The sequence below is a fragment of the Dermochelys coriacea genome, chromosome 9 (assembly GCF_009764565.3).
Source record: "Dermochelys coriacea isolate rDerCor1 chromosome 9, rDerCor1.pri.v4, whole genome shotgun sequence".
NCBI classification, from domain to species: Eukaryota; Metazoa; Chordata; order Testudines; family Dermochelyidae; genus Dermochelys; species Dermochelys coriacea.
In genome coordinates, this window is record NC_050076.1 from 104,297,296 (window position 1) to 104,555,138 (window position 257,843).

General features: G+C 51.6%; 6 protein-coding genes and 1 long non-coding RNA gene across 20 annotated transcripts; 4 read left to right on the plus strand and 3 right to left on the minus strand.

Annotated features, from left to right (window-relative positions):
* The first annotated feature begins 15,572 nt into the window (after positions 1 to 15,572).
* FOXO4 (forkhead box O4) lies at positions 15,573 to 50,570 on the plus strand. Its single transcript, XM_038415749.2, has 3 exons — positions 15,573 to 16,077; positions 33,556 to 34,797; positions 44,306 to 50,570. The coding sequence occupies exons 1-2, from the start codon at positions 15,646 to 15,648 to the stop codon at positions 34,777 to 34,779; spliced, it is 1,656 nt and encodes a 551-aa protein (XP_038271677.1). The 5' UTR covers positions 15,573 to 15,645; the 3' UTR covers positions 34,780 to 34,797; positions 44,306 to 50,570.
* A 7,681-nt stretch (positions 50,571 to 58,251) lies between these two features.
* Positions 58,252 to 74,136, minus strand: LOC119861297 (sestrin-3-like). 5 transcript variants are annotated; one of them, XM_043492959.1, is made up of 11 exons: positions 73,960 to 74,059; positions 68,845 to 68,976; positions 66,600 to 66,699; positions 64,627 to 64,830; positions 63,941 to 64,123; positions 63,444 to 63,677; positions 63,236 to 63,347; positions 62,412 to 62,530; positions 61,626 to 61,816; positions 60,776 to 60,920; positions 58,252 to 59,853 (listed from the first exon to the last, which is right to left on the minus strand). In XM_043492959.1, exons 4-11 carry the CDS (start codon positions 64,819 to 64,821, stop codon positions 59,764 to 59,766), a joined length of 1,269 nt encoding a protein of 422 aa, XP_043348894.1. In that variant the 5' UTR covers positions 64,822 to 64,830; positions 66,600 to 66,699; positions 68,845 to 68,976; positions 73,960 to 74,059; the 3' UTR covers positions 58,252 to 59,763. The 5 variants fall into 5 exon arrangements, with proteins under 5 accessions (XP_043348894.1, XP_043348895.1, XP_038272215.1 ...); XM_043492960.1 differs by having other exon boundaries at positions 67,514 to 68,976; XM_038416287.2 differs by lacking the exon at positions 68,845 to 68,976 and having other exon boundaries at positions 73,960 to 74,088.
* Positions 74,137 to 78,673: 4,537 nt separating this feature from the next.
* LOC122455937 lies at positions 78,674 to 84,845 on the plus strand. Its single transcript, XR_006274474.1, has 3 exons — positions 78,674 to 80,682; positions 81,759 to 81,875; positions 84,795 to 84,845. It is a non-coding gene; the product is annotated as an uncharacterized LOC122455937 (long non-coding RNA).
* A 1,610-nt stretch (positions 84,846 to 86,455) lies between these two features.
* On the minus strand, positions 86,456 to 91,511 carry C9HXorf65 (chromosome 9 CXorf65 homolog). Its single transcript, XM_043491551.1, has 6 exons — positions 91,487 to 91,511; positions 90,865 to 91,011; positions 89,603 to 89,737; positions 89,145 to 89,213; positions 87,193 to 87,314; positions 86,456 to 86,601 (listed from the first exon to the last, which is right to left on the minus strand). The coding sequence occupies exons 1-6, from the start codon at positions 91,509 to 91,511 to the stop codon at positions 86,473 to 86,475; spliced, it is 627 nt and encodes a 208-aa protein (XP_043347486.1). The 3' UTR covers positions 86,456 to 86,472.
* A 950-nt stretch (positions 91,512 to 92,461) lies between these two features.
* Positions 92,462 to 119,875, minus strand: IL2RG (interleukin 2 receptor subunit gamma). Of its 2 annotated transcripts, none has more exons than XM_038415821.1 (8): positions 119,001 to 119,875; positions 101,875 to 101,980; positions 100,680 to 100,864; positions 98,165 to 98,307; positions 97,267 to 97,429; positions 94,528 to 94,633; positions 94,120 to 94,204; positions 92,462 to 93,146 (listed from the first exon to the last, which is right to left on the minus strand). In XM_038415821.1, the coding sequence occupies exons 1-8, from the start codon at positions 119,068 to 119,070 to the stop codon at positions 92,931 to 92,933; spliced, it is 1,074 nt and encodes a 357-aa protein (XP_038271749.1). In that variant the 5' UTR covers positions 119,071 to 119,875; the 3' UTR covers positions 92,462 to 92,930. The 2 variants fall into 2 exon arrangements, with proteins under 2 accessions (XP_038271749.1, XP_043348896.1); XM_043492961.1 differs by having other exon boundaries at positions 92,987 to 93,146; positions 94,528 to 94,751; positions 119,001 to 119,485.
* On the plus strand, positions 119,364 to 121,373 carry LOC119860930 (spidroin-2-like). The gene is made up of 3 exons (XM_038415130.1): positions 119,364 to 119,376; positions 119,701 to 120,729; positions 120,853 to 121,373. Exons 1-3 carry the CDS (start codon positions 119,364 to 119,366, stop codon positions 121,371 to 121,373), a joined length of 1,563 nt encoding a protein of 520 aa, XP_038271058.1.
* MED12 (mediator complex subunit 12) lies at positions 121,270 to 211,699 on the plus strand. 9 transcript variants are annotated; one of them, XM_038415598.2, is made up of 44 exons: positions 121,309 to 121,499; positions 122,377 to 122,481; positions 123,458 to 123,649; positions 124,956 to 125,115; positions 126,684 to 126,859; positions 127,044 to 127,154; positions 127,704 to 127,958; positions 129,160 to 129,306; positions 129,698 to 129,797; positions 130,150 to 130,286; positions 131,362 to 131,493; positions 131,990 to 132,116; positions 132,531 to 132,760; positions 133,202 to 133,282; positions 134,284 to 134,457; positions 134,793 to 134,937; positions 135,878 to 135,996; positions 136,167 to 136,310; positions 137,147 to 137,310; positions 137,589 to 137,720; positions 138,271 to 138,498; positions 144,033 to 144,177; positions 144,478 to 144,598; positions 152,391 to 152,492; positions 154,481 to 154,594; positions 156,197 to 156,360; positions 175,338 to 175,517; positions 175,751 to 175,822; positions 176,150 to 176,313; positions 176,422 to 176,583; positions 176,671 to 176,782; positions 177,006 to 177,095; positions 177,535 to 177,644; positions 178,391 to 178,526; positions 178,766 to 178,927; positions 179,533 to 179,910; positions 180,276 to 180,426; positions 180,676 to 180,881; positions 194,858 to 194,938; positions 195,230 to 195,447; positions 196,313 to 196,466; positions 205,418 to 205,597; positions 205,800 to 205,881; positions 211,274 to 211,699. In XM_038415598.2, exons 1-44 carry the CDS (start codon positions 121,401 to 121,403, stop codon positions 211,315 to 211,317), a joined length of 6,486 nt encoding a protein of 2,161 aa, XP_038271526.1. In that variant the 5' UTR covers positions 121,309 to 121,400; the 3' UTR covers positions 211,318 to 211,699. The 9 variants fall into 9 exon arrangements, with proteins under 9 accessions (XP_043347808.1, XP_038271526.1, XP_043347804.1 ...); XM_043491869.1 differs by having other exon boundaries at positions 205,430 to 205,597; XM_043491870.1 differs by having other exon boundaries at positions 205,433 to 205,597.
* The last annotated feature ends 46,144 nt before the right edge of the window (positions 211,700 to 257,843 follow it).

The window sequence follows — 257,843 nt, forward strand, 5'->3', positions numbered from 1 at the left end:
CCCCCGCAGACCCCTCGCCCTCCGCCTGGGCCCGGACCCCCCCGCAGACCCCTCGCCCCCCGCCAGGGCCTGGACCCCCCCGCCGACGCCTCGCCCCCCACCAGGGCCTGCACCCCCCCGCCGACGCCTCGCCCCCCGCCAGGGCCTGGACCCCCCCGCCGACGCCTCGCCCCCCGCCGGGGCCTGGACCCCCCCGCAGATCCGTCGCACCCCGCCGGGGCCCGGACCCCCCCCGCAGACCCGTCGCCCCCCGCCTGGGTCCGGACCCCCCCGCAGACCCCTCGCCCCCCGCCAGGGCCCGGACCCCCCCGCAGACCCCTCGCCCCCCGCCTTGCCTGACCCCCCCGCAGACCCTTCGCCCCCCGCCAGTGGCACCTTAGAGATTAACAAATTTATTTGCGTATAAGCTTTCGTGAGCTACAGCTCACTTCATCGGATGCGTTCAGTGGGAAATACAGTGGGGAGATTTATATACACGGAGAACATGAAACAATGGGTGTTACATACACACTGTAAGGAGAGTGATCCTTTCTTAAGATGAGCTATTACCAGCAGGAGAAGGGGGGGGAGAAGAAAACCTTTGGTAGTGATAATCAAGGTGACAGGTTTCAGACTAGCAAAGGTGGGCCATTTGCAGCAGTTGACAAGAACTTGTGAGGAACAGTGGGGGGCGGGGAAATAAATATGGGGAAATAGTTTTACTTTGTGTAATGACCCATCCACTCCCAGTCTCTATTCAAGCCTAAGTTAATTGTATCCAGTTTGCAAATTAATTCCAATTCAGCAGTCTCTCGTTGGAGTCTGTTTTTGAAGCTTTTTTGTTGAAGGATAACCACTCTTAGGTCTGTGATCGAGTGACCAGAGAGATTGAAGTGTTCTCCAACTGGTTTTTGAATGTTATAATTCTTGACGTCTGATTTGTGTCCATTCATTCTTTTACGTAGAGACTGTCCAGTTTGGCCAATGTACATGGCAGAGGGGCATTGCTGGCACATGATGGCATATATCACATTGGTAGATAGGACTGAGACTTCCATGCAGATCCCTCCTACACTCAGGGCCGGATTAACTCTCCTGTGGGCCTGGGGCTATTAGATTTTTTGGGGCCCCTGTATACAAACCTTTTTCCTAATTTTAAACAAAATTATCACAATTATGGCATTGAGGCTATTAACGCAATACTTGCCTCTTAATTAACATAAAGCCATTCTGTGGTTACATTTCAGTCTTAAAACATGTAGAATGTAGTTAATTCAAAATAGCCTACTTCTTACCTTAGAACAGCTCACAAAAGCTTATGCTCAAATAAATTTGTTAGTCTCTAAGGTGCCACCAGTACTCCTTTTCTTTTTGCAAATACAGACTAACATGTCTGCTACTCTGAAACCTTAAAACAGCTGTTATATTAGTTTATTTCTGGAAGGGAGTTTGGGTGCAGGAGGGGAATTCTGACCTGGGGCAGGGGGTTGTGGTGCAGTAGGGGTGCAAGGTGCAGGAGGGTGTGGAAGGTGCAGGTTCCAGCTGGGAGGCTCTCACCATAGACAGTGCACGAAGGTTCAGGCATGCTGCCTGCCATAGCCTCACGCTGTCCCTGGAAGCGGCTGGCTGCTGGCACGTCTCTGCACACCCCTGGAGAGAGGGGGACAGCGTGTCTCCGTGTGCTGCCCGTGCCCACAAGCACCACCCCCACAGCTGGGGGCACAGAGACATGACAGCAGCCACTTCCGGGAGCGACATGGGGCCATGGCATGCAGGCAGCCTGCCTGAGCCCTGCTGCGCCGGGGCCCCCCTTAGCCTGGCACTTTGGGCTGCAGCCCCTAAAGTCCCTGCATTAATCTGGCCCTGCATACACCCCATATGGTCCCAAGACCCCCACATAAGGATGCATGGGACTGACAACCCCATAATAACCCCACATACACCATATATGGGATCAAGCCCACCTTCTCCCCTTATGAGACTAGAGACCCCGCATACACATAGAGGTGCTGGGACAATTTGTACAGTGCGCGTGCTTAGAGTCATTGAACCAAACTGTAAACCCTGTATATGATGGTAACCACTTCAAGCCAGGCTATGCAGCAGCACCCCTACACTCCTAATTCCAGCAATGATGCGTACAACCCAATGGGACCAAGATCCCCACCTACTATGACTTATATAGGACTGAGACACCCCATAGAGACTGCCACATTTGTTACATATGGAAATGATAAGGCCAAAAGAACCCCACCAGTATTATTATTATTGCTTTATCTTATTTTATTTATTTAGACAGCTCTGGAACTATACATGGCATTTTACAAATATTAAAACACCCACACCCTGCCCCAAATAACTAGCAGTCCCCATCAGACAAGCAGAGAACACAAAACAATATGTATTAGTTTAGTGATTGTAATGACTTATTGCAGTTGTGATGGATGTGGAGCTGCTCTGTAATACCTGATGAATACCATATGGGACCTGGGTATTGGGATGTTTTTGTATGACTATACTGAGCTAGTTTAATAGTGGTCTCCAAGGAAAACAAGCAGGAAGAAAGAATAGCTCAAGATACACTCAGCAAACTCTCAAGGATTGTTATTGGACAATGATAGAGCCATTGGCTCTAGGAATCTGGCTCAACCTCCAGCATAGGTTACCAGACTGGTTGGGACAAACATCACCAAAGCCCGGAATTGACATGAACAAAGGGACTCTGCCTGGATAATAAGAGCTGCTTTTCCTAGACATTGGGGATCTGATTAGGGAAACCAGACTGACACAGACAATGGCAGCAGTGACTGAAGAATCATAGAATCATAGAATCACAGAATATCAGGGTTGGAAGGGACCCCAGAAGGTCATCTAGTCCAACCCCCTGCTCAAAGCAGGACCAAGTCCCAGTTAAATCATCCTAGCCAGGGCTTTGTCAAGCCTGACCTTAAAAACCTCTAAGGAAGGAGATTCTACCACCTCCCTAGGTAACGCATTCCAGTGTTTCACCACCCTCTTATTGAAAAAGTTTTTCCTAATATCCAATCTAAACCTCCCCCATTGCAACTTGAGACCATTACTCCTCGTTCTGTCATCTGCTACCATTGAGAACAGTCTAGAGCCATCCTCTTTGAAACCCCCTTTCAGGTAGTTGAAAGCAGCTATCAAATCCCCCCTCATTCTTCTCTTCTGCAGACTAAACAATCCCAGCTCCCTCAGCCTCTCCTCATAAGTCATGTGCTCTAGACCCCTAATCATTTTTGTTGCCCTTCGCTGTACTCTTTCCAATTTATCCACATCCTTCTTGTAGTGTGGGGCCCAAAACTGGACACAGTACTCCAGATGAGGCCTCACCAGTGTCGAATAGAGGGGAACGATCACGTCCCTCGATCTGCTCGCTATGCCCCTACTTATACATCCCAAAATGCCATTGGCCTTCTTGGCAACAAGGGCACACTGCTGACTCATATCCAGCTTCTCGTCCACTGTCACCCCTAGGTCCTTTTCCGCAGAACTGCTGCCGAGCCATTCGGTCCCTAGTCTGTAGCGGTGCATTGGATTCTTCCATCCTAAGTGCAGGACCCTGCACTTATCCTTATTGAACCTCATTAGATTTCTTTTGGCCCAATCTTCCAATTTGTCTAGGTCCTTCTGTATCCTATCCCTGCCCTCCAGCGTATCTACCACTCCTCCCAGTTTAGTATCATCCGCAAATTTGCTGAGAGTGCAATCCACACCATCCTCCAGATCATTTATGAAGATATTGAACAAAACGGGCCCCAGGACCGACCCCTGGGGCACTCCACTTGACACCGGCTGCCAACTAGACATGGAGCCATTGATCACTACCCGTTGAGCCCGACAATCTAGCCAGCTTTCTACCCACCTTATAGTGCATTCATCCAGCCCATACTTCCTTAACTTGCTGACAAGAATGCTGTGGGAGACCGTGTCAAAAGCTTTGCTAAAGTCAAGAAACAATACATCCACTGCTTTCCCTTCATCCACAGAACCAGTAATCTCATCATAAAAGGCGATTAGATTAGTCAGGCATGACCTTCCCTTGGTGAATCCATGCTGACTGTTCCTGATCACTTTCCTCTCCTCTAAGTGCTTCAGGATTGATTCTTTGAGGACCTGCTCCATGATTTTTCCAGGGACTGAGGTGAGGCTGACCGGCCTGTAGTTCCCAGGATCCTCCTTCTTCCGTTTTTTAAAGATGGGCACTACATTAGCCTTTTTCCAGTCATCCGGGACTTCCCCCGTTCGCCACGAGTTTTCAAAGATAATGGCCAAGGGCTCTGCAATCACAGCCGCCAATTCCCTCAGCACTCTCGGATGCAATTCGTCTGGCCCCATGGACTTGTGCACGTCCAGCTTTTCTAAATAGTCCCTAACCACCTCTATCTCTACAGAGGGCTGGCCATCTCTTCCCCATTTTGTGATGCCCAGCACAGCAGTCTGGGAGCTGACCTTGTTAGTGAAAACAGAGGCAAAAAAAGCATTGAGTACATTAGCTTTTTCCACATCCTCTGTCACTAGCTTGCCTCCCTCATTCAGTAAGGGGCCCACACTTTCCTTGGCTTTCTTCTTGTTGCCAACATACCTGAAGAAACCCTTCTTGTTACTCTTGACATCTCTTGCTAGCTGCAGCTCCAGGTGCGATTTGGCCCTCCTGATATCTTTCCTACATGCCCGAGCAATATTTTTATACTCTTCCCTGGTCATATGTCCAACCTTCCACTTCTTGTAAGCTTCTTTTTTATGTTTAAGATCCGCTAGGATTTCACCATTAAGCCAAGCTGGTCGCCTGCCATATTTACTATTCTTTCGACTCATCGGGATGGTTTGTCCCTGTAACCTCAACAGGGATTCCTTGAAATACAGCCAGCTCTCCTGGACTCCCTTCCCTTTCATGTTAGTCCCCCAGGGGATCCTGGCCATCTGTTCCCTGAGGGAGTCAAAGTCTGCTTTCCTGAAGTCCAGGGTCCGTATCCTGCTGCTTACCTTTCTTCCCTGCGTCAGGATCCTGAACTCAACCAACTCATGGTCACTGCCTCCCAGATTCCCATCCACTTTTGCTTCCCCCACTAATTCTACCCGGTTTGTGAGCAGCAGGTCAAGAAAAGCGCTCCCCCTAGTTGGCTCCCCTAGCACTTGCACCAGGAAATTGTCCCCTACGCTTTCCAAAAACTTCCTGGATTGTCTATGCACCGCTGTATTGCTCTCCCAGCAGATATCAGGAAAATTAAAGTCACCCATGAGAATCAGGGCATGCGATCTAGTAGCTTCCATGAGTTGCCGGAAGAAAGCCTCATCCACCTCATCCCCCTGGTCCGGTGGTCTATAGCAGACTCCCACCATGACATCACTCTTGTTGCACACACTTCTAAACTTAATCCAGAGACACTCAGGTTTTTCCACAGTTTCGTACCGGAGCTCTGAGCAGTCATACTGCTCCCTTACATACAGTGCTACTCCCCCACCTTTTCTGCCCTGCCTGTCCTTCCTGAACAGTTTATAACCATCCATGACTGTACTCCAGTCATGTGAGTTATCCCACCAAGTCTCTGTTATTCCAAGAAGCTGATATCCAGGCTATCATCAGGGGATGGCAATAGTTTAGGTAAGATAGACATGTGTGGACCACATTATTTTAAATTCCTTTCCTCTAATTACTTTGTTCCTTCTGTTAAGATAAGTAATATTCTACTTTAAGATAGCTGTCTGGTCACAGACTCCTGAGAGAGGGAGGAATTGCGGGTACCAAACCCAGTTGGATAGGCTGGGTAAGTGTAGTAACATGGTGCCAAGGCGACACATGAGGGGGGGAAGAAGGGCCAAATGCCCTTTCCCAGATGCCTGGGGGACGGGGGGGCACATTCAACAGGGAACCACAGTGGCGAAAGGAGCAGAATGTGTGGCTGCCAGGCAGGCCCACGCCGGCAGCACCTCCAGCGCAGCTGTATCTCCTGGGGTCTGTGCAGCCCCACCGGAGGACAGGTTACACAACTGCGCCAGAGGAGCTGCCAATGTGGGGCCGCCCGAAGGCCCCATGTTCTGCTCCTCTCGCCGCTGCAGTTCCGTAGAGCCCTGCGGCTCAGAAATTGGTATCCAGCGCAGACAGAACCCCTCCCCCAGGTAACGTGGGACAGGGAGGGAATGGGGAGAGCGCGGGGTACTGGGCTGGGGGCAGGGAGGAGTCACGTGCCCCCCTTTAGCTGATGCCCCCTTTTGTGTCCCTCCCATGAGTCACTATGTAGTTGAATGAAGCAGCCCATTCCCAGACTGCAGTATTGTAGGTAAAGTGGGTTTCTTGTGCCCTGAGTGGTCCCTTTAAAAAAGGAAGCACGGTGGATACATGAGGTCTATAGCCTGCTGACCAGTCTGGAGTGGGAGAATTACATGAATCCCATTCCAGGCAAGAAGGAAGACCAGGGGGGGCGGGGGGCTGAAATGCAGCTAGCCCTGTAACTCTGACAGTTACGATGTGCTCAACAAAGAATAGAACATACAATTGAAGGCCCCAATCCTGCAGGTGACTTCACCAGGGCTCTGAGCAGGCTCAGTGCTCCATCCATGTAGAGTCAGCTGCAGGGTGGGTGTGACGTTATGAGTGTAACATAATATCTTATTGAAAGGTGACGCAGGGCCAGAAAGAGTTAATTAACTCACAGACTGATATGACCCATGGCCGAACTTTAAAGATTTGTTGGGAAGAGATGTAAATAAATAGAGCTTTGAAATGCAAGCCTGCATTGTTAGAGATAGAAGGGTAGCTGTTTGCTCAGGTCTTGTGATATAAGCAAACAAGTCTTGTCTATTACTATGGCTTTGATTCAAAGATCAAAAAGGGAGTATTACTGTTTAGGAAAAGCAGCAAAGAGTCCTGTGACACCTTGTAGACTAATAGACTATAAGGTGCCACAGGACTCTTTGCCACTTTTACAGATCCAGACTAACACGGCTACCCCTCTAATGTTTAGGAAGACACTTGAGTGAAATAGTATTATTGTCTATATGTCTCTTTGAAGGTTGTAGTAACCTGTATCTGAACTGTTTAATGTATAAATTACCCTGTGCTAATTGCCATGATGTTTGGGAGAAGGAAAGTTAAGCCTATCGTTTTCTCAGGCCAAAAGGCTGCTGGAAATGTATAAAAACCCTAGGACACGATCCTTCTTCATCTCAGATCTGCTTTGGGTTTCAAGAAGGGGAAACCCTAAGCCATAAGAATTGAGATCATCAGTCACTGACTGGAGTCACCCTGAAGATGGAAATTGGACTATAACCTATGGACTATTTCTAAAAGAACTTTTGGCAACTACAAACTCATCTCTGCTATGTATCTGAACCTCAAGAATTGTATTCAAGTCTCTCCTTATATTAATCTTTCAACCAACTCTCTCTCTCATTTCTTTTTTAATAAATGTTAGTTTAGTTAATAAGAATTGGCGCTAAGCATGTATTTTGAGTAAGATCTAAGTTATCATTTGATCGGGGTTTTGGCCTTGGTTCTTTGGGGTCAGGAGAACCTTTTCTTTTATATGATGAAATAAGATTTTCAAAAAAGAAAAGGGGTACTTGTGGCACCTTAGAGACTAACAAATTTATTTGAGCATAAGCTTTCATGAGCTACAGCTCACTTCATCGGATGCATTCGGTGGAAAATACAGTGGGGAGATTTATATACACACACAGAGAACATGAAACAATGGGTTTATCATACACACTGTAAGGAGAGTGATCACTTAAGATGAGCTATTACCAGCAGGAAGGAGGGGGGGAAGGAGGAAAACTTTTTTGTGGTGATAATCAAGGTGGGCCATTTCCAGCAGTTAACAAGAATGTCTGAGGAACAGTGGGGGATGGGGTGGGGGGGAGAAATAACATGGGGAAATAGAAAAGCAGTACTTGTGGCACCTTAGAGACTAACAAATTTATTTGAGCATAAGCTTTCATGAGCTACAGCCGAAATGCATTCGATGAAGTGAGCTGTAGCTCACGAAAGCTTATGCTCAAATAAATTTGTTAGTCTCTAAGGTGCCACAAGTACTCCTTTTCTTTTTGCAAATACAGACTAACACGGCTCCTACTCTGAAACATGGGGAAATAGTTTTACTTTGTGTAATGACCCATCCACTCCCAGTCTCTATTCAAGCCTAAGTTAATTGTATCCAGTTTGCAAATTAATTCCAATTCAGCAGTCTCTCGTTGGAGTCTGTTTTTGAAGCTTTTTTGTTGAAGGATAACCACTCTTAGGTCTGTGATCGAGTGACCAGAGAGATTGAAGTGTTCTCCAACTGGTTTTTGAATGTTATAATTCTTGATGTCTGATTTGTGTCCATTTATTCTTTTACGTAGAGACTGTCCAGTTTGGCCAATGTACATGGCAAAGGGGCATTGCTGGCACATGATGGCATATATCACATTGGTAGATGCGCAGGTGAACGAGGCTCTGATAGTGTGGCTGATGTGATTAGGCCCTATGATGGTGTCCTCTGAATAGATATGTGGACAGAGTTGGCAACGGGCTTTGTTGCAAGGACAGGTTCCTAGGTTAGTGGTTCTGTTGTGTGATTGCGGGTGAGTATTTGCTTCAGTTTTGGGGGGCTGTCTGTAAGATTTTCAGACTCTATCATCATATGTTTGACATGTGTCTGGCTGGAGGCCTGAGGCTGGGTACTTTAAGGGAACTGTGTTGTTTCTATGTCTGAGTAACCAGTGAGGTACTACAAAAGCTGTTTTGTGCTGGCTGGGTAAATCTAAGTATTGGAATATCCACCAGCTTTTGCAGTTTGTCTGCCCTGTTCTGTCTGCAGTTCACCCTAATTGAGTGACCCCAGCTGGCTCCCACAGGCACCATCGTCACAGTGGGTCCTAAAGGTACAAGGAGTACTGTGCAGGACAATGCGGTCTACAACACATACAGACTGGTCAGTCTGGGGTCTGTGCTACCCAATTCCTTTTCTAATATTCTACCAAATCCCCAGGGAGGTCTCTGCTGTGCTGGGGAGCTGGAGTTTTCAGATCTCCTTAAGTAGTTTTTCGAATGTCTACTGCTGCTGATGCTGTTATTATTATTCATTGTTTCCATAGTGACGTGTACATAAGGGTAAAAGGCTTTTTCATAAGGTGATCTATGCCATACAAATAAATGTCCTCCTAAGTAGCTTTTAATCTAAAAGCAGAAAGCAGGTCAATATAGAACAGACAGATTGAAGCAATGGTTATGACAGCCAGAATGCTTCCCAGAATAGGTGGGTTTCAGCAGTTTTTGAAGAAGAATTAGGAGCATGGCATATAGGAAATGAAAGCTTGTTCTAGTTACTTTTGTGATAATTGAGCTGGCAAATTTTTTTCTAATTGTAAGCTCAATTGTAAAAAGTATGTAAGAGTTCATGTTATTGTAACCTGTAATAACAATTGTTGATGGAAAGTAGGTCATGGCATTTTCAAGTAATGAATGTTATAAACAGGTGCAAGAAACCAGACAGAGAGACTAAATTAGTCCAAATGAAAAAGGCCACATTGATATAACTAAAGGACTATGTTGAAATCATGCTTTGTAAAAAGAGATGTGAACCAGAAATTAATTAGAATTGGTGTGGCAGATATTAGGCCTAATTGTTGGACAAAATAATGAAGGCGTGGGCTATTCCATCCCAGTCCCTTTGTGGGTCCTTAAAGCAAGAGACTTTGGGGGGAGAATATGGAAGGACAAAGGGAGGCTACTAGAGTGAGATTCACCATCATAGCTGCTACTCCCACTGTTTCCTGGGACAGTGATCCTGAGAGACATCCTAACCAGACCAAGCTAAAGAGAGAGGGACCAGATAATGTTACCTCCACTACCAGTTTCAGCTGAATTCCAATACCACTGGGGATGAAATGGGATCAGACTTTAATAACAGCAGCAACAACAGCATCAGCCCATCTCAACTAACTTCTTCTCCTTTTCCACAAAGGACAGCTATCACGATCTTTGGTGCCATCTACAAGAGTGCCAGAGACTTCTAAAAAGTCTCTCCAACTGAAGGGAAAGGGAACAAGATGCAGGGATGCTGGAACAAATTGTACAGTGGGGGTGCTGAGAGCCATTGAACCAAGTTATAAACCCTGTAGATAATGGAATCCACTTCAAGCCAGGGGGTGCAGCAGCACCCCCAGCACCCCTAGTTCCAGCACTATGAAGAGATGTTAAAATTAAAGCCTTATTTAAAGCCTTATTTAATACTTTACATTTCAAACTCTTTATTGCTTTTCCTTGTCTGTATCTTTAATAGGTTAAAAGGATTTGTAATGATGTGTTGCCATGGTACTAAGCAGGCTGAGATCTCTGTTTACTACACCAAAAAGAAAAGGAGGACTTGTGACACCTTAGAGACTAACAAATTTATTTGAGCATAAGCTTTCATGAGCTACAGCTCACTTCATCGGATGCATCTGAAAGCTTATGCTCAAATAAATTTGTTAGTCTCTAAGGTGCCACAAGTACCCCTTTTCTTTTTGCGAATACAGACTAACACGGCTGCTACTCTGAAACCTGAAACTACACCCTGACCCTTGTTTAGCACCACTTAAAGTTGGGCAGTGATTGGGTTACGTTAACACTTTGGCCCCTTTATTCCAACTCAATGAATACAACAGCATGTGTAAAAAGAAAAGGAGTACTTGTGGCACCTTAGAGACTAACAAATTTATTAGAGCATAAGCTTTCGTGAGCTACAGCTCACTTCATCGGATGCAACAAGTGGGCTGTAGCTCACGAAAGCTTATGCTCTAATAAATTTGTTAGTCTCTAAGGTGCCACAAGTACTCCTTTTCTTTTTGCGAATACAGACTAACACGGCTGCTACTCTGAAACAGCATGTGTCAGAGTGCCATAGAAATGAGACTGAAGTGCTTGTGGTAATGGTGCTATTCAAAGTCTTTCACCAATGCAAGAACTCGTGTCATTGGTTCAGATCTGGCCAGCTTGCTAATTACTACCTGATGGGTGTTTCAACAGCTATGCACTTCACTGGTCCCTTCAGTCCTGCATCCCTTCAGTTTGGTGTCCCAGTTTGGTGTCCTGGGTTCACCTAACTGGAACATGTCACCCAGAAACGAGATGTAGGGGAATTTAGGAAGTGCAGGAGCCCTACATCTACCCTTTGGCACAACTTAAAAAGAAAAACTAGAACCAGTGAAATGTTGGAGGCTTTTTAGGTCCCAGTGATATCTAAGTGGCAAAGCTCTGGCAGAGAATTATGTAAAATGTTAAGATGAACAGTATTAGACCTGATTTGGAATGAAATGGTACAGGGAAAGAGAGGCATGTGTGTTTATGCTCACTTGCATAAACATGTGTGTGTGTGTAAGATGGAACAACTGTGTGTATATATTGGAACAACATGGGATAATCTGTGGAACAGTTTTGAAAAGCTGAGACAATTAGTAGAGATTTTAGCCCATGTCAGGTCCTGGTGATTGAATCACAAAGTGTGTAGAGGGGGTGGGGTAGAGAGGGCTATTGGCACATAGAGGTAACCCATCTGCTCCTAGCAATATTATTTAGTGGGTTAGAAGTTGTCCAGGATGAAGCATTGGATTGCTGATTTTTTGGGACAGTATATTAGATGGTCTTGTCTGGATGTTCTTTCCCATGTCAGTTTTAGGTTTATAGCTCTCCTTGCACCTTTCTGTCATGAGTGGCCCTGCTTCTTGCACACACACTTTTCATGGACCAAGACAGAAGTTATAAACCTAGTTCAGGGGATAGCCAAGGGACTGCAATGCTAGATGCTGTGCAGCAGAGGGCAACATATGTGAAAATACTAAATAGTATGGCTCCTTTTTGACCTGAGCCACTACTCACATTTCTGGGCCTTGGCAATGTTTCAGTTGGAAGCAGAAATTGAAGGAATTTGATATTTTCTTTGACGCAAGCTTGTTTACTTACAAGAAATGCACAGAGTCCTGCTTCTCCAAATGCAAAAGGAACAGTTTCTTAGCTTACAACTCCAGGCCTTTTTGCCAGTAGTTCCAAAAGCTCTCTAGCGTCTCCCTCAGTCACGCTGGGCTGACACACTTCTGCTTGGCTTTCTTGTTTTTTGCCTCTGCTTCTCTTTCTGTTCTGTGTGTTCTCACTTTCTGTGTGCTTTGTCTCTCCCCCACTCAAATCAGCAAAACCCCTGAGCCCACTCACTTCGAACTCTGCAGTGTGTTCACAACCCCCTTTATCCTAAGTGCAGGGGCTTTGGATGAACTCATCCTGATAGTTATGTCACTTGAAGAGTGCATTTACACCCAATATCAGAGAGGGTTTGTGACCCATGCCATCATTAGTATCTCTCAGCATAACCATAGCATATGTGTGGCCAGTGTCCAACCGCTGGATACCAGTGACATACATTACCGTACAGCATGAGTGATGTTCGCAGAGAAGGGGCAGGGAGATGGTGGGTTGGAGGATGGGAGCAGCCTAGGCCCGGCACCAGAGCGAAGAGATGGTGAAAAGCAAAGTTTGCAGAAGCCCAGGCCCTGCAGGGTGGCACTGGCAGAAGCAGAGGGGGTGAAACAACCCAAGACCCTGGGGGGAAATACAACCGGAGGCGGCTGGAGCACTCCAGACCCAAGTGAGACTTGGGTTGACCCCTGCATGTTGGCTGGCATAGCTGGGCAAAGGGGATGCTGCTAAGATTGTCTGGCACAGTCAGGTGGGGCACACCCAAGATGGCGATGTGGGGGAGCAGTGGGGTAGGGGTCATTGGGCATGGCATGGTGGGTGGGGTTGCTGGCTGGTATGGCAGGCAGGGGAGGGACCATGAGAGTGTGGCACAGCTCGTGGGGGAGGGAGCACATAGGCCTGGCCTGGTGGGGGTAAAACAGGGGTCGCTGGCCGGCATGGTGGGAAGGGGAAGGGAGGGGGCACAGCGGGGGGGTCGCTAGCACGGGGGCGGGGTGGGTCACAGTGAGGGGTGTCGCTGGCACGGAGGGCGGAGCGGGGAGGGTCACAGCGGGGGGGGTTCGCTGGCACAGAGGACGGGGAGGGAAGGGGGCACAGCGGGGGTTCGCTGGCACAGAGGGTGGGGCGGGGAGGTGGCATAGCGGGGGGGTCGCTGGCAGGGAGGGCGGGGCGGGGAGGGGGCGCAGTGGGGGGGCGCTGGCACAGAGGGCGGGGCGGGGGCACAGCAGGGGGGTCACTGGCACAGAGGGCGGGGCGGGGAGGGGGCAGAGCAGGGGGGTCACTGGCACGGAGGGCAGGGTGGGGTCACAACAGGGGGTTGCTGGCATGGGGGGGTGGGGCGGGGAGGGTCACAGCGGGGGGGTCGCTGGCACAGAGGGTGGGGAGGGGGCACAGCAGGGGGGTTTGCTGTCACGGAGGGCGGGGCAGGGAGGGGGCACAGCGGGGGGGTCACTGGCACGGAGGGCGGGGAGGGGTCACGGGGGGGGTTGCTGGCATGGGGGGGTGGGGTGGGGCGGGGCGGGGAGGGTCACAGCGGGGGGGTCGCTGGCACAGAGGGCGGGGAGGGGTCACAGCGGGGGGGTTGTTGGCACGGGGGGCGGGGCGGGTCACAGCGGGGGGTCACTGGCAAGGAGGGCAGGGCAGGGAGGGTCACGGTGGGGGGGTCGCTGGCACGGAGGGCGGAGTGGGGATGGTCACAGTGGGGGGTTCGCTGGCACGGAGGGCGGGGCAGGGAGGGGGCACAGCGGTGGGGGTTGCTGGCTGGCGGGGGGGAAGGGGCACAGCGGGGGGGGTTGCTGGCACGGAGGGCGGGGAGGGGGCACAGCGGGGGGGGTCGCTGGCACGGAGGGCGGGGCGGGGTGGGGTCACAGCGGGGGGGTTGCTGGCGGGGAGGGAGGGATGGGGACAAAGCGGGGGGGTCGCTGGCGGGTAGGGACACGGCGGGGGGGGACACGGCGGGGGGGGTTGCTGGCCGGCGGGGGGGAAGGGGCACAGCGGGGGGGGTCGCTGGCGGGGCGGGGAGGGGACACAGCAGGGGGAGTCGCTGGTGGGGAGGGAGGGGCGGGGCGGGGACACGGGGGGGGGTCGCTGGCATGGGGGGGTGGGGTGGGGCGGGGCGGGGAGGGTCACAGCGGGGGGGTTGCTGACACGGAGGGCGGGGAGGGGTCACAGCGGGGGGGTTCGAGCGAGCAGATCGAGGGACGTGATCGTTCCCCTCTATTCGACACTGGTGAGGCCTCATCTGGAGTACTGTGTCCAGTTTTGGGCCCCACACTACAGGAAGGATGTGGATAAATTGGAAAGAGTACAACGAAGGGCAACAAAAATGATTAGGGGTCTAGAGCACATGACTTATGAGGAGAGGCTGAGGGAGCTGGGATTGTTTAGTCTGCAGAAGAGAAGAACGAGGGGGGATTTGATAGCTGCTTTCAACTACCTGAAAGGGGGTTTCAGAGAGGATGGCTCTAGACTGTTCTCAATGGTAGCAGATGACAGAACGAGGAGTAATGGTCTCAAGTTGCAATGGGGGAGGTTTAGATTGGATATTAGGAAAAACTTTTTCACTAAGAGGGTGGTGAAACACTGGAATGCGTTACCTAGGGAGGTGGTAGAATCTCCTTCCTTAGAGGTTTTTAAGGTCAGGCTTGACAAAGCCCTGGCTAGGATGATTTAACTGGGACTTGGTCCTGCTTTGAGCAGGGGGTTGGACTAGATGACCTTCTGGGGTCCCTTCCAACCCTGATATTCTATGATTCTATGATTCTATGAAAGAAAAGGAGTACTTGTGGCACCTTAGAGACTAACAAATTTATTAGAGCATAAGCTTTCGTGAGCTACAGCTCACTTCATCGGGTAGCTCACGAAAGCTTATGCTCTAATAAATTTGTTAGTCTCTAAGGTGCCACAAGTACTCCTTTTCTTTTTGAGAATACAGACTAACACGGCTGCTACTCTGAAACCTATGATTCTATGGTTGCTGGCATGGGGGGTGGGGCGGGGAGGGTCACAGCGGGGGGGTCGCTGGCACGGAGGGCGGGGCGGGGCCACAGCGGGGGGGAGTCGCTGGCGGGGAGGGAGGGGCGGGGACACGGGGGGGGGTCGCTGGCGGGGAGGGGAGGGGACACAGCGGGGGGGAGTCGCTGGCGGGGAGGGAGGGGCGGGGACACAGCGGGGGGGGTTGCTGGCCGGCGGGGGGGGGAAGGGGCACGGCGGGGGGTCGCTGGCCCTGGGGGGGAGGAGCGCGGGTTCGCTCGGGCAGGCTCGGTTTGCTCTGTCAGGCGAGCCCATCCGGAGGCTGTCGCGGGGCATTTCGGGAGTTGTAGTTCCCCAAGCGTCCTGTCTGCCACGCCGCCGTTCTGGCCCCTGCCACGCCTCGGCGCATGCGGGAGGGGTCGGGAAACGGAGTCCCTGGGCCGGCCTCGCCCGGCGCGCGCTCCGTTCCTAGTAGGCTGCGGGACTGCAGCTTCCGGCATGCTTCGCGCGCGCAGGCGCAGCTCCCTCCCCAGGCTGTGGTAAACAGAGCCGTGAGGCCGCGGCGGCGGCGGCTCGGGCTCGCGACAAAGGGCCGAGGCGCGGGAGTGCGGGCGCCAGCAGCGCGCGGGCGGGGAATGGCGGAGGCCGCCGGCCTTCGCGGGGCGCGCGGCGGCTGCCGCCGCTGAGGCGCGGGCGAGCCGCCCGGCATGCGGGCCCCGGCGCGGCGCTGAGCCAGCGGGCCCATGGCGGCCTCTGAGCCGGGCCCCGAGGCGGGCGGCGGCCCGGGGGGCAGCGTGGAGATCGACCCGGACTTCGCGCCGCAGAGCCGGCCCCGCTCGTGTACCTGGCCCCTGCCCAGGCCCGAGCTCTCGGCGGCGCAGCAGCAGGAGGCGGCGGGCGGCCCGGCGGAGGAGGAGGGGGCCGGCGGGGCGGCGGCGGCGGCGGCGGCGGGGCCCGGGCGGGCCGAGGGGGCGCGGGGGCCCGGCGCGGCGGCGCGCAAGGGCGGCTCCCGGCGGAACGCCTGGGGGAACCAGTCCTACGCCGAGCTGATCAGCCAGGCCATCGAGAGCGCCCCGGAGAAGCGGCTGACGCTGGCGCAGATCTACGAGTGGATGGTTCGCTTCGTGCCCTACTTCAAGGACAAGGGCGACAGCAACAGCTCGGCCGGCTGGAAGGTAGCGGGGCAGCCCGGGCCGGGGGCGTGCGGGGCCTCGCTGCGCGGCTGCTCCCTGCCGGCTGGGCCGGCGCAGCCCCGGCTGCGTGTCGGGGCAGCGCCGGCTCGGGCCCAGGGCGGCGGTGCTGGGGACACGCCTCCGTCAGCGGGGCGAGCGCCTCGGTCGGCAGCTGCTGAGGCAGTGGCCGAAAGGGGGAACCCAGCGGATCCCACTGACCCAGCGACTGGCTGGGGGGCGATGGGCGCTCCTGTCTCTCGCTGCCCCAGCCGGTGGCCCCTTAGAGACTAACACATTTATTTGAGCATAAGCTTTCGTGAGCTACAGCTCACTTCATCGGATGCATTTGGTGGAAAAAACAGAGGGGAGATTGATATACACACACACACACACAGAGAACATGAAACAATGGGTTTATCATACACGCTGTAAGGAGAGTGATCACTTAGGATGAGCCATCACCAGCAGCAGGGTGGGGGAGAGGGAGGAAAACCTTTCATGGTGACAAGCAAGGTAGGCTATTTCCAGCAGTTAACAAGAACATCTGAGGAACGGGGGGGGGGGGGGGGAGAAATAACATGGGGAAATAGTGTAAAGTTCATCTCTTAAGGAGCACGTCCCAGCCTGTGCAATGAACTCCCCCAGAAGAGAACTCCCCCCTCACAACCCCCACATCTTCCGCTTTGCAATTGCGTTCTCCGACATAAACATGTCGTTCTGCATACGTGTGTGTATATATACAAACACTGAAAAAAATCTGAAAAAGTGCATGCACTTCTCCCTCTGCAGAGAGGATGAGAGAGCAAACATGTTGCAGATTTAGTTGCTTATTGAACTGCTGGAAAGTGCTTGGATACTATGGGGAGAGCCTCTACAGAATGGAATATCTATTTCATTCTTTCAGTTCACCTATATTAAAAAAAATCCCCCAGACTTGAGGTAGTAAACCTACTGGATGGAGCACGGGACTGGGACTCAGGAGACTTGGGTTCTATTCCTGGCTTAGCCACTCCTCTGTGGAGCCCTGAGTGGATACCAAATTTATATCTGTGTATGGGATATCAGCGGATATCCAAGGAGCTGCACGGCTGTATCTGGAATGACAGCGGCAAAAGCAGCCGCATGTCCGGCCGGCACTCGCAGAAGCCAGTGCCCTGGGTGGGCAGCTCCTTTGGCGTGGCTGTACTGCCCTTAGTCAGGGAGGCTGCTTTTGCCACTGCTGTTCCTGGTAGGGCCCTGCAGCTCCTCGGATACCCACTTTATATCCGCAGATATAAATTTGGTATCCATGCACGGCTTTACTAGTCTGCTGGGTGACCTTGGATAAGTCACTTACCTCCCTATGTCTCAGTTTCCCCATCTGTAAAATCGGAATAGTGATACTAACCTTTATAAAGTACCTTGCTCTGCAAACAACGTGCTATATAAGAGCTTGGTATTATTCTTATTTTTTATTATAAGTGTGCAAATCAGGCACCTAGCTGTGGCTCCTTGTGTTCCTTTTACCATCAACCTTGTCATCCTCCTCTTTGTTTTATATCGACCTGTAGCTTCTTGTCAGTATTTAGATTGTAAACTCTTTAAGGGAGGGATTGTCTAATGTTTATATAGAGCTTAGCGTAATGGACCCCCCATTCTGATAAGGGCCACTGTGTTGCTGTAATACAAATAATCGAGGGGATGGAGGGGGTTGTGATGGGCTTTGTGGAGATGGAGCAGTTCATATGCGTCTCCACTGAGCAGATGAGGATTGACCTTTGTGCCAGTCTCTGGTCCAGCTGGTTTCTGCATTTCCAGGAAAGGCTGCTCCTTGCTCTCTTTGTGTTCTGAAAAGTTTTCCAGGAAAGGAGCTGGCCTGATAAGCGACTCTTGTGCTAAGCTACTGTATTAGATGAAGCATCATTTGAACTGTTTTTAAATACAAGGCTACAGTTCTTTGTGTCTCTGCTTCTCTGAAACTCAGTATAAATAACTCCTTCATAACTCGGATTCCTGGCTTTCACGACTCTCCCTTTAGAAAGGGTGCTCTGTCCCATGGGCGGAGGGGGTGGGTATGTCTGCCCTACAGCAACTGAGTGAGCTCTGTGAGCTAGTGAAAAGTAAAAATAGACTGTGGAATACATTGTTTAAAAATACTAAACTATGTTTATTTGGAAATAGAAAATGTGATTCTAAAGTAACATGACAGGTTTCAGAGTAGCAGCCGTGTTAGTCTGTATTCGCAAAAAGAAAAGGACTTGTGGCACCTTAGAGAATAACACATTTATTTTGAGCATAAGCTTTCGTGACCTACAGCTCACTTCATTGGATGCCACAAGTACTCCTTTTTTTAAACGTAACATGAAGAGCATTGACCTTAGTTTCCATCCTCTGCTGTTATCAGCCTGGTCTTCCGTGCTAGTGTGTTTAGACTAATGAATTGAATGAGGAACTGACATCTGAGGGATGCTCTTGGCAAGCTACCTCAACACGCTTGCAAGTTCTGGTGCTGGGGCCTCCAACTGCACTGGGGTGTGAACTTGCTGCATGTGTCACCTAGTCCATGACAACTAACTTTAAAATGGGGTATCTTTTTGCTTGTATTGTGTTTATGGTTTCTTTGAAATTGGCATTATTTGTAGTTGTATTTATTATTTTAATTGTATTGCTTTAGCATCCAGAGGCCTAGTTAGGATTAGGGCCCTCTTATGCCAGGTGCTGTACAAACATATAGTGACTGTCCATTGCCAAAAAACCTTATGATTTGAAGACAAAACATAGACCTACAGAGGAGAATGAGATATAACATGCAAGCAAAGTGAATGTGGGGGTGCTGATCTTGTTTCTGCCCTAGGACAGCTGACATAGAGGGTGTTTGCAATATTTCTACATTACTATTCAGGTCAAACAAAACTTGCCATGATATACACACCAGGAATAAGGGGAGCGGTGAGAATTTTGCCATCACACGAGCTAGTCAGTGCTGTCCTTAATAACTGTTCATACGTACAAAGGGAATAGGCGTCTTAGAAATACTGAGAGAGAAAAAAATAGGGGTCTTATTGTTGCGGAAGAGAAGTCAGTTCCCTACTCCCTGCTCTTTCCAGAGTGTACAGTGGATTTAAACTCTTACAGATGTCTTTAGGAGCCTAAACATGCCACTACTCAGCACATAAAAAGAAAAGGAGTACTTGTGGCACCTTGGAGACTAGCAAATTTATTTGAGCGTAAGCTTTTGTGAGCTACAGCTCACTTCATCGGATGCCTTCACTGAATGCATCCGATGAAGTAAGTGAGCTGTAGCTCACGAAAGCTTATGCTCAAATAAATTTGCTAGTCTCCAAGGTGCCACAAGTACTCCTTTTCTTTTTGCGAATACGGACTAACACGGCTGCTACTCTGAAACCTGTCAGCACATAAAGAGTTTGTCACTTTTCCAACTGCATGGTGGCTGGCTGAGGATCTCTGGAGAGGGCAAGTAATCTGACTAAATTTCAGCTACTCTTAGTTTTTTTTCAATACTAGCTGAATCCGGTTAGTCAACAGTTGTCACGGGACAGTTTGCTAGGATGTGTTGCTTTGCAACAGTTGTAAATACCAATTTTCCAGCAGGTCTGGTTGTCTCACCTGAAGGGAATTCTTCCAGGCCCCATGTTAGAGGTGGGCTGTCCTCTGTGCTACCATGATTCATGTGCAATTATTTTGGCAAAAAGTTGGTGAGACTGATGTTGGTTGGATCAGTGTTCTCTGTGCTATCCACTGGGGAATGTCTGTATCTAATCTCTAGGCCAGTGGTTCTCAACCGGCAGCCCAATTAGCACACAGCTGTGGGTGTGCCCAGAGTCCCAGCTGCCCGGGGGTCAGGCTCTTGGCCGGCCCTGCAGACTTGGGGGTTTGGGAGTCCAGGGCTCCCTGCCAGCCCTAGGGCCCCATTAGCTTTGGGGTCCGGGGAAGCTGCCCGGCCGCACAAGCTTTGGGATCTGTGGCAGCTGCGCGGCAGGGCCTGGGGTGAGCCAAGGGTCAGGGTCCAGGGTAGCTGCCCATTCCTGCAGACTCCGAGATCCAGGGTGCTACACGGAGGGGGACCAGGGTGGGCAGTTGGCTTGCCCCGCGTGGCAGGGGTCCTAGGATCTAGGGCAGCTGGCCAGCCCTGCAAGGTTCAGAGGCCTGGGCAGTTGTGCGGTGAAGGTCCAGGGTCAGGGTCTGGGCTGCTGCTGCCTTGCCAACTGGCCCCTGTGGCCCAGGTTACACATTGTGGGCCGCATATGCGACCCACAATGTGTAATATGTTGAGAACCACTGCTCTAGGCCATGACAAGCAAGATTTCAGAAGGAACAGAGTCCCCCTTGAGTTCTCCACAAGTCAATTGTGAAGTTCTTTTCTTGACCTTTGACTAACTGCAAAAGAGACATGACTATGTTGTGAAGTCTTTGGCTCACTGCATCCAAATCTCAATGTCAAATAGGCAAAGCTGGTTGACTGAATTAAACAGGATGAGAGGCGTTTTAGGACACAACTTAATTTGTTCTATGTTTGTACAACGCCTAGCATAATGGGGTCCTGGTTGGTAATTTATATTATAATTAATAGTAATAGAAGTCCTGTGTGAGGAATGTGCTGCATCAGGATACAGATCCCAGAGCATTTATAGCTACTCTAAAGCTGTATTTAGAGTGGGTTCTAAAAATGTTTCCACTTCAAATAAAAGGTACTGGGGAGGTTGGAGGGTCTAGTATGAAATAGCAAAAAAAGAAAAGGAGTACTTGTGGAACCTTAGAGACTAACAAATTTATTTGCGCATAAGCTTTCGTGAGCAACAGCTCACTGAGCTGTAGTTCACGAAAGCTTATGCTCAAATAAATTTGTTAGTCTCTAAGGTGCCACAAGTACTCCTTTTCTTTTTGCGAATACAGACTAACACGGCTGCTACTCTGAAACACAGATCCTTGTGTGATAAGTGAAGGGAATGGATTGTTCTGATGTGGGAATATGCGAAGTCTTCCTGCTGCTCTGGAGTTGCTACTGTTCTCTAATGCAGACTTTTAGGTAGTGCTACTCAGTTTGCAGCACTGCAGTCTGTGAATCAGTTTATTCAGGATGGCTTTGTTTTATGACCTTCAGCAGGGGCAGAAAAGGAATTTCCATGGGGGAGACTGTGCTTAATCATGATGAAACTTTATAATCTCTCCTTGTTACTTCATAATCCCTTCATAGCTGTTCCACTCCAATGTACAATTGAGTGAAATTATAAGTCTTGCAGACTGAGTATAACTAGTGTGAATTTCAATGAATTTGAGACTTTTGTGGGAGGAGGCAGTGTTCACTACACTTTAAAAGGAGAAAATTAATTTGCTGGCTGTGCAGTTTCCTTTTTCTCTGCAATCATCCACTTTTGAAGTTAAGAAATAACTGGGATTAAAAAAGTGGAAATATTCCAGCAGGGTTTCTCTCTCCCTGGACTTCTTTATAATCCCCTCCTTTGCACTTTGTAAGCTGCTCTCTGGATCAGGGGATAAATCTTTCCTGCTTTCAGACGGCTTCTTGGGGTTAATGCAGTTGGGTAAAGCTATGCTTTGTTCGATAGAAAAGGATAAGCAAACACCCTTAAGGGAATCCATGCCATGCGTCTGAAACTGCTGTAGGGCTGTTTCATTCCCATGTGTGTGGGACCAATCAGGAAGGTGCTGGGACAAGCAAAGTGCTAATTCTGAGTGAAGACACTTAGTTTTTTCCCTCTAAAATTATTTTTTAAATGCCTCTTGGTTGGGAGAGAGTGCATTCTGAAAATATGTTCCTTCCTCACCAGAGGCAATTTTCCCCATCACAGAAATCAAGCCTATCCCTTTTATATGGCACATATGGAGTCTCTTTATCATCTTTCCTGATAGTATATAATCCTCTCCCCACACACACACAAAAAAGTCAAATGACTCTTGAGTATCGCAGTTGTTATAGGATGGTTGAATTCAAATGGTAGCTACTTTCAGCATTTCTTTAACACTCTCGTCCCAAATAGCCTTTGACTCCCAAACCCCCAACTCCTTAGTGTATCTTGGTTCTGCTGTTTGTGAATAATTTGGACATATCTCACTGTAAAATGTGTATTCAATACACCTCACAAGTGCATATTGTGTGAGTACCACCTGGGTTAGAAATCACTGATTATTGGGCCAACTAGGTGACCAAGGATGAAGACTTGCTGGTAATCCTGCATGCAGCACCAGTGACCCTGTTCATGCCTGTCTAGATTTTAATATTGGTACCCATCTTGTAGTATCTGATCATCTGTGAAGGTTGGAGGACAAATTCAGAATAAAGAATGTCTAATATAAAGGAAGTCCTGTGTACGTACTGCCTTGTGCCAGTAGGGCAGGGTGGCTTGTGTCCCTGTGGCTATCTGAATTTCCATATGAATTTGCAAAAGAAAGAAACAAGCTTGTTTCATACTCTAGAGCAGTGTTTCTCAACCTTTTGGATACCAGGGACTGGATTGCTGCCTTCCTAAACTGCATCAGGGAGGTCTCTGGAACTGGCGCCAGTCCGCAGACCAGTCATAGAGGAAACCATGCTCTAGAGCACTCCTGGTGGGGTGGGGGTAGTCAATAAATTTAGGACATCCTTATGCCTAACAGGTGGCTTCTTGTTCAGCAAACGTAATGTAAGTTTAAAGTGAAGCTTTGCTTTAGTAGAGCAGGTAATCTTCTCCTTCTTTTGCCTGCTGAGGTTTATCTAGTTTTATCTACTCACTTGCATAATGACAGGTTTCAGAGTAGCAGCCGTGTTAGTCTGTATTCGCAAAAAGAAAAGGAGTACTTGTGGCACCTCTCTAAGGTGCCACAAGTACTCCTTTTCTATCTACTCACTGTATGTCCCAGGTCAGCATCACTTGTTCTACAGACCAGATGTTTTTGTAAATACACCTCTACCCCGATATAACGTGGTCCTCAGGAACCAAAAAATCTTACCGTCTTATAGGTGAGATCGCGTTGTATCGGGGTAGGGAGAGGAACCGCTCCCCACCCCAGCTCATCTCTGCTCTGCCTCCGCCTCCACCCCTGAGCGCGTTGCTGCTGCTCCGCTTCTCCCTCCCTCCCTTCCAGACTTACTGCGCCAATCAGCTGTTTGGTGTGGGAAGCCTGGAAGGAAAGAGTGTGTGTGGGGGGGGAAGCAGAGAGGCGGTGGTATGCTCAGGGGAGGAGGCGGAGCGGAAGTGAGCTGGGGCAGGGAGCGGTTCCTCTGTGCACCCCCCTCCGTTACTTGTTGCGGCCCTCCCCATGTCCCCCTGCCCCAGCTCACCTCCGCTTCCTCCCCTGAGTGTGCTGCTGCTGCTCTGCTTCTCCCCCCTCCCTCTCTCCCTCCCAGGCTTGCCATGCCAAACAGCTGATTCGTGGCAAACCTGGGAGGGAGAGAGGGAGAAGCAAAGCGGGGGTGCACGCTCATGGAAGGGGGTGGAGGTGAGCTGGGGTGGGGGGGCCGCAGCAAGTAAGGGGTGGGGGGTGCAGAGGAACCGCTTGCGGTAACACAAATTCGGATATAACGCGGTAAAACAGCCCCGCTCCCCGGAGCGTTGCTTTACCGTGTTATATCCGAATTCACATTATATCGGACGCATTATATTGGGGTAGAGGTGTATGTGGAGTTATGCAAATGAATTGACTGGTGCTTGGATAGTTGTTCTGTCTTGAAAGATTACAGCCCTTTGCCTGCTCTGATCAGTTTCAATGCTCCTGTTTTCCTCTCCTGTTGGCATGAGGACGTATGCTGAAGGGTTCCAGTAAAGGCTCCTAGGAAAGGATGCTTTTAGTGAGTTACGTGTACAGAACTAGTTATAGGTTCTCTTGCACTGCTGACATGGTGAAGTTGAGCTCCAGCTGTCTAAAATTGTGGCTTTTTCCATTAGTAAGATCCTGGACTGTCAGGAAGAGCAGTAAAGGGCTTGGATTGGGGGAAGATGCAAAGAAACCAAACCTTAGTTTACAGTGCAGTAGCACTGAACAATCTCCAAATCCAGGCATGTCAGGGTTGTGGCATTGCACTTGGCTGGTGTCTCAAAGGCTTGTTAAAATGGTGGTATGAACTTGTCTAGCTTTAAACCAATCTAAATCCTAGTGCTCAGAGGTGAGCGTCTTCAGATGGAAGTATTGAGAATGCTGCAGACTTTTCCATATGTTCTCTCATACTGTAAAAGAAATGATTTGATAGAGCCTTATTCATCAGCTTCCAGAAGAGCTCCGTCATCCCCTCATCTTTTTTTCTTTTTAGAATCAGACCTTGGAGTAGCTGAGTTAACTAGTGCCCCCTTCTGGAGATGCACAATTTATGCCAAGGGCTAGTAACAGCCCAAGTTAATAGGGGATGTTCTGGTTCATGCCACTTAGAGAAGAGTAGTTTTTCCCTTTCCAGGGGCATCTGTTGGTGACTGGGGTGGGGTGGGGGGGCAGGGCATGTATTTTGAGTTCTGATCTTTGGTAATTGATAGTTTCATGGCCCCACTGGGGGAAAAAAATAGGGAAATTCTCCAGCCTCCACCCACTGAAGCATAGCTGACATTAAACCTAGATGTCATCAAGCAAAAGGAAATGGAAAACTTAAATTCTATATCTTAGTGCTGAGCAAAGCCTTAATACTGTCTGTCTTGTAGTGTGTGTGTGTTTCAGGGTGGTTCAGACCAGTGTATAATTTTATCCTGGGGTCAGGGAATCACTGACTCTGGAAAAGGGAAAAAATGCTACTTACTATTGTCTTGGGTATACTGCAAAAGTGAGATTACTAGAAAGTTGACTTGCCCACCAGCAAGCAGTGGGGTGTGGTGTGCAGCTACCCAAATACTGTCCCCGTTAAACTTTGCTGCTATAAGTGGAGTATTGCATGTTCTAAGTGAAGGGTTTGAAACTTGATGTCATATTTTCCTTTATTCACTGGAAGTGTAGTTTAAGAGTCATAGAGATGCTTGCTGGTGGTGGGAACTGGCACACATCCTCTTTCTCTGCCACTCAACTGACTTTGAAGCCCATTAGTCTTTAGCAGGTTAAAGAACATAAGAATGGCTGTATTGAGTCAGACCAGTGGCCCATCTACTCTAGTATCCTCTTTTCTGATAGGTTTCAGAGTAGCAGCCGTGTTAGTCTGTATTCGCAAAAAGAAAAGGAGTACTTGTGGCACCTTAGAGACTAACAAATTTATTAGAGCATAAGCTTTCGTGAGCTACAGCTCACTTCATCGGATGCATCCGATGAAGTGAGCTGTAGCTCACGAAAGCTTATGCTCAAATAAATTTGTTAGTCTCTAAGGTGCCACAAGTACTCCTTTTCTTTTCTGATAGTGGCTGGTGTCATATGCTTCAGAGGGAATGAACAGAACAGGGCAATTTATTGAGTGATCCATCCCCTGTCATCCAATCCCTGCTTTTGGCACTCAGAGGTTTTGGGGCACTCAGAGCATGGGGTTGTGTTCCTAATGATGGAGACTAAGTTTTTGGGTGACTGCAGGTGAACAATGCTTTGAGTGTCACTTCCTTTGAAACATGGGTATTTAAAAGGTTCTAGAAGGAAGTTAGCCATGGTTGAAGCTCGCTCTAGTTTAAGAATGAGCTTGGCGAATTGATTTTTGACATGTATCCTGAACTAAGCCACTGGAATCTTGCTCCTGTTTTTTTGTTTCCAAATGCATTCTTGTAGTGCAGTGTGCTAGGTGCTATAAAAAGATTGGGCTCTTTGTTCCAGCAAGCTTAAAACCAGATGAGCAACTCGAAGATAGGATTGGAGATAGGAACCAACAAAAGCCAAGTGACATACTCTGGCATCCCAGAGACAGTAAAAATCCTAGAGAGTGGAAACACTTTGGGCAAAACTTGTCACACCTCGGCACTTTTTAGGAGAGCGAATTAAGATTACTAGACCTTTTGGAAGATGTGACTTGGAGGAGAGGGTGAAAGCCAGGGCGAGGGAGGGTTTGAGGGAGCCATGTAGTGAGCTGTGTAGCTCACGAAAGATTATGCTCAAATAAATTTTAGTCTCTAAGGTGCCACAAGTCCTCCTTTTCTTTTTGCGACACGGCTGCTACTCTGAAACACGTAGAATAAGGTGCAGAGATGAATGGGAGAACAATATAGAATGGGTGGTTGGTGGTGGTAGTGTGTGTGCCCGTGACGGGGAAATGGAACTAGATGAGAACAGAAAGGTTGGGATGAGGGGTGCCAGGTTGTGTTGGGTCTCATTGCTCAAGCATGATCTTATTAATACTTGTTAATAGCCTTACTAATGGTCCTGTATAGAGAGAACCTTCTTAACGCAGCTAGGTATTCAACTCTGCGTCTTGCTGATCACAGTGAACTCTACAGGAAAAACAATGTGTGCTTAACTGAACACACAGGCCCCACCCCAGATCCTCTAAGGGCTTGTCTACACTGGCAATTTACAGCACTGCAACTTTCTTGCTCAGGGGTGTGAAAAAACACCCCCCATGAGTGCAGCAAGTTTCAGCACTGTAAAAAGCACCAGTGCAGACTGTGCACCAGTGCTGGGAGCTACGCCCCTTGCGAAGGTGGGTTTTTTTTAGAGCACTGGGAGAGCTCTTTTCCCAGCGCTCTGCACACAAGCCATGTTAAAGCGCTGCCAGTGTAGACTAGCCCTAAGAGTCTTAGTCCTAGAAGGCACTGTACTTTTTTCAGGGGTGGTTGCTCTTCCAGACAGAACATTGCCTGCTGTATGCATCACCAGTCTAATTGTCTTGGAAGATTTTGTGTCACTTTTCTGTCCCCAGGTGCTTTGCTTTTTGAAAGAAATTTGTTTCTCTGGAAGAATGCTGCAGAGACACTGCTACATAGCTGAGGGAGCTCCCCAAGAAGGCTGTTGCTGGGAAGTTGGTGCTGATTATAACAGCTGTTCCCTCCTATCCCATCCAACCCCAAATGACTTTGGAGTTATCCATATAAATAGCCACATGGCTTGGCCTAAATCAGTTTGCCTTCCAGATCCTTTTTCTGCGGAAAAGGACCTAGGGGTGACAGTGGACGAGAAGCTGGATATGAGTCAGCAGTGTGCCCTTGTTGCCAAGAAGGCCAATGGCATTTTGGGATGTATAAGTAGGGGCATAGCGAGCAGATCGAGGGACGTGATCGTTCCCCTCTATTCGACACTGGTGAGGCCTCATCTGGAGTACTGTGTCCAGTTTTGGGCCCCACACTACAAGAAGGATGTGGATAAATTGGAAAGAGTACAGCGAAGGGCAACAAAAATGATTAGGGGTCTAGAGCACATGACTTATGAGGAGAGGCTGAGGGAGCTGGGATTGTTTAGTCTGCAGAAGAGAAGAATGAGGGGGGATTTGATAGCTGCTTTCAACTACCTGAAAGGGGGTTTCAAAGAGGATGGCTCTAGACTGTTCTCAATGGTAGCAGATGACAGAACGAGGAGTAATGGTCTCAAGTTGCAATGGGGGAGGTTTAGATTGGATATTAGGAAAAACTTTTTCACTAAGAGGGTGGTGAAACACTGGAATGCGTTACCTAGGGAGGTGGTAGAATCTCCTTCCTTAGAGGTTTTTAAGGTCAGGCTTGACAAAGCCCTGGCTAGGATGATTTAACTGGGACTTGGTCCTGCTTTGAGCAGGGGGTTGGACTAGATGACCTTCTAGGGTCCCTTCCAACCCTGATATTCTATGATTCTATGATCCTTCATTCCGTAGCGCATTTTAAGATCCTCATCTCCCAATCCCACATTCTGTAGACGAACAGAAAAGACATGGGACCCACTGCATGCATTTAATGGAGTATCATTAATAGATGACTGCAGCCTTCGCAAAAAGAAAAGGAGTACTTGTGGCACCTTAGAGACTAACAAATGTATTTGAGCATAAGCTTTGCATCCGATGAAGTGAGCTGTAGCTCACGAAAGCTTATGCTCAAATACGTTTATTAGTCTCTAAGGTGCCACAAGTACTCGTTTTCTTGTTGTGAATACAGACTAACACGGCTGCTACTCTGAAAGACTGCAGCCTTGTGGCTCAACCTGTTGTGTTCATTCTGGGGGGAGAGGGCATGGAAGGGACCCTGAGGCCATGTATGGGAAATGCTGTTAGATAACTGAAAACCCCCTGCAGCAGAAGCAGCTGCTCAACAAGTCCAGTGCAGCTTTGCTTTGCAGACCCTCTTCAATGCTAACTTTGCATCCTTAAATCCTTTGACATTAAATTGCTAAACACATGTCTGAGAGATGGATGCTGACAGAGATGTATAGGGTTTGGGTTTTTTGTATACATCCGCATTTAGATGTGGGAGTGCCTATAACATGCTAGGCTTTTTCCAGGCATAGAGATAGGTACAATTCCTGTCTTGGAGAGAGTATGGTCTAAGATTTCTAGCAGTAGTCTTGACAGTGGACACTAAAGCCTTGTCTGCACTATGATTTCCATACTGTTTGCCTGTGGTACTAGTGCTGGTGGTAACACTAGAATGGACACAAGTATTTTTTTGCTATCTTGTAGCCTGACAGTGGTAAACGTGTGCGTTTCTGGTCTACTCTGTTATTTCCATAGGTGATGCAACCAACCAGCTGTATCAACGTAAGACAAATGGTGAAAAAAGGTCTAGTGTAGATGCACCCTCAAGGTGGTATTAGTGTTGGGAGTGTAATGCTGGCAGTGGTAACAAGTGCTTTCAGAGTAGTAAGGCAGTTGGGAAGGAAGAAAGAGAGCCCAGATAATTAGGGAAGGAGAGAGTAAATCTAGCTAATACCAGTCAGCTTTTGTCATTTGGACACAAACTGTTGCCTCCAATAAAAGTCAGGCCAAGGACCACTGGCAGGAACAATTGCTGGGTGTGGCCACCTTGCTTGACCCAGTATGATAAACCTATTGGGAAATGCCCCCTTAATTTTACAGCTTGTTCCTTACTCTTCACGTTTAGTCACAAGTGGGATAATATCCTGCTGATGACAAAAATGGGGGCCACCTTCTTGAAACAAAATCTCCCCTTCACTTTCAGAATCCTGTAAGTGTCACCTAACGTTTGCACTTCTGAACTTGCTCCAGTTCATCTTTTGGGTAGGTGACCTCCCTGCTTTCATAAGGTCATTAACTACAGAGCCCCTTGCATTGTCTGTAAAATCAGCAGGGTTGGAGGAAGTTAGCTCTTTAATTCTGCTTTAGAAGATCTGGACACTCAAGTTCATTTTCAGTATTGGCCTAGCCCTTCTGCTAGGGTTACTGTACCCAGAATCACAATATGTATGGCTTTATCGTAGCCTCCTGATGTGCATGAAGAGTGCTTGAAGTCTGAGGTATACACATGGCAAAACTGTTTATGGGCTGCTGACAACTGTGTTGACATGAGTATTGGCTTTGTTTCAGGGTGTCTTGTTTGTAACCTCCATGCCGCCAGAGAGCTGGAAAACTGTAAACTAAAGTTTCCACTTAAGCCAAAAATGGTGGCCTCTTCCTGTAGGTTTCAGTGTAACTGAAGGGTTTGCAGCCATGCAGAGGATTTTTGTTGATGTAGCAATTAGCTGATTGTGTTCCGTCTCACAGCTCATCTGGCCTATTACCCAGAGACACAATCTTCCTTCTTTTTCTGTACATGTTGTTCTAGGCCATGTGGTTTAAAGTCCCACAGAAATACACTGAGCCAAAACCCTTCTGTTTATGCAATAGCAGTCATTCCTTCCATGGTGGGCTGTATATACTAGCTGCTGACTAGTTCCTAATGAGACTGGGGTAATGCAGGAGTTCACAGCTTAACTGTTGAAAGGGAAGATGAGGCTCTTGTCCTTGCTGGTGGTGGCTGCAGAAAATCCTATTTTAAATCAATAATGTTAATGTGTAGTCTTTTTTTGGAAGAACAAAGTTGTCAGCCTCTGCAGGAGACAGGATACCATGCTGAATTGGCTGTGTGGGATTTGGGGATCACTGATCAGTTTATTTAAAACAAAACTTCAGACTAGGGAGCCATTAAGTTGTGCATGTTGCTGAACCTATGTCACCACATGAGCGATGATGAAACATTATTTACTGGTACAGGTAGTCTCTGAGGATCACAACTCCATGGTAACCTAGCATGCTGACTAGTTGTGAGGAATTTGTATGCCTTCAGGACTGACTAGTTCAGGGTTCAGGGAGGTGGTTTTGGCTAGGGGAATGTCTAAGATGGGACTCGGGGCAGATCCAGTCCTGCAGCTTCTTCCCACTGCAGGAGTAGTTTCCACTGCCTCTGTGTTGCTAGTCCCACTCCTGCGTCATTTCGGGGAGGTGGGCAAGAGATCTGATGAGCAAGGCAAAACTGACACGGTGCTGATGAGGCCATGATGGGGTTATTGGAACTCTGCCTGCTCTGAGGGATTCTGCTTTGTCAGCAGTGGATAGGGGTTGGGGGAGAGGCTGATAAGCAGTTGGGAGAAAGAAAAGGAGCTGTGGCTTGGCTGGGGTGGGAGAGGATGTAAGGGGGGCAACAGGAGCGCCCAGTTAACTCCGTTCAGACTGTCTTGGCTATATGGGTTAAAGCTGAGGGCTGCTGCAATCTGCTCCATCTTATACTGGGTTAGGGGCAGCCCGGGGATCTCTGTCATGGAAGCAATGCAGCCTCTTACAGCAGGAAAAATTTGGCTTCCTTAACTAGTTCAAAGTAAACATTAAACAAATCTATCACTGCGAAACTTGGAGAAGAAAAGTTTGTGTTTATGTAGGACCCATTCAAACAATGGGAACTTCTTCTGTTGGGTCTGAAGTGTCAGTCGTTAGACACTCTTGGCCTGCAGCTATTGAGACCTAAGATGATGGCTGACAGAAATGTGTGTTTCGGTTTGTCATTTTCAGAAGTACTAGGAAGGCAGTGGAAAAGTATTCTCTTGCTAGATGGAAAGATCAAATTAGGCCTGGGTAGGGGTATACAGAATGAGGTGCAAATGCTGTGTTTCTGGTTGGGTATTATCATTGATCTCTCTCTCCCCCCCCCCCCCCGCCCATAGTGATCACACAGATTGCTGAAAAGTGGTTTCCTCTTTGTGGGGTGGGATGGGGAACCTCCAGAACCATGGCTGTGACTCATGTCCCTCACTAGATGAATGCATCAAAATAAGGTTTACTTCCTATTACCCTGTTCGTGTTCTCTCTAAGTATTTGAGTATGGTAGTGGTCTTACTGAGTTCAGGGTCTTTCTCCCTCACTGCTGTGCCAAGGTTTTCACATATGATGTGCTCCCATTGTAAGAAGCCACTCCCCACCCATCATTCCTCTTTCTTAGGACCACACTTAAGTTTGTTTTGACCCATCATATATACATGCCATGGCTGTATCTGCAAGGGACGTGCTAAGTTTTGCAGGATGCTGAGAGTAAATTTGCAGCTGTGCTATGGAAGCTGCCTAGCCTGTGCTCATTGCATTCAGCTGTTCCATTGTTACAATTGTTAAAATCTTTAATACTCAATAAACATTCTTCAGTGTTGGTTGCTTTTTTCAGGAAGATGCTGTCTACTAAATCCTCATGCTGGCCTCATGCTCTCTAGCACAGCTAAGGGTGCTCCATCCTTTGAGTTTGGTATTGGTTCCCTCTGAAGAAACTCCTAACACTCAAGATTCCTTTAGAAACTCAGGTCTCTCTACAAAGTGGAATCTAGCAGGAATATATATGCCACACATGCCAAGCTTCCTATGAGGAATCATATCTGTTTATGACAGGTTTCAGAGTAGCAGCCGTGTTAGTCTGTATTCGCAAAAAGAAAAGGAGTACTTGTGGCACCTTAGAGATTAACAAATTTATTAGAGCATAAGCTTTCGTGAGCTACAGCTCACTTCATCAGATGCATTTGGTGGAAAAAACAGAGGAGAGATTTATATACACACACAGAGAACCTGAAACAATGGGTTTATCATACACACTGTAAGGAGAGTGATCACTTAAGATAAGCCATCACCAGCAGCAGAGGGGGGGAAAGGAGGAAAACCTTTCATGGTGACAAGCAAGGTAGGCTAATTCCAGCAGTTAACAAGAATATCAGAGGAACAGTGGGGGGTGGGGTGGGGGGGAGAAGTACCATGGGGAAATAGTTTTACTTTGTGTAATGACTCATCCATTCCCAGTCTCTATTCAAGCCTAAGTTAATTGTATCCAGTCTGCAAATTAATTCCAATTCAGCAGTCTCTCGTTGGAGTCTGTTTTTGAAGCTTTTTTGTTGAAGGATAGCCACGCTTAGGTCTGTAATCGAGTGACCAGAGAGATTGAAGTGTTCTCCGACTGGTTTTTGAATGTTATAATTCTTGACGTCTGATTTGTGTCCATTCATTCTTTTACGTAGAGACTGTCCAGTTTGGCCAATGTACATGGCAGAGGGGCATTGCTGGCACATGATGGCATATATCACATTGGTAGATGTGCAGGTGAACGAGCCTCTGATAGTGTGGCTGATGGGATTAGGCCCTATGATGGTATCCCCTGAAAAGATATGTGGACAGAGTTGGCAACGGGCTTTGTTGCAAGGATAGGTTCCTGGGTTAGTGGTTCTGTTGTGTGGTGTGTGGTTGCTGGTGAGTATTTGCTTCAGATTGGGGGGCTGTCTGTAAGCAAGGACTGGTCTGTCTCCCAAGATCTGTGAGAGTGATGGGTCGTCCTTCAGGATAGGTTGTAGATCCTTGATGATGCGTTGGAGAGGTTTTAGTTGGGGACTGAAGGGGATGGCTAGTGGCGTTCTGTTATTTTCTTTGTTGGGCCTGTCCTGTAGTAGGTGACTTCTGGGTACTCTTCTGGCTCTGTCAATCTGTTTCTTCACTTCAGCAGGTGGGTATTGTAGTTGTAGGAATGCATGATAGAGATCTTGTAGGTGTTTGTCTCTGTCTGAGGGGTTGGAGCAAATGCGGTTATATCGTAGAGCTTGGCTATAGACAATGGATTGAGTGGTATGATCTGGATGAAAGCTAGAGGCATGTAGGTAGGAATAGTGGTCAGTAGGTTTCCGATATAGGGTGGTGTTTATGTGACCATCGCTTATTAGCACCGTAGTGTCCAGGAAGTGGATCTCTTGTGTGGACTGGTCCAGGCTGAGGTTGATGGTGGGATGGAAATTGTTGAAAACATGGTGGAATTCCTCAAGGGCTTCTTTTCCATGGGTCCAGATGATGAAGATGTCGTCAATGTAACGCAAGTAGAGCAGGGGCATTAGGGGACGAGAGCTGAGGAAGCGCTGTTCTAAGTCAGCCATAAAAATGTTGGCATACTGTGGGGCCATGCGGGTACCCATCGCAGTGCTGCTGATTTGAAGGTATACATTGTCCCCAAATGTGAAATAGTTATGGGTGAGGACAAAGTCACAAAGTTCAGCCACCAGGTTAGCCGTGACAGTATCGGGGATACTGTTCCTGACGGCTTGTAGTCCATCTTTGTGTGGAATGTTGGTGTAGAGGGCTTCTACATCCATAGTGGCTAGGATGGCTCCAACCCCTCAGACAGAGACAAACACCTACAAGATCTCTATCATGCATTCCTACATGCTAACATGCTGTCTTCTCTGTTTTTTCAGAACTCTATTAGGCACAACTTATCCCTGCACAGCAAGTTCATTAAAGTGCATAATGAAGCTACAGGGAAGAGTTCTTGGTGGATGCTCAATCCTGAAGGTGGTAAAAGTGGGAAAGCACCAAGGAGGAGAGCTGCCTCAATGGATAACAGCAGCAAACTGGCAAAAGTCAGAGGTAAAGCATCCAAAAAGAAGGCCTCGCTCCAAGCAGCTCCGGAAGCTACTGCCGACAGCCCTGGCTCCCAGTTCCCCAAATGGCCTGGGAGCCCATCATCAAGGAATAATGAGGACTCCGATGTGTGGACCAGTTTCCGGCCTCGAACCAGTTCCAATGCGAGTACCACTAGTGCCAGGCTGTCTCCTATCATGCCTGAGCAGGACGACCTCCCAGATGAAAAGCTTCTCCCTTCTCTAGTGTACTCCAGTGCATCCAGCAACGTCCCACCGACCGTGACTGAGGAGCTTGAACTCATTGATGGGTTAAACCTGATGTCACCCAGTTCATCTATGCTGCCCACCCAGCAGTCTGCCTCAGGTGGCTCAGTCCAGAGAGATTCCAGCTTCTCCTTGAGGACCCAGAATTCAGCTGGTCAGACCTCTACTTTTGGCACCTCTCTGTTTAACCCTGTTGATATCTCGCTGCAGAGTTCTGTTAACCGTTTCTCTGGCCCTCAGACCCTTGAAGCTCTCCTGACATCAAGCTCTCCACCTCCCAGTGATGTGATGATGACTCAGGTGGATCCGATACTCCCTCAAACTGGAAGCAGGCTAAACAGCCAGACTTTTCTGCTTCTAGGTGGACAAGTCACCCAGAATAAAACAAGCCCAGTCAACCCACGAGAAAAGCCTTTGGAGCAGCAGTCAGAGTCAGTAAGTGTCAGTGCTTTGCCATCTATGCTTTCTGCAGTGGCATCTCCTCAAAACACAGCCAGCATGCCCACTCTGAAGGCCCCAGTCCCAGCACCAACGGCCCAAGCAGTCCATCTGGGCACCCAGCCACTTCTCTCTTCTGTTAGCTCTGCCCCCTTTGGAGTGAACCAGGACAGACTGCCCACTGACCTGGACGTTGACATGTACATGGAGAACCTTGAATGTGATGTGGATTACATAATCAACAGTGACCTCATGGATGGAGAAGGACTGGATTTCAACTTTGAACCCATTCTGTCTACTCCCAGCTACCCCAACACCTCCCAGGCCTCCAACCATACTTGGGTACCAAGTTAACTTCAGGAATACAAAAAGGTAGGTGAGTTTGTCAAATACTCTGTAGCTCTCTAACAGACGCTGCCAGCTTGAGCTGGGATGCTTCCCTTGCAGTCCTCAAATGTCCAGTTCTGTACTGGTGAGGTATATCTGTTTAAAAAGTGGCAGTATCTTGATTGCTGAAAGCTACCATGGCTGCCCTGCCTAGAGGAGAAATGAGCTTCAGAGGTAGATGGTATTGAAGCTACTTGTACTTTTCAAGTCCTTTTGCTTTCTTGTCTCTTGAGCTGCTTGCTCTGTGTGCTCTTCACAGTGAGTGCTGGAAGATGCTCTCTGGCATTTCTGTGCAGGTTTAATTAAACTTTTGGACTGGGAAAATGCTGTCTATAGAGTAGATCTGTGAGACCACTCTAGTGTCAGAACTTCTTGGAAACAGAATATGGCATTGCACATTTACTATCTCCTTATAGCTTTTAAAAAGAAACAGTAATGCTTCCCTATGCCATTCGGTGACCGTGTACCTTCATGCAGCTCCTGAGCCCTTGCAATTCCTATATTGTTCCAGCTATTCTGGAGATGATACTATTTATAATTCTTGCAGCTTAGACTTCCCTGCATAAGCTTTCCTGCATTTACAGTTTTCTTTTGGAAACATGGCTCCTCTATACCTTATAAGAGATGTGAGGTTGCACAAATCTGGTGTAATTACTGACTTGCTTTAGCTATGGAAGCTGCTGCCAACACTGATGGAGTTAGCAGAGGCTTTTCTCACTCATGCAGTGCGCACCTATGATTGAAAAGCAGGTCCTTCTAAGGAGCAGGATGGGCTTCCCTTCAATCTCAGAAATGAGTTAGGAAGCTTTTTTTGGCATCTGGCCTCTGAGCACACATCCTTCTTTCCTAACCTGCCAGTCTCTCAACTTGCTCCTTGAATAGCTTTGATGTTGTGAGGAACTGATTCAAAATTGCTCTTCGATCACATGCAGCAGTCCTGAGTTGGTTTTGGGAGCCAAGTGTATTGTGGCTGAGTTCCAGTAAGGGGGTCTATTCACAGGAAGGAGTCGCGAGTAAGGTAAATGTCTAAATAAATGCTGGGAACTGAGCTGTCTGTGACTGAGACCCACTCAGATTTTCCCTCTGCTTAGAATGCACCTCCCCAGACCCAGCTTGCCTGGCCATTGGATTTCCTTCTGGTATTGTCACTGGGCAGCACTGCACAACTGCTGGTTGTTTTCTGGGATCTGTAAGTGATATTCAATGTTTAGTAGAAGGCGACAAATACATTAGAAAGTAAAATAAACTCTTCCTACTGGAGAGCTGTGGGGAATGGAGTTTGGTTAAATTGCTAGCTTCAGAGGGCATTAGAATGTGGTGTTAGAATCCCATTTGTGAGAGGACTTGTTTGTGGGTGGGAATAAAAGTCTAGAAACATTTTTGTCTTGGTTTCAGGGAAGGAGAGGAGGGGGCTTTCTTTTCACAAATCTTTTCTAAATCACATGCCTCTAAAAAGGCTCCTTCAAATCATCTTCTCCGGAAAACTCTGCTAAGGCCTCCTGGTTTTTGTGGGGAAGACACCCACCTTCAGGCCAACTGTGGGTGGTATCAATCTGTCATTTGAGAGACTAGCACATTTATTTGAACATAAGCTTTCGTGAGCTACAGCTCACTTCATCGGATGAAGGTACTCCTTTTCTTTTTGCGAATACAGACTAACACGGCTGCTACTCTGAAATCTGTCATTTGTTTGCATATGGCTTTTCACTTTTTGAAACATTTCTCATTATCTTCCAACATGCTATTGGAGGGAGATAATTAAAAGCAGGAGTTTAATGGGACTCTCAAATGTCAGTTACCCAATGTTAAGCCAAAATTGCTGAGTAGCTTCATTTTAGTTCCTTTAATTTGTTCTCTGATCCATTTGGAGAGAACTGCTTCCCACACCACTAATGAAGTGGCAGTTCAGAAAACTGGTGCCCAGGTTTCCAGTGAGACTGACAATTGCTTGTTCTGTGAAAGATGCCGCAGTCTAAGTGAGTTTGTGTCCCTGTATAGTGTGCTTCAAAAACACTAGTTTCAGGAATGAATTGTCTGGGGCTTTGTCTGGCTAGAAACCTGCAGATGAATGTATCAACCTTTCCTGAAGGATTAGTTCAAACTAAAACCTGCCGTCTTCATGCTTCAGAAGGGAAGCTAAGCAGCACAAACAAATACATTTATAAAACAAGTTCTTCTAATGCAACATTTTAAGGCAGAAGTATTTCTAACTAGAAATTGTTTCTAATTTGCCATGTGGTGAACTACATTAGTGTTAAAAGAAAAGGAGGACTTGTGGCACCTTAGAGACTAACACATTTATTTGTGCATAAGCTTTCGTGAGCTACAGCTCACTTCATTGGGGGATGCAACGTTAGTGTTGGCATTGGTTAACAGCTTGATTCTGGTGAGCTCCTCGATACTGAAGATGACTGCACTACAGATAAGAGCCTCTCCTCCATGCAGTAGCCATAATGCTGTGCTTGTGATGTCAGAGCATATTCTTCCGATCTCATAGGTAAAGTGCTACTTTGTATATGTAGAACAGTGGTGTCAATCTCAGCCCATCTGATCTGTTCGTATTCAGATTCTGTAGAATGTTTGCTTTAATTTTACAAAGTTCCTAGCAAACATGGTTGTGAAACAACCATTCCAAATGTGGCCTGAATGTAACCAGTGCAACACTGTCTGCCTGAGTCTCCAGACAGCATGGCACAGTGGCTCCCTGCCCCTCCCTTAATCCCATTGACATATCAACATAAAGTCTTAAGACTAAGTGTCAATATTTACAGGTTTCAGAGTAGCAGCCGTGTTAGTCTGTATTCGCAAAAAGAAAAGGAGTACTTGTGGCACCTTAGAGACTAACAAATTTATTAGAGCATAAGCTTTCGTGAGCTACAGCTCACTTCATCGGATGCATGCGATGCTTATGCTCTAATAAATTTGTTAGTCTCTAAGGTTCCACAAGTACTCCTTTTCTTTTTGTCAATATTTAGTATTTCATTACTAACACCTTCAGCAAGTGGAATGGAATGTGGGGGCAGAGAATTGGTAATTGCTGCAGGGAAGGGAAGGCAATGCAATGCAAAGGAAAGAACAGTAGACACAAGGGTAAAGGGAGAAAACTTGCAGGTGGGGTGGGTTGGGGCAGGAATAGTGACTCTCCTTAGTGGGAGCACATCTTCCTACTGAGTTTCTACCCTGATATTTGTGCAGAACTTCCACTGACATCAGTTTGGTTGAGGATTGAAGAGAGAATATTGTCATAACTGCATGCAAGGGCCAAAGATAAAAATGGCATTCTTCTCTTGCCAAGGAATTACAGGCTGATCTAGCGGGATGGAATAAACCTTAGTTTATAGCATTTTGATTTACTGCCTTGGCAGTTAAATCATGGGATTGCTATGCATATTGTAGACTTGGATTTCAGCGAGACATAATTGCACAAGAAATAGAAAAATCTCAATTAAATAAAAAATACCTGAGCGTGGATTGGATATTGTCTGGCAAACAGTAGTGTTACCAAGTGGGAAACCTCTGAGGTCAGTGTTAGGATCATATGAGCTTCCTGAAGGGTCAAGAGTAAGTTGTACATTCAACAATAATAAAGTCTGAGAAACGATTGGGCAGCAAACCATGCCAAACTGAACAGTGATCTGGAGAGACTTGGATAGTTGTCGTCTGGGCCTGTGACACGTAGACCCATGAATGCACTGATGTAATGCTAGCTGCAGATACTTCAATAGAATTAACTCCCTCTCCTGAGGAATATGGTCGGGGTTGTGTGGCCCATCTGTGAACCCTGCATACTGTCTGCATTGAAAAAATAAGGAGCATTCCGTTTGACAGCAATATTACATTTCTTGTACTGAGAAAAGATGCCTTTCCTAGTGGAGTTAAACAGCAAAACCTCCTCCCCTCTCCTAGGAATTAATCACTGGACCTAGTTCAAACATTGTGTTTGTGACTGTGCTTTTGTTCATTTGAGTCTCACAGAAATTAAATGAAATGTAAGTTGTGGGCTGGGAGGACAACCTCATTAAGTGGTGGTAGAAACATCCAGATTTAGTACAGTGTAGTTTCTGAGACGTTGCTTCTGTGTACTTCCCAAGTGCAAAGACTGAGAGGTAGTGATTCTTTTCTGTGGCAGTTGCTCTGATATAGTGCATGACAATATCCATAGCAAAGCTTTGTTGTGACCATTGTGTGCATCACCAGCCCTGGTTCATTCTGACATGGGAATATTTCCACTCTGTGAGAAATCGTAAATCCTATAATTGTGACTTGGATTTCCAAAGCTCATGGTTGCTTTATGAGGGGGCTGAACATTGGGATGCATAAACTAGTGCTAAAAGAAAAGGAGTACTTGTGGCACCTTAGAGACTAACAAATTTATTAGAGCATAAGCTTTCGTGAGCTACAGCTGTAAGTATGAAAGCTTATGCTCTAATAAATTTGTTAGTCTCTAAGGTGCCACAAGTACTCCTTTTCTTTTTGCGAATACAGACTAACACGGCTGCTACTCTGAAACCTATAAACTAGTGCTGCAGTCTTGACTTTTTCCCTCCTGGGACCTCTCTTGTTTGGCAATGCATGACCCATGATCTAGTGCAGTAGGCGGGCCGTAGGCCAAATCCAGACTGCCAGACGCTTTTGAACGGACCCTGAAATCTTTTTATTTACTTATCATTTTTTAAATTATTTTCTCTGGAGGCTGGATCTTGACTGTACCTTGTGCAAGAAATTTGGACTTTTGACTAAAAATAATTGACTATCCCTGATCTAGTATATGTACTGTGCCCAATGCAGAGTCTTGTAGGGGCTAAACCAGATGAGCTGTCTTCTGATTAGATGCCATGTCTTTTTGAAAGCAGCTGTGTATTATTACTAAGGAATGTTTATCAGAGGGTAGAATCTAGCTAAGGATTTGTGGCCAACAGCTGGCCATACCTTGGACGCATGCGGCGGGGAACTGATGTGTCTCCAGAGAATTGCTGCTTAGCTTTCCCATCTGGACCATGGAACAAGAGATGCAGGATAATTTTGGATGAATTGAAACAAATCTGGTAAGTGCTAGGCATAGGGATTTGGGAGACATTCTATGGGAAATGTGTGCCAGAGACACCACAGTTGATGTCCCCAGCAATAAAGAAGTAGAAATCTGTAATGGGTTCTGAAGTTTGCTATCATACATCAGCAGGAAGCTTCTCATCCCCACATTGTTCTCAGTGAATTGTATTAAACAGTAGTCCTGGGGGAATTCTGCACCATTGGATGTGTGTAGAATTCATGTCTGGCACAGAATTTTTTTTTTTTTTTTTTTTGAGCAGAAAATACATTCTGCTTTCTAAGTGCTGCTGTTCCACCTTTAGCCCAGCAGAGGCTGCTGTGGCACCAGAACAGACTGCAGTGGCTGACTGGCAGTAACAGTCAGCAGCTGGCTGCATTCATCACAGTGCCCATGGAGACAGATTAGGAGGCATGGGATATGGTGGGTGGGGGCAGAGTGGGGCACACGAGGCTGTTGGGGGGGGGTCACAAACTGGGGTGCAGAAGGGCTAATGGGAGGGACAGACTGGGGCAGGGGCTCAGGAGCTAATGGGGAGACAGCATTTAGCCAGGGGCTGAATGGGTTGGGGGGGTAGGGGGCTGCAGGGATACATGGGGATGGGGGCAGATTTGCCAGACTGAATGGGAGAGGCTAGTAGTCAGTCAGGGTCTGCATGGGGGAGGCTCCCCAACTCCCTAACAATCCCCCCTCCCAAAAAACACCTGTTCCATACTTCTCCCACCCAATAACCCTCCAGGCTCACTCCCAGACTCCTTCAGCTCCTCCGACCTCTGTTACCCCTGACTCCCCCAAGCCTTTGCACTGCTTCTGAGGGCTGCGGGAAATACATTTTTGTATTGTATTTTAAATGAATTACTCAGAGTTGTATATTCATTTGTCTAGTAAGGAATCTATTTGTCAAAAAGCAGTTCCTAATTTTTTTTTCTGTATTATTACAGGCCTACTTGCTGACAGGTATTTTGAAATAAATTTCCAAAATAATTGAAATTGACATGATTATATTGTGTTGTTTTGACAAAATATGCAGAATTTTGAAATATTGTTCGCAGAATTCCCCCAGGAATAAAACAGCAATTTCACATTCAGGTATAAGAGGAGGGAAGCAAAGGGCATGTGTACTGCCCCCTCCCCGTGTCTCTTGATTATTTGCATTCAATCCTTAGAAACTATTATTGCCTAATGGCCAACCAAGAATGGGGTCCTAATGTGTTGAGCAATGTACAAAAAGGAGCAGACAATCCCTGCCCTGAAGCTCGCAGTCTAAATAGACCGGACACCCACAGGGTGGGAGCTGGGGTAGAACCCACAAGCAGAATGACCAATGTGATGGAAACAAATGACATGCTAGCTCCACAGGTTTTTGGGGGTGGTTTTACTCAAGAGGTGGAGCAACTAAATGGAAATAAAAGGGAAGTGAAGGTTTGTGCTGAGGATGGGGCAAGTGAGAAGAAGGTGAGAGGGGCAGGTTTGGAGGATATTGGAGCAAAAGCCAACCAGCACAGGGCAGAGAGAGAGTCCAGTCAAGAACTGTAGAAGATTCTCCAAATGTCCAGCAATCCAGAGGTATTTGCTTTTTATCTTCTGCGCCTTGTAAAACTTTCCAATCTCAGCCATAGCCTGAGGCTAGTGATCAGCACAGGAGGGTGGAGGGGGAGAGCTCCCAAGAAGGGAGCAGCAGTGCAGTTGGGATAATGGACCATGAGAAGTATGGCTGAAGGGAGTGGAATGGGAGCAGGGAGGATGGGCAAGAAATAGCAGAAGGCTTTCTAGAAAAGCGCATGGAGAACACTAGTAAAGGTCAGAAAAATACCGTGTATTTCTCTGTATTTAGATATGAAGGTGAAAACACCGAAATCTATAACTCAGTGTATCAGTGAGAAGGCTGAAGATCTTAGTCTTAAAAACACAACTTCCGTTTTATTCATTGAAGCCATTTATGGGCCCTTACCTGTAGTTTGAGTCAGTGGAAGCAGGTTAGGACCCTGAATTTGTAGCCTCCCTTCCCTGGCACAAGTTATGAATCCTTTAGGCTGGAAATGCCATGGTTCCCTGGCTTGCATTCAGCTATGATGTGGTCTTGGTTCAATGTCCATCGCCCACAGGTTTGTAGGGACAGTGTCTCTTTGGAAATGCCTGGCTACCAAATAACTCTTGCTCTAGCATGCTAGGTGTTGACTGTCTGTGTTCAGATCCCTCCTGCAAATACGTTCCTTCCTAGAAGCCCATGAAGATCAACCTCTATCACTGAAATGTGCCTGCACCACTAATGTGAATAACTACTCTTAGCTGGCACCATCTTGCCAGTGGACTTCTGGGGGCTCTGTCTGATTGGACTGTAAGTGTCTCAGTCTAGGGACCCAGCTTGTGAAGCACTGAGTATACTGGCGCTCAGCAAATACCACTTTCGTTAGGCTGTGTGGTTTGTACAGAGCCTAGATGAATCTGGACGTTGGGAAGCGTTTCCCTTCAGGAGGTAAAGGGAGTCAAATAGCAGCTTAACTTACTGCTTCCTAATAGTGCCCAAAAATAAAACACAAGCTCTCAAGGGGCAGCAAGGCCCCATCTCCAAAGAGAGGCTCCCAAACTGACACAGGCACTTCACAGTGCTTAGCAAACCCTCCTATGAGCCCTAGGAGGTAGGTCAGGATTATCAGCCCAGCTTTACAAATGGGGAAATCTGAACAGAGGTTAAGTGATGTGCCCAAAGACTCATAGGGAGTTAATTTGAAGCCAGCAGTTTTCTCCATTCTGAGCTCAGAAAACACTGCCTTCTCTGCATCCAAGCTGAATCACGGCCTGACAACAAAAATAATTTCCACCCCCCTTCAGCTCCCTTTGGCACATGTGGTGGGAATACTTGTCCTTCCCTGAGAATGTGAACCCTGTCCCTCTGGCTTGTCGTCAGCTCCTTGGAGCAAGAGCCTATTCTGTTCGTTAAAGCACTGGGTGCATACCAGATGTTATACAAAGTGACTTATGAGAGTCCTTCACCATAGATTTAATAGGGTAATGCAAAAAGACTATTGAGCCACAGTGTGGACTTTTATACATGGCCACTTGTATGCATGGTGCCTACAGACATGGAAGATCGATCATCCTCTCTCAGTGCTTAGTCTAAGCATTTTAGAGGACCTATGATCCTGAGCTGGACACGTGGTGCTGGCACTTGCTCCCATTTGAACAGCCCAAAGTTGTCCTGTTTGGCTCCTTGTTTCCAGATTTCCGATTACTTTTTCTCAGTGTATACTTGATTTCTGGTGATTTAGTTATGAGCCATTCATGGGAAAGGAGCTGCCTATTTTTCGTACATTTACTTTCTGTCCCTAGGCAAATGGGAAATCCAAAACCTTCTCCATCAATTCCTGGTGGAGTTTTTCATGCAAGTTGAATGATTCAAAATGGTGAAGTAAGACTGTCTGTCTGTACAGATTACTCACTGCCCACAGAACCTCCTATGTCCCTTGACCACAGCCCACTCTTGGTTCTGTCTTGCTCTCTCTTCCTCGCCAGGCTGGGTTTTGACGCATACTCCCCCCCACCCCCAAGTATTTCAAAGAAGAGCCTGCTCAATTGCTTTTGTGCTTTTCCCAGGGCTGCTCACTCTTGTAGGTTTGTTCCCTGTACAGAAATGAGTAACATCCTGCCCCCCACAATTGTCTCCACAGTGCTGTTGCTAGATCCTGCAACGCTGGTATAGCTTGGATGGCTTTACAAGTATGTCCTCCATGTGCAGGTCACAAGCTCACAAGTGGAGGTTCCCATCCTAATCTTTCTCTCTTAGCTGTTGGTTAACTATTCCAAAGGGTTATTGGAAGGAGCTGTTCTTCCTCTTTTGGCTGCTTGTAGGCTGATGCTGTGGCTATGGTGAGGGACTGAGCCTGGGAAGGTTTTCCTGTAAGACTGGTCTCGACTGTGATCCAAAATGCACATTTGTAGTTTTTGATGTGTTCAAACAGAGCTGCTTAAAGTGGCTTTGCAGGGGAAAGGCTCTTCCTGGTGTGCAGGGCCCAGGAGACCCATGCTGAGCCCCAGTCTGTTTCTCTTGCAGTTAACTCTGGTGGCTGCCCAAAAGGGAAGAGTACCTTTCCCTTCTTGCTGCTTCTCCTCCTAGTTCTAGTGTTATCTGGACCCTTCCTTAAGCAAAGCTCTTCAGGCTAAGCAGTCTTGCTTTAGCTCCTCTGCGGAGCATTCACTCTTGAGACCCTGTGTGTTCCCTTTGCTCTCTCCTCCTCTCAGTCCAGCTCTGAGTGTGGTCAGGGTCTTGCTGTATACTCCACCCTGCATTGGTGTGAAATCTCTTCCCCTACAGAGGTTTTTCAGTGTGTGCATCCCCAATTGGAATAGGATGCTTCTGCTTAATGATAATTACCCCCAAATCGTTTCTGTCCACGGCTCCCTTTGAGGCTGAGATCTAACCACCTGCTTTGTTTTTCTTCTTCCTAGTGTCCTTCAGGTTTCTGAATGTTGGGTCCTGACTTCGCTTCCCACCCCTGGCAGAGTCTGAAAAAACAGAGCGCACTGGACACAGCTTCTCTGCACACCATGCCTGGGGCAGACAGAACTGCCCACCTGGGAGCAAGGGGGCAAATCTGCGCCTGGTTGCAATAGGAAGAGTTTTGAAAAAAATCCTGTTGTGTGCTGCGTCTCTTCCTAAAAATCCTGACCTGACATGGATCTTCTGCAGAAGCCCCAGGGCAGTGCACATTCGAAGAGGAGCTCTGGTGAAAATCCCCAAGCTTGGCCAAAGGCTGCTGTGCCAGACAACAGCATTATCCCACGCAAAGGGTGGGTGTGTTGGAGGCTGCCTTATCTCTGCCATAGCAGCAGTTCACCCAATGCCTCGGGCTGTTAGAAGGGGCCTATTCTGTCCCCACCTTGCCCTCTGGGATGGAGTAGCTGGGCCTCTTCCGTCAGCCACCAGCCTTGTGCTTGTACTCCACAGACTTTTAGAAGAATTGGAAGGAGCCTCTTGGCAGAAGCCTGGTAGGAATAGGGTGTCAGATGGATTGGTTTCAAAGTACCCCACCATTCTGCACCCATCTGAAGGGTTGGGCGGGTGGCAGCCAGGGAGGCTTCCCTTTGCTCATCTAGGCAGAAGAGGAGGACATACAGTTTAATTTCACTGTGCCAACTGGGCCCGTTGAATGAGTAGCATGTCTAGAGAAGTCCTGTGCTGTTCTAAGCACTTTCCTGATACAGCAGGCTGCTGGAAAGTAGACAGGTGCTGATTGCTGGGACTCCAAAACATCTTTGGGAGTTTGTTTCTGGGCTGCCTTGATACAGCAGAGAAAGGGGAAGCCTGGGTGTGGCCTTAACAGAGCCCTGGTTGCTTTTCAGAAGGGCATTTTCTATAGATGAAATATTTTTTTACTAATCTAAGGGCTTTCTATATTGAAAGCCAATGTAACCACATGTCTCCTTTGGCATACTGGGTATCTCTCCCTTTAAGAAGGTGGTACCAATGGCAGATCTGCCTTTCAAAGCTGTGCTGAGAATAAATACACTTGACATTCAATTATGTGTCTGATTGGGGGAAGAACTGGCAGGCCCCCACAGTTTGGAACCATGTGAGGAAGGGGTTGTATATTTCTTGTAATCTATATGTAAAACTAGCTGCAAATTAATTAGAAGCTTTTTCTAAACCTTTTAAAATATATATATTTTATATATATATTTAAATTGAGAAACAAGATTATTCACTTTTTTTTTCTGCAGCTTTATCCTGTTGATACCACATGAACACTACAGTGAGGCTGGGAACAAGCCTGGGGTTATGGAGTGTGAATACAGTTGGGAAGGGGTGGGGGAGACACTTCAGAGAGTTTGGGGAATAGCCACACTCTTCAAATCAAATGGGAGAGGTGTTTACAGAAATCAGACTGCCGCAGATCAGTCTCTGGCCATGTGATTGAACACTCCCACTAAGTATCAGCTAACCTTGTGCTCTTGGCTAATCATTAACAGGGGATAAGCTGGGTATGTTAAGCCCTAGAGTAGCTGGGCTGCGGCTGATGCTTCAGAGGCTTAGGTTCCCTAACCTCTTACTTAATGAGGGAGGCTGATTTGAGCCAGGCCTGCTGACATTCTGTGCAGCCTTCGTCCCCCACTATTTTGAGGCCAGGAGTTCAGTTCGCTTTAGTAGCCGACAACCTGGTTGTCCTGGTTTCTATAGCTTTTCCTTTTTGTTACTGAAGTTTTTCTGCTACTACTTGCTAATTCGAGTCCTGTAGGCAATGCTGGAGGAGTCTGATTGGGGTTCTGTCCTGTGGACAGTTTTTGTCTCTGGCCAGGACCTGAAGGGGCTATGAGGGTCAGCTGGCAGTTTTCTTTCAGCCTTTGGGTGTTTGCGGTGGTAGGGTTTGGGGGAGGGGATGATTCTTTGCAGTGTTCTATCTGATTTGTTAATGCAGAAAGTCTCTAGCATTCTTTCTGCAGATGGTAGATAAGACTTCTTGTGGAAGGTTTACGTGGTGAGGTGCTGGAAGTTTGCATTGCTTTGCTGTCTTCTCTGCATGTTGTTTCAGGGTTTCACTAGAACTACTGGAGACCTGAACAAGAATGGTATGTCTGGCCACCCAAAATGAGGCCTCTGGAGCAGTCTTGCCTCGACCCTCATCTGTCACTAGATCCTTTTGGGGAACACTCATTGGAAACTACTTTAAGTCTTTCTCTTTTATTGAAGACTTGAGTTCAGCTGTGTGTGTTCACAGTAACATGCCCTTCACACACCCATATACGTCTTGCTGTACTGCCTGGTAAGGCAACCATCACACCCTGAACAATAGGCAGACCTGGAGTTAGCTTATCCCTGCATTGCTAAACTGGGGTAATGGCAGTGAAAACATTTAGCCATGGTCAATCCAGCACAACTGATAGATGATAGTCCTCCAATCCCTTCCCACAAGCCCCGGGCATCCTGTCCTGTGCACTAATTGTGCACATTACCTTCATAAAGAACAGTGGCTGATGGTCTGATTATTAGGGCAAGCTGGATCCTTTCCTTTGGCACCTGACCCACCACACCAGCATGGTTAATGCCACAAGTGAATTTCCTGGGCCTAGACCACTTACTCCTACAATCGCCAGCATGGGTATAGAATGTGAGAATAGAACAGTGCAGTGAGTTGTGGCACTATGAATCTCAGGATAGTGCCCACGTTAGCTGTATTGCTTCTCACATCCATATAGAGCGCCAGTGGGGGTGTGACACAGCGTGCTGACATTGACAATGTGTTTATGCTTTAGTTGGTTAGGCTAGCATGTGTTGACTGACCCATGATGGCTTACGCTGTGGTTAGTCAGCAGCGAAGACAAAGCCTAAAGGCACAGGACTGTACTGTTAGTGACCAGTACCTCAGACCTACAAACCCAGTGTAAGCCAGAACCATTAGTGAGCATATCTGTGCGTTGTAAGCAGTCTGCTTTAGAGCTTCCTTTCAGTTTGTCCAGTTCAAACAGCAGCATGTTAGTGCACTAACCTACTTGGGTGCCTGTTACAGCCTGTGGGCAATGGGGTCTGTGCATTGATATTGCACTCCTGGGAGCTAGGCAATTAGGTGGCTTTTCTCACAAATGTGTCTTGCCGTGACCCATTGTAGCTCTAGGAGCGAGCTGCAGTCAGGCCTAGTGAGAGTCACTGGAATTGCTGCCTCACTGGCTTTAAGAGATGGAGTTTGTTGTAGCTGCTACCTCTCCCTGCTGGACCCTTGCTGCACCATCTCTCACTGGGATACTCTCACAGAGCACTTATTGCACTTAGGCTGGACTGAGACCTTTTCCTTAGGGAGTTAAATGCCAACTGAGAAGCAGACTCTAGGACTCGCTGCTGCTGCCACCTCTTCCTGGTGTCTGGAAACCTAACTTCAGCCAGACTTTCCATTGCTCCACCCAGGAGACGGCCACAGCAGGAAGTGAACAGTAATGCTACAGCACATCCCAGTACAGTTGCATCAGGCATAGGCACAAATGGTTTATCTCTTGGTATCTTCCCTGGTAGCTAAGCATTTTGGCAGCCTTATCTGCAGGGGACAGAACAGGTGGTGGTGCTTGTCCTGCTGCTGTCCTCTGGCCTGTTCAGGATTTGCTTTCCATCTCCTCACTGAAGCAGGAAACTATGGTGTTTGAGGTTCACACTCAGTTGCTCATAGGTGTTAAGAAAGCCAGTATGGGAGACTTCCAGTGGAGCCAAAAGCAGCAGGGCTCAGCCTACTGTAAAGGTGGCACTCCATTTAAAGGCAAATCAGCCCTTCTCCTGTACAAGGGCAGAGTGGTGAATCTAGTGAATGGGAATGGATGAGGGCAAGGGGAGGAAGAATCTGGCAGTTGAGCCTTTTATGCCCCTTTCCAAACTTCTGACTAGCTCTGTCCATAAATATTGTACTCCTGTAGCCTTGAGTGTTTCCCCAAGTGCTAGTGGGTAACCTGTAGTGAAGCGTCCAGCCCTCATTCTGATGTAGGGCCTGGTGGAGAATTCCACGTATAGAATCACTTTACATAATGTGGGTGGGGGACAGCTGTGTTCTGAGGTGGCCCTGTCCTTCTGGGTGCATGCCTGAGAGAGTTAGCAGGTAGGGGATGCAGGGCTGTAAGCACAAGGCCTGATGCAGTACGGTGCTGTGTGGTGTCTCCTCATCCTTATAGGCTAGTTCAGCTCAGGCCACACTTAGTTATTCCATTCCTGGATTCAACCACAGTTGTTCATAGTGTTGAGCTGCCCAGTGCCACGAAGGACTCTGTGCACTATCGGCCTGTGAAGGCAGCATGAGGCAAACCCATTGACTTTGTGTACACCTGCGTTCAGCAGCCTCCTTGAGGCACTCTGTGGATCTGTGATACCTTCAAGTGGCCCTAGTCTTACTGTCATTAACAACTCTGAATAGCCAAAGCTTATTGGAACCCTTCACTCTCCCCTTTGTCAGGTTGTCACTTCATGCTACACTGTCTTTAAATTAGCAAACAAACCATCCTGACGAGAAACTAAAATAGAGGGAGGGTTCTGGAGACCGTGTATCTTATAAATGATGTGCATACTAGAAGCACACAGCACTAATCAGCTTTTCCAAAGGAAATGCCTAGAAAGATTTTATTTAGGCCATGAATTCTTATGTTTAAATTTAGTTGCTTATTTATTGTCCTGCTCCAGGTGGTATTGCCCTCAGAAGTCCCTGTGCATTGCAGTGTGGACCTGGGGGTGGGGGCTTCAAAAGGCAGAGGCACTCATACCAGTGTGATGCAGTAGCTCTGAATGGATTGTCTTGAGCCTTATTGGTTTATTTCTGATCAAAATAAAGTGAGAGTTTGGATCCATCATTTAAAGTTGTGGGACATGAGCATGAGGGAATAGTTTAGGGTTCAGGTCTCTTCCCCCTACCCAAACTCCATCTGAGGTAGGAAAATGGATTGGTGTTGTGACTACATTAAAAAGCTTGATAATGATAAATTAAATCCTTGATCCACTGTGTAAGGCTATGTCTATGGATGGTAGCATGTTGAGTACAGACACTGCGCACCCCGCTGGCATGGGTCTAAATAGCAGTGTGAATGGTGAGAGCGCGTTTAGGTGACTAGAGTACCCTGAACGCCCAGAGTGTATACCCTATACGTTTCTACACACCGAAGCAGTGCCTCCCATGTCTACATTGCCGATTTTAGCAGTGTAGTGTCCTGCTGCCTCCCCACTGCAGGGAAAGGTTCTTGCAGGGAAAGGCTCTGGGAGCTCCCTATTGCCAAAGCCTTTCGTGTGCCATGTAGCTACATGGGTAATGCCTATACTCTGCATGCTGCTGTAATCGTAGACATAGCCAAAAAGATGGATTTCGTGGAGCGGTCTGTCCTTGTGATGATCCATCAGTGCATGGAACCCACTGCCACCCATGCTCTCCACCTGCAGTAACACGTTTAGTGGGAAAAGGGATCCCTCTCAAAGCACCAAGCTACTTCATTCCCTGTGCCAGGGTACATCCTAAGGAAAGAGGCTCTGCATGGGACAGTATGATTTAGTCATTGTGCTGACAGAAATGGGTGGTGTCAGTGACTGACTGATACACACCTTGGTGCTGAGGTGAAAGGAGGGAGCCCAGGTGTATAAAAGGCCAAGAGGGTGAAGCAGCTCTTTGCATAGCTATGTTCATGGTGGTCTTGCAAAGGCTGTTGACAGCATGTTTCATGGCGTGTAGCTTGAGGGGGATGTTTGCAATCGGCTGAATGCTGTATGGTGAAGCACCAGCAGTGCCTAGAGGGGGATTTAGATGCTTGGAGGATGCATCACTTTGGAAGGAGGCTTTTTCATTAGGCTGCAGAGATAGGAAATGGTCCCATGATCTTCTCTTTCCAGGAAAGTATTGTAGTCATTCTCTACTCCCTCTGGACGATGGCCCCAGCCTCTTGCTCTCATGGTGGGATGCCTGCACGAACATGCTAAGAGTGTCAGCCTGTTGCTCACAAGCAGGATTTCTCTGTTGCTGGCACAGGCCCTCCGTTCCCACAGCATAGGCAGCACCGGCTGGCATAGGTTCCCACACCTGCCCCAGCTGCACTCTTGTTCACTCATTTCTCATGAAGTTTTTTACTTCTTAAATTTCTGCTTTTTGTTTGCTCTCCTGGTGATTTCCAAACTATTACAGGCTCTGTTTCCATCTGTGCTAGTGAGACTGTGTAGAATGTGCTAGACTAGGGGGAAAGTTTGACAAATAAAGATCTGTAATCCTTTGCTCTGTGTCTCGTGCAGTTTCTGGTGTCTGTTTTGCTGGTGAGACCCAGCACGTGTTCTTATTTCAGCTGGCTGCTGGGGCTGTGCACTCTGATCTGAATGTCCCTGCACCAGCCTGAGGTGGAAGAGGCAGTGCATGGACACTGCCCTGAGACTCCCAGGATGCTGTGTGAGGAGCTCCCCCGCACTGCTCCTACAGGCTGGGTGTAAGGACAAATGGTGCTGCTGGCTCCTAGACAGTCTTGAAGGGATGCAATAATTGAAGGGCTCATCTAGTATAGAAACCATCCCAAAGGTAGGAGCCACTCACCACCAGTCCCTTCCTAATCAGAGTACAGGAAATAACCCACCTTATTCTTGCTTCCCACACTACCTGTATTCAGGATTCTGATCAGGCAACTTCCACCAGTGTCAGCAATTCTTGGAGATTCTAACTCTAAGTGTACAAACTAAAGGGTTCCTAGTCTCTCTGCCTTCTAGTCACCCATTCCCGCAGCAGCTGCTGAGGCTTGCTTAGGGTAGCCAAGCACTTCAGGAGCAAGCTTATCTCTGCAGCATGTGCCCCCAGCACTGTCATCAAAAAGAGGATTGCTATTCCATTGTTTGGGCTCCAGTCAGGGAGCACCTGCTGATGTCAGTTCCTGTGGGCTTGGAGCTATCCCACGACCATACCTATGACACACAGCCATGTGCAAGATCTTACGTCTAGGAACAAAGAACGTAGGCCACACAGCATAGGAATTGCATCCTGGATAGCAGTGACTCAAAGGGATTTACAGGTCATGGTGGAAACCAAGGGACTACGAGCTCCCAGCACCATGCAAGTTTGCTCTTAGCCGCTGATGTTAAGATGTATATGCAGGTCAATAAAGAGTTAGGAGTGATGAGATGTTACTACTTCTGTATACAGCACAACTGAGGCTTTTACTGGGATATTGTATCAAGTTATGGTGTCACAACTTAAAAATATTGACAAATTGGAAGGTCAGGAAAGAGCAGTAAGAATCAAAGTCTGGAAAACCTGTCTGACAGTGAGACTAAAGATGCTCAATAGATTGAGCTTCATCAGATGGAAGTTTAAGCAGTAAGTTGATTGGTCCAGAAGTACCTATGTAGGGAGAAGATTTCTCATTTCAGAGGGTTCTTTAATCTAGCAGACAAAGGCAGAACAAGCTCTAGTGGAAACCTGATCAGTTCATACTAGGAACAAGGTGCAATTTAGGTGTTGGAAATTATCTATTGGAGCAATGTGCTGATGTACATGGTGGCTTCTCCATTGCTTGAAGTCTTCACGTGAAGATTTAGAAAGACAAAGATCTGCTCCAGCTCAGTGAGAAGTTCTGGGCTTGCTGAAGGAAGTGCTGGTGGAAATTTTCTAACCTGAGTTATGCAGGAAGTTGGTCTGGATGGTCCCTTCTGGCCTTAAAATAGCATGCCCTCAGCTGGTACTGTGCATGCTACTAGCCACCCTATTGTGAAAAGGTTATTGCAGAATTAAGGGGTGTGGGGGAGGTCAGAGGAAAACTTAAATCCAAAAAGACTGGAAACACTGGTACCTTAGAAAGGAGAGGGTAAAAAGATGATAAAAGTATATGAAATAATAAATCTTTAAGAGAAGGTGGATGGACTTCTTCTCTGTCTGTCATGATACAGGAGGCAAGAGACATTAAATTAAATGGTGGAAAATTCAAAACCAATAAATGGAAATACTTTTTCCATGTACCAATTAGTTGAACTTACTGCTACAGAATGTCACTGGACCAAATAATTTAGACTGAGTATGACTGGACATTTATATGGATAACAAGAATACCAAGAGTTACAATAATTAATGCAAACAGAATTCTGAAAGGGGGCCTTCTCTGTCCTGCAGCTACTCACTGGTGGCAGGGGCTGGTTGCTCCATTCCAGCCAATGAGCATCATAGGGGTGCGTTTCTCCTATAATTTTGGCTCATACTCAAGGATAACAGTGTCACTGACATTAATAGGGGTGGGTGTCTCACAATTGCAGCACACAGGCTGCTGAGTGGCTTTTAAATGAGCTTTAGCTATTTCTGCTCTGAGGGGGGCATTCCCCCTACATGACCAAACCCTTGCAGCATCAGATGTGCTGTGCTAAAGGAAAAGCTCCATTTAAGACTTTAATTGGGAAGGCTAATCTACTGCCAGGTGGCTACATTAAACTGGGACAGAACACAGCAGGGCACATAGAGGGAATACAAAGCAGCTGGTTGAAATGAGAATGGGTATTTTAGATGCTTTGTCACCCTAGCTTGCCCTTGCTTTATACCTCTGAGCTAGAGTCTTGTCTGTTTATAACAACACTCAGACTGACATTGTTCATGAGGCTCCCACCCTCCAGTCCAGAGCTGAGCAGCTCAGTGGTGGGAGGCAGCTCTCACCTGGGCCTAGTCTTATTTTAGGCACATGTGTACTGCCAGACTAGATCAAAGCCAAGGTCCATCTAGCCCAGTGACCCCTCTGTGAGCCGCACCAGATGCTTCAGAGTAAAGTGTAAGAACCCCACTTAGCAGATGTGGGATAACACCCACCCTCAAGGGCTCATCCTAATCCCTAATTAGAGATTGTTTTAAATACTGCAGCATGAGGTTGAACAAATGTCCTGCCCTCCCCAGAGGTGAAAGTAAGCCGGTATGGCGTAATGGTAAGAAAGCTGGTACACAGCCAACTGTGTGGGTAAGGCTACTGATGGGGGGGCACAAAAGGGGCAGCTGCCCCCCAGTCTGACAATTTAAAAGGGCCCAGGGCTCCCAGCAGTGGCTGGAGCCCCATGCCACCGGAGCCCCAGGCAGCACTGAAGGGCTGGCTAGGGGAGTCTGGCCCGAGCCCTGCCCCTTCTAGGGGCCCAGAGTGGCCCCCCTCACCCCAGCCACCCTGCCTACCGATAAGTCCGTTAAGTTACTTTCACCCCTGGCCCTCCCTTGCTGCCTCCAGAGGAAAGTGGGGCTAGAAATTGTTGGGGTAGAGAGCATGCAACCTGTGAGAAGTGCCAGGAGGGGGCACTCCACCTGCCCTATTCTGCTTCCTGGCCCCAGCAACTGGTAAGAGGCTAAGTGCAGGTCAGTGTAAATGGAGAAGGGGAGGAAATTTGACCTAGAGCAGGGTACTGCTTGAAGGGTGTCCCCATTTCCATTACATCTTTACTACTCCTGCTATTGCAAGAGCTGTACCCAAACCTGTCCTGTAATGGGGCTATGGACTAGCTGTGGACACTAACTATTCCAATACTGTTTGTTGCTCTCCATGGACTAGTGCATACCATTCCTCCCACCAGAAACTTGGGAACGCTCCACTGTTACAAAACAGTCTCACCTGCCTCTGCCAACACAGCTGTGTGCGCAAGGCAGTGAGAAGGAATCATGCTAGGCTGGCAGCTGCTCTGTGCATTGCCCCCCATGGCTCATGGGCCCTGATGGCCTGAATCCCAAAGGGGGGAGTGATGGTGCTTTATGCTTTAGAAGAGACAGTGAGTGGCAGCTGAGCTCACAGCTGGGGGCCATGTGATCTGCTGTCTCACTTTTGGCAGCAAAAATAGTACTAGAGCAATAATCCCCAGCATAGATCTGCTTACTTATGGAATTTAGGCATGGGGGTGCAAAATGAGACTTTCACCATACCATTATCAATCAATTGGGGTATAAATATTGTACTTACGTGTCAGTGTATAGCACAGAGCTGTATAAACAAGTCATTGACTCTGAAATCTTAGCTTGTACTGACTTCCCTAGTGCTTTTATGTAGCCTGTTGTAAAACTAGGCAAATAGCTAGCTGAGTTGATGTCCCCCCCCCGCAGACCTGTGTGTATCCCTAGGGATACATGTACCGCAGGTTGAGAACACTGCTCTGGAGTGCCGCCCTGCAGCAGAACTGGAGGCGTTTCTGAAAACAGACCCTGGGGAGAACATTCCTCTGCTACAGCTCAACGGTTGAGGGGAGGAGTGTCTGGTTTAATCAGCCAGGGGCCGAGCTCTCGGTCTCCCTCCCTGCCAGGGGCCCTGGGGGGAACCAGCCAAGGGGCACATGTCACAGCTGCACAACCTAAGAGGACAGTTGTGGGGCTAGGCTGCCCCCTGCTGGGGAATGGGCAGCCGCACTCAAGCAGCTTTCTGATAACTTCAAATCACTAAGGGGTCATCAGCTCCTTAGTGATTCCAAAAGTTCCCTGACTGCCTTTTCATGAATGCCTCCCGCCCTGGGCAAGTGCTTACACATGCAAAAAACACTAGCTGCTGAACAGGGATTAACAGACTAAAAGTCTACAGCTCCCAGCTGTGTAAGAGGGGATGCCCATACTTGGGAAAGGTTAAGGCTAGCAGAGCTGTGAATGCCACGGCCAGGTCTTGGGGTCTGGTTCTGTGGTGCCTGACATGAGTGCAAAGCAAGCAGGAACTTGGCCCCACTAGAAGGGGAGAGTTCATTACCTACTTTGCAATGAGGTTAGTGACTACACAAAGCAGCAGGAGCCAGGAATTTGAAGCGACTATTTTAACTGCCACTGTCCTTTTAGTTAAGAGGAGCTACTGTTCTTCACTCCTGCTAGAGGAGGAGACAGAAGTGGGACTCACATGCTTGCTGTTTAATCAGTGGTCAGCATGTAGCCTAGAAAGCTTCCTGGTGCAGCTCAGATTAAATCCACAGTTGCTGGTTCAAGGAAAGTACAAGCCCATTACCTTAAACTTTTCCCCCTTCAGATGAGAGAACCTGAATATAATGTTAGAGAGGTTGAGTCAGGTCCTTGGAAGTAGGGAAGGTTGGCCCAGCCTTTTGTAATGCTGTAGGGCAATAGAAACATGGTGGAACCTTGCCTTCCCTCTGACTAACTGGAGGGCCACTGTTAATGGGGCATAAGTAGAGACATTGCTCATCTCTTGCTGTGATGGTAATGAGTGACTATGCTAATATCTTCAAGCCTCTGAGCATCTCATGGTGAAAGAAAAAGCAGGCTAAGCTGAGTGGTTGGGCATTTAAAATACTGCCAGAGCCACTTAGGGTATGTCTACGCTGGCCACGTTACAATGCTGCTGCGGCCGTGCTAGGACATGGTCAGTGTAGACATGCTTTATCACTGGGGGAGAGCTCTCCCAGCGATTTAAAAAAAACCCACCCTGCACAAGCTGTGGTAGCTTTATCGCCAGGAACGCGGCTCCCGGCAATAAAGCATGGTCTATACTGGTGCTTTTCAGCGCTAAAACTTGTGTCACTCAGAGGGGTGTTTTTTCACACCCCTGAATGACTAAAATTTTAGTGCTGAAAGTGGCAGTGTGGACACAGCTTTAGTAACCAATTGAGTCCCACAGAAGTTTGGTTTGTTAATTGTAGCCTCAGAGCTAGAAGTAGAGCTGTTTATTTTTCCCCCTCCACTAATAATGAGAAAAAAAGTGTCAAACTAAAATGGCAATTTTTCAGAAGTTTACAGCAACTAAATGTCAATATTTAGAGGTGGGTCAACATGAAACATTTTGTTTCATCCTGAAACTTTTCATGTTGATTTTATGTATTATCAGCAAAGGACTAGATTCACAAAACCATGATGTGGGGAGGAGAAGAGGACCTCTCTTCGAACCATGATTTTTTTTTTTTATGTTCCTAGGCTACAGAAGACCCAGGTTCAATTTTACCTTCTGGCTGATGTACACAAGGCATTTGAACCTGGGGCTCCTGCATTGTGGGAGTGCCTTAGTGCCCCTGGGGTATTTCTCAGTCTAGCCTGATGAAAGTTTAATGCTACTGTGAGCTTGAGTCTCCCAGATCCTAAGCAAGTCTATCCTCCAGGCTACATCACTCACTCCTCTGGCCTAATGACTGTTACAAATTGCCTGCATGGACCCCCACCTCAGCGTTAAAAGTGATGAGAGCTCCAGCATTGTTTTTCTGAAAAATGCCTGCATTGAAAAGTTTCAGGCAAATTAAAAAGTTGACATTACTGAAACAACAACATGAGAATGGCCATGCTGGGTTAGACCAACGGTCCATGTAGGATTCTGTCTGACAGGAGCCAGTACCAGGCCTTCATGGGGAAGCACACAGACGAGGGCAATAGGAATGAGCCACCTGTCTTCTCCTCCCAGCTACCGGCAGTCAGAGGTTTAGGGTCACATCTCTGACTGTATTAGTCAATAGCCATTGCTGGATTTATCTTTTTTTTTTTAAGCCCAGTTAATACTTTTGGCCATCACAACATCCCCTGGCAATGGGTTCCACAGGTTAAGTGTGTGTGGTGTCTAAATGTACTGCCTCATGTTTGCATTAAGGCTGCTGCCTATTAAATTGGGTGACCCCTGGTTTTTGTATTGTGGGAGATGGTATATAAAACTTTTCTATTCATTTTTCAGACATCTGTATTATATACCCCTTAATCTCTTTTCTAAACTGAACTGACCTAATCATTTTAGTCTCTCCTCACATGGAAGCCTTTCCATACCCTTGATCATCTTTGTTGCCCTTCTCTGTACCTGTTCAGAGATGGGGCAACCAGAACTGGACAGAGTATTCAAGGTGTGGGCACATCATGGATTTCTATCCCTTTGCTAATAGGCCCTAACACTGTTAGTCTTTTGGGCTGGGCTGCTACTGTGCAGAGAGCTGAAGTTTCCAGAAACATTAAACTGTTTGGCAAATTAGACATATTTGCAAATAGTTTAAGGTTGCCCTTTTTCAGCACCTACACTGCCAAAAAAACCAAAACCCCTCTCCCCCGCCCCTTCTCCCAGTTCTGTTCAGAAGTGATAGAATCCAGTGGGATCTGCTTGGTTTACATCTTACAGCTTGTCTGGCCCAAAGTGTAGATAATCAGCATAGGAAAGGAGCAGCTGCTTCCACATTGTCATCAGTCCCTGCACAGCTTTGGCCCTGCTTTTCAAGAGAGTTATTTAGCTGAAGGCCAGAAAGCCTCCTGCTGAAATGTTTGCCTGGCTTGTGCTGTTCCAGGGATCCAGAACAACTCACTTGCCCACCCACCTTCTTTGAAGGCAGGCTGCCCTGGCAGGAATGAAGCTTTAAACTCACTCCTGTCCTATAACCTAGGTGGTGGAAGGTGAGGTTAAGGTTACCCAGCACCCCCATACATACATACACACACACACACACACACACACACACACACACACTCACCCCCCGTGGCAGTATTGCTCCTTTCTTGCAGTGAAGTCCCGTAGGTTCAGTTAACCCTTTTCACGTCCAAGTCAAACTCCCTGGGCACTGTTTAGCAGAGCACTGCAAGATGCCAGAGCTGTTTTGGACAGCAAGGGAAGAAGTGCTGCTGTAGGAAGAGAGGTGATGGCCAGAGCAGCAGGGCTAGAAGTCTCATTTACGAGGAGGGACAGTTCATCAGCTCCTATTGCCATGAAACTAGAGGACACCAGAGGGGAGAGAGGAGTATCCTCTGTCCTGACTAGCCATGGAGCCCATATAGCACTGCTGCATCTCCAGGGGCTCAGGCAAAGCTAGGAGACTTCAGGAATGCAGGTACTGCAGCACACAGATGATCAGACCTACTGTAGAAAGCCACTTCCCAAGCTTCTCCCCAGCTATGCCAGTGCAGCTCGGCCCTGCCTGCCACCAGAGCAGATGGACCACAGCACACTTGTACAAGGGTTAGCTCTCCAGCCAGGGCAAGTGAAGCTCCCCTTCCCCTGAAGAGAGATAAGCCAGGTGCAGATTGTGTCAAACATAATTATATTTATAGCAAAAATAGGCTTTTTCTGTAGCTTCCACACAACGTTCTCTCCAAACAAGTAACCAGGTTGACCTCACACTGGCCTCCCAGTCCCTGCCCCTCCAGACCCCAGTTACTAGGAAGGTCCCAGCTGTGTCCTCATGCCCCAAAAAAGCTCTTTGGAGAAGGGGCCTCTGTACACAGCCCTTACCTGAATCTCCCTCTGAAGCTGGGCCAGCCATTGAGCCAAGGCTGGGGGCCCAGCACAGCATGTTCTCCTCCAGCCAGAGCGGTAACAGGTAGGGCAGGTTGTTACTCCTCAATCCCTCCCGGGTCATGAAGAGTGCTGCAGCATATGGCAAAGAGAATGAGGTGCAGGCCTGCATTTGCATCATAACTGGTGGGTGGAGGCTGGTCAGTCTGGAGCTGCTGCAGTCCTAGGGCTGCCATCCCCATAACAGCAGGTGATTGAGGCAGTTCCAGTTGACCTGGCCTGTCAAAAGCAAACAGGCCCATGGCCCACATGGCAATACTGAGCAGCAAGTGACCCGTCCCAAGGCTAGTGCAGCATTGGCTAGGAGCCAGCTCATGTTTGGATACAATAACCCCCTTGGGCTTTCTGTAGAAAGGGGGGCTCAATAGGAGACCCAGGGGGTGGGATGCAGGTCCAACAGCCCAGCTCTACAGAAGTGAAACATTCCAAGCAGCCACCTCCAGGAGCTGGGGCAAGAGCCTGTCCCTGGGAGAATACAGCACGTTGATCACTGTACGTCCTCAGGAGTGCCATAGCTTGACCTGTACTCAGCATGGTGCTGTCGGGAGATTGGCAGCATGGCCAGGAGCATATGCAGGAGGCTGGTTTCCCTCCAGTACTGTGCTGGGGAGCGGGAGGATCTGCTCATCTGAGAACCTGGGTCATAACCAGTGCTCCTCCCTTCTGCTCCTGTGACTAAAGGACTTTCAGAACACACCCACAAGCCACCCTACTGATTGTGATACTCCACAGTAAGCTTCATCACCCCACAGCCGCTGCTTCTGACCAGCCAGCCATGCCCAGTGTGATGCTGCTGCAGTGCTGGAAAGGAAGCAAGCTTGCTGCTCTGCCCCAGGGCTGGAACATACACAGGATCCTGCACTGGGCTGCCCCCATGAACAGGCTCCCTGTGCTGCTTGTGTGAAGGGGCTTCCACGGTGGATGGTTAGAGCCCATCTCTTTAAAGAGAGACATGCCCTCAACCTGCCCATCCTTCCCTCCCTGCCCCAAGTCTTTGGGCATCTGCCATGGACACATTCGCATCTCCAGCTTCACATCGAGATCACAGCAACACGGAGTTGCCTTACAGCTTGGTAATTGCACATAACAAGGTCACTCATCGTGCCCCATAGAAACAGAATAGTCAAGTACGTTAGAGAAACCCATCGCAGTCAGTTCCAGCCCGATGGTTCAAGTATGGAGTCCATGGAGAGGTAGGGATGCGTGCGCCGTCCCTGCCATAATCCAGCCATCCCTGCTCTCTAGGAGATCATATACTGGGTAATTGCTTGCAGTGCATACAGGAGCTCAGCTTGCATTCTGGCTTCCAGGATGAGAAGGTTCACATGGACCTGAGGGAGCAAAAGACAGGCTTAGGCTTGGTGCAGTTTGCTCAGCGCACTGATCTGTGAGCAGGACTGTCGGGGCAGGTCTAGAGGGGGCAGCCCCAGGGCATTGAGCCCTTCATGCCTAGTGTTTAAATGCTAATGGAGTCCTTCTGGCCTGGGCAGGGAATCAGTCAGCCTGTGTGGAGAGGATGGATTTGCAATGCTAGAGATCTGCTAATGCTACAGGGCTATGAGCTGCCTGCACTGGAGAAGCAGTGAGAGGGAGGGATGTTCAAGTAGATCCAGACCAAACCCTGTATGGACTTCAGGAACAGTTGAATCCACAGGGCCATGGAGGTTTTATTAGACCACAAGTTCCCTCCCACCCACAGCCTGCTGTCATCTCTGCAGGAGCAACTACAGAGGATGTGGTAGTCAGGGGGCCCTGTCTGCCAGAGCCTCCCACAGAGGCTCACTCCAGTAGGAGAGCAGCTACTCCTCACATGCGCCTTGCAAGCAAGACTGGTGCCGAGAACAGTTCTGCCCTTTAGGGTAGACATAGACCATATGCAGAGGCTTTGCTTCTCCTGGTGACTCCAACTGTTCAACATTGCACAGCTCAGCACAGGTCACAGTACAGCAGAGCACAACTAGTACCCCAAGATTGCTTGCAGCTCCATCAGTGATGAGGCCTCCAAGAGTCTCACTCCCTGATGCCTAGTTCCAGTCCCACAGGAGCACCCAAGTCTTGTGTTCCCTGGTTCCTCCCCGACACCTCTTTGGTTTGAAGGAAGGACCTTGTGCGCCAGCTCTGATCCCTTCCCGCCATTGGGCTCAACCCAACAGCTGCACAAGCTTCCCTTGAAGCGCTGCTCGCTCTAAAAACTTGCCAAATAGACTACATGGAGCTATTCGATGTGCCATGCTCTCCTCTGATCCCCTGTACCTTTTCACTGTGCTTGAACTGCTTCCAGAACCGGCTGAACATTTCTGGGTTAGTCTTCTCTGGGTAACAAGTCACAGTTTTAATGTAAACTTTGAGCATCCGCTCCAGAAAGTGATTCACTTCTGCGTAATCATAGTCATCGTACCTGTGGGAAGAGTTCCAGTGAGAACCAGCTTCCATGTGCCCACCTGCCACAACCTTCTCTGGGATCAGGATAGCAGCCAGAGGAGCTGGAGTGACCGCTTGTATCAGACCCCTGCTGCTCTCACTGATCTGGAGGCACTAGGCTTACATACAGGAGCGGCAGTAGCTGACAGCTGGGGATGCAACACAACACCTTGGTTCAGGGGCAATGGAGGCTCCCTAAGGGAGGGAAGGGGGAGGGAAGGGCGCACCACTGGTACCAAAAACATGGCCCTGCCCCCATGTCACCCCTGCTCCCCACTTGCTCCTCTCCACACCCCGCTCATTCTTATGGCTGGTAAAAAGCAAGGGTATAGCAAAATAATTCTGCTGCTACCTAGCAAACCATACCTGAGCCACTCCAACACAAAATCCTGAGAAGGGGTTGGGGGAGCACCATGGGCAACCTTGTCATCCCAAAGCTCAGCCAGGTGTGAAGGCTCATGTCAACCTATCCTTGTTTAATTCCTCACTGACTCTCTTAACCAGCCTGGAAGATGTCCCACAAGGTTGGGGCACAGAGATAGCTGTAATGTCCCCATTTCTCAGGCCCAGCTGCTCTCCCAGATGGATCACACATATGCTAGGAGTTAGATTTTCTCCAGTGACAACCCCGTGTTGGCCTTGCACTGAGACCCTTCCCCCTGGCCCTGTAGGGCTGGGATACCTGATTCCAAACATGCAGTGAATATAGTTCCAGATGCCCCGTTTGAAGACGGAAGATTCACAGCCTTGTCGCTTGGCCATGGCATTGCTCTGGAGACCGTCAACTGTATGGAACTTTTCATCCAGGAGGTGGCCAACGTCAGAGTAGAGTCTGTTTACCAGCGAGAATCCATGGTCTTCCCAGGAGTAATCCTGGGAAACAGAGCAAGATGCCTTCAGTGCCAGAGAGGGAAACTCAGTGCAGGTGCCCCATGAAATGAGCCAGTGGAAAAGCCACTGAGGCTGAAAGCGGTGTTGTGTCAGTGTGTCTTATGTCTCAGACAGGGCAAGCTCTTGCTGGAATCAGAACAGCAAGAGGTTTTCCTGCTTTGCCAGCAGCCTCTAGTGGGGTTGTCCAGGTGCAAGAGGACATCCGATCCCGCAATTGGAACTTTGGTGACAATGCTGTTACTGAACAGAATCTGGCTTCTCCCCCAGAGCTGTGCTAGATCTGCAACAGCAAAATACTCATCTGTCCCCAAGGTCAGTAGTTCTGACTCATCTCCCTCCTCAACCTGCTTCTTGTAAGATGGGGCATGCACCAGGACAGTGGCTGGTATAGCCCTCTCTCACTCCGATTTACACGGCCCCCTGTGGATGCTGCTGTTTTAGTCTAAGGCATGTGAGCCTAGCGCAGCCACATGGCATGCTCTCGCCCTACTGTTGACATGGACAGAGATCCTGGGCCCAGACTGTGCTCCTGCCTTCCAGGGTTACCCCATAAAAAGAGAGAGAACAAAACACTCACCTGGACTCTAAATATCTGGGTCTGATCTTCATCTCGCCTGGCAAAGTCCTGGTATCCAAAATCAGGGTCCTGCACATAGCAGGAGAGATCTGTGGCTCTGATGATTTCCCCATCAAAATCTGAGGGAAAAAGAACCCATCGCCACCCACAGGGGAGATTACAACAGATCTGCCACAAGTTTATGCTGCTTCTCTGCAGCATTCGGCAGCAAGGTGCATGGTCTCCCTCCAGAGAGATCTCCTGGGGCATGGAATCCCAACTCCCCACAGCATTACTGCCCCTCTGAGCTTGCAGAGCCAGCTAAGAATCAATCCCAGCCAAGCGCTCTGGTACATGTTTCATGAGTGTTACATCCCATCTAAACCATTCTCCCAGGGCAAAACTGATTCTTACAACGTTCCCTGGGGCTTTCTTCACTTTTGAAATAGACAAATCAATGGCACTTTCTTTCCCTCCCTTGGGGAAAGAGGTATCTTCAGCTTAATTACTTTGCAGGTTCCCTACAGGCACATTTGTGATTTCCTCTGCTATTCCTACTCTCTATGGTCCTGGAAGTCCTCTCCAATGATCTGGAAGGCTGTGAATTAACCAGTGTTAAAGACACAAACCCACAATTCCACACTCCTGCAGCCCCCACCAGATACTCTGCATTGCAAGGAGCTTGGAGGTAATTCTTTGTAGTACATCCTTCTAGTCCTCCAAAGAGAGGAGAGTCCTGGGTGGCACCTGCAGCCTCTACAGGGACAGGCCTAAATTGGGGGCTTGCCCTTCTCCTGGAAGAGACCTCTGGGGTGCCAGATCTTCAGCCTGCCCCTTTGGATTACCTTCCTCTCTGTCTTGTTGCAGTGGCCTCATTTCCTCTCGGCCCTCACTCTCCAGGTGGATCCTCTGGATACGTTCCCGGAGCGATTCCAGCTCCACACAGGAATCCAGAGACTGTGTGGGAAGACATTACACAACTCTTAATCAGCCAGCAGTCCTCTTTCCGCTGGCCTCCTGGCCGCTGGGAGAGTTAAATCCTTGGTGGCTCACCCGTTTGCGGTTGATGCGCAGCAACTCCAGATTACAGCTGTTCCCACTGGCGGACTCACAGAAACACTGGTTCCCTGGCAACGTTGAATTCAGTATGCTCCTGCCATCCAGCCACTCCTGCTCACAGCCACAACCAAAGACAAAGCTGGCGAGAGCATGGTAATGCGCCACGAGGACAACAGCGTGGACCAGCTCTGCCAGAGACCAGCTCTGCTCACTGATCTTCAGCAGCTTCTGTGGGGTAGGTCAGACAGAGACTGATAGCACAGCAAGAAAAGAGACTGGGTTACTGGCTGCCCCGTCCATCAAGTGACTCACCCAAGGTCTCCTCCCTCTTCATGCAAGGCCTCCTCTTGAAGGAATCTGCCAAGAGGGCCATGCATGATGGGAGGAGTGGGCAGCTCTCAGCCGTATGTTCCCTCCTCATTCTGGTCTCTGTAATCCCACCCATCAGACCACACCCAGACTCTTCACATCCATGTCCCACGTGCAGTTACCTCGATGTGTTCCTTGCTGATGAGCCAAGGCCGATGAGCCAGGATCTTGTTGATCTCATTAAGATTGCGGAGTTTGGGAGGGATGAAGTCCAGGCCCCGTAGCCACTGGGGATCTCCCCCCACTCGCAGGAACTGCAGCATGTGCAGATTCACTAGATACCAGCACTGGTGCCGAGCAGCTGCCTGCAAGAGCAACTCAGACCCTTAGTGCATGAAGCACAGCCCTAGTAGCTTCTCCAGAGGACAGTGCAGTATCCACAGGGCCAGGGGCACCAACCAGATAACCAGCACGAGCAACTTTCTGAAGAATCCAGCTGAGCATGAAGTCCAAGGCCACCCACCCAACGAGACGCTTCGGAGCCTGGCTAGGGCCAAGCCACAAAGGATATTCCAAACTCCTGCAGAGGGATGCAGACACAGAACCTAACTGAGGCCTTCTGCAGGGAGAGGTGACCCCAGACTCTGGCAGCACAGAATAATGGCGACCGAGGGCAGAGCTCACCCTTGCCTCTCCCATCACTGAGCTTCCTATGGAGACGTGGGAGGTACTAGACACTGGGCATCAGCCAAGCTAAGGACTGAGGGCTCCACAGGCTATCGTTATGCCCTGGCAGGCTGTTGCCATAGGGCCAGGAAGGAGGCCTTTACTTCAGCTGCTTTCCAAGAAGTAAGGGTTTGGCACTTACCATGATGGCGATGTAGTGTCTGCAGGCAAACGGCAGTGGGCCATCCATGTGAAGGAGGTAGTGCTGCATCTTGAGGAAGCTGTCCAGGTACTGCGGGTGGTAGCCCATCTGTTGTGTCACTGCCTCCAGGCGCCCCCGGCTGGCCAGCGCTTTCACAAACAGGAACTGTGGACGCTCTTGGTCGCTACTGGTCATCTTCACTACCTGAGGGAGACAGAGGACCAGTATTAGAGTGGGCCACTCCAGCAGGAGCCAGCTTTCACTTGGGAGCTTGGAGTCTGCTGGAGAGCTGAGAGAGGCTGAAATAGTACTAGTCCCAGCAGCTCAGCAGTTGGCCCTCATAAGCAAGCCCATGGCTAAGAGAGCTAAGCAGTAAATGTCAAAGGGGAAGCTGAGGTTCCTTTGTTTCGGGGCAGATTCTTCCTATATGATCCTTGACCCAAGCCCGCTAAAGGGAAGGCCAGGGGTTTGGACAACAGTCATTTCTCTGGTCAGAGACTGCCATGCTGGGTTTGGGGTTCCAAGCAAGGCTGAAACAGAAGGCCAATACTGGCTACAAAGGGGGGAGTTCATTTGTTACAGGCATGACTTTACCCTCTTGTTAAACTGGAAGCTGCCTGAGTCGTGTCCAGTTAGTGTGTGGAGCAGTCCCCCCACGGAAAGGGCTGGAAGCATCACCACTTGGGGCTCAAATAGTGGATGAAGCTCTGGAGAATAGGAGTAATCTTGCTTCTGCCCCATGGGGCTGGAACAAGAGGGATTCAATAGGGCTTTTCCATTTCAGTGCACAAGGCCTTTATCCCTACTCAGAAAGCACTCTCAGAATCTTGGAAGCAGCGCTCCAGGCCGGTCTGGCTTTCTAGGGATGGCTAGTGCCTCTGGGCCTCCAGCCTGTGTCAGGAGAACGGGAGCACCTGTGGGGCCAACAGTCCCATTCAAGAGTAGTGACTCAGCTCCTTTTGCATCCTTTTGAGAAGAATGCTGGAGGCAGGGAATATCCAGCTCGCCCAATACTGGCAGGAGGGCCCACACCACCTCAGAGCAGCAAGTTGAAAGTACAAACAGTGGTGTCCTAGGATTTCCCCTCTCTGCAGGGGAACGTGGCCACAGGCAGTTTGCAGAGGAGCCAGTGCCCAGCTGTGTCATTCCAGTGATGAGTCCAATTGTATGGGAGAAGTTCAGGGACTACAGGGCAATGCACATGAACCCCATTATCCTCTTACAGCAAGTGCTTCTGGCCAAGGGTTTCTTTCTTATGTTACTTGTTACCATGGCATCTGGTCACCATGGTCACTCATCCCAATAAGCGAGAGGCACACCTACTTTTACTGTGGGAGTCTGAAGACAGACAACCTCTCACCTTATTTGGTTAGCAATTAAGCACTCCTTCCCCAGTCACCCCCTTCTGCAAGCCCCCTTGGCTACATGCAGCAACAGGACCGATTAGGGAGTTTAAAGAGAAAGCCACTCCTCAACCAGAACCTGCCAGAGAGCTGGCTCTTTTAGCAAGACCGACATGCACAGTTAATGCAGTGAAGAGGTCAACACAGATATTCTCTCCCCAGCCCTCTCCTGCAAAACTGTGAGTTTACACTCACTCAGCCCATAGTGCTCGTCAGCTCCAGACAGCCTCTGCCCCACCAAGGCCGCTGCAGGCCTTGGAGTTATTCTCTCTGGCCAGGAGATGAAGCCTCAGGAAGGCCAACACACACTCCTGGTCCTTACAAGGATGATGTGTGATCAGAACAGCAGAAAGCAACAGAGGACATACATGCTAGATAAAGAAAGCAGGCACTTGCCCCGTGTCCCCTCCCCCACTTCCAACCCCCAGCTCCCTCTGGTCTTCTCAGATAGTTTGGCATGAAGACCACCTGACTACTGGTTTATTCCCTTCTGCTTACAGAGCCAGTCCCAGGCCAGCCAAGAGAGGGGAGGAGGAGCAATGCAGAGGGGCCCAAGCAGTGCAGTCTAACCTGTTGGTCAGAGTCATGTTTCCAGCTTGTGCTGAGCGTCAGGGCTCCTGTAGGTGGGAAGATTGGGTCCTATACAGGAATCCAGGCAGCACGCTCTCAGCTGCAGCAAATCAAGAGTACAAGCTTGTTACCTATCCTAGGTAGATACTAGCCTGGAGAAGACAGGCCTATCTGTGCAGTGTAGTACAGGGGTACTGCAGAAAAGTTAGTTCTCTCCCCATCCTGGTGCTAGATTAGCATCTCCCCTAAGCAGTTTATTCTACTCTCTTGCTGCCCCCACCATGCCAGCTAGAACCTCATAGGACAGCAGCTGCTCTTCAATCGCAAACTGGCACTGCCGGGAAGGAACAGACAGCAAGCATTTTTCTCCCCACAGTCAGTGGTATTCTCAGCTGTAGGCCCCATGGAAAGGGGATCAATAAGTCAGCCCCGTTTGCGGTGAGTAGGCCAGAGCTCTTAGAGTGATATTGCAGGGAGTGCCTGAAGTTAGCCAAGGGACCACTGAGCTAGAAGTGAACCCACCATGCCATTGAATACTGACGTTTTCTAGCTAGCCTGTGTGTTTTTAGCTTTAGGGCTAATGAGATTAAAGACCTTAAAAATTCCGTCATTCCAGCTTCCACCTTGCTTTCCCTTCCCGCCCTTAACTCCCACCCAGTTTTAGCAGCCACTGTCTCAGCCACCGGTGGGTCTATAAACCTATGCTTGTCCAAAAGCTTGGAATGTAGCTTCTAAGTGATCTAGAAGGTTATTCTTTAACTGTTAGAGTGACAGCAATATTGAGGGATGGAAAAGCCAGACTGCATCAGCAACCAGTCACCCAATTGAACGGTCTATCCATTAGCTCATTTTCCTGTACGTTAATATTGCAAGACTCAGTAATGACAAAAGCTTAAGTGAAAATTCATTTGCACCTCTGCTGTAGCTCCTTCTCCCAGTGAAGTCCATGATCCTGCCACAGAACTGCCCTTTGGGGAGACAAGACAAGCTCAATCTCTTTGAGGGCAGGGGGAGCGCTACCCACTTACGAATACTTTTGGAACAACATCTGAGCCCAGTTTTGCTCCCTTGCCTGCAAGCAGGGTTGTGGGGGGACAAAACCCCAATGGATATAAATGAAAGATGCTTGGCTCATCTTGTCAGCGTGTAGCAGGGGAGAACAAGAAGCCAGAAATCTGTGCTGAGTCTTCTGGGCACAGGCACTCCCCAGACAAGGGGAATTCTGCCTCCTTAGGTGAGGAAGGCCAGCTTTGCCAGGCAGTTATGGGATCAAATAATGTATGTTGACTCTTTCAGAGTCCTGTGAAACTCTTCAGCTACCTGAGACAAGCTATGACTGTATCCCTCTGGGAAGATATCCAAATAGGGGACCAGGAATTTTCTGTCACAGACAAAGGCCTGGGAAAGTATTGGGCTGTTGCCACAGCTATCACTGCGAGTTGCCACATCCTATTGTTCCAGCTGTACTGGCCACTACCTCACCAGCTCCCCAGAGCAGCTGTTGAAGGAGGGGGATGGGGCACATCAGCCTAGATATGGAAGAATAAGCAAGCAGTAAGGTGGCTCTTTACCCACCATTTACTTCTTTCTAGCCACTGGGGAACTATCCACAATGACTCCCAAGAGCTCTTTGAGTGGCCCTCTCCTGCTCTGTAACCCTGCCTCAGTGAGTTTGGGATCCCCTGTAGCAGGGATTCCCACAAGCCACTGCAGTGATGGCCAGGCTTGGGACAGAGGAAAGAGGTGCATCAAATTTTAATCATTGCTCTTGTAAAAATCCACAGTGCCCCTTCAGGGGTGCTGGAACAATTCGTACAGTGGGGGTGGTGAGAGCCATTGATCCAAACTGTAAACCCTGTACATGACAGAAACCACTTCACACCAGGGGGTGCGGCAGCCCCCTCCCCCCAGAATACCTGTGCCCCTTAGATCTGGCCTCAGCTGGGGAACAATGGCAACAAGACAGATCCAACAAATTATTTCACTCTTGGAGACAGTGCAGTGCATGTGCAGCTTTGGAGCCTGCTCTTGCCTGTGCATTGGAAGAAATCTAGTCACTGCTGGAGCTTCAATTCAGTTTGCCCTAGAGCCATAGAACAGGCTTTGCTTTGAACAGTGGGACTTTTGAGAGGCTATTTGAAGACAGTGATGATCAGGAAAGTGAGTAAGCAGAAATGCCCCCATCTTGCTCAACATGCCTTCTCCCAGCATATCTCCAGGTCCTCCCCCACTCAAAAAAACCAACCTGTCAGCAAACATGTTTTTGCTCCTGTTAGAAATGCAGAAGTCAGTGGGGCCGCAGGAGGGCAAGCCAGATTCTATTTTGCGTTACCCATCAGTGCCCTTGGCTCAGTTCCAATACTGGTTAGCTGTGATCCTGCAAGAGGCAGGAGAAGCTGGCTGGTTTGTCCGTGAAGCTGGCCTAGGTGGTGTTTTAGGAAGTAGTCCTGGGGCTTGTAAATAAAGCCAGTCTGACACAGTCAGAAAGTGGTTGCCATTAAAGTCTACTACTATTCTGCCTTTGCATTCCCTCCCTTTCTGGGCAAAGGATTTTGCAGCATACAATGGCAACCCCTCTAAGTACAAACGCAGCCCCAACCACAGGATGCAGCAGTCTCTCTCATTGGGTCATTTTGAGGCTTTGCAGATTGAAACACTCCCAAGCTGGGTCCAGCTGTCATACACGTGGGTAATTACTGCACACGGACCGATGTGACGGAGGGGCACTTATCCCTCCTCTACTCCCTCCGCTTCTACTGGGTGCGGAAGGAAATTGCTTCCAACCTGGGATCCTAATACCATACCAGCACACAGAGGGAAGTCAGATGCCTTGCTGTGCATCCTTCCCAGGGTACTCCAGTGACCCAATGCCCCTCTCCAATGGGGCCTTCCTCATCCCCTCTTTCTCCAGCTTCAGTTACACTCTAATCCGGCCCGGCCCCTCTACGCAGGTCTGTACTTGAAATGGTCTCTGTGAATGGCCTTCTCCCAGCACCAGCTCATACTCAGCATAGAAACAAGAGTTCCCCCCCCCCCCCGCCCACAACAGCATTGTCAGCATGTCCCAGACTCTCACCCATGCTTTTAGTTGATTCTCTCCATCAGCTCCAAAATCCATCTCTTTTCTCTCTACCCGTGCTCCCAAATCCTGTCCCATCCAGCTACTGCAGCTTTCCCCGAGTTTCACACCGGCACTCCAGCTGGAGTTGTGAATCCAAGAATCCAGCTTGGATTCTTTTCACCATCTGTGTCACATTTCAACTCTGCACTCCCATCTTCAGAGACCTACACAACTCCACCCCACCTTCATCTTTGCCCTTGCTCCCATCTTCCCAATTCAGGCACTAAGGTCAAACTCTGCCTTTTCTCATGCTGCACCCTACATGGGAAACATCCTCCCAATCCCATGACCACCCTCCTCAGAGCTCATTTTTTAGCCAGCCTTACCCATTACATTCTTGTAAAAAGCAAAATCCAAGGTGGAGCCACCAAGATGCACACATAATGGTGGCTGTGTGAACTCTCTGGGTTGGTTACCGCCAGCTGCGCTCTGGAGAAATTTAATGTTAGCTCCTCAGGCTAAGTTGCATGCAAGCACACCTGGGACACAGGATAAATAAAATATAGGAACCCTGCAACCCTGCCCAAGGGCACCTGCCCTGACATTCCCAGAAGAAATCTTTTGCCAAAGCCAGAACAAAGGACATTCCAAAATTGTACTCCCCTTTGATAGGCTGACAAGTGCCTGATCCAAGAGCCTGGGGTTCTCACTGAGTTATTCACATCAGTTCAGAGGCTGAATGTTAATTAACATTTTCTTCCCTGCTAGAGCACATAGCTCGGAATGTCAGCCGGTTTCCAGTTCTGTAGACTGTAAGCTCCCCAGAACAGGGGCTGAGTTTTGTCCAGTTCCCAGATGCCACTTCATTTGAGTTCACCACATCTCTGCCCTCTGTTCCAAATGTTTTAAATTTCCTTGGGCCAGAGTCCTTGCCAAGGCAGGTGCTGTCCAACATGGAAATGCACAAAGCAGCCAAGCTTTTCTGTTCCACACTAGGGGAGGTTGGCCAATCAACAGCTGAGCCAAGCAGCACTGACCAATCCTCTGTGAACAGGATGCATGCAAGGAAGAGTCAAGCCAGCAGCCTTCCCAGCTCACAGCTCCAAAAACGAAAGGGAGAAAAAAGACTTTTCAGAGCATCTATCACCCGGACTAGAAGAGGGGCTGATGAGCCATATGATTCCCATAGGATGGCAACAATGCCCAGTGCACTCAGCCTTGAATTCCTGAATCATCAATACAGGGGAGCATTAACATTAGATACATTTAAACAGTGACCTAGAAGCTCTTCAATCTTCCAGGAGTCAGTTTTCCTTGGCAGTGCTGGTGCCACCCCGATGGTGCTGGGAGGATGGCAGTTCGGGGATGCAACAGGGTTTGATGACAGCAGCAGCAGTTTGAAGCGTCTCCCCGGGCCATGGGGAGGATGGCAGTGTTCTGGTGTAAGGCATACATTTCAAGGCTCTCCTGATTCAGTTCACTATTTAAAATCTTAAACAGCTTTTCCTTCAGTTCTTTGAGAAACTCCTGTTCCCCTTTACTGCCCAGCAGCTCTCTGTACCAGACAGTGGGGAGCAACAGTGCAAAATTACCCAGCTCCACACCGCTAGGTTGGCCTTTCCCTCTCCTCCTCACAACTTCCCCTTCTTAAGATCAAAAGAAAAGGAATACTTATGGCACCTTAGAGACTAACATGCTAAATGTTCTTAAGAGCATTTATTAGCTCTGACACAAAAGAGTCGGCTTTGGTGCATTTTTGAGCTGGGTGACAATGCTATGGCCCCACTTCCCAGGCTCAGAGGCCATAATCCCCAAGGACTACACTTGCAGCTTGGCCTCTGTATTGCTGCCTTTAGTCCCTTCCCACTAGCTCCATGGCTGAGCTCCCAAAAACAGATCCGAGTTCTGGCTCAGCCTAAAGCCAAGTGATGTCATTCTGTCAGCAGGAGAAGCAGCATGCAGAGCAGCACATGCTGCAGCAAACAGCTCTTGCTCTCTTTCTATGGTCTTTGCTTTCTGCTCCTCTGGGCTCCGTTCCTCACCCCCACTGGACTCAGAAATGCCCAGCCTGCCTTGGAGGTTTGGAAGTCACCAGAGCTATTCAGACACTCCCCACAAGTTCCCATTTGAAGAAGCCTGTGGAGCCTGGTTACTGTACATTATGAAACCTAAATCACTCATGTCCATCTTCCCAGGGCGTCATTTCCAAGAGCAGGCATAGGAAGCAAGGGCAGAAGGGATTTGTTCTCCTCTCCCCACGTCAGGTACACGGCTGGGAGTGCGGAGCCCCCGGCTGCTGAAAAGCCTGTAAGCTCTGTTCAGGTACTTTGGGCCTCTTGGGAGTGCACAACACTTCACAGCCCACTTCAGCATGGGACCCAGCACAGGGAGAAGGGTGTGATGAGGGTAAATAACTGTTTGCAGAGAGCATTCCTGAGGAGACACCGAACCGCCCAACAATGCATGTTGGGGCAGAGCGTGTTCTGTGCCTGTCCTGTTGGTACTACGGTGAGGTCCTCTTCCCCCCAAACCCCCACTCCCCTTGGCTCCAGTGCGAGAGAATTCCCCTGCCCAGGACTCCAGAAACCCCACGCCATACAGGTGGCTCTGGAGACGCTTTCTTCTCCCTCTTCTCTCCCTGGCTATTGGTATCCCAAATTCTAGAGCCATTAACCATGCGTAACAATTCAGTCTACCAGGAGTGGCTGCAGGCTCTCTGGTAGAGCCTTTGCAGTGTCAGAGAGGAACTCTAGAAGAGACCCCACCAGATGCCCAAGGTTCTGGGGAGAAAGGCCGATTGACAAGTAAGCAGGCTGGCGGAGACACAGGGACTGAGACTCACTGTTCCTGAAGCAGCAGAGTCAGGCTCTAGACTATTGCATTGCTGGGTGGCAGCGCCCACTCGGTACCAATACAAACATTCAGCCGAGCACAGCCCCCAGGACACAGAGCACCCGTGGGCTGCTGTCAGGACTAGGAACAGGGCAGTCTCGGTGAATAATGGCCAAGTCCGGCATGAGGCAGTGGAGGTTGAGAGGGGGACGGGGCGCACTTTACTCTGAAGGCTGGACGGGACTCCACGGAGCCAGGCCCTGGGAGAGCTCCCGCACGGCGGCACTGCGTTCGGGCCAGTCCCCGGGACTCCCTGGAGCAGCGGAGGGAAGCGAGCGCGTCCCGGGGCCTCTGCCCCTGCAAGAGCTCCCGGCCGGGGCCCGGCCTGCTCCATTGTCTCTCTCCAGCCGCGGCGCAGGCGGAGCGCCCCCGGCGGGCAGCAGGCGAAGTGCGGGAGGAAAGGAGAAAAACAACTTTGATTGGCAGTGATGAGAGGACGAAGCATCCAGCATCTCAGGACAAAGAGCCTGCTCGGGATGCTGCGGGCTCCGGCCCCGGCACCTGCCGGCCGGCCGCAGTGAAGCCGTCCAGGCTGCGGGCCAGGAGAGGACACGGTTCCCTCCGGCGGCCAGCGCTCCCCGGGGCTAGGAAAGGTGCCTTGGGAGGAGCGGGGCCAGAAGCCGGGCAGCGAGGCAAAGTGCCCGCGGCAGCTTCCAGGCTCCGTCCCCAACTTTCCCAGGGGCCTGTGGCTGGGCGCAGACTCCCCCACCTCCGGGACAGGGGCTGATGAGCCCGGGAGAAGGGGGCGGGGGCCACCGGAGGCCGCGAAAGTCCACACAGCTCTGACTGCAGCGGGTGGGAGGACCCCGAACTGGGACGGAAGGTGACCCGCGTCCTCACCGGGCCCGGCAGCCGCTGGCACCGGTTTCCGCGGGGGGGATACTGGGGGCACTGGAGCTCACCTGGCCCTGCAGCCGCTGGCACTGGTTTCCGCGGGGGGGGATACTGGGGGCACTGGAGCTCACCTGGCCCTGCAGCCGCTGGCACTGGTTTCCGCGGGGGGGGATACTGGGGGCACTGGAGCTCACCTGGCCCTGCAGCCGCTGGCACCGGTTTCCGCGGGGGGATACTGGGGGCACTGGAGCTCACCTGGCCCTGCAGCCGCTGGCACTGGTTTCCGCGGGGGGGGATACTGGGGGCACTGGAGCTCACCTGGCCCTGCAGCCGCTGGCACTGGTTTCCGCGGGGGGGGGATACTGGGGGCACTGGAGCTCACCTGGCCCTGCAGCCGCTGGCACTGGTTTCCGCGGGGGGGGGATACTGGGGCACTGGAGCTCACCTGGCCCTGCAGCCGCTGGCACTGGTTTCCGCTGTGGGGGGGATACTGGGGGCACTGGAGCTCACCTGGCCCTGCAGCCGCTGGCACTGGTTTCCGCGGGGGGGGATACTGGGGGCACTGGAGCTCACCTGGCCCTGCAGCCGCTGGCACTGGGTTCCGCGGGGGTGCTCCGTGCTCGGGGGACACAGAATCATGGTTAGCAGCCTGACGGTACCAGCCTGCTCCAGTCGCCTGCCCAGGGAAACTGCAAGCCCAGGCAGAGCAAGGGGCAGAAGCTTGAAGGGGGCGTGCCGGGCTTACAACAGCGACCAATCGCTGTACAGATGGGCGAGGACTCTGTAAATCTTCAGCCAATCCGAGCCAAGGAGCTGGTGCCGGCTGGAGAGGGCGGTGGCTTGCCGGACCACGTGGACGACGGTGGAAAGTTACCTGCCTGTCAAAGGATGTAGTCCCGCCCACTCCCCGGGAAAGGGGCGTGGCTTTTCACGTCGGTAGGCTGCGGAGCCTCGTCTCCTGGTCCCGCCCCGGCAGGGAAGCGGCGGCCTGAGCCCGCGGGCAGGCTGTGCTCTGGTGGCTGCTGTGCGCTGCCGGGGCCGGGTCTCCTGCCGGGAGCCAGCCCGCACTTTGCAGAGGAAGGCGGGCCCTGGAACTGGGCGGGTGGAGAAGATGGAGCAGCCCTGAGCCTCCTGCTCCCACTCTCTCCAGCAGCCTTGGGGCTCCGAGGGAGATGAGCAGGGGTGGGGGCTGCAGCCTGGTGCCCCCAGGGTGGACAGAAAGAAAGCCAGCTCTTGTTCCCCTAAGACAGCCACATGGGGCGGGAGCTGTGCCTTGACAGGCCACTTGCCAGCCCAGCAACTTCCAGACTGGTTTTGGTGGTGCCCCTGGGAAGGGCTGGGTGTTGCTCCCAGCTCCTGGTGCCATGCAAGGAACAGCTGACATGGGCTCTGCTGATTTGGCTCCTTCCTCCCTTTTCACTCTGGTTTCTCTCCCTTCAGGCAGTCAGTTTTATTCTCCTTGTTTTGTCTTTCTTTCAGACTCTGCTCACCCCCATCTTGACCCTTCTGTTGAGCATTTCATTTCTCATTCCCTCCCCCTGCTCCCACCCCACGAAGGCTGAGCTGAGAGCTGCGAGAGGCAAAGGAGAGAAGCTCGGGCTGGCAGGCTGCTGGCTGGGCTGGCAGCCTGTCAATGTGGGCTGTGGTTACAGCCCGCTGCATTAGTGGCCATACTCAGGGGAAGGTGAGTGGCTTCCCTGGAGTTACTTGCAGATGTGGCAGCAGGTTTGCAATGTAGGAGGGAGGGTGTAGCTGGATTTGTATAGCTGTCCAACCAGTATGGATCTTCTCTGCTCTTGCCCCCATGAACTGTGGGCCCAGCCCCCACAATGAGAAACACTGTACTAGCAGAGGCTGATCTAAAAGATGGTGCCTCCAAGCACTCAGGTAGAAATAAGAGTAGCTTCTGCCCTTCCTACAGCAGCTGGTGGCAAGGAGCTAGGCTTCTCGGCTAGACCTTGCCCTATCCCTCCCCAGTGGAGATCCTAGCCTCCACTTTCCGTTTCTGCCTCTGGTTGGTAGGTTCATTCCTTCATATGGCGGGTGTCTTCTAAGTCCTTACACTAGTCAATAGTAATAAGATGTATTACTAAGCATACCTTGTCTGTGGCATCTAAGAAAAAACAACTAAGAAAAAATGGCCTTGATTTGAGCTTGGACCCGATGGGGTTGTGTGTGTGTGTGAACGTGTGTGGTCTGGCGAGTTCAGAATGTACACTCCTGGTATCAGGCATGAGGTGTTCCTCTAGGTCTAGGACCTGTCAGAGGACTTTGGAGGGCATCAGTAAATAGACAAACCGTGTTTCTCCTCTATAAATTGGTGACAATAGTATTTCCTTCCCTCCCTTCCACAACAGACTGAGGATTCATTAGTTAATGTCATCAAGGATTCTGAAAATTTAAGCCCTATACAGAAGAGATATTTATTATTGATTTTTTTTATATCCAGAGATCTTCCCCAAGCACTGAAATGCAGTTAGCTGCGTGGTGGAAGGAGACAGCTGGTAGCAAATCACAGCAATACCTCTCAACTTGCCAAGGCCCAAATGCAGGACACAATGTGTGAGGAAGGCCCAAATGAAGGGACACAACATGGTCTCTGGGAAAGCTTCAAGGGGAATAACTTGGCTGTAGACAATGGTTTGTGTGTGGTGATCTGGGTGAAAGCTGAGGCATGTAGTAGGAATAGCGGTCAGTAGGTTTCCGGGTATAGGGTGGTGTTTATGTGACCATCACTTATCAGCACCGTAGTGTCCAGGAAGTGGATCTCTTGTGTGGACTGGTCCCTGCTGAGGTGATGGTGGGATGGAAATTGTTGAAATTATGGTGGAATTCCTCAAGGGCTTCTTTTCCATGGGTCCAGATGATGAAGATGTCATCAATGTAGCGCAAGTAGAGTAGGGGCATTAGGGGACGAGAGCTGAGGAAGCGTTGTTCTAAGTCAGCCATAAAAAATGTTGGCATACTGTGGGGCCATGAGGGTACCCATCGCAGTGCCGCTGATTTGAAGGTATACATTGTCCCCAAATGTGAAATAGGCTTGAATAGAGACTGGGAGTGGATGGGTCATTACACAAAGTAAAACTATTTCCCCATGTTTATTTCCCCCCTCCCTCCCCTCACTGTTCCTCAGACGTTCTTGTCAACTGCTGGAAATGGCTCACCTTGATTATCACCACAAAAGGTTTTCGCCTCCCCCTCCCCTGGTAATAGTTCATCTTAAGTGATCACTCTCCTTACAGTTTTCAGAGTAGCAGCTATGTTAGTCTGTATTCGCAAAAAGAAAAGGAGTACTTGTGGCACCTTAGAGACTAACAAATTTATTAGAGCCTAAGCTTTCGTGAGCTACAGCTCACTTAGCTTAGGCTCTAATAAATTTGTTAGTCTCTAAGGTGCCACAAGTACTCCTTTCTTTCTCCTTACAGTGTGTATGGTAACACCCATTGTTTCATGTTCTCCGTGTATATAAATCTCCCCACTGTATTTCCCACTGAACGCATCCAATGAAGTGAGCTGTAGCTCACGAAAGCTTATGCTCAAATAAATTTGTTAGTCTCTAAGGTGCCACAAGTACTCCTTTTCTTTTTAGGAAATTTACTGTGGAACAGCCTTGTTTAAACATTATTCATAGTATTCAAACACTATGTACATTATTTTATACTAGTTGCCATGTGCTGGTGTGCATTAAGTAAGTATTTGTTTTACTCAGCAAGCCTATGGTGCACTCTCTTTGAAATGTATCAGAGGAGTAGCCGTGTTAGTCTAGATCTGTAAAAGTGGCAAAAGAGTCATGTGGCACCTTATAGGCTAACGGACTTATTTGAACATAAGTTTTTGTGGGTGAATACATCTGACGAAGTGGGTATTCACCCACGAAAGCTTATGCTGCAATATGTCTGTTAGTCTATAAGGTGCCACAGGACTCTTTGTCTCTTTGAAATATTTCAGGGTAGCCATGTTAGTCTGTATCAGCAAAAAAAAAAAAAAAAAAAAAAAAGGCAAGGAGTTCTTGTGGCACCTTGGGGACTAACAATTATTTGGGCATAATCTTTCATGGGCTAGAACCCACTTCATCAGGTATATGAAGTAAAAGATACAGGAGCAGGTATGAATACATGAAAGGATGTGGGTTGCTTTACCAAGAGTTAGGTCAGTCTACCGAGATACATCAATTGACAGAACAAGGAGTAATGCTCTCAAGCTGCAGTGGGGGAGGTTTAGGTTGGATGTTAGGAAAAATTTTCACACTAGGAGGGTGGTGAAGCACTGGAATGTGTTACCTAGGGAGGTGGTGGAATCTCCTTCCTTAGAGGTTTTTAAGGTCAGGCTTGACAAAGCCCTGGCTGGGATGATTTAGTTGGGGATTGGTCCTGCTTTGAGCAGGGGGTTGGACTCAATGACCTCCTGAGGTTCCTTCCAACCCTGATATTCTACGAATTCAAGTGTTTATACCTGCTCCTGTATCTTTTACTTCATACACCTGATGAAGTGGGTTCTAGCCCATGAAAGCTTATGACCGAATAATTTGTTAGTTGCTAAGGTGCCATAAGAACTCCTCGCTTCTCTTTGAAATGAACACAGGATTATTACCATCAATGTCTGTGTTTTGCCACCTGCCCCCTGTGCTGGAATCTGTCCCCTCACAGCAGCAGGACTCATTCCCAGGCAGCTGGTGTCCCTCACAGGGCACATGGATCCCTGTGCAGGCGGAGAGCAGGATGGGGACTCTGGCCGGAGGCTGTAGTTGCTTTTGGGCGGACGGCTCTGTCCGTGACATGCGGTGCAGGTGTGTTGCGCTCAGTGCCATGCCATCCAAGCTGGCCTGAATATCCCGGGAGTGTGACAGGGACAGACACACGTGAATCCTTCCCAGGCCAGGTTTGAGAGCAGCCACTCTCAGGGCAAGACCGTCTATCAGTACAGCTCCCTTTGTGCTTGTAGTGCGACTGGATCATTTAGCCCTGTTTCCTCACATAGTCATTTTAGGACCAGGGCTATCTCCAGCCGCTCATAGCAGTGGCCAGTGCTGTGCTGCCTGGCAGTGCTATCAGGACCAGATCTGGGCATAGCATGGTGGGGCCAAGGCAGTCCCAGCGTCATTGGGTTATGCTAGGAGTTGCTCCTGGACCCTCATTCTGTGAGTGCAGCGTGACATTCCTGGACAGCTGTTGTGCTTCTGCCCTCGGGGCCCTTTGCTACCAGCAGGCTAGCAGGCTGGGTGGCCGTCAGCCTGCAGCCACAGCCCAAGTGCTTCCCGCTCGCTCTCCTCCCGCTGGCTGAGAGCTGGGGGTGAACTAGACCACCTGAGCCGCATCTTGGCTACTGGGCAGCTGGTTTTTGTCCAGTTAATAACAGCCGATCCTTTTCCTCCTCCCAGCCTATTAGAAGAAGAGGCTGCGATCTCTGTTGACTGGAGCAGCTGGGAGCTCACCAATGGCCAGGAGCTACTATTCCCGTGCAGCGGGCCTGATTCTCCACAGTACGTCCCCTTGCTGGGCCAACGTACCTGAGTGCAAAGCGCGCGTGGAACGCTCTTGGGTTCGATGCCAGCCTTACAGCCCCAGGTCCAGGTCTGGACTAGCTGTGCTCTCCTGCTCCCTGTGCTCCTGGAGGTTCATTCCTTACCTTGTCTCCTGGGAGATGAGGCTGCTCTAAGGCATCCATGAGCCTCCTCTGTACTCCTGCTCCATTCCCTACGGGCTGTCACTGAGACGTGTCATTGTCACCATTACGGAGTGCCAGGGAGCCTCCAGTCCTGAGACTCCACTGCAGCTCCTCCACGGCCAGTCAATCTGAAGCCCGGGATAACACTGAAAGGTGCAGCACTGCTGCTAGTGGTTTTGCAGAGATGGCTCCTGCCTGGGTGAGGAACAGCTGACTTCCTCCTGTCTCTAGTTGGCTCCCGGCAACTGTTGGGGCTGACAACAGGAAGCTGAGTCAGCAGATCAGCTGCAATTGGTGCTTGGTTTTTATTTTATTCTCCCAGCAGCCAAAAGAAGCTGTGGTTTTCTTGACACTTTGTTCTGGGGGTGCAGTGGTGTCTATGGTGAAGGCCTGATGGGGACAGGAGGAGAAGCGAATACTTTAAATCAGAGATGTCCATCGGTGCTTTCCCTTGTTCCACACTCGTGCGAAAAGGTGAGATTGTGCTGAGGGAGTGGCACCTTCGGGGACTAGCTCCCCTCACTGGCTAGGCCCCAGTTCCCTCGCACGGTATCTGGAGGAGTTGGGCTAGGACATGGCACCTACAGTGACTGAAGGAGCATCTTTAGACTCAGACTGTAAGGTCAGAAGGGACCATTGTGATCATCTAGTCCAGTGGCTCTCAACCTTCCCAGGCTGTTGTGCCCCCTTCAGGAGTCAGATCTATCTTGCGTACCCCCAAGTTGCACCTCACTCAAAAACTACCTGCGTACAAAATCAGACCTAAAAATACAAAGGTGTCACAGCACACTATTACTGAAAGATTGCTGCTTTCTCGCTTTTACCTTATAATTATAGAATACATCAGTTGGGATATAAATCTTGTGCTTACATTCAGTGTGTAGCATAGAGAAGTACACAAGAGGTAATTGTCTGTATGAAATGTTAGTTTGTATGACTTCCCTAGTGCTTTTGTGTCACCTGTTGTACAAGTAGGCAAATAGCTAGGTGAGCTGATGTCCCCCTGGCAGAGCTCTGCATACCCCCAGGGGTACATGTGCCCCTCATTGAGAACCACTGCCTGAGTCTGACCTCCTGCATGTTCACGCACTTACCTAAAGGAGCCACTAAGGCTAACACCGACAGACAGCACCTCTCTTGTCTCCTGGTGTTGAGCTGCCTCAGAGGGAGCCGAGACCTTGCCAGACTTGGCTGCTGTACTAGACTCCCTCTCTGTGCTCTCCTGGACACCTTGGGTATGTCTACAAGCAATGCCTGGAAGGGGTTGATGTAGGTTCAGAAGGGGGCCAATTAACCAAACAGGCCGACTGTGAGGCAGGTGAGTGAACACTCCCCGTCTGAGGGAGGGAGCCTGGCTGGTTTAGGAACAGCTGGGCTGGATTTATAAAGACGGGAAGCTGCTAGCAGAAGGGGCTGCTGGGAAAGTCTGCAGTCACTTCCAGGGAAGTGTATCTAGGCTGGCAAATCAAGAGCAGGGGGGAAGGTAGGGAAGGGCTTAGGGAAAGACAGTGAGGTGTGGAAGGGAACAGACCTTGGATGCTGGCCAGAGGGTCCCTGAGCAGAACCTGGAGTAGAGGGGGACCTGGGCTCCCCTGCCAGCCACTGAGGAGTAGCACCACGAAGCACTGACTGGTAAGGCTGCCTAGGACTGCTTTTGAGGGAAGACTTTGATACCCAGAAGGGGAAATGCATAGAGTGACCCAGCTGGAGGGTCAGGTCACAAAGAAGCAGCAGAGCAGCTTTGAATAAGAAAGGGCTGCAGCCCCAGAGAGAGGGCAGAAGACGGCTTGCAACTGTGGGAAGGGGTGTTGCCCCCACAAACTATTGCCTAGAGTGACCAGGAGGAGGCGCTATTCTGGTGGTGGGTGGACCACCCTGTCATGTTGCATAGCATAGAAACTCTCCAGCAGTTGCTTGAATTGGGCTTGGCCTGCAGGGAGGGCTGGCTTCATTGCTGTGTAGACTTCTCTGGGCTTGGGCTGGAACCTGAGGTCTGGGACCCTCCCACCTTCCAGGATCCTAGAGCCAGGCTCCAGCCCAAGCCCATATGTCTACACAGCAATGAACCAGCCCTGCAGGTTGAGCTAGCTGGCATGGGCCAGTTACAGGGTGTCTAGCTGCAGTGCAGACATACCCCGTGTGCAGTGGTATAGTCCGGGATGCTGTACCAGTAGGATATTTATAGCTGGGCAGTGTTTAGGCCATATGGGGTGGGTGGGGGTGTTCAGGCTGTATGGGGTGGGGTGGGCGGGGTGTTCAGGCGCAATGACACAGTGCCTCTTGCTGGTCTTGGCTTCTGTGTCTCTGATGTTCACAGCATGAGTAGATTCCCCATTAACTTTGCCAGGCCTTTGGAAGGTTATTCTCCATCCTGGCCCTGCTTCTGCCCAAGGGCTGGGGGTGGGGGCAGTACCTCAGGGGGCAGAGTAAGCCATCTTCCTAGAACATGAGCAGTGGGGGGCTTGCCTGGTTCTTGGAACAAGGGAAGACGTTCAGATGGCTGGTTGGTTGGGAAAGAGGCTTGCCTGGTTGGGGTTTTATGGGACTGGAACCGAGCAAGCTGGCTCTTGAGCCATCTTTGGGGAGAAGCAGTGGGTCATCTGGAGCTGACTTTGAGGCAGGGTGACTTAGAGCACAAGTGCTGAAAGGCCTGTTGCCCAGCAGCTGTGCCGGCTGCCGACACATGACTCTGGTTCCCATCCTTGTAGGTCCTTGCTACGCAGGCTGTGGAGCAGCACATAATGGCTCTGAGCTTGGGTGTCAGGAAGGAATTGCACTAGTGGAAACAGTGCTTTCAGAGAGACTGAAGGTGTCTCATAGGAGTGGTGAGTGAGTGTGCTCCAAGTGAGAACTGGATCCCAGCCCGGAAGGTCTTTGCTGGCTTGGGTTGATGTAACCAGGTTACCTGCCTACCTTGCTGCTAGGCTCCCTTGTTCTGCAGCAGGAAGGAGCTCCCGGGTATGGAATAATGGTAATGTTCAGACTGGAGAGGGGTAATGAGGGTGTCCCCAAGGGTCGGTCCTAGGACCAGTCCTATTCCAACCTATTCATGAATGATCTGGGAAGAAGGGGTAACAGCGAGGTGGCAAAGTTTGCAGGATGAATGCTAAGCTGCTCAAGATAGTCAGACCAAAGCAGACTGTGAAAAAACCTTCAAAAAGATCTCACAAAAACTAAGTTGCTTGGAGCAACAAAATGGTAATGAAATTTCATTTGGATAAATATAAAGTGATGCACATTGGAAAAATACTCCAATTTACTACAATGATGGGGGGCTAATTTAGCTACAACTAATCAGGAGAAAGATCTTGGAGTCATCGGGATAGTTCTCTGAGACATCCACGCAGTGTGCAGCAGCAGTCCAAAAAAGCAAACGGGAGTTGGAATCATTAAAAAAGGATAAGAATAAGACTGAGAATATCTTAATGCCTTATATAAATCCATGGTATAGCCCACAATCTTGAATACTGCGTACAGATATATGGCTCCCTCAGCTCAAAAAAGATATGCTGGCATTAGAAAAGGTTCAGAAAAGGGCAACTAAAATGATTAGGGGTTGAAAGGGTCCCTATATGAGGAGAGATTAAAGGAGGCTAGGACTTTTCAGCTTGGAAAAGAGGAGACTAAGGGGGGATCTGATAGAGGTCTATCAATCCATGAGTGGTTGTGGAGAAAGTGACTAACGAAAAGTTATTTACATGTTCCCATAATATAAGAACTCGGGCCACCAAATGAACATTAATGGACAGCAGGTTTAAAAACAAATAAAAGGAAGTTCTTCTTCACGCAGTGCACAGTCACCTGTGGAACTCCTTGCCTGAAGAGGTTGTGAAGGCTAAGACTATAACAGGGTTTAAAGAGAACTGGATAAATTCATGGAGGTTAAGTCCATTAAGGCTATTAGCCAGGATGGGTAAGGAATGGCGTCCCTAGCCTCTGTTGTCGGAGAGTGGAGATGGATGGGCAGGAAAGAGATCACTTGATCGTTATCTGTTAGGTTCACTCCCTCTGGGCACCTAGCATTGGCCATTGTCAATAGACAAGATACTGGGTGGATGGTCCTTTTGTCTGACCCAGTATGGCCGTTCTTATGAAACACCTGACTTGTCTCAGATAAATGCACCTTATGACCATTGAATAGCAACAGCTAATCAAAGCCCTACATGGACATACTCCCCCTCCCTTCAGCCAACCCCACTGGCCCTTCTCAGGCCAGCCCCTCTTCTAAAGTCTGGTCCATGGGGAAGCTGCCCTAGCTTCCTGAGGGCCCATCGTGGTGGGAGTAGCGCTCTTGCACCCCCAGCCCATCATGGTGGGAGTAGCGCTCTGACCCCCCGGCCTGTCATCCCGCGGCCCGTCGTGGTGGGAGTATCGCTCTGATCCCCAGGCCCATCGTGGTGGGAGTATCGCTCTGACCCCCAGGCCTGTCATGGTGGGTGTAGTGCTCTGACCCCCAGGCCTGTCGCAGTGGGAGTAGCGCTCTAACCCTCCACCTGTCATGGTGGGAGTAGTACTCTAACCCTGTCTGATACCGGACAAAACCATGTTCGGTTTTTCCCAGTACTAGACGGGGGACAAAACTCTCAGAGGACAGTTCAGTTTAATGCTGGATGAGTGACCTGCCTAGCCAATAGCATCCTGGGGGCTGTTCTCAGAGACAAGCAGTGTCGTGCTTGGTGCCTGGTGGGTTCCAGTAACCCTCAGACATGTGAAAACCTCTCCCTTAGCGACTAGGGCTGGCGAGGAAAGGGGAAAGGGCTGCAGATCCCGTAGGCATAGGGCTTAGTGAGGGGCCCTGTGGCAGTCCCGTGCTCTTCAGGCTAGTGCCTGGGGTGCCCTCCCCAGTTCCAGCCTCTATTCAAGCAATTTGTATTTGTCAGCTCCCAAGCCAGGCTCCATTAGTATCTCATTGGGGCCCCTCTGCACTGGCTCCCTGCTCCCCCCATGAGTCCCACACAAACCTGCTCCTGGAAATCTCAGCCTGTTTGACTTGCAGCTTCTCTCCAGCTCCCTGCTGCCAGCAGTTCCACTCCCAACAGCCTGGCAGCTCCTGAGTAAGGCCTTCCCCTTGCCGGCAGTGGGGATGGGGCGGATGGGAGTTGTGGGCCCCCTGCTTGGCAGATCATTGCACCCATGTGGTTGCACCAGCTGCCTAGAGCACTGCCCCCTCCCTGTGTGATGGAGGAGGGTGTGGTGGACCTTTTTTGCAGCAGTATCCCATGGCAGGCTCATGTTTAACTGCTGATCCCCTAGTGCCCCCTGGCTCTTGCCTGCTCCTGGTTCCTCCCTCCTGGGGCAGTGGCCACTGCTAATCTATCAGTGCCCCCTTCTTGTATTCTCCATGGCCATTGAGGATGCTCATCCATCTGTGCTGCCTGGGCCAGGTACTCCAGCCTGGGGTGGGAGGTGGGGCCCCGGGGGATTGTGAGGAAGCCACAGGGTAGGAATGGGGGAAGGCAGGAGCAGAGAGACAGTGACATTTACAAGTAGGGTTCTGGTGGCCCTGGGCTCTGGTTCTGTCTCTGGGAAGTGGGAGCAGAACTTTGCATGCCAGACCCCTCCATGCACTTACCTGCCTTTCTTTGTTCATGTTTCCTGGTTGGGGGACCTGAAGGCTTTTTTGGGGGGAAGAGAAGAGGGGTAGGGACACCCTCTGGGCTATGGCAGGTCTTGGGGGGAATCCCACTGCCTGATGCACTTCTGGCACTGATTCTGCCTCGTCTTTGCATCTTCCCTTTTCTCAGCGCCGCCTGATTGATACAGGCCCTGCGGCTCTGTCAATGATGAGGATTCCCTGCAGTAAACTGAGAGGTGGTGCCTTCAGCAGATGTGCCTGCCTGTTGGGCGATGGGCAACACCAGGCTTGCCTTCCAGCAGCCTGGGTGTGAGAGGGCCTGGCAATTCGGCGCTGGACAGAAAGGCAATGATTGGGGGCTGGAACCTCCTGCTGGGGAGCAATTTGGCTGCCTGCCTGCCTAGTTTCGTGATGGGAGAAGGGAGGGGAGCTCATCCAAGATTCCTGTTTCCTGCCCTGCATGTCCCAGCTTCCCCATTTTAGCCATCTCAGGGAAACCCTGCAGAGGTATGCTAGAAACCCCTGGAGCGCCTGGGTCCAGGGCAGGCTCCTGGCAGAAGGGTAGGAGTCCCCAGCTAGTCGAGCCACTAGCGTCAGGCACTCCATCTGTGTACTGGCTGCTCCTGGCTGACAAGGAACCAGCCCCTCTCAATGCTTCATCAGGCAGACACGGTGCCAGACCATCAGCCCCTCGTATGCAAAGATTTAATGTGATGACTGGAGACAGTCCCTGCATTTTCAGCTGGCTGTGGGGTGATGTCGCTGTAACCCTGCTATGCGACTGTTCCCTTCTGCCCCAGAGGTGGCTGTCCGTCAGTGAAGGTGAGGAAGCCCCTTTGCATAGCTCTGGGGGTCCTGTGTGCAGAAGGCACTAGAGCAGTGAAGGAGATGCACAGGGCCAGCTGTGACTACTATCAAGTATTTCTAATGGCCAGAGGACACTAGATGGGGAGGGCTCTGAGTTACGACAGAGAATTCGTTCCCAGGTGTCTGGCTGCTGGGTCTCACCCATGTGCCCAGGGTCTAACTGATCACCATTTCCCCCCAGAGACTTGGGGTGGGGGGGCCCACGGGAGGGTGGTGTTGCACTTTCCACTCGCGTGTGGGCACGGGCCACATGCTGGTTGAACTAGTGTAAGTGGTGGAGTCTCTGTAACTTGTTAAACAAGATCTGAAGACGTCAGTAACTCAGGCAGAGGTTAGGGGTCGATTACATGAGTGGGTGGGGGGGGGGTCTGTGGCCTGCAATGTGCCGGAGGTCAGACTAAATGATCACGCTGGTCCCTTCTGGCCTGAAAGTCTGAGAGATGATATGGACCGGGCCTTCCGGCCCAGTGACTCCCTCCCCAGGCTGCGCTGCTTCTGGGCTTCCTTTGGAGGTTCTGAGCCACTGCCTGGTGGCCCCTCTGGCCTATGCAATGGCATAAGAACCACCAATCAGGAGGCTCCCTGGTGACATCAGCCTTAAAAATAAGGGATTGTCTCAAACTGTGAAATGGGCCAGACAGAAAATAGTGGCAAAATACTGCTCCCTCTCCCTTCGGCCATGGGTGCACAGCCGGCGGCTCTCCTTGGACCCAGAGCACAGCGTGGAGCTGCCTTGGAGGGTGCAGCTTGGAGGGTGCAGCTTTTTGCAAGTGACTAGCTCGGCCTCTGCTCAGGGATGCAGTCAGCCGAGCCAGATGGGCTGGGCTGGATTCCCCAGGCAGGACCATGCCAGGCCGGATTCCCAGGGCCTGGGGCAGGTCAGCTGGGCAGGACTGAGCAGGATTTCCCAGGCCTCTCTGAATCTCAATGAAACCCAGAGCCTCTGCAAGGAAAGTGCCACCAACGCTTTTATTTCAGCTTCAGCGATGTTTCTCCTTCTTGCTGGCCTCTGATTTGATTTTGGGGGATGGTCCTGCTTTTCTCTCCTGCTTTTGCTCGTCGTCGGCAGCTCCAGCTGCCCCTGGACCAGGCCTCCCCATGAGCTTTCCCTGGACAGAGAAGGCAGATGGGGTTATGGGGAGGGAATGTGGAAGCAGTGTTATCTGCAATGCTGGGGCTGCCGCTAGCTCTCTGATTCCCCCTCCCATTCCCTCCGGGCTGCAGGCCCTGGCTGCTGTGCAAGATGCAGGACATTGTGCAGCCTGGAGAATGGGAGGGATGCTAGATGGGAGCTGAACCGCTCCAGGAGCACATGGGTGGGGGGGTCTGCAGCAGAAGAGGACACTGGTCCAACCTCCGTGTGACTGACCTCTCCAGAGCAGCTTGCAGGGTTTATGGGGTGATTGAACTGCCCCTGACTGAGCTGTGGACCCCCTGGGCAGGCTTGAGGTGCTGCTATTGGGTTAGGAGCCTGGGATGGGAGAAGGGAACCTAGTGTCCCTGGCTTTCATTCCCCACCCTGACTCTGGGAGTCTCTGAGCTTCTGGACACTCCCTCCTTTCTGGAGCTCCCTGAGCCACCTCACCCCGCTCCCCCTTGAACTTCCCCAGAGACAGGAGCAGAGACGGCTGAGTCCTCTCTGCCGGAACCAGGCTGTGGACAGCCAGCAGAGCAGAGGAGGCTGGGGACATGGCGCTCACTGCGATCTGGGAGGGCACAACGGAAATCAGCGACTCCATGGTCTGGATCTTCTTCCCATCCTGGGCCTTCAGCAGCTTGAGGCGGCTCTTTTCCAGAAACTCGCACTGAGTGTGCAAGGCATCTGTGGAGAGGGGATGGGCAGGGCTCAAAGGAAGGGCATCTGCCTGGCTGCAGGGCAACCTAGCCTCTCTGACCAGGTTTGCTCCATGCCATCTCCAAGCTGAGCCCCCTTCCTCCCTGGGTCCCTGCAGTGCTGGCACTGGCTAGCGGGACTGTGGCTAGGGCAGGTTGCCCAGGTGAGGTGGAGACAGATTCTCAAATGCAGCCTATAGATCGGCGGCAGGTCCCAAACCGCAGGTGTTTGGAGTGGGCAGTTCTGGGAGCTCACGTTCTTGTACCCCAAAACCTTTGCTTGGTGCATGCAGATGGAGGCCAGGACCCTGCTTGGGCATGTGTGCAGATCCCAGTGTTTGGGTGAATGAAGGGGGTGAAGCCATGTGCAGCCCAGAAGGTGCTTTAGCTTCATGGGGGGAGAAGGGGCAGGCCCAGTCTGCAGGCCTACAAAAATCCATGGGCTAAGAATGCTGGTTCCTCTGCTGCAGGGCCTGGTGCTGCCTTCGGGCACAGCAACACTGGCTACTCTGGCCTTGACGACATGCGGCTTGTGCCAGGGCAGCTCCGCCACCGGCCCCCTTGCTAGGGCATTTGAGGAGCAAAGGGACTGTAGCTCAGCCTGTAGGAGGCTGGAGCTGATTGCTGTGGGCTGGCAATCCCCTGATGTGCCTGTGGGAGGTGGATGCACAGGTGCGTTCCTTGAGCCCGCACTGTTGCTCGTTGCAGTCCCCCCGAGTTTAGTTCAGATCCTAGCACCCTCTAGTGGGGTGCAGTGGGCAAACAGGAACGAGGGCAAGGCCCCCTCAGCAGGTGCTGCAGAGCCAGGGGTCGAGCCGTGCTCCCTGCCCACCAGTGCCCTATGAGCCTCCCCACGTCCCTCTAGCGTAGCTCTGTGTGTGGGCTCTGGAAATGTTCCCACCTCCCAGGCAGGCAGCCCTGGGAGAGGGGCTGTGAGCCTTGGGCACGTGGCAGGGAGGAAGTAGGCCTGCTGGTGCTGGGTTTCCTTGATGACTCTTTTTACCTTGGCAGCGAATCCAGCTGGCTCGGACCCCCTGGCCGTGGGCTCAACTAATGCAGCTTGTGGGACAAGTCTGCCAGAACCAGCCCACGGAGCCTGCGCCAGGGACTTGGTGTAGAGCCAAGGGCCTGCCCCCTGGAGCTGGAGCAGGGCCTGGGCCAGGCCCAGGTCAGCTGCGCCCTGTGTTGCTTGTTCCTTGTTGGGGGAACATTAATGAACCTTCCCCATCTGAGCTGGTCTATGGTGGGGAGCATGGCTGGGGCAGCTCGGCTGGGGCAGCTCGGCCCAGCTGCGTTACCCAGCCCCCGGGAGTTACAGCCCATGATGGCATTAGTTCTTGGCAGACCCGGCCAGGAGCTGACTTAGCAATGCCAGCGGGACCCAGCATGGCTCAGGGGAGCCCCAGCCAGGGGCCATTTATACCGGGACTGGACAAAGCCCTGAATGGGCACCAGGGGCCAGGCACAGGGCCCCATCACTGTGACATCTGTAACTTACCTCGGTAGCTGCCTGCTGTGGGGAGCCCTGCACACTGCCCAGACCCTCTAGCGACTGCAGCTCCTTCCCTGAGACCTGGGCTTTGATAACCCTGTTCCAGCAGCGGCCACCATGTGAGCGCATCTGAGGAAGAGGCACCATCCCCACCAATAATGCCCCAGTGCTGCATCTCCCTGTGTCCCTGCTCTGCACCTGCCAGGCTGTGTCCTGCCATGCCCCACAACTGCTGGGGTGGGGTGCAGCCAAGCCCTCCCTGCTTCTCCCTCGCCTTGGCCTCTTTGTGCCACCCTGAGCACGGGGCGGGGCGCAGGGGGCACCTACCCAGAAGCTCCGGCTCGGGGTCCTTGAGGATGGGGGTGAAGGCGCGATAAGCGTTTCCCTGTTTGGTCCCTGCAAGAAGGAACCCGCAGCATGACATCGTGGGTGGAGAAAGCGCCATGGGGCTGGTGCTGCCTGCTCCCCTCACCCCTCAGGGCAGCACCAGAGGCAGGCGCTGGGCTGGGCTGCAGGGCAGGGAGTCCTGGGCCATTGGGGGTGGGGTGAGATCTGCTCAGTGCTAGTACCTCTGGCCATGGGCATTGGATTCCTGCTCTGGGCCATGGGGGGGGGGGGCAGATGGCACAAGGAGCCCCCGCAACAGAGACTGGGCCTCGCTTTGCACAGAGATGCTTTTAAAGAGATAATTGTCTCCCTCCGCTGTCCTGGCCAGCTGTGGGGCTAGGGCTTCAATGGGGAAGGGCTGTGCTGCTGGGGGCTGCAGGGCGCCCCCGGGAAGGCACCTGGGGCTCCACGCTCCACCCGGCACACGAAATATGTTCCTCGGGGCGAGAGGAACTTGCTGGCGCTGTCGCTGGGAAGCTTGACCAGGAAGAGTAGCTTGAGGGCGCCCAGTTCATCACACAGGTCAATGGCTTCTGGAAGACACCGCAAGCCCTGGGAATGAATTGCGCCCCCCACTGTGCTCCCCCCATCCTGCTCCATGGCACAGCCCACGACGCTGACACCGGGACCTACCTGCTGCCGAGCTTGCTGGAGCATTCGCCTTCAAACACAGTCCTGTGAGGCTGGGCAGGGCCAAGCCCTCTGCCAAGCCTGCTCCCCTGCCCACCATGCTGCGGAGATGGGTTACTGGGCTGGAAATCCCGGCTGCCCTGCAGCCCCCGGGGGCACTTCACCCGCCGGACTCCCCCTCCGCTGCATGCTGCAGAATGGTCCGCTGCAGCCCACTCCCAGCTGTTGTCTGGCCATGCAGCTGTCCCCCTCGCCACCACCCTGCCTGCCTCAGCTGCAGCCCTGGCCTCGCTTCTCTGCTGCTCTTGCTCACCCCCTGCAGTCAGACCTGTCTCCTTTGCCCCGCCAGGCCTGCCCCCACTGAGCAAGCCTCCGCACATTGCCCATGGCACCTGTAAGCCCCGCATCAGAACCGCCTCTTCAGTGGCTTTGTGCCTCATGCCCCTGGCTATAGCTCTGTGCCACCCAGGCTTGGAACGCAGCCCCCTCCTGCTTGGCCAGTCAGATGTGTGGATGGTGTCACCTTGGGAGGGCATCGTGTGGGCTGCTGGCTGACCCCCTCCCCACCCATAGCCCTCTGGATCCATTAGGCTCTCCTGTTGTCGACAGGGTATTACCTTTCCTCTTCCCCAGAGTGTCTTGAGTGCCTCTGCTACATGGCTTCCCCATGCTCCACTGCATGTGTCCTGCCCAGCATAGCGCCCACCCCTTGGCATCTGACATGACCATGTTCACCATCACACATGTGGGCAACCCCCAGCCTCCTGGGTCTTGCACAGAGCTCTCCCCTGGCAGCTCCTGTGGGGCTCCCTCCTGGGCCACTTACTGCAGGTGGATGCTGCTCCTATGCGCTGCCAATACCCAGCGCCAGTTCATGCCCTCTTGTCCTGTCCTCCCCAGTGTGTGCCATGGGCCCAGAGCCATGTGCTCTGGCTCGCTAGATTGGGTCTGTGGATCTGTACTTGCTGCCAGCCCGCTCTCAGTTTCTGGTGAGATCCCAGCGCAAGCCTGGCAGGTCAGGGGTGCTCACCTGTTCTCTGGAGCCCCACCTTACTCCTCAGGTAGTGCAGCAGCAGGAGGACAGAGCAGCAGGTATTAGCCAGAAACTGCTGGTTATCTGGAAGGGACAAGGCAGTGTCTGACCCAGGGCTGGGCACACAGCCGGGCCTGGGGGGGCCTCAGGGCTATGCGCTGGGGGAAACGATGCAGGTGGGAGCTATCTGCCTCCGCCTCGCTAGGCCTATCCACGTGCTGGGGCGAGAGGATGACTCCCAGTGCCCAACAGTGCAGGGCTCACCAGCCAAACCCTCCGTGGCCTCAGACTGAGCATGGGGCATGCCCTAGTGCCCATGGGGTGCCCACGCCAGCCCACCCAGCAGCTCTGTATCTGCCCTCTTGGTGAGCTGGCACCTGGGAGCTGTCCCACAGTGCCCTGCTGTGCCCCTGCAGACCAGGCTTGCAAGGCTGGGGTGGATGCTTAGGGGCTATGGAAACTCAAGAGAGAACCCCAGGGGAGAACTCGGGCCCACCCCCCTGCAGAGCTAACTGGAGTCCTGCCCCCTCACCTTACTTCGCCCCCAACCCACCCTTCCAGTGAAGGCTGCAGCACATCCAGTACCTTCTCCCAGCCAGCGCCAAGCGCGGGGCCTCACCTGCGTGTTTGACATAGATGAACATCGCAGTGCCTAGGCCAAGCTGCATGAGGCCCGAGGGGCAGCAGGGCTATTGTGAAGCATGGGCTATTGTGAAGTCAGACACAGAGAGAAAGGCCTGGCTGTCCTGGTCAGGGGGGGAGGCAGCTTGATGGCCTGGGCTGGGGATGCTGGCAGATGGGCCTCTGGCAAGAGGAGACGAGGGCTTTGAGCACAGCCGTGGGCCATCACCTTGGCAGTGTGGTGTATTGAGGACGGGGTTAGAATCGCAAGCTAGCGCTCTGAGAGCATGTGTAGGGTGTTCCTGGGCCTGTTGGCAGCCTGGGGCTCTGCAGGGAAGCCCACACCCTATGTGTCAGTTTGCAGCGAGCCAGCCTAGAACCGGGTGGATGGAGTTGTGCTCTGCCTACGGAGCAGCCTGCTTTGTCTCTCTCTCTTTTCAGGAGCTGCTGTGGGAGCGTTCTGCACGCTGCACTGTAAAGTCAGGTGTCATTGCACGCTTCCAAGAAGAGTGTGTGCATGGTTTTAGCTCACTTGGCTGTGTGGGCTGTCACCAGAACAGGAAGCTCTTTGGTTCCTGGCAGCCCAGGGTAGGCAGTGGTGTGGTTGGGCCTTGGCCGCTCACCATGGCGAACATGATTGGGTGATGCTCCCAATGGGCCACTGGAAAAGCAGTGAGCAGAGGAGCCAGGCTCTGTGTGCAGCCCAGGAGGAGAGAGAGCCACAGGTCAGATGCAGGGGAACAGGCCCAGCCAGAGGGGTGCACAATGGATTCCAGCAGGCAAGGGAATGAGTGCAGAGCCCCCGCTCAGGGCAAGTGACTCCTGGGACTCCCGTGTCCCAGCTCCCCAAGGAGCCTCACTGGGAGTGAGGGGCACTGAGTCAGAGCCAGGGGGCATGGGAGAGGCTGCGGAGTGGCTGGGTCAGGACAGGGAGGGGTGTGCAGGCACAGAATGCCCAGAGGAACAAACACTCTTGGGTGAGACTGTTTTTATTTATCTGTAAATCTGCTGCACAATCACCAGCCAGAGAGCTCCTCCGCCAGGGCCCTGATCAGTCCAGGCAGAATGTGGGGAGCAGTAGGGGCAGCAAGGCCCAGCAGGGCAAATGTTCAGGGCACAGCCTCCACACGGCCAGGAGCCTTACGCTGGTGAGCCGCGTGGCGGCTGGCAGGGATGCAAAGTGCATGTGTGGGGGCACTGAAAGAATGATGAGGGGCGAGTCATGTATGTGGAAAGAGGTGTATGCTTGCAGATGGGGGCTGGGGGAAGTGCTTGAGGCACTGGGCAAGGGGTGCTGGGGTGGATGGGGAGGGGTAGATGTCTGAGGATGAGGGAGGGGTGCTGGGGTGGATGGGGAAGGCGTTGGGGTGGGGCAAGGAGGGTGCGGGTGCAGCGTGAGGAGAGAAGCTAGAAGCAGACAATCCCGACTCCTGCTAGTAATGTCACACTCCCATGTAGCTGTTCTTGGAGAGGCTCAGCCCAGGGCTGCTGCTGGAGGCTGGGGCTGAGGAGCGCCCTGGGGGAGCCCTCAGCTTGTCACGGCCCTCCCAGAGGGGCGTGCTGCTCTCCTTGGGGGGCAGCTCGCTGATGTAGCAGAAGCTCTCACTGTAGTTAGGTTTAAAGCTCTCCATGATGTCCTTGGAGACTCCGGCCCATTCCTCCAAGAGAGCCAAATGCAGGTTAAAAGAGGCCCCCTGTAGCAGTCACTCCCCTGCCGCCCACACCTGGGCTTCCCCATGGCCCAGCCGAGGGGCCCCTCTCCCCTGGCTAGGGCACAGCCAGCGGCTGCTGGCGCTGAGGGTCACACTGTGCCTGTCCAGCAGGAGCGAGGCAGCACCTAACGTGCTCCTGGAGGCACCTGCAGGGAGCCAGGACGAGGTTGGCGGGCTGATGGGTGCAGCACCTTAGCGCTCGCCTAGACTGCAAAAAACCCTCCAACGGTGAGTCTGAGGCCAGGTCGACTGGCCTGGGCACGTGGGGCTCCAACTAGGGGGCTAAGCCCAGCAGTATCCGTTCTTGCTCGCCTGGAACCCGGGCTTCAAGCCTCCACTCACTGGGTTACGGAGCCTGAGCAGGAGCCCATAGCAGGAGCCCTGTGAGCTGTCAGGTGACCTGGCCTCTTGAGACTTGCAGTTGTGGTTCTTCCTCTGCAGTGTAGATGTACCCTGAGTCTCTGGGCCAAATTCGAGCCTGAGGTTGGGGCAGCCCTGGCTGCGCATGTGCCCAGGCTGACTCCCCTGGGCCAGCTGGATGGCCAGGACCCGGGCACAGGGACTGTCAGTGTGTCACGTTCTTATACGTGCTCTAGGTTAGCACTGCAGGCAGCAGCGCGGGGCAGACACAGGTGCGCTCCCCCGGGGGAGCTGAACCATCGCTAGAGGGAAACAGCCAGTCTGTCTGTGTCTGTCCCAGCTCGCCAGGGAGCAGGTGCCCCTATCTGTCTGTCCATCCCAAGGAGCAGGTCCCCGGCCCAGCTCAGCATATCAGCCCCTCCTGGCCCAGCCCAGCCCGTCGGCCCCTCCATGCCCAGCCCAGCCTGGCCCGTCCAGCCCCAGCCCAGCCCGGCAGCCCCTCTGTCCCCAGCCCAGCCCAGCCCGTCGGCCCCTCCGTCCCCCAGCTGAGCACTCTTACCGGGAAGTTCCCCTGGTGGGTGTTGAAGAGCTCTTCAAAGTTCTTGCTGGGGTTGGGGATTCTGGGCATGAGAATGACCCAGACTCTGCAGGATGGGAAAGGACTTGTTTAGTGAGGAAGGGCAGCCCCCGGAGCCTGGCTGTAGACACATGGGCTGGTTGGTGTCCTCTGACTCAGCCCTCCTGTCCTGTTCCCCGGGTGGGTCCTCCTGGCCCAACCCTGCTCCCACCCTCTCTCCCACCCACAGAGCTGACCCGGCGCTGGGGCTCACCCAGGTCTGGGTCACCGCTCTGCTCTGAGCCCCAGCAGCCTGCACCATGTGCTAGCAGCAGGCTTGGCTTCTCTGCCTTACAGGGCCATGCCTGTGCCCAGGGGCTGGGGGCTATTGGGGAGCAGCGGAACACTCACCTTTCCATTCGAATCAGCAGAATGAGAAGGACTAGGAAGAGCATCGAAGAGGCAGTGGGGAGAACCACGTGAATCCAGAACCATGGTGCCTGCTCCTCGGCCGCACCTGCAGGGCAGATGCACAGTGGGTGATGCCGACACACCACCAGTGTGGTCTGACTGTAGGGGGGACCGAGAGGCCATGGGGCTGTTCCTGGCTGGGAGCAGGCAGGAACCCCACACAGCTGGGAATGTGGGCAGAAATGAGCACTTGTCTAAACGTCAGGCTATGTCTGAATCTTACTGATTCTTTTTGTGTAACTTCTCTGGGAGACAGCCGTCCTATCCACCCCCGCCACACCCTCCCAGCCAGTCCCCCATGGCCTCAGGCCCTGATCACTGCAACTTCCCTCCCTCTGGCTTCAACAAACACAGTCCTGCCTCGCTCAGGTCCATTCAGAATGCAGCTGCAGAGCATTTTCCTACCGTGTTGCTTTGGCCACGTCACCCCTTTCTCTACATCTCACCTCGGGCTCCCCCTTCTCTAGCGCGGCAAATCACTGCCTGTCTCCTTTCAAGCCTTTGCAGAGTCTCTCTCTGCCTGCCTGTCATCTAGGGTTGCCAGGTGTCTAGTTTTCAACTGGAACACCTGGTCAAAAAGGGATCCTGGTGGCTCCGCTCGGCACTGCCGACTGTGCCATTAAAAGCCCAGTTGGTGGCACAGCAGTGGCCCAGGGCTAAGGGAGGCTTCCTACCTGCCCTGGCTCAATGTGGCTCCCGGAGGCTCCCCACACTGCCCCTCCCCCAAGTGGCTGCTCCGCAGCTCCCAATGGCTGGGAGCCGCAATCAGTGGGAGCTGCGGGGACGGCACCTGTGGGTGTGAGGACAGGGCGCGGAGCCTCCCTGGCCTTCCGTGTACTTAGGGGCCGCAGGGACCTGGCAGCCGCTTCCTGGGAGCCACGGTAAGTCTCACCAGGACCCCGAACCCTCTCCTGCACCCCGTAACACCCCAACTCCCTGCCCCAGCCCCCTTCACCCCAACCCTCTCATCCCTGGCCTCACCCCAGAGCCCGCATACCCAGCTGGAGCATACCCCGCCCCCAGCAGGGGCGGCAGGTTTGTATAATTTTTGGTGGTGCCCAAATGGCTCCAAGTCCCACCCCCCCCACAACACACCTGCTAAGGCTCTGGGAGGGAGTTTGGATGTGGGTGGGGCGCAGACTCCAGGAGGGAGTTTGGGTGCAGGGGGCAGGCTCTGGGCTGGGGCAGAGGGTTGGGGTGCAGGAGGGGACACGGGGCAGGCTCTGGAAGGGAGTTTGGGTGCTGGGTGCAGGCTCTGGGCTGGGGCAGGGGGTTGGGGTGCAGGAGGGGGTGTGGGGGGCAGGCTCTGGGAGGGAGTTTAGGTACGGGAGGGGGCTCTGGGCTGGCAGGGGGTTGGGGTGCAGGAGGGGTTGAGGGGGCGGCACTTACCTTGGGTGGCTCCTGAGAGCAACCTGCACATCCCTCTGGCAGCGTCTTGTAGCCTGAGAGGCTGAGGGTGGGGGGGCTCTCCGCACACCGCTGCTCACAGGCACCGCCCCTGCAGCTCCCATTGGCTGCAGTTCCTGGCCAATGGGAGCTGTGGAGTTGGCGCTCAGGGCAGGAGCAGTTCATGGAGACACCCCCCACCCCGGGGCCCCAGGGACATGCCGGCTGCTTCCGGGAGCAGTGCGGAGCGAGGGCGGGCAGGAAGCCGCCTTAGCCCCACTGCACTACCAGTGGTGATGGCGGCCGGGGACCCCTGGGCCCTTGTCAATCTCCCGGGGGTGGCTGGCAGGGACGGGACAGAGGTGGGGCCTGGGGGAGGGAAGGGGCGGGGCCATGGGGAAGGGATGTTAGGTTTTTTGGGTGATTAGAAAGTTGGCAACTCTACTCTCATCTCATTTGCTATCAAGCCGCCGATGCTGGCGCCACCAACCTGTGAGGCCAGCCTTCATTGTCCACTTGTCACATTTACAACCAAGCCCTTTGGCGCTTCCCCCCGGTGGCCCCTCTTGCTAGCAGGGCCTCCCCAAAAACAGCTGCAAAGCTCCAGCCTTATCCCCTTACAGATTCCTTTCCAGGGATGCCTACAGACTCCTCGGCAAGGCTGGCTGGTGGCCTGACATGCTGCCCAAGGCTGTCTTGGCGCTTGGCTCTGCTTGAAATGCTGCCGCTGCCCCACTGCCTACGCGGGTTCTCCTGTCGGCACTAGCAGGGCTGTCCCTAGGGGGGTGCGGGCCCGGGACAAATCAGCCTCCCACTCTCCTCCCCACTAGTCTCCTTGCCATCTGCCCGGTGTGCATCCCGCCCCCGTCTGCCCGCCTCCTCACCCCCTGCCTCCGCCCTCGCTTCCTGCCTGTCTGCCTGCCGCTCACCTCCCCGTTCGCCTCTTCACCCCGCTCGCCCTCCTGCCTCACCTCCCCACCTGAATATTGGAACAAATGGCGTTCTGATTGTACATCAGTCGGGACATGGGACAAAGGGCTAAATATTGGGACAGTCCTGATTTTATTGAAGCACGGGGCCCCCCAAAGCGTGGGGCCCAGGGCTGTTGACCCAATTCACCCTACCCAAGGGACAACTGTGGGCCCATGGAGTCGATGCTTATACACTATGCAACTACAAATAATAATAATAATAATAATTAACATCTCTCTTGTTGGGCCAAGGATGCCCCTTAGCAACAACCCAGGGCGGGGGACCAGCTGGGAAACCCTGGCCGCGAGAGGTGTCACCTACCCTGGTCTGTTACATTGTTGCCCCAGAACACTGGGACACTCCACTCGCTCCAGAGCTGGGTGGTGCCGCAGTACTGATTGATCTTGCTTTTCACGTAGAAGGTGTAATACTTCTCGTAGTCCACGCTAGGGAAGGAGAAGATCTTGCCACTGACCAAGTGCTCCTGGGGCAGAGACAGAAGGTCCCGTGCACGTGAGACAGGGTGGGCGGCTCGGCGCACAAGGAGATGCTCTGAGTGCCTGCTGTGAAATGTGGCCTGGCTTCCTCAAGGCTGGGCTCGCCACACGTGAGTGGAGAATGGAGCTCAGCCCTGCTACAGTCTCCCTCCCCTTTCCATGTCCACAAACTACAGGCTCAGCCCCTGTCCCCTGCTTGGCGTGGGCTCATGCCCATTCCCCGGTGCACCTGGCTTCAGCCAGCCATAGGCACAGCAAGGGCACAAGGAACCTCGTTCTGCCTATAAGTCCCAGCACCCGGAGCCTTGCAGGGACTGCGCTGCTCCCCAGGTCATGTGTGGCGTAGGGGGCTCTCAGCTGGCCCTCGGGCAGTGCTGTGCTTCCAGGTGGCTGAGGGGCTCCCAGAGAGAACGTGTTAGTGGTGGGTAGGAGGAGAATGGGCTGGGGCCTGCAGCCTGAGATGGAGCATTTGGGTCACGTGTAGGGTGCTTTAAAGCCAGAAGAATCCTGAGGTGCAGTGAAGCAGCAGCATTAACTTAGCCCCAGGCTGGCATGGCCCTTAGTCCCTTAGCCCATGGGGGATTGGGAAGGGCAGGGGACCAGTGAATGTGAGCCCTGGGGTAAAGGTGTCAGCGGATGACAGGCTGTGGCCCTTGGGGCCCCCCTCTGAGCTGTCCTGCCTTGGGTGGCCACAGGAGGGCCAGGCTGCTGGTTGCCATTACCGTCCAGCTGGTGTCCTGGTTGCTTTTGTATTTGACAGCATATTCCAAGCAGCGGGGCTTGAGGTACATGGAGTCCCAGGTCAGCTGCAGCTGGTTATTGCTTATGTTCTGGATGGTCAGGTTCACTGGTGGAGCGGGTTTCACTGCAACAGACAGACAGTACTCTGGCTTGGGGGGCGTCCCAGCACGCTGGATGTGGAGCAGGGCTAAGTGCTGCTGCAGTGCTGGCCAGTCCCGCTCCATTCCTGCTGCCTCAGCCCCATAGTCCCAGATCCCGTGAAGGGGCTGGGGGGGCAGCTGGGATGCCCCATGCCATGGACAGGGAGCCACTTCACTTGCATGGTTGTAGTCAACAGGTGCTCTTCACCCCCGCCAGGGCGCATGAGGCCTTGGCGCACTGAGGTGAATTTCTCTCAAGGTGGGACCTGCGCAGGGAGACACCGGCCCGGCTTTGCTGTTTGATGACTCTGTTTGCCAGCGCTCTGGGCTGGTCGGCACCCAGGAGTAGCACGCTGCAGGAGTAGCATGGCCAGCCCAGGCAGCTGGCCTGTGTGACGGAGAACAGAGAGGTGGCTGGCTCTTGTGTGGTGGGTGGGGCTGCCCTCAGGACCCCAGCAGACCCTTCCACGTGGGGCAGCAGAAAGGCCCTATGGTGGGGTATTCACCCCAGTGGTGCTGGAACTGGGGGGGCCAGGGCCCTCCCACTTTTTGAAAGTGGGGGGGGGTCTGGTCCATCCACTTTTCACCAGGGTGGACCCCACCCCCTGCCCCTCCTCTTTCCCCCAAGGCCACACCCCCTGGCCAGGCCAGCGTGGAACCCAGCCAGGGAGCCTGGGCAGCTGTGGAGAGCCACGGTGGACCCTCTACCTGCCCAGGGAGCGAGGAGGCTGAGAGCTGCCCCTGGCCCATGTCCCTGCCCCCCGGTTCCCCCACCCAGAGCAGGTTGAGGGCCTCACAACTGACCGCACAGCTTTTACCATGGCCAGGCTGCGTCCGCCAGAGCCAGGTCGGGGAGAGCCATGTGGGCAGCTGTGGGGAGCCTGGGTCGCTCCATCTGCACTCTGTGGGGGGCATAGGGGGCGGACAGGGGCTGCTCTTGGCCCACCCCAGGGGTGGGGCCTCAGGGGGAGGGGCTGGGGGCCCCTCTTTTGGGAGAGCTCCGGTGCCCTTGGTTCACCCCACACCAGCCCCGCAGGGCTAAACTAGCTCAGAAGGAGCTAATTAACTTGGGAGGCTGCACCCTGGGGGAGGGAGACTGAGGCTTGGCTGCCGAGTACTGATTGATGGTGGATCCCATCTGGCAGAGTGTGGGGGGCTGGTATAAAGCTCGGACGTGAGAGCCAAAGGGGCTGTAGCCACTCTCTAGGCCTCCTCTGAGGAGAGGAGGAAACCCAATGTGGGGAGCAGAAGCCTGGGAACCTGACCCTGAGGGACAGGGTTACCCCGAGGGCTGGTGAAGGAAGCCTGAGGAGGTCAGAGTGGGACGAGGCCCAGGGATATGGCAGCACAGGGAGAGATGATGCAGACCGTGGCTACTGGTTGTAAGGTCCCTACTAACTACTGGGAAGTGGCACAATCTTGAACTGGGAAGACTGCCTGGAATGGCACCCAGACACTGGCCCAGTGCGCCTTCGTTACCCTGAAGGGCAAACTGTAGTGACTTGGCTGGAGGGCCAAGCCACAAAGAGGAAGCACTACGACTTCAGAGAGCAAGAGGGGCTGTAGTGTGAGTGACCACAGGAAGGGGGCATCAGATGGGGCAGAGCTAATCTCTGGGTGCAGCCACAAGGGGGTGCCCCAGCAGAGAGTAGAAGACCCATTACAGGCCCTTACTGGTTCTTTTCCAGGGAACATTTAGAAGTGCCAGGTGATGGGATTCAGAGGGGCTCGATCGGAAAACCGCTGTCTCTAACTAGTCGATTTCCCAAATTCCAGCTGATGCTAGCCCTTTCAGGGCACCAGGACATTTCAGTGAGCGATGCTGACACTCATCAGCAACAGCCTACTTTCCGTACCCTAATTCAATATCTTTGTAAAGTCCTCAGGCATCAGAACGGGGAGGGGGCTGGCCAGTTCCTGTGTCTCTCACCCCACCTGGGTCCCTGGCGCCCTGTGAAACCTCAGGGCGTTGGCATCTTTGTGGGGAAGTTGGGCAAGGGAGTGGTACCCGAGTTCATAATGTGAACCCTTCTCCTTTGCTGAGAAACAGCTGCTGCTCCGTAATCATCAAACATGACTTGACCCAGGAGATGCCATTGGGACTGAGGGACAACAGTGCCTCCTAATGAAGCAAGACTTTTTGGAATAACGCAAACCTGTTATTTCTCTCCTCCCTGTCATCCCACTGGCCCCCAAGAAGTGTGTGGCCGATAGTGACAGCCTCCCTTCACCTCTTCTGCGGCCGTTGGACTGGGACCATAAAGCGGGGGAGGGAGCGTCCTGTATGGAGCTTCTGCACCAGCATGAACCATGGGTGTCAGCTCACTGGTGCAGCTGGAGCTGTGCTCTTCCATACCTAGGTCCTGCAGCTTCATGCCTTTGGTGGGGATGATGAGGCTCCTGCCCCCATGGCTGGCGTTGACGTGGATGTAGAAGGGGCGGAACTGGATGATCTCACTGTGGTTGAACCAGCAGCCTGTGTTGATGCCCTCCTCCTGGAGGTAGTGCTTGCATTCCTCAACTGGCATGTGGTTTTCACTCCTAATGCACAGAGCGGGTTACGGGTAGAGCTCAGAAATCAAGGACAGCAGAAAACTGCAAAGCTGGGGTCCTTGGTCCTTATAGATGCTGCCCTCAGCTCTGCTTTTTGAATGATCTCTGCTGTGCACCCCAGCCCTTGTGCTGGGTGCAGTGCACCTCTTCTCTCAGGACTTCCCCATGCTTGGGGAGGGCTCTGAATGCACCTTCTGCTCTGGGCTTGGTTCTGAGGCTGAGGAGCAGGTTTGGCACTGTTTGACAAGCGCTGGTGCGATTCTGAATCACCCAATGGGGAATTCACTGGCTCTATTTAGACTGGAGGCTGGGCTGAGGTGCAGACCCCAGCCTTTCCAGGTATTTGGGGCTCCAAGGGTGGTGTCACAGAAGACATAAAGTGCCCATGAGAGAAGCCTGTTCCCCATTGGGTGCCACTAGCAGCATGGCCCCGCGTGTCAGGCAGGGAGGGCTCAGTCCTGGGATGGCATGAAACAAGCACTCTCCAGGTTTCCCGAAGCTGCCAGGCTGGCCTCTTAGGGGTTCTGCTGTGGCAGTGCCCTAGCTCCCTGAGCCTCAGAATCTGGCTCTTAGGGACCCTCCCTGGTGGGATCAGGGACTCTGTGAGAAGTGCCAAGAGCAGGAGAGCTCTGCTCTTCACTCCCCATAGCCCGCGGGCACCACCCGCAGCGTGCCCTCTTGCCTACAGGCCCCATCTCAGCCACTCCCTCTTGCGTTCTAGCGCCACAGGACTGCCAGGCAGAGCCATTCCCCCCACCTCCAGCCTCACTGGTGGCAGGAGTGGGAAACTTTCCCACTGCTTCCAGGTCTGCATTAAGCCTGGGCACAAAGACTGCCCCATAAAGCATAACAAGGTACTTGAGCACCGCCAGGGAACCCATCACACTTCCTGGAGGATGGCTACTGGCCTTGCACTTGTCTGCTTGGGTCATGCTAACATGGAACACAACCCGCAGGATGAGGTAAGAGTAGCCCAGCCCCAAAGAAGAGTCACCTACCTTGGGGGAATGTACCAGTAATAGAGTGAGTAATTGGCTGTCAGTGTTGCTTTGCTGCCCCACATACAGGTCAGGTACTGATCGTTGAAGACTATGCACTCCACGCCTACAAGGGGAAGCACATTTTGTGATTGAGTGCCCTGCTCAATTCAGCTGCAGAATCAGGACTAACCCCAGGAGCCCTGACTTCCAATCCCTGCTCTGCCCACTAGCCCACACTTTAAAGGAAGTGTACCGCAAAGCCAGCACTGTGTGAGAGGAGCACACGAATGGCTGACCCACCAGGGAGGAGGATTCTTGAGGCGGGGTGGGGGTTTCAGACTGCAGCATGTACATACATTCTGTGGTCGAGGCACGTGGGGAGCATGTGCTACAGAGGAGGCTCAAGTTCCTGCCTTTCTAACCCACAGAAGAGGATTTATGTTAATTTTTCAGATAAATTGGCTCACGGCTTTGGGGTTATGTGTGCATCCAGAATGCCCTTCTCCCATACGTTGTGCTTGGATAATGACTGAAGACAGAAATGCCAAACTTGTCTGGGTTTGTAGGTGTTGGTGCATTTGTAGGAATAAGTTAAATTGGAAGAACATTGTGTAAAGAGTTTTTAAATGATGAGCAGTTATCGTGAGCCAGTTCACACCTGCACTTAGCATTTTGCTATCTGGGATCAGTCTAAGATGCTGGAACGGTGCAGAAGATTGGGGACCCCTGCTCAGTTTGGGCTTTCTTGATTTCCCATCTGAGGCCCCCATATCAGAGCTGTAAAGCTTTCCGTTCTGTTCAGGTTCTTATCCTGCCCTCCTCCTCTGCCTTCCGGTGCATTAAGTCATTCAACTGACATCTGCTGCATGCGGCATGTTCTTTCTCCCTTTCACTCTTAGCAGGAAATCGCATAGGGATTTGGAGAAAAAAAAAATAAAAGCATTAGTTGACACATACATGGTGTTCTGGGTCTGTACTAACAAAGGCAGGCTAGAGAAATGTGCCAGGCACTCGGAACAGAATGTGGTGAGGTCAGTGCTAGTTTTTAGTTCCTGGGGGAGTTCATGCCACAGACAGGGACTTTATTCTGGTGGTGAACAGTTTTCCTGCATCAGAAGAGCAGAGCTGCCAACGAGTCCATGGCCCAGAACTTTTTGCTCCTGGAACTTTAGATATCCTGCATCCAGGGCCTTGAGCGCAGTGAAGATCTGGTCCAAGATCTTGAACTCAACTCTATGTTCTATAGGAAGCCAACACAGGGAGAGGAGGACAGGTGTGACATGCTCCTGATAGCCTGTGTTGCTGAGACGCACTGCAGCATTTGGCACTGATTGGAGTTTTCTGGGGGCTGAGAACTTTGTGCCCAAGTGTCTGAGTGATGGGGGAGTTTGAGATGATCTGGTGTTTGAGAGATGGAGATGGCAGAGGCATGTACTGTCACTGCTGGATTTGAGATGACCAGAGTTGGGTTCTGCTTTCAGACAATTGGACAGATTACAAAAACAGGTCAATAGCACTGAGATCCCCCAACTTCACCTACCTTGGGAAACTCTTGGGGCAAGTTCGAGCCAAAGCTCTACAACACATTTTGAGTTTAGAGAGAAAAGGAAATGAAAAATGTTTCGGTTGCAAAAAAGAGATTCTCAGAAATGGCTTCTCTTGTGAATGGGGCACTGGCTGCGGGCCACGTCAGTGCACAGCCAGGTCTGAACTAGTTCCAACCTCCCCAGACCAGGAGAACAATGGTTTTACAAGAAGAAATAACCCACCACACACAGTCTCTGGTGGGAAGGGCAAGCAGGTCTGAGACATCTAAAAACAGGACACGGCACAGCAGATTGTAAGCAGCAACCTCCCCTCTGCCTGCACTGCGCATGGCTCATTCGCTTTGGAATGAAAGCCCTTGCCCACTGGCCGCTCTCCTTCTTGGCATCCTGTCCTGGCCCTGTGGTCAGGTCCTGTGGCCTGGTCCTGCCTCTGCCTGCCCTCAGTAAGGCGGGGTTAGCCTGCTTCTCTGGGGAGTCACTGGCCCAGGGCACACGTATGTGGAAGGGCCTGCTGCTTCTCTTGCTCTCCCAGAGCCCTTTATGCACAAGTTGGTGGGCTGTGTACTGGCTGCCAGCAGTCGTGCAGCAACTCCCCAGCCAAGGATGGAGAAGGGTGGCTCCGAATCGTGGCGCAATGGGCCAGGTGTTACTGTGCTCGCTGCAAGACACCAAGGGCAGAGGAAAGGAGTCTCCTCAGCCCAGCAGCCTGGCTTGCCGCAGGCAGGGCCTGACTAAGGCAGAGGCACTAAAAGCCCAAGTCATGGGCCCAGCTCCTGGTGTCATTTGACAAGACCAGAATCTCAGCTTTCATTTAAAAAATAAACTTTGCAAGCTCCCCTGGATGTAAAGAAAAGCTTGAACATGTAACCGGAGTGTAACTGACTCGTGCCTGAGTCTGCAAAGAGTCTGCACCAACAGCCCCAAGGGGGGTGAATTCCAAAACCTGCTGCCACTCCAAGGCTTGGGGTGGGGCTATTGGGCTCCTTGTGGCATGTGCCTAAGGCTCTACCTTGCCTGCCATGGCTCCTGGGCCCATGAGGAGGTGGTATGGCTGGGCAGGGATCTGGGAAAGAGGCTGTGCTGGAGAATCCCCAGGGCATTATGCTGTTTCACTGTGACCTGGCCTTTAGCTGCTGCCGGTTAGTACCTGTGCAGTGAGAGCTTGTTACTCGATGGAATTGTCTGTGGGGTGAGTAACACCCCCCCAGGAACCTGCTGCTCAGCCCTGCACAGCACACACCCCTGTGGCTTCCATCCATGTGACCAAGGCTCAGAATGTTGCTGTTTACTAGTGTCTTGCGGCCTGAAAGCCCCATGCTATCCCCCTCCCCGCTGCTATGGGGCCACATGGATGCTGGGTCTCCTCAGCAGAGGGTGCTGTGCCCAGCGTGGGAAGAGCCAGTTCTCCAGTGACAGGTAAATACAGCTGTTAAATCCCTCACCCTGCTGCTTCTTCCCCTTCCTGCTTTGCCCCCTGCTACCATCTGCTGAAACTTTCCACTGGTTCCTCCTCCTTTGCAAACCCAATGGCAGAGGCAGTGCCACCCCCTCCCCCAGGCCAAGCGCCCAGCCGCCTGAATGGCCCTTTCCTGCCAGGCTCTGGCTGAACCCTGGGTCTGTGGATGACACTCGGCAGTAGGGGAGCTGGGGCCTGGAAAGTCCCTGCTGAGCCTGCAGGCAGGGCTGTGGTGAGCATCACTTTGTAAACAGCCACAGGACGGAGGCTGGCCAGCTCTGGGTGGCTGTGGTCAGTCAGCAAAGAGGAAGCAGGGCAGCAAAGTAGGCCATGCCCCTGAGCTGGGGCTTCTGAGCCTAACCTTGTCAGAGCTACCCAGCCACCCAGGGCAGGGCCTACAGGGAGTGCGACAGCTGCATTTCAGCCTCTGCGGACAGACTCCTGGGTGTGCCTCAGGGCTGGGCTCTGTGGGGCTACTGGTCAATGCTTCGGAGGCTCTTCCTGGGGTACAGGACACAGCACATCCCTTACAGCAGGGGGTCTCAACCACGGTACACAGAGCTCTGCCGGGGGTACATCAATTCAGCTACATCATTACCTAGTTTTACCACAGACTACATAGAAAGCACTAGTGAAGTCAGTACAAATTAACATTTCACACAATGACCTGTTTGTACTGCTCTATGCTACACACTGAAATGTAAGTACAAGTTTTATATCCCAATTGATGTATTCTATAATTATAGGGTAAAAGCGAGAAAGTAGCAATCTTTCAGTAATACTGTGGTGTGACACTTGGTAATTTATGTCTGATTTTATAAGCAGGTAGTTTTTAAGTGAGGTGAAACTTGGGGTACACAAGACAGATCCGACTCCTGAAAGGGGCACAGCAGCCTGGGAAGGTTGAGAGCCACTGCCTTAAGAGCAGGAGGGGTAGCTGTCCTGCATGCCATGTCCCCTTAGGTCAGGCCCATAGCTGGGAGAGAGAGCCATGCCCTATATGGGTGAAGCAGGGGGCTATGTGTAGCCATTCTTCCATTATTTTACACACCATTAGCTGCTAAGGGATGAGAGGAGCCATACAACTGATGCAGCACACTGCTCACTACAAGTAGCTGCTCTGGAGTATCCCTGGTTAAAAGGGCTGTGCTAATTAGTGGATTGGGATGGGCTGAGGAGAGCCCCCCAGGCTAATTAGCCCATTAACCAAGCGGTAGAAAAGGCACAGGAAGACGTGCACAGGGGGACAGAGAGAAGCAGGCTTTTCAGAGTCAGACTCAGGTGCAATCTTCCCCCAGGGAAAATACCATCCCCCATCCTTGGCTGAAAGAATTAACGATTGTATGATATTGTATGATATTGTACATACAGAGCAGCATGACTTTGTGCAGGTGGGAAGGAGAACATGGTGAAATAAACCATGAGGTGCTTGGCTAGAAGAAGGTCTCTGAGCAGTGACAAGAGATGGGAGTGGGACACTCCCACCCCCCTCCCACTTGGAGGTTTGGCTGGGATCTGTATCCAGTGGGGGAGTTTGGCAGCCTGGACCATGGAGGGGACCCTGCAGTGGCTGGTGAAACAGCAAGGGGAGCTGTAGAAGGCTCTGCCAAGTCTCCAGCAATCCCATCCTCTGGACTGGCAGCCCTTGCCTGGCTGGATGAGCAGCAAAAGAGCCTGCAGGACTTACTGAGAGACCCAGCCAAGGCACAGCATCTGCTTCCACAGCCGCTGGTGAGTCCTGCGGTGGGAGATGGCCACCAGACATACAGCCTAGGACTGTGTAGGATGGACCAATGAATTACTGGGCAACTTAGAGAGGGCAGCTATGGGTGCCGGTTGGGATGGGGACCTGGGCCCGAAGGCTGACCCCTCTCTGTGCAGGAAAGCCCCCGTGGCCTGTATGGCTCTGAGGAGCAGGCCAGGAATTATGAGGCGGTTCAGGCCACCATCTTGGATCAGGTGGATCTGTCCACTGAACAGTACCACCAAAGGTTCTGATCCACAAGGTGGGTGGGGGTTTGCGGCCCCAGTCCTTGGTCCAAAGGTTTATGGACTGGGCCACCTGCTTGTTGAACCCAAGACACCCAAACAGTGAGGAAGATAATGGACACACTGAACAATTCCTCTATGGCCTCCCCAAGAAAATACAGGTGTGGGTCAGCTGGCATCAACCAGCTTCTGTGGCTCCAGACATGAAACTGTGGAGGAATTTGCAAAGGCAGATCTCCCCAGGAGAGGACCGACCTGATGGGATGGGTGTTTGGGAGGAAGACCAGATCATCTCCAGCTGGAAAGGAGATAGAAAGGAAGAATCCAGAGGAGCTCTAGCTGGGGCGTGTCCATTTCATGTTACCAGTGCGGGTGACTGGGACTCATAAAAAAAGATTGCCAGTACGTGGAATGCTGTTTTCCCAAGTCTCATGTCTGGGCCAGGACTGGAGGGAAGGAAAAGGGAAAGAAACTGTCCTCCATTTCAGTAATGTAGATGCAGCCTCAGCTTGCGTTCTGGTCTGGTGGGAGCTGCTGAAACCCGACTGGATAAGTATAAACCTAGCATGTGCTGATGGAGGTGAGAAATGTTGTTCTCTAGGAGTGGTGCCTCTGAAGGTCTGGGGGAGGTTATATTGGAAACAGGTGGGGTAATGGAAGGGCTGCCCTGCCGTGTTGGGTACCGACTGGAGCCCCTTCTCCATCGGAAAACACGCGGGTGTCGGGGTCCCCAGACTGGGGAAGAGGAATCCCAAGGAGGGAAAAATTAAACCTGAAGGGGGAAAAAAAGAATAAACCAGAGGAGGAAGGAGAGGAACCCATTAGGCAACAGAGCCTAACTCACAATGAAAGAGAAGAAAGCCCTTAACAGAGGCCAAGGGACCTATGGGGCCCCCACAACAGAGCCAGAGGGATGCAGACCAGGGATGAGTTGGAGGTTAGGGGGGGCCAGAGAGCCTGAACAAACAGAGGGATGGGGGAATGACCCTCGATCAACCAGCAGACCCAAAGGTGGAGAAAGAGAGAGCAGACCCCCAGGATGCCCATGGTGCAAAGACTTGTGGGCTGAAACTGAGCTGGGGTATGAGTGAGCCTCCCAAGGGGGCCCTAGATGATTACCCAGGGACAGAGGGAAACCTCTGAGGTTAGTTTTGTGGAGCGAAAACTAAAATCGCTCTAGCAGTGGGGGTGCAGGCAGTGGCTCAGGCCAGCTAGCCGAGTCCAAGGCTGCCCGACTCCAGGTCCCAGACCATGCTGCCATGTGCACGCTGCTATTTTTCACATGCTAGCTCAAGCAGAGCTAGTGTGCGTCCGGCTGCTTGGGCTGGGGCTCGCTCCCAGCTGCAGGGCGGACACACCCTTAGGAACCAGCCCAAGAAGAGCAGAGCTGCTGAATGGATCGATGGGCCCAGACTTTGCTCACTGGCCCAAGGCAGCAGCATGGCTTGGGCCTCTCCCAATCTGCATCTGTCCCTGTTGCCTAGCCCCACCAGGGGCACTGCATGCTGGGACTGGTCATCTCTCTGGGCTTGGTCTGTAGTAAAAGTGGAAATGGTTGCAATGATCGTATAAATGTGGTGTGGCTTTCAACTCTCGACTAAGCGCCAGCTGCTGCCTCTGGCACAGCTGGGCAAAGTCGAGTGCCCACCACGTAGGCAGGAACTGCAGTCCCAGGGTGGGGAGAGACAAGCAGCTCTCTCGGGGGACCCCCCCAAAATGCCAAGGATGGCTCAGGGACAGAACCCAGCTTCTTGCCTCCACTGTCAGCACAAGACAAATGCAGGCTGCTGCTGGTGGTACTGATGTTAGAATAGCAGCTGGCTGATCAGGATGGCTGTACAGCTAGTGTCGGATCTGCCCCTGCCCCCCTCAGGCTGACCCGCTGTCCTGGGCGCTGTACAAACACTGCTAGCTACGGTGCCTGCCCCGAAGGCCTTACAGCGTAACAGGCTGTGAGAGGGGAATGTCCCTCTCAATGGGGGGGGGGGGCGAGGGTGACCAGCCCAGACCATGTGCTCACATGTTAAGTGCTACTGGCCCTGAGCTAAGAGGGCAGCCAGGGTAACTGAATTTAGCTGACAGTTTCCCACTTCAGGCACTGCCAGCTGGAAAGGGGGCAGGGGAAATGGTTTCTATTACAATGGGACAGATTTATCTGCACGGGAAACAAACCCCCAATTCTGCAGAGCTCTCCAAACCGCCCTTCAGTAGCCCATGCCAGCCCTGCCTGCCTTAGAGACTGTTAGCTATTTCTGAGCCTCAGATATGGGGTAGATGCCGCCTTCACACTCCAAGGCATGGTCCCTGCCAGGGAGAGGCTGCACTCTAGCATGAGCCTGAAGGACGAGGGGGAGATGACAGGCCACCAGGAAGGCAGTAAAGTGGGGCACTGGGCACCAGAGATGATGTTGGTTGGATGGGGAGGGAGATGAGGTCCATGTCAGAGACCCCAGGAGGTGATAGGAGGTGCTCAGGGCATGGCTGAGTGATGGGTCCGGCTCCGAGAAGAGTGCTGGCAGCAAGATGTGGTTGGCCTCCATGCTCTGTTGTGCTCAGCAGCAAGAGGACTTGGGGAGGGAAGATGAGCTTGTGTTTGGTCATGCTGTCCCTGAGCTGACAGCAAATCCTCCAGGATGAGGCACAATCAAGAAAGGCGCAGAATCCACTGGAGCTGCTGGGCTCACTCAAGGAGTTCCAGGGTCTCCAGCAGAGAGGAGAGCTGGGACCTGTTTTGCATTGCTCTGGGAAGTGCAGAGCTCACTTAGGCACTACATGAATAATTACGCCAAACCTAAGGGAACAGAACATTCGGGGGAAGTGCTCAGATGTCAAGAATGTCAGAATGAAGGTTCTCAGTGCACCTGAGTGGCTCCAAGAGTGAAGCATAGCGCAGGAGATGGGCCTCCCAAAACGTACGCAGGTGGTGGCCTGCTTAAAGGACAGCCAGCACAGAGCCTGCTGCAAGAGGGGCTGTTCTGCCCAAGCCTGAGGCTTCCCTAAGGGAAGGAAGAGTGGGTAGCTGAAGAAAACAGAAGCAACGGAGCACATTACTGACTCCGGGTGGGGTCTGTCCATGTCTGTGCAGCAATAAAGAGGCTCCTGGAAGCAGCAGGAACAGAGACTCCCACTGACTTGACAGGGCTTTGGATTGGGCCCTCTGCAGCCAGTGGATTCTGGTTGTTTCCACTCCACCCAGAGATAGATACACAAAGGGTTAACAAGTTGCTGGGGCTCAGGCAGCCCTGCTCCAACTGGAAGGGGTCGTGCTTGGAGAGAAAGCTCAGCAGCTTGAGCTTTGTGAGACTCCTGCCTGCCAGAGCCTCCCTGAGGGAACATAGCCTGCTGGTTGATTTGTCTCAAATGCCTTTGCAGACTGGACCCTCACCAGCAGCTGCAGGTGGTGCCCTGCCTGAAGGGGCAGCAGCTAAATTACAACCTGTTATTTCCTTAAGCCTGATGGGGACCCAGTGTGGCTTGTCCCGAGCCCAGGCGTGAGCCAGCCACACTCCATTGGGCTAAGCTGACAGCAGCTGTATGATAGGCCTGAAAGCATTGCTTCTGCTGTTGCCTGATCAGCATCACAACTGCGCCAGAAATCAGTGCAAGGGAAAGGAGTCAGGCCTGGCGGGAACAGACATTCACATAGATGACAGGCTAGGCTAGGGGACGTTGGAAAGAATGGAAAGGCAGGTAAAATTTTGAAGGCAACTGAGGCTGCAGGAGTAAAATTAAATAGAGAAAAGTGCCGACAACCCCAGCTACCGTTGTCAGGTCTCTTTTTTACCCCCCCCCTTCCCTTCCAGGTGCTCTACAAGGAAGAGCCCACAATGGGAGGCAAACGGCGCATCGCCATCACCACTGCTAGATCTTCCTCTGCCTGCACCAGGCGGGCCCTGCATGTCCTTGCCTTGCATGTCCTTGCCGAGGAAAGCCAGTCTGGGGGAATCGCTCAGTGTAAGGGGTGTCTGCTGGGGGAGTCCCTCGGGAAGTAGGTCAGAGTGCTGCAGGAGGAGGTGGCTTGTCGGTGAGCATTGGGGAGCAGGAGGACTTAACTGACAGGATGTGCATGGATACATCTGGGTGGAGGATTCTGGCTGACTGCAGACCAAGAACCAGCTGCTCTACGAGGAGGAGACTGACTGCTGGTCACCTTGGGCAGTAGCTTGTGCTCTCCCCCATCCCACTCCACCCCACCCCAAGTCCTGTCCATCGAGGTGAAAAACCTGGTAGCAGGAGGTGAGGGGCAGTCCCCAGTGGCTGAGGAGGAGCCAGCTGCCCTCAAAGCTGGGAGGATCACGGCCACAGCACCTGAGAGGAGGATGCACAGAGTGCTAGAGGTCAGGGTCTCCCTTCTGATGGGGATGGAGGCATCCATCAGCCGCCCCGTGAGGTCCTGGGAGGTGCAGGCGCTGCCTGGAGCCTGCATCCAAGATGTTACAGAAAGGCTGAAGAGGCTCATCCATCCCTCTGACCACCACCCCGTGCTGCTCATCCACATGGGCACTAATGACACTGCTGGATCTCACCCTGAGCAGCTCAGCAGGGACTACAGGGCTCCGGGTGTGAGGGTGAAGGAGTCAGGGGCACAATCTGGGTACATCCTTCCAGTAGAGGGGAAGGGCCCAGGCCAGGACATGCATCCTGGAGATGAATGAGGGCAGTGCAGACTGTGTTGAAGGAAGAGCTTCAGTTTCTTCCACCAGAGTTGGAGTGTGGGGTGTGGGAGAGGGTGTGGTATGCAGGAACGGGCTCAGATAGAACGGGCTCAGAGCAAGGGATTGGGGCAGATGAGGGTGCAGGGTGTATTAGGGGGCTCAGGGAAGGGGATTGGGGTGCAGGAGGGGTGTGGAGTGCAGGAGAGGGCTCAGGGCAGGGGTCCAGGAGGGGTGCGACCTGCGGGAGAGAGCTCAGGATGGGGATTGGGGTGTGACAGGGGGCTTAGGTCAGGGAGTTGGGGTGCAGGGTGCGATGGGGCTCAGGGCAGGGAGTTGGGGTACAGAAGGGGTGTGGGGTGCAGCAGGGGCTCAGGGCATGGGGGTTGGGGTGCAGGAGGAGTGTGGGGTGTGATAGGGGGCTCAGGGCAGGGAGTTGGGGTGCAGGAGGGTTGCGGGGTGCACAAGGGGGCTCAGGGCAGGAGGTTGGGGTGCAGGAGGGGTGCGAGGTGCAGGCAGGGGGCTTAGGGCAGGGAGTTGGAGGGTGGGGTGCAGGAGGGGTTCAGGCGTGGCAGCGGCGTGCACCGGGGCCAGGGCAGGCTCCCTGCCTGCCTGTCTGCTCCGGCCCCACGCTGCGCCGCTCCAGGAAGCGGCCAGAACCATGTCCCTGCGTGGCCCCGGGGGAGGGGGGTCCAGGGCTCAGCATACTACCTCCCCGTTCCTGGCCAATGGGAGCTGCGGGGGTGGTGCCAGGAGGCAACGGGAATGCAAGGAGCCCTCTGCTCCCCCCACCCAGGGCCCCAGAGACTTGGTGCCGGCCACTTCGGAGAGCAGCGCGGGGCCTGTGACACCATGGGGGGCAATCCCGCGAGCTGGATCCAAAGCCCTGAGGGGCCGGATCTGGCCCCTGGGCCATAGTTTGCCCACCCCTGCGCTAGGTGTTAGTACTGGTGAAAAGATGGATGTGGGGGGTTATAGTGGCTCACAAACTGCATAAGAGCCAACAATTTGCTGCAGTTGCAAAAAAGGCAGATATCGCTCTGGGGTGTATTAACAGGAGTGTTGTATGGAAGACAGAGGAGATAACTGTCCCGCTCTGCTCAGCACTGGTGCGGCATCGGTTGGAGTACTGTGCCCAAAACAGGGGAGAGAGTACAGAGGAGAGTAACAAAAATGATGATAAAAGGTTTAGCCCTCGTCTACATCTACTTTGATGTAACTTGTATTGCTCAGAGGTGTGAATAATCCACACTCCTGAGCGACGTAAATTACAGCGAGCAAAGTGTCGGCGTAGAGAGCGCTGTTTCGGAGGGAGAGCTTCCCTGCTGACACCACTACTGTTTCTCGTGGAGGCAGGAGTTAAGCCCACAAGAGAGCTCTCTCACGTCAGCGTAGAGCATCTCCACCACAAGCCCTACAGCAGCACTGGTGCCGGCGGTAAGTGCCGTAGTGTAGATGTAGCCTTAGAAAACCTGACTGTGAGGAAATGTTAAAACCGTGCATGTTTAGTCTTGGAAAAAAGGCAGCTGAGGAGGGACTGATCAGTCTTCAACTACGATAAGAGGCTGTTTAAAAGAGGACTGTGATTAACTGTCCTGCCTCCAGTGGACATGGAGAACAAGAAGTAATGGACTTACTCTGCAGCAAGGCAGATCTAGGTTAGATATTGGGGAAAATCTTTCTACCTACAAGGGTAGTTAAGCTCTGAAATAGACTTCCAAGGTCTCCTGTAGAATCCCCATCTGTGGAGATTTTTAAGAACCGGTTGGACAAAGACCTGCCAGGGATGGTCTAGAATCATAGACTATCAGGGTTGGAAGGCACCGCAGGAGGTCATCTAGTCCAACCCCCTGCTCAAAGCAGGACCATCCCCAACTAAATCATCCCAGCCAGGGCTTTGTCAAGCCTGAACTTAAAAACCTCAAAGGAGGGAGAGTCCACCACCTCCCTAGGTAACGCATTCCAGTGCTTCACCACCCTCCTAGTGAAAAAGTTTTTCCTAACATCCAACCTAAACCTCCCCCACGGCAACTTGAGACCATTACTCCTCGTTCTGTCATCTGCTACCACTGAGAACAGTCTAGATCCATCCTCTTCAGGTAGTTGAAAGCAGCTATCAAATCCCCCCTCATTCTTCTCTTCCACAGACTAAACAATCCCAGTTCCCTCAGCCTCTCCTCATAAGTCATGTGTTCCAGTCCCCTAATCATTTTTGTGCCCTCCGCTGGATGTTTTCCAATTTTTCCACATCCTTCTTGTAGTGTGGGGCCCAAAACTGGACACAGTACTCCAGATGAGGCCTCACCAATGTCGAATAGAGGGGAACGATCACGTTCCTCGATCTGCTGGCAATGCCCCTACTTAGACATCCCAAAATACCATTGGCCTTCTTGGCAACAGCGGCACACTGTTGACTCATATCCAGCTTCTCGTCCACTGTAACCCCTAGGTCCTTTTCTGCAGAACTGATGCCGAGCCATTCGGTCCCTAGTCTGTAGCGGTGCATGGGATTCTTCCTTCCTAGGTGCAGGACTCTGCACTTGTCCTTGTTGAACCTCATCAGATTTCTTTTGGCCCAATCCTCTAATTTGTCTAGGGCCCTCTGTATCCTAGATACACTACCCTCCAGTGTATCTACCTCTCCTCCCAGTTTAGTGTCATCTGCAAACTTGCTGAGGGTGCAATCCACGCCATCTTCCAGATCATTAATGAAGATATTGAACAAAACTGGCCCGAAGACCGACCCTTGGGGCACTCCACTTGATACCGGCTGCCAACTAGACATGGAGCCATTGATCACTACGCGTTGAGTCCGACAATCTAGCCAGCTTTCTATCCACCTTATGGTCCATTCATCCAGCCCATACTTCTTTAACTTACTGGCAAGAATACTGTGGGAGACCGTGTCAAAAGCTTTGCTAAAGTCAAGGAATAACACGTTCACTGCTTTCCCCTCATCCACAGAGCCAGTTATCTCGTCATAGAAGGCAATTAGATTAGTCAGGCATGACTTGCCCGTGGTGAATCCATGCTGACTGTTCCTGATCACTTTCCTCTCCTCTAAGTGCTTCAGAATTGATTCCTTGAGGACGTGCTCCAAGATTTTTCTAGGGACTGAGGTGAGGCTGACTGGCCTGTAGTTCCCAGGATCCTCCTCCTCCCCTTTTTTAAAGATGGGCACTACATTAGCCTTTTTCCAGTCGTCCGGGACCTCCCCCGATTGCCATGCGTTTTCAAAGATAATGGCCAATGGCTCTGCAATCACATCCGCCAACTCCTGTAGCACTCTCGGATGCAGCGCGTCCAGCCCCATGGACTTGTGCTCGTCCAGCTTTTCTACATAGTTCCGAACTACTTCTTTCTCCACAGAGGGCTGGTCACCTCCTCCCCATGCTGTGCTGCCCAGTGCAGCTGTCTGGGAGCTGACCTTGTTCATGAAGACAGAGGCAAAAAAAGCATCGAGTACATTAGCTTTTTCCACATCCTCGGTCACTAGGTTGCCTCCCTCATTCAGTAAGGGGCCCACACTTTCCTTGACTTTCTTCTTGTTGCTAACGTACCTGAAGAAACCCTTCTGGTTACTCTTAACATCTCTTGCTAGCTGCACCTCCAGGTGTGATTTGGCCTTCCTGATTTTACTCCTGCATGCCCGAGCAATATTTTTATACTCTTCCCTGGTCATTTGTCCAATCTTCCACTTCTTGTAAGCTTCTATTTGTGTTTAAGATCAGCAAGGATTTCACTGTGAAGCCAAGCTGGTCGCCTGCCATATTTACTATTCTTTCTACACATCGGGATGGTTTGTCCCTGTAACCTCAATAAGGATTCTTTAAAATACAGCCAGCTCTCCTGGACTCCTTTCCCCCTCATGTTGTTCTCCCAGGGGACCCTGCCCATCAGTTCCCTGAGGTTATCAAAGTCTGCTTTTCTGAAGTCCAGTGTCCTCATTCTGCTGCTCTCCTTTCTTCCCTGTGTCAGGATCCCGAACTCGATCATCTCATGGTCACTGCCTCCCAGGTGCCCATCCACTTTTGCTTCCCCTATAATTCTTCACGGTTTGTGAGCAGCAGGTCAAGAGGAGCTCTGCCCCTAGTTGGTTCCTCCAGCACTTGCACCAGGAAATTGTCCCCTACACTTTCCAAAAACTTCCTGGATTGTCTGTGCACCGCTGTATTGCTCTCCCAGCAGATATCAGGGTGATTGAAGTCTCCCATAAGAACCAGGGCCTGCGATCTAGTAACTTCCGCTGGTTGCCGGAAGAAAGCCTCGTCCACCTTATCCCCCTGCTCCGGTGGCCTACAGCAGACTCGCACCACGACATCACCCTTGTTGCTGACACTTCTAAACTTAATCCAGAGACACTCAGGTTTTTCTGCAGTTTCATACCGGAGCTCTGAGCAGTCATACTGCTCCCTTACATACAATGCAACTCCCCCACCTTTTCTGCTCTGTCTGTCCTTCCTGAACAGTTTATATCCATCCATGACAGTACTCCAGTCATGTGAGTTATCCCATCAAGTCTCTGTTATTCCAGTCATATCATAATTCCTTGACTGTGCCAGGACTTCCAGTTCTCCCTACTTGTTTCCCAGGCTTCTTGCATTTGTGTATAGGCACTTGAGATAACTTGCTGTTTGTCCTGCTTTCTTAGTATGAGGCAGGAGCCCTCCCCTTTCGTGTTCTCCTGCTTGTGTTTCCTCCCGGTATCTCATGTCCCCACTTACCTCAGGGCTTTGGTCTCCTTCCCTTGGTTAACCTAGTTTAAAGCGCTCCTCACTAGGTTAGCCAGCCTGCTTGCGAAGATGCTCTTCCCTCTCTTCGTTAGGTGGAGACCGTCTCTGCCTAGCACTCCTCCTTCTTGGAACACCATCCCTTGGTCAAAGAATCCAAAGCCTCCGTCTAGGTTTACTTGGTCCTGTCCCAGCATTGGGGGTTGGACTAGATGACCACTCAAAGTCCCTTCCAGCCCAATATTTCTATGATTAAGAGAAGGGATGAAGACAGAGCCAGAAGTCAAAGTGCCTAAAATGCCACCACCTAAAAATGTATTGGAGCCGCTGCAGTTCCACAGGTCAGGTAATGGCTTGGAGCTCATTTCTACAGCGCGTGCACTCAAAGGTCTCATTTCGTCACAAACCGTCTAACACGGTTAATGTCTGAGGGGGTCGAGGAGAGCCTCTGAGCCTCAAGGGACAGGATCTGAGCCCATGTCGTGGGGGTGGAGGGGCTTCAGGGTGATCTCCCACCTTCATGCAGCCAGTGGCCTGTGCTCCCACTGCCATGCTGAAGCCTCTGCATTCATTTACTGATATTTAAATTCGCAAGTTTTGTTTTTTTGGCCCAGAATGCCCTCAGGAGTAACAGATGCTGGCGGCTATGGTTTTGCTGGGGTGCGCCTCTTGTGCCGAGATGATGGGAAGCTTGCAGCGGGTTTTCCAGACACCGAGGGCAGGTGCACCCACATAGAGAGAGAATGTTTGAACAACAGGGAGCTTGAGAGATTAGTGCTATCTGCAGGGACTCTATCACTCCAAGATGTTCCTGAACAGCAACGCTGGTCGAGATAGCTCTTGTATGTGGGAGGCAAGCCCGGAGCACTGGCTGCCCATTCAGCGAGGATCCCAGTTTATTCCTGAGGTTCTTGGAATGAGAGTAATACACAAGGGCCTACCAGCCTCCCCACTGACATCAGAACAGACTAAAATAGAGACTAGAGCAGATACACATCTGAAAACTATACCCACAGTGCAGATACTTATCAGGGCCTCACATCCTGCTGCTAAACTCCATGCAGTGAGAGAGGGACTCTCCATGGCTGAGAGTTTGAGCAGCTCTGGTAATTGCATTGAAGGCCCATGGACCTGGCAGGACTTATGGTGAAAATGCTGTGCTCTTTATTCTAATACAGCTTCTTACTCAGCATTACAAGAAACTGATTCATTCTCTGAATCTTTGCCTGTGGTCTACAGCTGACCCTTCCACTTCCTTCTCAAGAGAGAATGGATTTGAGCAGCACCCGCCTCCTGCCCCACTCCTGGAACCTGAGGCCTGTACTCTGAGGGTTCAAGCTGAAGGCTGATGAGATTAGAGCCTCTTTCCCCACAGAGATGAGGGCAGGAGCTTGGCAGCTTTGCAACGTAGTACTTCCAGTGCAGGATCTGGCCTTGAGTCTCCCCATGGCCTCTTGCTTGCTGCCTCAGTGGGGGAAGCAGAGAGCTCAGGAGCTCCTCCTGGACTTCCCCAATTCCTGCAGTCATGCAGGAGTGGTGCTGATAGGCTGGGGATGCCACGTACTGCCCTGCGGCCAGCCATCACCCCTCTGAGCCGTGACCCTGACGGACGCCACGTACTGCCCTGCGGCCAGCCATCACCTCCCTGAGTCATCACCCTGACAGGTGCCACATACTGCCCTGCAGCCAGCCATCACCCCTCTGAGCTGTGACCCTGACGGACGCCACATACTGCTCTGCAGCCAGCCATCACCCCCCTGAGCTGTGACCCTGACGGACGCCGTGTACTGCCCTACAGCCAGCCATCATCCCCGAGCTGTGACCCTGATGGATGCCACGTACTGCCCTGCAGCCAGCCATCACCTCCCTGAGTCATCACCTTGACAGGTGCCACATACTGCCCTGCAGCCAGCCATCACCCCCCTGAGCTGTGACCCTGATGGATGCCATGTACTGCCCTGCAGCCAGCCATCACCCCCCCGAGCTGTGACCCTGACAGATGGCACGTACTGCCCTGAGGCCTGATGTCCTCCCCCAGCCGTCACCATGTACTGCCCTGTGGCTCGACATCGCCCCCCCAGCCATCACCCTGATGGACACCAGACATCACCCTGACGGATGCCATGTACTGCCCCTGCAGCCAGACATCACTCCCACAGAGCCATCCCCTGATGGACACCCTGATGGACGCCATGTACTGCCATGTGGACAGATGTCATCCCTTGAGCAATGTCTTCACTTGTGCCAATATATTTTTGAGAACATGTAGCACAACGAGGTGCCCAAGTGATGGCCTCTAGCCACAGAGGATGCAGCAATGCAAGCCTCTTCCCCCCACCCCTGGATCTAAGGGGGAGAAGTGAATTCAGCCTCCATGGACCCTTCAGGTAGAGCAAAGGGGCCAGTTTGTGGTGGTGACTTGTGATGCAGACAAGGCACCATGAGTAAGTGACCTGAGTTTTACCAAATGCTTCACAAAGGCCCCCAAACGGCCATCGGGTGGAGATGAGTTTACGGCTGCCGAAGCTGGGACGGCTCTGAAGCCACAGACAGCGCACAATCTCCAGAGCCAGCATGGCCTCCCCCTTGCTAGATATTCACGTCGCCCCCCGGTAAGCCTCATGCCGCTGCCCTCCTGCCTTGCCCGGGGTGGCCTGTCAGCGAGGCACGTTCCTCGAGCTCCAAACGTGGCCTGTAGAACAAGGGCCGGGAGCGGATCCCGGAGCGTGCGGGCAGCTGGGCCCCAGCGAAGGCTGAGCGGGAGCGTTACCTTGCGGGCTCTGGGCGGCCATGGCTCGCTGGCTGCGGCCAGAGAGCAGGAGGATCAGAGTCAGGAACATCCCAGCTTCCTTCCTGGCAGAGGAGGGAGAGGGAATCCGCGGCCCGGCGGCAGAGCCGGCTGTGCCACTGCTCCGCACGGGCTGAGCGCTCGCTGCTGAGGCACCCCGCAGCCGATTCTCAGCTTCCGCGCTTTGCTACTTCCCGTCCCAGGCCGCGTCCCCGCCTGCTAGGGCTCGGCGGCCCTCGGAGCTAGGCACAGTGCGTGCTTCGCTCCGCAGCCCAGGGGAACTCCCTGCGAGCGGCTGCCCAGCCTGGGCAGAGCTTGTCAGGCCCCACCACGGCCGGGGAGTTCATGTCGGGGCAGCGTAGGCCGCCAGGCACGGCCTGACCTGGCAGCTGCACTGGCAAGGCCCCAGCTGCAGCGTGGCCTCACGGCTCTGGGCTGGTGATGGGGGGGCTCGGGTGCAGGAGGGGCTCTGGGCTGGGCAGGGGGTTGGGGTGTGGGGTGGGGGATGGGGGCTCGGGTGCAGGAGGGGCGCTGGGCTGGGCAGGGGGTTGGGGTGTGGGGTGGGGGATGGGGGCTCGGGGTGCAGGAGGGGCGCTGGGCTGGGGGGGAGGGGCTCGGGTGCAGCAGACGGTCCCGACCGGCGCCCCCCGGCACTGGGATGGGGGCGCTGCTCGAGTCGCAGCGGGGCGGCCCGGAGGGGGAAGGCGGCTCCACGGCACCCCAGTGAAAACGGAAACACGCTGCCGGCCGTCGGAGTCGATTTCACTCCTGCTTCAGAGCCGCCTTCCCCGCGCCCCAGCCCGCGGCCCCCGGGGCTGCCGCCGAAGCTCCGACCCCGCTCGGCAGGTGCCGGGGCCGGCTCGGGAGGCTCCGACTCCGCTCGGCAGTTTCCGGGGCCGGCTCGGGAAGTTCCGACCCCGCTCGGCAGTTTCCGGGGGCACCGGGGCCGGCTCGGGAGGCTCCGACTCCGCTCGGCAGTTTCCGGGGCCGGCTCGGGAAGTTCCGACCCCACTCGGCAGTTTCCGGGGCCGGCTCGGGAAGTTCCGACCCCGCTCGGCAGTTTCCGGGGGCACCGGGGCCGGCTCGGGAGGCTCCGACCCCGCTCGGCAGTTTCCGGGGCCGGCTCGGGAGGCTCCGACTCCGCTCGGCAGGTTCCGGGGCCGGCTCGGGAAGTTCCGACCCCACTCGGCAGTTTCCGGGGCCGGCTCGGGAGGCTCCGACTCCGCTCGGCAGGTTCCGGGGCCGGCTCGGGAGGCTCCGACTCCGCTCGGCAGGTTCCGGGGCCGGCTCGGGAAGTTCCGACTCCGCTCGGCAGGTTCCGGGGCCGGCTCGGGAAGTTCTGACCTCGCTCGGCAGTTTCCGGGGCCGGCTCGGGAGGCTCCGACTCCGCTCGGCAGGTTCCGGGGGCACCGGGGCCGGCTCGGGAGGCTCCGACTCCGCTCGGCAGGTTCCGGGGGCACCGGGGCCGGCTCGGGAGGCTCCGACTCCGCTCGGCGGTTTCCGGGGCCGGCTCGGGAAGTTCCGACTCCGCTCGGCAGTTTCCGGGGCCGGCTCGGGAAGTTCCGACCCCGCTCGGCAGTTTCCGGGGGCACCGGGGCCGGCTCGGGAGGCTCCGACTCCGCTCGGCGGTTTCCGGGGCCGGCTCGGGAAGTTCCGACTCCACTCGGCAGTTTCCGGGGCCGGCTCGGGAAGTTCCGACTCCGCTCGGCAGGTTCCGGGGCCGGCTCGGGAAGTTCCGACCCCGCTCGGCAGTTTCCGGGGCCGGCTCGGGAAGTTCCGACCCCACTCGGCAGGTTCCGGGGCCGGCTCGGGAAGTTCTGACCTCGCTCGGCAGTTTCCGGGGCCGGCTCGGGAGGCTCCGACTCCGCTCGGCAGGTTCCGGGGGCACCGGGGCCGGCTCGGGAGGCTCCGACTCCGCTCGGCAGGTTCCGGGGGCACCGGGGCCGGCTCGGGAGGCTCCGACTCCGCTCGGCGGTTTCCGGGGCCGGCTCGGGAAGTTCCGACCCCGCTCGGCAGTTTCCGGAGGCACCGGGGCCGGCTCAGGAGGCTCCGACTCCGCTCGGCAGTTTCCGGGGCCGGCTCGGGAAGTTCCGACTCCGCTCGGCAGGTTCCGGGGCCGGCTCGGGAAGTTCCGACCCCACTCGGCAGTTTCCGGGGCCGGCTCGGGAAGTTCCGACTCCGCTCGGCAGGTTCCGGGGCCGGCTCGGGAAGTTCCGACTCCGCTCGGCAGGTTCCGGGGCCGGCTCGGGAAGTTCCGACCCCGCTCGGCAGTTTCCGGGGGCACCGGGGCCGGCTCGGGCCCGCTCGGCTGCTTCCGCCGTTCCTTGTTGTGGCCCGGCCGCGTCTCTCCGCTAGGCTCGCCGGCCCCGCCACCCCCCGGCGATGGCGGCCTTCGGGATCCTGAGCTACGAGCACCGGCCGCTGAAGCGGCCGCGCCTGGGGCCGCCCGACGTCTACCCGCAGGACCCCAAGCAGAAGGAGGTGCGAGCCGGGGCGTGACCGGGCCTGAGGGACCCGGGGGTGTCGGGGGACGAGCCCCCCGTCGCCGAGGGGTCCTTTGCGGGGGGGGGCGCAGGACGAGCCCCCCCGTTGCTGGGGTCCTGTGCTCGGGGTAGGGGATGTTGGGGGAGGAGTCCTGTTGTTGAGGGGTCCTGTCTCCGGGGGGGGTGATGAGCCCCGTCGCCGAGGGGTCCTGTCCGCGGGGGGGTGCAGGACGAGCCCCCCCCCCGTTGCTGGGGTCCTATGCTCGGGGTAGGGGATGAGTCCTGTTGTTGAGGGGTCCTGTCTCCGGGGGGGCGCGGGGGACGAGCTCCCCCGTCGCCGAGGGGTCCTGTCCGCGGGGGGGGGGTGATGAGCCCCGTCGCCGAGGGGTCCTGTCCGCGGGGGGGTGCAGGACGAGCCCCCCCCCGTTGCTGGGGTCCTATGCTCGGGGTAGGGGATGAGTCCTGTTGTTGAGGGGTCCTGTCTCCGGGGGGGCGCGGGGGACGAGCTCCCCCGTCGCCGAGGGGTCCTGTCCGCGGGGGGGGTGATGAGCCCCGTCGCCGAGGGGTCCTGTCCCCAGGGGTGGCGCAGCGGACGAGCCCCCCTGTTGCCGAGGGGTCCTGTGCCCGGGGTTGGGGGCGTTGGGGGATGAGCCCCCGTCGCTGAGGGGTCCTGTCGCTGTGGAGATCGGTGGATGGGGCTGGGAAGCTGCCCTCTCTCAGTAAGGGCTGTGGCAGGGTCCCGCGGGGGGGGGAGGATAACCTGCTTTCTTTCACTGTCTGGTCCCTTGCCCCCAGGCTGGGTTTCCAGGGGAGCTGCATGGCTTGTGTAGAGCTGCACTGCCATGCTGCGTTCCCTTACTCCTTTTCTTGCACAGGATGAGCTCACCGCTTTAAATGTGAAGCAGGGCTTCAATAATCAGCCGGCAGTCTCTGGAGATGAACATGGCACTGCCAAAAATGTCAACTTTAATCCAGCTAAGGTAAGATCCCTGCAGGGCTTTGGATGCTAAGCTCCACTGCATTGAGTCCCTCTTACTACGGTTCCTAGGGGTAGGCCTTGCTCTTAATGATTTCTGCCCCCAGACTGGTGATGATTAGTGTGGTGGTTCTAGATCTTGGTCTTTTTACAATGCACAGCCAGGGTCTTTGAGATAGGAGTTCTAGGGTGGTCAGGTTTACACTCTTGTGATGATCTGGCCTATCACCTTCCCAAGGCTAAGCTCTAGGAGTGTCAATCCTTCTATGTTCCCAACCTTGGTGGGAGAGTAGTCTGCTCAGCTCCTGACCTACAGTGTCAGTGACGAGGTGTCCTGTGGTCACAGATCTTTATCCATCGCTGTTGATAACTAGTACCTAGATGCCCCATCCTCACAGATCACTGGCTCACACATGAGCTGCAAATTAAGTAGGAGGTTAGAACATCAGTATTGGCTTGATGTAGTGCCATTGCTGTGGTGGATAAGAAGGTGTATGTTTGGAAGACAGACTTCTTTGTTGGTGCAAACACAAAGCTGGGAGTCATGAGCTAGCTTGTGCGTCAGTTTGGCCTCCTATACAATGCGGGAGTGCTCACCAGGTGCCCCTTCCATTGATATCCTTAGATGGAAGGCCGTCAGTAAGTGCCAGGTGTTGGGTTCTTCTGCCAAAGAATTAGAGACGTTCATTCCAGCAGTGCTAAAGCCAGGCTATTTGAGTGCTGCAATTCAGGAGTTCCCTTATTGAGGTATTCTCAGTCCTGCTGCAGATGGTCTTCTTGTTGATTGAAGCAAAGGGAGCCATTGGCTGTTTTTGGTGATTGGGTTTTGGAAGTTCGTGCTAATGGGACTTTGGGGATAATAGCAAATGTATGTAACTAATTAATAAAGCCAAGCCTCTCCCAGAGACTGACAAGGGGTTATTGTGTAGCTCACTGGACCCAGTTCTGTGAGAGGCTTCTTACCCTCATCTCTTTTTCAGATCAGTTCAAATTTTAGCAGCATTATTGCAGAGAAGCTGCGCTGCAACACGCTGCCTGACACGGGAAGACGGAAACCTCAGGTGAACCAGAAGGATAATTTCTGGCTGGTGACGGCACGCTCTCAGAGTGCCATAAACAACTGGTTCACAGATCTGTCTGGGACTAAGCCCCTCACTCACCTGGCTAAAAAGGTATGTTGCAGGTGAGGCTGCCAAAAAAGGTAGAACATGTCCTGTCTGAGCTCTTCTCTCACCTGGTTGTGTGGGTATTGTCTATTTTTGAAGATTGCAGTAGAGATTTTGCGGTTTGAAGAGATTTGTTCTCTCTCCACATCAGATTGGTTATAGTTCTCAGTGTGTGTGTCCAGGACTCATCTTGGGCTCCCTGTGTCCTCCCTAGCTATAGAGCTAAGGTTCCCAGTTATTCAGAGACAAGGCTAAACTTGTCTCATGGCATGTAGAGCTTGAATGTTTCGTTTGAATTTTGATTGCTTTTAAGGGAACTGCTGCTGCCTGCCTTTATTGGCCTCATACTTAGATGAGGATAGTTCATGCTGCTATGGTGTTTTCAAGTTCTCAAAAATTGTAGTGAGATTGTCTAGTGATAACTAGCTGAATGACTTCCCGCACTCCTGTGTCTGTGGCAGCCTTTTTACAGAGAAGGGCTCTGTGTATTGAGAGCTGGTTAAGAAGAGCATTTACATTTCTGTGCTTCAGGAGCTAGGCCTTTATGCTACCATAGGGGAGCTGGAATTATGAATTCTCCCAGGACTGGATGAGGAAAGAAAGCTCTGTCTTCTGTAGAGGAGGGACTATAAATAGGGGGCTTGTGAGCCTGGCAGTGGTGGTGGGGAAGTTTAGTCCCTATTGTTGTACCAGCAGAGTGTATAATGTCGAGGCTAGAGCAGAGGTAGTCAATTATGTTTTGTCAAGGTCCAAATTTCTTAGTCCAGGTATAATCAAGGTCCAGACTCCAGAGAAAATAATAAAAATAACAACAGCAATGATAATAATAAGTAAATAAAAAGATTTTGGGGTCCATTCAAAAGCATCTGGTGGTCTGGATTTGGTCTGTGTATTGACGACCACTGGGCTAGAGTTTGCCAGGTCGTGGAGTTCAGGGCTCCTGCTGGTAAAATTCAGTTTTCACAGGCTGTTAGTATGTCTTTTGTAACTTTGGCACTTACACGCTTCTTGGCTCATTATCCACCCTTCCCTTAAGAACTATATTTATGACATATATTGTTGCCTCTCTGCAGTGCCTTTGCCCGATGTCCTGCTTCATTTCTCATGTGTTGCACTGAGCTCTGGTACAGTTGCCTGCTGACCCAGGAAAACGTTCCTTATGTTGTAACTGTCCTGATGGAATGGTGCAAGCTGTGTGATACTTAGTTCGTGCATGGTTGTCCAGGCACGAGGGTGGCAGAGGATGTTATTGTGGGGTGATTCCTTTCTGGGCCCTCGGAAGCTAGCTTTCCCCTTTTCTGTTCGGTTCTAGGTACCCATCTTTAGTAAGAAGGAGGAGGTCTTTGGTTACTTGGCAAAACACACTGTTCCAGTCATGAGAGCAGCCTGGCTGATCAAAATGACCTGCGCTTACTATGCTGCCATAACAGAAACTAAGGTGAAAAAACGGCACGTCATTGATCCCTTCATTGGTAAGTGCCCTGAGTGCGGCCCTGGCCTTTCCCAGACCAGGTTTTCTCTTCCTTGCCTGGTTTCGTGTCTGCACCTCCTCGATAGAATAGTGGTAGTTAAGGATGAAAAAGATCTGTTTGGCCACATTTGCCCTAGTCAGCAGGGTATATGCAGTGTGGTTGTAGCCGGGTGGGACCCAGGGTGTTAGAGAGACAAGGTGGGTGAGGTGGCCTGAAGACGAGCTCTCAGCTTGTCTCACCAACAAAAGTTGGCTCAGTAAAAGATTTTACCTCACCCACCTTGTCTTTCCAGCCAGGAGGGGGCAGCACAGGCTTCCTTCTACTGGATCATGACTGCTCTTTTCATCCTTCTAGTTACATCCCAGGCAATGGGGCTTCAGCCTGTTCCCTTGGACAACAAACAAATACATCTTACTGTGAACAAATATTTTGTGATAGCCTTTCACGGTTCACTCTCATGACTCCTCCTTACACCCGGTGTGTTCCTCCCCTGAAGAACCCCATTCCCTCCTTGGTGTTTACACCTTTAACATATTTGTGGACTCTTATGTCTGCCCTTAGGTGTGTCTTAGCCAAGCTAGACAGATTGGTTTAAGGTTATTTCTCCCAAAATGTATTATTTCCCACAGCAGAATCCCATTCTGTTATTTCCTGCATGTTTCCAGCCTCGCTGGGTCTCTTTGGATCATGGCTCTGGCCTCTGTGGAGTTCCAGGATCCTTCCAATTAGCAGCATATGGTAAAGCCTGTCTGTTATGGTTTATACTGCTGTCCATCACAATAGTATCTGAGCACTTTCACGTAAAAGAACTAGCAAGAGGGACTTCATGAAGTCTCTGCTCCTCTCTCTTTCTGGGACAAAGACAACACTCTAGCTTTTTTATTTTATTGGGTTGATTGATTAATATGTTTGTTTACAGAATATTGTTTTTTTTTAATCTCCTGATCTCTTCTGGAAGCTTTTTCCACAGCTCAACCTCTTCAAGTATGCTTTATTCCCTGCTCTCACATGTCTTGTCCTGGGCTTTGTGATCTGAATCATCCCAGGGGAGCCAAAATATCTTGACAGTTCATAGAATGAAATTTGGGCTTTAATGTAACTGGGACATACTTTATTAATTGCTTTGAAGATTAAGACCAAGGCCTTGAACAGGCATCTGAAATGGTTGGGAGCCAGTTGAGAGACTTGAGAAATGTCACTCTCATGTTGCTGACCCCATCTCTCAGATCACTAATGGGGATGCTACATCAGGCTGTCCTGACCCTGTCCCCTTCTGTTTCCCTCCATTTGTTTGCTCTTGCCAGATCTTCAACAAAGGCATTTAAGGAATCTTCCTTCCTGGCAAACTGCCTTCCTGTATTTTGTGTGTTAAAGACCTGCTTTAAAATGCAGTTCAGAATTTGTCCCTTGCTCTCCACCTTCCCCTGGAACCCACAGGCCTATCTCTTTCTTTGTGGTTTTCCTTCCATCACAGGAACTCTTTGGCTCCCACTCCCTCTGCCTAGATCAGCCCTCTCCCATGCCTCTTCCTGCTTACCTACTCACGGATGACTCTCTCTTCCTTCCAGAGTGGACACAGATCATCACCAAGTACCTGTCAGAGCAGCTGCAGAAGATTTCTGAGTTCTATAGGCAGCTCTCTGGGCAGGGTTGTGGTTCACCATCTGGGCCCATGCCGCAGGAGGTGGAGCACGCTTTGAAACAATGGGACTACAATGAGAAACTGGCTATGTTCATGTTCCAGGTGAGGTGTTGAGGGGAGCTGCTGGGATGGGGTTTGCAAGGGATACTCAAGGCTCAGAAGTAATTTGTTTTTGCAGAATGTATTCCACCCCTGAGTCCCTGGGTGGCTCAGCAGGAGGAATAGGGGTAGAATAACTCCAGGATGCTCTTCCTTTGGTCCTCTCACTCTGTCTGTCTGTCTCCAGGATGGGATGCTGGACAGACATGAATTCCTTACCTGGGTGCTTGAATGCTTTGAGAAGATACGGCCAGGAGAAGATGAATTGTTGAAACTGCTCTTACCTCTGCTGCTGCGGGTGAGCTTCTGGAGAGAACTACCTCCTCCAACATGGCTCTGGGGAACGCAAGCCACCTTTCACTGGCCTGGGGTGTTCTCCCAGCTGAGTGCCATCCCCCCACATTAGCCACCAGCTACCAGAAGGGAATGCTGCTTATCCCATTACTTCCTGCTACTGCAAGGGGTTTTGTTCCAGCTCCTTGTCCCTGCCTTACCTGTAACAGTTGGACTCTTGATGGTAGTAGTGTGTTCATTGGATGGAACTGGATAGAAGTGGCTTTTCTCTTCTGCTCCCATGGCTGGTTCCAGCTAGACCCCCAAGGTCCTGAGAAGGCTGGGTCTGGGTACATTGAGATCAATGGAAATGTTGTCCGTGGTGCTCTGTGAATCTCACTGGTGCTTAAATGGCTTTGCAATGACACTTTTCTCAAGGGTTCCCCGGCAGTTTAGGCCTTTGATCTGGGTGAGGCTGTGGCCCTATCCATGAGGCACCACTGCACAGCACTGGGCTCTGGGGACTTCTCTAGTGTTGCTTGGAACTGGGATGGTTTTTCCTTCTTCCCCACAGTACTCTGGAGAGTTCGTGCAGTCTGCATACCTGTCCAGGCGTTTGGCCTACTTCTGTACCCGCAGGCTTGCCATGCAGCTGGACGGCACAGGTGGGCACCTGCCCCACATCCTATCCGCACAAACAGGAGCTGCTCTCCCTTCAACGCCTGCCCCTCAACCAGCTGCAGGAAATCCTCCCCCCAGTCCCTTCAGTGACTTGCTGCTTTGTCCCCAACACCGCCCGGTGGTATTTGGGCTCAGCTGCATTCTACAGGTAGGGTTTTGCTGGGTTAATATCAATGGTGAAGGAGGCTGGAGCTCTGATGGGTCAACAGAAGACATTCTGGTTAAAATATTAGTATGATGCAGAATCAGCACAGTACATACTAGAAACTGGCTGGCTGATAGAACGGGGAATCATCACTAAAAGAGAGTGTTTCTGGTTGGATCCCACAGGCATCCGTTGTTGGCCCAACACTATCTAATATTTTTATCAGTGATCATTCCTGGTACAGTTTGCAGATGACACAGACTAGTTGAGATAGTAAATAATGATGATGGGTGGGTCCCTGGGCACAATATGCAGTTTAATATGGCAAAATACAGAGTCTGGGAATGAAGAATGTAGGTCACAGTTGAAGGATGAGGGACTTTATTCTGGAAAGCAGGACTTGGAAAAGGACTTAAAGGTAGGACTTAATATAGGCCTAGGGAGATGGTGTTACCTTGCTATATAGCAGTGGTGAGTGCATTACTGGGATGGCGTGTCCTGTTCTGGTGCCCACACTTTAAAAAGGTTGTTTAAAAACTGGAAGCAGTTCAGAGACAAGCCATAGTGATTAGAAGAGTGGAAAGCCTGCCTTGCAGTGAGTGACTGAAGGAGGTCAGACTTTCTAGCCTACTAAAAACCTCCTGAATCAGAAGTCCTGGGCTTGGTGCGGGAATCCCTTGGTGAAATGCTCTGTCTTGTATTATGCGGGGTGTCTGACTATGGAATCTGTAGCAACGAATAACAAACGCTGGGGCTCCTGGATTTGGCCTACATATATTCCCCCATCACACTTCTGATTTATTTGCTAGTGAGTCCTCTCTGTGTCATTAATGTAACTGCCATGGCAGGACCAGCAGGGAAAATTCATGTGGTGTTATTGTGGGTCTTTATGAGTTGCATGCACCAGCTTCTCACTGGCCTAAGGCAACTTGGAGTTTTGCCCTTGGTTACTTAAATGTGTCTAGTCTAAGTAAGCTAATGCAGCAAATGCTGGGTAGCTTCCTGCAGGGGGAGAGGGCACCTCTGTACCCCAGCACACTCTCCTTCTTCAAAGCTCTTTCAGGTGGGAGCCTATTCATAGGGTGTGGTGAGGCTGAGGCTGGGGAGTATCTGTACAATCTCGGAATAGCCCTGCAGGGTGCTCTCGGACCCAGGAGTCAGGCTTGGATATGCTTAGTGCTTCTTCTTTGGCTGTCGTCTGCAGAGTATCATCCTGTGCTGCCCAAGTGCTCTGGTCTGGCATTACTCCCTGACTGACAGCAGAATAAAGACTGGCTCTCCACTGGACCATCTGCCTATTGCCCCCTCCAACCTGCCCATGCCCGGGGGGAACTCAGCCTTCACCCAGCAGGTGAGCAGCTTTCAAAGGAGGGAGTGTTGGGGGTCCAGGACGTTAACCCTACCCCAGTCCATTCAGGCTTATCTCTCCATATTAAGCAACAGTACCTCTGGCTGTGTTCCTGCCACTTCTGAGCCTGAGCAGCTGAGGCACTAAGAGATGCAGGAGGCCTCTCCTCCCTTTGTGCTGCAAGCAGGGCACCCATGGACCTGGGGGGTGGGCAGAATCTCTTCCCCCTTGTGCCTGAGGCAGCCAGCGCCCCACTTGGGGATGGGCGGCATCTCTCTTGCCCTGTGCCTCAGGCAGGGCAGTTGACATTCCCTGGGTTCTGCTGGCAGCTCTCTGTGCTGCAAGTTTTTTCTGGCCACCCTCGCATGTGTTTATGGAATTCCTTTGCCTTTAGGTTCGGGCAAAGCTCCGGGAGATTGAGCAGCAGATAAAGGAGCGTGGCCAGGCTGTTGAGGTCCGCTGGTCATTTGACAAGTGCCAGGAAACCACTGCAGGTAATTTACTGCAGGATCTGCAATCTCTTCTCCCTAGCATTAGACGTGTTACTCTGAGCCAGTGCCCTAAGGAGCTCCGTGTCCAGTCATCCTCTCTTTGGCTTGTCTCTTGGCCACATTTCTGCTCGTTTGACCACAGTGAGGAGAACGCAGATGGATCTCACTCTTTCCCAGGCTCGGAGCCCTGTGGGGATCAGCTCCCCCCTGCCAACCACAGGATTTGTCTCCTGTTTCCCAAGCTCTGAGCTCGCAGGGATTTGGGGCTTTGCTTCCTGTGCTCCGAGGTCTGTGATACCAGTTGCCCAAATGCTTGCTCATGCACACTCCCCTTTCCTTCCCTGTCCTGCTCCAGGATTCACTATTGGCCGGGTTCTGCACACTCTGGAAGTTCTGGACAGTCACAGCTTTGAGAGATCTGACTTCAGCAACTCTTTGGATTCCCTGTACAACAGGATATTTGGGCTGGGACCAAGCAAAGACAGTCATGAGGTGGGTAATGGGCCACACTGGTGATGCCCTGTGGTGGTGGATGCAGGCTGGTCTAGGGGGTTGTTCTCTTTCAGATTTATGTCTAGCTGGCACCATGAGGGAACTAGCTACTTGGGTGCCTCAGGAAAAGTGGCCCATTGCAGACAAGACATTGGAACTCCATTGGAGGGGGTGCCTACGCAGCCCTGGGTTAGGGAGAGAGCCCATGTAGAGAGAGTGAGGTGTGCATTGTGAGAGCCTAGGGTAAGGACTACCTGTATTTCTTGGGGAGGGGAGCCTGTGCAGACATGGGGGAGGTGGTGTCTGGTGCTGCAGAGTAGCTTTCCGTACAGCCAACAATGACTGTCCTGAGCAGAGGCCCAGCCCCAGCCCCCTGTGAAATGGGAATTACCGTTGATGGGGGGTGGTTTCTTTGATCTATAAAAACATGCTGTATAAATACACGAAAACCAAATGTTAAACAACCCATCCAGGAAATGACAACCCATGCTAATACCAGGTGGGAGGCTGTGCAGGGAGCTTCCAAAGGCAGTTGACTTTGGTCCTGCTGGATTCAGGGCCACAGGCTGCTCTTTGGAATTCAGGAGCTGCTAGGTCATGCTCTTTCACCACAGCTGAGCATGGAAAGTAGCATGTCTTGGATAGCTGGGATCCAAATGACTAGAGATTTGGAGGTCAGTCAGTATCAGCGCCCACAAGCAAACTGGGAGCCAGGGCAGTCTCTGACGGGCTAGGGTAATGTGCTTGATGAGCTTGGCCCCAACCTGACCCCAAAAAGGAGGAATTCTGTGAAGAAAGCCCTGCTTTGGGATTTCCCAGGGGTGTGTGATGGAGACAAGCAGCTGCTGCTGGAGTTCCCCCACTGTGTGGTCTGCATGGAACGTGGAATCCCTGCTTCAGGCTCTGGCTTGGTGTGTGTTCTGTGTGTACTGGGAAGAGAGGAGTAGAGCAGATTTCAGGCTGGTTGTCTTTCTGCTGATCACCTTCCTTGGTGTCTTGACTGCCTGTGCCTACAGGAGCGATTGAACTCTTACCTGTTGTTCAGTGTTTTACCATCATGTCTGTGTCCCGACAGATCTCTCCAGATGATGACGCAGTGGTGGCCTTGCTGTGTGAATGGGCTGTGAGCTGTAAGCGCTCTGGACGTCACAGGGCTATGGTTGTGGCTAAACTGCTGGAAAAGCGGCAAGCGGAGATAGAGGCCGAGGTGAGTCCTTGCCCCTGCTGGACCCTAGGAAGTCTTTGAACAGCAGCTAATAGTTGGAAAGAGAGCAGTAGTTACTGGGTTGGTCGCTGGGGTTAAAGCAAGGGCGATCTTCTCCAAAGGAGAGCTCCCCAAAACTGTGTAGTGAGGTTGTGTCTCCAGAATTGATAGGCAGAAGCCTGCTAGCTGAGTACTGGAGGCCAAAGACCCCTTGGTGCTAGTGCCTTTAGCATGAGCATTTACTTTGACCCATAGTAGGCCAGAGACCACCCCACTGCATGGAACTGCTCTGTGTGTGTCTCGGGTTCTCTGTGGCACAGATACAGAAGCACTAGGTCTCCTTAGAGGCTGTGCATAGTGGGTTATGAGACGGTTCCCTAGGAGTGGCTTTCTCCTATGGTGGGAGATTATCTCTAAAAAGACAAGGTCTGTCTTCGGGAGTGGGGGACACTGAATTTCTCCTCCTGGCAGCAGCCTGGACTCATGTCTCTCTCTGCAGAGATGTGGGGATTCTGAAGTTGTGGATGAGAAAGGCTCCATCTCCTCAGGTTCCCTCTCAGCAGCCAGCACGCCTGTCTTCCAGGACGTCCTCATGCAGTTCCTCGACACTCAGGCTCCTGTGCTAAGTACGTAATGAGAACTCGCTAATGTCCAGCCTTCCCTCTCCCTTGAGCCCTGGACACACAGAAGAGTCCCACTTGGACTCTGGAGAGGAGGGGATGCAGCCCAGACGGCAAGACATTGGGAAGGGATGAGGAAATGTGACTGCTGCTGAGACTAACTGGAGAGGAGCCCAGCCATTTAGCTGTTGCCTCTGCCAGCTGTGTACTCTGACCTTGATTCCCACTGTGGTTTCCTTGTCCTGCCTTGAATCCTGCAGGGTGATTGAGGGCCCTCTAGAAAGCTCTTCCTTTAGCCCTGCAAAAGAACATCCCTGGGTTGGATATCGGGCTGGGTGGCCTGTTTTGCTCAGAGCAGTGCTGGAGGGAGGACTCTGCTAGGGCTACCTGCTCCTACATGTGCTGTTGCTTTGCCTCCAGCTGATCCAGGGAATGGAAGCGAGAGGGTGGAGTTCTTCAACCTGGTGCTGCTGTTCTGTGAGCTGATCCGACACGATGTCTTCTCTCACAACATCTACATGTGCACGCTCATCTCTCGGGGTGACTTGGCCATGGACTCACATGGGCCCCGCCCTCCTTCACCCTTTGATGACCCCGCCGAGGAGCATGACAGAAAGGAGGGGATGGGCAACAGTGGCATCAAGCTGGAGGTGAGGAGCACCGGCTCTCTTGGCCCCTTCCCAAGTCCTCCTTCCTGAGTGTCTTGACATCCTGGACTCTTCCCCTGCAAAGTACCTGCAGTGGCTACCTGCCGCCTCCCTCCCACAAGGCTAATCCTATAAAACTTCAACCCAAAGGTGAAGGATTAAATTCTAAGCAGCTGAAAAGGGCCAGTGGCATGGAAAAGGCCCTGGAGCCATGATTCTATTGCTCATGCTGTGCAGCCCGGCTCTAATATGGTAGCATGGAATAAGCTACTCAGGATTTGAAAACAAAGGGGTATTAACAGTGTGGCTGATACAAGCATTGCTGCGGGGGGGCTCGTTCTGCCTGGGGATGTAGGCTGGACAATGCTGTGGGGAAACTCTGAGGTGTACACGTTTCCTAGCGCAGCACTGAGAATTAATGGCTGCCCTTGTTTATGGCCCCAGGACACAGGCCTCTCGGAGTCCATGGATATTGATCATAGCTCCAGTGTGCTCTTTGATGACATGGAGAAGACTGATTTCTCGGTACGTTCCTGTTTGCCTCTCCTACCTGATGTTCGGTGAGTAGCTCAGGTATGCTTTGTTGGGCACCTTGCCAATGTGGAGGTGCATCAACTTGCTGCTGGGTGCACTCTGTCCTCTGTGGAATTGAAGGGCCTCGCCAAAAGGGCTTGTGTGTCGTGGCCGATTGGGTCTGTGTGGTAGACACAACTTGCCTGTGAATGCTCTTGAGTAGAGTGGTAGAGAGCATGTAGGCAGGCTAGGATCCAGCTGTGTAACCGGGTGTGCCATTCCCTGAATTTCCTCTTTCACAGGGTTGACACCACCCCAGGATCTAGAGGGTGTGGCCAGTTGCTTGTCACTTGGAATGGTGAGGGAGCAGGAGGTGAGAGTGATGTTGCTGAGAGGCAGTGCAGGGTATCAAGGGTGAAAGTGGCGAAAGGATGGTGACATTGAGACTCTTTCTTACCTGGGGGAAGAGATGTCATCCAATGGCTCTGCAGCCTTGGGCAAGTCACTTGACCTTTCTGCCTTAGTTTGTGTGTTTCTTAGCTTGTTGTGGGGAGTCATTCTTTCATGTTTGGAGAGCACTTTGAGTGAAGATGCACAATAAGTGCTAAGAACGATTGCTGTTGAAACCTCTGGGAAATTTCTTTTTTCAGCCATTTCTATCTTTCAGGGTGTGTGTTGGATAACTGTGGTGTCTGGGGCTGAATTGTCCCCCAGGGGGCCTTTTGCCTTAATCTTGGCTCTTGTGGAGTGTTGTCATCAGAATCATAGCCTGGAATTCCTAATTTTCTGTTGCTTGTTCTCAGTACGAAGTGTACTAGGAAGCTGTACTCATGTGCAGATTGGGGAGGAGGATCTGTTACCTGGGCTGGGAGCAGTGTCCTGGGGGGTGGGGGGGATGCTGTCCCCATGCTTTGCCCTCCTCATCAGCTGTGGGCTGGAATAGCCTTTTGGGCTGCTTTCAGTACCATTGATGTGTGGCCACGGACCACAGCAATCTTGTCTTCTCTCCATAGATGTTCTCTCCTCCAATGCACTGTGAGTCTAAGGCCAGCCCTTCCCCTGAAAAACCAGACCCTGAGAAGGAAGCAAAGCCTCTGCTAAAGGAAAAGACTGCAGAAGGAACACTAGCATCTCTATACGACCAGCCCCGGCACATCCAGTATGCCACGCACTTTCCTATCCCTCAGGTATGAGAACTGTGCATACCTCCCCCCGACCCTCTCACCCAGGTATCGGACCTGGGCTCATGCCACCTTCCCATCATGAGACCTGCACATTTCCTTGCTGCAGCTCCACCCAAACATGGGACGCCTGATGCCTTGCAGCTTGAGCACTGAAAGGGAAAGGAGCACGACCGTGCATGCCTTGAATGAGTGGGCGCCTGGGTGGTTCTTTGCTTCCCCATTCCCCAGGGTCATCTCCCAGCAACACCTTCCCTCTCCTCTTAGAGACCCATGTGTGACGAGACGATTGGCATCTTGCCTGAAAGCAGCTAATGCTGTTGTCTCCCTTTGGTTCCCAGGAGGAGTCATGCAGTCACGAATGTAACCAGCGGCTGGTGGTTCTGTTTGGGGTTGGGAAACAGCGAGATGATGCCCGACATGCCATCAAGAAGATAACCAAAGACATTCTGAAGGTGTTAAACAGGAAGAGCACAGCGGAGACAGGTTAGTGCAGCCTGGGTCTCCCCTGCCCTGCCCTGCCCCAGGAAGGTGTTCCTTTCCAGCTGGTTGGGTCCCTTGGGAGACCTGTACACAGGGGAGACTGAGTGTGCAAGGGAAGCAGTGACACTGACTAGACACAATGTGCTGTAACACAAGAAACCCGCTGAAAAATGTTAACTAACACAACTGCACTGAAGTCAATGGAACTACATTGATTTACACCAGGTGGGGATTTAGTCCATTCTACTTTTCTATAATTTCTGTCAGTCCAGGGCAACAGACACCAATGTTTTTTAAGTTGAGGATGCTCCTTTAAAGGAGAGATGAGATGCTCTTGAATCTGAGCCGAGGGATTCTGAGGCTGAGTCCCAGTGAGAGTGGCTAGTCTCCCAAGGGAAGCACTTACATTGGGGCAGTTAAACTGTGACTGGTCAGAGCCCCTGAGAGAATAGCTAACTCATTTGGGATGGATTAGATGCTTCACCATCCCTGACCATCATTCTGAACTAGGGATTCCCATCTCTGGGAGTTGAATTTGCTGCCTTCTAGCCGGGCCTGACCGCTTATGAGTTGGCCCAAGCCCTTTGTCCTAATGGGGGGAATGTGAGGCTCCCTGGTTCATAGTCACAGATTCCAAGGGCATAATGAACCACTGTGATCATGTAGTCTGACCTCCTGTGTAGCACAGGCCACGGAACTGCCCCAAAAGAATTCCTAGAGCAGAGCTTTTAGAAAAAAGTCCAATTTTGATTTAAAAATGACCAGTGATGGAGAATCCACGTGACTCTTGGTAAATTGTTCCAGTGGTTACTTTGCCTGCAGTTGGGTGGACCTGTGCTCCCTGCTGAGGAATTGGAAGATGCATGTGGCTGTCTGTAGGGTGGCTCTGTGTCCTAAAGAAGGTAGTCTGATAATGGCTCCCTGTATTTCTTGCCTTTGGCAGGTGGAGAGGAAGGCCAGAAGAGGAAGAGGAGCAAGCCAGAGGCATTCCCAACAGCTGAGGATATCTTTGCTAAATTCCAACACCTTTCTCACTTTGATCAGCACCAGGTCACCTCTCAGGTATGGGGTTCTGGAGAGAGTTGTCTCCAACCTAGGCCCTGGCTGTATCTGTCCCACTGCAGCATGGAAAGCAGCCTCCAAAGAAGACAGTGGGAGAGTAATTTGGATCTGACAAATGGAGCTTTGCAAGGGGCTGATACTCCCTTGTGCCTCTCTCTTTCTGCCTGCAGGTATCTCGCAATGTTTTGGAACAGATCACCAGCTTTGCCTTAGGGATGTCATACCATCTGCCTCTGGTGCAGCATGTGCAGTTCATCTTTGACCTGATGGAGTATTCACTCAACATCAGTGGTCTCATTGACTTTGCCATCCAGGTGAGCCCTGGGGTCTGAGGTGCTTCCCCAGAGTGCGGTTCATCTATGTTAAATCTAGACTGAGTGTGTTTCTGAAGGATCTGCTCTTGCTCAATGACAGGTTATTGGGTTGGATGTAGGAATCTCTGAGTGAGGGTCTCTAGCCTGTGTCTTGCCAGATGATCATAATGGTGCTTCTGGCCTTAGACTCTCTGGTGTTCAGTTGGGGAGTGGGCATGAGGTATGCTTGTGTGTGGCACAAAGCTGTAGTCCTCCTTTGGGGCTCTGGTTTTGAGGATCATTTTTCCAAAGGTTTCAGGATTGTTTGGAATGAACCTTGCTACTGTTCTTGTCCCTGAGCTGCAGTGATGCCTTTCTTGAGCAAGAGGGTTTCTTTTCTGTTCATGGCAGCCCTTCCAACAACAAGGGTGGTTTCCTCCTTCAGAAGGCCCTGCCACTCTGCAGGGCAAACTGTGTTACTGGCTGTGGCCGACTAGGCCAGATGATATTTCAGGAAATTTGCTACAGTTGGAGGTGTAACTGAGACTTTTACACTCTAGTTAGTGGATGAGCTAAGTGGGATTTTGAGCAGGTCCTGGTAGCGAAAGGTCAGAGCCATATCTAGGAAGTCAGTCTGCCCACCCTTGTGTCCAACTGGCAACCTTCTTCTGGTTGGCGCCCCAATGCTGGCGGACCCCTGAACTGACTGGGGCCTGGATGTCAGGCTTCGCCCAGCTTTCAGGCTCCTGAATGCATTGGTGCCTAGCCAACAGGCTCCCTTTGACTGGTACCCCAACGACAGGGTTTGTAGTGGTGGAGCTGTCTGGATGCTGAAGGGTTTATGTTGTTGGGTGCAGTTGCTGAACGAGCTGAGCGTGGTGGAGGCAGAGCTGCTGCTGAAATCTTCCGACCTAGTTGGCAGCTACACCACCAGCCTGTGCCTAGGCATCGTGGCTGTGCTGCGGCACTACCACTCCTGCCTTATCCTGAACCAGGACCAGATGGCCCAGGTCTTCGAAGGGTAAGGGAGTCCTGCACCCCTCTTGGGCAGGGGAAGCCTCCTCTCTGGTCTTTGTCCTACGCGGGCTGTGGGGTCTGGGGCCTGTCTTCCTTGGAGATGCTATCTCTGTGCCTGGAGCTTTGTCCCATGCAGGGGGGTGGGGAGGGATTTCTTCTCCGAGGGCACTGTCTCCATGCCTAGGGCTCTACCCTCAAGTGGGTGGGTGCTGCCTCTGTCTGATGCCATGCTCCTTCAGGCTTTCCCTTCATGCTGCTGCAGCATTTCTTGTCTCTTTACAGTCTGTGTGGGGTGGTGAAACATGGCATGAACCGCTCCGATGGCTCCTCAGCAGAGCGCTGTATCCTGGCCTACCTCTATGACCTATACACCTCCTGCAGTCACCTCAAGAGTAAATTTGGGGAGCTCTTTAGGTGAGTTTGAGGCAGGTTGGATGCAATGGCACTGCCCTCAGAAACACCATGGCCTCAGCTTTGCTTGTGATCTTGCACACACTGTTCCTCACCAGCTACTGTTCTTTCCTCATTGATATACAGTGGGGGATCCCTGCCTCAGGTCTAGCTGGGCATGCAGGGATAATGGTAGTTGCCTGGGCCCATCTCTATTACAGCGGTGCCTGAAGGCTAAGCTGCTGGCTGATGAGCACTGTTGACTTCCATCTTCCAGGAGTTGCACTGAGAGCAAGAGGAAGTGGCAGCCCCAGGCTAGGTCACTGAACCCCCTCTGGTATTTTCCAGGGGCTTCCCCAACAAGGAACAGGCATGGCTCTTCACGGAGGAACTTGTTTGAATGAGCCCTTTAAGCCTTCATGTAAAAGCTGGAGCCCTCTGCACTGCAGAGGCTGCAGGGGAGGTCTGGGGGAGGGAGCAGAAGGATCTCATCCAGGGTCTCAGCATTGCTTGTGAAAGGCAGTGGGAAGCATGTTTGCAGAAGTGCCTAACCTCCCCTTCCTGCCCCTGCCAGTGACTTCTGCTCCAAGGTGAAGAACACAATCTACTGCAATGTGGAGCCGTCTGACTCTAACATGCTGTGGGAGCCCGAGTTCATGATCGACACCATTGAGAATCCATCCGCACACAACTTCACCTACACCAACTTGGGCAAGAGCCTCAACGACAACCCGGCCAACCGCTACAGCTTTGTGTGCAATGCACTCATGCACGTGTGTGTGGGACACCATGACCCAGACCGGTGAGGCGCAGGGCTGGGGCTATTGAGACCCCTTTCAGGTGGCTCCACTTGTGTAGGGAGAAGGAGAGTCTGTGCTCCTTGAGGGGGCAGCAAGATACATCTGAGGACAAGGGAACCAGTAGCCACTTGTCACATGTCCACAGGGCATACTATAACCCTGACATTCATACAGTCTCTTTGGGAGGTTACCCCTTTAGTCCTAGGCCTCCAGTTTTTACAAGGGTGAGCCCTGTTACCCTGAGGCTGGGTTACTGGCTTCAGCACACATTTCTCGTCAGGGCTCCTCCATTGGGTCCAAATTAGTTTAGACCCCTTTTGGAGATATGCCGCTCTCAGGAGCCACACAACCAGCATATGTTTTGAGGAGACACAGAACAAGCCAGCACGTATAGTCAGCTGGAATATGGTATTTAGGATCCTTTGGTTAAAGTGGAAAAGCCAACTTATATGCCTGTCCATGCTGGCAGCATTACCTGCCTCTCTGGCCTGGAAGTGTCTAGGATTCCAGTCTCTCCCTCTGCACTGCGCAGCAGAGGTCTTATCGCTGTATGCTGATACTTCCATTCTTTGTTTCAAGTTGCTGTTATGCATGTTCCATACGATCTGCTCCCTTGGCTGCTAGTTCTTAAAAGTTAATATCCAGTTGTTTGTCTTCCATTGTGCCTGTCTGATGCAACTCCATTTGTATGTTAATGGTCCTTCAGCGTTCATTCAGACTGTCGCAACAGTTCTGGAATTAACTGCACCTCTGACTCTTGGAGGCACCCCCAGTTAGGTCTTGGGCCTCTAGCCATCACCTTCTTGGACAGGAACCTGCGATCCACTTCTTCCAGACTGTGCACTTAGGCTGCAAACTCCTGCAATTCACTGTGATTATCTCAGCAGATCTGACTTTAGTTCAGCACCTGCAGCCCTGTTCTCTCAGGGGCAGTGACAGGGTTAACCAGTAACTAGGCAGCTTACATAAAGCAAAGTACTATTTGCCTTTAAAAACAACAAACAGCCTATATACACATCTGGCTCACCAACTGTCACCCATTTGCCACCTGCAGACCCTGATAGGTTTAAAGTACTTCAGGCCCTCTGCAGGGCCTATCTCTCTTGGTCACAGTTTTCTGTCAGTTCGTGAATCAAGTGCAAGTGATCTCTCTCTCTCTAGGTCATGACAGTCACTTTATACAGACAATTTCTTTGTCTGCTAGGCCTCTTGAATCAGGTCAGACCAGTCTGTGTTGTTTCCCAGGGGTGAAACTTACATAAACTTGTTACCTGCAGTAGGGATTTGGGTTAACAACTGTCCTCTTCCCCTAAGTGACTTAAGTTAATGCAGGAAACCCTTTAGCCTCCATATTGACTTCAGTGAGGCTTTTGATACTGTCTCACATCATCTTTTCACAAACGAACTAGGGAAATATAGTCTAGATGAACCTAAAGTTGGGTGCACAACTGGTTGGAAAACTGTTCCCAGAGATGTATCAGAGGGGTAGCCTTGTTAGTCTGGATCTGTAAAAGAGGCAAAGTGTCCTTTGGCACCTTATAGACTAACAGACATATTGAAGCATAAGCTTTTGTGGGTGAATACCCACTTTGTCAGATGCATGTAGTGGAAATTTCCAGAGGCAGGTATAAATATGCAAGCAAGAATCAGCCTAGGGATAACGAGGTTAGTTCAATCAGGGAGGATGAGGCCCTCTTCTAGCAGTTGAGGTGTGAACACCAAGGGAGGAGAAACTGCTTTTGTAGTTGGCTAGCCATTCACAGTCTTTGTTTAATCCTGAGGTGATGGTGTCAAATTTGCAAATGAACTGAAGCTCAGCAGTTTCTCTTTGAAGTCTGGTCCTGAAGGTTTTTTGCTGCAGGATGGCTACCTTTACATCTGCTATTGTGTGTCCAGGGAGGATGAAGTGTTCTCCTACAGGTTTTTGTATATTGCCATTCCTAATATCTGATTTGTGTCCATTTATCCTTTTACGTAAGGACTGTCCAGTTTGGCCGATGTACATAGCAGAGGGTCATTGCTGGCATATGATGATTGCGTATATTACATTGGTGGACGTGCAGGTGAATGAACCGGTGATGGTGTGGCTGATCTGGTTAGGGCCTGTGATGGTGTCACTGGTGTAGATATATGAGCAGAGTTGGCATCGAGGTTTGTTGCATGCATTGGTTCCTTAGTTAGAGTTACTATGGTGTGGTGTGTAGTAGCTGGTGAGAATATACTTCAGGTTGGTGGGTTGTCTGTGGGTGAGGACCAGCCTGCCTCCCGAGGACTGTGAAAGTGAGGAATTGTTGTCCAGGATGGGTTGTAGATCACTAATGATGCATTGGAGAGGTTTTAGCTGAGGACTGTATGTGATGGCCAGTGGAGTTCTGTTGGTTTCTTTCTGGGCTTGTCTCACAGCAGGAGGCTTCTGGGTACATGTCTGGCTCTGTTGATCTGTTTCCTTATTTCCTTGTGCTGGTATTGTAGTTTTGAGAATGCTTGGTAAAGATCTTATAGGTGTTGGTCTCTGCCTGAGGGTTTGGAGCAAATGCGGTTGTATCTCAGCACTTGGCTGTAGACAATGGATCGTGTGGTATGTCTGGGATGGAAGCTGGAGGCATGAAGATAGGCATAGTTGTCGGTGGGTTTTCGGTATAGGATGGTGTTAACGTGACCGTCACTTATTTGCACTGTGGTGTCTAGGCAATGGACCTCCCGTTTAGATTGGTCCAGGCTGAAGTCGATGGTGGGGTGGAAGCTGTTGAAATCGTGGTGGAATTCTTCCAGGGTTTCCTTCCCATGGGTCCAGGTGATGAAGATGTTGTCAATTTAGCGTAGGTAGAGAAGGGGCATGAGTGGACGAGAGCTGAGGAAGGGTTCTTCCAGGTCAGCCATAAAAATGTTGGCATATTGTGGGGCCATGCAGGTGCCCATAGCAGTGCCACTGACCATCGCATCATCAGTGATCTACAACCTATCCTGGACAACGATCCCTCACTTTCACTGTCCTCGGGAGGCAGGCCAGTCCTCGACCACAGACAACCCGCCAACCTGAAGCATATTCTCACCAGCAACTACACACCACACCATAGTAACTCTAACTCAGGAACCAATCCATGCAACAAACCTCGATGCCAACTCTGCTCACATATCTACACCAGTGACGTCATCTCAGGACCTAACCAGATCAGCCACTCCCTCACTGGTTCATTCACCTGTACGTCCACCAATGTAATATACGCCACCATGTGCCAGCAATGACCCTCTACTATGTACATCGGCCAAACTGGACAGTCCTTACGTAAAAGGATAAATGGACACAAATCAGATATTAGGAATGGCAATATACAAAAGCCTGTAGGAGAACACTTCATCCTCCCTGGACACACAATAGCAGATGTAAAGGTAGCCATCCTGCAGCAAAAAACCTTCAGGACCAGACTTCAGAGAGAAACTGCTGAGCTTCAGTTCATTTGCAAATTTGACACCATCACCTCAGGATTAAACAGACTATGACTGGCTAGCCAACTACAAAAGCAGTTTCTCCTCCCTTGGTGTTCACACCTCAACTGCTAGAAGAGGGCCTCATCCTCCCTGATTGAACTAACCTCGTTATCCCTAGGCTGATTCTTGCTTGCATTTTTATACCTGCCTCTGGAAATTTCCACTACATGCATCTGACAAAGTGGGTATTCACCCACGAAAGCTTATGCTCCAATATGTCTGTTAGTCTATAAGGTGCCACAGGACGCTTTGCTGCTATTCCCAGAGAGTAGTTATCAGTGGTTCACAGTCAAACTGGAAGGGCGTATCGAGTGAGGCCCCACAAGGATCTGTCATGGTTCTGGCTCTGTTCAATATCTTCATAAATACTCTGGATAATAGTGTAGAGAGCACACTTATAAGGTTTGTGGATGATACCAAGCTGAGAGGTGGGGATGGGTTCCAAATGCTTTAAAGGACAGGATTAGAATTCAAAATGAGCTTGACAAACTGGAGAAATGGTCTGAAATAGATAGGATGAAATTCAGTAAGGACAAATGCAAAGTACTGCACTTGTAGATCTCAAACTAAATGAGTCAACAGTGTAATACTGTTACAACAAAACCAAACATCATTCTGGGATGTATTAGCAGGCATGTTGTAAGACAGACACGAGAAGTAATTCTGCCAGTCTACTCAGTACTGATAAGGCCTACGCTGGAGTGTTGTGTCCAGTTCTGGGCACTACACTTGGGGAATGATGTGGACAAATTGGAGAAAGTCCAGAGGAGAGCAACCAACATGATTAAAAGTCTGGAAAACGGCCTATGAGAAAAGATGAAGACAATTGAATTTGTTTAGTTTAGAGAGGAGAAGACTGAGAAGGGGGGACATAAGTCTTCAAGTATGTAAAAGGTGATTATAAAGAGGAGTGTGGTAAATTGTTCTCAACCACTGAGGACAGGGCAAGATATAATGGGCTTAAATTGAGGCAAGGGAGATTTAGGTTAGTCCATTAGGAAAAACTTTCCTAACTGTAAAGGTGGTTAAGCCCTGGAACAAGTTACCTTGGGGGGTTGTGGAATCTCCATTAATAGAGGTTTTTAAGAGCAGGTTAGACAAACACCAGCCAGGAATGGTTTAAATAATACTCTATCCTGCCTTAGTGCTGGGGCTGGACTAAATGACCTGTTCTAGAAATGTAGGACTGGAAGGGAACTTGACAGGTCATCTAGTCCAGTCCCACATTTCTATGATTCTGTGACCGAGTCAGGAATTCGAGAACTAGCCAGCCCATAAAGATATATACAACATTAATAAAGTTGATACAATAGTGGTTGACTATTCTAGGTGTCCGTAGAATCTTCCACATCTCAGTAGAATAGTCTGAATATTCCATGTTTCCAAACCATCATATCTGTCATACATACCAGCCCAGTCTTATCTGCATGACCAGCACTTATCTCTTATTCCCGTGTCCCAGAGGAGAAATTAACTCCTTCTGCCCTAGTAGGTCACAATACAAAGTGAGTGCCTAAACTGAGTCACACATTTTTCATAATAATACAAAAATAAAATGCTAACTTTTAAGAGTTCCCCTGACCTGCTTGTTTAATGATCCAGCAAAGGATCTGCATTTTAAATAAACCAACAAATAAAGTTTTTTCATTGTCAGCAGCTAGACTTTGTATTGCACATTACTTGAGAAATGTGACCCCCCCCGCCCCATGGAGTAATGGAATAGTAAAACACAGACTTTTTTTTACCACATATGTACACAAGGGAAGCACCAAAAAGATGATGGGTATTTTGAAATGTGATCACCCTTTGTAGCGTACTCAGAGGAGGAGGTTTCCTCAGACATCAAGCCAGGCTCTATAGCCAGAATAAGTAATGTACAATGTAGTATGTTAATGTTTTATTGTAATTTTGCCTTAATAAAAAGTTTAAAAAGAAAATCGTGATACAGCAATTCCCCACATTCTCCAAAGCCCAGCTCTGCTTTAGGAATGAAGGGAAGAGCTAGGCTGTTGAGTGCTGTTTGTGACCACATGACTCCTCTCTACAGAGTCAATGACATAGCTATCCTATGTGCTGAGCTGACTGGTTACTGCAAGTCCCTGAGTGCCGAGTGGCTGGGCGTGCTCAAGGCTTTGTGCTGCTCCTCCAACAATGGGACTTGTGGCTTCAATGACCTCCTCTGCAATGTTGATGTAAGTGGCAAAGCTTAAATAACAGGGCTGAGGAAAGAGGGGTACTGTGGGGGGAGATGGATGGGACATGAGAGAGTGTCCCTGAGAGGATGGAGATGGGAATGGGAGAGGGATGTCATGGGCAGGAGATGGGGAACTGCCTTTTGGTGTTGGAACTGCCTTAATGGACAGTTTTGCTGTGTTGGTCATGGGGTTGCTGGGCTTGCCCTTCCCCCTGCTCCCAGTCAGGCCCATATGGTGCTAACTGGAGGGGGTGAAACAGAAACTGACATGGTCACTGGCTGCTCTTCTGTCTCCCAGGTGAGTGACTTATCCTTCCATGATTCCTTGGCCACCTTTGTTGCCATTCTCATCGCCCGTCAGTGCTTGCTGTTGGAGGACCTGATTCGCTGTGCAGCCATCCCCTCACTCCTTAATGCTGGTGAGTCCCTTCCAGAGACACTCTGCTGCTCAGGATGCCCTCCAGGGGGCTCCCTGCAATGCAGTGCCTGGCTCAAAGGGCCTGGTACCCAGCAGTGGGACTCTGAAGCCCCTGCGCACAGTAATGTTGAACGTAATCCCCAGCCATGGAATATGCTCAGAATCCACCTTTTAAGAATTGGAGCTTTGATTTAAAGAAAATAACTGGCTCTTCTGTTTGTGAAAGAAACCCTGAACAGGTGATCTGAGTGTAACCCTCCTTCCAGATGATGTCATGGTAGCCTCCTGCACTGAGGATACCTCTCTCAGGGAAGGAACCCCAGGTATTAGGAAGAGGCAGGTAATAGTAATGGGGGATTCAATCATTAGAAATATAGACAATTGGTACTCCTGGGGGAATTCTGTGCCAAAAAATTAAAACTTCTGCACGCAATATTAAAATTCTGCAAAATGTTACATGTTTTATTTGTCAAAAGAAAAGAGTATAATCATGCCAGTTTCAATTATTTTGCAAAAAGAAAAGGAGTACTTGTGGCACCTTAGAGACTAACAAATTTATTAGAGCATAAGCTTTCGTGAGCTATAGCTCACTTCATCGGATGCATCGAATGAAGTAAGCTGTAGCTCACGAAAGCTTATGCTCTAATAAATTTGTTAGTCTCTAAGGTGCCACAAGTACTCCTTTTCTTTTTGCGAATACAGACTAACACGGCTGCTACTCTGAAACCTCAATTATTTTGGTAATTTATATCAAAATACCTATCAGCAAATATGTCTGTAATAATACAGACCAAAAAAAAAGGCTCAGGAAATGTTGGTTGTTTGTTTTTTATTTTCTTTGTTTTTTTGACAGATTCCTTATGAGGCATATTAATACAGAACTTTGAGTAATACATTTAAATATACAATACAGAAACATTTCCCGGACCCCTCAGAAGCTGTGCAAAGGCTTGGGGGAGTAAAGGATAATGGAGGAGCTGAGAGAGAGGGAAGAAGCCTGGGAGTGAATGTGGAAGATTGTTGGGTGTGGGTGGGAGAATTAGGGAACAGGGTTTGGGTTTTTTTTGGGGGGGGGATAGTTATGGAGTTGGGGAGCCTCTGCCATGCAGACAGTTTGACCCCTAGCCTCGTGCATTCAGTCAAGCACATCAGCCCCCTTCGCCCCGTCCCCATGTTGTCATGTCACTAGCTCTTGAGCCTGCACCCCAATCTGCCCCCCCACTAGCCCTTCTGACCCCCAGTCTGTGACCCCCCAGCAGCCGCATGTGCCCCACTCTGTCTGCCCCCCCCCCCATATCCTGTGCCTCCTAACCTGGCACTGTGGGAGGGAAGAGGGGCTGCAGGGCCACATGGGGAGACGGAGGGGGGCCTGCACTGGACATGAATTCTGCACATGCACAGTGGTGCAGAATTCCCCCAGGAGTAAATTGGGTTTGTGAATACCGGGAGAACAGCATGCCTACTGGATGTGAAGGTTGCAGATCTCTTGAGACTAATGTGTGATGCTGGGGAGGAGCTGGTGGTTGTAGTACATATAGGTGTCGGTGATATAGGTGTCGGTGATATAGAGAAAGGTAGGAGAGAGGTCCTAGAGGCCAATTTAGGCTGCTAGGTAAGAGATTAAAGTCCAGGACCTCTATAGTAGCATTCTCTGAAATGCTTCCAGGTCCATATGCAGGGCCAGTTAGGCAGAACTGCAGGGTCTCAATACGTGGATGAGATGATCATGTACGGAGGATGGTTTTAGATTTATTAAATCTGACTGGGGAACCTTTTGGGAAAGGGGGATTGGCTCCACCTAAATCAAAACAGAACCAGACTGCTAGCATGTAAAATTCAAAAGGTCTTAGAGGAGTTTTTAAACTAAGGGCTGAGGGAAAGCTGTCAGGTGTGGAGAAGCACACAGGACAGAAACAGCCTTTAGGGGAGGATCTGTTAACAGGGATTCTCTATATCGGGGTGGCCAACCTGAGCCTGAGAAGGAGCCAGAGTTTACCAATGTGCATTGCCAAAGAGCCACAGTAACACAGCAGCAGCCCCTCGTCAGCTTCCCCCCTAAACCCCAGTATCTCTCACCTGCCAGCAGCACTGCCGATCAGCACCTAACCCTCCATCCCTGTGCCTTCCGCCCACCATGATCAGCTGTTTTGCGGTGTGCAGGAGGCTTGGGGAGGAGAGGAGGAGCAAGGGCACAGCAGACTCGGGAAGGGGTGGGGGCCTTGGGGGAAGGAGTGGACTGGGGTGGGTCAGGGCTGGGGCAGAGCCAGGGATTGAGCAGTGAGCACCCCTTTGGCACATTGGAAAGTTGGCGCCAGTAGCTCCAGCCCTGGAGTTGACACCTATTCAAGGAGCCTCATATTAACCTCTGAAGAGCTACATATGGCTCCGGAGCCACAGGTTGGCCACTCCTGCTCTATATCCTAGTAAAGAGCAGAGGATAGAAGTTGATAAAGTACAAGTAGGAACTGAAGAGAAACAGTCAAATGAAAGAGAGTTCCATTCATTTACATTACGTGAAGGCAGACAACTATATATTGCTGGAGTCTAAATAAGATGGGTGAATTTGTGTGCCTGGTGTTAGATGAAAATATTAAAATAAGCATCACAGAAACTTGTTGGAAGGACAACAATAATTAATAGGACACGGCAATACAAGGGTTCAAAATATGTAGGAATGACAGAATTGGTCATGCTGGTCGGGGAGTGGCACTACCTGTGAAAGAAAGCACAGAGACAGGTATAGTAAAAATCTTAAATGAAACAAACTGTACCATAGAATCTGTATGGATAGAAATTCCCTGCTTGAATAATATGATTATAATAGTAGGAATACATTATGTATCACCTGACTAGGATGGTGATGGTGATCGTGAAATGCTCAGGGAAATTAGTGAGGCAATTAAAAATAGAGAACTCGCTAATAATGGGGATTTCAACTATTCCCATATTGACTGGGTACATGTCACCTCAGGATGGGATGCAGAGATAAAATGTCTAGACGCTGTGAATGACTGCTTCTTGGAGCAGTCAGTTCTGGAACCTGCAAGGGGAAAGGCACTTTTCAATGTGAGTGAAGCACAGGATCTGGTCCAATAGGTAGCTGAATTGTTCCGTAATAGCGATCATAATGTAATTAAATTTAACATCCTTGGGAGGGGAAAATGCCAAAGAAGCCCACCATAGTGGCATTTAACTTAAAAAAGGGGAACTACTAAAAAATGAGGAAGCAAGTTATGTGGAAATTGAAAAGAACAGTCACTAGAAAGAAGTGCCTGCAAGCTGCATGGAAGCTATTTAAAACCATCCTAACAGAGGCTCACATTAAATGTATAGGCCAAATTAAAAAAAATAGTAAGAGGACCAAAAAAAAGCCACCCTGGCCAAACAAGAGAGTAAAAGAGGGGGTCAGAGGCAAAAAGGCGTCCTTTACAAATTGGAAGTCAAATTCTACTGAGGGAAATGGGAAAGAGCATAAACTTTAGCAAGTCAAATGTAGAAGTATAATTAGGCAGGCCAAAAAAGAATTTGAAAAGCAACTAGTACAAGACACATTAACAGCAAAAAATTAAAAAAAATATTTGAGAAGCAGGAAGCCTGCCAAACAATCAGTGGGGCCATTGGATGATGGAAGCGCTAAAGAAGCACTCAAGGACAATAAGGCCATTGTGGAGAAGCTAAATGAATTCTTGACATTGGTCTTCACTGCAGAGGATATGAGGGAGATCCCCACACTTGAGCTATCCTTTTTAGGTGACAGGTCTGAGGAACTGTCCCAGATTCAGGTGACAATAGAGGAGGTTTTGGAACAAATTAATAAATTAAACAGTGATAAGTCACCAGGACCAGATGGTATCACCCAAGAGTTCTGAAGAAACTCAAATATGAAATTGCAGAACTACTAACTGTGGTACATAACTGAGTGCTTAAATCAGCTTCTGTACCAGATGACTGAAAGAGGATAGCTAATGTGACACCAATTTTTAAAAAATGAGCCAGAAGCGATCCTGGCAATTACAGGCTGGTAAGCCTAACTTCAGTCCCAAGCAAATTGGTTGAAACTATACTGAAGAAGAGAATTATCAGACACACAGATTAACTCAATTTCTTGGGGACAAGTCAACATGGCTTTTGTGAAGGGAAATTATGCCTCACCAGCCTATTAGAATTCTTCGAGGGAGTCAGCATACATGTGGACAAAGCTGATGCAGTGCACAGTGTACTTTAGATTTTCAGAAAGACTTTGACAAGGGCCCTCACAAAAGGCTCTGAAGCAAAGTAAGCAGTCATGGGATAAGAGGGAAAGTCCTCTCGTGTAATTGGTTAAAAGACCAGAATTGAAGGGTAAGAATAAATGGTCAGTTTCAGAATGGAGAGAGGTAAATAATGGTGCCTGCAGGGGTCTGTACTGGGACCAGTGCTGTTCAACATATTCCTAAATGATCTGATGAAACAATGAAGTGGCAAAGTTTGCAGATGATATAAAATTACTCAAGATAGTTAAGTCCAATGCAGATTGTGAAGAGTTACAAAGATGATTTCCCAGAATGGGATGTCTGGGCAAGAAAATGGCAGATGAAATTCATTGCTGATTAATGCAAAGTAATGCACATAGGAAAACATAATTCCAACAATACGTACAAAATGATGGGATATAAATTATCTGTTGCCACTCAAGAAAGAGATCTTGGAGTCAATTTGGTTAGTTCTTTGAAAATATCCACTCAATGTGCAGTGGTGGTCAAAAATGCTAACAAAATGTGAGGAACCATTAGGAAAGGGATAGCTAATAAGACAGTAAATATCATCATGTCACTATATAGATCTGTGGTATGGCCACACCTTGAACACTGCATGCAGTTTTGGTCACCCCATCTTAAAAAAAGAAATGGGGAAGATGCAGAGAAGGGCAACAAACATGATGAGGGGTGTGGAACAGCTTCTGCATGAGGAGAAATTAAAAAGATGGAGACTATTCAGCATGGCAAAGAGACAAAGGGGGAAGAGGATGGAGGTCTATACAATCATGCCTGGTGGGGGAGAAAGTGACCAGGGACGTGTTACTTACCCCTTCGCATAACCCAAGAACTAGGGGTCACCCAATAAAATTAATAGACAGGAAGTTTAAAGCAAACACAAGGAATTTCTTTACACCACACACAATCAACTTGTGTAACTCATTGCTAGGGGATGCTGTGAAGCCTAGAAGTAAAACTGGGTTCACAAAAGAATTAGAGGACAGGTCCATCAATGGCTATTAGTGAAGATGGTCAGAGACACAACCACATGGTCTGGGTGTCCCTAGCCTCTGACTGCCAGAAGCTGGAATTGGATGATAGGGCATGGATCATGCAATAACTGCCCTCTTCTGTTCCATTCTGTCTGAAGCATCTGGCATTGGTGTGACAGGATCCCTGGAGTACAATCTGGAACTGGGGTACTGGTCTGCCCCCTTAACTCTCCAGCCTGGACTGTCTCTCACAATGCTTTGTTAGTGACAAGCAGCAAACCCCTCCAGGCGCTGTTATCACTTACCCCACGCTCGGCTAGATTGCGTGAAAGCTCCCTGAGCCACTCACGAATCACACAGAGAAAGGCACCAGCCGATCTCCCAAGCCCCTGGCCTTGCACTCCGGATATACTGTCATCCCTGGTCAGAAGCCTGGGTAAGTTCATTACCCAGTCTGCTCTTCCCTTGATGTGGAGAGGGCACACACTAGCCTGTGTAAACTGAGCTGAGATTTCCCCAAGCACTTCAAGCAAACCCCACTGTTTTAGTTAAAATATAAAACAGATTTATTAACTACAGAAGGATTTTAAGTGATTATGATTGGTAGGCACAAAAGGTCAGAGATAGTTACCAAAGAAAATAAAAGGTAAGTGCAGAGTCTAAATCTTAAACTTTATTACACTAGTTAGTATTTCGATCAAGCAGTTTTCTCACCCCACTAGATGTTACAGTTCTTAATACATAGGCTTCCTCTTTAAGCCTGGGATCAGTCTCCTCAGTTCAAGTCTTTGTCTTCTCAGCATTCTCTTGTTGATTTCATCATAGGTGGGGGAAGAGAAAGGCAAAAGCATGATGATACTGTCCCCTCTTTTATATCCTCAGTCCATGTGCCTGGAAAACACTAGCCCAGACGTGTCCTGGTGGGCTTTGCTGAGTCAGAGTTGAGCAATCCCCCATTGTGTGATGCTTGTGCAGCCCTTTTACCGTATTGTAAATACCTTGTTTACAACTCCCCTGTTGAGTAATTGGCGTTGATCCGCACCCAGGAAGGTGTTAACCTCCTTTGTTGTAACTAGCAAACTTACAACATATTTCAGTAACAATCTTATAGCGAAATCTCATAACTTCATACACACTAACTATATACATATTTGGACAGAACAATGGGGTTCAGCAGCAACATGACTTTTCATACGATATCTTATATGGCGCGTTTTGTATGAAATATATCATAGTTATATGACACAGGTGAATATGGGGGTTCCAGGGTTCTGCTTTGAAGTACAGAGTGCCACAATTGGCCATTGTCAGATGACTAGATACTGGCTAGAAAGATGGATCTTTGATTTGACCCACTGTGGCCATTCTTATGTTGTTACCTAATGCCTAGAGCCCTGCAAATCTGCTGATACCCACTGACCCTTTTTGCGGATCATGGCTCGGATGTGGATACAAATTTTGTATCTGCACAGGGCTCTGCAGCACATACTCACCTGAACAGAGCAGCTGTCACCCAGCCTTGAGGCTCTAGCTTGGCTCTCTGGAATCACGCAACAGGCAATAGCCTGCTGGGCATTCTGGGAGTTACAGTCCACAGCTTGTTCAAACAGAGGAGGTAAACTACAACACTCAGAAGGGAGTGTGACCATGAGCTCCTGCACAGTGAGCTAAGTAGTCATCACTGCCAGTCCCGGCTGGCATTAGTCGCTCCAGTTGTGTAGGGGTGTCTGAGTCCCCCACTGGGGGGGAGTGAAGGGGGCAGCGCTGCGCAGCACACAAGCGCCCAGGATTATAGCCTACCTGCCTAGAGTAGGGCAGGAGGTACGTGGGGGCGGAGCGGGTAGTGAGGCAGGAGGTCTTTTGTGGAGAAGTGAGAGGGCGGTTGGGGCTTGGCACAGCCTTGTGTCACTGGTGCATGGTGACCTGTGGAGCTGTTAGTAGAGCCCTGCAAATCCACGGATATCCACTTTATATCCCTGGATGATAATTGCGGATCACGGATTGGATGTGGATACAAATTTTGTATCCACGCAGGGCTCTACCAATGCCATGCTGTGTGCTTGAGTCTGCAGACAGTCCCAAATAACAGCTCAGAGAGGTATGAACTACCCCATATAACTCTCTCTGGGTGTTTAATTCTGAAACCTAATAATGTACTTTTCATTCTTGACATAGTTCACTCTGATTGCTGATTATTTCACAGGAATATCCACTAATATGCTCATCCCCTCCCTCCTCCTGGGGCTCCCTAGCTCCAAAACCTCCTGCCCTTGCCCCAGTTGTCTGACCCTCCAGCTTTGCCCTGATGATTTCAGCCCCCCGGCTGCAGCCCGGTGAAGCTGAGTAGGTAGGAGAAGCTTAGAATACATTGAATGTCATGTAGCGATTGAGGCCTGGGGAACCTGTACTGATTGGATTGCTCATTTGCATATTAATTGCAATACGTCCTCCTCCCTCCTTCAGGCAGAGTGCAGGCCACTCTAGAACAGAAGTTAGGGCCAGCGGCTGGACTGTAGAGGTGAGTCTGCTCCTGTGAAATCTCCATTGATTCCTTTGCTTTCTGTAGCTTGCAGCGAACAGGACTCTGAACCGGGGGCCCGTCTGACCTGTCGGATTTTGCTACACCTGTTTAAGACCCCACAGCTGAACCCGTGCCAGCAGGATGGCAGTAAGTGAGCTGGGTACAAGAGCCTTCCCCCAGAGAAAACACAGTGAGCCTATGGGCTGCCTGTGCTCACTGGATCTAAAAGGAGGAGCTTCTGGTGCTGTCCTAGAAAGACTTGTCTCACTCTGGGCAAGGCAAGACTAGCCTTCTGCTGGGTAGTCCCATGCCCTGGAAAAGGGGGTGAATGGGGAATGCATTTGTACAGCTTCTCCCTGTGTGTCACTGTGTGATTAGCCAAGCATGTGCAGAAGGGGTCTCCTCCCTCTGGACCATCAGCCACTGGGCCCCACTGTAGACAGGACACCAACCTTGGTGTGCTCTGGGTTGATGTGGCCCTTGCTTTGTCCCGGACATTACGGTAAATGCTGAAGAGTTTGTCAGCCAGGGTCTCATGCAGCCTGACATCAGTGCCAGAGTCTATTCCGTCCTCATCTACATATGTCACTCCCTACTTCTAGCACCAAATTCTTCAGCCTACCCAGCCCCTTTGTTGCTCTCTGCAGTTCTTCTCATGTCCTGTGCCTGCACTCAACTGGCTCCATTGGAACCTGCCGTTTCCTTCTTTCCAAGGGACTCAGATTAGAGAGGCTCTATAACCTCTGTATTTGGCACTGGGGCAACAGCTGCTGGAATCCTGTGTCCAGTTCTGGTGTCCTTGATTGAAGAAAGGTGTTGGAAATTGCAGAGGGTTCAGAGAAGAGCCATGAGAATAATTGAAGGATTGAAAAACATGCCAGATAGTAATATATTCAAGGAGCTCAGTTTTAGATGATCAAAGAGAAGGTGAGGGGTGACTTGCTGACAGTCTGTAAGGACCTACATGGGGAAGAGAAATTTTATAATAAAGATACTCTTCGATGTACCAGACAAAAGTATAACATGATCCAATGGCTGGAAGTTGAAGTTAGACTTTAATTCAGACTGGAAATAAGGTGTACATTTTAACAGTGTGGGTAATTAACCATTGGAACAATGTACCAAGAGTTGTCGTGGATTCTCCACTAGACATTTTAAATCAAGATTGGATGTTTTTCTAAAAGACCTCTAGTTCAAATAGAAATTAATTCAGGGCAGGTCTCTGGCCTGTGTTATACAGGCAGTCAGACTAGATGATCACAGTGGTCCCTTCTGGCCTTATAATTTATGAATCTTCCATGCCATAACTGGCAGCAACCCCAACTCCTCCTTCCTGACACCCTGCAGTGCCTGCAGAGAGCAGCTTCTTCCCCCTCGACTCCCATCTCTGCCCTGCCCTCTGTATTATCTCATTGACAAACCCCTCTCCTCTGCTTCCCCAACTCTGCAATCTGCCTGTCCTCCCCCTTTAAACACCCCTGCGTGGCCCAGGCATGCTAACCCTCCAACTCTGAGTCTGAGCAGAGGGGCTGGGAGCTGTCCTCACGGCAGCAGCCTCATCTGGGTTTCATTCTGGCCTCAGCATATGAACCTCTTTTCATTGACCTGTTGCTGGCTCCTCTCCTGTCCTAGGGCTGCCATGCACGCCTCTGTAATGTCTCAGACTTGCCTGGTTTGACATCCCTTTCTGTTTGGGGCAGAACTAGTCCTGCAGGTCTCCATCCATGGCTCATCATCTGTACATTGTCCCCCACTCCTCCAAATGTGGCTGATGCCCAGGTTAGAGTTTTGCTGAAGTCTGGACTTTGTTGCACAGACATTGCTTCCTGGTCATTCCTATGAATTTTATGGCTGTGTTACACTGGGGTGGTCCAATTCTGCATAACACTTTGCCTTTGAGTAGTCTGTCAGCCAAGGAGTTCAGAGACATCCCCACTCTTGGGCGTAGACAAATGTAATTGGCTCCATGTTACAGATGGGGAAATGAATAGTGCCAAACTGGCCCAGTGAGCTAGTAGAGCCAGAACTGCTGGCCCTCAGTCTGCTGCACTGGATAGTGTGTGATTTGGGTGGCTCTGGAGCCTGGGTCTTTCTCGCATGCTGGGATTTACCCTTTTTCTTTGGCCTCTCTGCAGATAAGCCCACGGTGGGAATTCGTTCCTCCTGTGACCGCCACTTGCTGGCTGCTTCCCAGAACCGAATTGTGGATGGAGCAGTCTTTGCAGTACTGAAGGCTGTCTTTGTGCTGGGTACGTACCTTATCCTAGACTGGACCTGTGAGAAGGAAACAGAGTGTTGTGGGAGCAGGTGGAGTGCAGGAAATGTGTGTGTGCTACAGAGTATTGGACTGCGAAAGATATATGATGACTAAATAGGAGTAGTCCTGGGGGGGGATTCTGTGCCAAGAAATTCAAAATTCTGTGCCAAAAAATTAAAAATTCTGCATATTTTATTTGTCAAAATAATGCAATATAATCACAGCAGTTTCAATTGTTCTGATGATTTATTTAAACTACAATACAGGAAAAAGTCACAATAACTATTCAGATTTTCTTAAACGCATGAAAGTTAAGTTACAAACAGTTGGTAACTAACTCTCTGCATTTCAGTTATAATCCTGGATTTTCATTTAAATTTCATTACAGAACAAACAGCGTGCCAAAAAAAAAAAAAAAGTAGAATGTCATTTTAAATTGCTCAGACTTTCACACATGAAAGTCATTGCTAATCATTGTCCTGGACCTGGCTGGGTACTTTGGGAAGTGCTTGATTCTGGTTGTCCTGACATTTTATTGACTGCTTGATAAATGTTTTATTTGCCCTCAGTCTTTTTTTTTTTCTTTTTTTTTAAATGGGTAAGTAAAATAAATTCTGAGCTGTAATCTAATCCCATTGTGCCACTTTGGCACAGGAAAAAAGTGAGAGAGCACTAGATCTTCCTAGCTGATTCCCTTACTGTCATTTATAAGGCTTTACATCACTCTGGCAACTTAGGGGCCTTAAAACTTTCCTAGGTTTTATGCTCCTGGAGGAATTGACTGAGAATGGGAACAGTTAACTAACAAGGAACATTGACAATGTTACTATGTAGGCAGGCTGCTACATTTCTGCCTCCTGCATAATAAAAAGCCCTACCCTTCCACACCAGCGAGCTGCAGTAGCAAGCGAGAGGGACAGAGTGTCTCGCTGAGACACTCGTGCAGAGTTGGCACGCATGCCCAGCCACCACCCCCACCCTCCCCCAGGTGATCAACTACACAGGCATGCACGCCCAACTCCCCTTCCCTATCTCTGAGGCTGCTCCAGGCACGCTGGAACAGATGCGCTACTGGGGAAGAGGTGCATGTCCCCCAGCAAAATTTTTTTTGCATTTTTCTGCACGGGGGGCACAGAAAAATGCAGGCCATATGAATTCTTTGCCTCTGCAGGGGCGCAGAATTCTGTCAGGAGTAATAGGAGGGGTAGATGAGATCTGTGTGATGAAGAAATGTCTGGCTTGCGCTAAGCTCTCTCCCTGGGGCGTTTGTGGGCTGCATGGGTCTCCCTGCCAAAGAGTTGGTAGCTGGCAGGGATGAGGCTGACCTGCGCTGAGCTCTCTGGCCGAGGGGTGTTGGTTGGGGATGGGGACAGGGTGCCCTGTGCTGAGCTCTGGGGCCATGGGACAGTAGCTGGGACATGGGGACGGCCTGCGCTGAGCTCTGGGGCTGTGGAGCAGTAGCGGGGACATGGGGACGGCCTGTGCTGAGCTCTGGGGCCAGGAGTAAATCTTATTCAAGTTCAGTATCCATTGTGTGGATGGCTCTGGTTTTTGTTACTGTTGCATTAGGTGACCCTTTGCCTCTTGGTTACAGGGGATGCAGAGTTGAAAGGCTCTGGCTTTTCCCACCCTGGAGGGATGGATGACCTTATGGAAGATGAGCTGGGTGCCAAGAAGTCTGCTGGCCGGACAGTGTCCATAGAGACGGCCAGCCTGGATATTTATGCCAAGTATGTCTTGAGGAGTATTTGTCAGCAGGTAAATCTGGCTCTCGCACCCCACCCTGTCCCTGGTCCCGGCTGCTGACAGGGCTCTCCTTCTGCCTATTCAGGTTTGGTGGCTGTTCTGTTCTGCTCTTTCAAAAAAGCTGGGCACAGGTTTGCCCCGTATTGGTGCTAAGAATTAGAAGTTGCTGAACAGAGCTGACTGGTACTCTGGTTTCGGAGAGCGCAGATGCTGGGTATTCTGTAGGGCGCTGGTGCCACCACAGTGCCCCTCCCCCAGGGTGAGATGGAGTCAATAGTACCCTACGTGTTTGCTGGGGGCAGAGAGGAGGGAGCCTGTGAAGGAGGGTTACTTGAAGTGATATAAGGTGTGTCTTGCACATCAGGTTGGGGCATTCCTGGAAGCTCGGCAAGTTCTACAACTGGGCTTGCTCATCTGCATCCTGTGTTTTTGTTGAGTTTCAGGGAGAGCCGCTCACTTTTTACGTGCCCTATGCAGGGTTGTCCTGGCTCTCAAGTCTAATAGGGTCCTGGGCATCATCCAGGCAGTGCCCAAGTCCTGTGTTGCCCTTCTTTCCCCTGTCCTCCTGACAGCCTCCTGAACCCTTCCCTTCTCCACTGCTCTCACCACTTTCTAAGATCCACAAGAAGTGAGTATGTTAGGAGATACTCTGGCTAGCAGGGGCCTTGATAGGTGGGTTTAGCAGGGGAGGCTCAGCCCAAGTCAAGTAGATGAGCAACACATTTTAAATGTGCATGAATTTAGAAACTACTTGACTGATTTCATTATTGGTGGGAAATTCTGCTTTCTTCTTCAAGTGCTTGCTCATGTCGGTTCCATATAGGTAGGTGTGTGTGTGTGTGTGTGTGTGTGTGTGTGTGTGCCCACGCGCACAGCTGTCGGAGATTTTTGTCTTAGCGGTATCTGTAGGGCAGGCTGTGGCGCCCTCTGGAGTGCCACACTCATGCCGCGATATATCAGGTGTCGCTGACCCTGTGCCCCCTCAGTTCCTTCTTACTGCCCAAGACGTTTGGTTGGAGCACCTGGTCTTGCTTAGCAAGGGCATTAGCCGTTCTTCGCTGTTTAGGTGTACTCCTTTATTATTTAATCAGTGATTAGTTAGCTGTTAGGTGTTTTAGTAGTAGTTTAGTAGTTAGAATCCCTGCTGGGACTTTGTCCTGGAGGGGGGGCATGCCCCGCTTCCCAGGCTTCCAGCCATGTTCTGTGTGCAGCCGGCCGATGCCCATCAGTGACATCCTGAGAGTCGTATGAAGTGCCTGGGGGAGTCCCATCAAGAAGACAAGTGCCGGATCTGCAAAAACTTTCATCTCCAACTCAGGAAGAGCGGGATGTTCGATTGAGGGCCCTCCTCATGGAGGCTGCTCTGCGCCTGGCATCGGAGCCCTCACACTCGGATTCCACACCTGGTACTTCGGCGTCGGCACACAGTGTAGCGCCAGCACTGGGATTGGCACCATTCCCCCTCGCCAGTACCGAAGAAGCAGTCTAAGTCGACTGGTCCGCAAGCACCGCGCAAAGGAACTTTGGGCAAAGGACCTGAGTTAGGCCTTGTGCGCGCAACAGAGGCTCTATGGGGTATCGCTGTGGACCCGCCTCTGACTCCAGGGAGCAGTAAGAGATCCCAGCCCATCGCAGGGCCATCTGCATCCCAGGCGGCCGAAGAACAGTTAGGCCAACCGGCACCACAGACGCCTGGCCACGTGGTGGATCCCGCCAAGACACTGGCTTAGACGCATTGCCCAGGTCGCATTGCCCGTTCACCCTGGAGTCCTAAAGGTCGACAAGTCAGTGTGGCAGACCGCATCTTCCATTCCGCCCACATCCAAGAAGGCGGAGTACTATGTCCCCACAAAGGGGTTTGAATATCTATACACGCACCCTCCTGCAGCGTCCCTGGTTGTGTCCTCTGTCAATGAAAGGGCCTGGCAGGGCCAGGCGAGTGGCACTCCCAAAATAAGGATGCTAAGAGGCTGGACTTATTTGTCAGAAAGATTTATTCAGCAGCAAGCCTCCAATTCAGGGTCTCTAACCATTAGGCCCTACTTGGCAGATACAGTTTCAACCTGTGGGACTCCACTGGCAAGTTCAAAGAGAGCCTCCCACAGGATCAGGCACAGGAGTTCTCCACTCTGGTGGAAGCGGGCAAGGTGGTAGACAGAGGTGTCCTCCAGATGGCCTGGATGCCATGGACTCAGTGTCACCTCTGCAATAGCCATGAGGTGTAGCTGGTTACAGGTCTCCAGGCTGTCCCAGGAAATGCAATCCATCCTCCAGAACCTCCCTTTCGAGGGAACAGGGCTATTCTCGGAGCTAACTTCCTCAACAACTCTCTCAAAAAGTTAAAGTTTCATATGGTCTCCCTGGCCTCTATCATCCCCTCCCTGGATCTGGGAGACTGGTACTCTGCCCTTGATTTAAAGGACATGTACTTCCATATTTCCATGTTCCTGGGGCACCGGCGTTTCCTCCGTTTCACGTTGGGCCATTACCATTTCCAGTTCACAGTGATGCCCTTTAGTCTCTCGTTGGCTCAGAGAGTGTTCACCAAGTGTATAGTGCCAGTGGCCGCTTACCTGCAACGTCAGTGGGTCCAAATCTACCCGTACTTGTACGACTGATTGATAAAGGGCCAGTCCCTGGATCAGGTGTGGAGGCATCTCGACCTTGTCTGTTCCACCTGCCACGATCTGGGCCTATTAATAAATGACAAAAAGTCAACCCTCACCCCAGTGCAAGGTATAGAATTCATTGGGGTGATACTCAGCTCCACTCGAGCCAGAGCCTTCCTCCCCAAAACTTGGTTCCAAGCCATGATGCACCTCATCTCGTCTCTGTGTGCCCAATCACTCACCACTGCCCCTACATGCCTGAGATTGTTGCGTCACATGGCAGCATGCACTTACGTGGTTTGGCACGTGCGACTCCACCTCGGGCCCCCTACAGGCATGGCTGGCGTCGGTCTATGTCCCCAACCAGTGCAGTATGGACTGGGTGATCAGGATTCTGGGCAGCATACTGTTGCCACTTATCTGGTGGTAAGATCCCGCGTTGGTGCTGGCGGGAGTTCCCTTCGTGGCCCCAGTCTCATTGGTGACTCTTGTCTCCAATGCTTCGGACCTGGGTTGGGAGCTGACCTGGGCGGTCTCAGTACTCAAGGCTGTTGGTCCACTCACGATTGGTCTCTGCACATCAGTGTCAGGGAACTCAGGGCGGTTCGTCTAGCCTGCCAAGCCTTTCTGCCTCACATACAAGGCAGGATGGTTCAGGTCCTAATGGGCAACACGGTCTTCTATATTAACAAGCAGGGGGGCGACAGATCGTCTGCCTTCTGTCAGGAAGCACTCCAGCTCTGTAGCACGACATCCATCTCGTGGCCGCTCATCGCCCAGGGGCCAGGAATGCTTGGGCAGCTCTCCTCAACAGGACATTCTCATCTTGCCACGAATGGTCCCTTCACCCGGAGGTGGTCAGTTCTATCCTAGGGACATGGTGGAATCTTCCTTCCTTGGAAGTTTTTAAGGTCAGGCTTGACAAAGCCATGGCTGGGATGATTTAATTGGGGATTAGTCTTGCTTTGAGCAGGGGGTTGGACTAGATGACCTCCTGAGGTCCCTTCCAACCCTGATATTCTGTGATCTTCCACAGGAGGGGAACTCCCCAGGTGGACCTATTCACATCCAGGCAGAACAGAAAATGATACGTCTTCTGCTCGTTCCAGGGCAGGGACATAGGATCTCTGTTGGATGTCTTCCTGCTCTCGTGGTCGGGGGCTCTGATGTACGCCTTCCCTCCAGTGCCGTTGCTGCCCAGGGTTCTCATGAAGATCAAGCAGGACAGGGCAAAGAGCATCCTCATAGAGTCGGCATGGCTGCACCAAGTTCAGCACTCTGCTGGACCTCTCAGTTGCGACCCCGTTTCGGATGCTGCTCAGGGTGGACCTGTTGCCCCAGAACCATGGCACTCTCCTGCACCCGAACCTGGTAGCACTACCTCTGACGGCTTGGCAGCTGTGTGCCTGAATGCTCAAGAGCGGCAGTGCTCATCTGAGGTCCAGCGAGTCCTGTTGGGCAGTAGAAAGCCCTCCACCAGGGCGAGCTACCTGTCCAAATGGAAGCTATTCACCTGCTGGATGGTGGATAAGGGGGTCTTTCCCAAGTGAGCCCCATTGCAGCTCATACTAGACTACCTCTTGCATCTCAAGCTCCAGAGCTTGGTCCTCTCATCAGTCAAAGTCCATCGAGCAGCCATCTTGGCCTTCCACCCACCGCTCGAAGGCAGGTCGGTTTTCTCTCAGGATATCAAGGCCAGATTCCTTAAGGGCCTGGAGTGCCTCTACTCGCACATTAGGGATCCTGTTCTCTAACCTTTGGGACTTAAATCTGCTGCTGTCGCAGCTCACGGGTCACCCCTTCGAGCCTCTGGCTTCCTGCTGTCTCCTTCTCCTCTCCTGGAAGGTTGTGTTCCTGGTCATGGTGACGTTGGCCTGCCAGGTATATGAGATTTGGGCGCTTTCCTCAGAACTGCCTTACACAGTCTCCTACAAGGACAAAGTCCAGGCTTTCCTTCCCAAGATGGTCTTCCAGTTTCATTCAAGCCCAAATATTTACTTACCCGTCTTCTTTCCGAAGCTGCATAAGTCAGAGGAGGAGGGAGGGCTGCATGCCTTGGACATCAGACGAGTTCTGGCTTTCTATATTGACAGGACAAAACTGTTCTGTAAGTCAACACAATTATTCATTGCCGTGGCCAACATAGTGAAAGTTCATCCTGTTTCCGTTCAAAGAATTTCTTCCGGGATCGCTGCCTGCATTTGCTTTTGCCATGATCAAGTGAAGGTGCTGCCCCTGGTGATCATCACCGCCCACTCGACCAGCGCGCAGGCCTCTTTGGCAGCCTTTTTGGCCAAAGTGCCTATTCAGGACATCTGTGGGCTAGCCACCTGGTCGTCGTTCCATACCTTCATGTCCCACTATGCGCTTACCCAGCAGGCCTGGGATGATGTTGGCTTTGGTAGAGTAGTACTGGAAGCCGCAAAGCGGTGAACTCTGAGCTCATATCCATAGATACTGCTTGTGAGCCACCTAGAATGGAATCAACATGAGCAAGCACCTGAAGAAGAAAAAACGGTTACCTACCTTTTCGTGACTGTTGTTCTTTGAGATGTGTTGCTCATGTCCATTCCATTACCCGCCCTCCTGCCCCTCTGTCGGAGTTGCTGGCAAGAAGAAACCGAGAGGGCGTAGGGCAGGCGGCGCCTGATTTACTGCACCAGAGAGTGCCACAGCTGGCCCTATGGCAAAAATCTCCAAAAACTGTGCACGTGGGCGTGCACACACCTAGAATGAAATGGACATGAGCAACACATCTCAAAGAACAACAGTTACAAAAAGTAGGTAACTGTTTTTTTTCTCTGGATCATGTACATCACGAAGGGCTGTACAAGGAAAAGGACTAGAGTTACCATTGCGTTACATGGAATCTTAGATCTGCAGCAGCCATATCTTGGCCTGGTCTAAGTTTCACAGAGCTCACATGCCATAATGATACCAGTGAGGCAACTCCATGTGAATAACTTCTGAAATTTGACTTTAAGCAATTGGATTTCAATCCTGAGTACATGCTGTCAGCTGAGGGAGTCCTTGAAACTAGTTTTGATCACTTTCCCTTCCATTGTTTTGCTTTGCCATGGCAGACTCTCTAACTTGTGAACCCCTCTGCTGTATGGGTGTCATAAATCAGCAATTCCTTATCTAGTTACTTCCAGTCTGGTAGAAAACTTCTTACCTGCGCCCAAAGTGAACTTGCTCATTTTGAGGCCGGTGCTCTTTTGTATTAGATGGCGGGACTGGCATCTGACTTGTAGGAGAAACTCAGCTGCAATCTTGAGTGGCTGTTGGATTTCCCAAAAACTAGAGAGAGACTGAGTAGTGGTGTCACTGGGAACAGATGTAAATCACTTCTCTGAACAGGGAAGAAAAAATGTCTCCGTTTGAACCTGCTTTCTGTTCAGTTTGTATTGTGCCAGCTCCATGCCTTGCAATGCTGTCGTGTTAATTGGCTGTATGTACACGAGTGCTAGGAGCCTGAGTAATAAACAAGAAGAGTTGCAATTGCTTATTTAGGAGCATAAATTCAACCTGGTAGGTATTACTGAAACCTGGTGGGATGGCTTGCATGATGGAATGGTAAAACCAATGATTATAATCTATTTAGGATCGAGTGGACAGAAGGGGAGGGAGAGTGGCACTCTGTCAAAAATGGCATTATCTGTTTCCAAGTCGCTGACAACTTGAAATGATCCTGAATGTTTCTGGATCAATGTCCAAACAGATACAGCACAAGATGGGGTACTAGTCTGTCTGCTACAGACCGTCCTTCTTCCGGGGGAGAGAATGGGATGACCAGCTTCTTAAGCCCCTGTCTATAATACAAAGGAGGAAAAAACTGCATGGCCATGGGGGACTAGAGTGTGAGTGGCACAAACTGGATGTCTCATGCTGACAGTACTAAAACGTCCTTGGAATTTCTAAAATTTATAGATGACCATTTCCTAACTCAAGAAGTGTTGCAATCAGCACAAGGGAATTCTATATTAGACCTCGTCTTGACAGGTAAAGAGGAACTGATTGTAAAACTAAAAGTTAGCGGTTGCTTTGGTACAAGTGATCATAACTTGATTACATTTGTTATAAGCAAACAGAATAAAGTCCAAATCAGTAACGTATATACTTTGTACCTTAAAAGGACCAATTCCACAAAGCTGAGAACAATTGTGAGTCAAATCAGTTGAGAGAAGAGATTTAAACAGAAGAATGTGCATGAGAATTGAAAACTGATTAAGAAAAGCCACAGTCGAGAAAGAAGGCCTCACTGGTTAAAAAATAACATGGCCTACAGGGGAAGTGAAAGCAGCTCTCTCTCTCTCTCTCTCTAGATAAAGGCAGCAAAGAGTCCTGTGGCAACATATAGACTAGCAGTTGTATTGGAGCATAAGCTTTCATGAGTGAATACCCACTTCGTCGAATGCATATAGCGGAAATTTCCATGCATCCAACAAAGTGGGTATTTACCCACGAAAGCTTATGCTCCAATACCTCTGTTAGTCTATAAGGTGCCACAGGACTCTTAGTCTGGATCCGTAAAAGCGGCAAACATGGCTACCACTCTGATATCTCGATAGATAGATAGATGTATAAAAGGGCACAATTAGAAATCCTATGGCCAGCAATGTTAAAGATAATAAGGAGTTATTTGAGTGATTGTTCACACAGATTCCACTTTTGGTGTCCATGTGCCCCAGGCATGTGAGGTTGGACTCTTTATGAATAGCTGCATCGATTGTGGCCATGTCCATGCTCTGTATACCCTTGTGACCACTATAGTTAAGCATATAGGAGGTAGGATGGTCTCAGCTGCTCCTTAGTTCCTTATTTCTGCCCATGACTGCAAGATGGAAGACCTGCAGTGTTTGCATCCCTCGAGTGACATAGCTTTCATTTAATTTTCCTGTTGTAATGTTAGATCTAGTTAGTCTTTAGGTTAAATTGCCCATTGGCTTAAAAAAAGAAAAGAAAAGAAAAATCATAATTTTTAAGGGGAAACTTGTGACTAGTGTGGCTTCACCCCTCCTTGTCCCTCCCCCCCATGCACAGGAGGGGTGTGCCTCCATCATGGCAGACCCAAGTCATCAGGCTTCAAGAAGTGCCCATTGTGTGACTCTGCCATACCCATAAATGATGGGCATTCCTGATGTCTTGTTTGCCCAGGAGGGACACGTAACACAGCACTGCTCCTTATGGTGCTTGTTCTCCAAGAGATTGTCAAGAACAGAGAGGTGAGGCTAAATTTGTTTCCACTGGTGATTTCAAGCAGCCTGAGACTTATTTCTGCTTTGGAGAAGTCCAGAACAGGTCAGTCTCATCCTGCCTTGACACTGGCCAGCTGTGGCGCCACTTCCAGCTCTCTCACTGCTTCCTGCCATAGACCGCACTTCTCTCTAGCTCTGCTCCCTCAGAGAGAGGGAGCAAGGAGCATTGTTCCAGTAGAGAAGTCATGCACAGATTGCCCTCACCAACCCCAAGCAAGAGACTTCTCCTCAGATGTCATCTGTTAAGATCCACAACTCACTGTGCCTCCCAATGCCCTGGCACTGAAGAGCAAATCTGCACTGATGACTCCTTTAACCCACACAGACTGTGTTTCCCCTGGTATCATGCTGACACTATGTGCTCCGGCACCATCCTCAGCGCCAAAATCCTCCATGCCTGCTTTGGCCTTCTTGGCACAGGCGAGCATCCTGACACAGAAGCCTTGCATCATACCGGCCAACCTATCCATAGGTCCAGTACCGGAGTCTCCCCTACTGCAGTGCTTAAGAGATGTCATCTCCAAGCAGTCAGTCCCTATGCCTCTATCTGATCTGACACCACGCAGACCTGGCATCCTGAACACGTCTGCCACTTCTCTTTAAGTAGTCTACATCTCATCGTCTTCTCCAGAGCACAGCAAAAGCTCCTCTTCATCCTATTCTCACTCTCCACTGTGGGTGGCTCAATAGGAGTCCAGCGAAAAATCCAGAGAGGATTTCACTAGAGTACTGACAAAGAGAGCAGGGTTTCTCAAGGAACCTCCATCTTGATATTCACCCATGTACACTCTACCCCAGTATGCCTACCAGCCCTAGACATACTGGTCTTCTTGGGGCATGACCCCTTATTCCAGGAAGCTTTCCTCTACCATGACTCCACCAAGATCTCCCTCACTGAATAGACAAATTCAGCTCTCTCCAGCCCCACAACTTTCTTATCCTTAGTTGCTAGAAGATGAAGAATAGAATACTGGGGATGACCAGAGCATCTCAGATCTAGAGCTCCCTGATCCTCAAGGAATTTCCTCCTGTTCTTCTGAATGAGAAGGTCAATCATCTCATTCAGCGTGTCAGGATGAATTCAAAGTATTCCAGGATATCTTTAATAGGATCACGAGACTCTTGATATATCACCAGAAAACACCCAGGAAAAGCAGCACAAATGACTGGTTTATACTTTGCATGGCGACACCAGACAGAATTGTGATGTGGATTAATGAACATCCAAAGATTTTTCTCAGCACCTGACCCCAGATTTCTTACTGGTACAGACAGCTCAGGAAAGGCCCAAAAAGTAGGGAGCCCCTAGAAAACACCATTCTGGGCCAGGATCCCAAAAACCTAGATCTATTTGACTATAAGGTCTACTCTTCCACAAGCCTCCAAATGAGGGTGCCCAACTATCAAGCTTTGCCATCAGTGTGATTTTTCTCCTCTGGGATAGACTCTCTAGCCTACTTAATAAACTATCAAGGGAGCATCAGGGTGAGTTAAAGGTGAACTGACAGCGAGAACCTTGTTACAAGTTCCTCGTTATGCCACTGATATGTCAGTGAGGACTATTGCATTTGCCATGATGCATTCTTCCTGTCTTCAGGCATCTGGGATCATAGAATGTAATCATAGAATATCAGGGTTGGAAGGGACTTCAGGAAGTCATCTAGTCCAACCCCCTGCTCAAAGCAGGGCCAATCCCCACTAAATCATCCCAGCCAGGGCTTTGTCAAGCCTGACCTTAAAAACCTCAAAGGAAGGAGATTCCACCACCTCCCTAGGTAACGCATTCCAGTGCTTCACCACCCTCCTACTAAAAAAGTTTTTCCTAATATCCAACCTAACCTCCCGCACTGCAATTTGAGACCATTACTCCTTGTTCTGTCATCTGCTACCACTGAGAACAGTCTAGATCCATCCTCTTTGGAACCCCCTTTCGGTAGTTGAAAGCAGCTATCAAATCCCCCCTCATTCTTCTCTTCTGCACACCAAACAAGCCCAGTTCCCTCAGCCTCTCCTCATAAGTCATTTGTTCCAGTCCCCCAATCATTTTTGTTGCCCGCTTCTGGATGCTTTCCAGTTTTTCCACATCCTTCTTGTAGTGTGGGGCCCAAAACTAGACACAGTACTCCAGATGAGGCCTCACCAATGTCCAATAGAGGGCTGTGAGAATATGAACGATCACGTCCCTCAGTCTGCTGGCAATGCCCCTACTTATACAGCCTAAAATGCCATTGGCCTTCTTGGCAACAAGGGCACACTGTTGACACATATCCAGCTTCTTGTCCACTGTAACCCCTGGATCCTTTTCTGCAGAACTGCTGCCTAGCCATTCAGACCCTAGTCTGTAGCGGTGCATGAGATTCTTCCATCCTAAGTGCAGGAATCTGCACTTGTCCTTGTTGAACCTCATCAGATTTCTTTTGGCCCAATCCTCTAATTTGTCTAGGGCCCTCTGTATCCTATCCCTACCCTCCAGCGTATCTACCATTCCTCTCAGTTTAGTGTCATCTACAAACTTGCTGAGGGTGCAATCCACGCCATCTTCCAGATCATTAATGAAGATATTGAACAAAACCGGCCCGAGGACCGACCCTTGGGGCACTCCGCTTGATACCGGCTGCCAACTAGACATGGAGCCATTGATCACTATGCATTGAGCCCGACAATCTAGCCAGCTTTCTATCCACCTTATAGTCCATTTATCCAGCCCATACTTCTTTAACTTGCTGGCAAGAATACTGTGGAGACCATATCAAAAGCTTTGCTAAAGTCAAGGAATAACACGTTCACTGCTTTCCCCTCATCCACAGAGCCAGTTATCTCGTCATAGAAGGCAATTAGATTAGTCAGGCATGACTTGCCCTTGGTGAATCCATGCTGACCATTCCTGATTACTTTCCCCTAAGTGCTTCAGAATTGATTCCTTGAGGACGTGCTCCATGATTTTTCCAGGGACTGAGGTGAGGCTGACTGTCCTGTAGTTCCCAGGATCCTCCTCCTTCCCTTTTTTAAAGATGGGCACTACATTAGCCTTTTTCCAGTTGTCCTGAACCTCCCCTGATCACCATGAGTTTTCAAAGATAATGGCCAATGGCTCTGCAATCACATCCACCAACTCCTTTAGCACTCTCGCATGCAGCACATCCGGCCCCATGGACTTGTGCTCGTCCATAGTGCTTTCTACATAGTCCCAAACCACTTCTTTCTCCACCAAGGGCTGGTCGCCACCTCTTCTCCATGCTGTGCTGCCCAGTGCAATAGTCTGGGAGCTGACCTTATTCGTGAAGACCTCCTGTGGAAGGTCCGGAAAGCTAGAGAGGACCTCCCCTTTGAAGGGACCAGTTTTATTTAGCAGGAGCACAAATGAGGTTCTCCACAGCATCAGAGACAGGAGAGTGAGTCTTTGATCCCTGAGACTCTACGTTCCTATTGCAGAGGAAACTGCAACGGAAGCAGGAACCTAACTACAAGCGCAAACGTCAGCCCCAATGCTAATTGCAACAATCTCCTTCTGAGCCTCTGAGGAAGAGGTAGAAGTTCTGCACGGTTCAACCTTCCTTCTCCTCCTCATCTGCTCTGCAACCTGGACCTTCTACTAAGATGTAGTTTTGATGTAAGTGTTGAGAGCCTGGTTGGACCACCTTTGGAACATTTTTCTTTTGCCCTCTGTTAGAAACTTGCCTTTTCTCGAGAAGTTTGGATGAAGATAACCTTGGATTGGTGGGTCCTCAAGAGAATAGCTAACGGGTATTCCATCCAGTTTTAGAGTGTTCCAACTCCTTCCTCCTGGCCTTTCCGGGGACCCATCTCACAAAACTGTTGAAACAGAAAGTGGACTCCAATGCAGCTCGGAGCAGTGGAAGAGGTACTTCATGTGAAGGGACTTGTATTCCCATATATTACTCAGTTCCATATCAAAGAGGCTGGAGACCTATCCTAAACCTTTGACCTTTCAGTGTGTTTGTGTCATTTCAAATTCCATATGGTCACCCTAGTTTCCATAGTATGTTCCCCTGGATCACGTGGACTGGTTCAGGATGCATACTTGAACATTTTCATCCACACAACTCCCAGAAAGTATCTAAGATTCTTGGTAGGAACATTCCTCTGCCAAGACAGAGTCCTGTCAGTTGGTCTTTGAGTGGCCCCATGGGTCTTTGCCAAAGTCCTGGCTTTAGTGGCTGCATACTCTTGCAGACTGGGACTACAAGTTTATCTCAATCTGGATGACTCACTGATTCGGGGAAGATTCCCACAGCAAGTTACTGACCCAATTAATACAATCCATCTCTTTGCCTCCGTGGACCTCAAGGTCAACAAGGACAAGTCCACTCTGACATAGGCAAAAGAGTTCATCGTAGTGTTAGATTCCAGACTGGCAAGAGCATACTTACCGCAGTGATTTCAAATGACGGTAGATCTCTTCAGTCAGCTTTGCACTCCAGAAGATCAGTGAGGTGTATGGGGCACATGCCTATGGCAGTGTGCACCTGTGTCAAGCAGCATGCCTGACTGGACTTCACCTTTGGCCACTACAAGGCTGGTTGAGATCAATCTATCTGAGTAACAGACACAGCATGGACCAGCTGGTCATGGTCATGTCAGAAGTCCTATCCTCGGTAAGCTGGCAGACAGATCTGCTTCAAATCTACAGTGGAGTTCCATTCTCTGTGCCTCTCCCTTCTAAGACCCTGGTAATGGACTCCTACCCTCTTGGTTGGGGAGCTTATCTTGATCATCTCAAGATACAGAGGCTGTGGCTCCCTCTGGAGGGCTTATTGCACACATATCTTGTAAGTTAGAGCCATACCATTAGCATGCCAGGCCTTCCTACCTCTCCTTTGGTACCTCACTGATCAAATTCTCACAGCCAGCACCACTGGAGTGTACTTTATCAACAGACGGGGGAAGCAAGATCCTCTCCACTCTGTAAAGACACAGCATACCTTTGGGAATGGTGCATACCTCACTGCATTGTGGCAGTAGCTCCACACCTGCCTGGTATCCAGAACACCCCGACAGACCATTTCAGCAGCCACTTTTCAGAGAACTACAAATAGTACCTCAGCAGTTTCATCCTCCATGACATCTTTGTCAGATGGGGGTTCCTAATGTGTTCACAACATGCCAGAAAAGCAAGCAGGAAGTATTTTACTCCAGAATGAGCATGAGCCCAGGCTTGCTGACAGACACCTTTCTTCTCCCATGGATGCCAGGTAGGTCTGTTTGTTTTTCCACCAATTCCCTGATTTCTGAGAAAACTGAAACAGGACTCAGGTCACAATAGCCTGATAGTTCCAGCATGACCTAGACAGTTTCAGTTCTCTGAATTGATGAATATTTTGGACAGCCCACCAGCTTCCTTACCACTTCTTTCCAATGTAATGTCTCAGAACCACAGCCTCATATTGCACCAGCCTGGCTTCACCTGCCTGCTTGAATGCTGGCTGGATGACTCCCTTGGACAGGGACTGCTCATCTGGAGTACAGAACATTTTGTTACAAAGCAGAAAGCCTTCTCTCAGGCTAACATACAGAGCTATATGGAGAAGGTTTTCTGTCTGGGCAACCCAGCAGCAGCTTTCACCATTAAATACTTCAATTTGACCCATCCTGGGCTAGCTATCTTCCCTGAAGCAATCTGGGTTTTTTGTTTGTTCCATTAGAGTGCACAGACAGCGATTTCTGCAAACCTCCTGCCAGTCCAGAGTTACGGCGTGTTTGCTCTCCCCACAGTATTGAAATTTCTCATGTTCCTCCCACCTCCCACCCCAAGTTAAGGAACCTCAGTTTGGTTCTAACTGTCTTAATGGGACCCCCTTTAGATCCCAGGGCAACTCGCTCCCTCTATTACTTGTAGACAAAGATGGCCTTTTTGGTGTCCGTTAGCTCAGCCAGATGAGTCAATGAAATATCGGCCTTCATGGTGGGTCCTCTATGTATCTTAAGGACAGTGTCATCCTTAGGCTTCTCCCAAGTTTCAGACTTTCACTTCAACTAGTCAGGTCATCTCTTGTTTTCTTCCCAAAACTTACTCCAGCTCAGAAAAAATAAAGGTGTACACCTTATATGTGGCGAGAGCCTTATCCTTCTATTGAGTTAGGGCAAAGCATTCACAGCCTCCCCCAGTCTGTTTGTGGCTTTCCCAAAAAGGATTTCCATTCAGATTATCCAGCTGGGTTTTGGACTGTGTTAAGGCTTTGGTATCAGATAGCTGACAAGATCCTCAGGGTCATGTTAGAACCTATTCCACGAGGGCTGACACTGCCTCCACAGTGTCTCTAGGTAACATCTCATTATTTGAAATAGTTAGAGCAGCTTCCTGGAGCTTCGTTCACACTTTCACCTTCCATTTTGTCGTGGTTCAGGCTTCCAGATGAGATGCCAGCTTTGTTAGGGCTGGCTTTCCATACCTTTTAAGTAGGACTCCTCTTCAAAACTTCAGGTTAAAGATCACTGCTTCTTAATCACCAAGAGTGGAATCTGTGTGTACAGTCACTCAAAGAACAGTTACTTATCCTACAGTAAGGGTGGTTCTTTGAGATCTGTTGGCCACACAGGCTCCATGATCTGGTCTCCACTAATGGGAGACCTGTTCTCTTGGAATTCTTATTGGCGAAGGAATGGGGTGGCAGTTGAGGCCGCCCCATCCTTTAAGACCCCAATGTCTGTGGTTTCAAGGATACACAAAGCAGGGATGCTGCTATAGTGGATGCTATCAGGAACTCAGCTGCCTCAGGCTTGGTTGCCTAGCAACCCCATAAGCTTGGCTTAGCCTAATAAACCCACACTAAGTGAATGTGCTCCCAGATTGGTCAGAAGAGTCAACAGATCACCATGTAGCAACAGGAGCTCAGTGGCCACTCAATGCATTCCATGCCCACAGCTGCGCCAGACCTACTTCCTGACCAGCCCTTACCTGCTCCACTCCAGCCCTAGTCCCTGTCTACCTCTGAACTCCTGATTCCTATCTCCTGGCTCTGACCACTGGCTTGTCTCCTGACCATGACTCTAGCTCTGCCCTTTGGTCCTGTTCTGGCTTCTGGCTCAGTCTGTTGGCTAGCCTCCTGATTCTGCTCCGACCACTAGTTATCACCACCTACACTTCGGAGTGTGACAGACATTGCTGTTCAAAAAGAATCGGATCTTGTGTGGCTGGGTCACATGGGCACCATGAGTGGAATCTGCATGGACAACACATGTCAAAAACCACAGTTATTGAAGGGTAAGTAACTGTTCTGTTTTCAAGTATATCAGGAACAGAAGGAATCCGGATGATAGTATTGGCCCATTACTAGATGGAAATGGTAGAATTATCAATAATAATGCAAAAGAGCCAGAAGTGTTCAATAAATATTTCTGTTCCATATTTGGAAAAAATCCAGGTGATGATGATGTCATATCATAGTGCTGAAGGTGAAATACTTTCAATTCCAACAGTAACTAAGGAGGATGCTAAACAGCAGTTACTAAGGTTAGATGTTTTTATATCAGCAGGTCCAGAGAACTTTAATCCAAGAATTTAAAAAGAACTGGCTGAGGAGCTCTCTGGACCATTAATGTTGGATTTTCAGTAAATCATGGAACACTGGGGAAGTTCCAAAGGATTGGAAGAAAGCTAATGTTGTGGCAGTATTTAAAAAGGATAAATGTGACAACCCAGGTAATTATAGGTCTGTGAGCCTGATATCAGTCCTGGGCAGAATAACTGAATGATTGATACAGGGCTTGATTAGTAAAGAATTAAAATAGGAGAATAAAACTAATGCCAAACATCTTGGGTTTATGAAAAATAGATTCTGTCAGACTAACTTGATATCTGTTTTTGTGAGACAAGTTTGGTTGATAAAGATAATAGTGTTGCTGTAATATACTTAGACTTCTGTAAGGCAATAGATGTGGTATCACATATCATTTTGATTAAGAAACTAGACTGATACAAAACCAACATGACACATGTTAAATGGATTAAAAACTGGCTAACTGACTGCTCTAAAAATGTAATTGTAAATAGGGAATCATCATCAAGTAAGTTTGTTTCTAGTGGGACTTGTAGGAATAATTTTTTGGCTCTATGCTACTTAACATTTTTTATCAATGACCTGGAAAAAAAACCCATAAAATCATCACTGATAAAGTTGGCAGATGAGACTAAGATTGGGGGAGTGGTAAATAATGAAGAGGATAGGTCACTGGTACAGGTTGACCTGGATCACTTGATAAGCTGGGATCCAGCAAACATCCATATCAGTATGGCAAATATGGGGTCGTATACCTAGGATCAGAGAAGGAGGCCATACATGGATGGGCGATTCTATCATGTGAAGGAGTGATTCTGAAAAAGACTGGTGGTCATAGTGGATAATCGGTTAAATGTGAGTTTGCATGAACATGAGCTCCCAATGCAATGCAGCGGCCAAAAGGGCTAATGTGATCCTTGGATGGATAAACCGGATAATGTCAAGTAGTAGAGAGGTTATATTGCTGTATGTGTGACTGCTCCTGGAATATTGTTCCAGTTCCAGCGTCCCCAATTCAAGAAGGATGTTGAAAATGTGGAAAGGATTTAGAGAAGAGCCACAAGAATAATTACAAGGTTCTAAAACATGCCTTATTTATTATTTGTTTATTATTACCGTATACTCTTGTTTATCCAAAACCCTATTATCCAAACCTCCATGTTGTTCAAATCCCTGCCTTGTCCCCCATGTATCTCATGCTGGGGGACAAGGAAAGGATTTGGATAATGCAGAGCTTCAGATCATAGAGCAGAGACCCCTGGCCAGGACTGTGAGGAGGTACCCCTGGCTGTGGGGAAGGCCACTCCACTACTGAATGGCTCCTGCCCTCTCAATTATCCAAATTCCCAATTATCCAAATAAAATCCGTGTCCCCCATGCTGATTGGATAATTGGAAGTATATTCTATTTATTATTTGTATTAATGTGGTACCTAGGAGCCCTAGTCCTGACTCAGGACCCCATTGTGCTAGGCCCTGTACAAACACAGAACAAAAAATTGGTCCTTGTCCCAAAGAGCTTACACTTGGTTGCAGGAGGCATTTCCTGTTAACATGATATAAAACCTAGAACTAATTTAATTTTGCCTTAGAAGAGGGCCCCAATCCAGTTCCAACTGAGATCAGAGAGAAGGATAAGAGAAAATTTTCAAAAGTTCCTAAGTGACCTAGGAAGTATAAGTATAAGACAAGAGACAGGTGGATACAGACAGACCGGGGAGGAAATAATGAGACAGGATTGGTCAGTGTGATAGACAGTGGTCTCAGCACACCCGTGGCCTAACTGCTATCAAGTTAGGAGAAGGAGAGTCTTTGGGAGGGTTTGGAAGGAAGGAAGGAGGATAATGAGATAGCTTTGCAGATGACCACCTAAGCATGGGAGAAAGCATGAAATTGCTTGTTTGAAAATGTAACAAGTGGACAGTGGAGTGTAGCATCATGAGCTGATTGGAGGTGAGAGTCAACATCCTGATAATGAATGAGAGATGATAGGTAAAGTGGGGGTGGACCTCAAAGGTCCTTTAAAGTGAAGTAGCTTGTGATTGATGTGCTACAGAAGGGGGAGCCGATGGAGAGAAAGGGGTGACATGGTCAAAGCGAAAGGTTAGGAAAATTATCTTTGCAGCTGCATTTTGAATGGATTTGAGCGAGGCAGGACGGTGTTTGTCAAAGCCAGATGGAAGGATGTTGCAATGATCAAGGCATGACATGATGAGAGTTTTAGCTGGATGGTGGAGAGGAAAAGCTGTATTTTAGAGAAGTTTTGTAGAATGAATCAGTAAGCTTCAAACACAGCCTGGATATGAGAACCAAGAGAGAAGCCGGAGTCAAAGACCATGTCTAGGTTATAGGCCTGAATGACAGACAGGAGAGTGATGTCCAGAGTGATGGAGAAAAGAGGTAGTGGGGAGGGTTTGGAGGAAAGATTTAAGAGCTCAGTTTTAGCCATATTGAGTTGGAGCTGATGACAGGACATCCATGAGGGGATGTCAGAAACAGGCGGTGATTGTAGTTTGGAGAGCAGGAGATAAGTCTTTGAGTCATCAGCACAGAGACTGTAGTTGAATTTGTGTTTCTAGATGAAATTGCCAAGACATAAAGTGCAGAGGGAGAGTAGAGAGGGACCAAGGTGGGAAGGAGTGATTAGAGAACCAGAAGAGGGCAGAGTCATGGAAGCCAGGGAAGAGGTCATTAGGGACTTGAGCGAGAGCAGTTTCAGAGAAATGAAAGGGGCAGAAGCTAGATTGGAGAGGGTTTTGGATAGAATTGGAGGAGAGGAACTCCAAACGATGGTAAAGACACCTGGAGTCTTTCAATCTATTTTAGCTTATCAAAAGGAAGGTTAAGAGATGACTTGATCACAGTCTGTAAGTGCCTACCTTAGGAACAACAATTTAATAAGAAGGCTCTTCAATCTGATAGGCCATGATCTAACAAGATCCAATAGTGAAAATTGAAGCTAGACAAATTCAGACTGGAAACAAGGTGCAAGTTTTTAACAGTGAGAGTAACTGACCACTGGACCAGTATACCAAGTGTCATGGCGGATTCTCCATCACTAACCATTTTAAAATCAAGATTGGAACTTCTTCTAAGATATGATTTAGGTCAACCCCAGACGTTGGGCTTGAAGGCAGGAGTTAATTCAGGGATGCCCTGTGGCCCATGTTATGCAGGAGCTCAGGCCGGATGATCACAATGGTTCTTTCTAGTCTTAAAATGTATGAATTACTAATGGAACATTTGGAATGTCTAATGGCTTTGGTGAAGCCTTGATATGGCGGTGACTGTCTGGAGTTAAGTCTGGCCAATAGGTCAATAAACAAACAGCTACAGCTCTGTTCCTCTGCTGCTGACATGCCAGGACCAGTCTTTCCCCTTCTACAATCACTGCATTGGACAAGTAAAGGGGCAGTGTCAGCATAATTAGTGAGGAGAAGGGACTTTGTGTCCTATTAGTTGCTAGGGAGGTCCGTGTGGATTGAATTTGCTCCCAGATCCTCCCCTCAAATTTGAGGAGAAAGCTGTGGCTGCTGTCTTGGCATGCTCACCTAAACACAGTGCAGGCCATGCACTGACCCTGCTTGACATGTGCTCACCTTGCAGGAGTGGGTGGGTGAACGATGTCTGAAGTCCCTCTGTGAAGACAGCAATGATTTGCAGGATCCCGTTCTGAGCAGCACCCAAGCCCAGAGGCTGATGCAGCTGATCTGTTACCCACACCGACTGCTGGACAATGAGGAGGGAGAGAATCCGCAGCGACAGAGGATTAAACGCATCCTACAGGTATTGGGGGGGTGGGTCCTGCGTGGCTCCATGGTGGGATAAGGGGGGAGGAGAGACCCTGACACATTATTCCCATTAACCTCCCTTGCTGGACAAAGCATTCATAACGTTGGTCTCTAAACACGTTCACCTTCTTGAGACCAGGAGAAAGATTCATCACTGGAGGAGGGGCTATGTGGGCTGAGGAAGTGGTTGGAGGGGAGGCTAATTTGCAGTGTGTCTGTGTGTTACAGAACTTGGACCAATGGACAATGAGGCAGTCCTCGCTGGAGCTGCAGCTCATGATTAAGCAGACAGCAAACAATGTGAGTTGTGTGCTGAGCTTAGAGAGCTGCCCTGCATGTTGGATGGGGATCTCTCTGTGTTTCCAGGTGGGGGAAGAACCCCTGGCAGGGAGCGTGAACGTGGGGAACATAAATGGGGGAGGATGCTTGGGGAACCGCTCACCGAGAATGGATGAGTCGCCCAAGGCTAGCAGGCATGAGGGAGTTTCACTTGCTAGGATTGCGCCGAGCTGTGCTCAGGCAAACAGGCTCTGTTGCTGTGATCAGCCAGTGCCCCAAGTGCTCTAGAAAGAGGAGAGGTGTTGCAGGGGGGTGCTGCACTCCACTCGCCACTTCCACTCTCTCCAGGAGATGAATTCCTTGTTAGAAAACATTGCCAAGGCCACAATTGAGGTGTTCCAGCAGTCGGCAGAGACCAGCTCCGCTAACTCCACTGGAACTGGAGTCAACAGCATCAGCACCGTGCCTGCGAGCACTGCATCTGCCAGCAACAAAGCCAAACCCATCCTCAGGTAGGTGCTGCCCCAGCTTTTCTCTCCCTGGGACGGTGGGATCCTTTGCAGAGGGACTCTGGACTATGGGTTGGCTCACTCAACTTTTTTGTCTGCCCTGTGTCGCAGTTCCTTGGAGAGGTCAGGAGTGTGGCTGGTGGCCCCACTTATCGCCAAACTGCCAACATCGGTGCAGGGCCATGTACTTAAAGCTGCTGGAGAAGAGCTGGAGAAGGGACAGCACCTGGGGTCATCGTCCCGCAAAGAGCGAGATCGCCAGAAACAGAAGAGGTGGGCTCTGGGGAGAGGTCAGGAAGCCCTGGGCAGCCAAACCTAGCATTTGGTATTGTCTAGCTCACTTCCTCTTCTTTTTCCCAGCATGTCCCTCCTGAGCCAGCAGCCCTTCTTGTCGCTGGTGCTGACATGTTTAAAAGGACAGGATGAGCAGCGAGAAGGTCTCCTTACCTCACTCTACAGCCAAGTCCAGCAGGTAGGCCCCTTCCCAGCCCCCAAAAGAGCTTGGGAACAACAGACCATCCAAATGGACGTACCCTCACAGGCTGGCATCCTCCATGGGGAAGGCATCTCCCTCATTCCCATCTTCTCTGCTTTCCCCCTAGCCCAGACTGTGAGGAGTGGGGAGTACTCACTGCTTCCCATGCAGTGCAGGGGTCCAGCATGTGAGGTCCTCACCTCTCTTCTAAATCTCCTAGATTGTTACAAACTGGCGGGAAGATCAGTACCAGGATGACTGCAAAGCCAAACAGCTGATGCATGAGGCCTTGAAACTGCGACTGAATCTGGTGAGCAGCAGGAGAAAAGGGGGATAAACAGGGAGTCCTCCCTTCTAGGGGTGTGCAGGGCATGATGAAGATTTCCCTGGCTCTTCTGGGTATGAAGCCATGCGGGGAATGGGATGGATGGAGAGACCTGGCTGTTTTGAGGACCTCTGTGCCAGAACACACACCTTGAACTCTTTAAGAAATGCTTATTGCAGATTGGTCACAGCATTGCTTCCCTTTTCAACTTGCTGCCAAGCTGTCAGGGAGATCCACTCCAGGGCCTAAGCTGCTCCAGGGCCTACAGCAGGGCACCCCCTTAGCTGGGATGTCTGGAGCTTGTCCCCCCTCACCTGCCCATAAGAGGTGTCCTGGCTTAGCCTCCACTCTCCCTTTTGGGTTCTGGGGTTCCCTGTGTGGCAGGACAATGTCTGGGCTCTGACTGACTTTTGTTCCCTGCCAGGTGGGGGGGATGTTTGACACAGTGCAGCGCAGCACACAGCAGACAACAGAGTGGGCAGTGCTACTCCTGGACATCATCAGCAGTGGGACTGTCGACATGCAGTCAAACAAGTAATTGTCTCCTTCAAGTCTAGGAGCAGGGCCCTTCCCATGGGGAATCTAGAGTTAGTCCAGCTCCTCTCCTGGTGAGGGCAAGTTATCCCACCCACATGTTTCTGTCCCATGGGGGAGAGTCAGCCCGCAAGCACGTACAGACCTCTCCTGCGAGAAGCTTGTGGGAACCAGGGATGGCTGAAAGAGGCTTAGGAGAAATAATGGGCAACTAGTTCCCAATGCGTAGGCTCATATGGCAGCAAAAGAGTCCTCACGCTCCATGGGCACATGTAGAGCAGGGAGAGGACAGCCCCCTCTCTACAGCAGGAGCACTGAGCTCACTTGGGCATCATTATTACCGGAAAGATGCAGAAAAGCTGTGAGGAGCTCAGGGAAGAGCTGAGGGACTGAGCTGTGAGGAGAGGCTGAGTGAGTGTGCACACGGGCACATCCAGCTGTCTTGAGGGTGTGAATGCCAGGGGGGTTACAAGGAGCAATGGGATGTTGAGCGATCTGGGAGGCTGTGGAACAGTTTTAGAGGAGGAGATGGGGATTGCAGTCCGGACAGTGTGCTATAAGATGTCCTGTGCTGATGAGTCAAATCCTGCCCATCCCCTGAGGGCATGCTCCAGGTGAGCTAATGGGGCATTTTATCTGTGATGGCAGAGGTGCTCATGCAGCCCTGCATTTCTGGGTGGTGCTGAGCTGTGGAACTGCAGGGTCTTTCCCTCTCCTGACCTCAGCCTTTCTGCTCTGCCCCTCAGCGAGCTCTTCACCACAGTGCTGGACATGCTGAGCGTGCTTATCAATGGCACCCTGGCTGCGGACATGTCCAGTATTTCTCAGGGCAGCATGGAGGAGAACAAGCGAGCATACATGAACCTGGTCAAGAAACTCAGGGTGAGGAGGCCCTGGCCAGTCTGGAGAACTGGGGCAATATGGTGTGGTGGGCACAGAGGGCAGGGGCAGCGATATAAGAGGGTATGGAAAAGTGGTTGGTGGGGCATGGGGCGATAGAACAGTGGTGGTTATGGGGCAGAGCATTGTGGGGGGTGACAGTGATAGTAGGGTGAGTTGCATTGGATGCTGCTATTTGAATGGCTCCTGACGCCTTTGTCTCCACCTCCTGCCTAGTGCAGAAGGAGCTGGGCGACCGACAGTCCGACAGCCTGGAGAAAGTGCGACAGCTACTTCCTCTTCCCAAGCAGACTCGGGACGTCATTACCTGCGAACCTCAGGGCTCCCTCATTGACACCAAAGGCAACAAGATTGCTGGCTTTGACTCTATTTTCAAGAAGGAGGCAAGTAGTCCTGTTCCTGGGTCTCTGAGTCATGGCTGCCGGTGCACAGACAGCCTCTGGCTCCTCTTTCCTGGAGCCTGTGCTGGTGTCTGGAAGCATCTGGTTTGTTAACCCTCTTGCCAAGTACTGTGTTTTGTGCAGCTGTCCAAAGAGAGCCAGGGCCCTTGCATTCAGGGTGGTGTAGCCGCATCAGAGAAGGGCAGAGTTAAGGTGTTTTAACCTATTAATAGTTTCAGGCAATATATTCCAAGACATCATGCGTACTGCTGCTGATGATTTAAATGTTGGCTGTGTGCCCATGACCCATGCCACAGCAGTTTACAGCCTATGTGCCAGCAGGAGACCGGCAAAGGGGTTGGGGGATGAATTGAGGAGCAATAGGAGACAACGTGGTGAACATTGTTTCAGAAAGGACACAACACTGGTCCCTTGAGGGCCAATAGAAATGAGGGTTTCCTGGTGTGGGTGAGCAGGGACCACTCTTCAGGAGCCCTGCTCCATGGAGTGGAGTTGGTGGTATGGGCTCAGTGGCTCCCTGTGCCCTTGCCCAAGGGCTGCTAATGACTTGCGGGGTTGCTCACTGACTTTCTCGTCTTTCTTTCAAGGGTTTGCAAGTCTCCACGAAGCAGAAGATTTCCCCCTGGGATCTGTTTGAGGGCCTGAAGCACTCAGCCCCCCTCTCTTGGGGCTGGTTTGGGACTGTGCGGGTGGATCGTAAGGTGTCCAGGTTCGAGGAGCAGCAGAGGCTCCTGCTGTACCATACACACCTGAAACCCAAGCCCCGCAGCTACTATCTGGAGCCTCTGCCACTGCCTCCCGAAGAGGAGGAGCCCCCCACACCTGTGGCCCTAGAGCCAGAGAAGAAGGTTGTAGAGCCAGCCAAGGCTGATAAAGCCAGCTCCAATCCTGCCACCTCCACTGAGGAGCGCAAGAAGAAACCGAGCAAGAGCAAAAAACGCAACCAGCCTGCCAACAAAAGTGAGGTAACATGGCCTTTCCTGCCAGTCGTGGACCTGACATGGGGCTGTGTCCCACCTGCAACCGCAGATCTGCCCTCTCTGCTCTGCCTGTGAGGAGCAGGTGGTTAGTGCTTTGCTTTCCGAGAGGCGTCCATGAAACTCTGGACCTCTCCCCAGCATTCCCCAGGAGAGGAGCCTCTCTGGGCTTCTTGAGAAAGAGGCAGTGTGTGTGCCCTCGGCATCCTTGCTAGGGAGAGGAGAGGCTGCTCGTAGCCCTAACTAGCACACAGGGTCCTGTCCCTATTAGCTTTGTGACCCAGTTGTCCCAGCTGTGAGTTCCTGGAGGCTCCAGGTGTACTGCTCCCTCTCACTCCTCCTTCCTCCTGCAGGATTTTGTGTTGGGCCCTGGCCGAGGAGTCTCCTATGGAGTTGGCATGCCCGCAGACCTCATGCATCATCAGGCTGGGAATTCCATGTCTAGACTGGCGTATGGGCAGTCGCCAGTGGGTCTCTATGCTCAGAATCAGCCTCTGCCAGCAGGTATGTGTGGGGGAGAGGAGAATCTTACTACCCTGCAGGTAGCAACTGTAAGGGAGTCCCTTTTACATCATGAGCTTCTGTTTCTGTAGCCTGTTCCATCTGACAGGTGAACGAATGTAAGAACCAGACACAGCTGCCTGGGCTTGGCCTGGCTAGAGCGAATAACCAGCAGGGTGTGCCCCTTCGCAGCTGCTCCTATCCTGGTGTGGTGGGATAGTGGTGGGTTGACTCTTTCTCCTCCTATTGCAGGTGGCCCTCGGCTGGATACTTCCTACAGACCTGTACGCATGCCCCTGGGAAAGCTGGTGCAGAGTCGGCCCTCCTACAGTGGGGTGCTGCCTTCGGGGATGAGTGGCATGATGGGAATTGATCCTTCCTACAAGCCAGCAGTCTACAGACAGCAGCCTCCAGTTTCCCAAGGGCAGCTGCTCCGCCAGCAACTTCAGGCTAAGCTGGTACGGCAGAGCTGTATCCCACCCCTTACTGTGCAGTAGTCCCAGAGCACAGTGGGTCCTGGGTTGTGCTCGCTGGTTTTCACTTCCTAATCCCTCATTTCTGTCTGCCTCAGGTAGCTGGTATTTCTATAGCACCTGTGACCTTGAGGACCCAGAGCATTTGGCGTCATCTGGGTCCTTGGTTCCTTTCCTTCTTTGTGCACCCACATCATTGATTAAATCAGCCGTCATGGGGAGACTGACACTGAGAATGAGCTAGTATCACTGTGACTGTGGGGCCAGCAGGGGGCGACGGACCCAGCCCTGGGGAGGGAGGGGTTAGTGTCACTGCGACTGTGGGGCCAGCAGGGGGCGCCAGGCCCAGCTCTGGGAGGGAGGGGTTAGTGTCAGTGGGACTGTGGGGCCAGCAGGGGGCGACAGACCCAGCCCTGGGTAGGGAGGGGTTAGTGTCACTGTGACTGTGGGGCCAGCAGGGGGCGACGGACCCAGCCCTGGGGAGGGAGGGGTTAGTGTCACTGTGACGGTGGGGCCAGCAGGGGGCGACGGACCCAGACCTGGGGAGGGAGGGGTTAGTGTCACAGCGACTGTGGGGCCAGCAGGGGGCGCCAGGCCCAGCCCTGGGAGGGAGGGGTTAGTGTCACTGTGACTGTGGGGCCAGCAGGGGGCGACGGACCCAGCTCTGGGGAGGGAGGGGTTAGTGTCACTGTGACTGTGGGGCCAGCAGGGGCCGACGGACCCAGCCCTGGGGAGGGAGGGGTTAGTGTCACTGTGACTGTGGGGCCAGCAGGGGGCGCCAGGCCCAGCTCTGGGGAGGGAGGGGTTAGTGTCACTGCGACTGTGGGGCCAGCAGGGGGCGCCAGGCCCAGCCCTGGGAGGGAGGGGTTAGTGTCACTGCGACTGTGGGGCCAGCAGGGGGCGCCAGGCCCAGCCCTGGGGAGGGAGGGGTTAGTGTCACTGTGACTGTGGGGCCAGCAGGGGGCGCCAGGCCCAGCCCTGGGGAGGGAGGGGTTAGTGTCACTGTGACTGTGGGGCCAGCAGGGGGCGACGGACCCAGCCCTGGGGAGGGAGGGGTTAGTGTCACTGCGACTGTGGGGCCAGCAGGGGCCGACGGACCCAGCCCTGGGGAGGGAGGGGTTAGTGTCACTGTGACTGTGGGGCCAGCAGGGGGCGACGGACCCAGCCCTGGGGAGGGAGGGGTTAGTGTCACTGTGACTGTGGGGGCCAGCAGGGGGCGCCAGGCCCAGCCCTGGGGAGGGAGGGGTTAGTGTCACTGTGACTGTGGGGCCAGCAGGGGGCGACGGACCCAGCCCTGGGGAGGGAGGGGTTAGTGTCACTGCGACTGTGGGGCCAGCAGGGGCCGACGGACCCAGCCCTGGGGAGGGAGGGGTTAGTGTCACTGTGACTGTGGGGCCAGCAGGGGGCGACGGACCCATCCCTGGGGAGGGAGGGGTTAGTGTCACTGTGACTGTGGGGCCAGCAGGGGGCGACGGATCCAGCCCTGGGGAGGGAGGGGTTAGTGTCAGCGACTGTGGGGCCAGCAGGGCGCGGACCCAGCTCTGGGGAGAGGGGTTAGTGTCCTGCGACTGTGGGGCCAGCAGGGCGACGGACCCCCCTGGGGAGGAGGGGTTAGTGTCCTGCGACTGTGGGGCCAGCAGGGGGCGACGGACCCATCCCTGGGGAGGGAGGGGTTAGTGTCACTGCGACTGTGGGCCAGCAGGGGCGACGGACCCAGCCCTGGGAGGGAGGGGTTAGTGTCACTGCGATGTGGGCCAGCAGGGGCGACAGGACCCAGCCTGGGGAGGAGGGTTAGTGTCCTGTGACTGTGGGGCCAGCAGGGGGCGACGGACCCAGCCCTGGGGAGGGAGGTTAGTGCCACTGTGACTGTGGGCCCAGCAGGGGGCGACGGACCCAGCCCTGGGGAGGGAGGTTAGTGTCACTGTGACTGTGGGGCCAGCATGGGGCGACGGACCCAGCCCTGGGAGGGAGGGGTAGTGGGTTAGTGCCACTGTGACTGTGGGGCCGCAGGGGGGCGACGGACCAGCCCTGGGAGGGAGGGGTTAGTGTCACTGCGACTGTGGGCCAGCAGGGGGCGACGGACCCAGCCCTGGGGAGGGAGGGTTAGTGTCACTGGACTTGTGGGGCCAGAGGGTGCGAGGACCCAGCCCTGGGGAGGGAGGGGTTAGTGTCACAGCGACTGTGGGGCCAGCAGGGGGCGACGGACCCAGCCCTGGGGAGGGAGGGGTTAGTGTCACTGCGACTGTGGGGCCAGCAGGGGGCGACGGGCCCAGCCCTGGGGAGGGAGGGGTTAGTGTCACAGCGACTGTGGGGCCAGCAGGGGGCGACGGACCCAGCTCTGGGAGGGAGGGGTTAGGGTCACTGCGACTGTGGGGCCAGGAGGGGGTGACAGACCTAGCCCTGGGGAGGGAGGGGTTAGTGTCAGAGCGACTGTGGGGCCAGCAGGGGGCGACGGACCTAGCCCTGGGGAGGGAGGGGTTAGTGTCAGAGCGACTGTGGGGCCAGCAGGGGGCGACGGACCCAGCTCTGGGGAGGGAGGGGTTAGTGTCACTGCGACTGTGGGGCCAGCAGGGGGCGACGGACCCAGCCCTGGGGAGGGAGGGGTTAGTGTCACTGCCACTGTGGGGCCAGCAGGGGGCGACGGACCCAGCCCTGGGGAGGGAGGGGTTAGTGTCACTGCCACTGTGGGGCCAGCACGGGGCGCCAGGCCCAGCCCTGGGGAGGGAGGGGTTAGTGTCACTGGGACTGTGGGGCCAGCAGGAGGCGCCAGGCCCAGCTCTGGGGAGGGAGGGGTTAGTGTCACTGGGACTGTGGGGCCAGCAGGGGGCGACGGACCCAGCCCTGGGGAGGGAGGGGTTAGTGTCACTGCGACTGTGGGGCCAGCAGGGGGTGCGAGGCCCAGCCCTGGGGAGGGAGGGGTTAGTGTCACAGCGACTGTGGCGCCAGCAGGGGGCGATGGACCCAGCTCTGGGGAGGGAGGGGTTAGTGTCACAGCGACTGTGGGGCCAGCGGGGGGCGATGGATCCAGCTCTGGGGAGGGAGGGGTTCGTGTCACTGGGACTGTGGGGCCAGCAGGGGGCGCCAGGCCCAGCCCTGGGGAGGGAGGGGATAGTGTCACTGCGACTGTGGGGCCAGCAGGGGGCGACGGACCCAGCCCTGGGGAGGGAGGGGTTAGTGTCACTGTGACTGGGGCCAGCAGGGGGCAACGGACCCATCTCTGGGGAGGGAGGGGTTAGTGTCACTGTGACTGGGGCCAGCAGGGGGCGCCAGGCCCAGCTGTGGGAGGCAGGGGTTAGTGTCACTGCGACTGTGGGGCCAGCAGGGGGCGACGGACCCAGCCCTGGGGAGGGAGGGGTTAGTTGTCAATGCTGACTGTGGGCCAGCAGGGGGCGCCACGGACCCAGCCCTGTGGGAGGAAGGGGTTAGTGTCACGATGACTGTGGGGCCCAGCAGGGGGCGACGGACCCAGCCCTGGGGAGGAGGGTTAGTGTCACATGCGGACTGTGGGGCCAGCAGGGGGCGGACGGACCCAGCCCTGGGGAGGGATGGGGTTAGTGTCACTGCTGACTGTGGGGCCAGCAGGGGGCGACCAGGACCCAGCCCTGGGGAGACGGGAGGGGTTAGTGTCACATGCTGACTGTGGGGCCAGCAGGGGGCGACGGACCCCCCAGCCCTGGGGAGGGAGGGTTAGTGTGTCACCATGACGGACTGTGGGCCAGCAGGGGGCGCCCAGGCCCAGCCTGGGAGGATGGGTGGTAGTGTCACTGCGACTGTGGGGCCAGCAGGGGGCCGATGGACCCAGCCTGGGAGGGAGGGTTAGTGTCACTAGCGACTGTGGGGCCAGCAGGGGGCGACGGGACCCAGCCTGGGGAGGGAGGGGTTAGTGTCACTGCGACTGGGGGGCCAGCAGGGGGGCCAGGCCCAGCTCTGGGAGGGAGGGGTTAGTGTCACTGCGACTGTGGGGCCAGCAGGGGGCGACGGACCCAGCATGGGGAGGGAGGGGTTAGGTCACAGGACTGGGGCCAGCAGGGGGCGACGGACCCAGCCCTGGGGGGGAGGGGTTAGTGTCACGTGACTGTGGGGCCAGCAGGGGGCGCCAGGCCCAGTCTGGGGAGGGGGGGTTAGTGTCACTGGACTGTGGGGCCAGCAGGGGGGCGACGGACCCAGCCCTGGGAGGAGGGTTAGGGGTAGTGCAGAGCCACTGTGGGGCCAGCAGGGGGCGACGGACCCAGCCCTGGGGAGGGAGGGGTTAGTGTCACTGCGACTGTGGGGCCAGCAGGGGGCGACGGACCCAGCCCTGGGAGGGAGGGTTAGTGTCAGAGCCACTGTGGGGCCAGCAGGGGGCGACGGACCCAGCTCTGGGGAGGAGGGGTTAGTGTCACTGCGACTGTGGGGCCAGCAGGGGCGACGGACCCAGCCCTGGGGAGGGAGGGGTTAGTGTCAGAGCGACTGTGGGGCCAGCAGGGGGCGACGGACCCAGCCCTGGGGAGGGAGGGGTTAGTGTCACTGCGACTGTGGGGCCAGCAGGGGGCGACGGACCCAGCCCTGGGGAGGGAGGGGTTAGTGTCAGAGCGACTGTGGGGCCAGCAGGGGGCGACGGACCCAGCCCTGAGGAGGGAGGGGTTAGTGTCACTGTGACTGTGGGGCCAGCAGGGGGCGACGGACCCAGCTCTGGGGAGGGAGGGGTTAGTGTCACTGTGACTGTGGGGCCAGCAGGGGCCGACGGACCCAGCCCTGGGGAGGGAGGGGTTAGTGTCACTGTGACTGTGGGGCCAGCAGGGGGCGCCAGGCCCAGCTCTGGGGAGGGAGGGGTTAGTATCACTGCGACTGTGGGGCCAGCAGGGGCGACGGACCCAGCCCTGGGGAGGGAGGGGTTAGTGTCACTGTGACTGTGGGGCCAGCAGGGGGCGACGGACCCAGCCCTGGGGAGGGAGGGGTTAGTGTCACTGCGACTGTGGGGCCAGCAGGGGCCGACGGACCCAGCCCTGGGGAGGGAGGGGTTAGTGTCACTGTGACTGTGGGGCCAGCAGGGGGCGCCAGGCCCAGCCCTGGGGAGGGAGGGGTTAGTGTCACTGTGACTGTGGGGCCAGCAGGGGGCGACGGACCCAGCCCTGGGGAGGGAGGGGTTAGTGTCACTGCGACTGTGGGGCCAGCAGGGGCCGACGGACCCAGCCCTGGGGAGGGAGGGGTTAGTGTCACTGTGACTGTGGGGCCAGCAGGGGGCGACGGACCCAGCCCTGGGGAGGGAGGGGTTAGTGTCACTGTGACTGTGGGGCCAGCAGGGGGCGACGGATCCAGCCCTGGGGAGGGAGGGGTTAGTGTCACAGCGACTGTGGGGCCAGCAGGGGGCGACGGACCCAGCTCTGGGGAGGGAGGGGTTAGTGTCCCTGCGACTGTGGGGCCAGCAGGGGGCGCCAGGCCCAGCCCTGGGGAGGGAGGGGTTAGTGTCCCTGCGACTGTGGGGGCAGCAGGGGGCGACGGACCCAGCCCTGGGGAGGGAGGGGTTAGTGTCACTGCGACTGTGGGGCCAGCAGGGGGCGACGGACCCAGCCCTGGGGAGGGAGGGGTTAGTGTCACTGTGACTGTGGGGCCAGCAGGGGGCGACGGACCCAGCCCTGGGGAGGGAGGGGTTAGTGTCACTGTGACTGTGGGGCCAGCAGGGGGCGACGGACCCAGCCCTGGGGAGGGAGGGGTTAGTGCCATTGTGACTGTGGGGCCAGCAGGGGGCGACGGACCCAGCCCTGGGGAGGGAGGGGTTAGTGTCACAGCGACTGTGGGGCCAGCAGGGGGCGACGGACCCAGCCCTGGGGAGGGACGGGTTAGTGTCACTGGGACTGTGGGGCCAGCAGGGGGCGACGGACCCAGCCCTGGGGAGGGAGGGGTTAGTGCCATTGTGACTGTGGGGCCAGCAGGGGGCGACGGACCCAGCCCTGGGGAGGGAGGGGTTAGTGTCACAGCGACTGTGGGGCCAGCAGGGGGCGACGGACCCAGCCCTGGGGAGGGACGGGTTAGTGTCACTGGGACTGTGGGGCCAGCAGGGGGCGACGGACCCAGCCCTGGGGAGGGAGGGGTTAGTGTCACAGCGACTGTGGGGCCAGCAGGGGGCGACGGACCCAGCCCTGGGGAGGGAGGGGTTAGTGTCACTGCGACTGTGGGGCCAGCAGGGGGCGCCGGGCCCAGCCCTGGGGAGGGAGGGGTTAGTGTCACAGCGACTGTGGGGCCAGCAGGGGGCGACGGACCCAGCTCTGGGAGGGAGGGGTTAGGGTCACTGCGACTGTGGGGCCAGGAGGGGGTGACGGACCCAGCCCTGGGGAGGGAGGGGTTAGTGTCACTGTGACTGTGGGGCCAGCAGGGGGCGACGGACCCAGCCCTGGGGAGGGAAGGGTTAGTGTCACAGCGACTGTGGGGCCAGCAGGGGGCGACGGACCCAGCCCTGGGGAGGGAGGGGTTAGTGTCAGACGACTGTGGGGCCAGCAGGGGGCGACGGACCTAGCCCTGGGGAGGGAGGGGTTAGTGTCAGAGCGACTGTGTGGCCAGCAGGGGGCGACGGACCCAGCTCTGGGGAGGGAGGGGTTAGTGTCACTGCGACTGTGGGGCCAGCAGGGGGCGACGGACCCAGCCCTGGGGAGGGAGGGGTTAGTGTCACTGCGACTGTGGGGCCAGCAGGGGGCGCCAGGCCCAGCCCTGGGAGGGAGGGGTTAGTGTCACTGCGACTGTGGGGCCAGCAGGGGGCGACGGACCCAGCCCTGGGGAGGGAGGGGTTAGTGTCACTGTGACTGTGGGGCCAGCAGGGGGCGACGGACCCAGCCCTGGGGAGGGAGGGGTTAGTGTCACTGCGACTGTGGGGCCAGCAGGGGGTGCGAGGCCCAGCCCTGGGGAGGGAGGGGTTAGTGTCACAGCGACTGTGGCGCCAGCAGGGGGCGATGGACCCAGCTCTGGGGAGGGAGGGGTTAGTGTCACAGCGACTGTGGGGCCAGCGGGGGGCGATGGATCCAGCCCTGGGGAGGGAGGGGTTCGTGTCACTGGGACTGTGGGGCCAGCAGGGGGCGCCAGGCCCAGCCCTGGGGAGGGAGGGGATAGTGTCACTGCGACTGTGGGGCCAGCAGGGGGCGACGGACCCAGCCCTGGGGAGGGAGGGGTTAGTGTCACTGTGACTGGGGCCAGCAGGGGGCAACGGACCCATCTCTGGGGAGGGAGGGGTTAGTGTCACTGCGACTGTGGGGCCAGCAGGGGGCGACGGACCCAGCCCTGGGGAGGGAGGGGTTAGTGTCACTGTGACTGTGGGGCCAGCAGGGGGCGACGGACCCAGCCCTGGGGAGGGAGGGGTTAGTGTCACTGCGACTGTGGGGCCAGCAGGGGGCGACGGACCCAGCCCTGGGGAGGGAGGGGTTAGTGTCACTGTGACTGTGGGGCCAGCAGGGGGCGACGGACCCAGCCCTGGGGAGGGAGGGGTTAGTGTCACAGCGACTGTGGGGCCAGCAGGGGGCGACGGACCCAGCCCTGGGGAGGGAGGGGTTAGTGTCACTGGGACTGTGGGGCCAGCAGGGGGCGACGGACCCAGCCCTGGGGAGGGAGGGGTTAGTGTCACTGCGACTGTGGGGCCAGCAGGGGGCGCCAGGCCCAGCCCTGGGGAGGGAGGGGTTAGTGTCACTGTGACTGTGGGGCCAGCAGGGGGCGACGGACCCAGCCCTGGGGAGGGAGGGGTTAGTGTCACTGCGACTGTGGGGCCAGCAGGGGGCGATGGACCCAGCCCTGAGGAGGGAGGGGTAGTGTCAGAGCGACTGTGGGGCCAGCAGGGGGCGACGGACCCAGCCCTGGGGAGGGAGGGGTTAGTGTCAGAGCCACTGTGGGGCCAGCAGGGGGCGACGGACCCAGCCCTGGGGAGGGAGGGGTTAGTGTCACTGCGACTGTGGGGCCAGCAGGGGGCGACGGACCCAGCCCTGGGGAGGGAGGGGTTAGTGTCACTGCGACTGTGGGGCCAGCAGGGGGCGATGGACCCAGCCCTGAGGAGGGAGGGGTTAGTGTCAGAGCCACTGTGGGGCCAGCAGGGGGCGACGGACCCAGCTCTGGGGAGGGAGGGGTTAGTGTCACTGCGACTGTGGGGCCAGCAGGGGGCGACGGACCCAGCCCTGGGGAGGGAGGGGTTAGTGTCAGAGCGACTGTGGGGCCAGCAGGGGGCGACGGACCCAGCCCTGGGGAGGGAGGGGTTAGTGTCACTGCGACTGTGGGGCCAGCAGGGGGCGACGGACCCAGCCCTGGGGAGGGAGGGGTTAGTGTCAGAGCGACTGTGGGGCCAGCAGGGGGCGACGGACCCAGCCCTGAGGAGGGAGGGATTAGTGTCAGAGCGACTGTGGGGCCAGCAGGGGGCGACGGACCCAGCCCTGGGGAGGGAGGGGTTAGTGTCACTGCGACTGTGGGGCCAGCAGGGGGCGCCAGGCCCAGCCCTGGGGAGGGAGGGGTTAGTGTCACTGGGACTGTGGGGCCAGCAGGAGGCGCCAGGCCCAGCTCTGGGGAGGGAGGGGTTAGTGTCACTGGGACTGTGGGGCCAGCAGGGGGCGACGGACCCATCCCTGGGGAGGGAGGGGTTAGTGTCACAGCGACTGTGGGGCCAGCAGGGGGCGATGGACCCAGCTCTGGGGAGGGAGGGGTTAGTGTCACAGCGACTGTGGGGCCAGCGGGGGGCGATGGATCCAGCTCTGGGGAGGGAGGGGTTAGTGTCACTGCGACTGTGGGGCCAGCAGGGGGCGACGGACCCAGCCCTGGGGAGGGAGGGGTTAGTGTCACAGCGACTGTGGGGCCAGCAGGGGGCGACGGACCCAGCCCTGGGGAGGGAGGGGTTAGTGTCACAGCGACTGTGGGGCCAGCAGGGGGCGACGGACCCAGCCCTGGGGAGGGAGGGGTTAGTGTCACTGCGACTGTGGGGCCAGCAGGGGGCGCCAGGCCCAGCCCTGGGGAGGGAAGGGTTAGTGTCACAGCGACTGTGGGGCCAGCAGGGGGCGACGGACCCAGCCCTGGGGAGGGAAGGGTTAGTGTCAGAGCGACTGTGGGGCCAGCAGGGGGCGATGGACCCAGCCCTGAGGAGGGAGGGGTTAGTGTCAGAGCGACTGTGGGGCCAGCAGGGGGCGACGGACCCAGCTCTGGGGAGGGAGGGGTTAGTGTCACTGCGACTGTGGGGCCAGGAGGGGCGATGGACCCAGCCTTGGGGAGGGAGGGGTTAGTGTCACTGCGACTGTGGGGCCAGCAGGGGGCGACGGACCCAGCCCTGGGGAGGGAGGGGTTAGTGTCACTGCGACTGTGGGGCCAGCAGGGGGCGACGGACCCAGCCCTGGGGAGGGAGGGGTTAGTGTCACAGCGACTGTGGGGCCAGCGGGGGGCGACGGACCCAGCTCTGGGGAGGGAGGAGTTAGTGTCACTGTGACTGTGGGGCCAGCAGGGGGCGCCAGGCCCAGCCCTGGGGAGGGAGGGGTTAGTGTCACTGCGACTGTGGGGCCAGCAGGGGGCGACGGACCCAGCCCTGGGGAGGGAGGGGTTAGTGTCACTGCGACTGTGGGGCCAGCAGGGGGCGACGGACCCAGCCCTGGGGAGGGAGGGGTTAGTGTCACAGCGACTGTGGGGCCAGCGGGGGGCGACGGACCCAGCTCTGGGGAGGGAGGGGTTCGTGTCACTGGGACTGTGGGGCCAGCAGGGGGCGCCAGGCCTAGCCCTGGGGAGGGAGGGGTTAGTGTCACTGCGACTGTGGGGCCAGCAGGGGGCGACGGACCCAGCCCTGGGGAGGGAGGGGTTCGTGTCACTGTGACTGTGGGGCCAGCAGGGGGCGCCAGGCCCAGCCCTGGGGAGGGAGGGGTTAGTGTCACAGCGACTGTGGGGCCAGCAGGGGGCGACGGACCCAGCCCTGGGGAGGGAGGGGTTAGGGTCACTGCGACTGTGGGGCCAGCAGGGGGCGACGGACCCAGCCCTGGGGAGGGAGGGGTTAGGGTCACTGTGACTGTGGGGCCAGCAGGGGGCGACGGACCCAGCTCTGGGAGGGAGGGGTTAGGGTCACTGCGACTGTGGGGCCTGCAGGGGGCGCCAGGCCCAGCTCTGGGGAGGGAGGGGTTAAGGTCACTGTGACTGTGGGGCCAGCAGGGGGCGACGGACCCAGCCCTGGGGAGGCAGGGGTTAGTGTCACTGCGACTGTGGGGCCAGCAGGGGGCGACGGACCCAGCCCTGGGGAGGGAGGGGTTAGTGTCACTGCGACTGTGGGGCCAGCAGGGGGCGACGGACCCAGCCCTGGGGAGGGAGGGGTAAGTGTCACTGCGACTATGGGGCCAGCAGGGGGCGACGGACCCAGCCCTGGGGAGGGAGGGGTTCGTGTCACTGCGACTGTGGGGCCAGCAGGGGGTGACGGACCGAGCCCTGGGGAGGGAGGGGTTCGTGTCACTGTGACTGTGGGGCCAGCAGGGGGCGCCAGGCCCAGCCCTGGGGAGGGAGGGGTTCGTGTCACTGGGACTGTGGGGCCAGCAGGGGGCGCCAGGCCCAGCCCTGGGGAGGGAGGGGTTAGTGTCACTGGGACTGTGGGGCCAGCAGGGGGCGACGGACCCAGCCCTGGGGTGGGAGGGGTTCGTGTCACTGCGACTGTGGGGCCAGCAGGGGGGCCAGGGTCAGCTCTAGGAGGGAGGGGTTAGTGTCACTGCGACTGTGGGGCCAGCAGGGGGCGACGGACCCAGCTCTGGGAGGGAGGGGTTAGGGTCACTGCGACTGTGGGGCCAGGAGGGGGTGACGGACCCAGCCCTGGGGAGGGAGGGGTTCGTGTCACTGTGACTGTGGGGCAGCAGGGGGCGCCAGGCCCAGCCCTGGGGAGGGAGGTGTTAGTGTCACTGCGACTGTGGGGCCAGCAGGGGGCGACGGACCCAGCTCTGGGGAGGGAGGGGTTAGTGTCACTGCGACTGTGGGGCCAGCAGGGGGCGCCAGGCCCAGCTCTGGGGAGGGAGGGGTTAGTGTCACTGTGACTGTGGGGCCAGCAGGGGGTGACGGACCGAGCCCTGGGGAGGGAGGGGTTAGTGTCACTGTGACTGTGGGGCCAGCAGGGGGCGCCAGGCCCAGCCCTGGGGAGGGAGGGGTTCGTGTCACTGCGACTGTGGGGCCAGCAGGGGGTGACGGACCGAGCCCTGGGGTGGGAGGGGTTCGTGTCACTGTGACTGTGGGGCCAGCAGGGGGTTCCAGGCCCAGCTCTGGGAGGGAGGGGTTAGGGTCACTGCGACTGTGGGGCCAGCAGGGGGGCCAGGGTCAGCTCTAGGAGGGAGGGGTTAGTGTCACTGCGACTGTGGGGCCAGCAGGGGGCGACGGACCCAGCTCTGGGAGGGAGGGGTTAGGGTCACTGCGACTGTGGGGCCAGCAGGGGGCGACGGACCCAGCCCTGGGGAGGGAGGGGTTAGGGTCACTGTGACTGTGGGGCCAGCAGGGGGCGACGGACCCAGCTCTGGGAGGGAGGGGTTAGGGTCACTGCGACTGTGGGGCCTGCAGGGGGCGCCAGGCCCAGCTCTGGGGAGGGAGGGGTTAGGGTCACTGTGACTGTGGGGCCAGCAGGGGGCGACGGACCCAGCCCTGGGGAGGGAGGGGTTAGGGTCACTGTGACTCTGGGGCCAGCAGGGGGCGACGGACCCAGCCCTGGGGAGGGAGGGGTTAGGGTCACTGCGACTGTGGGGCCAGCAGGGGGCGCCAGGCCCAGCTCTGGGGAGGGAGGGGTTAGGGTCACTGTGACTGTGGGGCCAGCAGGGGGCGACGGACCCAGCCCTGGGGAGGGAGGGGTTAGGGTCACTGTGACTGTGGGGCCAGCAGGGGGCGACAGACCCAGCCCTGGGGAGGGAGGGGTTAGTGTCACTGTGACTGTGGGGCCAGCAGGGGGCGCCAGGCCCAGCTCTGGGGAGGGAGGGGTTAGTGTCACTGTGACTGTGGGGCCAGCAGGGGGCGACGGACCCAGCCCTGGGGAGGGAGGGGTTAGGGTCACTGCGACTGTGGGGCCAGCAGGGGGCGACGGACCCAGCCCTGGGGAGGGAGGGGTTAGGGTCACTGTGACTGTGGGGCCAGCAGGGGGCGACGGACCCAGCTCTGGGAGGGAGGGGTTAGGGTCACTGCGACTGTGGGGCCTGCAGGGGGCGCCAGGCCCAGCTCTGGGGAGGGAGGGGTTAAGGTCACTGTGACTGTGGGGCCAGCAGGGGGCGACAGACCCAGCCCTGGGGAGGGAGGGGTTAGGGTCACTGCGACTGTGGGGCCAGCAGGGGGCGCCAGGCCCAGCTCTGGGGAGGGAGGGGTTAGGGTCACTGTGACTGTGGGGCCAGCAGGGGGCGACAGACCCAGCCCTGGGGAGGGAGGGGTTAGGGTCACTGTGACTGTGGGGCCAGCAGGGGGCGACAGACCCAGCCCTGGGGAGGGAGGGGTTAGGGTCACTGTGACTGTGGGGCCAGCAGGGGGCGACGGACCCAGCTCTGGGAGGGAGGGGTTAGGGTCACTGCGACTGTGGGGCCTGCAGGGGGCGCCAGGCCCAGCTCTGGGGAGGGAGGGGTTAAGGTCACTGTGACTGTGGGGCCAGCAGGGGGCGACAGACCCAGCCCTGGGGAGGGAGGGGTTAGGGTCACTGCGACTGTGGGGCCAGCAGGGGGCGCCAGGCCCAGCTCTGGGGAGGGAGGGGTTAGGGTCACTGTGACTGTGGGGCCAGCAGGGGCGACAGACCCAGCCCTGGGGAGGGAGGGGTTAGGGTCACTGTGACTGTGGGGCCAGCAGGGGGCGACGGACCCAGCCCTGGGGAGGGAGGGGTTAGTGTCACTGTGACTGTGGGGCCAGCAGGGGGCGATGGACCCAGCCCTGGGGAGGGAGGGGTTAGTGTCACTGCGACTGTGGGGCCAGGAGGGGGCGACAGACCCAGCTCTGGGAGGGAGGGGTTAGTGTCACTGTGACTGTGGGGCCAGCAGGGGGCGCCAGGCCCAGCTCTGGGGAGGGAGGGGTTAGTGTCACTGTGACTGTGGGGCCAGCAGGGGGCGACGGACCCAGCCCTGGGGAGGGAGGGGTTAGGGTCACTGCGACTGTGGGGCCAGCAGGGGGCGACGGACCCAGCCCTGGGGAGGGAGGGGTTAGGGTCACTGTGACTGTGGGGCCAGCAGGGGGCGACGGACCCAGCTCTGGGAGGGAGGGGTTAGGGTCACTGCGACTGTGGGGCCTGCAGGGGGCGCCAGGCCCAGCTCTGGGGAGGGAGGGGTTAAGGTCACTGTGACTGTGGGGCCAGCAGGGGGCGACAGACCCAGCCCTGGGGAGGGAGGGGTTAGGGTCACTGCGACTGTGGGGCCAGCAGGGGGCGACAGACCCAGACCTGGGGAGGGAGGGGTTAGGGTCACTGCGACTGTGGGGCCAGCAGGGGGCGCCAGGCCCAGCTCTGGGGAGGGAGGGGTTAGGGTCACTGTGACTGTGGGGCCAGCAGGGGGCGACAGACCCAGCCCTGGGGAGGGAGGGGTTAGGGTCACTGCGAGTGTGGGGCCAGCAGGGGGCGACGGACCCAGCCCTGGGGAGGGAGGGGTTAGGGTCACTGCGAGTGTGGGGCCAGCAGGGGGCGCCAGGCCCAGCCCTGGGGAGGGAGGGGTTAGTGTCACTGTGACTGTGGGGCCAGCAGGGGGCGACGGACCCAGCCCTGGGGAGGGAGGGGTTAGGGTCACTGCGAGTGTGGGGCCAGCAGAAATGGAGGCAGGTCTGTTCTTTAGCCTGGCCTGGGAAAGTCCTCCAAGGCCTTGTCCTGATTGGAAGGTGGGACCCATGTGGCCGTGACGCTCCTGCCTGCCTGAGTCCGGGGGAGGACGGGCTGTTGTCTGGCCTGGGAAGTGCTTGCAGAGCACTGCTGGGAGGAGCTCACATATGCCCAGAGGATGGCAAAGAGTGAGCCGGACGGTCCTCGGTCTCCGTGTTCCTGAGTGTGAATGTCTTGTGCTCCTTTTCAGCAGAGCCAGGGAATGCTGGGGCAGCCGCCAGTGCGCCACATGGCCCCTACCCCTTCCTATGGAGCCCTGCAGCCTTCCCAGGTGAGTGGGGCTTTTTTCTTCCTGGGAGGAGGAGGATGAAGGGCCAAGTGGGTTCTGGTGGAGCCAGCGCTGTGTGAACTCCTGCTGCAGGGCCGTGGAGCCACCTGGTTCTCCCTGGGGTCCCCACTTGCCAACTGTCATGAAATTTCCGGTCTCTGGGAAGAGGGTGAAGTGGGCCATGATGTCCTGGGTTTCTAATGCAGCCGTTTCTGTGTCCCCGTGGGAAATGCCCCGCCCCAGCACTCCCTCTGTATCCCAGCACATTTAACAAAGGCTCTTTCTTCCCCTCAGGGTTACACACCTTACGTCTCCCATATAGGCCTGCAGCAGCACCCCCCTCAGTCCAGTACGATGGTACCTCCCACCTATTCCAGCCAGCCCTACCAGAACTCCCATCCCAGCTCAAACCCAGCTCTCGTGGATCCTGTCAGACAGATGCAGCAGAGACCAAGTGGCTATGTGCATCAGCAGGCCCCTGGCTATGGCCACGCCCTGGGCAACACACAGAGGTACCTCCCAGTCTGCAGATGCTGAGCAGCTGTTGGTGTTGCACAGGGAACTTCTCCAATGTAACTGATTGGACAGGACTAGTAGATAGGGGCCTGCTATAGCTCTGGTGCTGTAGAAGTCAGCATCCTGGAATCCTCTGTGCTGCCTGAGCTGATGGCCTTGTCCAGCTCCTTGTCAGACCCAGAAAGATACTGCAGCCAGGAGGGCATTCAGTGAGTAGCATGGGGAGAGATGTGTGTAAACCCCAAGCAGGGAAAGGGGTTAAGAGGCTGTGACTAGTGGGGAGGGGTGGAATTAAGAAAGGGGAAATATAGGCTGAAGGATAGGGAAGTCATTAACCACAGCTTTGGACCTGACCCCAGGGGAGAAGGGCTGGGACCCCAGTCACTCTCAAACAGGTGGATCTGGCCAGGGAATCATTGCCCCAGGGGAAGGGCTGGGTGCTCTTTCACTCCCTGACCAGGGTATGGATCTGGCTGGGAGATTGTCCGTCCCCCCAGGGGGAAAGGACTCGATGCACCATTGTTCTCCTTCAGGGGGATGGATACAGCCAGAAAATTGTCCCGAGGAGCAGGGCTCAGAGTCTTGTTGCTTGAGACTTTTTAACCTAGACTGGACAAACCTTTGAAAAGGTGCAGCAAGAATCATGCATCCAAGCCTAGCTGAACGCATGCCTGGGCCCCAGATTGGGTGTTCTGGGCTCTCTCAGTTGGTAATGTGGGAGGTTCTGGTTCTGGCCATGCTTGCTCTGACGCATTTGGTTTTCTTAGACAATGAGAAGCTCAGGTTGGGTTTAGGGAGGCTCCTCTGTCTCCAGGCTCTGTCTGGATCCACAAGAGCCACTGATTCTTCTTGTTGTGTCAGGTTCCCTCATCAGTCAATACAGCAAGCTCCTGTGATGAGCGGGATGAATCATATGAGCACACAAGGGGTTCCACCAGGAATCCGACCCAGTCAGATGTTACCTGAGCCGCAGCAGCAGCAGTACCTGAGGCAGCAGCAGCAGCAGATGCTGAGGGTGAGTGAAGACCTGCTTCTTTTTTTCACCATCTCTCACGTCATCTGGAGAGATGGAGCTGAGGGTGGAGGGCCGGTGGAGCACCACTAGGCCAGATGCGTCCTCAAACCTGTGCAGTACTCGGCCATTGCCAGCAGGAGGAGCTGATGGCAGCAGGGATGCTCTGTCCCTCTTGTTGGATACCTGGCTAAGGTCCCTGTTCTGCAGCTGCTTTGCTGTGGCCCCTGAGAAGATGTTCCCCCTTGCTAGGGACTGCGTGCACCTCTGCGGAGCCTGCCGCTGCTTTGCCATCGCTGGCAAGTCATCCGACTTGCGTAGTGGGAAGATCCGTTGGATCGATCCACATTGATCTGCTCTCGGCTCCGGCTGAGCCTTTGGAATATTGGCAGTAGTTTGGCTCACAGAACAGTTAGTGGTGCTCAGCTCCGAGCTTGACTGGAACGTCGCTGCCCCGGTGCAATGAGTTGTAGCTGTGCCAGTCCCAGGACGTTACAGGGACAAGCTGGGTGAGGTCGTATCTTTTACTGGACTCACATTCGGTGGTGAGCGAGAGAAGCTTCTGAGCCACACAAAGCATGTGGCTCAAGAGCTTGTGTCACTCACCAACTGAAGTTGGTCCAGTAAAAGATACGACCTCGCCCATCTTGTCTCTCCAGTGCTGCTTTAGACATTCTTTGTGAGCCAGATGCGTCCAGGCTTCTCAATGAGCCTCTTTAACTGGAGATCCCCACCCAACCTGAGGCGAGGGCAGGACATTTCCATAGAGAAGTTTTATAGGGTCATGTAACTGGAATGGAAATGACTATGTTGATTGTAATTCCCACCTGTAGTGAGGTCAGTGTGAGTCTGTGGGTACATTCATATTTCATATTGTTCTCTCACTTATTCTGAAATGACTATGTGCACACAGTCTTGCCCAAAATCACAGGGGTGAGCAGTAAAGGCAGCTAAATTGTTTCACTGACAGTTTATATGTAGATGAGTCCTCTGGCTTTTCCAGTGTGACATGTCATAGAATCATAGAATATCAGGGTTGGAAGAGACCTCAGGAGGTCATCTAGTCTAACTCCCTGCTCAAAGCAGGACCAATCCCCAACTAAATCATCCCAGCCAGGGCTTTGTCAAGCCTGACTTTACAAACCCAAAGGAAGGAGTGTCCACCACCTCCCTAGGTAACGCATTCCAGTGCTTCACCACCCTCCTAGTGAAAAAGTTTTTCTTAATATCCAACCTAAACCTCCCCCACTGCAACTTGAGACCATTACTCCTTGTTCTGTCATCTGCTACCACTGAGAACAGTCTAGATCCATCCTCTTTGGAACCCTCTTTCAGGTAGTTGAAAGCAGCTGAATGTCCAGGTAGACCTTGGTGAGGCTTCCAGCCTTGCCTTTGGGAGGCTGTCCAATGGGCTAGGAGATTTCATTATTACAAAATGTCCCCTAATATTCAGTTTTTATTTCCTTTTGCAAAGGGTTCCTCACTTGTTCCTTGTATGCAGTCTTACAGTAGACAGTGATGTGCTAATTTTAGATGAGCTCTCAGACAGAAACTCCTCCTAGATTAGGAGAATCTGTGTGTTAATGGAAGTGGATTATGCTCGGGATTTAGAGTAGGGTTTGATGAATATTGGATGCATGACATCGATTACACGGTAACGTAGGTATTAACACACCTGCTCCTGAAATGATAGAAAACGATTGAGAATTACAAGGGAAATTTTACTTTAAACAATTAATTTTTGGGGCTACTGGGTTCAAGTAAACTGTATTCCCTAACTGATTGTAAGGTCTAATTTTTTAATAGTGTCCCTATGGGTGCTCCACTATAGGTTTATCTGAGTCCCTGCGCTGCTGATCAGAGAATTTGGTAGCAGTGTCTGTTTGGTCTGAGCATGCACTCTCCCCCACCCCAGTCTGCCATGAGGCTAACCAGCGTTGCAGGGGCAAACCCTCCCCAGTTTCTTCTCAACCACACCTGGCTAGAGATGAAGATTTAGCAGTCCATTAATGGATCATTACTTTTTATAGAATGGCTAATTGTTTCTCTAATCTTTTAGAGCTCCCTTTTCTTTTTCACTTGTGTATCTTTTATTTATTTATTTAGCCAAAAAAATACCTCCAAAAACTTTAGTTTAAACATAGTTTTTCTTCTACCCCCCTCCCCCCCGGAACAGGGTATGCCTGGTTCACCAGGCTTCAAGAAGTGTCTCAGTTGCAAATAATCTATCCCTGTGACTGACTGACATTCTCAGTGCATCTGCTGTCTGGAAGAGAACCACATCCCACAGAAGTATAGTTTATACCAACAATTGAAACCTAGATCTAGAAAGGATAGAGAACTGAGACTCAAGCTTATTCTAATGGAAGCGGCCCTCCAGCCACCTTTGGAGTTACACCAAGACTCCGGACAGCAGGAATTCTCACCGCAACCCTCTACATCTAAGGGTGTTGAGCCTAAGAAGTCAATCATGAGCCACTCTCACAATGCCTCTAAGAAAAAGGCCGGTAGTCCCCACAGCGAGCCCTGACCAAGCCAAAACCCATCTCGGCTTGCTTGATATCATCGGTACCAGTGGTACCGAATCCTGAACCAGGGGCTTTCAGGGTACCCAACAGAACATGTGGGGCTGCCTAAGGACCCGATGGGCACAGGCAAGGAATCATTGGTATCGCCTGGGCACGAGAAAACGAGAGAATCCACCCTGGAGAAGTCTCCTGAGGTGCAGACCTCAATGTTGGTACCGTCACTCCAAGCACTGGCAGACCACGCAATCAGGACAGCATTGAGAACTCCTTCAATGCAGACATCTCAGCACCACTAAATGCTTCTGGTATCAATGATTGTGGCACCACCGGATTTCCAGTCCATGACAGACGTTTTGGTATCTGATGCACTGGACTCCTCTCTACTCGGTACCGGGGCCCCAGCACTAGTCCACCCAGAGCTCCAGGCTCACCGGTGACATACACCCTCATTTTCAAGGGCTGAGTCAGATAGAAAGCAAGAGGACTAGTCTTCCACCATTCCTCTCATCCACCCTATGGTACCCATTTCCAGTGTGTACCTCAACTGTACTGCCCCTCTGACCCCCAGCCTCCTTGGTATGGGCAGCCATGGTACCAACCTCCAGGGACTTTCCCACCCTCTCAGTGGCTTTACTGGGATCCTTGGCAGACAACAGGAACACCGTGCCTCCCATGGGTCTAGCTTGGCCTATCAGGAGCCCATGAGATACCCACTGCATCGAGGGCATCCAAGCCCCCGAACAGTCAGGAGGGAACAAGAGGCTGAAGTCGAGGAGGAGATTACCCCCCACCCTGACCAACTTCTCATCTTCATCACCAGATGAGACAGTGATGCTCCCCTCTCCATTGTTGGCAGATGATTTCAAGCTTTTCCAGGAGCTAACTTAGAGGGTGGCAGATGCATTACAACTACCATTACAAGAGGTAACCGAGTCACACCATAAACTATTGGACATTTTATTCACCTTGTCCAGACTAGCTCTCCCTATTAACGAGGCCCTCTTGGACTCTGTCAAACTCATATGGCAGACCCTGGCATTGGTCCCACCAACTTGCCAACGGACCAATAAAAAGTGTTATATGCCGGCGAAAGAAACGGAATTTCTCTTTTCCCACCCCCCCCCCCAATTCAGTTGTGGACATGCTGAGCTCAAGAGGCCATCAGCATCATCTGAAATCCAGCCCCACTTTTCACAATATAGTCATTCCAATGCTTGTATGAACCCCCCAAAAAGTCCAGGTTCTCCAAATGGAAATCTTTGGGCCCTCAACCTACTTCTTCACAGCCATCAATCTCAAAACGACAGTTTTGATGGGTTGGTTGAGGTGCATCAGATCAATCTCTTCAATATCATCCAACGTTGGAAAACCCCTCTCATCCCTATGGATGCCGGCATCATGACCCATTCTGCAGCACTTGGGAATGGATAACCTCCGACAAATGAGTACTGGAGATTATTCGAGATTGGTACTCCATCTATTTCTCCTCTCCCCCAAGCTCCCTTCCTCATCCCTCTTCAGTGACCCTTCTCATAAGAATCTGTTATGACAAGAGAGAGACCATCTCCTCAGTATAGGATCCATAAAACCAGTACATCTAAGACGCAAAGACTTTTACTCTCTCTATTTCCTGATACCCAAGAAAAAGCGAAGTTGGAGACCCATACTAGACCTCAGAGTGCTCAACAAGTTTGTCAAGGCTCAGAAGTTCAAGATGGTCACTTTAGTGACAATTATTCCAGCATTAGAAAAAGGTGACTGGTTTGTGGCCATTGACCTCCAAGATGCGTACTTCCACATTTCAATCATACCATGTCACAGAAGAAATCTCAGATTGACACTAGGCCAGGATCACTACCAGTATAGGGTACTCCCTTTTGCTCTCTCATTGGCCCCCAGAGTATTCTTCAAGATCCTGTCTGTGGTGGCAACTCACCTACATTTCCAGGACATTATGATCTCCACTTACCTGGACTATTTTCTCTTCAGGGTGCATTCCTTCATCAAAACCCAGCAAGTTACCAGTATCACTCTGGATCTGTTCAAGAATCTGGACCTACAAATCAATGCAAAAAATCAACATTAATACTGGTACAGAGACTAGAATTCATAGGAGCCAATGTCGACGCTGAGCAAGAGCGCTTCTCCCACAACACAGGTTCCTCAATCTATCCACACTTATAGAGACAGTGCAATCCAGCCCTCCAATATTGGCTTCAGCTTCTGGGGCACATGGCCGCAGACACATCAATGATAGCTCAGGCCAGACTTCACATGAGAGGCCTCCAATTATGGTTCAGTTTGATTTACAGGCCAAAAGACAACATAGACAAACTCCTATCGATGCCCACCAAAATCAAATAATCCTTGAATCCATGGAAAGACCAGCAGATACCTGCATGGGAATCCCGTGCACTGAGCCTTCCCCATCACTATTTCTCACCACCGACGCATCTCTGATAGGATGGGGTGCACATCTCAACGATCTCACAACGCAGGACAAATGGTCTCCATCCAAGACGTGCCTTCACATCAATCTACTCAAACTCAGAGCGGTCAGGAACGTGTGTGCTCATTTCCTTCTGCTTATCAGAGACATGCACACAAAGGTAATGACGGACAATATAGCATGTATGTATTACATAAACCATCAAGGAGGCACCAGTGGAAGCACTAAAGCTATGGAACTGGTTTATTTCCTACAATGTTACAATATCAGCAGCTTAACTACCAGGAGTACACAACATGATAGCGGACAGTCTCGGCCACAAATTCCCACACAACCACAAATGGGAGATAGACATATTCTGAGGTACTCTGACATATTCCGACAATGGGGGACACTGATAATAGACTTGTTCACTACTTACCAGAACAAGAAATGTCCATGGTACTGCTCCAGAATGGGCATTGGCCAGCAATTCATGGGGGATGCTTGCCTCCTCCCGTGAGACAAGGGCCTTCTTTACACCTTTCCCCCATTTCCTCTGTTGCTGAAATTCCTGTTGAAAATAACAAGAGAAAAAGCAAACATCATACCAATTGCTCCCACCTGGCCCAGACAGACATGGTACCCTTACCTTTCACAACTGGTGCTGTGTCCACCAATGACTCTTCCAACCACTCCTTACCTCCTCTTGCAGAACGAAACACTCTCCAGCCCAAACTATGGATATTACAGCTCAAACCCTGGCTCCTTCATGGTTCCAGCACATAGAAACATCATGCTTGAAGAGGTACAGGAAGTGTTGTTCCACACTAGGAAAGTGGCTACCCTTCGCACTCACCTACAGAAGTAGACTAGATTCCAGAGGGAACTGTACAGCATAAGCTCATAAAGTTAGCCCCCTCTCTCAATGTGGAGAGGAATATGCAACAGCCTTTGCCCCTTGAACTAGGATTCCCATACACTTCACTCCAACTCACTGGTTTAGATAAGGCAAAAACAACTATAAAAGAGATTTTAAGTAATTGTAAGGGATAGCAAACAGATCAAAGCAGATTACCTAGCAAATAAACAAAAAACGCCAACTAAGCTTAATATAGATTGGATATGAATTAGCAGATTCTCACCCTAAGAGATGATACAAGCAGGTTGCAGATTCTTAAGGGGCAAGTTGCACTTGCTTTACAGCTTGGAATCCCCAGGTGTTTCATACACAGGCTAGGTTTCAGAGTAGCAGCCGTGTTAGTCTGTATTCGCAAAAAGAAAAGGAGTACTTGTGGCACCTTAGAGACTAACAAATTTATTAGAGCATAAGCTTTCGTGAGCTACAGCTCACTTCATCGGATGCATTTGGTGGAAAAAACAGAGGAGAGATTTATATACACACACACAGAGAACATGAAACAATGGGTTTATCATACACACTGTAAGGAGAGTGATCACTTAAGATAAGCCATCACCCACAGCAGGGGGGGAAAGGAGGAAAACCTTCCATGGTGACAAGCAGGTAGGCTAATTCCAGCAGTTAACAAGAATATCAGAGGAACAGTGGGGGGTGGGGTGGGGGGGAGAAATACCATGGGGAAATAGTTTTACTTTGTGTAATGACTCATCCATTCCCAGTCTCTATTCAAGCCTAAGTTAATTGTATCCAGTTTGCAAATTAATTCCAATTCAGCAGTCTCTCGTTGGAGTCTGTTTTTGAAGCTTTTTTGTTGAAGTATAGCCACTCTTAGGTCTGTGATCGAGTGACCAGAGAGATTGAAGTGTTCTCCAACTGGTTTTTGAATGTTATAATTCTTGACGTCTGATTTGTGTCCATTCATTCTTTTACGTAGAGACTGTCCAGTTTGGCCACAGGCTAGAAATCCCTTTAGCCTTGGGTCCAGTACTTCCCTCAGTTCGGTCTTTGTTCCTCAGATGTTTCCAGGAGTCTTCCTGTGTGGGGAATGAAGAACCGCAGATGATGTCACTCCCTGCCTTATATAGCTTTTGCATATGGTGGGAACCCTTTGATCCAAAGCTTGGTTCCCAGACAAGTCTCTGGAAAAATACTGACATCCCAAGATGGAGACCTAGCATCATGGGGCCTGGTCACATGTCCTTGTATAGTCATAGCAGCCATCACTCACAGGCTGTCTGTGGTGTTCTCAGGAAGGCTCACCAGGTGGGAGATAAGCTTCTCTTAAGGCCTGTTGTTCTCCCGAATGGCTCATTGACCTGAATAGGCCCTTCCCCACCAGCTGTCTAGACTGAAAGCATCTTGTCTAGTGGGCGTTATCCGGGTGTAACTACATTTGAAATATAGATATACAATCCACGTTCATAACTTCAGATATAAAAATGATACATGTACACAAATAGAGTAATCATATTCAGCAAATCATAACTTTTCCAATGAAACCGCACATGACTTACCTTGCCTAAAATGCATCCTAATTACGCTGTGACCATATCCTAATAATACCACTATGAAGAATATGGGGTGCAGTGTCACAGACGACGTTTCTTAACGCCATTACCTCGACTAGAAGGATAGGGGAGATAGCAACCTTGAGGTTGCATCCCTCCTTCACAGTGTTCTTGCCTGACAAAGTCTTGCTTAGACCACATCTGAAGTTCACTCCCAGTGTGACTTCCCCATTTCACGTGAACCAACTCATTCACCTTCCAACCTTTTATCCCAAGCCTCACCAGCATAATAGGGCAAACCATCCTCCATACACTTGATCTAAGGAGAGCTTGGCCTTTTATTTGGACAGGACAAGAGTTTTTAGAAAATCTTCCAAGACATTTCCCTCTGTCATGGACAGGTCTAGAGGCAATTTCAGCTCAAAAATTCTCTAAATGGGTCTCAAACGATCAAACTCTTTTATCAGATGTGCAATTTAGCACCCCATCTACAATCTCACACATTCTGCAAGATCGGTTTCCTCAACCATCACCTTCTTCAAGGGTATCCCTATATCCTAAATCTACAGACCAGTTACCTTAGCATCTGCCTATACATTTGCTGAACATTATGCCATCCTTGGGGACTCTGCTGCAGGCACCAGATTCGGTGCCATGGTACTATCATCCATCACAGACTCGACTCCAGAGCCCCAGCCTCCAGGAGGCGATACTGCTCCGGAGTCACCTACAGTGGAGCGCCCATAGGGACACTACTCGAAGAAGAAGTTACTCACCTTGTGCAGATGTGTGTCCCTTTGGGTGCTCCACGACCCACCCTTCTCCCCTCTGCTTCGGAATTCTCATCACACACACTGCGGTAGAGAAGGAATTGAGGAGGGTTCACCTGACCAGCATTGGTTAGCCTCATGGCAGGGCATGAGAGGGTGGGGCGGCGCATGTGCGGGCTGAACGGACACTGCTGTCAAAGTTCTCTGATCAGCAGCACGGGGACACAGACACAGCTCCATGGAGCACCGCGGGGGCGCGTCTCGAAGAACCATCGTTATTGCACAAGGTGAGTAATTTCTTCATGCACGCAACATCGCAAGCATGTTTGCCATTTTATTTTGTTCTTTGCTTTTTCAATTAAAAAAAAAAAAAAGCAGGTCCAGAATTTTCCCAAACAGCATCAATAAAGTCCATTAGAGCGTGGCTCCTTGATTGTGATGTCACAGGCAGCATAGACACAACTAACCTCCTGTGCTGGGCCATATCAGGGTGCCGCTGGAAGCGTTGTAGAGAAGGCTGGCCTGATGGCTAAGGTGCTGGACACAGGGATTTGGGTGATCTGGGCCCTGTTCTGAGCCCTGTCACAGATTATCTGTGGCTTGAGAGAAGTCACTTCTGCCATGTCACCTATAAGAAAACCACATCTAATGGTTAGGCTGAGGGGCCGTCAGGGAAGGTCACTGTTCGTTTATTGAATTACAGATTTTTCCCTGTAGTGTTTCCTAGGCTGACAGTCTTATTGCATAGCCCTCCCTGTGATGCTTCCCTAATGGTCTCTTCTGCTTCTGCCTTTTCAGCAACAACAGCAGCAGCAACAACAACAGCAGCAGCAGCAACAACAGCCACAGGCACCACCACAGCAACAGCCACAGGCACCACCACAGCAACAGCCACAGGTGTCCACAGTTCCTCAGCCACAAGCCCAGGGCCAGCCTCCTGGCCTGGGGATGCAGGCTCTTCCTCCTCAACAGCCCATTGTAAGTGTGTCTCAGCGCTAGAGGGGAAAAGTCCTTCATTACAGCCCAACCATCCATAGATCCTTCCACCTGCTCCCTGCAGCGCGCTCCTTCTCCGCCCCACTAGCTGCTGCCTAACTTGGGGAGCATTTGCTGGCTGCCTGTGTGCATGCTAAGTCCCCACCAACCTAGTGGCTCTTGTTAATCAAGTTTCTCTCTCTAGTTTCAGCGCCAGGGTCTCCAGCAGACACAGCAGCAGCAGCAAACAGCTGCCCTGGTCCGACAGCTTCAGCAGCAACTCTCTAGTAAGAAATTAGCACTCTTCGTTTTTCTTACCTCTCCTCCTTGCCCTACCCAAAGTGTCTTGCTCCACAGAACTGGTCCTGGTGTAAAGTGATAGCAAGGGGAGGGCAAGCCCAGGCTTCCCTGTCTCTTTACACACCGTCTCGCTGTGACCACAGATTGTTGGGAAAGAGCCAACATGACTTTGTAAAGGGAAATCACGCCTCGCCAATCTGTTAGAATTCTTTGAGGGGATCAACAAATGTGGACAAGAGTGATGCAGTGGATGTAGTGTACTTAGACTTTCAGAAAGTCTTCGACAAGGACCCTCACCAAAGGCTCTTAAACAAAGTAAACTGTCATGGGATAAGAGGGTAGGTCCTCTCATACGTCAGTAACTGGTTAAAAGACAGGAAACAAAAGGTAGAGATAAATGGTCAGTTTTCAGAATGGAAAGAGGTAAATAGTGGTGTCCCTCAGGGATCTTTACTAGGACCATTACTGTTCAACATATTCATAAATAATCTGGAAAAAGGGGTAAACAGTGAGGTGGCCAAGTTTTCAGACGATACAAAGTTACTTGAGATAGTTAAGTCCCAGGCAGACTGCAAAGAGTTACAAAGGGAATCTCATAAAACTGATGACCGGGCAAGAAAATGGCAGATTAAGTTTATTGTTGCTAAATGCAAAGTAATGCACATTGAAAAACATAATCCCAACTATTCATACCAAATGATGGGGTCTAAATTAGCTGTTACCACTCAGGAAAGAGACCTTGGAGTCATTGTGGATAGTTCTCTGAACACATCCACTCAAAGTGCAATAGTGGTCAAAAAAGCAAACAGAATGGAACTGTTGGGAAAGGGATAGCTAGTAAGACAGTAAATATCATAATGCCACTGTATATATCCATGGTCTGCCCACACCTTGAATACTATGTGCAGTTCTGGCTTCCCCATCTCAAAAAAGATGTATTAGAAATGGAAAAAGTACAGAGAGAGGCAACAGAAATCATTACGGGCCTGGAGCAGCTTCCACACAAGGAGAGATTAAAAAGACTGGGACTGTTCAGATGGGAAAAGAGACGATTTGGGGGGGTGGATATGAGAGAGGTCTATAAAATCATGACGGGGGGGAGAAAGTGACTAGGGACGTGTTATTTATCCCTTCCCATAACACAAGAACCAGGGGGCACTCAATAAAATTAATAGGCCGCAGGTTTAAAACCAACATAAGGAAGTACTTCTTCACTCAAAGCACAGTCCAACCTGTGGAACTCATTGCCAGGGGATGTTGTGAAGGTCAAAATTATAACAACGTTCAAAAAAGAATTAGGTAAGTTAATGGAGAACAGGTCCATCAATGGCTATTATCCAAGATGGTCAGGGATGCAACCACATGTCTGGGTGTCCCTAAGCCTCTGATTGCCAGAAGCTGAGTTTGGATCATGCATTAACTACCCTGTTCTGTTCATTCCCTCTGAAGCATCTGGCACTGGCCACTTTCAGAAGACAGGATACTCGGCTAGATGGCCCATTGGTCTGACCCAGTATAGCCATTCCTATGTACTTATGACCATTGCTATTGTTAGCAGTGCCAGGGCCGCAGGCAGAGAGAGGAGCACAAAGTACTACCAATCAAGTGAGCAGCCTTGTAGACCTGTTGCAGATAGAGGGGCCAGTGTCTGTGGAGGCTGTCGGGCAGCTCTCCCAAACATGTCAGATCTGCTTTTCTGGATATACCACTGTGTCAGTGCCACTGCTTCCGTCGTTGTTGGCTCCCAACGATCTCAACGGGAGTATAAATTCTGGAGCTCATGCCTAATGGGGCAGCCAGGGAGGTGCTTTATTCAGGGCATGGTCAGTGAGAGACTTTTTTTATTGAGCACTGCCATGTGGGATGCTGCCTGACCCCCAGCAGGGCAGTGTATCTCTCCAGACCACCCTGCTGTTGTACAGATCACATCAGTAATTTTATATAATAAAACTGGCAATTGAACTATTAAACACCCAAGCCAGAGCCCTCCCCAAAGGAATGTTGTATGCTAACATATGCTGCCTTACTTCCCAGGACGCAGCCCAGCCATGGCTTTGCCCAGGTGTATTGAACCCTGCCACAAGTGACCACATCTCAGTGCAGCAAAACAGGGGGTAGCTCAGTGGTTTGAGCATTGGCCTGCTAAACCCAGGGTTGTGAGTTCAATCCTTGAGGGGGCCATTTAGCGTTCTGGGGCAAAAATTGGGGATTGGCCCTGCTTTGAGCAGGGGGTTGGACTAGATGACCTCCTGAGGTCCCTTCCAACCCTGATATTCTATGATTCATCTAACACAGTGATGCCATCACTTTGCAGTCTTCTAAATACAATTTAAAATTGGATTCTGGCTCCTCCTAAATTCTTCCTTTCAATCCTAGCATCTATACATTATTTTTTTTATGAGGCTGTGACTGCAGGAACTATTAGATATTCCTTTATGGGCTATTACATATTCCTTCCGGTGCTTGTATATGCTTCACTGAGCCAGTGAGGTGCAAGTGAGATTGCAGAGTTTCTCCAAGGTGTTGAGAGCCATAGTAAGAGTCAAGAAAAAGAATTCAGAGGCACAGGGTGGCTGGTGACTGGGGTAAATGGTCCTTTTCCCTTCTAAGGCCACCATTTCCACCCTGTTTCGTGACAAGACTGGTTGCCTGATTGGGTTATGGAGCCTTTCACTTCTAGGTTCCAGGCAGAAATCTGGCAGTGCTCAGTACCAACCATGTGGTAGTTTTGTGTGGACTTGGTTGATTGGGTTTCTTTCCATAGATCCCTAGAATGTGCACTTCATGGGACACAGCCTGTGACTTTCTTTGTCTGAAAAGCACCAGGAACACCTATGCCACTGCAGAAGTCGTGTTTTATCTTTCCTATGTAAAAAGTGCATTTATAATCAGCCTCTAGAAAAGTCCACACTAAATAACAGCCCAACATTAACCCTATCCATCAGCCTAACCACGTATCGCCCTGGTCCCTCTGAGAATGCCTGAGCAAACAGCTTAGGCCTTGCAGCATGACCTCCTCTGCAGTGGAGGAAGTGAATTCTAGGGCTGAGTGCCCCCAGTTAGTCCAATCTGAGGGGCTTCTAGTGCACGTGGCTCCAGGGGATAATGTTAAAGTACAGAGAGAGAGGCTGCCTCTAAGGACCTATTTACAGCACAACTATAATAATTTTTGTAACCAGCTCATGAATGTCTCCTGTGTCCTGGTTACAATACACAGGGCTGAGTTGTATAAAGAGCTGCTGTGTGGACTTACCTACTGTGCTACCTCCCATATCTCTGCATTCCTGAAAGGCAGAGCTGCTCTCCCACAGGGCTAGGGGTGGGGAGAGTGCCTGGAGGACACACACAGAGTGGCACCAGCAGCTCATATGGCGTCCCAGAATGCATTGCCCTCTTGCAGAGTGGAAAAAGGAGGACCAGCCATACTGGTTATACTGGCATGATTTTAGCAGCTCTGCGCTGCAGAAAGCCCGTGGAATGGGTTATAGGAAGAAAATAATGTTTCTGGTGGCAAGGCCAATGCCTCCCTGAGTAGTGATTGTATTGTGTACAGACACAAGCCTTGTTTCAAGCTGGCCGTGTCACTAATTGGTTACCCACTGAGATTAAAGTAGTAGTGCAGACAGGCCTTAAATCATAAAGGTCTTTATAGAGTAAAACCATCCCCCCAGATTGCACCAGCAGTGAACATGGGGCAGTCAGATCCCAGAGCAAAAGTGTATGATGTTCCCTGTAAGAAGCACCACTCCAGGGGTTGCTCCTTTTTCTCTAGCTGGAGTTTTGAGAGCCTTTGGGGATGCTCCCACGTAGATCATATTGCTGTAACTGGGGCAAGGTCTTGTACCCAGCAGAAACCTTGCAACCTCCTTACTGTATGAAAGAGGCTGCAGTTAGGGATAAACCCCAGTGATATATCCCAGCTAGAGAGTGTCTTGGAGACTGCTGTGTTCCAAGTGCACACATCCACATAGCTGGAAGCACCATCGCACTTGGCACAGATCACTCCCATCGTGGTTAGTCTCAGCAGAGAGCACAAAGCATTGGATGAGTCATGCTCCTCCCTGTCCAGCTCAGGATGAGACCTGGGGCAGGAGATGCTTGTGCTGCTCTTGTCTGTGCTGTACCGTTAGTTTCCAGGACTGTCAGGTTGATTCCTTCGTGAGCAGTGACTTTGACTAAAATACTTGTAGAGGAGGAAAAAAACATCTCTCCAATGCCCCTGTGACCAGCAGTGTGGGGTTCGGGCTGGGTTTGCCCTGCCCTCCTGCTGAGGGCCTGCCCAGCAGCATGCTGCATGGCTGGATTTTGTAATGGAATGACAGACTCTGAATGCTCCCACTCACTAGGTAATAGGTTTCAGAGTAGCAGCCGTGTTAGTCTGTATTCGCAAAAAGAAAAGCAGTACATGTGGCAACTTAGAGACTAACAAATTTATTACGAAAGCTTATGCTCTAATAAATTTGTTAGTCTCTAAGGTGCCACAAGTACTCCTTTTCTTTTCACTAGGTAACAGTAAACCAACAAGTCATGGAAGTCTGGTCCCACAGAGCTAGTGAGTCCTGTAGTCAGGAGCCAATCCTGGAGCACACTGCATCTAAAGATGATCAGCAAGAGCATCCAAGTTGGTCTGGAGTTCGAGGGGAGGCAGGTCTCTAAGGTTGCCTGCTGTCAAGCTAGATATGTCTTGAAACCAGCACTTGGATAGTAAGTGGGAACCAGTATGGTCTATAAGCACTGATAACATGCTCCTGGGTGCTGTGAGCCTATGAATTCTGCACTAGCTGAAGTTCCCAAGTTTTCTTCAGGTTAAATGATGGTGGGAACTCCAGGGTAGTTAGCTGGCCCAGCACAGCTCATACTGTGCATCCACCTGGTGGTGGCAGTAGCAGTGTTTGGGTTTCTGTGTGTCGGGGGTGCTGCACAGAACTAGGAGTTACAGGTGTTCTGTTTAAAAGAGAAAAGCCCAGAGGATAATTCAGCTTCCAACCTCATCACCCAGGCAGCTACCCACTCCCTTTCAGTGCCACATTGTTCCACACCTATTTCACATCAAAGAGCAGCGTGCAGCTGGGCAGAAGAGGCATAGAGAGCTGGATTTGACACAGTTTATCCCCCTTTCCAGGAGCAAGTGGAATTTTGATAGTACTGCTATCCTAAGCCCCAGGAGCTGGCACCAGAGTGTGTGTCATCTGAGCAGAGCATCAAGTGCCACAAGTGATACAGAGGTGCAGTGTCCCAGTCTAAGACCCGAGTAGCCCCCTTCTCTTGCCTACCTAGCCCCTCCTCTTCACAATCAGACTCTGAATTGCAGAGCTGATGGGCATCTCCTAACTGGGCCAGAATCCTGTGATTGTCTAACTCTGTGTTTGATCTGAACAGATACACAGCCACAGCAGAACAACAACCCATTTGGACGCTACTGAGCCATGGCACTTGGGCCCGATCCAGGAGGGAGACATCACTGTGGACTGGATACAGCCTCCCCCATTGGGGGCTGTTCCCAACCCCTCTGTCCCTGGGGCACCTGCCCAGGCTCCGTGTTCTGCAGCTGCCCTTCTTGGAAGGGAGGGAGTGATTTTTATCATAAAGAGAAAATGTTTTTACTCCGGTTTCTACAAAGGTTTATGGAGATCCCATGTCCTTGGTAGTCTCCCCTCCCCCTTTGGTTTCAGTTTTTACTAAGTTTTTAGTATTTTTGTTAAAATAATGATTAAGACATTGTAAGATTTTGTACTTTATTTATACCAGATGAAACCCTGTATTGCAGACATCCTCAGACAATTACAGAGAGCTTACTTTGCGAAAGGGGTGTGTGTGTGTGTGTGTGTGTGTGTGTGTGTGTGTGTGTGTGTGCGCACGCACGCACACGTGCATGTTCAGAATCTGAGCCCCATGACCCTAACATGATCCCTTTCCCGATTCCTCTTCATTCCCACAGATCCTGCCCTGAACTACTCCCATATAGAGCCCCGTGAACTATACACATCAAATCTCAAGAACTATAGTCTGCACCTTTTCTGCTCCTAAATAAGTGCATTTTTCAGCCTCACCAGGTTGGTGTGGGGAACGGTTCTCTCATCTCTTGCTTGCCTGTTTTGCCCAGGTTGTTCTCTCCCTGTGTTCACTAGTTGGGAGGAGAGTTTTGATAGTGATTCAGAGCTTCCCTTTAAGCAGCAGTGTCTTGTTACCAATCCATAGAGAACAAATGGTCCCTGCACACTTCCACTGGTGGGATCAAGATGCCTGTGCAGCCAGGATCCTGAATGTGCTAGGGTTTGTCCTGGCGAGGATAAAAAGTATCTAGGAAGGAGGTGAGATGGCAGCTAACACATTCTAGACCTCATGTAAACTTTCAAGATAGATTCTAAGGCCAGAAGGAACTGTGGTCAGATGTTTGGCTGTGTGTGTGTGTTCTTCCTGTATGCTGCCTCAGCTCTGCGCAGACAGCCAGCACAGCAGACCTCGAGCGAACTGCCCAATGACAACAAGATATGTTAAGGTACGAAGGCACCAGGCCAGGTTTATTGTCGACAAAGCACGGTAATAGCACCTGGCATACTCTACAAGGATACTAAGACCCATATACCGGTGACAATGGACGTGGTTCAGTGAATGGTGGGACTTTTCATTCCCCCCTCAGCTGGACAAAGATACTCTCTCTGAGATGCATCTTTATACCTGGATACAAACAAGTTACTTACTGCCTCTGACATAGTTAGTCACTGCCCCCTGATATGGCTAATTATCACCTTGTACATGTTGGTTCACTCAAAACATCTCAATTATGTACTGTTATCCTGACCTTATCTTTTAGGAGGGGTCAGTATGTTCCTATTACCATTGGGGAACATTTTTGAGCCATCCTTGACATCGGGATGTTCTGGTACCACTTGATATCGGGATGTATTTGTGTAAATATTCTGTGCTTAGCACTTCTTAGGAGTGTGTATTTCTGCTATATTAGCCCTGTTCTTGCCAGATTCTGTGAGCAGATCCTGCCTCATACGAGGCCTCTGATACAAGGGCTTATGTCTCAGACTCTTCCTGCTACATGGACCATTGTGATCATCTAATATGACCTTCTATGGAGAATCCATTATGACCCTCAGTAAGCTGTTTCAATGGTTAATTACTCCCTCTGTTAAAAAATTACACCCTATTTCCAGTCTGAATTTATCTAGCTTCATCTTCCAGTCATTGGGTCATGTCATACCTTTGTCTGATTGAAGATTGAAGAGCCCATTGTTAAATATTTGTTCTCCATGTAGGTACTTATAGACTGTGATCAAGTCACCCCTTAACCTTCTCTTTGTTATGCTAAATAGATTGAGCTGCTGGGGTCTGTCACTATAAGGTATGTTTTCTAATCCTTTAATCATTCTCGAGACATCTCTGAACCCTCTCCAATTTATCAACATCCTTCTTGAATTGTGAGCACCAGACATGGACACAATATTCCAGTATTGGTCACAGCAGTGCCAAATATAGAGATAAGATAACCTCTCTACTCCTACTTGAGATTCCCTGTTTCTTCTTCGAGTGATTGGTCATGTCCATTCCAATAGGTGTGCGTGCCGCCATGTGCACGGTCATCAGAAAGTTTTTCCCCTGGCGGTACCTGTCGTGTCGGCTGTGGAGACCCCTGGAGTGACGCCTTTATGGCAGTGTATATAGGTCCCTGCCGACCCACCGCCTGCTTAGGTCCTTCTTACTGCCAGTGACGGTCATTGGAGCAGCTCAGTCTCTTGCATTCGCAAGAGCCTACCTAGTGGTTCCCTTCTCTTAGTTGTATATAGTTGTTAGTTTGTGATATATTAGTTTGTAGAGGAGTTGGACTTACTTTGGGGGACTTCCCCCCCGCGGTCCTAGTTTCCCCAGGCACCGGGGCATGCCTCGGTCTCAAGGGTTTAAGGCATGTGAGAGGTGTGCGAAACCTATTCCCCCAGGTGATCCCCATGCTGCCTATCTCAAGTGTTTAGGAGAGGACCGTCAGACAGATAAGTGGACCAATTTGCAGGAGCTTCAGACCCAGGACTGAGAGAGAGCGGGACTATCGTTTGAAGCTCCTCCTGATGGAATTGACCCTCCGCCCGCAGCCGGTACCGGAAGCAGTACCAGCATCATCGGTGCGCAGCACCCTGGCTTCAGTGGGGGATGTTCTGGCACCGAGGAAGGACTCCTTCAAGGAGCACCGGTGCTGCTCCGCAACCCTTAAGGCCATTGCCACCTGGCGGCACTGTTAGCAGTCCACAGTGCTGCATAAGAAAAAGAAGGCAGACAGGGGTCGTTCCTCTGTCAAGAAGCCACGAGGGGATTCCAGTGGGGTGCATCCTCCAGCGGGACACCCATGGCCTGGGCCTCAAGACCTGGCACCATCTACTCCGCCCCAATGGGAGGCTCGTCAAGTCCAGTGCTGACGGATTCCCCATCTCAGGAGGATCTGGAGGAAGAGCTTGACCTTCCCGCCATGCTGGACACCTACGAGGCAGTGCAAGACCTCATTGCCATAACACCGCAGGCCCTAGCACCGCAAGCCCAAGTACCGGTGGCAGCACCAGCTGCAACGTCTATCCCGGCACCGCATGTGGCTCCGGCACCCTTTGTGGCACCGATGGCAGCACCGCCTCTGGTTCATCATCGTGGCAAGCCTATGATGTTACAGCACCGCTCACCATCTCCCCTGTACCACTCCCCGGCACTGTCCAGCTCCGCCCCCCCGTGGTCAGGCACAGACTACTCGTGTGAGTCAGATGCTGAGTCTTCTGTATCACAATGCAGCCACTACTGCTCCCAGTCCTGACACTGTAGACCAGTGGAATCATCGGCACTGGCGGTCACCTGGCTGCCCCAGTGGCAGGGCCCAGTACAATGGCCTTTTTGGACCCCTTGGGCCTACTACAAGGCTCAAGGTCAGGGCTCCAGGCCGACATCAGTGGCATCAGTACCCTGTGCCCCTTCCCCCCCTCCCCCCCGCAGCCACGTTGCTGGCTTGCCAAACCCCCAGGGCTCCTGAGGATCCTGCACGTGTCAGGGACTCTGGGCTGTCACGCTCTGGCACAGCACCCGAACAAGCGCCATCAGTGACACTGGAGCCACCTCCAGTCACGGGAGGCTCTGAGGTACCTGACCTAACCTCCAGAGAGTTAGAAGGGCAGGAAGACCCTGTCCTGCGGTCCTTCTCTTCGCAAGATGAGGCGGTGGCAGGCACCACCACCATCCTACCGGCAATGGACACCAAGGGATACCAGGACCTTCTTAGGAGGGTGGCCCTAAACCTCAATCTCCAGTCAGAGGAGGTCATGGAGGACTCTGACCTGATGGTGGACATCCTTGCCCTGGAGGGTCCTTCTAGGGTGGCCTTGCCCCTCATAAGAACAATCCAAAACACCACTAAGGTGCTCTGGCAGACTCCAGCCTCTGTACCACCCACTGCTAAAGGGGTGGAAAGACGATATTTTATGCCGCAGAAAGGGTACAAACACTTTTTCACCCACCCCCAACCGGGGATTCTGGTGGTCAATGAGGCAAACCACAAAGAGCGGCAAGGACAGCCAGGTCCCGCATGTAAGTCACGGTACACTAGGAAGCTGGACCTTTTCAGCCAGAAGGTCTGCTCGACCGGCGGGCTCCAGCTTCGAGTGGCCAACCAGCAAGCGGTACTCAGCCACTATGCTTTCAACTCTTGGAGCTCATTGGCAAAGTTCCAGGAGTTACTCCTGGCTGACTCGCGCAAGGAGTTTAGGGCGCTCCTTGAGGAGGGCAGATGGTCTCCAGAATCTCCCTCCAGGCTGCGTTAGACGTGGCAGACTTGGCAGCTTGTACCATGGCCACTGCCATTACAATGAGACGCAGCGTGTGGTTCTAGGTCTCGGGGTCCAGACTCCACCTGAGGTCCAGAACAGAATTCAGGACCTCCCCTTTGACAGTGCGGGCCTGTTTTCCCAAAATACGGACTCTTGCCTGCACAGCCTTAAGGACTTGTGGTCAACTTTGAAGTCTTTGGGGATGCACACCCCTGCACCTCAAAGAGCCTTTTAAGCTTCAGCCCCCGTCCCGCTTCTACTCTGGGCCTCCGAGTTGAGACTCGTCCAGGAGACGGGGCAGAAATAATAGGAGGCACCTGCCACAGTCCTCCTCAGGCCAAGGCCAGGGTTCGGCCAAACAGCCCCCAAGCCCAAAGCCAAACCTTTGAAGATGCGCCCAAGGATTCATAGATTCATAGATTCTAAGGTCAGAAGGGACCATTCTGATCATCTAGTCTGACCTTCTGCACAACGCAGGCCACAGAATCTCACCCACCCACTCCTACTAAAACCTCACCTATGTCTGAGCTATTGAAGTCCTCAAATCGTGGTTTAAAGACTTCAAGGAGCAGAGAAGCCTCCCTCAAGTGACTCGTGCCCCATGCTACAGAGGAAGGCAAAAAACCTCCAGGGCCTCTCCAATCTGCCCTGGAGGAAAATTCCTTCCCGACCCCAAATATGGCAATCAGCTAAACCCTGAGCATATGGGCAAGATTCACCAGCCAGATACTACAGAAAATTCTTTCCTGGGTAACTCAGATCCCATCCATCTAATATCCCATCTCAGGGGATTAGGCCTATTTACCATGAATATTCAAAGATCAGTTACTTACCAAAATCACATTATCCCATCATACCATCTCCTCCATAAACTTATCGAGTAGAATCTTAAAACCAGATAGATCTTTTGCCCCCACTGCTTCCCTTGGAAGGCTATTCCAAAACTTCACTCCTCTGATGGTTAGAAACCTTCGTCTAATTTCAAGTCTAAACTTCCTGGTGGCCAGTTTATACCCATTTGTTCTTGTGTCCACATTGGTGCTGAGCTTAAATAATTCCTCTCCTTCTCCGGTATTTATCCCTCTGATATATTTATAGAGAGCAATCATATCTCCCCTCAACCTTCTTTTAGTTAGGATGGAGCATCAGTTTCGGATCCTTACCCCCACCTTTTAGAATCCAGTTCCGTACCCTCCCTCCCCCCCTTTCCCGTCCCTCTTCAGGGACCCTTCTCACGAGCAACTCCTCTTGCAGGAGATGCAATCGCTCTAGGGGCAATAGAGGAGGTTCCTCAGGAGTTCAGGGGCAAGGAGTTCTACTCCCGCTATTTCCTCATCCCCAAGGCCAAAGATGGGCTCCGGCCTATCCTGGACCTGCGAGATCTCAACACGTTCATAAGGAAGGTGAAGTTTTGCATGATCTCTCTGGCCGCCATCATTCCTTCCCTGGATCCAGGGGACTGGTACGCCGCCTTCGACTTGAAAGATGCGTACTTCCATATATCCATTATCTTGGCCTGTCAAGGTTCCTTCCCCACTCTGAACTCTAGGGTACAGATGTGGGGACCCGCATGAAAGACCCCCTAAGCTTATTTCTACCATCTTAGGTTAAAACATCCCCAAGGCACAAAGTTTTTGCCCTTGGATTAGGTAAAACGCTGCCACCACCAAGTGATTTAGACAAAGAACAGGGAAAGGACCATTTGGTGGAGTCCTGTTCCCCAAAAATATTCCCCCCAAACCCTACACCCCCTTTCAGGGAAGGCTTGATAATAATATAGTCACCAATTGGTACAGGTGAATGCAGACCTAAACCCTTGGATCTTAAGAACAATGAAAAATCAATCAGGTTCTTAAAAGAAGAATTTTATTTAAAGAAAAGGTAAAAGAATCACCTCTGTAAAATCAGGATGGTAAATACTTTACAGGGTAATCAGATTCAAAACACAGAGAATCCCTCTTGGCAAAACCTTAAGTTACAAAAAGACTCAAAAACAGGAATATACATTCCCTCCAGCACAGCGATTTTAAAAGCCAAAACAAAGAAAAACCTAACGCATTTTCTAGCTAGATTACTTACTAACTTTACAGGAGTTGAAGGGCTTGCATCCTTGATCTGTTCCCGGCAAAGATATCATACAGACAGACAAAACCCTTTTGTCCCCCCCACCCCCACTCCAGATTTGAAAGAATCTTGTCCTCTCATTGGTCATTTTGGTCAGGTGCCAGTGAAATTACCTTAGTTTCTTAACCCTTTTGCTTCTGGCCCGGAGGGATTTTATAGCCCTGTGGACAGAAAGGTGGTGACCCTTCCCTTTATATTTATGACACGGCCCACAGACTATTCCTGAGATTCACGGTCAGTGGCCCGCACCATCAGTTCAGGGTGCTCCCGTTTGGGCTCTCAGTGCCTCCCTGGGTATTCACCAAGTGTATGGCGGTTGTGGCAGCCTTCCTCCGCAAACATCAGGTGCAAGTATTCCTGTATCTAGATGACTGGCTCATCAAGGCCGAGTTCCAAGCATGGGCCGTGCAGCATGTGTCCCTGGCCCAGGCCACATTTCACAGGCTGGGCCTCGTATTGAATGTGCCCAAATCCACACTGACCCCAACGCAGAGAATAGAATTCATATGGGCTCTCTTGGACTCCACGCAGGCCAGGGCATTCCTGCTGGAGCTGCACTTCCAAGCACTCATGGACATTATCCAAAACCTTTGCCGATTTCCCAGAACCACGGCCAGAAATTGCATGAAACAATTGGGGCATATGGCAACCTACTCATACGTGGTCCAGCATGCCAGATTATACCTTTAGCCCCTCCAGGAGTGGTTGGCATGGGTGCACAGGTCAGGCAGGAACCCAATGGACATGATAGTTACCCTCCCCACTTGCATCCTCGAGTCCCTCCACTGGTGGCTGCAGCCACAAGTGGTCTGTGCGGGAGTACCCTTTGCCAAACCCCAACCTACGCTATCCCTAGTCACCGACACATTGGCGGTCGGTTGGGGAATGCACCTGGGCAACACCAGAACCCAAGGCCTATGGTCCCACACAGAACTATCGCTGCACATCAACGTAAGGGAGCTGAGGGCTATTCATCTGGCATGCCAAGCGTTCCAAGCCTTCCTGCAGGGTGCATGTGTGTCGGTGCTGACAGACAACACTGCAGCGATGTTCTACAAACAGGGTGGTGCTTGCTCCTCTCCCCGAGCCAGGAAGCCTTCGAGCTGTGGGATTTTTGCATCATCCACTTGCTGCACCTAGAGGTGTTGCACCTTCCGGGAGCACAAAACGAGCTAGCTGATCACCTCAGCCGCTCATTCCATGGTCACCAATGTTCTCTGAGGCCTGACATCGCGCACTCGATTTTCCAGAGATGGGGCGGAGCAACAGGAAGTGCCAGTAGCTCTGCTCTTTCCTGAACCACAGCCCAGGCTCCAGTGCAGATGCCTTTCACCTTTCATGGACGAGTCACCCGCTGTACACGTTCCTGCCCTTCCCTCATACACAGAGTCCTCCTCAAGGTTCACCGGGACAGGACTTCCTTGATCCTCATAGCGGCAGCGTGGTCCCGCCAGCACTGGTTCATCTTGTTGTTGAACCTCTCAGTGGACAGACCAGTAGCGCTTCCTGTGTGCCCGTCATCACACAGGACCACAGCCATCTGCAATACCCCAATCTGGAGTCCCTCCACCTCATGGTGTGGAATCACCATGGCTGAACCCCCTTGAACTTCAGTGTTCGGACCAGGTGAGGGAGGTCCTGCTGGGAAGTAGGAAATCCTCCACTTGTGCCACATACCTGGCAAAGTGGAAGTGTTTTCCCATCTGGTCTCTGCAGAGGGGAACTGAACTGCAGCTAACGCCAATTCCCCTTGTTTAGGACTACCTGTTATACCTCAAGCAGCAGGGGTTGACAATATCCTTTCTCAGGGTACACCTGGCTGCCATTTTGGCCTTTCACCCAGGGGCAGTGGGTGGGTCAGTCTTTGGTAATCCTATGGTGGGCCGGTTTCTCAAGGGCTTGGACAGACTTTATCCCTAGGTACGACGGCCCATTCCCCAGTGGGACCTCAGCCTGGTCCTGTCTGCATTCATGGGCCCCCCGTACGAGCCCATGGCAACCTGCCCTCTGTCCTACCTCTCCTGGAAGGTGGCCTTTCTGGTGGCCATAACCTCAGCCAGAAGGGTATCCGAGCTCAAAGTGCTGACTTACAAATCATCCAGTCTTTTATAAAGACAAGGTGCAGCTATGCCCTCACCCTGCGTTTCTGCCAAAGGTAGTCTCCCAGTTTCATATGAACCAGGACATATTTTTACCTATGTTCTTCCCTAGCCCCATGCCAGTAACAGAGAATGCATGTTCCATTCCCTGGACATTAGGTATGCCCTAGCATTCTACATTGAGTGCACAAAGCCATTTTGTAAGTCACCGCAGCTGTTTATTGCAATCACAGAAAGGATGAAGGGGCTCCCGATCTCATCCCAGCGCATTTCATCATGGATCATGTCCTGTATCAGGACTTGCTACAACCTGGCAAAAATTCCAGCCCTTCTGCTTACGGCACACTCCACGAGAGCGCAGGTGTCGTCCGCAGTGTTCCTGGCGCAGGTCCCTATCGAGGACATATGCAAGGCAGCAATGTGGTCTTCCATTCACACCTTCACGTCACACTACGCCAGCAGACGAGGGATGATGCAGCTTTTGGCAGGGCAGTCCTGCACTCAGCAACCAGGTGATCTCTGATCCCTCCCCTAGGTAAACTGCTTGGAAGTCACCTATTGGAATTCACATGAGCAATCACTCGAAGAAGAAAAAACGGTTACCTACCTCTCGTAACTTTTCTTCAAGATGTGTTGCTCATGTCCATATCAAATCCCGCCCACCTCACCTCTGTTGGAGTATTCTGGTAAGAAGGAACTGAGCAGACAGCAGGTCAGCAGGGACCTATATACACAGCCATGAAGGCGCTACTCCAGGGGTCTCCACAGCTGACCAGAGGGTACCGCTAGGGGAAAAACCTTTCAACGATCATGCATGCGGCGTGCACACACCTATTGGAATGAACATGAGCAACACATCTGGAAGAACAACAGTTACAAAAGGTAGGTAACCGTTTTTTATCCATCCCACAATTGCATTATGTCTTTTGGCCACAGTGTCAAACTAGGAGCTCATGTTCAACTGATTATCCATCCCCACTCCCAAATCTTTCTGAGAGTCACTGTTTCCCAGGATAGAGTCCCCCACCCTGTACGTATGGCCTACATTCTTTGTTCCCAGATGTATACAATTACATTTAGCCGTATTAAACCACATATTGTTTTCTTGTATCCTCGTTTAGTTCTTCATTAATCAAATCTTGTATCAGCCGTTCCATTATCTTGCCTGGGATCAATGTTGGGCTGACAGACCTATAATTACCTGCGTCATCCCATTTGTCCTTTAAAAAAAATTGTCACATTAGCTTTCTTCCAGTCTTCTAGAACTTCCCAGTACTTAAAAACTTATTGAAAATCAACAGTAACTGTTCAGTGTGCTCCTTGGCTAGCTCTTTTAAAACTCTTCATTGCAAGGTATCTGGACCTGCTGATTTTAAAATGTCAAACTTTAGTAGTATTGGCTTAACATCCTCCAGAGATATTAGTGGAATGAAAAAAGCGTCATCACCATCTGATGATTCTGCCTGTTTTTTCCCCATATACAGAACAGAAATATTTATTGAACACTTCAGCCTTTTCTGGTTATTATTGATAAATCTGCCATTTCCATCTAGTAATGAACCAGTGCTGTTGTCCAGATTCTTTTTGTTCCTAATATATTTTAAAAACTCATTATTATTATTCTTAACTCTGCTGGCTGTAGATCTCTCCGTGTATCCGTTGACTGCCCTTATCAATTTCTTGCAATTCCTAACTTCTGATTTATATTCATTACTATTAATTTCCCCTTTCTTCCATTTGTTATATATTATTTTTTAATTTTTTTACAGCTGCCTTCGCTTCCCCTCTCAACTGGGTTGTTATTTTAACAAGCACAGCCTTCTTCCTCAGTTGTGGGTTTTTGGCTTTTTGGACACCTAGTAAATTGTTCTTAAATGATTCCCAATTATCATTCACATTTTTCTGATTACATTCTTCCTTCTAGCTGATTTGGCTGATAATTGTTTTCAGCTTTGTGAAATTGGCCCGGTTAAAGCACCAATTAAAAAAAATAATTGATCTGGACTTTATTCTGCTTGCACAGTATAGATGTGATCAAAATATGATCACTTGTACCTATGCTACCATTAACTTTTAGTTCTGTGATCAGTTCCTCTTTATCTGTTAGGACAAGGTCTAATATAGAATTCCCCCCCGTTGGCTGCAGAAGTTTTTGAATTATGAAATTGTCATTGATAATGTTTAGAAATTCCAAGGATGTTTTAGTCCTGGTGTCATGAGATCTCCAGCATACGTCACTCACATTGAAGTTCCCCATGATCTCACAGGTTTTTCCCCCTGCACATTATAGATAGGAGGTGGTCATTCTGTTCCCTAGTGGGATTTGATGGTCTGTAGCAGACACCAGCTAATACCCCATTTTGTGCTGTACTGTTAGGAGATAAAGAAAGTGATCTTGAATGCTTATTAGTGACTTGGAAGCAGGTAATGCCATTTCTTGACATAGAGTGCCATTCCCCTTCCACCTTTGCCCACTCGATCTTTCCTAAATAGGTTATAACCTTGATTGTAACATTCCAATTGTCCAAACATCCCATCAGTTTTCAGTAATACCAACTAAATCGAATTTATGCTTATAAATGAATAATTCCAGTTCCTTTTGTTTGTTACTCAGACTCCTAGCATTGATGTATAGGTAATTTAATAATTTCTTCTCGTCACGTCCTTTAGTTCCTCGATTAATTTATTCTCAACCTCTTGTTTTCTGCTGAGTGGTCATATCTTCCCTCTTTTTACCCTTACATTTTGCTATTAGTTTAACACATACATCCCAACAACTTTAGCCAGCGTGTCCCCAAGGAGATTAGTTCCCCTTCTACTGAGGTGGATTATACAGCCCCATTTTTCCATAGAAGCAGACCAGTGTTCCATAAAACTAAAGCCCTCCACCACTTACCTAGCCAGCAATTCACTTCCAGAAGTTTCTGTCTTCCTTTTATGGGACAGGAAGGCTCTCAGAGAAGATCGCTTGGGCATTCTTCTTCAGCTTGCTTCCGAGTTCCCTGAAGTCATCTACTATGTGTGAGAGATCCCAGGATGCAGTGTTATTAGTGCCACTGTGAATCATCACCAGTGGATCCTTCCACACAGACTTCAGAAGACTATCCAGACTTAGAATGAGGTCTCCTGTCTTGACTCTGGGTAGGGAGCATGTTGTCCAGTTTGTCCACCTGTCCTTTACAGAATGTTTTTCTGATTCTTCTGGGTTTTGAATCTCCAACAAGGATTGTCCATCTTCTTTGGATGGTTGGAAAACTCTTTGCAGGTGAGCTTCATGTTTTACAGGTTGGGCCAAGTTGCCATGCCCAGGTGTGTCCTGTACATCTTTCCATTCCTTTGGGACTACAGGATCTTAAGAGATATCATCCATAGTTTCCACATTGAGAACTTGGTATAAGAATATAAGAACGGCCATACTGAGTCAGACCAGTGGATCTCTAGCCCAGTATCTTCTCTTCCAAAAGTGGCCAATACCAGGTGCTTTGGGGGAATGAACAGAACAGGGCTATTATTTCATGATCCACCGCCCGTCATCCAGTGCCAGCCTCTGGCAGTCAATTTGAAAGTTCTAGCTGTGTGAAATTCCTCCTGCTTCTTTTATCTCTGGTGGCCACAGTTGGCTGATCTTCATTTGTCTCTCAACCATGTAAAATACTGTCATGACCTCTCGCCTCTGGTGGTTACAACTTCCATGCACCCTCTCTGACTCCCTCTCTCACCGATTCCTTTTTGGCCAGCTTCTTTCTCTCTTGAACCCAGGGTACTGATGTTTCCCAAACCTGGCAGACTAGGAACTCTTCAGCCTTTTTGATTCTTAGTAGCATCTCAACTTGCTCCTCCAATCCAATAATCTTTTTCTACAGCTCAGTCACCAACTTGCATTCATGCACAGGAAGTCCCTTCTGTCTTCTGGTAGGAAAGAGAATATGACACATCCATTGCAAGTCATCACTAAGGTTCTGTCACTGGCCATCGTGACATCTCAAGTAATGCTGAACCTGGAAGGAAAGCCACCCACGATCCCTCCAAAACTCCCCTCTTAGCTGACTCTGTTTGCAAGTAGCTGGGCCAGGAAGCCTGGAGTGTAGGCTTCAGCTCCACCACCTCACCTGTGTATCAAACCATGTTAGGTACCACGTCTCCCCAACACACCTAGCCAGGACAAACCCTAGAGACCAGGTCTGATGGGGACCACTTACCCTCCATTCTCTCCCCTGCTATAGGAGTCCAAGGGCCCCCTCAGTTCCTTCTACTTGCTCAAAGTACAGCAAGCTCAGGTCACACACTATCCTTTTTCTTCCCTTGTTTTTTTCTGCCCCTTGGGGTGACTCTGTGGCTAGTTAGGCTGTTTGTTAGTCAGTAAGCTTCTCTTAAACCACTAGGCAAGCCTCTGGCAGTAAGGGGCTAGTGAGCCAAAGTGCAGATTGCTCAATACTAAAGATGGCCAGGCTGGTGCCCCATGTCAGGGGGGGCAGTGTCTGCCTTGCCCATGGCATGATAACCGTGGCCAAGTGGTCAGAGCCATCTTGGCTGAGATGCTGCATGGGTCATAATGGCAGGGTTTTAAAGGAAAGAGATGCAGTGGACTGTATCATTGGGTGTAGAGACAGCTCTGGCCAGCTGCCAACTCAGCTACAGAAGCTACAGCAATGGCCAAGTGGGGCCCTGAGACCAATATCTCTGGCTGGGGGGAATCATCAAGGAAAGGGCAGCTTCCAGCACCTGTAGGGGAAAGACCTAGTTAGAAACCTCTGCCCCAGTGCCAGCTGAGAGGAGTGGGGGAAACTGCTCTGCCTCTCTCTGTCCAGCCAGCCACTGATCTTGCCTTGTGAGTTGGGAACCCTTGTTGGCTATGATAGAAGCCTCTGAGGCTGTTATGCAGGACCTGCCCCTACTGCACTGTACATGCCAAGCTCTCGCTTCCTTCGCTCCTGCTGTCTGTCTTGCTCCCTCTGATTATGTTTCTCTTCCCCTGCTAGAGCCTCTGCTGAGCGTCAGGGGGGGACCCAGTGCCTCTTTTGTTCATGGTCCTCACTGTCTGGCAGGCCAGTTGTGCTCAGTGATCAGCCACGTCCCCTAGAGGGAAAGCATGAGTGGTACAGGAGGAAATGCTGCCCTACAGCGAGCAGCCCAGGGTGCCATGGAATGTGGAGATGGCAGTAGCTTCCTACCAGGAAGAAAAGGGATCATAATTCAGATAACTCCCCCTCCAAATTGGGCACGTCAGAAGCGAGTGCTCAAAAGAGAAAAGCCCATAAGGGAGCCTTTCTTCTCCAAGGCCACAAACCCAAAGAGAGCAGAGACCTGGGAAGGGGTCATGGGCACAGGATTGCAGTGTGGTTAGCTACAAAAACAATCCCGGTGGCTTTAGGGTTGTGCAAAAGGTGCCTTGGCCCGTCGCAGAGACCTGCCCAATGACTGCACTGTTGGGCTCACAGGGATATTGATAAACTAGAAGGAAGAACAAATCATGCCAAAACAGCCTCATTTCCTTCTTTGACAGGGTTCCTGGCCTAGGGAATGGGAGGGAAGCAGTAGACGTGATATATCTTGATTTTTAGTAAGGCTTTTGACACAGTCTCACATGACATTCTCATAAGCAAATTGGGTAAATGTGGTCTAGATGAAAATACCAAAAGGTGGATGCACAGCTGGTTGAAAGACTGTACTCAAAGGGTAGTTATCCATGGTTTGTTGTCATACTGGGAGGGTGTATCAAGTGGGCTCCTGCAAGGGTCGGTACTAGGTCCAGTACTAGTCAATATTTTCATTAATGACTTGGAGTCATTATAAATGCTTATAAAATTTGCTGATGACACCAAGGGAGGGGGTGCAAGCACTTTGTAGGACAGGATTAGAATTCAAAACAACTTTGACAAATTGGAGAATTGTTCTGAAATCAACAATGTGAAATTCAATAAAGCAAGTGCAAAGTACTTCCCTTAAGAAGGAAAAATCAAATGCATGACTACAAAATGGCAAATAACTGGCTAGTTGATAGTACTGCTGAAAGGGATCTGGGGGTTCTTCTTCAAGTAGTAGTGTCCCTATGGGTGCTCCTCTTTAAGTGTCTGTGTGCCCCTGCACCTCTAATTGGAGATTTTTGGTAGCAGTGTCCTGTTGAGCCCACATATGTGCTCTCCCTCCCTCGTGATCTGCCTCGAGGCTATTTAGCACTGCATTGGCGAACCCCCCTCACTTCCTTCTCTACTGCCTTTTGCCTCTGACAGAACGAGCAGTTGTCCCTTCCTTAGCTGTGCCATAGGTAGTGTTTGTTTTTTTACCTTTGTTCTCCCTAAAAGTACTCAGGCTAGTGTTTTGTTTTGTTTTATTTTATTTTATTTTATTCCTTTGGTTAAAAAGAAAAGAGAAAAGGAAAAGAACTTCACTTTCCTTCCCTGTTCGGGGGCATTCCTCCTCCCCCCTCCCTCCCCAGGTATCTAGTAGTAGACTCATAATTATTTCTTTTTCAGTTTAAAAAAAGTAAAGACGATGTTCTTCTGCATATTCCTCCCTGCTAGAGGATGACACCCCCTGCCCAGGGGCTTGCCTGGCTCTCTCTGCTCCAAGCCGTGCCTCTCCGGCCAGGAGTCAGTTCCTGTAATGGCCAGACACTCACTGTGCCTGGGAGACCCTCACAGAAATGCTTCACCTGCCACACCTAAAACTGCAGCCTCACAGGAGCTGGGAGCTGAAGTTAAAATTCCTCCCAATAGAGAAAACACTTCAGTCTGCAGGGGATTCCGATGGGTGTTGACCCCGGATCATCCCTGGAGCCTTCACTTCAAAAGGCGTCAAGTGGTGAAGAGGAGAGAGAAAAAGAAGCAGCCACCAGCAGATTCCCCCTGGAAAGGCTCCTCTGAGCAACTGGCCAGCCAGAGGGGTGTTCCCCAGTGCAGCCATCTCGCACAGCTGCCGCTCCGCAGCACGGAAGCTCTGGAAGCTGAAACCTGAGAAGGGTCTTCTGTGAGCTCTGTGCTGCTCTGAGCTCTACTCTGGCAACTACTGCATCCAGAGGGCACCGTTACCGTACCATCTGTAAAAGAGTGACACAAAGAAGCCCTGCTGTCGGCTCTGCTTTGCCCGGAGACACCAGAGGCTTCCACCATCATGGTACCATCCCCTAAGGAGAGGGGACAGTTATTGTACCATCTCTAAAAGAGCGGCATAGAGAAACCCATCTAGGAAGTGTTCTCCACCTTCCCAACCATTGATACTGACTACAGACACTCCTCTGGGGTTCCGGATGAGCCCATGTTAACACAGGTGCTCTGAGACTCTGGAGACCTGTGGCCTCAGTACCCAGGGAGAGACAATTACTATACCGTCTCTTTAAAAAAAAAAAAAAAAAAAGTGGCACCAACAAACTTTTTGTACTGGGCAAAAACTCTCATTTAGGGAGTGCTCCGCCCAACTATCAGTACTGACAATGTACCACGGACCCTCCTCTGTGATACCAAATGAACCCATGGTATCGAATGAGCTCTGGTACCCTGGAGACCTGATGATTGGGGAAGAATCACAATCCCCATTACTTGGTACCACATCCTGGCACCCAGAATCGCTCTTAGCACTGGGTGTATACTGCCAATACCCTAGTCAGCGGCACCCTTACCCACTGACGAATCTGACACTGGCCAGGAGAAGATCATTCCCTGGCCCCTCAAAGTGGCTGACCACCACGCTACAAGGGTCATCCCCAATTCCATCACGCCAACCGCCCATGCCTGCCTTCTTGCCTCCTCCTCCCAAGGCCATATTGTAACTCTTTGGGTATATGCACACACATGGCGCAACTGTCTCTGGTATCTCTCAGGGAGAGTCCACCAGATGGTTTACTACAGCCTGGCACCTGAGAGAAAGCTTTTTCAGAACAGGAAAGAAGGGGGAAGGGGAAAAACAAACAAACAAAAAACACACCTGAAGAGGAAGCTACCTCTTCAGCACACTTCTCCTCATCTCTCCCAGATGAGACTGTGCTGCCCACCCCTCATCACTAGGTGAAGATTTAAGAACTTTCTGGATCTTACCAAGAGGGTGGCAGACGAGCTGTAGATTCCCTTACAGGAGGTGGCAAATACACATCACAAGTTGGTAGAAATTCTGCACGCTACCTTCTCATCTAGAACTGTCCTCCCTATTAATGAGCTGATTCTAGATCCTGGAGGCAGAGCCAGCCTCCATCGCACCAACCAGCAACAGCGTGTAAATAAAAACAACCCTATATCTCTACCCAAAGAGGCAGACTTTGTTTTCAACATCTGCAACCCAACTCCATCATAGTGGATGTGGTTAATGCATGAAGCAAGCAACATAATGCCAAGTCAATTCCATATGATCAGGCTTCACAAGATGGCGTATTCATCAACATTACTGTTTAGAGTCATAAATTACCAAACTGTCATGGCCAAAACAATTTTGTTAATTTTGGGAAACCCAGGATGTTTCTGAAACATTACTGGAAACGCAAAAAGAACAGATTCAGACCATTCTTGGAGAAGGTCAGTTAATAGCCAGACTGATCCTAGAGACACCACTGGATGTAGCTGTTACAGCTGCCCGCCCAGTTTCCATGATAGTGGTACTGAGGTGGATTGTGGGTTTTTGTTTTTATTTGCTACACCTCTCTAGATTGCTCAAAGAGCTACAGACTTCCAGTTTGAAGGGCCAGACTCTTTGCGGAGAAGACAGATTTTCTCTCCACATCCTGAAGGATTCTCAGACTGCACTACACTCCTTAAGAATCTACACTGTGGAACAGAAGAGAAGATATACCTCTCAACCACACCACAGATTACAATCTTCTCAATACTCCACCATCTCTGTGTTGTTATGAGTCACAGTGTAAGAGACCCAGGGCTCAAAAGAGAGAACAGTCTACACCCCAGGCAATGACCTCTCAAACTGCCTCTTATAAGCACTTTGATGAGTTGGTCAGGGGCCTGAACAATGATACCTTACAGCATCAGCTGCCATCTGTACACCTGTCATGCCACTCAGAAGTCACTTTACCTTACTTCACAGCAGTTAGGACCAGCTCTAGAGCAAAGAGATCGATTTCTAGCCCTGAACTTACAGGATGCTTACTTCAATATCTCAATACAACCATCGTACAGGAGATTTCCTACTGCATACCTTTGGGGCAGGATCATTATAGGTACAGACTGCTCCACACAGGATATTCTCCAAGGTTCACTTCATTGTAGTGGCATACTAACCCCGGTACAGTGACTGAACTTTATCAGCACCAACCTGATGCAGTACAAGCGAGAGCACTCCTCTCACTACCCACATTCACCACCCTGGGACATGTCTCCCTAATATGCTGGGGAGCTCACCTACACAACAACAAGGTTCAGGATAAATGGCCTTCCACAGAAATGACCTTCCCTATCACTCTTTTGGGATTTGGGGCTGTCAGGAGTGCCTATGCACAAACTCTGCCTTTCATCAAAAACAACACACAAAGGTTATGATGGACTTAATGTGACCTGTATGTTTTGTTTAAACTGCCAAGTAGCTGCCAGATCTCCCTCCCTCTTCAAGACAGCACTCAAACTTTGGAATTGATGTACCCATCACAATGTGCTCATCTCAGCCATCTGTCTACAAGGGATACAGAACGGGATAACCAACAGTCTCAGCTGGAATTTTCTCATGACAATTAATGTATACTGAATTCACAGGTGCTTCAAGATATAGCCACCATTTGGGGAAACAGTCACTGGCAGTTTCCCTCATTTTCCCAGTGGATAGGGCCCACTTGTACGTCTTTTCCCAGTTTCCTACCCTATCCAAGATTCTGTTGAAAATTCAACGAAACAAAGCGAGAGTTATTGTGATTGCCCCTCTTGACTATGACAAGTCTGGCTCCCTTACCTGACGCAGATGGCAATATGCCCTCCTTTTCCTCTGACGTCAGCCCATTCCTCACCTGCTCTCTCAAAACAATGGGCTGACCCTTCACCGCAACCCATGGGTCCTCCGCCTCCAGGCTTGGCTCTTTCTTTGAAGCAGAATGCTCTGATAAGCTGAAACACATGTTGCAACACAACCACAAGTTGACCACTCCACATATCTATCTACAAAATGGAAACGACTCCAAGTTTGTACTATTCCAAACAAACAGACCCAGCCTCATCTTTCCTCCCTCTGATTTTGCACTACATTTTAAATTCTGACTCAGCTCCCTTAAGGTACATCTCATGGCAAAAATGGCTTCCCACTTGGAGTTTGCTCAACCACTAATGCATAGACTCTTTAAGGGCGTTGGGACTCTCTTTCCTCCATGTGACACCACCCGCTCCAGCCTGGGACTTTAATCTAGTTCTCAGGGCTTGGACTAGACCTCCCTCCAAGTCCAGGGCAACTTGTTCTCTCTTACACCTGTCCATGACGAAAGCATTTCTAATTGCCATCATCTCAGCTAGGCACATAGGAGAAATACCGGCCCTGATGGCACACCCATCATTCACGGCCTTTGTCTTTAAAAATATTAATAAATAAATAAATAAATAAATAACAACTCTAGGCCATATCCTAAGTTTCTCCCTACTTTTTCTGCACTTTCCATATGAATCAACAGATCCATCTCCCTGTTTTTTCCCAAAACCACCTTGTGACAACTGGGAGACAGTTGTGCATATGCTAGATATTAGAAGGACATAGCATTCTACTTGGACAGGACTTTAAGAAATCCCCTAAACTCTTCCTTTTGTCCACAGAAAGATCCAAAAGCTCTGATATCTCCTCAAAGACTATCCAAATGGGTCTCTAGTTGCATTAATCACTTAGCAAGGGCGCAACTTGCTTCCGTCCATACACACTCCATGAGATCAGTTCCCACCTCAGTCACATTCCATAGGGATATCTCTATCTCTCCAATCTATAGAGCAATGATTGGGGCCTCTGTCCATACTTTCGCAGAACATTATGTGATCACTGAAGATTTGGCCGCTGACACCATCTTTGACTCCACAGTACTCTCTGTATTAAAAGACTCCTCTCCGAAGTCCCAGCCTCCAGTGGTGGGTACTGCTCTGGAGTCACCTAAAGTGGAGCACTCATAGGGACACTACTCGAAGAAGAAGAGGAAGTTACTCACCTTGTGCAGTAACGATGGTTCTTCGAGAAATGTGTCCCTGTGGGTGCTCCACCACCCGCCCTCCTCCCCTCTACTTTGGAGTTCTCTATAGGGCTCTGTGGTAGAGAAGGAAGTGAGGGGGGTTTGCCGGAGCAGTGCTAAATAGCTTCGAGGCAGACCACGAGGGAGGGAGAGCATAAGCGTGGGCTCAACGGGACACTGCTATCAAAAATCTCCAATTAGAAGTGCCGGGGCACACAGACACCTACAGTGGAGCACCCATAGGGACACACATCTCGAAGAACCATCGTTACTGCACAAGGTGAGTAACTTCCTCATATAGTGGACCGCAAACTGAATATTAGTCCACAATATGATGCAGTTGGAAAAAGGCTAATATCACTCTGGAGTGTATTATCAGGAGTCTTGTATGTAAGAAACAGGAGGTAATTGTCCCGCTCTACTTGGCACTGTTGGTGACCTGAGCTGGAGCACTGTGTCCAGTTTTGGGCACCGCACTTTAGGAAAGATGTGGACAAATTGAAGAGACTCCGGAGGAGACTAACAAAAATGAGCAAAGGTTTAGAAAACCTGACCTATGAGGAGAGATTAAAAAAACTGTTCATGTTTGTTCTTGAGAAAAGACGACTGAGGGGGAACCTGATAACGGTCTTTCAATACGTGAAGGGCTGCTCTAAAGAGGACAGCGATCAGTTGTTATCCATGTCCACTGGCAGTAGGACAAGAAGAAATGGACCTCAGCTGCAGCCAGGGATAGTTATGTTAGCTATTAGAAAAATCTTTCTAACTCTCAGGGCAGTTAAGCTCTGGAACAGGCTTCCAAGGGAGATTGTGATATCACCATCAATGGAGATTTTTAAGAACAGAGCCAGCCCTACATTTCTATGAATGCGAAAAGAGAAGGTGCCCAGCCTGCTGCCCCAGCACACATGCATCAGCTGTCCCCGCCTCTTGCTTGGCCTCAGCTCACCAGGTGAGAATGCCCATCTTGGATGGGTCAGGTGAAGGCAGAAAGAAGCTGACACTAAGCAGTCCCCCAACCCCCTTTGTCCTCTGGGTTGCCTCTCTCTGACTTCCCTTCTACCTGACAATTCTCTGGGCCTGGGCCCTTCCTTGGTGCACAGGTCACTGCCTCAAACAGCCCTCAGGAGCCTTCGCCTTCTCCCTGCTCCCCTGTGCCTCACTGAGGCTTTAGGCCTCCCTCCTGGGCCTCTCCCCTACCATGTGAGGGGGCCTGGCAGGACCTTTCCTCTCTTGCCACCTGCTCCAGATCAGTCCCCTTTAGAGACTTCCCAGAGCGAGGGCTCTGATGTGGAGGTGAACAGACCCAGACCTCAGCACCTGATATGGCGGGGCTGAACCTCATGGCCCTGGCAGACTCTGGAGCCAGGAGTCACTGAGGATGCTGCCTGGGCTGCTTCTCTGTGCTGTTGGCCCCAACCCGTTAAGCTGACTGCCCCCCTTTCCTTTCTTGGGCTGAGGGAGGGAGAGAGGTCATGGACCGGGCCTGAAAGCCAGCAGAGTGCACCCTGGGGGTTTGCTCTCTTGCTGAGGCCTCTGAGTTAGCAGGGAGACTTGGAACTAATTCATCCAGGTCCATGGCAGCTTCAGGGGCAGACAGAAAGGGGGCCCTCTTACAAAGAGACCTGCCTGGCACCGCCCCACCCATCGGTCCATCCTCTGAGCAACACAGAGCTGGGATTCTGGCCAGCTTGGCCTGGGTACTAGGCCTGCAGGTTCCCTGGCTTTACCCACATTCACAGTAGTATGAGAGTGGGCACAAGATTGGAGTGGAAGCGCTCGAGGCCAGTGAGGGAATGGGTCAACCAAGACCATTCTGGCAGGTGGGGAATTGCTGGGGGATCGGGGCACAGACTCAGGAGAGCTGCTTTGTGCCAGGGCTGTTTGAGCTGCCAAAGCAGGGCCTGGGGCCTGGCCTGAGTCTGTGCACTCTAGCCTGGGCCCTAGCGCTCACCCTCTGCACCAGACTGGCCCCCAGCTGCATGGACCGATTTCCCAAGCCTGCCTTTCTGCCCTAGTCACTGCAGGCAGGAGAGGGGCGCTCCGGTGCCAGCTCCCCTCCTGATCCTGGTGGGGGTGCTGGGGAAAAGCTTCCCAGCAGCTGGTGTGCAGTACACTCAGGAAGCTCAGCCCACACCTAAGACCTGCTGCCTACCCCCTCCAACACCACACTCTGCCTTGGGGCAGGCAAGGGGTGCTTGGAGGATGTGAACAGTTCCTCCTCCCTCGGCACAGGGGTGGCAGGAAGGGGCTGCGAGTGCCCGTGTGGTGCTGCTGTTCCAAGGCAGCTGGTAGCTCTGCCTGCCCCAGCCTGGCCTGCCAGCACCTCCCAAACCCTCCTCTTCTCACCGGCTGGACTCCTGGTGAATCGCTTGGGCACAGAAGGTGGAAGGCAGTTCTGGCTAGGCCTCTGAGCCCGCTCAGAGCGGATGGAGACAGACTTCTCTGTTAATGAGAGCAGATGTGTGTGTGCAGGGCTGGTTCCTGTGTGCAGCTCTGTCTGTCTGCTTCAATGAGGATCTGGGGCTGGGAGTAGCTGCCTCTCTCTGTCTCCAGCCCACCCCTTACCCGGTGCCCCAGTCAGCCAACCATCTGCTTCCTCCTCCCTGGGACAGATCCCTAGACCTAGGACCCCTTCCCCACCCCTTTTCCAGCTGTGACCAGTTATGGGAGGAAGAGGTGGTTCTGAGAAGGGAAAGGCAGCATGAATGATGCGCCACATACCAGATCCCCATGAGCCAGGATCCCCTTGGGTGCCCCCCAATTCTCCGCTGAGCCACAGAGGTGTAGGTGACCCCGACAGCCCTTGGGCTGGCTGCAGCAGTGCTGTGTCCACCCCACTGAGGGCTGTGTCTCAGGGCCAGTGCAATGCCATTCTTCTTGGGAACTTGCAGGAGAGTAAGGGGGCCAGAGTGTGTAGTGCCTGACACTGCGACAGCCCATCTCCCTCTTCCCATGCAGGGAATCCCCAGCAGCCTCCGGTCAGAGATCCTGGGGGACAGCTTGGCTAGACCTTGCTGTTATGGAGCTATTTGTAGAGTTGCCCCAGCGAAGGAGAGAAAGGACCTGGGGAAGATTAGATTGTGTGTGGCAGTAGGGCCCTGAGATTGGCACTCTGCAAGGAGAGCAGCTTGGAGCTCCCCCGCAGTGTTAGAAGTGAGGGGTTACGCTGGGCCGGGCATAGGCAGTGGATCCTGGAAGGTTACGTCTGCTTGGTGCCATTGCACTCTGTGCTGGGGAGGCCTCTGGGGCCATTTCAGTCACCTGCCCTCCCTCTGAGGGAGCAGAGGGAACCCAATGTAGGGGAAGAACTGAGAGTGACCATGGGGAGAGCAGGTGAGGCTGGAAGGGTGGGTCTTCCTGGACAGCATTGTGGTGTCTGACTTGCCTGGCTGCTTCTGGGGTGGCTCCTGGCCCTGTGGGAGCCAGTGGATGTTGGTCAGTGATGTGGCTTTCGTGTCATACGAAGGAAGAGCCCTTGTCTCTGATCTGGGCATTTATGATTTGGCCATCCTGGGCATTTATGTGCTTGTGCCACAGAGCTTAGTGTGTATTGCTACAGGGTGCAGATGTGCCAGGCTGTGAGGAACCCTAGCCACACAGGCATGCATAGTGCCTTAGAGATAGGGACCCTGCCCTTACAAGGTGGGCTGGGAGCTGGGCAGCTCTGGGATCATGGCTTTGCAGGAGAGACAGGTCAGTGGAGGAGCGGGTAGAGGGATGGGTGCCTCAGTGTGAGCTGGGGATGGGTTCCTGAGAGGATGGGGAGGGGGAAACATTGGCACAGGGATAGGATCAGAAGATGTATCCCCAGATGGAGAAAAGGGGGCACGGCAGGACCCTGAGGGATGGTGCCAGACGGGGGGGGGGATGAGCAGCCAAGGGGCAGAACTCAGCAGAGAGTGAGGAGGTTGGGGGTGGGGGATAAGATGGGAGGGGTCAGAAAGCTGGAGTAATAGGTGTCAAGGCAGCATGAGCAGAGATTGGGTGCTGGGATTCTGGAAGGAAGGGCAAGGGGACAAATCTCTTCCTGTCCTTCTGATGCCCCCCTACTGCGTGGCTGGCAAAGCCCTCCTGGGGCCAGATCAGGGCTGCTCCCTGCAGCCTGGGGCAGGTCTCAGGATGGCTCTGCTCAGAATGGGTGACTGGGTAATCCCTTCCTCACCCAGGCATGCGATGGCTGTGCGCGGAGTTTGAGCTGATACCCATCTCTGTGTCCATCTGCAGCTGCACTGCAGGATCCTGGCTTCTCTCAGAGCCCAGGCGCCCTGCTCTGCCTGTCTGAGGACTTTCCTCCAGTCTTTGGCTGGGGGAGGAATGGTAGCCCAGGGAGTGCAGCAAGGGCTGCTGGCACTGTCCCACCCTGCCCTGGGGCAGGCCTGGGCACTGGACATTCCTGGCTGTGCTATAGCAGCCAGGCCTGAGGGTCTCCCTGCCCTGAGAGAGGCAAAGCTCCAGGGTTTGCTCTTCTTCGTGAGGGAGATATAATTAGCCAGCAAGGATTGCTGAGTGCTAGCTGCCTCCCTCCCCAGCCCCCTCTCTCCTCTGTGAGATAGAACCTGTCATCTGCGCATCCCAGGGGATGTTCCCTCACTCTGGGGGGTGGGGGGAGGAGGGAGTGCCTGGGGAGGCCAGTTGCAGTAGCCAGTCCATCTCCCAGAGATGAAGGGGAATGGGAGCTGGCACTGTGGGGGGGATGATGTAGGTGGATACCGAAGTGGGGTGTGCTCAGGGAGGCGGGGGGTTGCAGCTGGGTGCAGTATGTATGGAGGCTGGTGAGGGGTGCAATCCAGAGAGGGGGAGGTTGCAGTGCGATGCAGGGTGGGGTCCAGGGGAGGCTGCAGCGGGTGTGGACATGGCAGTAACAGAGATCAAGCTTCTCTTTTCTGCTTTTAACATTAGAGGGGAGTGATTGAAAGGAACCTAGGGATTTCCCCAGGTGCCCTCCCTCAGCCCCCCCAGCACTCCTGGGTCCTCACTCCACAGAGCCCTGTCTGCAGGGGTGGAGAGCAGAGCTCCCCGGAGTGCTCAGCCAGAGGGAAAGGCCCACAGTGCATGAATCTGTCCTGGGTCTGTCCCCGACACCAGGCCTTGGCAGGGGAGGGGTCTGGCTCCCCTGTCCACCAGGCAGAGCTCAGCACTCTGTCCATGTGCCCTTTGGGGAGCTCCTGTGTTGAGCAGGCCCCGCCTCTGCTGCTTTTAGGCTGAATGCTACCCCTGCATTTTAAGCTCAGGGCTGCACAGTGGCCTACCTCTTGTTGTCAGGGACTCCCGATGATGCCACATGGGGCTCACACCCTGCAGGCATCTGTCCCCTAGCCACCTCACTAGCTGCAGATCCATCCTCTGATTAGCCCCTGCTTCCCATTGCTGTCTGGCTTTGCAGGGGGCTTTTTCCCATCTGGCAGTGTCTCCTGGGTGCTGGGGCCCCCAGAACTGCCCCCCATCTTCCTGAGTCTTGTGGAAAGGGTCTGTCCACTCCTGGCCCTGACTCTGTGTGTCTGCAGCCCAAAGCTGTGCTGGCCTTGTGGTCACCATGGCCCTCAGCAACCGCCTGACTCGTGCTGCCATTGCTGCCCCTTCTCCCTCCCTTTGGGGAGCTGGGCTCCTGCTAGTCTCCTTACACCTAGATCTCCACAGGGTGCAGCTGAGCTCACATGGCTGTTTGCCCACATTCCCCATCTCTGTTCCCCCGCACCCACCCTCATGTCTCTCTCTTCCCTCTCCCCACAGCACCTGTCACCATGTCAAGACTGGTTTCAGAGTAGCAGCCGTGTTAGTCTATATTCGCAAAAAGAAAAGGAGTACTTGTGGCACCTTAGAGACTAACAAATTTATTAGAGTATAAGCTTTCGTGAGCTACAGCTCACTTCATCGGATGCATTTGGTGGAAATCTCCCCACTGTATTTTCCACTGAATGCATCCGATGAAGTGAGCTGTAGCTCACGAAAGCTTATGCTCAAATAAATTTGTTAGTCTCTAAGGTGCCACAAGTCCTCCTTTTCTTTTTTCATGTCAAGACTAGTTCTTCTGCCCCTTTCCTGATCTCTGAGAGCCCCTTCAGGTCTTCAGCCTTTTGCCCTCACCTGTAGGGGGGAAAGGGGACTCTCACTGGGATCTGCGTGACGAACACCCATGTATCCCACCTACTTATCACGTTGCTGGCCTGACTGGGTTTTGTGCGATTGCATTTCCTCCCTTCGGGACCCTGTGACCAGTGATCTGATACTAACACCACCTAGTTCTATAGCTACCAAGAGTCTCCTGAATATAGCAAGCATAAGCAGCGGTTGGTACAAAGCACCGGAGAGAAATAGGTTTAAAACACCACACTAGCTATGTGCATGTTTGATCCCATCTAAGCTCACACTTCAGCAAGACTAAGTGAGATTAGCTGCTTCTTCGCATGGTTGCACACAGCCATTCCACTTCAGCTGTGTGCACCCAGTGCACTAGAGTCAGATATTTTCCCCTTAGTGGTACCCGTCAGGGCTGTGTGCGTCCTCTGCTACCATGTGCTGTTCCACAATGGTATAAAGGATGGAACCCACCCCTGACCTCCCTCAGTTCCTTCTTATTGCTCACGATTGATACTCAGAGTGTGTTGACTTGCTTTGCAAATGTTCCCCCTTTCTGGTCTTTTGTGTATAGTTGGTGTACTTGTCCTAATTAGCAGAGCTTTACAGCAAGTTTAATTGATTATGTATACAGTGTTTTTTACAGTGTTGGTTCCTATGTGTTTGGGATACCAACTCCTGGTATCAGGGCATGCCATGGTCTCTTAAGATCTAAGCCTTGCACTTGCGTCAAGAAGTTGATGCTGGTGATTGACACTCACTCCAGGCATCTGAGGGCCGTATCTGGGACAGGTGTCAAAATTGTAGAGACTTCAAGCCCCAGACTAAGAAGGACAGAGATGTGAGACTGCATCACCTCCTCATGGAGAAAGCCTTGCGTCCCTGTCACAACCTTCCTGCTCAGGAGCGGCACCAAGCGCTTCTACTTGAGTCAGACCTGTGTCCCTCTGGACATTGTGGAGACTCAGCACTGCTCCCCTTCCCCAGTACCGAGGAAGTATAGACACCATGCTTCAAAGGAGCCAACCTCTTCGAAGGGAGGGTAGGCTGGAGGCCAGGTAGTGTCCTCAGGGAAGAGATGGTCCCTGGAACTGCCTTTGTCTCGTACGTGATCGCGGACACTGGCACCGGTGCCTATGCTGTTGCAGCTGACCAGCACTGCGGTACCAACCCCTTCGATGCAACAGCAACATCAGAAGAACACCTCTGGACCAAAGATGCTGGAGGCAAATACTGTGGCACAGGATCTCCTGTGCCTCTCAGTACTGGATTCTCCAGCTGTTCAGGAAACAACCTGTCTGATACCAATTGATCCCCAATCTTCTTTGGGCTTATCTATGAGTAGCATCCAACTCCTGGTACCGTGGCTGACTTCAGACCATCCAGCACCTCCTCACCTGGTACCATCCTTGTGGCAAGCCCAGCATGCTGTCTCTGACACCTGTGTCTCCAGAGACACACCACCAGTCCTCAGCACAGAATGGTACCACGCCAGCCTGGTCAGGCAACTCAGACTGCTCATCAGAGTTGGAAGTAGCCTTCTGTTCCCCTTGCTTCTGGGGTGGAAGCCATCACTTTCAACAAGAGGACTACGTTTCTGGTACCCAGCAGAGGTCCCACGGTAGTCCAGACACCCGGATCTGTGGGCTGGTAGAGGTTTAGGTTCCATACCCTACCAATGACTGTATTGGAACTTGGGAGGGTTTCCTCCTGCCACCAGATCCTCCCCCCTGCAAAGCCCTGAGCAGATGTTGGGATAACTCTCATGAAAAGACTCAGGAGGTTACCCCTGGTGCTGAGCTCGGATCCAACCTTGCCTGCCAGAACCTCCTGTGCTGGAGGTACAAGAGACTCCATCTCTGCCCCCTTTGCGCTCCTCATCACTGAATGAGGTGATGTCTTGGAGAGGGGCCGGCACCCCAGACAACCACAGCACCTCCTAGGACCTGCTAAAGAGGATTGTTCCCCTCTGGACATTCAAATTGAGGTAGTGCAAGAGAGCTCCCATAGGCCAGTGAACATACTAAGTTCTGCAGGTCATTCCTCTCTAGCTCTGCCTGTAAACAAGGCCATATTGAAGCCCATAAAGTTATTGTTTCAGACACCTTCATCTCTGTGTCACTGATAGCCAAGAGGACCAAATGGAGGTACCACATTCTTTCTCATAGGCATGAACATTTCTATACTCAACCCTTTCTGGACTCCTTGACTGTCTCCGCAGTGAACTAGAGGGAACAGCAGGGATAACTTTTGTCTATCCCAAAGGCAAAAGAGACAAAAAGACTCAAGCTTTTTGGTAGAAAGATTTATTCTACAGCTGGCCTGTGTCTCATATCTCGAACCAGCAAGCCCTACTGACCCGATACGATTTCTCCCTGTGGGACAATGTTCTGAAGTTCATGGACAAATTGCTCAAGGAGGTCAGGCAGGAATTGAAGACTGTATTGGAGGAGGGCAAGCTCATGCTAGGACCTGTCTCCAAGCTGCACTGGATGGGGTGGGTTCAGCAGCCAGAGCCATGGCACCTGCAGTAATGATGCATAGGTGTTCGTGGCTTCAATCATTGGGTCTTCCACATGAGGTCCAGCAGTCTATCCAGGATCTCCCTTTTGAGAATCTGATCTTCTTTCAGCAGACTTATGAGAAGTTTCACAGTGTTAAAGACTCATGGGGCTCCAGGGATTTATATGCCTCTCCCTAAAAAGAAACATTTTTACCTTCAGACAGACCAGTGACGCCAGCCTTTTGCCCCAGGCATCTGGACCAGTCTAGGAAGAAGGGGAAGAATCATAGGGAGAGACTCCACCTCCTAACTTTTCTTCAGTCCTGGACACTACAGGAAAGCCAGATTTCAGTCAACATTAGCCTTTACCACAGCCCTAAAAGCCCATCCAACCTGATTGTAAGGAATTGCCTCAGACTTCTGGGCACGAGACCTCCTGTATGTATGTGGTCAGCATGCCAGACTTCCTCTCAGGAAGTTGCAGAGCTGGGCAAGTTCAGTGAACTCCCCAACTCTTCATGCACTGGACATGCTGGTTCATGTGCCTGCAGGAGTGTTAGCCTTCTTAGACCGATGTATGGATCCAACAAACCTGTGTATGGGAGTTCCATTCACCCTTCCCCTACTCACATTGACTCTGGTTATGGATGCTTCTTCTCCAGGTTAGGGAGCTCATCTAGGGAATCTGAGGACACAAGGTCTGTGGTCTTCTCCATATTTAACTCTCTAGGTAAATGTGCAGGAGTTGAGGGTTGTTCATCTAGCCTATCAAGCTTTCCTCCACCGTATCAAAGGAAAGACTGTACATGTCCTTCCAGACAACACAGTGATTGTGTTCTGCATGAACAGATAGGGAGGGACCAGGCCAAACTCTCTGTCAAGAGGTGATGCAGCTTTGGGAGTTTTGTGTCAACAATTCCATTGACCTCAAAGCATCCCACGTGCTGGAGATCCAGAACAGTTTGACAGATCACCTGAGCCAATCTTTCAGCAGAGCTCACAAGTGGTCTCTCAGGCCAGATATAGTAAGGCTCCTATTTCCATCTGGAGTGGGGGAAACGTGCGGGGGCCCTCACATAGATTTGTTTGCTACTCACAACAGAAAGTGCCAATTCTTCTATTCAACAGCAGGCCGCAGTCAGGGATCTTGCACAGATGCCTTCCTCTTATCCTGGAAAGCCGAACTGACTTGTGTCAATTTGAGGACTTCAATAGCTCAGACATAGGTGAGAGGTTTTTCGCAGGAGTGGGTGGGTAAGATTCTATGGCCTGCGTTGTGCAGGAGGTCAGACTAGATGATCATAATGATCTTCTAACCTTAATATCTATGAATAAAGAAATCAATTTGCCAACACCTAGAAGATAATCAGGTGATAAGTAACAGTCAGAAGGGATCTGTCAAGAACAAATTGAGTCAAACCACCTGAGAGCTTTCTTTGACAGGGTAACAAGCCTTGTGGATAGAGGGGAAATGGCAGATGTGTACATCTTGACTTTAGTAAGGCTTTTGATAACTGTCTCACATGACCTTCTCATAAAAAAAACTAGGGAAATACAACCTAGATGCAACTACTGTAAGGTGGATGCAAAACTGGTTGGAAAATCGTTCCCATCGAGTCGTTATCAGTGGTTCACAGCATGCTGGAAGGTCATAACGAGTTTGGTTCTGTTCAATATCTTCATCAACTATTTAGATAATGGCATAGAGTACACTTATAAAGTTTCCAGATAATACCAAGCTGGGAGGGGTTACAAGTGCTTTGGAGGATAGGATTAAAATTCAAAATGATCTGGAAAAACTGGAGAAATGGTCTGAAGAAAACAAGATGTTCTATGACCCACCCTCCTTCCCCTCTATATCAGAGTCTGTCCGGTAAGAAGGAACAGAAGGGAATCAGGGGAAATCTCCGCCCTTTATACCTTCATGCAGCAGCACAAGATAGCAAAGGGTGCATGTGCTGACCCGACGGTGACTTCTAAGGGGAAAATGTCTGACTCGGGTGCACTGGGCATACACACACCTGAGTTGGAATGGACACATGCACCACATCTCAAAGAACAACAGTTACAGAACAGGTTAGTATCCATTTTTTCCTATGCAGTTATAGAAGCATAACTGAACCAACCCAGCTTACATTCTCCTAGCAATCCCAGATCCTCCCACGTGTGTGGGATTCTACATCTGCCTGTCTGTCTGACCCACCCTGTTCAGACAGGTTTGGGTGCTCTCCCAGGAGGGTGGGTGAGAGCCATGAAGGCTACTTGTTCTGGGGCTGACCTCTCAATGTTACAGGAAGCAATCAGGCATCTATTAGGAAGGACCTCCCTCTCCTTTCCATAGTTGGGCAGGCTCTGCTACCCCGTCAGACCTCAGGGTGAAATATCCCCCCATTCTGAAGTACAAACACACCATACTAGTATAGCCACAGAGAGGCACTGGTAACAAATTATGAAAGCACATTCACCCCCACATTTGTGACAGTACCCCATCTAGTTGGCTGTTTCTTTATAAAAGCATCCCAGTGCCCTGCTAAGTATAACATTCCCAGGAGCACCTCTCATCCTTGTTAACTGGGAACAGTGAACTAGAGATCTTCATAGTTGGGACCCTCCTTCCAGATGATGTCATGATATCATCTCGCACTGAGGATACCTCTCCAGGGGAGGAAACCCATTTATTGCAAAAAGACAGGCAATAGTAATGGGGGATTCAGTTATTAGAAATATAGTAAGTTGGCAAAAAGAAAAGGAGTACTTGTGGCACCTTAGAGACTAACAAATTTATTAGAGCATAAGCTTTCGTGAGCTACAGCTCACTTCATCGGATGCATTTGGTGGAAAAAACAGAGGAGAGATTTATATACACACACACAGAGAACATGAAACAATGGGTTTATCATACACACTGTAAGGAGAGTGATCACTTAAGATAAGCCATCACCAACAGCAGGGGGGGGGAAGGAGGAAAACCTTTCATGGTGACAAGCAGGTAGGCTAATTCCAGCAGTTAACAAGAATATCAGAGGAACAGTGGGGGGTGGGGTGGGAGGGAGAAATACCATGGGGAAATAGTTTTACTTTGTGTAATGACTCATCCATTCCCAGTCTCTATTCAAGCCTAAATTAATTGTATCCAGTTTGCAAATTAATTCCAATTCAGCAGTCTCTCGTTGGAGTCTGTTTTTGAAGCTTTTTTGTTGAAGGATAGCCACTCTTAGGTCTGTGATCGAGTGACCAGAGAGATTGAAGTGTTCTCCAACTGGTTTATGAATGTTATAATTCTTGACGTCTGATTTGTGTCCATTCATTCTTTTACGTAGAGACTGTCCAGTTTGGCCAATGTACATGGCAGAGGGGCATTGCTGGCACATGATGGCATATATCACATTGGTAGATGCGCAGGTGAACGAGCCTCTGATAGTGTGGCTGATGTGATTAGGCCCTATGATGGTATCCCCTGAATAGATATGTGGACAGAGTTGGCAACGGGCTTTGTTGCAAGGATAGGTTCCTGGGTTAGTGGTTCTGTTGTGTGGTGTGTGGTTGCTGGTGAGTATTTGCTTCAGATTGGGGGGCTGTCTGTAAGCAAGGACTGGTCATCCAATGAAGTGAGCTGTAGCTCACGAAAGCTTATGCTCTAATAAATTTGTTAGTCTCTAAGGTGCCACAAGTACTCCTTTTCTTTTTGCGAATACAGACTAACACGGCTGCTACTCTGAAACCTAAATTAATTTATAATCAGTGCTGGAGAGGAGCTAGTGGTCATGATATTTTGTACCCTGGTATTACCATGTCCCATTGATTATCATCATTTCATCAAGTTTCTGTGATGCCTTTTATATCAATATAATTTAATACCAGGAACGCAAATTCACCCATCTTAATATTTAGACTTGTAGAGAGACAAGGTGGATGAGGCAATGTCTTTTATTGGACCAACTTCTGTGGGTGAGAGAGACAAGCTTTTGAGCCAAAGATAGCTCTTCTTCAGGTCTGGGTAAGCTACTCAGAGTGACACAGCTAAATACAAGATGGAACAGATTGTTTGCATCCGATGAAGTGAGCTGTAGCTCACGAAAGCTTATGCTCTAATAAATTTGTTAGTCTCTAAGGTGCCACAAGTACTCTTTTTCTTTTTGCGAATACAGACTAACACGGCTGCTACTCTGAAATTTAGCATGTGTAGTTAACACATATTCTAGGGCAGTGCTTCTCAAGCTGTCTCATGTGGGGGACCGGCAATTTTTTTCCCAAGGTGCGTGCAGACTGGCAGCTGATGGCTCGGTCCGAGGACCACCACCTTGAGTAGCACTGCTCTAAGAGACCATGCAAGGGGAAGAGGCCCATTAACACCTCTCCAGTGATAGGACAAAAAAAAAGCGGGGGGGGGGAGTGTCAGGGAGTGAGTGGGCTACAGATTGTTGTAATAAGCCATAATACCAGTGTCTTAATAAAAATCATGATTTTTAATGCCTAACAAAGTTATGAATTTAAGCTGCCATGTTCATCTTTTGAAGATTTGCAGGTTTCCTTCAATGATGATTGAGAGATCAGATATGAAGTGATCATTTTGGGTGATACGGTGTTTTTGTCTTTTATTATTTTTCCATGTGAGTTCATTCAAGAGTGTAGTGATTGTCAGGTTTCACCCACATAGTTTTTATTGGGACATTGAGGGCACTGGATGAGATACACCCCATGTTGTGATTGGCATGTGTAGGATCCATGAACATTCAAAGATGTGTTGTGGGGGGTGTTGATTGTTGTAGCGGTGGAGAGATGTCTGCAGGTTTTGCATCTGTTATGGCAGGGTCTGATGCTGCTTTGAGTCTGTGGGTCCTGGTCTGTGTGGAGCTTGCCACTGCTGCTGATCTTGGTGAGGTTGGGGGGTAGTTTGAAGGCCAGAAGAGAGGATTCAGGAAAGATTTCTTTCAGGATGTGGCCCCTGTCAATATGGGTTGTAATTGTTTAATGATTCCCCATACAAGTTTCAGTTTGGGATGGCAGGTGACAACTAGGGGTGTGAGGTCAAAGAGGTTGTTTTTTCTGTGTTGAAGTACGTCTTCTCAGGGTATATGGGTGGCTTGTATTTAGACTTCTAGTATTTGTATACAAGCACCTATACAATTTGTCAGTATTTAGTTTTCTGCCTGCACATGATATAATTGAATGGGACTTTTTTCCATTTGACTGTTTCTCTTCAGTTATTACCTCTACTTTATCAACTTCTGTTCTTTCCTCTTTACTAAAATTTAGAGTATCCCCTTTAATAAATCTTGTCCTAAAGGATGTCTATGTCCTAAATGTGTCCTCCTCCACACCTGTCGGCTTTCCCGCAGCCCTTAGGGCACGTCTACTCTGACAGAGTGACAGCACCGGCAGGTACAGCACCGCTCAGAGCGCGCTGAAGGGAAACCGCTGTTGTGTGTCCACACTGTCAGCTGCCTGCGCAATAGCTTGTTCACACTTGCGGCACTTGCAGCGCTATTCAGAGCGGTGCTCTCTGGGCAGCTATCCCATGGAGCATCTCTTCCTTTTCTGCCGCTAAGACTTGTGGGAAGGCGGAGGGGGTCACGGGGCATCCTGGGTCCTGTCCCAGTTCCCCATGATGCATTGCTTCTCATCCCAGCAATCCTGTGCTTCCATCCACAATTGGCACCATTTTTCAACGGTTTGTGTACTGTGCACCCTGTCTCTTCAGGCTGCAAGAATGGGTCCCGCACTGGTGCCAGGATGCTGCTCGCTCTGACCAGCATGTCACAAGTGGCAGTGCAGTTATTCCTTAAACTACAAAGTCAAGAGGAGTTTGACATTGAGCTCGCCATGCGTAGTAGCTACAACACGAGATTTCTTGTGGATTCACGGAGGTGCTGACCACAGTGGAACGCTGCTTTTGGGTTCGGGAAACAAGCACTGAGTGGTGGGATCACATCGTCATGCACGTCTGGGATGATGAGCAGTGTCTACAGAACTTTCGGATGAGGAAAGCTACATTCATGGCACCATGTGATGAGTTCGCCCCAGCCCTGCGGCACAAGGACACAAGAATGAGAGAAGCGCGTGGTGATTGCACTGTGGAAGCTGGCTACTCCAGACTGTTACTGTTCTGTTGCTAACCAGTTGGGAGTAGGAAAGTCGACCGTTGGACTCACGTTGACGGAAGTGTGCAGGGCCATTAATCGCATCCTGCTTCAAAAGACTGTAACTCTGGGCAACATGCGTGACATTGTGGATTGCTTTGCACAAATGGGCTTCCCTAACTGCGAAGGGGCGATAGATGGCACACACATTCCAATTCTTAGGCACCTAGGCACTGAGTACATTAATTGGAAGGAGTATTTCTCTATGGTTCTCCAGGTGGTTGTGGATCACCATGGGTGTTTCACAAACATTAATGCAGGCTGGTCAGGAAAGGTGCATGACACACACATCTTTCAGAACACTGGCCTGTTCAGGAAGCTGCAAGCAGGGACTTTCTTCCCGGACCAGAATATCACCGTAGGAGAAGTCGAAATGCCCATTGTGATCCTGGGAGACTCCGCCTACCCCTTAATGCTGTGGCTTATGAAGCCAGGCACAGGGCACCTTGACAGCAGCAAAGAGCGGTTCAACAACAGGATGAGCAAGTGCAGAATGGCTGTTGAGTGTGCTTTTGACCATTTAAAGGCCCGCTGGTGCTGCCTGTATGGGAGGCTGGACCTGGCCGATGACTATATTCCTAGGCTTATAGCCGCGTGCTGTACTCTCCATAGTATTTGTGAAGGGAAGGGTGAGAGCTTCACTCAGGGCTGGACCGCTAAGGCTCAGCACCTGGAGGCTGAATTTGAACAGCCAGAGACCAAGGCTATTAGAGGGGCTCAGCATGGGGCCATAGGGATCAGGAATGTCTTAAGGCAGCAATTTGAAGCTGAAAGCCACTAATATTTGTTGCTATGCTGAGGACTGCAGTGCTTGTAATGCTAGGAGGAGACTGTGATTGGTGCAGACGATGTACTATGACGGTGTAAGAAAATTGCCTGTTGCTTTGCAGGGCTCTGTTTGCTTTCAATTAATGGAATAAAGATTGCTTTCAAACCAAAACAATTATTTTATTAAAAAAACAACTGGAGGAGAGAGACAAACAAAAAAATACATCAGCACTGAGGGGAATGGGAGAAGGGAGGGTCCCAGGAGGAGGTGGGGTTCCGGGAAGGTTAAAGATTTGTGTATGTCCAGGTATAATATCCAACCTTCTCCTTTAGAGTATAGTGCAGCAGATACTGTACTTTAGCAGGGCTAAACTGCAGAGGAATGGGTGTTGAGTGCAGTGGGTACTGGGAGTCTGCAGGGCTGGACTGTGAGGGGGAGGAGTGGAATGCAGCGGGTACAGACTGGAGCTAGGAGGTTGATAAGAGTGTGGTGGTGGTGTCTGGGGGGGGCGCAAGCAGTGGTGAGCTGGAGCCAGTTCGCACCGGTTCGCTGGAACCAGTTGTTAAATTTAGAAGCCCTTTTAGAACCGGTTGTCCCATGAGGGACAACCGATTCTAAAAGGGCTTCTAAATTTAACAACCGGCCGAAAGTGGCACCTTAGGCGCTGACTCTGTGGGTGCTCCGGGGCTGGAGCACCCATGGGGCAAATTTGGTGGGTGCAGAGCACTTCCGGCAGCTCCCCGCCCCACGTCTGGCCCCAGCTCACCTCCGCACCGCCTCCGCCCCTGAATGCGCCGCCCCGCCCCGCTTTGCTTCTCCACCCCCAGTTTCCCGTGAATCAGCTGTTTGCGCGGGAAGCCTGGGAGGGCTGAGAAGCAGGCGGCGGCTTCGCACTCAGGCTGCAGAGGTGGAGCGGAGGTGAGGTGGGGTGGGCAGGGGGCACGAGGAGGGCTGCCCGCGCCGTGGCAGGTAACCCGGGGGGCACTGGGGAACCACTCCCCACCCCAGCTCACCTCCGCCACCCTGGGCCCAAGCGCGAAGCCACTGCCTGATTCTCAGCCCTCCCCGGCTTCCCGCCGAACAGCTGATTCGCAGGAAGTGGGGAGGGGGCGGCGAAGCAGAGCGGGCGGTGCATTCAGGCGAGGAGGTGGAGGCGAAGCAGTGGTGAGCTGGGGCCGGGCACAGGACGGGGAGCTGCCGTTGGGGGCTCTGCACCCATCAAATTCTCCCCGTGGGTGCTCCAGCCCCAGAGCACCCACGGAGTCGATGCCTAAGGCGCCACTTTTGATGTGATCAGTGTGGGGAGCAGCCGCTCCCCCTGCTCCTCCCCTAGCTATGCTACCATGCCCCGAGGAGCCAGAGGGACCTGCTCCAGGTAAGCTTACCTGCTCCAGGTAAGCACCGCTGGGACTCCCCACCTTGCCCCCCAGCAGGTCCCTCTGGCTCTTAGGGGCGGGTCAGGGTGGGCACCCACTACAGAGGCCCACAAGACCCTCCTGCCCGGTTCTGGGGGCAGTCAGGGGACAGGAGGGGGGTGGATGGGGCAAGGGTCCTGGGGGAGGAGGCATCAAGGAATGCGGGGGATTGGATGGGGTAGGAGTCCTGGGGGGCGGGAGCGGGCCACGACCCCCTTGTGGGGTGAGGAGGGAACCAGTTAAGATTTTGGCAGCTCATCACTGGGCCCATGGGAAAGAGTTTTGCAGCTGCAGGGAAGGGCGGGCACGGACTGCTCAGTTTGCAGTGCTAGTAGTGCCTGGAGCGTGTCTGCTTGGTGCTCCATAACGTTTAAGAGTCACTCCATGGCTTCATTCTGGTGTGCCACGTTCTCCTTTCAGTCCCTTTTCTCACTGTCCCGCAACTCCTTCAATTCTTGTTTTTCGGTGGCGGAGTACATCATGACATCACACAGAAAGTCCTCTTTAGTTCTTCGTGGCTGCTTTCTCATTCTGCACAGCCATTGAGCCAGCGATAACAAAGAGGGAGGCTGGGCTCCCAAGGTCATATCTGTGAAGCCAAAATGCAACATTTTACAGAAGCAGTATTGTTTGCAGCACACAGACCACTGATTCAGTGATTGAAAACACAGCCACTATTCACATACCTATCACTAACTGGCTGACCCCAGACAAACACGTGAGCCACAAGACCCCCAAAATGGTGAGTAGCTGCAGGAGCAGGGGAAATCAGTGTTCTCAGACCATACTGTACACTGGGAACATGGCTCTTGGGGAGAGCTGGCACTGTAGGGGGGGCCTTATAAACATTCCTGTCCCCACATTTTCCACTGGCTGTGTTCATTATGAAAGATATCTCGCTGCTGAGGGTGAGCAGGGAATCAAGGGTGGATCTTCTCCAAGACTGCGGCTTTCGCCCTGTCCTTTATGCAGCTCACCTGTGTGCAGCAATGGTCCCCCCTGCCCCCATGGCAGCACAGTGGCGCGGGAAAGTTACCCTAAATGGGACAAGAAACAAAGCAGCTCTGCCAAAGAACCTGCGGCAGTGGATTGCTCAGTATCTTCATAAGAGTTTCCTGGAGATCTCTGAGGCAGATTCCCATGAAGTGAGGGAGTCAATCAACACCCTGTTCTGCCGCTCAGACTAGGCATGCGGTGGTACATGCATCGTACAGACACAAGCCTGCTTTCTCCAACCTTCCTGCCCCCAACAACTAGCTTTAGCGATTGCCAAAATCAAAGCCACATACCAGGGGCCTCCTCTCCTGTTTGCGTTTCGCCAAGATCCCACAGCTGTGACTGGCTAGCCTCCAGGGTAGAGAAGAGCTCCTGGCTGCATGCATCTCTGCCCTCCAAGTCATCCTCTGCCTCTGGGTCCCCCTCCCCTTCCACATCCTCATCCAAAATTTCCTCTTCCTGGCTCTGTTCACTCTCAACTGGCACACCAGCCACCGAAGTATCCACAGTGGCCTTCGTGTCCAGCTCTCTGTAGAACCGGCAGCTCGTGGGCGCAGCACTGGAGCAGACTTTTGCCTCCTACACCTTGTGGAAGGCATTCCACAGCTCCTTCACTTTGACCCTACATTGCAATGTGTCCCAGTCATGGCCCCTTTCTTGTCATGCATTGTGAAATCTGCCCATACGTATCATAATTCCTAAGGCTGGAGCGCAGCTGGGACTGGACAGCCTCCATGCCTTCTGGAGCAAACACATACAGACTGGAATAGTACAATGACTATAGGAAAGGAAAATATGTATTTACAGAGTGACGGATGGAGAAACAGTGGGGGAAAGAGAGGAGGAGCAGTAAAACAGGGTAACATCCAACTTGAGGCCCACAGGCCCAGTGGTAGCACAGTCTGAAGGGGCTGACATTCAATGAGACAATGCTTCAAAAAGACAGCAATGCATCTGTACTCAGAAGTCAGGAGTCCTGGGCAAAGACTCCAGCAGTGAGTCTTGGGTGCTCCTGGTGATCTTCAGCGCTCGTGAACTTTTCCCAACAACCCCCTCTGGTGCCCTCTTCTGCTGTTCTTTGCAAATCCACACAGGTGACAAGCTCCCCACTTAGCTAGCTACAGCCTCCCTCCTTATTCCTAATGCAAAGTCACAAGCCCCAGTATTCACCACCCCACGCAGCTCTGGCAACAGTGATACTGGGTCCTGCTCTGGTTGTCCTTTTTGGGTGATTCGTCCCTGGCATGGTGCTCCTCTTGGCTCCTGTTCTGGGGTGGCCCCAGTCAGCCGCTCTGTTCCTCCGAGGCTTCAGGCAGGTTCTCAGCAGCTTCACTCTGAGGACCTGCTTGCTGTAGCCCTCTTGTCTGGACCTACAGACACACAGGCTGTGTCCCACTCCCCTGGCACTTAGCACTTCCTCTCCCTTAGGACAAGGTTTTGAAGGGCCCATACTCCCAAACCCCCAAGGGGTTACATACATTTAGGCAGGCCAAAAAGAATGTGAAAAGCATCTAGCAAAAGAGAAAAATTAACAGCAAACTTTGTTTTAAGTACCTCAGAAGCAGGAAGGCTGCCAAACAACCAGTAGGGTTTCTGGCTGAGCGAAGGCTAAAGAAGCACTCAAGGAAGACAAGGCTTTTGGGTAGAAGCTAAATGAATTCTTGGCATTGGTCTTCACTGCAGATGAAGTGAGGGAGATCCCCACACTTGAGCTATCCTTTTTAGGTGACAGGGCTGAGGAACTGTCCCAGATTGAGGTGTCACTAGAGGAGGTTTTGGAACAAACTGATAAATTAAACAGTGATAAGTCACCAGCACCAGATGGTATCACCCAAGAGTTCTGAAGGAACTCAAATGTTACAAAACTACTAACTGTGGTACATAACCTCGTGCTTAAATCAGCCTCTCTACCAGATGACTGAAGGATAGCTAATGTGATGCCAATTTTTAAGAAAGGTTCCAGTGGTGATCCTGCTATTACAGGCCAGTAACTGTAACTTCAGTACCTGGCAAATTGGTTGCAACTGTAGTAAAGAACAGAATTATCAGCAGATAAATGAACACAATATGTTGGGGATGAGTTAACACAGCTTTTGTAAAGGGAAATCATACCTCACCTATCTATCAGAATCTATTATGAATGGTGCAGAGAAAGTGAATAAGGAAGGGTTATTTCACATACCCCAAGAACTTTAAGGGTCACCTATTGAAATTAATAGGCAGCAGATTTAAACAAACTTAAGGAGGTACTTCTTCACACAACACACAGTTAACCTGTGGAACTCATTGCCAGGGGAAGTTGTGTAGGCCGAAAGTATAACTGAGTTCAAAAAAGAATTAGCTAAGTTCATGGAGGACAAGTCCATCAAGGGCTATTAGCCAAGATGGTCAGGCATGCAACCCTATGCTCTGGCTGTCCCTCTGACTGCTGGAAGCCAGGTTTGGATGATGGGATGGATCACTTCATGACTCCCCCATTCTGTTCATCCCTTCTGAAGCGTCTGGCCACTGGCAGAAGACAGGATACTGAGCTAGATAGACCATTGGTCTGACCCAGTCTGGACATTCCTATGTTCGTATGTTAGATCCCCTTCTTACAGTCTTTTAAAATGCAGGCCCCCTACAACAGTAGTACCCAGACATGCAGCTGAGTGCTGTGCTGCCAGCCAGGGAGCCATGCAGAGCTGCAGAGGGATGGACTTTGAGGCCTGCGTATGGGGGGCTGCTAAGGCCAGGGAGCAGAGGGGATCTTGTAAGAGTGCGTGGGCTTTTTAGTAGTGTTGTGATTAGCCTACAGGCCCGCCCAAGCTCAGTGCCCCATTGACTGCTATGTGTGGAGGGGTGACTGACTGGTCTGGACATTGCCCTCTGCCCCGACACAGACACAGCATCTCAGCTGTACATGCCAGTTCGTGTGTTACTCAGTAGCACTGAACAGCTGCAGTTTCCAGTCTTGCCTCTCTTTCCTCCAGACTGCTCCAGGTCACACTTAAATGCTGCTTATGTCAGAGCCAGAGGGGACCTGGGGATTTTATTACACAGTGCCCTTTCACCCACCTCCACAACCTTGCTGTCTGCATTAATCCCAGCATCTGGCTAGTTGACCAGCAGCCCTGCATTTGGGGGGGGGGGGGGGCTTGCACTCTTCAATGTCTGTGTGACCACTAGCCCTGCACTGGGAGGTTGGAGGTGGTGCTGCCCAATGGATATGTGACCACTGGGCCCTGCACTGGGGGTTTGTGCACGTCCCAATGGCTGTTCGCCCACCAGGCCCTGTGTTGGGGGGATGTGGGGATGGGCTGGCAGGTACTGTGCAATGGCAGATGGATTCGGTTTGTGCATAGAAGCATTTGTAAGTTGTACAGGGTGGGAGGGGCTCCAGTGTGTCCCATGCAGATGATGTTAATTGTTCTAAAGAGCCGGTCTCTGCCATGGCTGGGGCAGTGAGAGAGCCAGGGTGCCATCCCAGGGCAGGGCTGGGGCTACACTGGGAAACACCTGCAGGGAGAGGAACTGACATAGGCAAAGAGGCAAACTATGTAGGAAGTAATGGGACAATGTCCTCACTGAGCCAGGCCTGGGCAACCCCGAGGAAGTGACCATGTCAAGCCAGTGTCCCCCAGTTGAACATCTTCCATGTGCTGGCTGGGCTGCCAGTTCCACCCAGGTCAGTCCTCGCAGATGCTGCTCTGGGCCTAGACTTGTCAGGAGACGTAAGAATTCAGTGTTACTGCAAGTAAATCAATTTCTGCCCATTAGGGTGGCTGGAGCTGGCAAAGGAGAAGTGCCACTTGAGCTCTAACTTCCGGGACTTATTGGACAAAGTGAGAGCGAGACAAGCAGATGGCAGGTGGGATTGGCAGGCAGAGAGTGTATGCAAGCGGTGAGCCACCTGGCCCCTGTGCTGACAGTCTTTCCCAGCTCCTGCCGTGCTCCAGGCCCCGTACAGCCTTTGCAGTGACTCTCATGCTGGTGCCAGTGCTGGCTGGGCAAGCTTCTCCCCACATCATTGCCCCTGCCCTGCCCTGAAGGGGCCCTCCCCTGGGGGGAGAGGGAACTTGTTACCATAAACCTGTTCACCCTGCTGGGAGTGGCCAGGCAGGGCCCATGCAGGCCAGCTGTGGTGTGGCTCTCTGCTATGCAGACTCCTGTCTGCCCTAGGGGAGCTCGTCTCAGACCCACCATCATTTCTTAAGGCCACTGATAGCAATAGCTTCCCCACACTGCTGAACTGGTTCCCTAGAGGTAAAAGGCTCCACACTGAGCCACGCAGCGACAGTCCCGCTGCAGTATATCTGTACATGTGAATTTATCTCCTGTGTTGCCATGTGTGATGAGCTGCCCTGATCTCTGCGTCCTCAGTCCTTCTCCTCTCCTCTCCTCATGCTGCTGCTGTGCTGAGAGAGCCTGTCCGTGGGGCCTGCAAATGGAATAATTACTTAGCAATTCAAATACCAGCAGCTATGACAGTAAATCGAGTCAGTGAAACAGCAAGCTCCTGGGGAGGTTTTCCAGCCTGCAGGAGCTGCAGAGGAGAAGGCTCTTCAGCCACTGGCAGACAGGCTGTGTGGGGTGGCATGGAGGAGGTGGGTGGAGAGAGCAGATGGAGAAGGCTGGCTATAGCCTGGCCAGGGAGGGTTTACAAATCAGAGCAGGAACTGTGGGTGCCTGGGGAGGTGGGTGCGGCTATGGAGATGCGGCTGTACTGTTCTGTACAGGGGAGCAGCCTGTGTCAAAGCCTGATTATTTGGACTTAAAGAGACCAGAGAGCAACAGAGATGAGAGGGAGGCCTGGGTGAGGGCGACTGCACAGGATAGTCATGGTTGCGGTTTATGTGGCTGCTGCTGCCCGCTGGCCATAGGCACAGCTCAGATACAGTGGGACGTGGGGATTCTTGAAGGACTTTGAACAGCAGGATTTTTGGCTCAAAGAAGGATCTTCCTTGATAGATGCCAATATAGCAATCGAGGTATCCTAGGGAGGTGTGCAAGGCAGCACTAGGGCTGGGGTAGGAGAGGAGCTGGCAGGAGAGGAGCTAGCAGCAGCATCCATGGAGCGAGGTTCGCATGCTAGGGCCAGCGTGAAACCCAGATACTGCTGCTGTGAGGGGTGACTGGGAGAGGGAGAAGACAGCTCCCAGCCCCTTTGCTCAGAGTTGGGGGCAGCGGAGGACAGGCACTTTGCAGAGTTGTGGGAGGCAGCAGAGATAATGCAGGGGGCAGGGCAGAGAAAGGAGTTGAGAGGGAGGAGGCTTCTGCAAATAGTAAATTACTGCACAGTGATTTCAATTTAGCTTCGGCTACAACCTCCATCCCTTTGCTTGGGGCTGGGCTATCTACATGCAGCACTCTCCCACCAGCGCCCTGTAGTGTCACTGTCCTGCCCCCAGCACTCATCACCTCATGTCATTATAGCACATCCCTGGATAAGCTGCAAGAGCAAACGCCTGCCAGGAAATGCCACTGCCTTCCCTATGAAAGCTGCCTCTGCCCTCACACCTGGCCAGGAGACAACCGTCTTCAGCAGGATGTTTCTTGGCTAGCTCCCTCCTTTTCGGGCACAGTGCTGTGTTGCAGAGTGGCATTGCTGGCACATGATGGCATATATCACATTAATAGATGTGCAGGTGAACGAGGCTCTGCTAGTGTGGCTGATGTGATTAGGCCCTATGATGGTGTCCCCTGAATAGATATGTGGACACAGTTGGCAACGGGCTTTGTTGCAAGGACAGGTTCCTAGGTTAGTGGTTCTGTTGTGTGATGTGTGGTTGCTGGTGAGTATTTGCTTCAGGTTGGGGGGCTGTCTGTAAGCAAGGACTGGCCTGTCTCCCAAGATCTTTGAGAGTGATGGGTCGTCCTTCAGGATAGGTTGTAGATCCTTGATGATGCGTTGGAGAGGTTTTAGTTGGGGGCTGAAGGTGATGGCTAGTGGCGTTCTGTTATACCAATGTGATATATGCCATCATGTGCCAGCAATGCCCCTCTGCCATGTATATTGGCCAAACAGTCTATGTAAAAGAATAAATGGACACAAATCAGACATCAAGAATTATAACATTCAAAAACCAGTCGGAGAACACTTCAATCTCTCTCGTCACTCGATTACAGACCTAAAAGTGGCAATTCTTCAACAAAAAAACTTCAGAAACAGACTCCAACGAGAAACGGCTGAATTGGAATTAATTTGCAAACTGGATACAATTAACTTAGGCTTGAATAGAGACTGGGAGTAGATGGGTCATTACACAAAGTAAAACTATTTCCCCATGTTTATTCCCCATCCCCACCCCGCACTGTTCCTCAGACGTTCTTGTCAACTGCTGGAAATGGCCCACCTTGATTATCACTCAAAAGGTTTTCTTCTTCCCCCCCTCCCCCCCCCCGATGGTAATAGCTCACCTTAAGTGATCACTCTGGTTACAGTGTGTATGGTAACACCCATTGTTTCATGTTCTCTGTTTTTATAAATCATCTCCCCACTGTATTTTCCACTGAATGCATCCGATGAAGTGAGCTGTAGCTCACGAAAGCTTATGCTCAAATAAATTTGTTAGTCTCTAAGGTGCCACAAGTACTCCTTTTCTTTTTGCGGATACAGACTAACACGGCTGCTACTCTGAAACCTGTCATTCTTTTAAAGACTCTCAAGCTACTTTGTGTTCACTGGGGTTTATACCACAGTGGTTAAGAGGCATCCTTACGGAAGTGAGCAGCTGCAGCAGCAACACCGCTCCCAGCAGTACTTCCAGCAGCCATCTTATCTTGCTAGACAGCCAGACTTCTACAGGAAGGGACACAAGTCAAAGAAGAGAAGACCTTCTGGTTCCAAATTCAACCAGCCAGCTTGTCCTCCCCCAACTTGGGGCAAGCAGTCAGTTTGACTTTTCTATCCAGAGCAACGTTCCAGTCATAAACTTCCCAACCATTTCTGCTCCGTTTGGGAACAGGCTTGCTCACTTCTACAGCTCTTGGGAAACAATTATCATGGGCAAATTGGTCCTAAGCACTGTGGGATTGGGTTATGTCATCCAATTCCTGTGCATTCCCCCAACCTCCCTCCCACCCCATTCCTTCTCAGGGACCTCTCTCACAAGTCACTGCTCTTACAGCAGATCCAGACTTTGCATGCTTCCAGAGCCATAAAAGAGGTTTCCCTTCAGCACTGGGGAGAGGGATTCTACTCTTGTTGTTTCCTGATCCCCCAAATTCAAGGGCAAGATAAGAACTATTCTGGACCTCTGAGGCCTCAGCAAATACTTCAGATATATAAAATACCATATGGTATGCTTAGCTACAGTTTTTCCTGTGTTACAGCACAATGACTGGTTTAGTATCCTCAGTCTTCAGGATCCCTACTTCCACGTGTAAATTTTCCCAAGTCACAGGAATTTTCTGAGATTCATAGTCACAGGTCAACATTATCAATAACTATTCTCCCCTTTGGCCTGTCATCAGCCCCATGTTTGTTTACAAACTGCAGGATAGTAGTGGCAGCCTACTTCAGGAGGATGGGAATTCATGTCTTCCCTTACCTGGGCAATTGGTTACTGAGGGCAAGTCCAAAAAACAAGTCCTCCATCATGTCCAGTTCACACTACATCTCTTTGATTGTTGGGACTGATTTTGAACAAAGGAAAGTAAACATTAATTCCAACACAAAAAAATTGAATTCACTGGGGCCCTACTAGATGCTCCGAGTTTGAAGGCTGTTCTGCCAAATGAGTTACTTCAAACAATTAGTTGCCTGTGTCTGTCCCTCCAGTCTTACCCTTCAGCTACGAACCATGTATACCTAAAGTTTCTAGGTCGTATGGCTGCATGCACTTACGGAGCATGTGAGACTGTGCCTTTGTCCTCTTCAAAGCGGGTCAAAGTTGGTCCATTTCCCAAATTGTCAGTCATTGGACAGCCTAGTACAAGTGTCACAGTGATCCTGGAGACCCTAGAGTGGTGATAACTCAGTGCATGCGAAGATGTTCCCTTTGCCCATCTTCCACTGACCAGGACCAGTTACTGATATCTCCACAATAGGCTGGGGAGCTCATCTAAGGACACTATAAGTTCAGGGTTTGTGGACAGAACAGAAAGCTTCTGTTCTTATCAACATCCTGGAGCTTCAAGCAATTTACAATATGTGCAAGGCTGTTTTGCTTAAATCTAGGGCAAAGAGGGTCACACACTTACCGACAGTACCACCACAATGTATTATGTGAACAAGCAGGGAGGAGCCTGCCCCAACCGACTCTGCCAGGAAGCGAAAAAGTTTTGACACCTTTGCATCAAAGAAGATGTTCCCACAGCTGCACACTTCCAGGTTCTCAGAATCAGTTGGCTAATCACCTCAGCAGAAATTTATCGCAGAAGCATAAGTGATCCATGAAGAGCAGTGTTCTGAGATCCATCTTCAGAGAACAGGGTATTCTGACGATCAACCTGTTTGCAGCAAAAGAGAACAAGAAGTGCAGTCAGTTTTGCTCTTGAGCAGGTCTCACTTCAGGCACGGATGTATATCTTGCCCCCGGTTCCACTTATCCCTCAGGTTGTTCTCAGACTGAAGCTGGATCATACCAAACTGATAATCATTGTACCACTCAACCAAGACTATGTTGGCACTGACACATCATCTGGTCAGATTTGGCATCTAGCGCTAAGCAGTCTGCACCTCATGGCATGGATGCTGCGTGGTTAGATGAGAAGGAAGGATGATGTTCAGATGCCGTTCTATTTAATAGAAGAAACCCTCCACTAGAACTACGTATTTGGCCAAGTGGAAGCCTTTTTCAGTTTGGTCACTACCTCAGGGAATTCAGTCGATGTGAACTTGTATTCAGAACATTCTGGATTACCCATTACATCTTAAATCCTCAGGTCCATCTCTCAGCTCATTGAAGGTCAAA

What these genes read in the sequence shown, in the direction of transcription:
- MED12 (XM_038415598.2), top strand. Translation starts at nt 121,401, where the DNA reads ATGGCGGCCTTCGGGATCCTGAGCTACGAGCACCGGCCGCTGAAGCGG. An exon ending in AAGCGGAGATAGAGGCCGAG is followed by an intron (nt 131,494 to 131,989) that starts GTGAGTCCTTGC and finishes CTCTCTCTGCAG; the next exon opens with AGATGTGGGGATTCTGAAGT. An exon ending in GCTTCAGCAGCAACTCTCTA is followed by an intron (nt 205,882 to 211,273) that starts GTAAGAAATTAG and finishes TGATCTGAACAG; the next exon opens with ATACACAGCCACAGCAGAAC.
- IL2RG (XM_038415821.1), bottom strand. Translation starts at nt 119,070, where the DNA reads ATGTTCCTGACTCTGATCCTCCTGCTCTCTGGCCGCAGCCAGCGAGCC. An exon ending in CATGAAGCTGCAGGACCTAG is followed by an intron (nt 98,308 to 100,679) that starts GTATGGAAGAGC and finishes TGTCTGTTGCAG; the next exon opens with TGAAACCCGCTCCACCAGTG. An exon ending in CAACAATGTAACAGACCAGG is followed by an intron (nt 94,634 to 97,266) that starts GTAGGTGACACC and finishes TCTGCCCTGCAG; the next exon opens with GTGCGGCCGAGGAGCAGGCA.
- LOC119860930 (XM_038415130.1), top strand. An exon ending in GTTCCGACTCCGCTCGGCAG is followed by an intron (nt 120,730 to 120,852) that starts GTTCCGGGGCCG and finishes CTCGCTCGGCAG; the next exon opens with TTTCCGGGGCCGGCTCGGGA.
- FOXO4 (XM_038415749.2), top strand. Translation starts at nt 15,646, where the DNA reads ATGGCGGCCTCTGAGCCGGGCCCCGAGGCGGGCGGCGGCCCGGGGGGC. An exon ending in ACAGCTCGGCCGGCTGGAAG is followed by an intron (nt 16,078 to 33,555) that starts GTAGCGGGGCAG and finishes CTGTTTTTTCAG; the next exon opens with AACTCTATTAGGCACAACTT.
- C9HXorf65 (XM_043491551.1), bottom strand. Translation starts at nt 91,511, where the DNA reads ATGTTCATCTATGTCAAACACGCAG. An exon ending in CCCCGAGCCGGAGCTTCTGG is followed by an intron (nt 87,315 to 89,144) that starts GTAGGTGCCCCC and finishes CCCTCTCCACAG; the next exon opens with ATGCCTTGCACACTCAGTGC. An exon ending in TTGTGCCCTCCCAGATCGCA is followed by an intron (nt 86,602 to 87,192) that starts GTGAGCGCCATG and finishes TTCTCTGTCCAG; the next exon opens with GGAAAGCTCATGGGGAGGCC.
- LOC119861297 (XM_038416286.2), bottom strand. Translation starts at nt 74,025, where the DNA reads ATGATTCTGTGTCCCCCGAGCACGGAGCACCCCCGCGGAACCCAGTGC. An exon ending in GACACTACATCGCCATCATG is followed by an intron (nt 64,124 to 64,626) that starts GTAAGTGCCAAA and finishes TTGCTCTTGCAG; the next exon opens with GCAGCTGCTCGGCACCAGTG. An exon ending in CACTGCATGTTTGGAATCAG is followed by an intron (nt 60,921 to 61,625) that starts GTATCCCAGCCC and finishes CTCTTCCCACAG; the next exon opens with GTACGATGACTATGATTACG.